The sequence below is a fragment of the Ranitomeya imitator genome, chromosome 4 (genome assembly GCF_032444005.1).
Source record: "Ranitomeya imitator isolate aRanImi1 chromosome 4, aRanImi1.pri, whole genome shotgun sequence".
Classification (NCBI taxonomy): Eukaryota; Metazoa; Chordata; class Amphibia; order Anura; family Dendrobatidae; genus Ranitomeya; species Ranitomeya imitator.
Window position 1 is genome coordinate 534,596,340 of NC_091285.1, and position 288,358 is coordinate 534,884,697.

A 288,358-nucleotide genomic window follows, 5' to 3' on the forward strand; every position below is an offset into this window, starting at 1 on the left:
AAAGGGAGAGAGAGCCCCCTCCTCTCCTAGACTCGGAAATGATGCATTCTGTAGAAGGGAAGTGGCCCAAAATGTACGTCTTTACATAGAGAAGTGTATAGTGATATATATATATCTATATATAATTCCCCCACATGTGCTCAGAAGCCCCTCCTCCAGCTTGCTGTAATCTGCCATGTGCTGGTAAAAAAGGTTTCATTCAGGATTGAGGGGATGTGCCTTTGCCAGTGGACAATTGATTTGTGACATCATTCCCCACACATGGGGCTGGACACACCTCTTTTAGCTGGACACATCAAAGGGACAACACCATGTGGCTCTGCCTCTTTCCTGGCTGGCTCACCATTGTTAAAAGGGGACGGGCTTTGTTCCAGAAATAATTAAAATATAGTTATCAAAGGAGGAACTGTCCTTTGACCTCTATTGAAGTCCAATATTAACTATTAACACCGAAATTGACTATTAATAATTAATATCCACTTAATATGCCTCAACTCTATCTTTTCCTTATACTATATACTAGCTGAGACAAAACAGTGTATCAATAAAGGATATATATTACACACACAAGTCTACAGTCTATTACATTCATATATATTTATACCCAAGCTGGCGACTATAAACATATATATATATATGTATATATATATATATATATATATATATATATATACACACACACAATATGCTGATACTACAACTCTAATACAGTATTATCACCACAATATCACACAATAAAAACCCACAATTAATTGCCCGAATTATCCAAATCACACATACAATATCAGCCCTCCCACCTATGCCTCACTATCCCTAAGGCCTAGTAAGTAGAGTATACTCAGCCATGTGTGTTTGTAAGAAGGTTGCTTTCCCTGCTCCTTACCTGGAACCACTTAGTCGGACAGCTGGGTTGTTGGGGGGAGGACTTTCTGCCCTGGACAGAGGGGACCATGTGACTGCTTGGGGCAGAAAGGAAGAGAGAGGGGTGTAGTCAGAAAAGAGCAGGAGAGCAGAGCGCGTGAGACAGAGGGGACAGCGCACTAGAGAGAAAGCAGACTGCAGCGCCTCGCTCCCCGAGAGAGAGTGCTCCCCGTGAGGGCACTGAGGCTGAGATACCAGCCATAGTGGAGGCTGGATGTGAGAGTGTGGACTTTGAAGCCTCCGTAATCAGAGAAGACGTATTCCCTGACAGTAATCTGAGCGGGCAGCCCCGGTGACCGCAGTGACAAGCCAGGACCCCTGAGTGTGACAAGTAAACTGCTCAGTGTGTGTGTAGCATTGTTACTTCAGAAAGACTGTCAGGCTAATATACAGATACTGCGCAGCAGAGTGGCTGTGTTACTTCCTGCTTTCAGCTTCACTGGGAGAAAAGACTGCAAAGACTTAACCCCGGAGTCTCCAGTTCCCAGGAGACAGAGGAGAGACTTCAGGATCTCAAGCGCTGCTGGTGACTGTACCCACGTTGGAATAAGGACCCTCCAGTCAGGACCTCCCTGGACTGATAAGTTACAAGAACACTCGTTAACCATTTTGATTCCGCTTAACTGTTTACTGTTTGTATTATCTCTATTAACCCCCTGTTTACTCCCTGCGAGGAGAATCTTACTCCTGTTAATAAATTCCCCTCAACAGTTGGTCTGTCTGTTCCGTGGTGACATAGTCTACCCTGCACTCTATTACACTTGGCGTAGTCGGCAGGATGTCACACAGTAGCGTGGAAAGTGCATCTCCCTGGGAGCCATGTTAGTTAACCTGCCAAAACTCTCGGGCAGTGATGTCATGTTGTGGAGTTGGACAGAGCGCATCCGAGGGATGATGTGGATGCATCCTATGATGCCAGCTCTGCAGGCGAAAATAGCTGTGATGGCCCTAAAGGGGGATGCACGGGACTCTGTTATGCTCAGACCCCCCCCAAGCGAGAAGTACCCTGGACAAAGTATTACATATACTTCAGGAGATGCATGGGGACCCCACTGACTTAGGGGAGCTGCGCATGCGACTGTTTCGCCGGGTACAAAGAGAGGGGGAGACCATGACGCAATATATGAATGCACTGCAGGAGCTTCATACTGCCATTATACGGAAGGACGGCGTAGGTGTGGGGTCAGTTGACGTTGTGCTGCAAGACCAACTGGTGACAGGCTTGCGAGATGTGTTGATGAAACAGGCCCTGTGAGAGCGCATGCACGTAAAGCCAGATATGACCTTCTCTGAGGTCAGGAGTGAGGCACGCACGCACGAGCAAGAGCAAGGGGTGATAGTGCCAGTGGGGAAGGTGTGGAGCGGGGAGGTAACAGCCCCTCAATGGGTAGAAGACTTGAAGAAGGAGGTTAAGCGGGTCTATGAGGAAGTGGCTGAATATAAGAAGACCCCTGCTGCAGAGTACAGCCCTCCGGTGTGAGAAAGAGAGACCTCCCCCCAAAGTGAGACTAGTGCCGCTCGGCGAAGAAGACTGCCGACATGCTACAATTGCGGAGCACCCAGTCAGAATAAAGAGGAGATGACATAGACCCGGGATTCCTGGTTGAAGATAAGAAGAATCTGGGAAGAGATTGAGATTCTGGGGAAAGCCCTGACTGCCGTTTTGGGGACCAGCGGCATACCCCGAGGTAACGTGTGGAAGCAGCCAGAGATAGCGAAGAGGTGCGTAGCATGAAGAAGGCTTCAGTGGTGGCCCCAGAGTGTAACTCCTTATCCTGGGGTGAAGAGCAACCGCAGATGAGAGATATCTCCCACCGAGGTCGATGATCCAGACTAAAGCGTCCTCCAGACAGACGCAGACGTGAGTGCTGGTCATGCAGAAGGGTGGGATACATGTCCAGAAATTGCCCTACCCGAGAAGAGCGGTGGCAGAGATCCGCTCACCCCTCTGAGGGCCCTGCTAACTGGAGGGAACGTCGCCCCTGGAGGGAGTGGTACGGCAGGAAGAGAAGAGCCCCACCTCGAGCAAGACAGTACCACAATGTCGGATACCCAGGAGAAGGGGAGAAAGTGCCAAGTGTTCCTGCGACGCTCGTTTTCAAGGTCCTATTAGAAGGAGGAACCACTGATGTCGTCTCCTGAGGTGAAGAGTGTGCTGGCTGTCAGCTCACAAGTTCCTGATCAGACAGAGGAAATGGAACAGCTGTGTGAGACAGGGCGTGTGGCTGAGAAGTCCTGGGAAGTGATGCCCGCAGAGCCCGGCGCAGATGACGAAGAGTCTGGCCTGCATGGTCTTAATTCATCTGATTCTAGTTTCGACGAGAATGCTCCTGTGAAAGAGAGGGGGAGCTATGGAGAAGAATTACTTGTACTAAGCCCCAAGACTGAGGAGCCCAGGCAAGAAGTCCCTAAAGTTTCCGATAACGACAAGGAAAAGGACGAATCGTCTATGCAAGCATCTGCTAGCGGCAAAGCCAAGAAGAAGAAGAAAAAGGACAGTGGATGCCGTTGGAAACTCTAATGTGACAACACAAAATTCATCTGAGGAACTTTCTTCTATGGCTGCCGACGAAGTAGAGTAAGAATATCTCAACCTGACTGATGAACAACTCCTAGACCATTTAGTTTGGCAGTATGTGAAAGAAGAAAGGCAGAAGGAGATGCGAGAATTTCAGGTATCTGACTCCCCTCAAAAGAACAAAGAGAAGCACGAAGAGTTCTCGCCCGTGGAATGCGAGCTTCAAGAGAGGGGGAATGTAAGGAGGTTGCTTTCCCTGCTCCTTACTTGGAACCACTTAGTTGGACCGCTGGGTTGTTGGGGGGAGGACTTTCTGCCCTGCACAGAGGGGACCATATGACTGCTGGGGGCAGAGAGGAAGAGAGAGGGGTGTGGTCAGAAAAGAGTGGGAGAGCAGAGCACGCGAGACAGAGGGGACAGCGCACCAGAGAGAAAGCAGACTGCAGCACCGCACTCCCCAAGAGAGAGTGCTCCTCGTGAGGGCACTGAGGCTGAGATACCAGCCGTAGTGAAGGCTGGATGTGAGAGTGTGGACTTGGAAGCCTCCATAATCAAAGAAGATGTATTCCCTGACAATGATCTGAGCACGCAGCCCCGGTGACCGCAGTGACAAGCCAGGACCCCTGAGTGTGACAAGTAAACTGCTCAGTGTGTATGTAGCATTGCTACTGCAGAAAGACTGTCAGGCTAATATACAGATACTGTGCAGCAGAGTGGCTGTGTTACTTCTTGCTTCCAGCTTCACTGGGAGAAAAGACTGCAAACATTTAACCCCGGAGTCTCCAGTTCCCAGGAGACAGAGGAGAGACTTCAGGATCTCAAACGCGGCTGGTGGCTGTACCCATGTTGGAATAAAGGTACCGTCACACTCAGCGACGCTGCAGCGATATAGACAACGAGCCGATCGCTGCAGCGTCACTGTTTAGGTCACTGTAGAGACGTCAAACACAGCAGCTCCAGAACGATGCAGGAGCGATCCTGTGATGTAACAGCAACTCACTTATCATTCTCGCAGGTCGTTAGCTCCATGTAAAACATTGCTGGCATCGTTGCTTTTGCTGTCAAACACGATGATACACGCCGACCTGACGACCAAATAAAGTTCTGGACTTCTAGCTCCGACCAGCAATATCACAGTGGGATCCAGATCGCTGCTGCGTGTCAAACACAACGAGATCGCTATCCAGGACGCTGCAACGTCACGGATCGTTGTCATTCTCGTTGTAAAGTTGCTGAGTGTAAAGGTAACTTAAGGATTTTCCAGTCAGGACCTCCTTGGACTGATAAGTTACAAGAACACTTGTTAACCATTTCGATGACGCTTAACTGTTTACTGTTTGCTTTATCTCTATTAACCCCCTTAATAAATTTCCCTCAACTGTTGGTCTGTCTGTTCCTTGGTGACATAGTCTACCCTGCACTCTATTACATGTTCATGATTGTCCAGGAAGCAAGCCAGGCAAAAGAGAGGCAGAGCCACATGGTGTTGTCCCTTTTATGTGTCCAGCTAAAAGAGGTGATGTCACAAGACTATTGTCCACTGGCAAAGGTACATCCCCTCAATCCTGAATGAAACCTGTTTTATGAGCACATGGTAGTTTACAGCAAGCTGGAGGAGGGGCTTCAGAGCACACATGGGGGAATTATCTATAGATATACTGTATATCACTATACACATCTCTATGTAAAGATGTACATTTTTTGGCACTTCCCTTCTACTTGTTCAATATTAATAATAGCATTTAGGGGGTCGGTGCATGAATTACTCCTGGCAGTGACAGCTGGGGCTCGGCTGTCATGTAAGCTGAGCTCTCATTAGTGATCACACTGGCACAGCTCCTGTGCCACACACGATCGCCATGACATACCTATACGCCATTGGTCGAGAACCCTATCCGACCATTACATAAATGTATGTCAAGTGTTGTGAAGGAGTTAAACACCCAAGGAATTGGACTAAAATACATTTATATACAGTATTGTGCAAAAGTTTTAGGCAAATGTGGGAAAAATTCTGCATAATAAGGATTCATTAAAAAAAAGAAGTTTTAATATTTTATTTTCAGCAATTAACAAAATGCAAAGTGGACGAAGCAGATAAATCTAAATCAAATCAATATTTACTGTGATCACACTTCGTCTTTTAAACACCATCAAAGTATTAATTATTATAAATACATTTTCACAATTTTTCAAGGAACTCAGCAGGGAGGTTGTTCCAAACATCTTGGAGAACTAACCACGGACCTTCTGTGATGCACAAATCCTTTTTCCTCTTCATGTAATCCCAGAGAGACTCGATGATGTTGAGACCAGGTCTCACTGGCGACTCCTTGTTCCTTACGCTGAAGATAGTTCTTAATGGCATTAGCTGCATGTTTGGAAACATTGACCTGTTGCAGAATAAATATGGAGCCAATCTCTTCCTCCCACAACCACATCCAAGACTTCTCCCGTGCTTCCCCTATACTCTGGAACTCTCTACCCCAACACATCAGGCTCTCACCTACCATGGAAACCGTCAAAAGGAACCTGAAGACCCACCTCTTCTGACAAGCCTACAACCTGCAGTGATCCCCAGTCTACTGAACCGCCACATGACCAGCTCTACCCTCTCCTAGTGTATCCTCACCCATCTCCTGTAGACTGTGAGCCCTCGCGGGCAGGGTCCTCGCTCCTCCTGTACTTGTGTATACCTTGTTTTACTCATGTTTATTGTACTTGTCTATATTTGCCCCATTCACATGTAAAGCGCCATGGAATAAATGGCGCTATAAAAATGAATAATAATAATAATAATTAGATACCTCCCTGGGGACACCAAGAAATAGGCAATGTTGATGACCAACACTTTGTTCACTAATAAGTGGGAAGACACCCTGTCCAAGTGCTCCCGGACTCTCTTGGAGCTCCTTATTGGTGCTGATAAGAAAAAGTTGGAACATGTGGAAGGAGAAATAGATGCACTGAAAACTAAAATACAAGCGTCTCTGACGGCAGATAAGTGCAGCCAGTTTGATAAGGAGATAGAGACAGAATTGATCAAATGGGAAAAAGAGATACAGAGTCAAAAGATACGTAAATTCCATAGAGATCAGCAAGATTATGATCAGAAAAGAATCTATAGGTGGCAATATAACAACAAAAAGCGAGACCGGATAACAGTATCACGATCATCATCTGTTGCTTCCAGTCTATCAGAGGAATCATGTGGAGAGCATTTTTTAGAAAAGCGGAGTGGGGGAGGCGAGGGAAGACATCTAGATCTACTGCCCCACACATCCGGCACCCCGCTCCCTCCAATGCGCACGAGGAGCACAGCAAGGAGAGAAAGGAGACCACGTCGATTTTAAAGGTAATTAACCTTTCAGATAGGGTACTCACATCTACACAAATACAAGTGCTAGAGAAGGGATTAACTTTTGCACCTGTGGCCGCATTTAATTCTTTTACTCTTGTGAAAGACTTGGAGCTTTTTGCTAGAAAGCTGAATTTCAAAAAGTTTTTCGCTAACCAGGCAAAGAACATGTCACCTAGCGATATTGAAGCCAGAACACTGGCTGACCTAGAAGACTTGCTGGTTGAACAGGACACTCAGGTGCAGATGGGTGTTCCTACGTTTCTGCATGGCGCATCACAACATTTCCCCCCTTGTGGCTTATGCCCCAATGTTGACATTTTTGTCAAATTAGTCAAAAGAGATATGGCTGAAATCTCAAATAAGCCTAAACAGTATAACTTGTCAGCAGCACAAAATAAAGCAGTCAAAGAACTTAAAAATATGCATGATGTAGTAATAAAGCCTGCTGACAAGGGGGGTAATGTTGTGGTGTGGCCGGCAGAGATGTACGAACATGAGGCATTCAGACAGCTTAATGTACCACAGTGCTACAAGCGTCTAGAGAGTAATCCACTTGAACGGTTTAAAAAGGAGTTAGATAGCCTGCTAATATCGGCTAGAGATAGAGGGGTTATCTCAACTAAAATGTTAGATGGTCTTATGGTTGAGTTCCCAGTGATCCCCACGTTCTACTTGACACCTAAGATACACAAAAACGCCACCAATCCATCAGGTCGGCCCATCGTGTCGGGGATAGGGAGTCTGACGGAAGGGGTATGTAGATTTATCGATTTTTATCTCTAACAATGTGTCGAGACACTACCTTCATTTATCCGCGACACGACTGATATTTTAAATCGCTTAAATGGGGTACAACTTGAGGATGACATGTATCTGGTAACATGTGATGTTGAGTCACTGTACACGTCTATAGGGCATGACCATGGGATCACGGCGTGCAGTTTCTTTTTGAGTATGGCTAATTTGGACGAGGATTTGGGTTCTTTTATTTTAGAATTGTTACATTTTTCTTTAACGCACAATTTTTTTGTTTTTAAGGACCGTTATTTCCTACAGCTCCAGGGAACAGCGATGGGGGCGACTTGTGCGCCCTCATACGCTAATCTTTTCCTGGGGCTGTGGGAGAGGGAGGTCGTCCAGAACACTGTGGGTATTGACGCCGTGGTCTCATGGTCTCGCTATATAGACGATGTCTTGTTTATATGGCAGGGGTCTGAGCTTTCCCTTATCTCTTTTCTCAATAGGCTAAATGACAACCAACTGAACATCAACCTGACATGGAAATATAGCAAATATACGGTTGAGTTTTTGGATGTCATTCTTAATAAAGATGACAGAGGATTTATCACCACCAATGTTTTCCGTAAGTCTACCGCTACCAATGCATTATTACATGCTAGGTCATCACACCATCCCCATTTCCGTTCCGTGCCCATCAGTCAATTCCTCCGCATTAGACGCATCTGTTCAGATGATGAGACTTTTGAACAGCAAGCTGAGATATTGAAAAGCAATCTTCAGCAGAGAGGTTACAACCATAGAGCCATACGTGCTGGTTATAGGAGGGCTAAATTTACAGCAAGAGAAACACTCCTAGCGCAGTCGAGACATGAGTTGCCCAAAAAAAGTCCTATGAACCATCCCGTGCGGTTCATAACCACTTTTAATTCGGAATGGAAAGAGATATCAGGTATCCTGAGGAAATACTGGCCTGTGCTTTTGGCAGATGAGGATGTTGAACCACACATCCCTCACTATCCGTCAATTACTTGGCGTAGATCTAAAAATCTTAAAGGTTTGTTGACTAGAAGCCACTATGTGGCTCCTCACAGGCCAATCTTCTCTGGGTCGGCGGGTCCAAAATGGGGGTCATTCCAATGTGGAGGTTGCTCGGCATGCAAATTCATGGAAAGAACCTGTTCATTCGAAAATAGTGACTATACCAAAACTTTTTCAATCACACACCATATTAATTGTAAAACTGAGAATGTAATATATTATGCAAAATGTGGATGTGGCTTAATCTACATTGGAATGACCACACGGGAGTTGCGTGTGCGTGTCCTTGAACATATACGAGACATAAAAAACGGAGCTCAAGCGGTAGACATCAATACGTTAAAAACAATACCAAAACATTTCAGAATACACCATAACAGTAATCCTAAATGGTTCAAAGTTAGAGGGATCGATCGCGTCCAGCTGGGGATTAGAGGTGGCAACTACAAAAAAGAGCTACTTAAGAGAGAAACCAGATGGATGGTAGATCTGGATACGGTTGCCCCCAAGGGCCTTAATGAGTACGTTAGCTTCAAATCCTTTTTAGGTTAGTGCGAATTTTAGGCTGTCTTTTTGTTTATTTTAATATTTCTTTGCATGTTTCATTTCATTTCTTTTTGTTTGTGTACTAGTTTTTATTATGTTTATGTGGGTTTCTCTATTGGTGCTAATTATCATCTGCACTTTACTCTAGTATTGCAACAGCGACCATTGGCGACTTCCGCTTTATCTAGTGGACGGTGACCATTTCATGAGTTATAGCACCTCTCTGAAAGTGAACATTTAAACCATTGCTACACGTGCAACATTGCTGAAGATAATAACACATCTATGACCGTCAAATGGATGCATACGGGACAGAAAGTATACATGTTTTACTCTGCTGTTATGTTATCTTGCAGTGTGTATATATTTCTTTAAATTTATGTTCACGAGTGGCTGCTGTTATCTAGGAATCCTACATTGTTATGTGTTTTTCTTTTTTTATTATTTGGTCTTTTGGTGGGTTGTGGGTATTTCTTGTAGTAATATGCTCAGGATTCTGGTATATTTCTGTACTGGGGCGTTCTAACACCTACCCCTCAATTCTGAGTAATGGATATGCTGCGACTGCGGCGTTATAGGCGATAATTGATATATATTATATGTACCTAGATACCTACACTCTGCCGGTTTATGTGTTGGCGCACGACGCGCATGCGCTGCATCGCCGCTGTGAGGAGGCGCTCTATGGTTGCGATGCATCACCCTAGTTACCTGCCGGGCCATGTGACCCGGGCATGTGACGGGATGACGCGCGCACTGAGCGCTGTCGCTCTCAGTGACGGTGCAACATGGCGGCGCTGCGCAATTTTCCACACATGCCGGCAATTTAGGCAGACATGACCACCATAAAAAGACCAGGGCAGCACTTAGACTCCACCTCCTGACGAAGCCGGTGGTCCGGCGAAACGCGCGTCGAGGTGCGCTTTAGACTGAGTGAACCCCCCCCCCCCTCTCTTTTGTGGCTGATCAACATGACTGCAGGTATTTTTAACCGTTTTCATCTTTATGCATGTGTAGCTCTTGCTATTGTACTTGGCACTTGACAGACTGAATAAGAGCGTTCACACCTAGCTAGGTTCAGACTACTGGATGCAACTACTTATGTTATTTAACCCTTAATGTTTTCTGATAGAATGCAGTGTATGTGCAGCTAGGTTTGTTACATCTTGGTTGGCAGAGAGTGTATTAGGGGGAGGCTATCTCTGGCTGTGTGACGACTCCGTTCATGTGATTGTTTCTCACTCTATTATTATATGTTATGTAATGCTGTTTTTATCTTTTTGTAATTAATAAATAGATTGATTTTATGGTTATATTTACTCTTGATCCAGTCTCTTCATTGTTTCTCTATATATGCCCAATGTTGATGACCATATGCATAATGGTTGGCCAAAATAACAGTGAAGCAGATGGAAGACATATCATGCTTCTTTCCCCTTAAATTTGGAAGATGTTTCCCAGTGCTGTCAAATCATTATTGACAGCAACAATTGGAACCCAGCCACACTCATCTACTGTTTGGAGAAGTCTGGCCAGAAGTGGCCTTCATGGAAGAATAGCAGCTAAAAAACCATACATTACAAATGGAAACAAGGCCAAGTGACTCATCTATACACCAAAATATAGAGCCTGGAGTTCAGAAAAATGGCATCAGGCATTGATGAGTTACAATTTAAAATGTTTGGCTGTAGCAAAAGACAGTTTCTCCACCCGGACAGCGGTACAATAATGAGTCTCTGCAGGCAACAGTGAAGCATGGTGGAGGTTCATTGTAAATTCGGGGCTGTATTTCAGAAAATGGAGTTTGAGATTTTGATAAGATCAATGGTGTTTTCAATAGTGACAAATATAGGCAGATACTTATCCATCATGCAGAAGGCATGTTGGCTCCAAATATATTCTGCAGCAGAGAAAATACCCCAAAATGCAACTCATTTAATTAAGAATTATCTTTAGCACAAAGAAAAACAATGCATCCTGGAAGTGATTATGCGACTCCCACAGAGCCCTGACCTCAACATCATTAAGTCTGAGTGGTATTACACAAAGTAACAGACGTTTTTGCACAAGCCTAAATCCACAGAAGATCTGTGGTTAGTTCTCCAAGATGTTTGGTACAACCTTCCTGCCGAGTTCCTTCAGAAACTGTGTGTGTGAACCTAGAAGAATTGATGCTGTGATGCTGTTTTGAAGGAAAAGGGCGATCACACCAAATATTGACTTCATTCAGATTTTTCTTTTGTTCATTCACTTTACCAGTTGTATTTGATAAAGAAATAACTATCAAGAATTTTATTTTTGAAAGCATTTTTACTTTGCAGCAATTTTTCCATAACTGCCTAAAACGTTTGCACAGTACTATATATAATTGATGTCTAAAGATCTTTTTACTTTCATAAGCTCTCTATGTTAAGTTTTTGTGTTTCCCTTTTGCTATTGTAGCATATGAATGACTCTGACAGACATGATCCCACTGGGTTCTACAATCTACCTTTTAGCCCAATAGCTCCTCAATGGAATCACGTTCCCTTCACAATACAAGATATTATAATGAATGCAAAGGTTTGCTCCAAAGTCACACAACAATGTATTTTTGGCCAGAGCCTATTGAAAACATCAGCGGTAAGCTTTTTTTTTATATCCTTTTCGTTAAGGAAAATCACAGGGTATAAACATGTCAATCCACCAGCAATGGCTTTTTGTTGGAAGGAAAGTTTAAGTGCAAATGAAATTGTATGCTTGTTTGGCAAACTTCATTTCAATCTCCTGCTATGGCAGCAATGTTCCTCTCTTCCTTTTACAGTCCATAAAGTGACAATGGCACAGAAAATAAGGTTGTCTTGGCTCCCTTCCAATAATGGGGTTTCCTGTAGGGGGTATGAAAGAAAAGAATTATTGTGTACCGATTTCTCCAGTAAATGAAATGCTTTACTTATATTAGAAGCTTGCTCTGTTGTGCTATGAATAATCAAAGATAATATAAGGCAAACTCCTTAATAACCCTACCAACCTAAACTTACATGTATCACCCGGCATCTAGCATTCCCTTCTCCCAATTTACATGCTCTGTTCTTCAACTTGTATGTTTCAATTTTATCTTAGGCCCTCTTCACAAGTCCGTGTTTCTGGTACTTGTGGTGTCCATTTTTCACGTACTGGAGACACTTACCACACCCATTATAATCTATGGACCTGCGCACATGTCCATGTTTTCACACAGACCGTGTGTTCATGTGACCCACATGCAGATATGTCCGTTTTTTTCCAGCAGCACGGATGACAATACATCCTGCACACATCCTTGTGTCATCCGTGTGCCGTTCTTGTGACACCTACCGGAATAGAATGCAGAATAGAAATGACAGATTTTCGGTGTTAAGGATGTGCAAATAGATAAATAGATAGATAATTGATAGATAAATAGATATTTGTAAGATATATAATTAGTGTCTTGCGTTACAGTGCTTACTGTACATGTATTAACCCAATAAATTAAAAAAATGACATGGCTTCCCCTTCATTTTTGGTAACCAGAAAAGGTAACACAGCAGCCGAGAGCTGATATTATCCGGCTGGGAGAGTCCATGGTTGTTGGGCCCTTCCCAGCCAAAAAATACCAACCCGCACATGAGATACTCCAATTCTGGTTGTTTTTCGTTGTTCCTGATTGCCCTGGTGCATTGGCACTCAGGGTAATGGGCCTTGGGGTTGATGTCAGATGTGAATTGTTTAGAAGCACAGCTGGCATTAAGCCCCGGTGTAATGGAGACGTGCCTATCAGACACCCCCATTACTAACCCAAGCCCCATTACCCCGATTGACAATGCACCAGAGCAACTGGGTGATGAGCGAAGGTGAAGTGGCAGAATTGGAGCATCTCATGTGATGATCCACTTCTGGGGTAGCTGCGGAGTAGTATGTTTAAGCTGGGTAGGGCCCAATAGCCATTGCCCTTCCCAGCCTGATCATATCAGCAGTTAGCTGTCTGCTCTCCCTTTCTTTGCTGGTCACCAAAAATGGGGGGGACCATTTTTTAAATTTATTTATTTAATAATTTGGTTGTACATATACAATAAGCTACACACAAGGCACTAATCATATATCTCACGGATATCTATCTATCTATCTGTCGCTATCTTTACACATCTTTAACACCTAAAAATCTCTCATTTCTATTCTGCATTCTATTCCGTTGCGTGTCGCATGGATGACACACGGATGGTACACACGCATGGTATAATTTTTTTTTAACTTTTGTTTTCAGTTTAATCCATACACGGACTCAGATTCATTGAAGCAATGGGACGTATAACATGTGACTAGGAGTATACAGTTTGGAATGGAGCACCCGTGTGCATTCTCTACCGCAGCACCATTCATTCTCTATGGGGCACTGAGGACCTTCCACTTCATAGCCCCATTCTTCGAATCACTGGGATAAGCAGTTATTTTTTCCATAGCCTTCTCAATTAGCACAGACTTGCAAGCAACTGCAAAATTGACTGAAAAAGCTACATCATAACCTTGTGTATAAGTTACTCAATTATTTTATGAAAACATAATGAGGTAAAACGCTGGGAGTTGAGATTGGGTAAGTAGCTATTCATGGGAACTCTGAAAATACAGTCCAAAGAGGTGTCAATGCAACAGGACTATATCTTTCTAGTAGTGGCTGATCTGCTAAATTAATGAAAAGGATCAATATGAATTAATTTAATTTAGAAAGTCACTAAATATTGTATAAGAGGATTTCACAGCAGTGCAGACCAAGGTTACTTCTTATGACTGCACACTGCCAAGTGGCCAGACTTGAAGCTGTTACTCACCTGTCTTAGCTCCGACTCCTGGTCTTGCTCCCTCTGTTTGCAGTAGACCATGGCCGGTTTCATAAGTAACCCCTCTTATCATAACTCTATGCCTTTTGAGGCCAGCTTGGGTAGAGATCTGGTGATTTTATATCTGAAGCATTTCTCACAGTAGTTTCATGTTCCTCAGGACTTTCCTTCTGCTTCACTTGGCTCGGTTTCCTCTAGGTGTCTTATCATCCACCTCTGCTACTTCCGACTTTCCTGCTACAGCCAGCACTATCTCCAAACTCAGGCTGCTTTCACATTTGCGGTCGGGAGGGCTGCGGATGGCAGCGAACTTCCTCCCATCTTCCTCCATGATGCTCCGCCTACTGATCCATGCGTCCTGCGTTTCCCTGCATACCCATCTTTAACACTGGGTACGCAGGGACGTGCGTTGTATGCGGATGCATTTGCATGCGGCAATTTGACGTGTGCGGCGACCGCACGGAAATGCAAAAAATTAACGACGCCTTCACACCTGGCCTCTGCAATAAAGGTAATGTAGCTGTTCAAGAGAGTGTTTTCTTGCTGTGAAACCATTTAATTTCTACAAGTCCTGATTTCATACATCACTGCTATTAAACACTAGCCTACTGGAAGATACCAGACTGCATTTACTTCTCTGCTACCCATGTGTTTAACCACTGCCATGTTTGAAGATACCAGACTGTATTGCTCTGATTAACTGCTGAAAGATACAAGTTTCTTATATAGTTAGAGTTCCCACGTGTATCCACATATTTGGCTCTGCTTTATCTGTGCTTCCTTCTCCACTTGTTTGTCTGCCATCCTGCATAACCTTCTAACCTTCTGTCCTGGTACTCGCTAATATGCTGCATCATTGCCTCTGGTTTGTGCTGCTCCTCCAGACTTAAGGCTCAGAGAGTCCATAATAGAAGTATGATAATTAATATGAAATCTCATCTCATAAAAATGTGAAAAAAATACATCATTGCAATATTCCACAATAATAACATAGCTAAAATAAACAATCACACCAGCAGTCATAGTGGCGGTAGGCAGTGTGAGTTGTTTTACTGCCTATGGCCTACACAACTTGCTAATATTGAAAGGTTCCTGACCTATAATGTACCTGAAAAGTCATAATAAAAATGGTAATTGAAATGTCTGTAAGCTGAAACTATAGTGTAATTAGTTTACACCACAAGAAAAAGATCTAAGAACAAAAGAAGGCTACATCTGAATGGCGGAAGAGAAGACAAATTATAGGTCTGGATTGGTCTAGCTTTCTCTCGAAAGAGATGTGAAAACGCTTTGAAATTATATGACTCTTTAGATTGTTATAATTTCTGGTAAAGGAGGTGCAAATACTTATGATAGTTTAGAAGACTGTTACCTTCGTTGGATAATCGTGCTCTTTAAAGGCTACGTACACCTTTACACAATTTTTTCTTACACATCTGCTTACAAAATGCAATATTAAGCCTCTTTTTAATATTTTTAAAATTAAAATATTTTTACCATGTTACTGCTGCAGAGTTTATAAGTCCTTTATTTAGCTGAGTGCTTTTGTAATACTGATCAGAAATCATGCTCCTGATAGATCTCAGCTCCTCTCCCCCATCTCTCAGTGTTAAGGCTCTTTCACACGTCACTGTTTCCGGTATGTGTCGATCCAGTTTTCACACGTACTAGAGGGACTTACACGGGTAGACCCATTCAAGTGAATCGTGTATTCGTGGGCAAAGCGACACACAAAAGGTCCCGCACACATGCACACTGATGACACACGGATGACATTGGCATCTGGGAATCAGCGGAACTGTTCGTGCTGTTCTGTGGTGCAGGGTGATGAAGACAGCTCTAATCATTCTCCCCTGCTTGCGCTAATCGCAATGCTGTGAGTTGTATTAAACTGATAACAGTGAGAGAAGGTGGCAGCTGGTGGGAGTATTCATCAGCCGCATGCGCTATAAATAAATAATAAGAAAAAAATGAAGTGTGGTTCACCTGTATTTTCTATAACCAGCCAGGCAAAACTCACAGTTGGGGGCTGCAACCCTCAGCTGTCAGCTTCAGCAAGGCTGGTTTTCAAGACTAAAGGGGTCCCCCATGACGTATTTTTAAATTGCTTAAATAATTTAAAAAAGCAGACAGCTGGGGCTGGTATTCTCAGGCTGGTAAGGGATAATGGATATTGCCCCCCCAGCCTAGAAATAGCAGCCTACAGCCGCCCCAGAAGAGGTGCATATGTTAGATGCGCCAATTCTGGTGCTTTGTCCAGCTCTTCGCACTTGCCCTGTGGCGATGGCAAGTGGAGTTCATATTTGTGGGGTTGATGTCACCTTTGTATTATCAGGTGACATCAAGCCCACGGCTCAGTAATGGTGAAACATTTATAAGACACCTATCCATTGCTAATCCTATAGTTATATGGTAAATAAGGACACAGCCAGAATAAAGTCCTTTATATGAAATAAAATAAAACACACTTTTCCATTTTTATTTAAAAATAACAAACACAGTTATACTCACCTAACACCCACTCAATTGAAAAACTCATCTCCTGTAATAAAACAAAAATAAAAAAACAACCATATCCTTTACCTGTTCGTTGTTTGTCCCATGCCGTAATCCATGTCTCGGAGAAATAGTTTTGAACCTGGACACTGCCAAAATGCGACTGTCCAGGCTGCGAACCACTGGTGAATGAGCTGCTGCGAGCGCAGCATCAATGACCAGCGAGGTTACTGCAGGTCACTGAGGCTGCGTCCCCAGCCAGGCCCCTGAACTGCGGTAACATCAGCACTGTTAGAAAAAGTCTCACGGTGGAGCGCTAAGCTCAGTGAGCTCATCGCATTTCAGGTCAGTGAGTTCACCACAAGAAATTTCTCATGGTGAGCTCACTGAGCTGAAGATGACAGCTGAGGGTTGCAGCCCACAACTGCTAATTTTGCCTGGCTGGCAAATACAGGGGTAAATACAGGGGAATCCACACAGTTTAAAAAAAAAAAAAGTATTTATTTATAGCGTAGACAGCGTCTGATCAATACTCCTGCTCTCAGTGTTATCAGTTGAATGCAACTCAACATTAACCCTTGCTCACGCTGCACGAGCAAGGGACAATAATGAGAGCTGGTTTCAGCAACCGGTGCCGGGGAACAGTGTGAATGGTACCGCTGATTCCCAGGCTCCGATACGTGTCACACTGATGACAAATGGATGTCGTCCATGTACACCTGTGCAGAACGTTTTGCCGCCCGTGCCGCTGCTGTTAAAAAATTGGACATGTCTGTGTGTTTTGCCCATGGACACATGGTCCGTGGAAACACACAGATATGTGAACGGACCCATTCACTTGAATGGGTCTATGTGTGTAAGGGTCCACCGTATGTGCGAAAACTGTCACCATGCGTACAGGAGACATGGACGTGTGAAAATGCCCTTAGAGATACCAGCATGAAGGGAGAAAGGGTTGTACACAGATCTCAATCGAGATTTGGAAAGATGCAATATTCTCACAGAGGGCAGAGAAAAGAGGCTACAGAAGAGGAAATAAGTACAGGATAGAAGTTGTGCTGCTGATATACACGAATTATTTCATCCAACCGGTATTATTAGTAGAGACACTCTTAGAAGAGAGAACTTGAATGAAGCTGAAAACTATATTTCCATTTGATCTGAAAATGACTGAATAAATAGAAAATAAGGCTTACTGCAATTGTATTAACTAAAGGTAACTACTAAAATATGGTATACGAGAATCATTTTTCCATGTCATTGATGTCCATTGCTTTTAAGTGAATAAAAGTAGAATGAATAAAAAAAAAACATTATATTTTCAGAGCATCTTGATCTACTTGGCTTTTTCTTTTTAACAGTGTTATTTTGTGCTTTTAATAGCATTTTCAGTCGGATTTGTTACAGAGAAATGCTGCAGGAAGATGTGTGCTTCTAATCTGTAGAAACATTTTCATATCTTACACACCTTGATTTGGTTGAGGTGTTTTTGTGGCGCATTTGTAGTCAGGAGTATTTTGAAATTGCAGCAGCTTCAGGGTCTGGTGTTTTATGTACCTTTAAAGTGCAGTTAAAAAAAACAAATGTCCAAAAGTAATAATTTAAAATAAATCTTTGCATATTAACAAATCAGGATTTTGTTGTTTTAAGTGCAAAATAAAAATGAGAACTATATACACCGACAATAAAAGGACCAGTTAGTGAAACAAAATGTACGGTAAGTAGAACCTGTAAACAACATAGACAGAATCTAACATAATCAATGAAATTAAACGGATATTTTCTTTGCTTTGGGTTTGGTTGGTTTGCAGAAATAAGGGCTCCATTTTGTGGGGGCAAAGCAAAGTTTTGGAGTCTGTTGAGCCAGACGTAATGACCTTGGAGGAACACAAGACAAGTCCATACAGTGGCTTCACAAAGGACGTTTTATTCAAATTTGTTTTGAGTTTAGTAGATTTGCATGAAAAATGTGTGAGAAAAGCTGTCTGGGGTGACCTCATCCACAGCTGCCATTAGCGTTTAATTAAGTGTTGAATAGCAGCATTGGCTGAGCAGAATCCTGTCTTCCAGCCAGACTGTGAGAAAACTCAGCAGCTTGCTTCTAAAATACTGAGGGATCCCCAAAGCCAGACAATCCCTGCCCTCCAAACCAAAACATTAGTCATGACAACAGCCCCCAGGAGACAGGCCTTCTGCAGGAGCAAGACCCCCCTTGCCCCAACCCCCCGGCGGGCATCGAATCTGTAGGCTAATAAGGCATGGAGAGGGTTAATTCAACAGTGGGACAAACAGTGGGGACATGACGGCGAAATGGAAAGAGGAAATAAATAAATTGAATACATCTGGACATTTTGATGTCTACCAAACACGGTGGTGTGAAAGTCTCCATCAGCTGTGATAATTCTCTTAGCAACACAGTTCAATGGCCAAGGCTTGACATGATTTAATGTGGGCTGGCGGGACAGACACACATTTATCCTGCAGGGTGACAGACATAGACCTATATTCAAGTTCAAGTGCAAGTTTGTAGGCTTTGCCCAGGAATCTCGGCTACTTTCCTCCCAGGCTTTTGTTCTCTCTAACAATTGCTCTTTGTTGGTTCTTCTGTACTTGGCACTGTTTAGCTGTCTGACGGCAAACTTAACAGCCTTCCTTCCCAGTATAAGCACTCACATAAGTCTCTTCTTGCATACATATTTCAATGTATTAGATCCCTGTCCAACGTATCCATCATAGAGGGTAGGAGGCATCACCACAAGGTTTTCTGCATCCTACATTTCTTATATAGGGGAACTAACTTTTCCATACAACTGATGACAAGTCTCAAGGAAGTCACCTGGATGAAGGTAGGAGTCTTTATATTGTGTCCTCACTAGCATTTGAGTTGTTTTTTTTAAGGATGATGGGTTGAATATGTAATCAATGTACCAAATTTGTGAATACTTGTACTTAGCATTGGCGGTATCAAACCTAGTAAAGTAATCTGTGAGTTAAATAAGAACATTGAGGATGTGACTGGCCAAAATACTATTGTGTATTCATATTTGTTATGGGATGTCTGGTCTGCATGTGGCCAGCAGTATTAATGACACCAGCCATGGGAAGTTGGAATAATGACATTTACTGCATGCTCTAAAGGGTTAACTGTATATTTCACCGTATATTATTTATTACACCAGATTTATCTCGATAAATTACATAAAATTAAATAGACATATTCCGTATATAAATCTTTAAGCGAAAACAGAATATTATTTGACCATTGAAAACCCTACTGCCGACTGTTGCCTTGTTTAGTTCCCAAGTTCTTGCACTCATTGATTATAAAGAAAAACAGTCTATGCTTTCCCACCAAGGCTTCCGGATACCCCAGACGCAGCTCCCTGATTGTGGCTAAGCCTTTAACCCTATAAGCTCCTGGTGCCAGCCTCCGGGTTAATTGGTCATCTGACGGGGGGGGGGGGGGGGAGGGATTTGAATATGCAGATGCCCCTTGCATGATAAGTCACAATCATGTCTGAGCTGCTGCATTCTAGTTGTGCATACAGTGTTGCTTAGCAACTCAGAATCCTCATGCTCTGGTTACAGCAGCAGCATCGGGCCATGTTGTGTAGTGATAGAGATTTCATTGCAATATGGCCGCTTGTTGTCACTATCACGACTCTCGTATGATGGACAAGCCTCTGATATAAGGTGTGTCCCGTACAGAGATCTTCCTATTCCACGGCTGCACGTAATTTACTGCGGTAATATGTCAGAGAGCAAAACATTACCTCAATGCATTAGTACTCTGCATATAAAAACTGCATTAAGCAATGATTTGCAACTATCCCCTATATATAATACTACATATAGCAATGATTTGTAAATATCACCTACATATAATACAACATGTAGCAATGATTTGTAAATATCCCCTATATATAATACTACATATAGCAATGATTTGCAACTATCCCCTATATATAATACTACATATAGCAATGATTTGTAAATATCCCCTACATATAATACTACATATAGCAGTGATTTGTAAATATCCCCTACATATAATACTACATATAGTAATGATTTGTAACTATATAATGCTACATATAGCAATGATTTGTAAATATCCCCTACATATAATACTACATATAGCAATGATTTGTAAATATCCCCTACATATAATACTACATATAGCAATGATTTGCAACTATCCCCTATATATAATACAACATGTAGCAATGATTTGTAAATATCCACCACATATAATACAAGATGTAGCAATGATTTGTAAATCTTCCACATATAATACTACATGTAGCAATGATTTGTAAATCTTCCACATATAATACATGTAGCAATGATTTGCAACTATCCCCTATATATAATACTACATGTAGCAATGATTTGTAAATATCCCCTACATATAATACTACATGTAGAAATGATTTGTAAATCTTCCACATATAATACTACATGTAGCAATGATTTGTAAATCATCCACATATAATACAACATATAGCAATGATTTGTAAATCTTCCACATATAATACAACATATAGCAATGATTTGTAAATATCACCTATATATAATACTACATGTAGCAATGATTTGTAAATATCCCCCACATATAATACAACATGTAGCAATGATTTGTAAATCTTCCACATATAATACTACATGTAGCAATGATTTGTAAATCTTCCACATATAATACAACGTGTAGCAATGATTTGTAAATATCACCTATATATAATACTACATGTAGCAATGATTTGTAAATCATCCACATATAATACTACTTATAGCAATGATTTATAAATCCCCCTGCACATACTACATGTGGCAATGGTTTGAAAATACCGCCCACATATAATTCTACATGTAGTAATGATTTGTACATAACCCCAGCACATAATACTACAAGTAGCAATGATTTCTAAATACCCCACATATAATACTACATGTAGCAATGAAATGAAAATACTCCCTCACATACTACATGTAGCAACCATTTATAAATACCCCCTTGTAAATAACCACACATATAATACTACATGTAGCAATGGTTTCTAAATACCCCCACATGTGATATTACATATGGCAATAGCTGGTAAATAACCACACATATAATACTACATGTAGCAATGGTTTCTAATTGCCCCTATATATAATACTATATGTAGCAATGATTCGTAATACCCCTTTCATATATTATATTTAGCAATGATTTATAAATACTCCCCGCATATAATATTACATGTAGCAATAGTTGAAATGTAATATAGAAACAAAATGAGCTTATGCCCTGCTGTATGTATGTAAGTGGTAATAGAACTTACAAATAACATTGGGTACTTAGTTGATACTGTTTTTGATCAAGAAAACGTAAAAGCCATCCCACCGCAACAAGGTGTACTCCAAACTCCAAATATTAAAACCTTACCTAGTGTCAGACGACCTCAATATAGATGGGGGCACAGCAGGATCGGCGATAGTGCCGATTGGGTATACCTTGTCGCGGTGGGATGCTATTATGCTTTTTTGATCAAGAACAGTGTTTACTAAATACCTTATCTTATTTATATGTACTATTACTGCTTACTTACTTACAGCAAGGTTAATGCTCATTTTCTTTTTATCTTAGGTTTTGTCTGTTAAATGGCCAAACCATGCATGTATACTAGCTTATACTCTGGCTCATTTCTTTGGTGTTGCTGTACTTTTTTGTACTTTTTACATACAGTGGTGTAGCTCCCTTTTTTGAGGTGGGCATTTGATTTATACCGCTTCCAATGAGCAGGAGTCTGATCAGTCGCCCCTGGACCTGCCCTGCCAAAGTCTACATTTTGGTTGTCTGATGCTAGGTGAATTATTAATACTAGAGGATAGGACCATCCCGATTGAGTACACCTTGTTGCGGTGGGATGGCTTTTATGTTTTTTTGATGGAAAACAGTGTTTACTAAGTGTTATGTTATTTATACACAAAACCCCATGGTATTTATACACACCTATTAGTATTTACTTACAGCAGGGTATATGCTCATTTTGTTTCTATCTTAGGTTTGTCTGTTAAATGGCCACAGTGTGAACATGTTAATATACCTTGCATGTATACCAACATATGCTCTGGCTCATTTCTTTGGTTTTTATGTTTCAATAGTTTGTAAATATAAATCCCCCAAATATAATAGAATATGTAGCAATGCTTTCTAAATACCCCGCATATAATACTACATGTAACAATGGCTTGTGAGTACTCCCCACATATAATTCTACATGTAGCAAGACGCATATGATACTATATCTAACAATGGTATGCAAATATCTCCACATTTCATACTACATATAGCAATGGTTTGTAAATACTTCCGAAATTCTAATAATAAATTAAAAATGTATGAATTAGATATAACTAGCTATCATATTAGATATAATCATAGCAGGGGCAGATGTACCAAAGGATGCAAACTGTGCAGGGGCCCAAGAGGCATGGGGGGCCAGTTGCAGTTGCAGCAGGTGAAATTGTGCATTATCATGAACTTTTGGATTTTAACCCCTTACCGGCATCGGACATACTATACCGTCCGATGCCGGCTCCCCTGCTTTGATGCAGGGCTCCGCGGTGAGCCCGCACCAAAGCCGGGACATGTCAGCTGTTTTGAACAGCTGACATGTGCCCGTAATAGGCGCGGGCAGAATCGCGATCTGCCCGCACCTATTAACTAGTTAAATGCCGCTGTCAAACGCAGACAGCGGCATTTAACTACCGCTTCCGGCCGGGCGGCCGGAAATGACGTCATCGCCGACCCCCGTCACATGATCGGGGGTCGGCGATGCTTGTGAATGGTAACCATAGAGGTCCTTGAGACCTCTATGGTTACTGATTGCCCGTCGCTGTGAGCGCCACCCTGTGGTCGGCGCTCACAGCACACGTGCAATTCTGCTACATAGCAGCGATCAGCAGATCGCTGCTATGTAGCAGAGCCGATCGTGCTATGCCTGCTTCTAGCCTCTCATGGAGGCTATTGAAGCATGGCAAAAGTTAAAAAAAAAAGTTTAAAAAAATGTGAAAAAAATAAAAAAAACATAAAAGTTTAAATCACCCCCCTTTCGCCCCAATCAAAATAAATCAATAAAAAAAATATCAAATCTACGCATATTTGGTATCGCCGCGCTCAGAATCGCCCGATCTATCAATTAAAAAAAAGTATTAACCTGATCGCTAAACAGCGTAGCGGGAAAAAAATTCGAAACGCCAGAATTACGTTTTTTTGGTCGCCGCGACATTGCATTAAAATGCAATAACGGGCGATCAAAAGAACGTATCTGCACCGAAATGCTATCATTAAAAACGTCATCTCGACACGCAAAAAATAAGCCCTCAACCGACCCCAGATGATGAAAAATGGAGACGCTACGAGTATCGGAAAATGGCGCAATTTTTTTTTTTTTTTTTTTTTTTTTTAGCAAAGTTTGGAATTTTTTTTCACCACTTAGATAAAAAATAACCTAGTCATGTTTGGTGTCTATGAACTCGTAATGACCTGGAGAATCATAATGGCAGGTCAGTTTTAGCATTTAGTGAACCTAGCAAAAAAGCCAAACAAAAAACCAATGTGGGATTGCACTTTTTTTGCAATTTCACCGCACTTGGAATTTTTTTCCCGTTTTCTAGTACACGACATGCTAAAACCAATGATGTCGTTCAAAAGTACAACTCGTCCCGCAAAAAATAAGCCCTCACATGGCCAAATTGACAGAAAAATAAAAAAGTTATGGCTCTGGGAAGGAGGGGAGCGAAAAACGAACACGGAAAAACGAAAAATCCCCCGGTCATGAAGGGGTTAAAGGGCCCATATACAGCTCTTGAACAGGGGCTACCTTTTGTCTGTGTCAATATGTGCATAAAAGATAGACAAATAAACAGACAGGTAGAAAGATAGATAGATAGACAGACAGACAGACAGACAGACAGACAGACAGATAGATAGATAGATAAGGAACATCCTCCTCAGCAAAGTATCCAATACTTGCCCCAATCCAGATAAATAAAAAATGAAGTCAGCACTCCATGGAGTGCTGCCTTCCTTTTTTTTTTTTTAGATAGATAGATAGATAGATAGATAGATAGATAGATAGATATGGGATAGATAATAGATAGATGATAGATAGATAGATAATAGATACATAGATAAAACAGCACAGTTAAAAATAGGGTGCAAACGCCTCAAAAGCACATACCAGTCCTTTTACATAAATTCAAAAAAAGTTGAAGCTGCACACCATATCCAGATTCACAAAGTGCTCTTTAATAGCCCATGTGGGGATGTTTCGATCCCGGGTACAGACCTTAATCAGGATATGGTGTCCTGCTTCAACTTTTTCTGAATCTACATAGATAGATAGATAGATAGATAGATAGATAGATAGATAGATAGATAGATAGATATGGGATAGATAATAGATAGATAGATAGATAGATAGATAGATAGATATGGGATAGATAGATAGATAGATAGATAGATAGATAGATAGATAGATAGATAGATAGATAGATAGATAGATTAGATAGATAGATAGATAATAGATAGATAGATAGATAGATAGATAGATAGATATGGGATAGATAGATAGATAGATAGATAGATAGATAGATAGATAGATAGATATGGGATAGATAATAGATAGATAGATAGATAGATATGGGATAGATAATAGATAGATAGATAGATAGATAGATAGATAGATAGATAGATAGATAGATAGATAGATAGATAGATAGATATGGGATAGATAATAGATATGAGATAGATAATAGATAGATAGATAGATAGATAGATAGATAGATAGATAGATAGATAGATATGGGATAGATAGATAGATAGATAGATAGATAGATAGATAGATAGATAGATAGATAATAGATAGATAGATAGATAGATAGATAGATAGATAGATAGATAGATATGGGATAGATAGATAGATAGATAGATAGATAGATAGATAGATAGATAGATAGATATGGGATAGATAATAGATAGATAGATAGATAGATAGATAGATAGATAGATAGATAGATAGATATGGGATAGATAATAGATAGATAGATAGATATATAGATAGATAGATAGATAGATAGATAGATAGATAGATAGATAGATAGATATGGGATAGATAGATAGATAGATAGATAGATAGATAGATAGATAGATAGATAGATAGATAGATAATAGATAGATAGATAGATAGATAGATAGATAGATAGATAGATAGATATGGGATAGATAGATAGATATGAGATAGATAGATAGATAGATAGATAGATAGATAGATAGATAGATAGATAGATAGATATGGGATAGATAATAGATAGATAATAGATAGATAATGGATGCAGTACCTGCATACATACATATGGTTTAGCCCTTGTTGCAATGTCCAGATAAATCCATGTATATTTTGGTGTATTGCCTGTCTGATGGTGTAATCTGTAGTATGACCTGTCTGGACATATACACAGTGCAGGAACACAAAGAATTCTAGAATTATAGCAATAACCTGGATTTTGCATTAGGAGTTGTTGATGCATTCCGTAGCTATATAACAAATACCTGTGCAGCCCCTCGTCTGATCTTGTGATATGAGGGGCACACTACACACTTTGGACACAAATAAATAACGGGGGATTCCTGCTGCGTTCATTGTGTGAATCTGCCCCTTGTCAGACCCTTCCCCAGACCCCCGGCCGGCTCAGGCTGAGCGCTGCGGCGTCTGCGGTATGTGATCACTTGTGTCCTGGCACTGCTGATATACATCTATACATAGCCACATTGGGCTTTTCTATATACACATATACACATACACATATACACATATATACACATACACATATATACACATACACATATATACACTGTACACATATATACACATATACACATATATACACTGTACACATATATACACTGTACACATATATACACTGTACACATATATACACATATACACATACACATATACACATATACACATACACATATACACATATATACACATACACATATATACACTGTACACATATATACACTGTACACATATATACACATATACACATACACATATACACATATACACATACACATATATACACATACACATATATACACATACACATATATACACTGTACACATATATACACATATACACATATATACACTGTACACATATATACACATATACACATATACACATATATACACTGTACACATATATACACATATACACATATACACATATACACATATATACACTGTACACATTTACCTGATTAGCTCCATAAAACCTAATTAGGACCGTAGTGATGTGCACATTACAATGAATTACCCTATCACTAGCCTACAATGGCTGATAACAGAGAACCAGAGACTGCATCCACCAGCACAATAAAATAAGTGGATATCTGAGAAACTTTACTTTTATTGACTATTGTAGCTCATAAATGGCTATTAGTACAACCTTAACTCTGTATGCTGCTAACTTACAAGGAACAGGTCTGACCAATGGTATTATTATAAAATGCATAACCCTCTAGAAGATGGCCATCCTCTGCCATACAGCTCATTGATTGCTCGATAATGTCTCTGGAGGACAACTTTCCCCCTACAATAGCATGTGTCATCATTGTAAACATTCTCTATCCACATTCCCTTATGTTGAAGGGGTTAAATACTGCACTTGAGCTATAGAAAGACTATACCGAATAGACTTCTGAATCTGTGGCTGTCCGCAAGATCCTCCATTCACTGACAATCAGAAAGAGTCATAGAATTCATTTTTTTTGTCTTAAAATACTCCCAAATATAAAGACTAGCAGTCAGTATGAACAAGAAGCGCAGAAGCAGTGGTGTGGTCGGAGAAGACTCCTCCAGCACACAGAAGATGTGTCACCAGGAAACATCAGACTTAGAGGAATTGACTTCTATCCAGATTACTTTTACTACATGAAGGTGGACACCCATCCTGACCAGTGATACTGAAAAGCCACTAATATGTTCTCATGGGGCATTTGCAGAGTTGTCTTATAAGGAGCTAAGCCTTGTATAAAGGGATTAGGCAACAATGACAAGGGATTACAGTATGTGGTGCCACATATTAATATGTATATGGTGGTCCGCCCGGTTGCAGCTCACTAGTGTCTTAGGATCAGAGTTAATGTCTGATGTGCAAAATAGACACTAATTATGATAGACAAGCAGAACAATATATGTAGGATGTGTGATTTTAGTCTTTGTTATGGGAAAAAAACCCTCAGTATTGAGGAATAGCAAACACTGACACACATGTGAGGAGAGGACTTTTCTATGAGTGATGGAGCTGTTACATGGAATGGGCAATCGCTGCTTGTCTCTCGGTTTCACCCTTCCATCAAGTGCCAGGAGACTGGCAGCGTGCTCTGTACTGCCACCACTGGTAGCAAGCTGGTAGTGCAGCGCTTTATTCGCCGTGATAACAATTAGCAGGAGGCTTTGCCCAGGCACAATAGGGAGACGTCTTACATGATCACCTAGCACTAGATCAAAGTCTACAAGAACACTTCCAGCAGCTCTTGTATTATGTATGCCTGGCAAGCAAATATGAGTGGCTGTCAGATATTTCTGCATTACAGAGTCACATGAAGGTTAATACTCGATTTTATGCCATCTTCTGCACATAGTAGGTTGAAGATGGGGCAGAGCTGCAGATCTGTGTCCCCTTGAAAACGATTCACTTGGAGAAATTCCATTTTGCAAGCAGCAGCCATTTTGCAGCAGCTGAACGATACACAGGACTGTAGTGGATGTGGATTGTAACCACCCACCAAGCTCACACACATAACAGTTATTGTGCCCATCAAGAGCCCCAGGAGTTCCCTGGCACAGAGGGGCTAGGTGTGTGCCATCCAGGTGGAGTGATTGTCTGCTGGGGTGATAGGAATACATGACAGATCTGTAATGTGTAGCCCATGGGCTGAGCTGCAGTGCCAAGCCGGACCACTGCTCTAATAATGTGGCTGGCATGTCATTGATAGCAGTGCACCCTCCTAATGAATGAGCCCATGCTAAGACGATTAATTGCACTTCTACACAGGGTGCAGGGGGCTCATCTGGAGAGTGTGCTTAGAGCAGAGATGAATGGGTTAACCCTGCCCCTGCTGGTGATGAGTGCAATGAGCTGCTGGGTCCAGTCCAATAGCACAGGCTGATTGCACTGGTGTGTAACTGGTGTGACCAAAGTATGACCTGGATGGATGAGGGATGGATGGATCAGTGATGGAAGAGGGATGGATGGATGAATGAGGGATGGATGAGGGATAGATGGATAGAAATCTGCCTACAGATTTCACAACTTTACAGTGTTCCTCGCATATGTGACATGCACCTGGATGGATGGATGAAGGATGGATCGATGAGGGATGGATGGATGAGGGATGGATGAATGGATGAGGGATGGATGGATGAGGGATGGATGAATGGACGAGGGATGGATGGTTGAGGGATGGATGGTTGAGGGATGGATGGATGAGGGATGGATGAATGGATGAGGGATGGATGAATGGATGAGGGATGGATGAATGGACGAGGGATGGATGGATGAATGGATGATGGATGAATAGATGAGGGATGGATGGATGAGGGATGGATGAATGGATGAGGGATGGGTGGATAAATGGATGATGGATGAATAGATGAGGGATGGATGGATGGATGAGGGATGGATGAATGGATGATGGAGGAATAGATGAGGGATTGATGATGGATGGATGAGGGATGGATGAATGGATGAGGGATGGGTGGATAAATGGATGATGGATGAATAGATGAGGGATGGATGGATGGATGAGGGATGGATGAATGGATGATGGAGGAATAGATGAGGGATTGATGATGGATGGATGAGGGATGGATGGTTGAGGGATGGATGGATGAGGGATGGATAGAAATCTTCTGCCTCCAGATTTCACAATTTTACAGTATTCCTCACATATGTACATGCAAGAAGGACATCATGTACAACCACCGTACAGAACCAAGCAGAGCACGTGCACAATGCAGTTTTATCGTGTCAGATACTGATGAATATACAAGAGATTCATGTCCTTATGTAGATTTTACGTGGGCCCCCCAGTAATTGGTGAATAAGGAGGGGGTTGCACTTCTAACACGGGGCAACAGCTTGCAAGTAATGTATTGAGAGGTCTAGTCTGTTGCAGACGTTTTTTCATTCCTTGCCAATTAAGGGAGCTTCTTTAAAATATAAGACATTCAGATAAGTGGAATTGGCCTGAAACGAAGAACAAAAGGCGTGATGCATATGTGTGTCCCTCAGTGCAACCTCCCATTAACACACTTGTGTGCTGCAGCACCTGCTGACTGAAGTGCCCTCCTGGCACACAATGCAGAGCCCCCCGCATTCTGCACAGTACCTGACGGTGAATAAACACTACATGCATTTATACAAGGTACTTAGCACTTATTATTCAGCAAAATGCTTCATCTCCTGACAGCCTCCTCTAACCAAATGTACAATGCAAGTTATGGACACACAATGCCTCGTCTTCCAACCAAGCTGATTGTTAAACAAACCAGCTTTTCCTAAAGAAAGTGGTTATTTAAAAGTGCAATCAATGCTACTTTATTAAAAAAACACATTTTTGTTGTTGGGAGTGTCAATAAGCTCTTTATGTCTTCTCCTGAGATTCTGCTCTATTCCCCTTTTAGCTGCAAAAATCTGTCAAACCCAATGAGTCAGTTCCTTTACATGCGTAACGGGACTGATAAAAGCCTTAATTATTTCTGCCGTGCTGACTGTTTGCTGTGGCATTAATACACAATATATATTGGGATTGGTAAAGAAATAACAAAAGCACATGGCACTTTAGATGGTCTTTTCTTTGGTAGCAAAAGTTAAATGTGTGTTATACTAGTTTCCTAGTAAATGTATACAGACCTGTGTGAGTTTTATCAATGTAGCTATTGGGGGCTATTAATTCACACCAAACTGATGGCACGCTGACCATTAGATAGATAACGATAGGTGACAGGTAGATAGATTGATGGACAGCAACATATCACAGACAAGACGACAGAATGGTTGATAAATAAACAAATAAATAAATAGATAGATAATAATAACATAAACTATAGCTTACATTTACAAAAAGTATAGACTAATAGTAACAAATTCATAAACTGCAGCAAACACAAAACTAGAAACCATTAAATAGATTTATTAAAGCAAATGGAATAAAACTAGTTTGTAAAATAAAAGAAAGGAAGACAGAAAATAAATACCTGCATATATTTGAGAGGTAGTAAAATGCAGAAACATATAGGATAGATAGATCAATAGATAGATATATGATTACATAGATTAGATAGTATACATCTATGATACGTACAGTACAGACCAAAAGTTTGGACACACCTTCTCATTTAAAGATTTTTCTGTATTTTCATGACTATGAAAATTGTACATTCACACTGAAGGCATCAAAACTATGAATTAACACATGAGGAATTATATACTTAACAAAAAAGTGTGAAACAACTGAAATTATGTCTTATATTCTAGGTTCTTTAAAGTAGCCACCTTTTCCTTTGATGACTGCTTTGCACACTCTTGGCATTCTCTTGATGAGCTTCAAGAGGTAGTCACCGGAAATGGTCTTCCAACAATCTTGACGGAGTTCCCAGAGATGCTTAGCACTTGTTGGCCCTTTTGCCTTCACTCTGCGGTCCAGCTCACCCCAAACCATCTCGATTGGGTTCAGGTCTGGTGACTGTGGAGGCCAGGTCATCTGGCGTAGCACCCCATCACTCTCCTTCTTGGTCAAATAGCCCTTACACAGCCTGGAGGTGTGTTTGGGGGTCATTGTCCTGTTGAAAAATAAATGATGGTCCAACTAAACGCAAACTGGATGGAATAGCATGCCGCTGCAAGATGCTGTGGTAGCCATGCTGGTTCAGAATGCCTTCAATTTTGAATAAATCCCCAACAGTGTCACCAGCAAAGCACCCCCACACCATCACACCTCTTCCTCCATGCTTCACGGTGGGAACCAGGCATGTGGAGTTTATCTATTCACCTTTTCTGCGTCGCACAAAGACACGGTGGTTGGAACCAAAGATCTCAAATTTGGACTCATCAGACCAAAGCACAGATTTCCATTAGTCTAATGTCCATTCCTTGTGTTCTTTAGCCCAAACAAGTCTCTTCTGCTTGTTGCCTGTCCTTAGCAGTGGTGTCCTAGCAGCTATTTTACCATGTAGACCTGCTGCACAAAGTCTTGTTGTAGAGATGTGTCTGCTGCTAGAACTCTGTGTGTCATTGACCTGGTCTCTAATCTGAGCTGCTGTTAACCTGCGATTTCTGAGGCTGGTGACTCAGATAAACTTATCCTTAGAAGCAGAGGTGACTCTTGGTCTTCCTTTCCTGGGGCGATCCTCATGTGAGCCAGTTTCTTTGTAGCGCTTGATGAATTTTACAACTGCACTTGGGGACACTTTCAAAGTTTTCCCAATTTTTCAGACTGATTGACCTTCATTTCTTAAAGTAATGATGGCCACTCATTTTTCTTTACTTAGCTGCTTTTTTCTTGCCATAATACAAATTCTAACAGTCTATTCAGTAGGACTATCTGCTCTGTATCCACCAGACTTCTGCTCAACACAACTGATGGTCCCAATCCCATTTATAAGGCAAGAAATCCAACTTATTAAACCTGACAGGGCACACCTGTGAAGTGAAAACCATTTCCGGTGACTACTGTTATGACCTGGTGGTTAAGAGGCCACACTGAAATGACCTGGTGGCTAAAATGCAACATGGAACGAGCTCTGAGAAGGTGGTATCTCTACTGACCGCAGTCCCTAATCCTAACAACACAACTAGAAATAGCCGTGGGATGTTCCTGACACTCCCTAGACACCTCGTCACAGCCTAAGATATAACTACCCCTAAAGAAGGAAATAGAAAGCTATCTTGCCTCAGAGAAACCCCCAAAAGGAAAGACAGCCCCCCACAAATATTGACTGTGAAAGGAGAGGGAAATGACTAACACAGAAATGAAATTAGAATTCAGCAAAGGGGAGGCCAATACTAAACTAGATAGACAGAGAGCAAAGGATACTGTGCGGTCAGTATTAAAAACTACAAAATCCACGCAGAGTTTACAAAAATGAACTTCACACCGACTCACGGTGTGGAGGGGCAAATCTGCTTTCCCAGAGCTTCCAGCTAGCCTGAATAAGACATAGTGACAAGCTGGACAAAAGAGACAAAATGCAAAGCAATAGAGTCCAAACAAATGGACAAACAAACTAGCAAAACTTATCTTTTGCAGACAAGGACTGGCCATATGAGAAATCCAAGGGAAGAATCAAATCCAACCAAGAACATTGACAGCAGGCATGGACTAAAGCCCAGAGCAGGTTTAAATAACAAACCCAGGCAAGGCGATTAGTGAAGGCAGCTGCTACAGCTACCTAACGGAGCAGCAGTTCCACTCGAAACCACCAGAGGGAGCCCAAGGGCAGAACTCGCAAACACACCATTAGCAACCACAGGAGGGAGCTCCAGAACGGAACTCACAACAGTACCCCCCCTTGAGGAGGGGTCACCGAACCCTCACCAGAGCTCCCAGGCCGATCAGGACGAGCCAAATGGAAAGCATGAACCAAATCGGGAGCATGAACATCGGAGGCAACAACCCAAGAATTATCCTCCTGGCCATAACCCTTCCACTTGACCAGATACTGAAGCTTCCGTCTCGAAAAACGAGAATCCAAAATCTTCTCTACCACATATTCCAATTCCCCCTCAACCAACACCGGAGCAGGAGGATCAACGGAGGGAACCATAGGTACCACATATCTCCGCAACAAGGATCTATGGAACACATTATGAATGGAAAAGGAAGCTGGAAGGGCCAAACGAAAAGAAATTTCAGAAATCTTATAAGGCCCAATAAAGCGAGGCTTGAACTTAGGGGAAGAAACCTTCATAGGAACATGACGAGAAGACAACCAGACCAAATCCCCAACACGAAGCCGGGGACCAACACACCGACGACGGTTAGCAAAACGCTGAGCCTTCTCCTGAGACAACGTCAAATTGTCCACCACATGAGTCCAAATTTGCTGCAACCTGTCCACCACGGAATCCACACCAGGACAGTCAGTAGGCTCAAGCTGCCCTGAAGAAAAACGAGGATGAAAACCAAAGTTACAAAAAAAAGGCGAAACCAAGGTAGCCGAACTAGCCCGATTATTAAGGGCAAACTCGGCCAATGGCAAAAAGGTCACCCAATCATCCTGATCAGCAGACACGAAGCATCTCAAATAGGTTTCCAAGGTCTGATTGGTTCGCTCTGTTTGGCCATTTGTCTGAGGATGGAATGCAGAAGAAAAAGACAAATCAATGCCCATTCTAGCATAAAAGGACCGCCAAAACCTAGAAACGAACTGGGAACCTCTGTCAGACACAATATTCTCCGGAATACCATGCAAACGAACCACATGCTGAAAAAATAATGGAACCAAATCAGAAGAGGAAGGCAACTTAGGCAACGGCACCAAATGGACCATCTTAGAAAACCGGTCACAAACCACCCAGATAACAGACATCTTCTGAGAAAGAGGAAGATCAGAAATAAAATCCATGGAAATATGCGTCCAGGGCCTCTCAGAAATAGGCAAAGGCAAAAGCAACCCGCTGGCACGGGAACAGCAAGGCTTAGCCCGAGCACAGGTCCCACAGGACTGCACAAACGAACGCACATCCCGCGACAAGGAAGGCCACCAAAAGGACCTAGCCACCAAATCTCTGGTACCGAAAATCCCAGGGTGACCAGCCAACAGCGAACAATGAACCTCAGAAATTACCCTACTAGTCCATCTATCAGGAACAAACAATTTCCCCACAGGACAGCGGTCAGGTTTATCAGCCTGAAACTCCTGAAGTACCCACCGTAAATCAGGGGAGATGGCAGAAAGAATCACCCCCTCCTTGAGGATCCCAGCCGGCTCAAGAACTCCTGGAGAATCAGGCAAAAAACTTCTAGAAAGGGCATCAGCCTTCACATTCTTAGATCCAGGAATGGCGAACTCAGTCGAGAGGTTCAAGAGAGGCCTGGATGTCTTCCTGGAGCAGAACAATATTGTATCATACAATTATTAGGTTCTGTAGAAGGACGTAGATCTGGGGATTTATTATGATGGAATATAGGCTGAACTGGATGGACAAATGTCTTTTTTCGGCCTTACTAACTATGTTACTATGTTACTATGTAATATACGAGACCACAAAATCAAAACGTGAGAAAAACAAAGACCACCGAGCCTGTCTAGGATCCAACCGCTTAGCAGACTCGAGGTAAATCAGATTCTTGTGATCAGTCAAGACCACTACGCGATGCTTGGCTCCCTCAAGCCAATGTCGCCACTCCTCAAATGCCCACTTCATAGCCAACAACTCCCGATTGCCGACATCATAATTATGCTCAGAAGACGAAAATTGTCTGGAGAAGAAGGCACATGGTTTCATCAAAGAGCCATCAGAGTTTCTCTGAGACAAAACGGCCACTGCCCCAATCTCAGAAGCATCAACCTCAACCTGAAAAGGGAGAGAAACATCTGGCTGACGCAACACAGGGGCAGAAGTAAAACGACGTTTAAGCTCCTGAAAGGCCTCAACAGCCGCAGAGGACCAATTCACCACATCAGCGCCCTTCCTCGTCAAATCGGTCAGAGGCTTCACCACACTAGAAAAATTAGCAATAAAGTGACGATAAAAATTGGCAAAGCCCAAAAATTTCTGAAGGCTCTTTACAGATGTAGGTTGAGTCCAATCATGAATGGCCTGGACTTTAACAGGGTCCATTTCAATAGCCGAGGGAGAAAAAATGAAACCCAAAAAAGAAACCCTCTGAACTCCAAAGAGGCACTTAGACCCCTTCACAAACAATTCATTAGTACGAAGGACCTGGAACACCATCCTAACCTGCTTCACATGAGACTCCCAATCATCGGAGAAAACCAAAATATCATCCAAATACACAATCATAAATTTATCCAGATAATTTTGGAAGATATCATGCATAAAGGACTGAAATACCGATGGAGCATTAGAGAGCCCGAATGGCATCACAAGATATTCAAAATGGCCTTCAGGCGTATTAAATGCAGTTTTCCATTCATCACCTTGTTTAATATGCACAAGATTATACGCCCCTCGGAGGTCGATTTTAGTAAACCAACTAGCACCCTTAATCCGAGCAAACAAATCAGAAAGCAAAGGTAACGGATACTGGAATTTGACATTGATCTTATTGAGAAGGCGATAATCTATACAGGGTCTCAAGGAGCCATCCTTCTTGGCAACAAAAAAAAATCCCGCTCCCAACGGTGACGAAGACGGGCGAATATGCCCTTTCTCCAAGGACTCCTTTACATAACTCCGCATAGCGGCATGCTCTGGCACAGACAGATTGAAAAGTCGGCCCTTAGGGAACTTACAGCCAGGAATGAAATTAATGGCGCAATCGCAGTCCCTATGAGAAGGCAGGGAACTGGACTTGGGCTCATCAAATACATCCTGGAAATCCGACAGAAACTCAGGAACTTCAGAAGAAGGGGACGAGGAAATGGACATCAAAGGAATATCACTATGTATCCCCTGACAACCCCAACCAGTCACAGACATAGATCTCCAATCCAGCACTGGGTTATGTTCCGGTAACCATGGAAAACCCAGCACAACAACATCATGCAAATTATGCAACACCAAAAAACGAATATTTTCCTGATGTGCTGGAGCCATGCACATGGTTAACTGTGTCCACTACTGAGGTTTATTCTTGGCCAATGGCGTAGCATCAATCCCCCTTAAGGGAATAGGACTCTGCAAAGGTTCCAAGGAAAAACCACAGCGCCTGGCAAACTCTAAGTCCATTAAGTTCAGGGCAGCGCCAGAATCCACAAATGCCATAACAGAAAAGGACGACAATGAGCAAATCAGGGTAACAGACAAGAGAAATTTAGGCTGCACAGTACTAATGGTAACAGACCTAGGGACCCTCCTAGTACGCTTAGGGCAATCAGAAATAGCATGAGCTGAATCACCACAGTAAAAACACAGGCCATTCTGACGTCTGAATTTCTGCCTTTCTGCTCTAGACAAAATCCTATCACATTGCATAGGCTCAGGACTTCGCTCAGAGGACACTGCCATATGGTGCACCGCCTTGCGCTCACGCAAGCGCCGATCAATCTGAATGGCCAGAGACATAGATTCGCTCAAACCGGTAGGCGTAGGAAAGCCCACCATAACATCTTTAATGGTTTCAGAAAGACCTTTTCTGAAAATAGCAGCCAGCGCCTCTTCATTTCATTTAGTGAGCACAGACCATTTTCTAAATTTCTGGCAGTATAACTCTGCCGCTTCTTGACCCTGACACAGGGCCAACAGTGTTTTCTCAGCATGCTCTACAGAGTTAGGTTCGTCATACAACAATCCGAGCGCCTGAAAAAATGCATCTACATTCAATAATGCCGGATTCCCTGTTTCAAGAGCAAATGCCCAGTCTTGAGGATCACCACGCAGTAAGGATATGATGATTTTCACTTGCTGAATGGGATCACCAGAAGAACGGGGTTTCAAAGCAAAAAACAATTTGCAGCTATTTTTAAAGTTCAAAAACTTGGATCTGTCCCCAAAAAACAAATCAGGAGTAGGAATTCTTGGCTCTAGAGCCGGAGTCTGAACAATATAATCTTGGATACTCTGGACTCTTGTAGCAAGTTGATCCACACGAGAAAACAAACCCTGAACCTCCATACCAGAGCATATATCCAGCACCACCCAGATATCAAGAGGAAAAAAAAGACAGAACAGAGCACAGAAAAAAAAATGGTTCAGAACTCTTTTTTTTCCCTTCTTTTGAGATTCTTGGCCTGCTGTACTGTTATGACCTGGTGGTTAATAGGCCACACTGAAATGACCTGGTGGCTAAAACACAACATGGAACGAGCTCTGAGAAGGTGGTATCTCTACTGACCGCAGTCCCTAATCCTAACAACACAACTAGAAATAGCCGTGGGATGTTCCTGACATTCCCTAGACACCTCGTCACAGCCTAAGATATAACTACCCCTAAAGAAGGAAATAGAAAGCTATCTTGCCTCAGAGAAACCCCCAAAAGGAAAGACAGCCCCCCACATATATTGACTGTGAAAGGAGAGGGAAATGACTAACACAGAAATGAAATTAGAATTCAGCAAAGGGGAGGCCAATACTAAACTAGATAGACAGAGAGCAAAGGATACTGTGCGGTCAGTATTAAAAACTACAAAATCCACGCAGAGTTTACAAAAATGAACTCCACACCGACTCACGGTGTGGAGGGGCAAATCTGCTTTCCCAGAGCTTCCAGCTAACCTGAATAAGACATAGTGACAAGCTGGACAAAAGAGACAAAATGCAAAGCAATAGAGTCCAAACAAATGGACAAACAAACTAGCAAAACTTATCTTTTGCAGACAAGGACTGGCCATATGAGAAATCCAAGGGAAGAATCAAATCCAACCAAGAACATTGACAGCAGGCATGGACTAAAGCCCAGAGCAGGTTTAAATAACAAACCCAGGCAAGGCGATTAGTGAAGTCAGCTGCTACAGCTACCTAATGGAGCAGCAGTTCCACTCGAAACCACCAGAGGAAGCCCAAGGGCAGAACTCGCAAACACACCATTAGCAACCACAGGAGGGAGCTCCAGAACGGAACTCACAACAGACTACCTCTTGAACCTCATAAAGAGGATGCCAAGAGTGTGCAAAGCAGTCATCAAAGCAAAAGGTGGCTACTTTCAAGAAACTAGAATATAAGACATGTTTTCAGTTGTTTCACACTTTTTTGTTAAGTATATAATTCCACATGTGTTAATTCATAGTTTTGATGCCTTCAGTGTGAATTTACAATTTTCATAGTCATGAAAATACAGAAAAATCCTTAAATGAGAAGGTGTGTCCAAACTTTTGATCTGTACCGTACACCAAAGAGAGATAGATGTAAGGAAAGAAAGGAAACCAGAAAAAATACGAATACATCCATAAACAGACATAAAGATTTGAGATAAAGCACCATGCACCAAAACAATATAGAGATGTATAGTAACCAATCCATAAAATGAGTGATAGGTAGATAAAGAATTCTATCCCATATTTATCATCTATCTAATATCTATCTATCTATGTTCTGTCCTCACTAGCTGAGGCAGGCTCATACGTAGCTATATAGTCAGCTAAACCGCTATACCGGGGTCCAATAAGGAGACTGTGGTTGAGTCTGTGCTTTATTAAACGTAGTGGTATATTGATGCGGTGAAACTGTGAACAATGATATACATTGAATCAGTGCATGGTATAGAACAGATATATAATACACATGATATACATTATGCATAACATTTAGAAAGCTAGTAACTGAACTGGGAGTACAACTGGCTAGGCTAGGCTAATATGGAGCAGAAATATCTAGAGAAAGCATAAAGACATACCGGCAATGCAATCGCAAGGGGGATGAAGTGAAGCGTCTTTCCTTGAAGGCAAACTGAAGAAAGTGAAAGGAAAAATGGAGGGAAATGGAGGCTGAGCTACCATAATGCATTGCAAAGGAGGAGGAGAATCAGACATGGATAATACAAACACAGAAGATTGAACTGTCAACATAACTCTGACCGCTAGAGGGAGCCAAAGCACTAAAAACAAATAAAGATATGAACATCCATACTGAGAAACCTGTAATTACGCAAACAGATAATCAGGGTAACAATATTAGATGGCGGAGACAGAACAATCTATCTATCTATCTATCTATCTATCTATCTATCTATCTATCTGAAAAACCATGGACATGTGAATAGGACCATAGATTATAATGGGTGCGTGTTGTATCTGCGAAAAAAACGGCTACAGCACGGACATCTGAATGTGGCCATATGGGCATGGATGGGATGCTTATAAGTGGCAGAGCTTCTCTGTAGATGCTGGTTTTAGGCCTTATGCACAAGGTTGTACAAGTCTGCATGAGCTCTGGGTTGAATAGAGCCTAACAGAAAAAATAATTGTGGCATGCTGCCTTGGATGTTGTATTACGCCATTGCTGCTAGGTCAGAATTGTGATACGGAATCACTATAAAGATTCACACATAATGCCTATAGCTCTATGTGCCAATGCACAATACATATTTTACTATCTACAGCGTGTACGGCATGCTGGGGTGTACACGATGAAATGAAGGTTTGTATGTGGTGTAGTAGGTGTATTAGGTTTACCCGGCAGCAGGGTCATTCTACTCAAGTAGTCATATATATGAGATTGGGCACCACTTGTAGGTGAAAAAACTGCAGTCAGACTCTATTCTCCTTTTCTTAGGCTGGCATCACACACAACATATAAAAAATCGGTCCATTTTATATGGACGAGAATCGCACAAATGTTTCATGAACAGTGATCCATGTGCAATGCGACGATGCGATTTTTTTCTCAAAAAATTATCTGTGTGTCATGCGTGTGACATCCATATGGCATCTGTATGGCGAGATTTTCTCCCCGGCTTGCAAAATGGACATATAATGGATTCATGGGCTAAAATATTCGTGAAAACATATATATATATATACTAGATTGTGGCCCGATTCTAACGCATCGGGTATTCTAGAATATGCATGTCCCTGTAATATATGGACAATGATGATTCCAGAATTTGCGGCAGACTGTGCCCGTCGCTGATTGGTCGAGGCAACCTTTATGACATCATCGTCGCCATGGCAACCATTATGACATCTACGTCGATACTGTGCCTGTCGCTGATTGGTCGAGGCGAATTCGCGGCAGACTGTGCCCGTCGCTGATTGGTCGAGGCAACCTTTATGACATCATCGTCGCCATGCTGTGCCCGTCGCTGATTGGCCGAGGCCTGGTGGCCTCGACCAATCAGAGACGCGGGATTTCCAGGACAGACAGACAGAAAAACCCTTAGACAATGATATATATATATATATATATATATATATACAGTCTACATATATATACTAGATGGTGGCCCGATTCGAACGCATCGGGTATTCTAGAATATGTATGTAGTTTATGAACATTTCAGAATAATGCAATGAATACACAGGATTCGTCCGGGCGAAGCGTAGTTCAAATCCCACGCCAATTTGCGGCCGGACTGCGTCTGTCGCTGATTGTTCGTGGCCGGCCGGGAGAGACTAATTAGAAGCCAGGGCCAGCTCCAGGTTTTTGAGGGCCCTGGGTGAAAGAGTCTTGCAGCCCATGTAGCATATAACACAGCCCATGTAGTATATAGCACAGCCATGTAGTATATAGCACAGCCACGTAGTATATAACACAGCTATGTAGTATATAACACAGCCACGTAGTATATTGCACAGCCACGTAGTATATAGCACAGTCACATAGTATATAGCACAGTGACGTAGTATATAGCACAGCCCATGCAGTATATAGCACAGCCCACGTAGTACATAGGACAGCCCCCGCAGTATATAACATAGCCCACATAGTATATAGCACAGCCATGTAGTATATAACACAACCATGTAGTATATAGCACAGCGACGTAGTATATTGCACAGCCTACGTAGCATATAGCACAGCCCACGCAGTATATAGCACAGCCCATGTAGTATATAGCACAGCCCACGCAGTATATAACACAGCCCACATAGTATATTGCACAGCTACGTAGTATATAGCACAGCCTACGTAGTATATAGCACAGCAATGTAGTATATAACAGCCCACGCAGCATATAACACAGCCCACGCAGTGTATAACACATCCCATGTAGTATATAACACAGCCCACGTAGTATATTGCACAGCCACATAGTATATAACACACCCCACATAGTATATAGCACAGCTACGTAGTATATAACACAGCCACGTAATATATTGCACAGCCACGTAGTATATTGCACAGCCACATACCAGCCCACGCAGTATATAACACAGCCCACGCAGTATAAAGCACAGCCACGTAGTATATAACACAGCTACGTAGCATATAGCACAGTGATGTAGTATATACAGTAGCACAGCAACGTAGTATATAGCACAGCCTATGTAGTATATAGCACAGTGACGTAGTATATAACAGCCCACGCAGTATATAACACAACCCACGTAGTATATTGCACAGCTGTGTAGTATATAGCACAGCCTACGTAGTATATAGTACAGCAACGTAGTATATAACACAGCCCATGCAGTATATAACACAGCCCACGCAGTATATAACACAGCCCACATAGTATATAGCAGTGTGGGCACTATATCCCTGTTAAAAAAACAATTAAAATAAAAAATAGTTATATACTCACCTTCCGGCAGCCTCTGGATCGAGCCCAGGCCTTTAGCAATGCTCCTCACAAAGCTCTGTTCCCAGTAATGCCTTGCGGCAATAGCCCGTGATCATGTAGCGGTCTCGCGAGACCGCTACGTGATCTCGAGTCATTGCCGCAATGCATTCTTGGGACCGGAGCGTCACGAGGAGCGGGAAAGGCTGCCGTGGACGGTGGAAGGTGAGAATATAATGTTTGTTTTTTTTATTATTATTTTTAACATTATATGTTTTTACTATTGATCCCGCCACAATATCGCTGATTGGTCGCAGCTGGCCGCAACCAATCAGCGACACGAGATTTCCGCGACAGACAGACAGACGGAAGTTACAGACAAAAAGATGGAAGTACCCCTTAGACAATTATATATATACTGTAGATATCTTAGTGACACACACATATATGTATATATTTATATTTCATACACAGCTAGATAGTAGAAAAGCTCTAGGTGTTAAATTAAAGGGTTAATTCCCAGAAAAAACTGGCGTGGGCTCCTGTACAATTTTCTCCACCAGAGAGGAAAAGTCAGTGACTGAGGGCAGATATTAATAGCCTAGAGAAAAGACCATGGTTATTGCCCCCCCTGTCTAAAAACATCTGCCCCCAGCCACCCCAGAAAAAGCACATTTGTAAGATGCGCCAATTCTGGCACTTAGCCTCTCTCTTCCCACTGCCATTTGGCATTGGCATATGGGGTAATAAGGGGTTAATGTCACCTTGCTATTGTAAGGTGACATTAAACCAGGTTAATAATGGACAGGTGTCAATAAGACACCCATCCATTATTAATCCAATAGTCTGAAAGGGTTAAAAAAACACATACACATTAAGAATAAAGTCTTTTAAAGAAATAATTACACACACAGGTTTACCATCTTTATTGCATGCTCAATCCAAGCGAAGCTCTCGTTCTTCTGTAAAAAGAATCTTAAAAACCCAACAATATCCCATACCTGTCTGCCATGCAGTCAAGTCCCATGCAGTAAATCCATCTCAAGGGGTTAATTAGTTTACAACCTGGAGCGGTGCTAATGCAACCGGCCAGGTTTTAAACCACGGAGAAATGAATGAAAAGCTGCCAGCGCAGCCTCCCTGCCTGACCGGACATGAACTGATTAGCGTCAGGTGGGGAGTCAGCGCAGTGACGTCAGCGGTAGTCACTGAGCATGCTCTGACTCCCCGCCTGATGCGGTGAACTAACAGCGTGGGAAAATGTTCAGAAACTTTACCATGCTAATCAGATCATGTCCGGTCAGGCGGGGAGGCTGTTCAGGCAGCTTTTCATTCATTCCTCCGTGGTTTACAGCCCAGCCGGTCGCATTAGCGCCGCTCCGGTTTTTAAACTAATAAACTCCTTGAGATGGATTTACTGCATGGGAATTGACTGTACGGCAGACAGGTAAGGAATATTGTTGTTTTTTTATTTTGGATTTTATTTTAAAGAAGAACAAGGGCTTCGCTTGGATTGAGCGTGCAATAAAGATGGTAAACCTGTGTGTGTAATTATTTCATTAAAAGACTATATTCTTAATGTGTTTTTTTTTAACCCTTTCAGAATATTGGATTAATAATGGATGGGTGTCTTATTGACACCTGTCCATTATTAACCAGGCTTAATGTCACCTTAAAATAGCAAGGTGACATTAACCCCTTATTACCCCATATGCCAATGCAACAGGGCAGTGGGAAGAGAGAGGCTAAGTGCTGGAATAGGTGCATCTTACAGCTGTGCCTTTTCTGGGGTGGCAGGGGGGCAGATGTTTTTAGCCAGAGGGGGGCAATAACCATGGTTCCTCTCTAGACTATTAATATCTGCCCTCAGTCACTGGCTTTCCCTCTCTGGCGGAGAAAATTGCATGGGAGCCCACGCCAGTTTTTTCTGTGAATTAACCCTTTAATTTAACACCTAGAGCTCCAAAATTTTACACACATACTGTACAACTAACATTATTAGTGAGGGACATATAAAAATCTAACTGATATGCAATGGTTTACTGAATGTAAACCATGTCTCATATCTTGTCGGGTTCTGCAATGATTTTACAGAACCCGACAATTGAAGTATCGGCTATTCTGTTATCTAACTCTCTATGAAATATAAATATATACAGTATATGCGTGTCAATGACATGTATATACGTATATATATACCTAAACTATGTGTAGACATTTATTTAATCTATTCTATTTTAACCTGTCAGTGTGATTTTACTGTACACCCCACTGAATTGCCGGCTTGTCTATAGAACACCGGTGCGTATTTCTCACAAGTCACCCTGATGGTCCGTGTGGTGTGCGAGTTTTTCTCACACCCATAGACTTGCATTGGCGATTCTTGGCCGAGAAACGCTGACAATCGCAGCATGCTGCAATTTCCCTCGCACATATGATATGGGCGAGAAAATATCGGATGATGGGAGCTGCCCCATAGATTAACATTGGTCCGAGTGCTATGCAATTTTTTATTGCATAGCACTCGTCTGTATTACGGTCTAGTGTGACCCCGGCCTTACACAGATAACAGTGTTTGGTAAAAGTGGTAGGAAGCCTTCCTAAGGCTGTGTTCACACACAGAGATCATGCCGCAGCTTTTAACTGCAGCAGTTCTGTATCTTTTCACTGTTTCTCTGCACAATCACTTAATGTAGCAGGGGAACAGCTGACTGCAGTGGCACAGGGCTGCTGTGGTTAAAAGCCTTCGCATGACCGCTGTGTGTGAACGCAACCTAAATACAATGTTCAAGAAAAGCAACTTTTTTGGTTCAAAGTAAATACAGCACAAAACCAGTATTAAAAATTTTCCCCCGTTGGCGAGAAGAATCTGGCAAATGAATGGAATGGTCCCTCTAAGTCTCTGATTACTTTGCTGCAGTGATGACCTTCTGTGCATCCACATGACTGCTGCAGCGGTCACACTAGACTGGTACAGCCAGTGACTGGCTGCAGTGATCACATTGTGCACAGCAGGTCACAGCTACAGCACAGAAAACTAAGCCAGCAGCCTCCAGAGGATCGGTGCTAGAGCCACGAGGGATATTACACGTGAATTCTGATAAATTTGATTTTATTTTAGAATGTTTCCTGCTTTTAGGTTACTATTTTCAGACAACCACTTTAAGGTGAAAATTATTTTTTTTTCCATTGCTATATTATATAATCCGAACTTCTTCTGCCTTTTCCAGCCATATTTTAATACACTTTTAATATTGAAGAGGCTATTTTACTACATGAAGTGATGCACTTACCGTTAATTATTATGTGGACTGGAAGACATTTTATAGATTTTATGACCTGCATAAAACACTCAACGCCCAGCCCAATTCTATAGTGACTACTTCTAGTCGTCATTTACATCAGGGGAACCTCAGATGGGCAAAATAAAAACATAAAAACACATTTAGGCTAAGTTCACAGTGGGCGTTTTTGCTGCTTTTTTATGCTAATTTTCAGCTGCTTTTGAAAGTAAAGCCCATGAGATATCAGAAATCTCATGCACACGGCTTGCTTTTTTATCATCAGTATCTTTTCCTTTGCTTGGGTTTTTGGACATAGAGAATGTCACTTCTTTCAGTGTTTTTCATCCATTGACTTGAATGAAAATAAATGCATGAAAACTGCACCAAAAATGCTACCAAAAATGCATCAAAACCTGTGTTTTTTCCACAGCTTCTTTCCTGCTAAGCACTCAGGTTTTGATGTAGAAATAAAGTAGCGAAAATGCCCTGTGTGATGTGTGAACTTAGCCTTGAGCCGGTTTCAAACAACTGGGTTTCACGGCCTGATCTCAGACCGCAGGGCACGGATAGACCGCTGGTCTCCTGATCCAAACTCTGCCAATAAGGCGTATATGAGGCTGATGAGTTCAGGTCAGGAGACCCGCAGCCAGACTGTGCATTGTGTTCTGAGTATAGTCTGCAAAACTTGGAGGTTTGATGCAAACCTTTTACCAGGTATTCATATGTCAGTGCCGTCCAGATAGGTTTTGTTGTGTCAGAATGGCACCACTAGTGACCAAGCATTTTCTGCTGCAAAACTAGTGGGCCAGATGGAAAAATGCAACACGTCCTTTTTCTGATCAGGCTCTTTAAAGGGTCCACAAACAACTAATAGAAGACATAGGAATTTTCTTGCATTAGTTTCCCTCCATCTGGTGCATCAGTTGTTGGCGGTGTTCCTTCTCGGCTACGAAATATGCAAAGGAAAGAGATGAGCAACATGTCTATGAGGTCAATGAGTGAATTTATAAATATACAGTACCTATCTGTAGAGTTAAGGATTTATAGAACCAGAACCAAAAAATATATTGCATTCAGAGGTTTTTTTTATTTGGCTATGGTAAAATGGATCAGTTCAAGACACAACTGATGTATAGAAACCAGTGATGATCAAATCTTTTGAAATTAGAAAATTCACCAAGTTCAACAATTTTTTCCCAAAAATGTGATCCTTACTGAACTGTCAATAACCAGTAGGACCCAGCTATTCCATCTACTGTTGTCAAAATTATGGCCAGAAGTGGTCTTCAAGAAAGAGTTGCAGCCAAAAGCTATACCTCCAAGATATGGAGACAAAGCCAATTGACTCAATCCAAGGTGCAGAAAAATGTAATCAAGTGCTCTAGATTGAGGAGTCAAAATACATCAAAATTCCAAGGCAAAGTGCACATAGATTGAGATGACGAAGTGAAAGATAAAATCCACAATAAATCTGGACTATCATTATATATCATTATTATGTTACTATTGAGGAGGTGGTGATGGCGAACTCAGTCGAGGGGTTCAAGAGAGGCCTGGATGTCTTCCTGGAGCAGAACAATATTGTATCATACAATTATTAGGTTCTGTAGAAGGACGTAGATCTGGGTATTTATTATGATGGAATATAGGCTGAACTGGATGGACAAATGTCTTTTTTCGGCCTTACTAACTATGTTACTATGTTACTATGTAAATCAATATAGTTTGGCCAATGGATGTTATAACATAGTATAATTATTATTAGCGTATAGCAAAAATCAATCAAATAGTCATTATGCCACAAGAATAAAAATACAAAAGAGATCTAATCAAAAAAGGATGCTGGTGTGCAAAGTATATGTAGGCATATGGTAAAACAGAATGCAAATGCAGAGGGTCAGTCCTAAAAGGGGGCTAGGATAGAGCAGATAATCGCAAATTTATTCTGCAGCAGGACAAGAACCCAGAACGTACAGCCAATGTCAGTAAGGCATATCTTCAGCTTAAAGAAGAACAAGGAGTCCCGGAAGTGATGATGTGCTTGCCATAGAGCCCTGATCTGAGCATCATCGTGTCTGTTTAAGATTACATGAAGAGATAGACGGATTTGCGCAAGCCGACATCCACGGAAGGTCTGTGGTTAGCTCTCCGAGGTGTTCAGAACGTAGTCGTACCGAGAAGATTTGATGCTGTTTTGAATGCAAAGAGCGATCACCAAATATTTATCTGACTTAGATTTCTCTTTTGTTCATTCACTTTGCATTTTGTTAATTGACAAAAATAAACTATTAACATTTCTAATACTGAAATCATTCTTACTCCACACCTGCCTGAATCTTGCGCACAGTGCACCATGGATGTAGTATGAATCAACCCTAGCTTTTTTAGCTGTGAAACATATAGGACAATTGGTACATCTATGCATGTGCTGGTAAATCTTTAGTCCATTGATTTTAAGGAAAAAAAAACATTTTAAAGAGACTTTTGCTTTTCTTTTTATGCTTTTGAATTGAGGTCAAGAATTGGACGAATGATGCAAAAAATGGATCAGTTGTTCAATCTTTTTTTTTCATCTAAAACCTTACAGGTTCACACATCTAAAAACAAGATGCTAGTGTGAATATAGCCTAGCACACTTACTTCACAGTCTAAATGACACTGAATAGATTACTGCTAATTGTTATCTGGGACGCCAACTCAGCAGCTATTCTCAAGACTCATGCACATGATTGTAGTGAAATGTTAGGAGATGAAAGAGGACTGGTTTTGTCTTTACCAAGCTCAGTATTTCTCACTATATGGGCATGTGAACTTGCCGAGTGTTTCTAGAAGAAGACACTGGAGGACATCTTGCCATTTTATAGAAGGATTCAATGGACGGCATCCAAACTTGAGTGAAGTAAATAAATCTTCTTTTAATTCTGCCAAATACATTCATCGCTTCGACAATACGAGTCTTTCTTCCAGAATTTTATTGTCGAAACATTGCACGTATTTGGCAGAATAAAAAGAAGATTTATTTACTTCTCTCAAGTTTGGATGCTGTCCATTGAATCCTGCTATGATTGATGTTTCCAAGTGAGCTTCTTGGAATTGTTGGACATGTATCTATCTGTGGTTATAGTGACCTGGTTTTCTGGATGTCCCTGATTCTACATTTTGCCATTTCAAGTCCTGATAAGTCTTTTTTTGCATCTTTTTGAACGGTTTATAGTTATTTTTGACAGCTGGTGATTATTTTGAGTGTTTTTCTATCATTTTTTGGTTATTTTTAAACTGGCATTTCCTGGTAAATTTTTCCTTTTCCATTCAATCATGAAGAAAGTGCTAACAGTTTCTAAAATCAAAATGCTGGCAAAATGCTCAAATGATGCCCGAGTGCCCTCCTGGTGACTTTTGAGCATTCCTACTGACTTGTATTGTAGCATCTTTAGAGACGAAAACGCCTGAAGAATGGTCTGCTCGCGTCTTTTAATCGCTTTGCGTCTTTGGAAACCTGAAGTGGTTAAAAAATGCTAAAAAGCCTGAACATATGAGCAGGAAGTCTTTTACATAGAGATGCATATGTTCATTCTTTGTGGTGCTTCCTGAGCGCTTTGGCAAGCCTGTGCAAATAACTTGTTATGGATTTGTATATTTTACGCCTTTGTTTTTTTAGGCCTTTGGAAATTTTCACGCTTTTTTCTGTTTTTGTAATTTGTTTTTTTCTAAAAAAAAAAATCTGTGTGAGAACCCTCCATAAGGCCGTGTCAACACTTAACGTGGATTTTACATACATATAATACACAGCATTTTACATGACAAGTAGAATGGACGAGTTTTAACTTATTCACATGAAATAAGTGTGGAAATTTACTTTTTTTGCTTTTTTTAAATTCACGACAAGGTAATTCTATTATAGAAAAGTACTTTTTTGGTTTGGATTTTACTTGAATTTCAATGGGACCCTTCGAGGCGTCGATTAAAATGCTGGCCTAGCAATATTTTATTTAGGTTTTTTATATATTTCCTTAATAAAAGAAAATACATAAATATGCATAAACAAGGAAAATATGTGCAGATTTTAGATGCTGAAATACAGAAGATTCCAGATTAGAAATCTGTGTGTAAAATCCTCACCAAATCCACAACATGTGAACTCACCCTTCAGCTTCTTCACACACATTCTCATTTTTGGGATTTTGAGGTTATGGGCATACGGTACCCTCACTTAGTTTTTGAAGCAAAAGACATTTCAGGAAAACGCCGGCTGTGTTTTTCCTGCGGCGTCTTCTTTGACTAATCTTTAGCTGCTTTTGCGGCAGTTTTGACGTCCGCATCTTTTTTAAAACTATAAGTGTAAATTAGTTTGCAGCTTCCAGCAATTTTTCCGCCTGAAAGATACGTTGTTTGCACATACCCTTAAGCTAAGTTCCCACGATGAGCATTTGGTCCATTTTTAATGCAGAAAATTTGCTACAGGATTTTTGCATCTATTATCTAAATTAGGTTACTTGCGTTTTTACATTGCATTTCTGTACATGTGGCTTTTGTCTCCTTTTGGATTGTCATGTTTTAAATAAAGCTTAGAAACCTCCCTGTTACTTATCTTTGATAAAACTTTATTGATAAAGTCAAGTGCAGGTGTGGATTAGGTGCATATTTGGTGCATCTTTGTAGCTGCAGATTTTCCTTATCTCATTCAAGTTCACAGTGGTGTCGCGCGTTCTGATACAGTGCGGGTAATTATGGAGTTAAACATTTACAAAATGATCTGCATTTCACATATTTTGTATCTAACTCCACATTTCCTCCACATATTACACCACACACTTGGACTAAGCATTAGATCTTATTAATCCTTATTCCATATTTTATTGAAAAGTATTTACATTTTATAATTTTATCCACATGTCTCTTTTCATTCCACTTTTTTCTTTCAAGATGCAGCATGTTCTAACAGATATCTATGAGCATTGTTTGTAGCCTATAGAATTCAATAGCATGATTTTAAAAATATTCCATGTTTGCGTAGTTCACGTGTGCATATTCAGTCTGACAATGTATCATCCATCTTTCCGCAAAAACAGAAAATAAATATTTTAGAATTCAACAAACGAAAAAAAACAGCAATTATCAACTTGGCACAACACTACAAAACAAAAATGTATTCTAGAGATGGGCCAATTAATTCGATGAAAACTGAATTTATGTCTGATTTTTGCGAATTTGATGAACCCGGTGAAGTTGATTAATTCACAATTTAGATTTAGTTCAAGTCTCCTAAAATGACTGCTACCATTTTACACAGTGCAGAAGACCTCATAAGCCAGGGAAGGATCACATTACTTTTGGGGTGTTCAAGCGGGTTTTCCCATAAAGCTTGGCAGCTATTACATCACATAGTAAAGCACAGCCAATCAGCAGGGACTCTCATTTCCTATATCAGCAGAAGCAGGAGATGCAGCAGCTATTTTGTGGTGAATCTAGTTAGTGAGAGGACATTACGGACCACATTTCAGCTATAGAAATAGGGAAAAAAGGTGTCACGCTCACACCCTGACTGGTGGGTGTGAGCTCGGGGGTTTGTGGCCCCACTGTACCACGAACCAGAATACCCTGGAAGGGGCATGACTATGGCAGCTGCCTGGGTTTTCGCTGGAGCCTCTGATGGTGAGGTCAGGCTTGTGCTGCAGGCAGCTGCCAGGTGCTACTCCAGGGTGGTGTCTGGCTGTGGCTGCTGATCCCACTTGGGAGACAGGAACACTAGAATTGGTGCGGGCATCAGGCAGGACTAGCAGATGAGCACGGATGAGATTCAGACGAGTAGGCTGGCACGGCTGAGACACAGAGCTGGCAGAGACACAGGACTGGCCGGAATGACAGAGACACAGGGATGACAGACACGGCAGAGAACACAGGGCTGGCAGGCACGGCAGAGAACACCGGGCTGGCAGGAATGGCAGAGAACACAGTGCTGGCAGGAACGGCGTATGAAGGTGTGGTGTATGAAGGAACAGGTAGGGACACAGGAGATGCAGGTACGGATATGTAGTATGAAGGAACAGGTAGGGACCTGTTCACACAGGAGGTGTAGGTAAGGAGACAAGCAGAAAGGAATGAAGTATGAAGGAACAGGTAGAGCAGCAGGAGATGGAGCAGCAACAGAAGCTAAGCAGAGCGGAACCGCAAGGAATGCGGAGAGGAGCTGCAGCAAGAGATTACTGCAGCAGCAGAAGCTAAGCAGAGCGGACCACGAGCTGCAGCAAGAGGTTTCTGCAGCAGCAAAGCAGAGCAGAACCGCAAGGAATGCAGAGAGGAGCTGCAGCAAGAGATTCCTGCAGCAATGGGAGCGGGGCAGAGTAGAATTGAGCAGAACCACAGGAGTGTGGAGCAGAGGTAAAGCCACAAAGGTACAAAGCAGGCAGAGCCGCAAGAGTCCGGAGCGTAAGCAGATGGAGAACACAAGGAAAGACACAGCAGGGAAGGAAGCCACAGACAAGGAGACCGAGATAAGACTAAGTTCAGACAAGGAACAAGAACAAAGACACAGGGACCAGGATATACTGCCTCCTGGAGGGCAGACAACAAGATCAAGGCAAGAACACTGAGAAAAGCCTCCAGAGAGGGAGAAACACAGAGCAAGGCCTGGCAAACTCAGAAGCAAAACACAAACTGAGCTAACACATTGCACAGGCGCAGTCCAGTGGGTGGAGCTGCACTAAATACTGGAGGCCTCTTGGTAATTGGTCAGGAACAGATTAGACAGGTGCACCTGATTTCTATAAGAACCAGAGAGTTCAGGCGCCGCCCCCCTATGCACACAGCCAGGAAGCATGCAGAGAGCAGAGGAACAGAATATGGAGCTGGCAAGAAACAGAAACCACATCATGGCCTGGAGCAGTGGGTAACATAGTGTGAGAGATGAGAGGCCATGATGCCAGCAAAGTTGTTACAAAAGGCCATAAAACACCATTCTTTTGGGATGTGCCTTGTATCTAGCATTTTTTGGATGCACCTTTTTGGGACGGAGATAATTTTTTTCAAAATACTAAAGAGAAATAAAAAAATATAGAGATTTAATTTTGTGTGTGCATCATAAACAGTACTACTGATTTTTTGCTGACCCGTTTAGTCTAATTTCATGTACATACATGCAGCACCAATGTTGTGGCCTGTGTTCTATGTTATTTTTTGTTGCATGTACCTAGTATTTCTTTTTTAGAAAGGTGGTAATTATGGTTAAGAAAATAAAAAGTTAGGCCCGGGTCACACTTGCGAGTGCAATGTGACTGCATAGAAATACATACAGCGGAACTCTCCGATCCCAAGTGCCGGCGGCAGTGCCGGGTATTGATGCTAGTAAAAAAAATTAAATAAAAATAACATACCAAGGCATTTGGCAACAAAGACTGTGAGAGTCACAAGAAACAGCAGCAGCACCACCAGTCGCACTAGTTGTCTGAGCAGTAATTCTAACAAATACAGGTCACAATTTTCCTTTTTTTTTCCTGTTGCAAGTGTATTAGTTATAAAGAAGTGGAGGATGTTAGGGAAAATATGATACGTCACTCATCTCAGCCACAACAAAAATGATGTTACCTCTGACAGTAACACTGCCGGTTTAAGTCAGTGTTTTGCATATTCCTCCTACTCTGGCACTGTAAAAATTAATCTTTTCTATTGCAAACTTTTAATTCCATAAATTACATCTCTTGTCTTTTCTGAACCCTAGTCCCATAAGGCAAAGCACTCCAGAGATGGAGGATATATGAGAAATACCTAGCATTGCCTATGTAGTAGAAGTGGCACTGGCAGCCATGGTGGAAGGGCCATTGTCAGTGGCAGCAAAAGAGTTTATAGCACTCAGAGTCAGAGAAAATCTATATGTGGGAATTAGAGGCAAGAAGCTTAGGACAGGGTCAGGAATGATGATGATTATGAGGATGATAGTGTTGTAGACAGTATAATTGAAAAGATTGGGGAAAGTAGTCAGGGAAGGAGGTGATGTCATCAATGGAAAAGATTGCATCCACAATATAGAGAGGAGCCAACGTTCATCCAAAAGATCTTCCAGAGGCAATTATGATTCTACTGCAAGTAGCTTGGGAGCAATTGAATACTGTTGATGGAATAAGCCTTAAAACACCTGATAAGCACTGGTCGTGAAGGTGGTGGTGGTGACTATGTGCAGACATTTCAGATGTGAGAATTCTTTCTTTGTAGCCAAAGGACCAAATTATTGCAGTTTGCAGGCTTGGAAGCCACAAAATAAGCCTTGGGCATCCCTGCACAAATCGACTACTGGTCTAAATCAGCACATAAAACAGCATCACATGATAAAGTGATGTGATGTCCAGGGTCTCAATCATCATTGCTGTACCACATGGATTCTACTTCTTTTTGAAAAAAGATGACATACAGTCAGCCTAGATGGACAAAACCTAGCTGTCATTATTTCTCAAAATATCTTGTTTGTGCTTTTTTTTTTACTTTCATGTGACGGACACCGTGGGCTTGTTGTGCTGCAAAGTGCACTTCACTTTTGATAGCAGCAACTACAGCCAGGGACAATACATGTTTTTTTTTATGATGCACTGGGTCAATGGTTTGAAATGTAAAAATGCACTGATGCCAGAAATCAGGTGGTAACACCTCTAAGGTTGGGTATCATGACTGGTTCAAAAACCATGTGGCATCTCCTTCACTTCCTCCATATCTTCCTCAATGGACATCTTACTGTCCCCAACAGCAACAGGACAGAACGCTGTATCAGATGTTGCACTGGATGACTCCCCATCAACTACAACTAGAGATCATAGTAAGAAACAATACCAGACACATTGTGGCTGCACTACAGTTGGGTAAAGTAACACATGATGAAAGTGGCAGATTAGATTACCAGCTTCTTCCAGTCTATTGCCTGCACTGTTAGTGTTACTTCATGCCCGCATTTGCCAAGGCTCCATGGCCTTATAGGCTGCAGGTCTAAAAGGGGTTGTCGATTATCTTTATTTTAACAAATGTGTTAGGAAACTATTTGTGGCACTCACTAATAAATGAGTATTACAGATTCTCACCCTGCACTTGTTAGTGCAGCTGTCCTCACAGACTGCACAGGAATGTTGTCCACAAAATGGCTGTTGATAACCAGACATATCCATCACCATTGTCCAATTGAAAAACAGTTTTCCTACAGTACCAGTGAAAAATTTGACCACACATATTTATGCAATGATTTCCCTTGTTCTTATTGGAATGTGAACAATGTAAATTCAGTCTGAAGGCAGCAAAACCACAAAAGAGCCCATATGGAAGCACGGAGTAAAGAATTATATGTGAAACAATCCATAATATGTATTAAACCTTAAGATTCTTTAAAGTACCCTCCTTTTAGTCTGATGGCAGCTTTACACACCTTTGGCATTCTCTTAATCAGCTTCATCAAATAGTTAGTCACCTGGAATGGCTTTCCAACAGTCTTGAATGAGTTTCCAGAGGTGCTGAGCACTTCTTAGCTTCCCTGCCTTCACTTTACAGTTCATCTCATCCAAAACTATTTCAATTGTGTTTGGGTCAGGTGATTACAGAGGCCATGTCATCTATCACAGCAAGCCAACCTTCTTGTCCTTAGTCACATAGCCCTCACAGAGCCTGAAAGTATGATTTGGGTCATTGTCCCGTTGCAAAACAAATTATGGTTCTGCCAAGTTCAAACCATGGCATGTCATGCTGTTGCAGAATGCTGTGGTAGTCATGCTGGGTAAATTTGCCTTAAATTTGGAATAATTCCTTTACAGTTGCACCCCCACACCATCACACCTCTCTCACCATGCTTCACTGTGGGCACCACCCATGTAGAAACCACCAGCTCCCCTTCTCTGCTTCTCGTAAAGACATTGTAATTGCTGCCAAAAATATTATATTTTTGACTCATAAGACCAAAATATAGATTTCCACTGACCTTAAAGGCCAGTTCGTATGTTGCTTGGCCCAAATAAGTCTATTTTTTCGTCTGTGGTGCTCAATATTGGTCTTTTTGCAGCAATTTGACCATAAAGTCCTACTTCTTGCAGTCTCCTCTGGTCAGTTGATTTTGAGATGTGTCTGATATATTGGATGTTTGTGCATTATTTATGAGGGCTGTTATCTCAGATGCTGTCAATTTTTGAGGCTGGCAACTCTGATGAACTTATCTTCTGCTGCAGTGGTAATTATTGATCTTCCTTTCCTGCGGTAGTCCGTATGAGACACAGTTTCATCATTGTAATTGATAGTTTTCATGACTGTACTTCAGGATATATTCAAGACTATAGCAAATTTGCAGTTGTACTGACCATCATGTCTTAAAGTAATGATGAGCTATAATTTCTCTTTACTTAGTTGTGTGATTCTTGCCACATTCTAGCTTAGAACAGGTATGAAATAAGACTCAGCACTGTATGGAACTGTTTACCAACATTGCCTCTGCAAAAGACACCTGATGGTCACAAATATTTTTCTGAAGTCTGGTGATTCCACAAATGAGCAATTGATAAGCTATACCTGTTCATAGGAAGCCATTCCAGGTAATTACCTGATGAAGCTGCTTGAGAGAATGACAAGGCTGTGTGTTATGTTTGCTAATGACAGGTGTTATGAAGGCAATCCAGAAACACAGTGTGCTTAGCGATCAGAGCGCACACAGTGATCTGACAAATACCCAAAAATACAAGAACGAGCTCTGAGACGTGGAAACTCTGTAGACTGCACACCTGATCCTATCCTAAACACAACTAAAAGCGGCTGTGGATTGCGCCTAACAACTACCTAGGCAACTCGGCACAGCCTAAGAAACTAGCTAGCCTGAAGATAGAAAAATAGGCCTGACTTGCCCCAGAGAAATTCCCCAAAGGAAAAGGCAGCCCCCCACATATAATGACTGTGAGTAAGATGAAAAGACAAAACGTAGGGATGAAATAGATTCAGCAAAGTGGGGCCCGATATTCTAGGACAGAGCGAGGACAGTAAAGCGAACTTTGCAGTCTACAAAAAACCCTAAAGCAAAACCACGCAAAGGGGGCAAAAAAAAACCCACCGTGCCGAACTAACGGCACGGCGGTACACCCTTTGCGTCTCAGAGCTTCCAGCAAAACAAAAGACAAGCTGGACAGAAAAAAAAGCAACAAAAAAGCAAAAAGCACTTAGCTATACAGAGCAGCAGGTCACAGGAACAATCAGGAGAAGCTCAGATCCAACACTGAAACATTGACAAGGAGCAAGGATAGCAGCATCAGGCGGAGTTAAGTAATGAAGCAGTTAACGAGCTCACCAGAACACCTGAGGGAGGAAGCTCAGAAGCTGCAGTACCACTTGTGACCACAGGAGTGAATTCAGCCACAGAATTCACAACAGTACCCCCCCCTTGAGGAGGGGTCACCGAACCCTCACCAGAGCCCCCAGGCCGACCAGGATGAGCCGCATGAAAGGCACGAACAAGATCGGAAGCATGAACATCAGAGGCAAAAACCCAGGAATTATCTTCCTGAGCATAACCCTTCCATTTAACCAGATACTGGAGTTTCCGTCTAGAAACACGAGAATCCAAAATCTTCTCCACAATATACTCCAATTCCCCCTCCACCAAAACCGGGGCAGGAGGCTCAACAGATGGAACCATAGGTGCCACGTATCTCCGCAACAACGACCTATGGAATACATTATGTATGGAAAAGGAGTCTGGGAGGGTCAAACGAAAAGACACAGGATTGAGAACCTCAGAAATCCTATACGGACCAATAAAACGAGGTTTAAATTTAGGAGAGGAAACCTTCATAGGAATATAACGAGAAGATAACCAAACCAGATCCCCAACACGAAGTCGGGGACCCACACGGCGTCTGCGATTAGCGAAAAGTTGAGCTTTCTCCTGGGACAAGATCAAATTGTCCACTACCTGAGTCCAGATCTGCTGCAACCTATCCACCACAGAATCCACACCAGGACAGTCCGAAGACTCAACCTGTCCTGAAGAGAAACGAGGATGGAACCCAGAATTGCAAAAAAATGGAGAAACCAAGGTAGCCGAGCTGGCCCGATTATTAAGGGCGAACTCAGCCAACGGCAAAAAGGACACCCAATCATCCGGGTCTGCAGAAACAAAACATCTCAGATATGTTTCCAAGGTCTGATTGGTTCGTTCGGTCTGGCCATTAGTCTGAGGATGGAAAGCCGAGGAAAAGGATAGGTCAATGCCCATCCTACCACAAAAGGCTCGCCAAAACCTTGAAACAAACTGGGAACCTCTGTCAGAAACAATATTCTCAGGAATGCCATGCAACCGAACCACATGCTGAAAGAACAAAGGTACCAAATTAGAGGAGGAAGGCAATTTAGCCAAGGGCACCAGATGGACCATTTTAGAAAAGCGATCACAGACCACCCAAATGGCTGACATCTTTTGAGAAACGGGAAGGTCAGAAATGAAATCCATCGAAATATGTGTCCAAGGCCTCTTTGGGACCGGCAAGGGCAAAAGCAACCCACTGGCACGAGAACAGCAGGGCTTAGCCCTAGCACAAATCCCACAGGACTGCACAAAAGTACGTACATCCCGTGACAGAGATGGCCACCAGAAGGATCTAGCCACTAACTCTCTGGTACCAAAGATTCCAGGATGACCAGCCAACACCGAACAATGAAGTTCAGAGATAAGTTTATTAGTCCACCTATCAGGGACGAACAGTTTCTCTGCTGGACAACGATCAGGTTTATTCGCCTGAAATTTTTGCAGCACCCGCCGCAAATCAGGGGAGATGGCAGACACAATGACTCCTTCCTTGAGGATACCCGCTGGCTCAGATAAACCCGGAGAGTCGGGCACAAAACTCCTAGACAGAGCATCCGCCTTCACATTTTTAGAGCCCGGAAGGTACGAAATCACAAAGTCGAAGCGGGCAAAAAATATGACCAACTGGCCTGTCTAGGATTCAAGCGCTTGGCAGACTCGAGATAAGTCAAGTTCTTATGATCAGTCAATACCACCACGCGATGCTTAGCTCCTTCAAGCCAATGACGCCACTCCTCGAATGCCCACTTCATGGCCAGCAACTCTCGATTGCCCACATCATAATTATGCTCAGTGGGCGAAAACTTCCTGGAAAAGAAAGCACATGGTTTCATCACTGAGCAATCAGAACCTCTCTGTGACAAAACCGCCCCTGCTCCAATCTCAGAAGCATCAACCTCGACCTGGAACGGAAGAGAAACATCTGGCTGACACAACACAGGGGCAGAACAAAAACGACGTTTCAACTCCTGAAAAGCTTCCACAGCAGCAGAAGACCAATTAACCAAATCAGCACCCTTCTTGGTCAAATCGGTCAATGGTTTGGCAATGCTAGAAAAATTACAGATGAAGCGACGATAAAAATTAGCAAAGCCCAGGAATTTCTGCAGACTTTTCAGAGATGTCGGCTGAATCCAATCCTGGATGGCTTGGACCTTAACTGGATCCATCTCGATAGTAGAAGGGGTAAAGATGAACCCCAAAAATGAAACTTTCTGCACACCGAAGAGACACTTTGATCCCTTCACAAACAAAGAGTTAGCACGCAGGACCTGAAAAACCATTCTGACCTGCTTCACATGAGACTCCCAATCATCTGAGAAGATCAAAATGTCATCCAAGTAAACAATCAGGAATTTATCCAGATACTCACGGAAGATGTCATGCATAAAAGACTGAAACACAGATGGAGCATTGGCAAGTCCGAACGGCATCACTAGATACTCAAAATGACCCTCGGGCGTATTGAATGCAGTTTTCCATTCATCTCCTTGCCTGATTCTCACCAGATTATACGCACCACGAAGATCTATCTTAGTGAACCAACTAGCCCCCTTAATCCGAGCAAACAAGTCAGATAACAATGGCAAGGGAAACTGAAATTTAACAGTGATCTTATTAAGAAGGCGGTAATCAATACACGGTCTCAGCGAACCATCCTTCTTGGCTACAAAGAAGAACCCTGCTCCCAGTGGTGATGACGATGGGCGAATATGTCCCTTCTCCAGGGATTCCTTCACATAACTGCGCATAGCGGCGTGTTCGGGCACGGATAAATTAAATAATCGACCTTTAGGGAATTTACTACCAGGAATCAAATTGATAGCACAATCACAATCCCTATGCGGAGGTAGAGCATCGGACTTGGGCTCTTCAAATACATCCTGATAATCAGACAAGAACTCTGGGACCTCAGAAGGGGTGGATGACGAAATCGACAAAAATGGAACATCACCATGTACCCCCTGACAACCCCAGCTGGATACCGACATGGAATTCCAATCCAATACTGGATTATGGGTTTGTAGCCATGGCAACCCCAACACGACCACATCATGCAGATTATGCAACACCAGAAAGCGAATAACTTCCTGATGTGCAGGAGCCATGCACATGGTCAGCTGGGCCCAGTATTGAGGTTTATTCTTGGCCAAAGGTGTAGCATCAATTCCTCTCAATGGAATAGGACACCGCAAAGGCTCCAAGAAAAACCCACAACGTTTAGCATAATCCAAATCCATCAGATTCAGGGCAGCGCCCGAATCCACAAACGCCATGACAGAAAACGACGACAAAGAGCATATCAAGGTAATGGACAGAAGGAATTTGGACTGTACAGTACCAATGACGGCAGACCTAGCGGACCGCTTAGTGCGCTTAGGACAATCAGAAATAGCATGAGTGGAATCACCACAGTAGAAACACAGACCATTCAGACGTCTGTATTCCTGCCGTTCAACTCTAGTCATAGTCCTATCGCACTGCATAGGCTCAGGTTTAACCTCAGGCAGTACCGCCAAATGGTGCACAGATTTACGCTCGCGCAAGCGTCGACCGATCTGAATGGCCAAAGACAAAGACTCATTCAAACCAGCAGGCATAGGAAATCCCACCATGACATCCTTAAGAGCCTCAGAGAGACCCTTTCTGAACAAAGCTGCCAGCGCAGATTCATTCCACTGAGTGAGTACTGACCATTTCCTAAATTTCTGACAATATACTTCTATATCATCCTGACCCTGGCACAAAGCCAGCAAATTTTTCTCAGCCTGATCCACTGAATTAGGCTCATCGTACAGCAATCCGAGCGCCAGGAAAAACGCATCGACACTACTCAATGCAGGGTCTCCTGGCGCAAGAGAAAATGCCCAGTCTTGAGGGTCGCCGCGCAAAAAAGAAATAATAATCAAAACCTGTTGAATAGGATTACCAGAAGAATGAGGTTTCAAGGCCAGAAATAGCTTACAATTATTTTTGAAACTTAGAAACTTAGTTCTATCTCCAAAAAACAAATCAGGAATAGGAATTCTTGGTTCTAACATAGATTTCTGATCAATAGTATCTTGAATTTTTTGTACATTTATAACGAGATTATCCATTGAAGAGCACAGACCCTGAATATCCATGTCCACACCTGTGTCCAGAATCACCCAAATGTCTAGGGGAAAAAAAAAAAGTGAACACAGAGCAGAAAAAAAAAAAAATGATGTCAGAACTTTTTCTTTCCCTCTATTGAGAATCATTAATTGGCTCCTTGTACTGTTATGTTTGCTAATGACAGGTGTTATGAAGGCAATCCAGAAACACAGTGTGCTTAGCGATCAGAGCGCACACAGTGATCTGACAAATACCCAAAAATACAAGAACGAGCTCTGAGACGTGGAAACTCTGTAGACTGCACACCTGATCCTATCCTAAACACAACTAAAAGCGGCTGTGGATTGCGCCTAACAACTACCTAGGCAACTCGGCACAGCCTAAGAAACTAGCTAGCCTGAAGATAGAAAAATAGGCCTGACTTGCCCCAGAGAAATTCCCCAAAGGAAAAGGCAGCCCCCCACATATAATGACTGTGAGTAAGATGAAAAGACAAAACGTAGGGATGAAATAGATTCAGCAAAGTGGGGCCCGATATTCTAGGACAGAGCGAGGACAGTAAAGTGAACTTTGCAGTCTACAAAAAACCCTAAAGCAAAACCACGCAAAGGGGGCAAAAAAAAACCACCGTGCCAAACTAACGGCACGGCGGTACACCCTTTGCGTCTCAGAGCTTCCAGCAAAACAAAAGACAAGCTGGACAGAAAAAAAAGCAACAAAAAAGCAAAAAGCACTTAGCTATACAGAGCAGCAGGTCACAGGAACAATCAGGAGAAGCTCAGATCCAACACTGAAACATTGACAAGGAGCAAGGATAGCAGCATCAGGCGGAGTTAAGTAATGAAGCAGTTAACGAGCTCACCAGAACACCTGAGGGAGGAAGCTCAGAAGCTGCAGTACCACTTGTGACCACAGGAGTGAATTCAGCCACAGAATTCACAACAGCTGTGTAAAGGTGTCAGCAGAGTTAAAAGTGGGAACTTTGAGAAATTTAAGGTTTAACAAATATTCTGGTTTATTTTATGTTTTTCTTTAAACTTTTGTGGTTTTGTTGCAGTCAGTCTGAATGTACAATGTGTATATTCAAATAAGAACAGGGAAATGACAGCATGAATAGGTGTGTCCAAATCTTTAACCGATCCTGTATGTGAAGTGTTTTTCTGGTCACATACCTGGAGTCTCCACCAGCAGCTATTTTATAAACAGGAGCGCTGCATAGTCTGTGAGAAAGACTTCATTAAAAAAACAGGAGACCTGTAATACTGATTTATTAGTCAGTACCATAAAATCATGAATCAACATATTTATTAAAATAAAGTCAACAACTCCTTTAAAGGTAAAGTGTCATCAGAAAGTGACTTACTGTTTAAATCAGATTTTATGTTTAATGAATTTAATTTTTTTGTTTATCTTTCATATCACGGTATATAATAATAAAAAAAAAAAATTAGCAATTTTTACAGTACCACTGAGGCTATTCTATACTTCCCCTTCTGGGCATCCACTTGTACATTAGCAGCCATAGACTGACTCACACCCTACCATTTGTATTCAAGTGTCTAATTAGCATGTGCAAAGGTCACTGGGAAGGGAGAGGCAGCCTATTGTGAATGTTACCTTATGTTATCATAAATTAATTTTAAATTATCATCATTTACTTATCATTGTAATCATGCCCGTGATGATAAGAATGATAGAAAGTTTGTAGTAAATAATAGAAAGCATGAGTCTAAAATGGTCCGAGTGGCCAATATGAAAATTTCAAGATTTCTCATATGAAAAAAAAACATTGTTCAAATGTTTTCATTTTTTAAATACATATAGCACAAAAAAAACGTTTTAAACAATAGCTCGTTTGCTGAGGATATATTCTCTTTAGCTGAATGTGCTAATGAGAGTGAAGGATGGGGCAAAACCTGAAGTAGTTCCTAATCAGATTGAAACACCAATAATACCAGTTACATGTAATCCTAGTCCAATATGTCCAATGAATCAGAACTTGGCGCAATGTATGTAATACAAATGAAGAACAGATCATGTATGGTAGATCATATGGTCGAAAAGTCGTATGACATTTTGAATCAATAAGCAGAATCACACTCACAAAAAGGAAAGAACAGGCTACATATGGGTGCTGCAATCACTTCCACTCGCTATTCACAGTTATTTGCACAACCATAATCACAGCCTAGACAGCTGCTAATGAGAGCTGCTACCTCTTTCATTGCCTCTATTGGACATCCAGTCTGCTAGAAATATATGGATGCTCCGTACAGCATGGCTCCAATCTGCACAGACATTCTAAATACTGCTCTACACTTTCTTTGGAGTGCATAGGTGGGATGGGGGGAAATTTTCATTGACTATGGGACCCAAATTGGAGAAATCAATCAACTACCTGATTTGCTATAAGAATTTTGAAAGACATGGCTTGAGCTTGTGCTATTTTTTGCATTTTGAAACTCAGTGATTCTTAAAAATGATGAGGGCTATTATACTTGCCAACAATTATAGAGAAAAATTTGGGACATTTAAGCCCAGCAAAATCAGGACTGTGCAAGTGTAAGGAGGTGGCGGAGAACCCCATTTCTTCCCCTCTCTCCTATGTGCTGGTCCCATGCACTTCACTGTATTAATGTTATGTACCTGTATGTTACTGTATTCTATGTATTAGTGTGCTTCGCAGATTAACTGCGTGGGCTGGACTTGCAGCCTCTTGGGGGCAGGAAGCTCAGAGCCCAGGCAGCATGGCCTGAGGCAAAATGTCTGTCCCCGTCAGGGACAGCAAGGACCCCCAGTTGGGGGAAATCTAAGCCGGGGCATTGCCAGGCCCCAGGAGGGGATAGAATCTGTTGCCCAGGACTTAAGGACCACAACATGGGCCCCAGGACTTTGAAAAGGCCCCGCCGAAGGGACTTCAAGAGTCCAGATTCCGGCGTATGGACTACTGCTTTTACCGGCCGCTGTGGCTGTTATGGATATGGCCATGGACAGGAAAGGGAAGGAAGCCAGTGTTGTACTTCATTTCATTTCTGTTATTAAATTTTGTTCCGTGTTGGACTGCAAGTTGTGTCTGAGGATTGTGTCTGTCCTGTCTATCTCTGTGCAAGGTGCTGGGGTGTCTACTGACTATGGCTTAGTTGACTCGGCTGGGACTATCACCCCACCTTGTTACACAAGTATGCTACAGTATGAGCAAATTCTGTGGAACTGGATCGGACCCACAGTTGGGAGGCCTGTGGTTTAGCCTGAAAACTCAGTTGACTCATGCTTGTGTTTGACTGAATGGAGCTGTAATGTGACAGCATCTTGGCCTTGCTTGATCTGGACTCATAGGTTGGATGACAAAATAGAGACCATTACTGAGAAACACTGGGTGATGGCTGAAATATGTGACTGCATAGGCATATTGGCATGAAGTTGTTTAAGGCAGGTACTGTAGACAATAAATAAGGTAAAAATTAGTACCAATATTGGAGGTTTGGCATGTACTCAAATAGTGTGCACGGCTGAGTACAGCAAGAAGCTTCTGGGTTGAGAGTCTGAATGAAGGAGATTCTTTGTGACCAGCGAGGTAAGCAGTGTCTGGGCACTGCTGGAAGGAGATGCCCATAGGGACTGTGCAGAAACAGCAAATTTTCTTCACCTAAGAGCCTTGCTTCAGTGAGAGAAAGACATGGGTTATATGAGGTCAACCATCACTTACCTGAGCACACCCCAGGCCTGCAGGACAGACACCACTACTTGTATCAATCCAAGTAATGTTTACTGCAAAGAGTCATTCATTTAGTTCTTGTTTGCTGTGTAAAACACTGTGTCTTCACCTCAATATGACAAATCCAAGCTTGCAGATCATAATGAGCCAAATATGATCCACTATCTCATCACTCAACCTCATCTTGCAAGATCTTGTCAGGACAGTGACAAGATCCTTCAGGTCAGTGTCAAGACAAACTGCAGAGTGACTCAAAAGAGCAGGATTTGTAATGGTGGAACTAGGACCCCGGGGGAGGAACAGGACCTTTGATAGGGGGGCTTGCTATATAGTATGGGCAAAAGTATTGGGCACATGTCTTCATAATTGAATTCAGGCTTTTCATTCAGTTTTTTTGCCAGATGTATATAGAATCCAGTCCCAACTATGCAGTCCTCTTTTACAAACATCTGTGAAATAATGGCTTGGGATCACTGAATTCTAACATGGTATTGTAACAGGATGCCACCATTATAACAAGTCAGTTTGGGAAATTTTTTCCTTCTTAAATATTAAATATAATATTGCACTCCCCACTTTTCAGTTTTTGAATTTCCACAAAAATTTAAAATAACCAATAAATTTTGTTCAACTTCACAATTGTGTTCCTCTTGTTGATTCTTCACCAAAAATTTATATTTGGTATCTTTATATTTGAAACATGATATGTGGGAAAAGGTTCAAAAGTTCCAGGGGGCCGAATACTTTCGCGTGGCACTGTAACAAGATCCATAAATACTTAATTGGGTGAGTTTGGTTTGGAAGAACATGACTGACCAGCATATGGCCATGAACAGCATCACATACCTTTGTGGAAGAATATCAGTATCTGGCCTCACAAATGCTCCTCTTGATGAATGGGCAAAAATTCCCACAGACTCATTCTAAAATCTTGTAGAAAGACTTCCCAGAAGAGTGGAAGCTGTTATATCTGCAAATGGAGGACCAACTAAATATTACTGCTTATGAATTTAAATGGGATGTCATGAAAGCTCCTTTAGGAGTAATGTGTAGCTGTGCCAATATCTATAATATAACGCTGGGAGCGTCACTCTGTCCGAAGCCTTTATAGACTGCGCAGGCGCGACGCTCCTAGCGTTACATTATAGAGTGTCAGGAAAAAAAAATGGCGCCGGAAGGCGTGGACTGCCGGGAGCAGGGGGTCGGGAGCAGGGAGACACCGTGCACATATTTGCGCCCTGATTATGCTGTGGCACTTCATGCCACAGCAATTTGTTACTTACGCCATTCCTTTCCACCCATTTTCTTCGTCCTCCTGCTGCCAGAATCGGCGCCTGCGCAGTCCGCGCTTTCCGGTGCCATTTTCTTGAAGACACACTGCAGGTGTGGCATGAAGCTGTGGCACTTCATGCCACAGCAATTTGTTACTTACGCCACCTGATTCCTTTGTCCTGCTGCCGGAATCGGCGCCTGCGCACTGCAGTGTGTCTTCAAGAAAATGGCGCCGGAAAACGCGGACTGCGCAGGCACCGATTCCGGCAGCAGGAGGACGAAGAAAATGGGCGGAAAGAAATGGCGTACGTAACAAATTGCTGTGGCATGAAGCTGTGGCACTTCATGCCACAACAATATGTTACTTACGCCACCTGATTCCTTTCCGCCGCCATTTTCTTGGTCCTGCTGCCGGAATCGGCACCTGCACAGTCCGCGCTCTCCGGCGCCATTTTCCTGAAGACTGCAGTGTGTCTTCAAGAAAATGGCTCCGGAAAGCGCGGACTGCGCAGGCGCCGATTCCGCCAGCAGGAGGACCAAGAAAATGGCGACGGAAAGGAATCAGGTGACGCAAGTAACAAATTGCTGTGGCATGAGGCTGTGGCACTTCATGCCACAGCTATTTTTAACTTACGCCACCTGATACTGGGCATATACTATGGAGCATCTTATGGAGCAGCGTATGGGGCATATGGATGGGAGCAGCAAATTAAAGAACGGTGGCGCAGGATAGGAGCAGCACATGACAGAACGGGGGCGCAGGATGGAAGCAGCACATGACAGAATGGGGGCGCAGGATGGGAGCAGCACATGACAGGATGGGGGCGCAGGATGGGAGCAGCAAATGACAGAATGGAGGCGCAGGATGGGAGCAGCACATGACAGAACGGGGGCGCAGGATGGGAACAGCACATGACAGAATGGGGGCGCAGGATGGGAACAGCACATGACAGAATGGGGGCGCAGTATGGAGCAGCACATGTCAGAATGGGGGCGCAGGATGGGTGCAGCACATGACAGGATGGGGGCGAAGGATGGAGCAGCACATGACAGGATGGGGACGCAGGATGGAGCAGCACATACCAGGATGGAGACCATATACCAATATAAATGCTCGCCACCCGGGCATAGAACGGGTTCAATAGCTAGTGTCTATATAGTGTACATAGAAAAAGGGCACTGGAAGCTAATGTCTAGGTCAAGTTTCTGAAGTAATCTGAATGTTGAAACCTTTAAGAATATTTAACCTCTTAACAGAAACCAAAAAGACTGGTATGCCAATGTCTCTGTAGTTGCGTTGAGTAAAGCCGAATTGCTTCAATTGTATTGATCTGCGACATCCATGCTACAAGTATCTACAAGGCATGGATGGTTTATTGCATGAAGGTTCTTCTTTATTGTCTTACATTCACTCCCTTATAAAATAGTAACTCTTCTTGTACTATATCCTGTTTTATTGTTTGGCACTAGAAATTCACACATGCATATAACTATTACTTTCATTCATGTTAGTACTTTCTGTCCAAAATACAGCTATTACCTTTTTTTAGTTTGTGTGTATCTGCTTTGTACATAACTGTTTTCTTAATTCTTTTTTTTACAAAAATGCCCAAACCCTGTCAAACTGGCTGGGATTCTTATGTAAATATCTATAATTAAGTCCAAACACAACATTTTACCTTTTTTGAGGTTTGGGCTCACTGATTTTGTTGCTTTTTGACAATAAAATTGCTGTTGTAAACCATTTTGGGGAAGCTTTGGCTTAACTTTTTAGGTGGCTGTCATGAATCGAAATGGTTTTATGCAGAGTATAGCAAGTTTTCAATAATGTTTTTGGCTGTATGTTCTTGCCCCCATCTGACCCTTACTCTTAGGCTTTTTTCAGACATCAGTGTTTTTCACGTACACAAAAAATGTTGCATGTCTTATCAGTGGCATAGCTAGAGTCTGATGGGCCCCGTTGCAAAGTTTGGGTCTGGGCCATTATATGAATTTATCAGATGTATGGGCCCTTGTAGATCCTGTGAAGACATATGTGCATACCTTTATATGTAACAATGCCCCTCATCCTGTAATAATGTCCTCCATTCTGTACCCTTCCTCTAATAATGTTCCTCATCTTTTGCCCCTACCAGATATAATATCCTCCTTTCTAGGCCTTTTCCTCGTTTAATGCCCCAATCTTAAGTTCATCCCAGTAATGTATGCTCCTATCTTGGTATAATGCCTTCATCCTAAAGCAGGATGGCACCATTGAAGCTCTAAAAAACTATAGGGAGAAAAATACTTTATCTAAAAAACTAATTAAAGCTGCCAAAAAGGAAACAGAGAAGCACATTGCTAAGGAGAGTAAAACTAATCCCAAACTGTTCTTCAACTATATCAATAGTAAAAGAATAAAAACTGAAAATGTAGGCCCCTTAAAAAATAGTGAGGAAAGAATGGTTGTAGATGACGAGGAAAAAGCTAACATATTAAACACCTTCTTCTCCACGGTATTCACGGTGGAAAATGAAATGCTAGGTGAAATCCCAAGAAACACTGAAAACCTTATATTAAGTGTCACCAATCTAACCCAAGAAGAGGTGCGAAACCGGCTAAATAAGATCAAAATAGATAAATCTCCGGGTCCGGATGGCATACACCCACGAGTACTAAGAGAACTAAGTAATGTAATAGATAAACCATTATTTCTTATTTTTAGGGACTCTATAGTGACGGGGTCTGTTCCGCAGGACTGGCGCATAGCAAATGTGGTGCCAATATTCAAAAAGGGCTCTAAAAGTGAACCTGGAAATTATAGGGCAGTAAGTCTAACCTCTATTGTTGGTAAAATATTTGAAGGGTTTCTGAGGGATGTTATTCTGGATTATCTCAATGAGAATAACTGTTTAACTCCATATCAGCATGGGTTTATGAGAAATCGCTCCTGTCAAACCAATCTAATCAGTTTTTATGAAGAGGTAAGCTTTAGGCTGGACCATGGTGAGTCATTGGACGTGGTATATCTCGATTTTTCCAAAGCGTTTGATACCGTGCCGCACAAGAGATTGGTACACAAAATGAGAATGCTTGGTCTGGGGGAAAATGTGTGTAAATGGGTTAGTAACTGGCTTAGTGATAGAAAGCAGAGGGTGGTTATAAATGGTATAGTCTCTAACTGGGTCGCTGTGACCAGTGGGGTACCGCAGGGGTCAGTATTGGGACCTGTTCTCTTCAACATATTCATTAATGATCTGGTAGAAGGTTTACACAGTAAAATATCGATATTTGCAGATGATACAAAACTATGTAAAGCAGTTAATACAAGAGAAGATAGTATTCTGCTACAGATGGATCTGGATAAGTTGGAAACTTGGGCTGAAAGGTGGCAGATGAGGTTTAACAATGATAAATGTAAGGTTATACACATGGGAAGAAGGAATCAATATCACCATTACACACTGAATGGGAAACCACTGGGTAAATCTGACAGGGAGAAGGACTTGGGGATCCTAGTTAATGATAAACTTACCTGGAGCAGCCAGTGCCAGGCAGCAGCTGCCAAGGCAAACAGGATCATGGGGTGCATTAAAAGAGGTCTGGATACACATGATGAGAGCATTATACTGCCTCTGTACAAATCCCTAGTTAGACCGCACATGGAGTACTGTGTCCAGTTTTGGGCACCGGTGCTCAGGAAGGATATAATGGAACTAGAGAGAGTACAAAGGAGGGCAACAAAATTAATAAAGGGGATGGGAGAACTACAATACCCAGATAGATTAGCGAAATTAGGATTATTTAGTCTAGAAAAAAGACGACTGAGGGGCGATGTAATAACCATGTATAAGTATATAAGGGGACAATACAAATATCTCGCTGAGGATCTGTTTATACCAAGGAAAGTGACGGGCACAAGGGGGCATTCTTTGCGTCTGGAGGAGAGAAGGTTTTTCCACCAACATAGAAGAGGATTCTTTACTGTTAGGGCAGTGAGAATCTGGAATTGCTTGCCTGAGGAGGTGGTGATGGCGAACTCAGTCGAGGGGTTCAAGAGAGGCCTGGATGTCTTCCTGGAGCAGAACAATATTGTATCATACAATTATTAGGTTCTGTAGAAGGACGTAGATCTGGGGATTTATTATGATGGAATATAGGCTGAACTGGATGGACAAATGTCTTTTTTCGGCCTTACTAACTATGTTACTATGTTACTATGTTACTATCCTAGGCTCCTTCCAGCAATATACTGTATTTTCCCCATCCTTTTTTTTCTAAATCGGATTAAAAAATTTTTTATTAACAAAATTTAAATAACAGACAATCTCAATATTGCCAAATTTACAGGGTCACAAATTTCAAAATAAACCGTCCCTCCCCTCCTCCTGCCCTCCTTTTACATATAAGAACAGCAAATGATTAATAATACAGCCTTCAGTCGGGATCATCTTCTCTCCACCCATGGTGTCCACAATGTCTCAAATGTTTTTTCACTTTTCTTTTAACATAAATACTCTTCTCTATGTTCACAATAGAATCAGATTGTCTAAGAAATTGTCTCAGCATCGGCGGTTCATCATTTATCCAGTATCTGGCGATTATTTTCCGCACAATACATAGTAATCTAGCTATTGCCACTTTATATTTATTTTTATGTACTCAAATCTCCTCCACGTATCCCAAAATACACACCACAGGATCCCTCTCAATCCTACAGCTATACGCTTCCTCAATGGCATTAACCACTGTTATCCGATATGGGTTCAGCATTGGACACTGCCTTAGCATATGGAGGATCCCTGTCCCTTTAGCCTGGCAACTAGGACACTCAGAAGTCTGTCTCAGACCTGCTTTATACAGCCATTCTGGAGTCCTATATACTCTATGAAGTACATACAGTATATCTGCGAGAGTCTGCCCGGTTCACTCAACGACAGTTGGGGTATATATTCCATGATCCACTCCCATTTGTCCTCCTCTATCCCTCCCAACTCCTCCTCCCATTTTCCTTTTGCTTTAATTAGATAATTGTTTAAGAAGGTATACAGTAAATCCTTTTAAATAACTGACACCACCCCTTTTTTCCCCCCTCTGCGCAAACATAGTCCTGGTTATAAACTATGTTACTATTGATAGAAAGCAGAGGGTGGTTATAAATGGTATAGTCTCTAACTGGGTCGCTGTGACCAGTGGGGTACCGCAGGGGTCGGTATTGGGACCTGTTCTCTTCAACATATTCATTAATGATCTGGTAGAAGGTTTACACAGTAAAATATCGATATTTGCAGATGATACAAAAGTATGTAAAGCAGTTAATTCAAGAGAAGATAGTATTCTGCTACAGATGGATCTGGATAAGTTGGAAACTTGGGCTGAAAGGTGGCAGATGAGGTTTAACAATGATAAATGTAAGGTTATACACATGGGAAGAAGGAATCAATATCACCATTACACACTGAACGGGAAACCACTGGGTAAATCTGACAGGGAGAAGGACTTGGGGATCCTAGTTAATGATAAACTTACCTGGAGCAGCCAGTGCCAGGCAGCAGCTGCCAAGGCAAACAGGATCATGGGGTGCATTAAAAGAGGTCTGGATACACATGATGAGAGCATTATACTGCCTCTGTACAAATCCCTAGTTAGACCGCACATGGAGTACTGTGTCCAGTTTTGGGCACCGGTGCTCAGGGAGGATATAATGGAACTAGAGAGAGTACAAAGGAGGGCAACAAAATTAATAAAGGGGATGGGAGAACTACAATACCCAGATAGATTAGCGAAATTAGGATTATTTAGTCTAGAAAAAAGACGACTGAGGGGCGATCTAATAACCATGTATAAGTATATAAGGGGACAATACAAATATCTCGCTAAGGATCTGTTTATACCAAGGAAGGTGACAGGCATAAAGGGGCATTCTTTGCGTCTGGAGGATAGAAGGTTTTTCCACCAACATAGAAGAGGATTCTTTACTGTTAGGGCGGTGAGAACCTGGAATTGCTTGCCTGAGGAGGTGGTGATGGCGAACTCAGTCGAGGGGTTCAAGAGAGGCCTGGATGTCTTCCTGGAGCAGAACAATATTGTATCATACAATTATTAGGTTCTGTAGAAGGACGTAGATCTGAGGATTTATTATGATGGAATATAGGCTGAACTGGATGGACAAATGTCTTTTTTCGGCCTTACTAACTATGTTACTATGTTAGTATATCTTTATGGATCTCCAAACTAACCGTCTTGCTCTGAGTTACATATGCATGTCTAAGCTGTCCATACTGGAACCTACAGACCTCCGGTAGCCCATAGTCTCCCTGTAACTTTTCAAAAGACACTAGTCCTTGGCTGCCCTGTACCTGAACCACGTATTGTATTCCCAGCCTCTTCCAATTTTTAAATTCCCCCATTTTATCAAACTCCGGCAATGTTTCATTTTTTCATATCGGGGAAAGATTTTTCAAATTCTCCAATCCCCTAGTCTTTTTTATTGCCTCCCAAACTTTATGTATCAGCGCTAAGGTGGGGCATAACAATCCCAACCTCCTAAAACTACCTACCTCTAGCCACTTAACCAATGGGTCAATCCCCAGCACCTGAACCAACAACTTTTGTGCTGAAGCCATGCCAGCTACTTCCCTCCACCAGATCATTCGGAAGCGTCAATCCCCCTCCATCCTTGGGCCTCTGCAATATCTCAAGCCTAATTCTCGGCTGCTTTTCCCCCCACACAAGGTCTCTAAATATAGAATCAATGATACGGAATCATCTTTTGGGAAACCATATGGGGGCATTGTGTAGCACGTATAACAGCTGGGGCATCAGAATCATCTTAATCAAATTTATTCTTCCCACCACTGAAAGATGCAATTTACACCATGCCCCTATTTTACTCCTAAACTTACCCAGCAATGGAATCAGATTCAAGTCTATATAGCTCGAAAGCGGAAGTGATACCTGAATGCCCAGATATTTAAACTGTCGCACCACTGCCAACCTACTACTCTCCCCTTGTAACAGTAGATCATCACTACATTCATCTACAGCTAAAATATTGGATTTCTCCCAATTAATTTCTAGGCCCGATATAGTCCCAAATGGCTTAAGAATATTCATCACTCCCAACAACGAATCTCCAGAGTCCTCTAAAAAAAAAGCAGCACATCATCCGCATACAGGGATATTTTCTCCTCTATTAGTCCATGTCTAAACCCCCTCACTGAGGCCGCTTCCCTGATTGTCTGCGCCAATGCAAAAGTAGCGGAGACGGCGGACACCCCTGTCTAGTCCCCCTATGAAGAGCAAAACTTCTAGACGTTTGCCCATTATCTCTAACCCTAGTGGTCGGGGATGTATACAGCAGCCGGATCCACAATATAAAAGTCGTCCCAAATCCAAAACAACTCAGTACCCTCCAAAGATAATGCCATTCAACACTATCAAACGCTTTACGCGCGTCCTGTGACACTACAACTCTATCACCCCTGTTGTCCGACGGCAGCTGCAAGTTCAGAAATAGTCTACGCAAATTTATCACTGTAGACTTATTCAGCATAAACCCAAACTGGTCAGGTTGGACAAGATCTTGAACCACATCTGCCAGATGGCGAGCTAAAATCTTAGCTAAAGTCTTAAGATCCGCCATCAGCAACAAAATGGGCCTATAGGATTCCGCCAACCCTGGATCTCTACCCTCTTTAGGAGTGACCACCACCTCTCTCATGGACAACGATTATTCACCATCCCGTAACGCCTCCTCAAAGACTACCTTTAGTTTGGGTGCTACTATCTCTACCAATTGTTTATAAATCTCACCCAGGAGACTGTCTGCCCCTGGGGCCTTATTATTTGCCATAGACATAATAGCTATTTCAATCTCTTCTTGTGTTATGGGTTCTTCCAATCTCCTTCTATCACTCTCTTTAATACTAGGGAGTCCCGCCTCCTCAAGAAACCTTTCTATGTCTCCGGATGAGTCCCCTGACCCAGAAGAATACAACTGCTTATAGAACCATCTAACCCCCCCCAAAATATCCTCTGTATCCCCTACCTCAGTTCCTTTATCAGTCTTTAATTGTTATACATAAGACGATTCCCTCTGCGCCACCATCACAACCAACAACAAATTCTCCACTCTTTCATCTTCATCATAAAATTGTGTTTTCTGGAAGGCTCTACTCCTCTCTGCTTTCTTCATATATACCTTATTATCTCTTCCTGGCCTCCCCTAAGCCTACTCTGAGTTTCTACTGACGGGATCGCTATGATATCTATTTCTGCCCTCTCCAGGGTCTCTATGGCTTCCCGATCCTCTAACCTAGTTTTAGACTTACATCTAGAGATCTCCCGAAACAAGAGGCCCCTCAGAACCACCTTCATGGCATCCCACACCACCCAGTTATCAGCACTCCCCTCATTAAACTGCCAATACTCTCCCATTTCTTTCTTGGTGACATTCATATTAATATATTCAAGCCATAACGGGTGCAACCTCCGCCCATCTCATCGCCCAATCCTCCCCCCTGTCCGTTTAATAAACAGCTCTATGGGCTTGTGATCCGAGATCTCTCTTGGTAAGTATTCCACTCCGCAGACCATTTGTGTCATTAGGTCATTACCAAATGCCATATGTATTCGTGAGAGAGACCCATGAGTTGCAGAATAGCAAGAGTAACACACTTCATTCTCATTTCTCCCTCTCCACAGGTCCACCATCCCAAGCCCTTTTATATAATTCCCAAATGACGTCAATTTCTTAATACCTTTACCTATTCCCTGTTTATGTCAATCCCACCCCTCATCTATAACATTATTGAAATCACCAATAACCAATAATGGTAGCCCCATGCCCCGCTTAAATAATTCTAGTACCTCCTGAATCTTTTTTCCAGAGTACGGTGGTGGTATGTACATAGCCACTATACATATTGATTGCCCATAAATTTTACAGATCACAAAAATATATTGGCCTTCACTTTCAATATGGCTTTCAATTTCTTCGAAGCACGTAGATGCTCCTAACAATAAAGAAACCCCCCTAGCATATGAAGAAGATGTGGAATGATATGCCTTCCCAATCCATCTTCTCTTCAACACCTCCACCTTCTCTCCAAGTAAATGTGTCTCCTGAGGCAAAGTACATCCGGTCCCTTCTTCCTAACATATTTTATGATCGCCGTCCTCCTTGTTCCCTCTCACAATCCTCTTACATTCCAGCTAAGGATTTTAATTCTATCTCCCTTCATATGATCCTATATATGCAAGTTCCCGACCTCTTAAAGTACTATGCTGTTTCTTGTATTTAACAAACCCATCCCTAAACAATTAACCCCATCCCTCCCCTCCCTCCTCCTTGCCCAATATTCAATAACCAAACAAACCATAACCATTCTCTCATTGTATTTCTCCTCTCTTACCAGAGAGTGGGTAATTCTATGTCTAGCTATCCTATGAACGTTATCTCTAAACCGCTATCTATCTATAGCATCTCCATACTTCCTCCACATATACATATCATCATTATTACGATTACAATTCGTGCCTCCATGGTCCATATCAACTAATATATAGGAACCATAAGTCTCCATATAGTATCACCGTCTTCACTTTCTCCTTCTCAGGAAACGACTCAGCATTCCTTTCTGCTCACTTCCCTCTGTCCTTGTCTGCCTAAAGCCTTTTGTTATTTAAGTACAGCCACTTAGTGGCCTATTCCGCTGTTGGGAAAAAGTGAACTGTTCCCTGGGCCACAAACCTGAGCTTTGCTGGGTACAAGGTAGAATAAATCAAATCCAAGTCTTTCAATCTTTTCTTTACCGCTCCATATTGCATTCTCTGCTTCTGCACCTCAGCCAGAGGTCAGGATAACTGGAATTTTTTTGGCCATTAATGCCCATATAATTTGCCGTCGTTCTTGCTTTTCTCAATATAATGTTTCTGTCTCTGTAGTTAAAGATCCTAGCAAGTATAGTACGGGGGGATCCCGGCTGGAGGGGTCTCATGGGAACACGGTGCGCTCTCTCCACTGCAAACAGCTTAGTCAGGTTGTCAGCACCAATCTTAGTACGGAGCCATTCCTCAATAAATGCTGTGGGACCGATCCCTTCTGCCTTTTCAGGGATGTCCACTAATCTCACATTGTTTTATCTGGAGCAGCTTTCCAAATCATAATTTTTGTCAGCCAGTGTAGCACATCTTTTCAAGCACTGAGTGTGAGACTTCTGCATCTTAGAGAGTTGGTCCTCCAGCACACTCACTCTTTCCTCCACTGCTCCCACCCTGGAATCAATTTTATTCATGGCTACCTTCATACTGGTCATTTCTATTTAACCCCATCAATCCTATGTGTAAGGGCTGTTAATGCAGTCTTACAGAATCTGACCAGGTCATATATGTCCTTCAATGTGGGCTCCCCTACTACAGGCTCCTCCATTACTTCTTGCTCCACTCTACTTTTCCCGCCATTCTTCCTCTCCCATTAACCTCTCATGTACCGTATTATCAAGTTCTGAATCTTCTCCTTTCTCTTTCTCCTCGGTCTCCTCCTCTCCCCCTTCAACCATCTCCTTTGCCGCTCCCTCCGTCCTCGCAAACATCTCCAATTTAGGAGCGATTTCAAGCTTCCTTGCATAAGAAGCATTTGCAGCATCAGCCTTCTCTGCAGCCTCCCTGCTCTCGGCGCCATCATCAGCTCAGCTCCCTGCTCGTGCTCTCGCGTCCTGCTGCTGTCTCCTCACCCTTTCCACGGCTCTCTGCAGCTCCGCACATCGGGGTCTGCCTCCGCAATCGTCTCCTACCGGCACAGAACTTTACCAGCTCTCTGGAAGAACTTTAATCCAGATAACTGAAGGATTTCAATGGAGGAGCTCTGGAAGCCATCCGCTCACATCGAGTGCTAGGCCACGCCCTGTATGTTCCCCATCCTTGCTCTCTTCCAGTAATATATGTACCCCATACTGGTATAATGTTCTCTATCCTGGGCCCATCCAGTAATATAGCCCCGTATATTAGGCCCCTTCCTGTAATATATGTCCCCCATCCTGGTATTATGTCCCCCATCCTAGGCTCCTTCCAGTAATATATGTCCCCATCCTAATGCAATGTACCCCATTCTGGGCTCCTTCATTCAAGTAATATATGTCCCCCATTATGGTATAATGTTCCCCATCCAGTGCTTCTTCCAGTAATATATTTCACCCATCCTGGTATAATGGCCCCCATCCTTGGACCCTTCAAGTAATATATTTCCTCCATCCTGGTATAATGTCCCACATCCTGGGCCCCTTCCAGTAATATATGTCCCCCATCCTGGTATAATGTGCCTCATCCTGGGCCCCTTCTAGCAATATATGTCCTCCATCCTAGGTCCTTTCCAGTAATATTAGTCCTTCCTCCTGGTATAATGTGCCCCATCCTGGGCTTCTTCCAGTAATAATGTGCTTGTTCTGTGGTTCTTCTCCAGTAAATGTAAAAAAAAAAGATTCTACTCATCTTCCCCTCTGCAGAAGCCGGTAGCTGACTTTAGCCTGCAAGCCACGGGCAGTGCATGACACCACTTCCATGTGCCACCAGTGACTTACACACCAACATCATCTGCTGGCCTCTGATTGGCCGGCAGCATGTAATGCAGTACAGTCTGTACCCGGTGGGTATCTGCACCCCAATACATTTTTAGCTGAATGTGCATCCTTGGATGCACATCCAAATGAAATAGCTGCTGGCTTCGGCTGGCTCCCCTCTCGCACAGGCCTGGTCTAGTTAGCACCCTCTGTGACTGTAATTGTTATGCCCCTGTGTGTTATCAGTAAATATATATACAGTTAGGTCCATATATATTTGGAGAGAGACAACATTTTTCTAATTTTGGTTATAGACATTACCACAATGAATTTTAAACAAAACAATTCAGATGCAGTTGAAGTTCAGACTTTCAGCTTTCATTTGAGGGTATCCACATTAAAATTGGATGAAGGGTTTAGGAGTTTCAGCTCCTTAACATGTGCCACCCTGTTTTTAAAGGGACCAAAAGTAATTGGACAGATTAAATAATTTTAAATAAAATGTTCATTTCTAGTACTTGGTTGAAAACCCTTTGTTGGCAATGACTGCCTGAAGTCTTGAACTCATGGACACCACCAGACGCTGTGTTTCCTCCTTTTTGATGCTCTGCCAGGCCTTCACTGCGGTGGTTTTCAGTTGCTGTTTGTTTGTTTGTGGGCCTTTCTGTCTGAAGTTTAGTCTTTAACAAGTGAAATGCATGCTCAATTGGGTTGAGATCAGGTGACTGACTTGGTCATTCAAGAATATTCCACTTCTTTTCTTTAATAAACTCCTGGGTTGTTTTGGCTTTATGTTTTGGGTCATTGTCCATCTGTAGTATGAAACCATGACCAATCAGTTTGGCTGCATTTGGCTGGATCTGAGCACACAGTATGGCTATGAATACCTCAGAATTCATTCGGCTGCTTCTGTCCTGTGTCACATCATCAATAAATACTAGTGACCCAGTGCCACTGGCAGCCATGCATGCCCAAGCCATCACACTGCCTCCGCCGTGTTTTACAGATCATGTGGTATGCTTTGGATCATGAGCTGTACCAAGCCTTCGTCATACTTTTCTCTTTCCATCATTCTGGTAGAGGTTGATCTTGGTTTCATCTATCCAAAGAATGTTCTTCCAGAACTGTGCTGGCTTTTTTAGATGTTTTTTTAGTAAAATCCAGTCTAGCGTTTTTTATTCTTGATGCTTATGAGTAGCTTGCACTGTGCAGTGAACCCTCCGTATATACTTTCATGCAGTCTTCTCTTTATGGTAGATTTGGATATTGATACGCATACCTCCTGGAGAGTGTTGTTCACTTGGTTGGCTGTTGTGAAGGGGTTTCTGTTCACCATCGAGATTATTCTGCGATCATCCACCACTGTTGTCTTCCGTGGGCGCCCAGGTCTTTTTGCATTGATGAGTTCACCAGTGCTTTCTTTCCTTCTCGGGATGTACCAAACTGTAGATTTTGCCACTCCTAATATTGTAGCAATTTCTCGGATGGGTTTTTTTCTTTTTTCACAGCTTAAAGATGGCTTGTTTCACCTGTATGGAGAGCTCCTTTGACCGCATGTTTACTTCACAGCAAAACCTTCCAAATGAAAGCACTGCACCTCAAATCAACTCCAGGCTTTTTATCTGCTTAATTGAGAATGACATAGCGAAGGGATTGCCCACACCTGTCCATGAAATAGCCTTGGAGTCAAAAGTTCAATTACTTTTGGTCCCTTTAAAAACAGGGTGGCACATGTTAAGGAGCTGAAACTCCTAAACCCTTCATCCAATTTTAATGTGGATACCCTCAAATGAAAGCTGAAAGTCTGAACTTCAACTGCATCTGAATTGTTTTGTTTAAAATTCATTGTGGTAATGTCTATAACCAAAATTAGAAAAATGTTGTCTCTGTCCAAATATATATGGACTTAACTGTAGATAAATGAATTACAAATCTTCTCTTAGCTTTTGTAATGTTAAACAGGGACTGCACACAGATGGCACACTGATGCCATTTCACAGACCCATAGCCTTGTATTGGCCCTTTTCATTGGCGCTTCCAGAAAAAAGATATGTCTCCGTGATTTTTGACTGGACACCCGGGCCACAAAAAAACATGGACACGAGAATAGCAGCATAAATTATAATAGGTACTTGTTGTATCCGTGAAAAATACAGATAAAACATGTACATGAAACATCTGACCTTATTTCAGGATTGAATTTCATCAACTTATTTTTTTACTGATGAGAAAAAAGTTCCTCCATCTTTTCCTATTGCTCAGGGAAAAGCGGACAGCATGGCATCTGAAATTGTCAGATTTTTTCACTGACGCATTAACTTGCATTGCAGAAACTTGCATCATTATTGGACATTTCACCGCGATTTTGCACGGACCACTTGGTCTGAGAAACATTTCTGACATATGAACAGCCCCATAGATTGTCATAGGTACAAGTGCTAGCTATAAAAAAAACCAGATAGCACTCATATGTCTAAAACTGATTTTTCAATGAGCCCTAAAGAAAATAAAATCTACTGGGATACAGCCAGTGAATTGAGAATTTCCCCATATTGACCTGTTTACTTGTACCTTTAGCAGCCTCGTAGTGAAATAACAGCATTTGGGTGTCACCATGTTGTTTTCTGTCCCCCTCTATGTGCCATGGAATTTTTGGAATTTTAAAGTGTCTGTAATAAAGGATTTTCATATTTTTATGGATTTTTGCCAGAAGATGGAATTTTTAATACTTGTCTCTATACTTCACGTTTTGGTCAGAACGTCATTCCGTGCATTCTGGACTAGATAACGGAGGATGTAGTGACCTGGTTCCAATTTTCCGTTTCACAGTTTTACGAGATACAAGTGTATTTATATCACACACATATTACTTCCAATTTAACATTGCATTTTTTGTAACAGAAAATTCAACAATCAAACTATCTTTGGAGAAATGTGTAATCATTTTGATGTTAAGATCTCTTTTGTTGATTATGTTATAAAATTGACATTAAGACTATGTTCCCATCATGAGCTTTAGGTAATAATAATAATAATAAGGTGCACTTTTTATGTTGCAGAATTTCTGCACCATTTCTGCACCTATTTTTTAAAATAGGTTACTTGCTGTTTTTTTTTTTTGCGGTTGTGTGCGTTTTTCTATCGTGTGTTTTTATCACATTTTTGACGCTGCAGTTTTTGTCTCTGGTTGATGTGTCAGACTTTAAATAAAGCTGCTTTGTTTTTTATACTTCTTGATATGTGGCTTTGAAAAAACGTTTCAGACATACTTAGATGTGGATTAAATGCGTTTTTGATGCGTTTCCATAGCCCGTTTTTTACCCGTAGAATTTCCACACCCGATGCAACTCTATGGGGAAATTCCGCATAGAAAACTCAGCGTACCTGTGAGAGATATCGACATTCTGTGAAAGTAAAAAGCGCACACAGGTCAGTTCACACAGTGTGAAAAAGAAGCACAGTGGACAGGAGATTTCTATAAATCCTATCCATTTGGAACTGTAAGTCGCTCTGTTTTTGAAACAGCAAAACACACAGTGTGAAAAACGCGTCAAAAGCTCCTGGTGGGAATGAAGCCTAAGTCTCCTGTAACTCAATGTTATTGTGCAGTAATTAAGAGAAAGCTCAAAGTAAGGCTGCCGTCACACTAGCAGTATTTGGCCAGTATTTTACATCAGTATTTGTAAGCCAAAACCAGGAGTGGAACAATTAGGCCGGGGTCACACTAGGCGTAAGTAAATACGGTCTGTTTTTTACGGCCGTAAAACGCAGTCCATTGTCCCAAAACACTGTTCCGTATTCAATGCGAGGATGCGATTTTTACGCACAATTTTATCCGTGTGTCATCCGTATGGCTTCCGTACGGCGATTTTTTCTCGCAGGCTTGCAAAATGGACATATCATGGATCCATCGGCTCAAATATTCTTAAAAACATATATACAGTCTATATATATATATATATATATATATATATATAAATATATATGTCAGTGAGACACACATATATATATGTATATATTTATATTTAATTCAGCGCTAGATAGCAGAAAAGCCGATAATTCAATTACCGGCTTTTGCTATCTCCTTCACAAACCTGACAGGATATGAGACATGGTTTACATACAGTAAACCATCTCATATCCCTTCTTTTCTTACATATTCCTCTTTAGCAATGTAAGAAGTGTGTATTAAGAATATAATAAAATATTAAAACACCCTGTGTCTTTATTTCATTAAAATTCTTTTTAATAATGTGTGTGTGTTTTATTAACCATTTCGTACTATTGGATTAATAATGGATAGGTGTCTTATTGACGCCTCTCCATTATTAACCAGGCTTAATGTCACCTTACAATAGCAAGGTGACATTAACCCTTCATTACCCCATATCCCACCGCTACAGGGGAGTGGGAGAGAGAGGCTAAGTGCCAGAATAGGCGCATCTTACAGATGTGCCTTTTCTGGGGTGGCTGGGGCAGATGTTTTTAGCCAGGGGGGTCCTATAACCATGGTCCCTCTCTAGGCTATTAATATCTGCCCTCAGTCACTGGCTTTACTACTCTGGCGGAGAAAATTTCGTGGGAGCCCACGCCAATTTTTTCCAGGATTTAACCCTTTAATTTAATAGCTAGAGACCCCAAATTTGACACAAATTCACTTCTTACATTACTAAAGAGGAATATGTAATAAAAGAAGGGATATGAAATGGTTTACTGTATGTAAACCATGTCTCATATCCTGTCGGGTTTGTGAAGGAGATTGGAAAAGCTGGCAATTGAATTGCAGGCTTTTCTGCCATCTAGCGCTGAATTAAATATAAATATACAGTCATGGCCAAAAGTATTCACACCCCTGCAATTCTGTCAGATAATACTCAGTTTCTTCCTGAAAATGATTGCAATCACAAATTCTTTGGTATTATTATCTTCATTTAATTTGTCTTCAATGAAAAAGCACAAAAGAGAATGAAGCAAAAAGCAAAACATTGATCATTTCACACAAAACTCCAAAAATGGGCCAGACAAAAGTATTGGCACCCTCAGCTTAATACTTGGTTGCAAAACCTTTAGCCAAAATAACTGCGACCAACCGCTTCCGGTAACCATCAATGAGTTTCTTACAATGCTCTGCTGGAATTTTAGACCATTCTTCTTTGGCAAACTGCTCCAGGTCCCTGATATTTGAAGGGTGCCTTTTCCAAACTGCCATTTTTAGATCTCTCCACAGGTGTTCTATGGGATTCAGGTCTGGACTCATTGCTGGCCACCTTAGAAGTCTCCAGTGCTTTCTCTCAAACCATTTTCTAGTGCTTTTTGAAGTGTGTTTTGGGTCATTGTCCTGCTGGAAGACCCATGACCTCTGAGGGAGACCCAGCTTTCTCACACTGGGCCCTGCATTATGCTGAAACATTTGTTGGTAGTCTTCAGACTTCAAAATGCCATGCACACGGTCAAGCAGTCCAGTGCCAGAGGCAGCAAAGCAACCCCAAAACATCAGGGAACCTCTGCCATGTTTGACTGTAGGGACCGTGTTCTTTTCTTTGAATGCCTCTTTTTCTCTCCTGTAAACTCTATGTTGATGCTTTTGCCCAAAAAGCTCTACTTTTGTCTCATCTGACCAGAGAACATTCTTCCAAAACGTTTTAGACTTTTTCAGGTAAGATTTGGCAAACTCCAGCCTGGCTTTTTTATGTCTCGGGGTAAGAAGTGGGGTCTTCTTGGGTCTCCTACCATACAGTCCCTTTTCATTCAGACGCCGACGGATAGTACGGGTTGACACTGTTGTACCCTCGGACTGCAGGGCAGCTTGAACTTGAACTTGAACTAAGGTTCTTTATCCAACATCCGCACAATCTTGCGTGGAAATCTCTTGTCAATTTTTGTTTTCCGTCCACATCTAGGGAGGCTAGCCACAGTGACATGGGCTGTAAACTTCTTTATGACACTGCGCACGGTAGACACAGGAACATTCAGGTCTTTGGAGATGGACTTGTAGCCTTGAGGTTGCTCATGCTTCCTTACAATTTGGTTTCTCAAGTCCTCAGACAATTCTTTGGTCTTCTTTCTTTTCTCCATGCTCAATGTGGTACACACAAGGACACAGGACAGAGGTTGAGTCAACTTTAATCCATGTCAACTGGCTGCAAGTGTGATTTAGTTATTGCCAACACCTGTTAGGTGCCACAGGTAAGTTAAGGCCCCGTCACACTTAGCGACGCTAAAGCGATCCCGACAACGATACGACCTGTCAGGGATCGTTGCTGCGTCGCTATGTGGTCGCTGGTGAGATGTCAAACTGTGAGATATCCTCAACGACGCAGCAGTGATGCGGCGACCTGTAGCGACCTGTACAACGATGTCACATGGCAGCTATTTCATGACGATTAACAGACCTCAATGAGGGACGTCCTGTCATGAGGTCGTTGGTAAGGTGTCAAACACAGCGATGTGTACTACCCAGCGGGACCTCAACGATCAAAAAAAGGTCCAGGCCATTCCGACACGACCAGCGATCTCACAGCAGGGGCCTGGTCGCTGCTACGTGTCACACAAAGCGAGATCGCTACTGAGGTTGCTGTTGCGTCACAAAACTTGTGACTCAGCAGCGATCTCGCTAGCAATCTCGCTTTGTGTGACGGGGGCTTTACAGGTGCTGTTAATTACACAAATTAGAGAAGCATCACATGATTTTTCAAAGGGTGCCAATACCTTTGTCCACCCCCTTTTTTATGTTTGGTGTGAAATTATATCCAATTTGGCTTTAGGACAATTCTTTTTGTGTTTTTTTCATTTAAGTCAAATTAAATGAAGATAATAATAACAAAGAATTTGTGATTGCAATCATTTTCAGGAAGAAACTGAGTATTATCTGACAGAATTGCAGGGGTGTGAATACTTTTGGCCATGACTGTATATATATGTGTGTCTCACTAACATATATATATATATATATATATATATATATATATACCTATACTATGTGTAGACATTTATTTTAGCTATTCTAATGTAACCTGTCAGTGTGATTTTACTGTACACCGTGCTGAATTGCCGGCTTTTCTATAGAACACCGCTGCGTATTTCTCGCAAGTCACACGCATGGTCCGTGTGTAATTCGTAATTTTCTCGCCCCCATAGACTTTCATTGGCGTATTTTTTGCGCAATACGCTGACAAACACAGCATGCTGCGATTTTCTACATCCGTAACATACCGTATATTACGGATGCGTAATATACGGCAGATAGGAGCTGCCCCATAGAGAATCATTTGGCCGTGTCCAATGCGTATTTTCTGGACGTATTTTCTGCGCTCATACATCCGTAAAACTCGCTAGTATGACGCCGCCCTTAGAGGAAAAGTATAATAGAAACATATGCACCACTTCTGTATTTATCACCCACTCCTGGTTTTGGCTACAAATACTGATGTAAAATACTGACCAAATACTGCTAGTGTGACGGCAGCCTAAGGGGATGGAGTTTTTGCATACTTTTATGTGATCTGAGTAGCTCTCAGTAAATAAAGCAAAACAGTTTTGATATTTGATACATAGTTTTTTTTGTACAACAAAAACCATTGTTAAATAAGAGGTCTTCTTTTCCAAACTATAAGAGGTCTGGGACTGATTGGTATCATCATTATGGCTTGATCAGGCGGCCTTTATGTTTTTCAGCTATTTGCATTTGTGATACACATAAATATGTACCCGCTAAAGAAGAAATCAGAAAACACTGTTAAATTTCCCATAGGAAGAGATGGTGCTGCAATCACGTTACTAGGACAAACAGATGCTACTTTGAAGGCCGCTCATTAAAAAAAAAAATGAAAAAAATGAAAGTCAACATATTGGACCTAACTGAAGCTCTGCATAGGTCCAATCAGCTTAAAAGCTCGAATGATTAAGGGATTACAGCATCTCCTCCTACAGTCGCTACTAAAAGAGCATTGAATGTGCTATGAGTGGCCCTGCTGGTCTGGCCGCCTCTCTCTGAATGCAGGTGTAAGGCCACGTGACCAGTGTTGATGACTTGTTTTAATTCATTTATTCTTTGGTGATTTTCTGCTTGTCAGTGAGATGAATAGGTCCCATTATACATAGCAGCAGACAAGATCTCCTTGTTCCATGCAGGCATCTAGAAATTACTGTGTATATGCAAGTATGCATAATAAACTTTCCTTTATAAAAACCGTGTAACTTAATTTATAAGGCTGAAAGCAGCAGACATTGTTGCCGGTTATTGTTTATTTTGTATGGCGGTGAGTGGAAGGTGTAAGAAGTCCAAAAATACAAGCTGTAATTTCACGAATTCCACGGCAGCCTTCCAGAAAGACAGTAAATGGCGGAATCAAATGTTTTCCGGCAAGCGCATATTTTTAAACAAGATTGAGTTCAAGCAGAGTGCAACGTGTTAGAGCAGCGGTATATATCTGCATACAGCAGCATACTCCCACGCTAACGTATGGCACGTTTCTATACACATCAGAACTTGTGTTCCAGCTACTTCCAAGCGAAAGTGGCAAAAATATTAATGTCTCCGGCAGATTGCAGGTGGCCATAAATTGTATGTCAGCTGTGACAAAAAGGTTGTGTTCCTCAATAGAGAAAATAATAAAGTCAGCATAAGGCCCTTTTCACATGGCTGATTATGGTTGCAACTGCTGGGGAGCACACATAAATGGCAGTTCACAGGGGCAGAGCAAGGCTTAGGCTGGAGCGTCGTGAGTCCGAGGTGCTGGGCACCAACAAGTCACTCTATGAAGCCGGGACAGGAAATGTAGTATTTGCTCTAGCCAAAAACGCCAAGCTATGATCTCTTCACTTTATATTGAGCTCTGCGATTTCATTATGTTTGCATTAGGCAAGAGAAATGATAATGGTAACATTTTTTGGGAGATGTTATGTGCACAAATTTAGATTATTATTGTGACAATCCTAATTTTGAAACCGGTTGTCCACTCCTCAATCCCTTCCAAATCACTATGTTTCCCCCAAGTAAAAGAATAGCAGCTATACTCACTTCCGGTGCCAGAGTCATTCCAGCACTGGATCTTCCAGGCTAGGCTGCAAGACAGTCTATGATGTTGGGCTCTGTTTGTCCTTGTCTGTAAAAAATATTTGATGTGTCTATAATTTTTGGGAAACTAGAGAAGCTTGTTTAGATTTTTTATGAGTGTAATTATCAGCATTTTACAATTCACAGTAAATGCAGATAATGTCTTGATGTCGGAATTATGGACTGTAAACAACGATCACATAATCTTAATGATTTACTATGGTTTTCCAATGAGTGCGTAAAAAATGTTGTCTGTGATTTTTTGATAAGCCATCCAGAAAAAATCATCAAGTTGGCAACGCTACTCCCGGGGCTCGCTTGACATTGTTGCATCACGCTATCGCTGCAGCCAATCAGCGACTGCTTCACTCTCCCCTCCTTCACTGTCATCCGGAGGTCGTGTGAGAGCAGTCACAGCCCTGATGTCTTCCGGATCTTAGCTACATCTGAAAAAGGGAAGAATGAAGCGAAGGCTGACTGCAGGGATCGCCCAACGTTGTTATGGGAGAGCCGGTGCCGACACCACTGGAACAGCACCAGCACTAAAGTTCAGTGTAGGTGTTATTATGTTACTTGGGGAAAAAATAGTGATTGAGAAGGGGTTATCCGAGAAGTGGAAAACCCAGTTCTATTTTTCAGCAGTAAATGTCTCTTTATTAAATTCTCCCCCAATTAACTTTTCATACTTTATTATGTCGTTTTCGATATCCTGCTTTCACCACTATCTCAGAAAGTAGTGAAACATAGAACTGGGGTGCATGTGACTAGGACAGGACTGCACGTCAAAATAATAATTTAGGTATATAAGAAGATCTATTTTTAAACAGGTCAACCTATTTTTCCAGTAAGGCTTACATTTTAAGAATGTACAGAAAGCCCCTTTAATTATACTAAGTTTGATCTTGACTTTCTTTGAACAGTTTTCCAATTGTACAGTGTAAATACTTTGTGCTATCCATTCACAGTTACAGTATTCTTCTACTTGGTTGCTACTATTTGCTCTTATCACCGTGACACATACAGGCTGATTCATAAATGCGGTTGCATCTTTTATTTTGTCTAGTTTTAAATACTTTTTCCTGTTTTTCATTTGTGCCTACCGTAGTACTTATTTTAACTTTTGCCTTTTTGTCTAGCTTATATGTGTTCATCTATTTTTTCAATGTTTTGCATTGTGGGCAAGGTTTGAGGCCTCCAGATATTTTTACGTAATTCATCATGTGTTACTATTGGAAATTTTGCTAAATTTTTGCACAAAAGTACACTCCTTCACCACTGAAGGGATTTTACGCATGCCAGAAATTTTTTAAACATTTCATGAATAGTGCATCTTTTTGAGCTAAAAAGCGACAATAAAGGTTAACTCTTAACCCCCAAGGGTGGTTTGCACGTTAATGACCGGGCCAATTTTCACAATTCTGACCACTCTCCCTTTATGAGGTTATAACTCTGGAACGCTTCAACGGATCCTGATGATTCTGACACTGTTTTCTCATGACATACTGTACTTCATGATAGTGGTAAAATTTCTTTGATATTACTTGCGTTTATTTGTGAAAAAAATGGAAATTTTGCGGAAATGTTGAAAATTTCGCAATTTTCCAAATTTGAATTTTTGCCCTTAAATCACAGGGATATGTCACACAAAATACTTAACAAGTAACATTTCCCACATGTCTACCTTACATCAGCACAATTTTTGAACCCAAATTTTTTTTGTTAGGGAGTTATAAGGGTTAAAATTTGACCAGCAACTTCTGATTTTTACAACACCATTTATTTTAGGGACCACATGAGGGGTCTATATGATAGAAAATAACCAAGAGTGACACCATTCTAAACACTGCACCCCTCAAGGTACTCAAAACCACATTCCAGAAGTTTATTAACCCTTCGGGTGTTTCACAGGAATTTTTGGAATGTTTAAAAAAAATGAACATTTAACTTTTTTCACAAAAAATTTACTTCAGCTCCAATTTGTTTTATTTTAACAAGGGTAACAGGAGAAATTGGACCCTAAAAGTTGTTGTACAATTTGTTCTGAGTACGCTGATACCCCATATGTGGGGGTAAACCACTGTTTGGGCGCATGGCAGAGCTCGGAAGGGAAGGAGCGCTGTTTGACTTTTCAATGCAAAATTGACTGGAATTAAGATGGGACGCCATGTCGCGTTTGGAGAGCCTCTGATGTGCCTAAACATTGAAACCCTCCACAAGTGACACCATTTTGGAAAGTAGACCCCTTAAGGAACTTATCTAGATGTGTGGTGAGCACTTTGACCCACCAAGTGCTTCACAGAAGTTTATAATGTAGAGCCGTAAAAATAAAAAATCATATTTTTTCACAAAAATGATTTTTTCACCCCCAATTTTTTATTTTCCCAAGGGTACCAGAAGAAATTGAACCCAAAAAGTTGTTGTGCAATTTGTCCTGAGTAAACTGGTACCCCACATGTGGGGGTAAACTACTGTTTGGGCGCATGGCAGAGCTCAGAAGGGAAGGAGCGCCATTTGACTTTTCAATGCAAAATTGACTGGAATTGAGATGGGATGCCATGTCGCGTTTGGAGAGCCCCTGATGTGCCTAAACATTGAAACCCCCCACAAGTGACACCATTTTGGAAAGTAAACCCCCTAAGGAACTTATCTAGATGTGTTATGAGAACTGTGAACCCCCAAGTGTTTCACTACAGTTTATAACGCAGAGCCGTGAAAATAAAAAAAAATTTCCACAAAAATTATTTTTTAGCCCCCAGTTTTGTACTTTCCCAAGGGTAACAGGAGAAATTGGACCCCAAAAGTTGTTGTCCAATTTGTCCTGAGTACGACGAAACCCCATGTGTGGGGGGGAACCACCATTTGAACGCATGGCAGAGCTCGGAAGGGAAGGAGCGCCGTTTGGAATGCAGACTTAGATGGATTGGTCTGCAGGCGTCGCATTGCATTTACAGAGCCTCTGATGTACCTAAACAGTAGAAATCCCCCACAAGTGACCCCATATTGAAAACTAGAACCCCCAAGGAACCTATCTAGATGTGTTGTGAGAACTTTGCACCCCCAAGTCCAAGTGTTTCACTACAGTTTATAACGCAGAGCCCTGAAAGTAAAAAATCTTTTTTTTTCCACAAAAATTTTTTAGTCCCCGGTTTTGTATTTTCCCAAGGGTAACAGGAGAAATTGGACCACAATAGTTGTTGTCCAATTTGTCCTGAGTATGCTGATACCCCATATGTTGGGGTAAACCCCTGTTTGGGTGCACGGGAGAGCTTGGAAGGAAGGAGCACTGTTTTACTTTTTCAGCGCAGAATATGCTGGAATTGAGATTGGACGCCATGTTGCATTTGGAGAGCCCCTGATGTGCCTAAACAGTGGAAATCCCCGAATTCTAACTGAAACCCTAACCCAAACACACCCTTAACCCTAATCCCAACCCTAACCATAACCCTAACCACAGCCCTAACCCGAACATGCCCCTAGCCCTAATCCTAACCACACCCCTAACTCCAACACACCCCTAACCCTAATCCCAACCATAACCCTAACCACTCCCCTAACCATAATCCCAACCCTAATTCCAACCGTAAATGTAATCCAAACCCTAACTTTAGTCAAAACCCTAACCCTAATGGGAAAATGGAAATAAATACATTTTTTACTATTTTATTATTTTTCCCTAACGGGGGTGATGAAGGGGGGGTTTGATCTACTTTTGTAGTGTGTTTTTTTAGCGGATTTTTATGTTTGGCAGCCGTCACACACTAAAAGACGCTTTTTATTGCAAAAAATAGTTTTTGTGTCTCCACTTTTTGAGAGCTATAATTTTTCCATATTTTGGTCCACAGAGTCATGTGAGGTCTTATTTTTTGCAGGACGAGTTGATGTTTTTGTTGGTGCCATTTTCAGGCACGTTACATTTTTTGATCGTTTTTTATTCTGATTTTTGTGAGGCAGAATGACCAAAGACCAGCCATTCATGAATTTCTTTTGGGGGGGTTTATACCATTCCACGTTTGGTAAAATTGATAAAGCAGTTTTATTCTTTGGGTCAATATGATTACAGCGATACCTCATTTATGTTTTGGCGCTTTTATACGATAAAAATAATTTTATATAAAAATAATTATTTTGCTTCGCTATATTCTGCGGACTATAACTTTTTATTTTTTCGTTGATGATGCTGTATGCGGCTTGTTTTTTGCGGGACAAGATGACGTTTTCAGCGGTACCATGGTTATTTATATCCGTCTTTTTGATCGCGTGTTATTCCACTTTTTGTTCAGTGATATGATAATAAAGCGTTGTTTTTTGCCTCGTTATTTTTTTTTTTACGGTGTTCACTGAAGGGGTTCATTAGTGGGACAGTTTTAGAGGTTGGGTCGTTATGGACACGGCGATACTAAATATGGGTAATTTTATTGTTTTTTTTTCATTTAGATAAATAAATGTATTTATTGGAACAATATTTTTTTTCTTTATTTAGGATTTTTTTTTTTACACATGTGATTTTTTTTTTTTTTTTTAACTTTGTCCCAGGGGGGGACATCATACTATAGTATCAGATCACTGATCTGACACTTTGCAAAGCAGTGTGTTAGATCAGTGATCTGACAGGCACTGCAGGAGGCTTGTAGGCACCTGCTCTCAGCAGGCGCTTGAAAGCCACCTTCCCGGAAGGCCCCCATGCCATTTTGGATCCAGGACCTGCAGGGAGGAGGAGGTAGGAGACCCTCGGAGCAACGCGATCATATCGTGTTGCTTCGAGGGTCTCAGGGAAGCACGCAGGGAGACCCCTCCCTGCGCGATGCTTCCCTGTGCCGCCGGAACACTTCAATCATGTTTGATCACAGTGTTCCGGGGTTAATGTGCCAGGAGCGGTCTGTAACCGCAACTGGCACATAGTGCTCGATGTCAGCTGTAATAATCAGCTGACACCCGGCCGCGATTGGTCGCGCTCCAGCCGTGAGCGCGACTGATCACGCTGGACGTACTATCCTGTCACTGGGAATTAAGTCCCAGGTCACCTCGACGGGATAGTATGTCCAATGGGATTAAGGGGCTAAATTCAAAAATAAAGACCATTTTTGAGTTTACGCAAAGTTCATGAATCATTTGTGCTATTGTTATGAATTTGGATAAAAAAAGTTAAGAAATACAACAAGACAAAAAAGTAAAGTGACTGCAAAAAGCAAATGCAAATGATGAGTCATGGTCATATTTTTAAGCTGATGTTTGTCATACTTTCCTCTCCTACGATAGTTCCAGTTCTCCTCAAGTGCATGAGCTGGCAAGTAAACTCAATCATGTTACAATAATATTCTGTCCAGAGTCAGATATAATTAGAAAATGGCAGTTGGAAATAATATATTACTCATAAAATAAAAATTGGTGTAGACTATTTTATGGTAAAAGTTGCTTCCAAAAATGGAACACTATAATATTTGGAACTATAATATTTGCAGGTGATACAAAACTATGTGAAGCAGTGAATACAAGAGAAGATAGTATTCTGCTACAGATGGATCTGGTTAAGTTGGAAACTTGGCCGAGAGGTGGCAGATGCGGTTTAACAATAATAAATTTAAGGTTATACACATGGGAAGAAGGAATCAATATCACCATTACACATTGAACGGGAAACCGTTGGGTAAATCTGACATGGAAAAGGACTTGGGGATCCCAGTTAATGATAAACTTACCTGGAGCAGCCAGTGCCAGGCAGCAGCTGCCTAGGCAAACAGGATCATGGGGTGCATTAAAAGAGGTCAGGATACACATGATGAGAGCATCATACTGCCTCTGTACAAATCCCTGGTTAGACCGCACATGGAGTACTGTGTATAGTTTTGGGCACCGGTGCTCAGGAAGGATATAATGGAACTAGAGCGAGTTCAAAGGAGGGCAAAAAAATTAACAAAGAGGATGGGGGATCTACAATACCCAGAGAGATTAGCAAAATTTGGATTATTTTGTCTAGAGAAAAGACAACTGAGGGGCTATCTAATAACCTCTCCGAGGATTTGTTTATACCAAGGAAGGTGACGGTCACAAGGGGGCATTTTCTGCATCTGGAGGAGAGAAGGTTTCTCCACCAACATACAGTAGAAGAGGATTCTTTACTGTTAGGGCTGTGAGAATCTGGAATTCCTTGCCTGAGGAGGTGGTGATGATGAACTCAGTCGAGGGGTTCAAGAGAGGCCTGGATGTCTTCCTGGAGCGTAATAATATTGTGTTTTACAGTTACTAGGTTAGAAGGACGAGGATCTGGGGATTTATTGTGATGGAATATAGGCTGAGCAGGATGGACAAATGTCTTTTTTTGGCCTTGCTAACTATGTTACTATGTTACTTACAGACAGGTACACATACATATTTATACAATGTTTGGACATACTGTAATTGTTCCTTCTACTCTTGATAATTGAAAATGGTGAACTAAAAAATAGATTTGATCTGTACTGTACTAACATTTCACCTTAAGGATGTGACATTTCTTACATTATGCAACAAATAAGTGTACTTTATGGATTTTGCCCTTACAGCAGCTATCTGTTAAGAAAATATTCTCATCTACCTTCCATTCTGGCTCTAACATTTACATTGAATGGAAATGCTAAACTTTGCTGCATAAAAGTAAATAGGCAAGTTTTTCATGGATCAGTTTCAGTGTGAATCCACATTATAATGGGGAAATCAAGTGAAGTGAGCAATTTCTAATGTGGTATGATCATTGATGCTAGACTATCTAGAGCCAGTATTTCAAAAACTCACAATGTCATGGGATTTCCTCATTGATTGGAATAAAGAGTAAACCAAGCATGGTATGATCAAGATAAATTGCCAGGGTCAAATTTTCCACTAAGCATCAGGAGGCGTGTGCCTAGGGTGGCAGTTTTTACATGGCGGCATCTAAATAAGCGATTTTATTGCTAGTTACTGTTGGAGCTGCCATCTTTCCTGTACTCCCAGCTGATATTATGGTAATGCCTGGGTCTTGATTGTAGTGGAGATCTGCTGGTTGGAAGAGATCCTAATAGTCTTCTTAACCGGCAGATATTCAGACTGTTATCTATATTAGAGATATTAGAGATCAGTGGTTCTCATTTTTCAACAGCCTGTACATGTACATAAGTACAAGTATTTCATCTTCACTGGCAGGACTCATGCAGACCCTGCCTTCTGACTCCTTTCCCTGCTTGAATTGACTTCAGTTACAACAGCTTCTTGCTGTTGTAACTCAGTAGAGGCAACTGCTCAGCTGTAGAAATGGGGAAAATGGATCCTGTCTTCTCTTCACCCTCAAGTTGACCTTTGAATAACAGGTATGGTTCCTCTAATGCTGATGTGGGCTACTTAGATCACAGAACTGTATGTGTATGTTATTATTATTATTTTTTTTTTAAAGAACCATTACATTCATGGTGCTGTACATATGAAAGGGTTACTTACATATTACATACCTAAGGAAAATTAAACAAACTGACAGACTGGTACACAAGGGGAGAGGTCTCTACTCTCACAGGCTTACAATCCATATGGTAATGGAGACAGTACATAGGGTGGTTGCATTAGCTCCAGTGGTAGTGAGGTGGCAGGGGGGTTATTGCACGCTGTGGACTTTCCTGAAAAAATTTGATTTCAGTATGCGTCTGAAAATTCCAAATGTGAGAGACAATTGGATATACTGAGACACTAAATTCCAGAGGATGAGGGATGCTCAGAAAAAATCAGAAATTAGAGTATCATCATCGTATAAGTTGTACTGGAAGCCATGTAAGTTTATGAGGTATGAGGAGGTTTATGTACATGTATACACAGTGGGGGAAATAAGTATTTGATACCTTGCTTATTTTGTAAGTTTGCCTACTGACAAAGACATGAACAGTCTATAATATTAAGGGTAGGTTAATTTTAACATTGAGAGCTCTTTTAAGTCCTCTTTTTCTCAGAAGAGGCAATTTGCATATTATATTTCCCAGAGGAGCATTGCATGGCGAATAAGCCTCCTTACCTTGACAAGCCAGAGATGGTATGTCACTCTCCATAAGGAGAAACGTTACCCCTTAGACCCCAGTCCAGAGCTTCTTACCTAGCCAAATCAGTTCTCATGCTTCGCACTGACGAGGGCCAACAGCCCGAAACACCGTGTCTGCGAATTGAGATACTGATTTGGCTTTTATCCTAAGTCATATTGCACAACTCGTTAAAGGGTTGATTGTGACTTGTAGGATCGCTACTTCCAACAGGTGGCGCTATAGAGTTTAAGTTCTCTTTTTCTCAGAAGAGGCAATTTGCATAACATTGAGAGCTAGAATATCAAAAATAAAATCCAGAAAATCACATTGTTTAAATTATAATAATGACTGTCAACATCGATCTGGGGCACCATGCAAAATCTCACCTCGTGGGGTATCTTTGATCATGAGGAAGGTGAGAGATCAGCCTAAAACTACAGGACGGAGCTTGTTAATGATCTCAAGGCAGCTGGGACCACAGTCACCAAGAAAACCATTGCTAACACATTACGCCGTAAAGGTTTATGGCAATTCTCAGCCAAATAACAGCCTTAGAGTCTGCCGGCTGTTGTAACCTGTTCGGAAGTTAGCGACATTTAGGTGTAAAAATACACTCTCATTTATGTCATGTCACTTTGCATTAATTCCTAAAAATCACCTGAAAGGTTAATAAACTACCTGACTGCAGGTTTTAATATGTCGAGGGGTACTGTTTTAAAATGGTTTTCCTTTTGGGGTTATTCCAAGATATGGGACCCCCAAAGTCACTTCAAAACTGGATAGATCCCTAAAGACATACATTTTGCACATTTCCTTGAAAAAAATGAAAAAATGCTGCTACATTTTTAAACCTCCAAAAATGCAAGCAAAATAAAATAACATTTTACAAATGGTGTTAATGTAAAGCCAGCATGAGGGAAATGTTATTTATTAATGTTTTTCTGTGGTATAACTATCTGGATTGAAAGGATAATCATTCAAAGTTTGAAAATTGCACTTTTTTCTACAAATTTTTTATATATTTTTTTATAAATAAACACAAAACATATCAACCTAAATTTACCATTATCAAAAATTATAATGTGCCATGAAAAAAACAGTCTCAAAATCACTGGGATTTGATGAAGAATTCAAGAGTTATTATCACATAAAGTGACACTGGTCAGATTTCAAAACTTTGGTCCGGTCACTAAGGGGATATACAAATATATACATAAAGATACAAGGGAAAGCTTGGTCTGCAGGGAAAGCTGTGTCTGCAGCAGCAGCATGTCCGTCCGCCACTATGGCAAGCCTCGTCCAACCCCAACAGTTTCCAGTACCCGGAAGTGAGTGAGAATATGACGTGACATCACAGGAAGTCAGGAGATTCTCCGCCAGAGGTCATGTGACTAGACGAGCATCATAGGTTACAGCAGGATTTGGCACAGCAAAAGTCTTTTGTAAAGTGCTTATCTATGGCAGTTACATGTGATGATCATGTAAAATAGTGGACAACCCCTAAAACAACTACATTTCTGTTCTTAGAGAAGCATTTTAAGGAAATATAAGATGAACTACTGATATGGAAAACCGTTGTGCAATACTACATATAAAAGTCATAATCACAGTTTGGCATGCTGTTTTACTGGTATGTGGTTTTACCCATTGAAGTGAATGAAGAACGAGTACTCTGAGTGAGATAACAACATGTCATATGGTCACTGCATTTTTCACAACAACTAAGTGCTATGGGTAAAATACCAGGTGGCTAAACGACTAGTAATGTTAGTCTAAACTCTAATGTGTTATTGAGTGACATGCCATCTTCATCAATTTTGTTTCATATAAATATTAATCTGGAAAAACCACCACAAGATTAATATGGGTATATGTTCACAATGAAAATGCGCAGGTGTGCCAGTTAGTGAAAAGCACTTTGATGCTTCCTTTTAAGAATTGTCAAAGACCAAAATGACAAGCCGCAGTCCACATGTCAACGATATTTCAATACTCGGACAACCCCTTCTCAATCCGTTTGGTTCTCCCTCATAAAATAACACTTATACTCACCTCCGGTGCCAGCGCCGTTCCAGCGGTGTCAACACTGGCTTTCCCAGGGATCGCGTGACATTGTTATGCTACACAATCCCTGCCGCCAATCAGCTGATGCTTCCCTCTCTGCACCTTTGGACAAATCACTGTGTCTGACCGTACAGAGACATGGTCTAATCATGCCACATCTCCAGGGCATTCGAGGAAGCAAAGAGAGGATACAGATAGCACAGCATGGGTTCACAGTTGATTCTTTTTGTGAGGTAAGACATTTCCCTGCCTGTTTTTTAAAAAATGTTTTACCTCAAAAGAAATAATTATTTGCGATCTCTTTGTTACTTCCTTCCCTGCCCAGGAGATGTGGTATGATCAGACGATGTCACTGCATGGTGAGACACAGCCATTACACAGTATATTGCAGGGGCAGATTCATAAGACAGCACAGGAACATTTTTTTAAACACATTCAATTGTGGAAATTATAATTATCCCAAGATCTATTGATTAAAATGAACTTTGTTCTTGGGAAAACCCCTTTAAGCATGTGAAAAGCATTCTCGATGGGGTTGAGATCTGGTGATCGACTTGACCATTGCAGAATATTCCACTTCTTTGTCTTAAAAAACTCCTGGGCTTATTTTGCAATATGTGTTGGGTCATTGTGCATTTCCACTATGAAGCGCTGTCCAATTAACCATGCTATATTCGGTTGAATTGAGCATAAAGCATAGGCCGGTACGCTGCAGAATTAATCTGGCTGCTTCTGTCTTCAGTCACATCATCAATAAATACTAGTGACCCAGTGCCAGTGGAAGCCATGCATGCCCATGTCATCACACTGTCTCCACCATGCTTTACAGAAGATGTGGTGTGCTTTGGATAATGAGCCATTCTAAGCCCTCTCCATACTTTCTTCTTCCCATCATTCTGGTATAGGCTGATCTTAGTTTTATCTGCCCAAAAAAATGCTTTTTCAGAACTGGGCTGGCTTCTTTAGATGTTTTTCTGCCAAAGTCTTATCTGGCATTTCTATTTTTAAGGCTGATTAACCCCTTTCCAACATCGGGAGTAATAGTACGCTGATTTCGGACTCCCCCTGTTTGGTGTGTACTCTGGCGCAGAGCCTAGATCTTTCCGGGCACATGTCAACTGATATATACAGCTGACATGTGCCTGCAACAGCCGCGGGTGGAATCGCGATGGAAATCCTGCCCATCGGTGACCCGTCATGTGATTGTGGGTCACCAATGGGGTGGCATGACAACCACAGGTCTCCAGCAGACCTCTATGGTTGTCATAGCCAGATTGCTATAAGTGCCACCCGGTGGACAGCGCTCATAACAACTGAGCATTTCTGTTATATACAACCGATCTGATCATTGCCTGTATGTAGCAGAGCCGTACTGCAGCTTCTAGTCTCCCATGGAGGCTATTGAAGCATGCAAAAAGTAAAAAAAGTTTTTAAAAATATTAAAAAAATAAAAAAGTATATAAAAATTAAAATCACCCCCTTTTCGCCCCATTAAAAATAAAACAATAAAGAAAAAAAATCAAATATACACATATTTGATATCGCCGAGTTCAGAATCGCACGATCTATCAATATAAAAAAATAATGAATCCGATCGCTAAACGGCATAACGAGAAAAAATGTGAAAACCCCAGAATTAAGTTTTTTGGTCGCCACAACATTGCATTAAAGTGCAATAACGGGCGATAAAAAGATTATATCTGCATAAAAAAAGATATATTTAAAAACATCAGCTCAGTGCACAAAAAATAAGCCTTCACCCAACCCCAGATCATGAAAAATAGAGATGTTACGGGTATCGGAAAATGGCACAATTTTTTATTTTTAACAAACTTTGGAATTTTTTTTTGCCTCTTAAATAAAAAAGAACCTATACATGTTTGATGTCTATAAACTCATAATGACCTGAAGAATCATAATGGGAAATCAGTTTCAGCATTTAATGAATATGGTAAAAAAAAAACCTCCACAACTTTTTTTTGCAATTTCACTGCACTTGGAATTATTTTCCCATTTTCCAGTACACAATATGTTAAAACCAATAGTGTTATTCAAAAGTACAACTCATCCAGCAAAAAAACAAGCCCTCACCTGGCCATTTTGACAAAAAAATTAAAAAGTTATGGCTCAGGAAAGAAGGGGAGCAAAAAATGAAAATGCAAAAACAAAAGTACCTCTGGTCGTTAAGGGGTTAAAAGGGTTGCCCGGTCAAAAATGAAAAGTCCGCAGTCACATACAGTGCCTGTGTTGGGGAGGATTTTCCTTTTAGATTGGATTTGCACCTTGTCATGAAACGTCTGTATTTGCTCTCGTGAAGTCTTCTCTATATGGCAGACTTACACACGTGGTCAAAATTGTTGGTACCCCTCGTTTAATGACAGAAAAACCCACAATGTTCACAGAAATAGCTTGAATGTGACAAAAGTAATAATAAATAAAAGATCTATGAAAATGAACAAATGAAAGTCAGACATTGCTTTTCAACCATGCTTCCACAGAATTAAAAAAAAAACAAAAACTCATGTAATAGGCCTGGACAGAAATCATGCTACCCTTAACTTAATATTTTGTTGCACCACCTTTTGAGGCAATCACTGCAATCAAACGATTCCTGTATCTGTCAATGCGACTACTGCACCTCTCGACAGGTATTTTGGCCCACTCCTCAAGAGCAAACTGCTCCAGTTGTCTCATGTTTCAAGGTTGCCTTTTCCACACAGCATGTTTCAGCTCTTTCCAAAGATGCTCAATAGGATTTAGGTCAGGGCTCATAGAAGGTCACTTCAGAATAGTCCAATGTTTTCCTCTTAGCCATTCTTGGGTGTTTTTAGCTGTGTGTTTTGGGTCATTATCCTGTTGCAAGACCCATGACCTGTGACTGAGATCAAGCTTTCTGACACAGGACAGCACATTTCTCTCTAGAATCCCTTGACAGTCTTGAGATTTCATTGTACCCTGCACAGAGTGTAGATGCTCTTTGCCAGTTGCGGCAAAGCAGCCCCAAAACATAACATGTTCCACCATGTTTCACAGTAGGTGACAGTGTTATTATTATTATTATTATTATTTATTATTATAGCGCCATTTATTCCATGGCGCTTTACATGTGAGGAGGGGTATACATAGTAAAACGAGTACAATAATCTTTAACAATACAAGTCACAACTGGTACAGGAGGAGAGAGGACCCTGCCCGCGAGGGCTCACAATCTACAAGGGATGGGTGAGGATACAGTAGGTGAGGGTAGAGCTGGCCGTGCAGCGGTTTGGTCAATCGGTGGTTACTGCAGGTTGTAGGCTTGTCGGAAGAGGTGGGTCTTCAGGTTCTTTTTGAAGGTTTCGATGGTAGGCGAGAGTCTGATATGTTGTGGTAGAGCATTCCAAAGTAGGGGGGATGCACGAGAGAAATCTTGTATGCGATTGTGGGAAGAGGAGATAATAGGGGAGTAGAGAAGGAGATCTTGTGAGGATCGGAGGTTGCGTGCAGGAGAGTACCGGGAGACAAGGTCGCAGATGTATGGAGGAGACAGGTTGTGGATGGCTTTGTATGTCATGGTTAGGTTTTTGTACTGGAGTCTCTGGGTGATGGGGAGCCAGTGCAGGGATTGACAGAGGGGAGAGGCCGGGGAATAGCGGGGGGACAGGTGGATTAGTCGGGCAGCAGAGTTTAGAATAGATTGGAGGGGTGCAAGAGTGTTAGATGGGAGGCCACAGAGCAGGAGGTTACAGTAGTCAAGGCGGGAGATGATGAGGGCATGGACTAGGGTCTTTGCAGATTTTTGGTTTAGGAATGTGCGGATCCGTGAAATATTTTTGAGTTGGAGGCGGCAGGAAGTGGAAAGGGTTTGGATATGTGGTTTAAAGGAGAGATCAGTGTCAAGGATTACCCCAAGACAGCAGGCTTGTGGGACTGGGGAGAGTGGGCAGCCGTTTACTGTAATGGATAGGTTCGTTGGGGAGGTCGCGTGAGATGGGGGAAAGATGATGAATTCTGTTTTGTCCATGTTAAGTTTTAGAGTTATTTTCTTGATATGCTTCATTTTTTCGTCTCTGAACATAGAGCTGATGTGCCTTGCCAAAAAGTTCCATTTTTGTCGCATCTGTCCATAGGACATTCTCCCAGAAGCTTTGTGGCTTGTCTACATGTAGTTTGGCAAATTCCAGTCTAGCTTTTTCAGGATTTTTTTCAACAATGGTGTTCTCCTTGGTTGTCTCCCATGAAGTCCACTTTGGCTCATACAATGACGGATGGTCCGATCTGACATTGATGTTCCTTGAGGTTGAAGTTCACCTTTAATCTGTTTAGAAATTTTTCTGTGCTCTTATGTTACTATTCGTATTATCAGTCTCTTTGATTTGTCATCATTCGTATTATCAGTCTCTTTGATTTGTCATCAATTTTCCTCCTGCGGCCACGTCCAGGGATGTTGGCTACAGTCCCATGACTCTTGAAGTTCTGAATAATATGTGCAACTGTAGTCATAGGAATATCAAGCTGCTTGGAGATGGTCTTATAACTTTCACCTTTAACATGTTTGACTATAATTTTCTTTCTAATCTCCTGAGACAACTCTTTCCTACGTTTCCTCTGGTCCATGTTGAGTGTGATACACACCATGTCACCAAACAGCACAGTGAGTATCTGTAGCCCTATATACAGGCCCACTCACTGATTCCAAGATTGTAGACACCTGTGATGCTAGTTAGTGGACACACCTTGATTTAACATGTCCCTTTTGTCACATTTTTTCAGGGGTACCATAATTTCTGTTCAAGCCTATTTCATGAGTTTTATTTTTTTTTTTTAAATTCTGTGGAAGCATAGTTGAAAAGCAATGTCTGACTTTCATTTGATCATTTTCATAGATCTTTTATTTATTATTACTTTTGTCAGATTCAAGTTATTTCTGTGACCAGTGTGGGTTTTTCTGTCATTAAACGAGGGATACCAACAATTTTGACCACGTGTGTACATACTGAAACACTTACTTCCTGTGAATAACCTCAAATTAAAGCCGAGAGTCTGCACTTTAAGCACATAATGATTATGGAACTGTAACTAGAATATGTTTGGGTAAACAGCTAAAATGCCAAGACTTGTGTCACTGTCCAAATATTTCTGGATCTAACTGTATATATATATATATATCATATGACATTGAATTAATTGCTTTCTGTACATATATAGGTCTATTTTGCTTTGAAAATACATATTTGTCTTTGTTTTTGGGAACAATATGGTTGCATTTGTGTGGCATTCCTAGACCATAATTAGCCAAAATTTCAATTATTAACTCAATTTACAGAAATTTTTCGAAATATCCAGTTTATATGGCACACAAAGAAATACACGCAGAAAGCCAATACAATAACACTATGATTGTCTGCCATTGGAACAACTTGTTTCTCTTTTACTAAGGCCATATGCACATGTTCAGTGTTTGGTGAGTTTTTTTTTTACCTCAGTATTTGTAGGCAAAAACCAGGAGGGAACAGTCAGAGGAAAAGTATAATAGAAACATGTCACCACTTCTGTATTTATCACCCACTCCTGGTTTTGGCTTACGGATACTGAGGTAAAAAACTCACCAAATACTCAATATGCACATGTCGCCTTACAGTCATAGGGATATTCAGGCATTCACACACCCAAACATCATCACCTTACTAACATAATATTGCCAAAGGAAAATACTTGTCACAGGAATCATAACAAGTCTGATTGTAATATAAGTAAGCAGAGCTGCAATTAGCTATAGACCTACTCCCCTGACAAACACAGGGCCTAGGATTATTGCAAAATCATTTATATCTTCCAGGCCAGTAAGCCCCAGTGTCTGCATTATGTGTTAGCATAAGAATGGAAGCAGGTCCTGTGAACCTCCCTGACCCCACGACCTTCTCCCCAGAAATGAATAGCTGTACTTTCAGTCTCCCCAGCCTCTCCAACAGGATTGAGCCATGCCTAAATTCCTAATCATGGTAATTTAATATATCTTAAACCCCTGGCTGCTTTATTTTAGCTGTTCTATAGTTTGTTTTAGGCATTCACTGGCTCTCACCCCATCATTAGGGCTCCTTATTTGACGAATGTAAGGGTTTGCTATGAGACTACAAGTCTCTTTTCATCTTCTAAGTAAGCTGTGCTCCCATGTCATTAGAATGGTATTCCCAGCCATTGAGTCTTTTCATAGGAGCTTAACAAAAACTTTCAGGAGTTGAATATTCCCAAACTATAAACCCATGTTCTTAAGCAAATATGTTTGGTAAGGAGTTTTGGTAGCGCTTTCTCCAGCTCAGTAAAATTAGGAAGCACGTAAATGTACAATAGTGGATCAATCAATATAACACTATACATATACTTTACAACAAATACAATTCTAGCCACCACTCCTACAATGTACCCGATTCTTTGATCACTTAAAAGATAACTGCACTTTAACTTCAACTTCACAAAAAACTAAATGCATAAAAATACAAGAGAGCATAGCAATGTCCCTGAGCAGAAAGAACTGCTAACCCTTCCAATCAACCGTTATATTTGCCAAAACACTGATTTCTAAAATGCAGCAAAAACACATAGCAGCGGGAGCGCCACCTTTGGGTTGCGAGCAATTGTCATAACCAATGCAATAAAAAAAATATATATTTTTTATAAATATGTTATAATGCATACTTCTGTGTAACTTTATTTTACAATGTAATTATATATATATATATATATATATATATATATATTTATATATATATATATATTTAGAATTTGTTTAAATTAATATTCTTTTTTATCCTTTCCAAATAAAATTTCTGCACATAATGCATGTATTTAAAAACTACAGTGAAATAAATCTACAACAAATTTCACCATCCTGCTGCAAGGGTACTTTACCAGATTAATGTATATATAAATATAGAATTTATGTACCTCAATTTAAATGATTGCATGTGTGGCCCAACCATTGAGAATAGATGGTAATGTTATTAAACATCTCCATTTATATTAGTGGCAATAAATACTACTAAAATCTTTGTTTCTTAGAAACTAATCCATCATAATCTATGGGATTATTTATGAAAGGACAATGATGTCAGTCATCTCTTTCGTATTCTGGGTATGATGGAAGAGGGCTCGCTTTACCTCCTTCCACATACTTGTAATGGTTTTAACTTAATGTTCACCATACAGAGGGTTGGTGGGACAAATTACACCTGTAATTACAAATCACGTGTTTGGGAGTGGCTAAAAGAGCAATAGAATGAACACTCTATATCTCAGAGACTACCAACAAACAGATTTAAGCCACATTCACACGTCCAGCATTTGGGCAGTATTTTACCTCAGTATTTAGTCAGTATTTTACCTCAGTATTTGTAAGCCAAAACCAGGAGTGGAACAATCAGAGGAAAATTCTAATAGAAACACGTCACCACTCCTGTATTTTTCACCCACTCCTGGTTTTGGTTAACAAATACTGAGGTAAAATACTGAACATATGAACGTGGTCTTATTTATCTTGTACAGCTTCATAAACCCATCACCTACATTCTTGTTACAATTAGCATTTTTAAGTTTTACACAGGAAAGCCCTACCTAACCCCCTTGTCTAAAATGTCTTCGTGCCTGTCCTTCATGAACAGATCCCCACTAGTCAACCAGATGTATAAATCTAGGAGTACTAGCTAGGAGTACTAATATGATATAATTTTTTTTGTAAATTGATTTTTTGCAATTAATTTTACTTGTTTTTTGCTATAATATTCATATTTTACATCAACAGTTTCTTAAAGATGCAGTTGAGTTAACTGCATTATTTTACACACTGTGATTTTACCACACTTATAAGGTAAATCCTAATGCAGTGCTATGATGGATTAAAAGTGCACAACGATCATAATAACCCAAGGAACCCAAATCTCAAACCCAGCTCTGCACCATCTGCGCTTAGAACTCATACATAATTGCATAGTCTTAAGCTTAAACTGTTATTTACTGTAATAGAAATCCTTAAAATACTTTTTTATTTGTAACACATTCACATACTGACAAAAAAGTCTACAAACCATATACATAGTCCATGGATGAACCAGTAATGATAAATGTCCAGCTATATATATATATATATATATATATATATATATATATATATTGTTGCCTTCAACATATTTTATATATTAATAAATGTCAAGCCATATGCATGTATTGTTGCCTTCAACAAATTGTACATGTTAATAAATTTCTTGCCATATACATATATTGTTGCCTACAACACATTGTATAATATATATTCAGAATTGTACAAATCTCATCCATATACACATTCCTCATATACAAGATAGTAGTCCATAATAGATTTCTAAAATCCCTACCAGATACATTTCTCTCATGGACAGTCAAGTAATAAGCTATAATAAGTGTCTAGAATAGATATACCTACCAGTATTAGTTCCTAATTAATACCTACAGAATATACACATATTAGTAATGGATGAGAAAGCGAAAATGAATCAACTAGAGGAGCTGTAGATTTTGTGCTGGCAGTCCCCTATCATCAGACGTGTTCCCTGGTCAGTCATTTGCAGGGCTGGCATCAATATGCATGCTTCTATGGGCTTGATTGAATGGACTTCATTAAAACTGCAGGCCCCAACTCTTCTTTGAAATAATCAAAAGGGCCTTGCTTAGAAAGGAAATGCTGCGGATAAATACAGAAATAGGATCTTGAAAAGACGAGGAGAGAGTGCAAACAACAAGCTGGCAGAACAGAGTAGCAGTCATGAGAACTCGGCTTCCATTTCAATGGTAGTTCCATTTTGCGGCATAAGGACTGTTACAACATTGTAAGCTTTACAGAAAAAAAAACATACACACATACACACACACAAAAAACTTTGCTTAACAAAACAAATATGTGTTTTGAAATTTACGCTTCAGCAATGATTCTTTTATGGGTTAATCCCTAAATGCATAGTTTACAAGGATTCCTTTATCAAAGACACAGTGCTGGATAGGCAAATGAGGAATACGGCCATGGACTATTATCTGGTGTGTTTTTTGTGTATTCAATTCGGGAGCATATTGTTGGATTTGGAACCCTATAATAGTCCTTTTGAGTCTCAGAGGTAATCCACCTCTTTACTGTTACATTTTTTCATTTGCAAGTTTACAGCCATCTATTGGATTAAGGTAATGTGTTTAAAAAAATAAATAAAATAGGTTAACCGTTAAGACTAAAGAAAGGGAATTCTGAATTACTGCATAAGGGCAAATAAATAGTTACCCAAACCCAATTCAAATTAGAAATTCAAAATGGATATTTATTGACATTTGTATTGGTGAGTCAAATGACTTCTTACTATATACAATTAGCATTTTTTTTAACAATTCCAATTATTATTTCTAGAGCTTTCAAGGTCTAACCAAAGTGAACTTAGATCATAATAGAATTATCTAAATTTGGTTCAGTAGAACTTTGAAGCACCATGTTTTAAGTCCATAATATGGACTGCAATACTAATTCTTACATAATGTTTATCTTGTTCAAAAAAGGAAAAGGTACAACATATGAGTTGCGAAAGCAACCTTAGAATGACTGTGATATCTCTCTCATTAAGACATTTTTCATATGGCCATAATACAGCATTAATTTACATCCATGTTATGACCAATAAATCTTGCCTCTTTGTGTTACACAAGTGAGATTACACCAATCCTATGGTGACCTAAAATTGGTTCTGCAACATGCACAGCATATAGGCCTAATCTTTGTATAACAGACACTAAAATGGATACAAATTCAAGTATGCATTCTGCTATATCTACCCTATTTTACTAAAGCACTTTTTTAATAGCTGAAAATCTTGAAAGGATGTGATTGACTTTCTACTCTTTTCAACATTGAAAATCTAGCAAAAAGAAGGAAAAGTCCTGGTCAGGAAAAGTCATGAAATTGTGGAAATAACAGGATCTGTAGACATGTTAATGATATGCAAATGATAAACAAAATGGAAACTAAATTTTTTAAAAATCTTTATTTAGTATTGAGCATATATCAGAAATACACAAATGTACATGCCTTGACATGCTATCAATGAGAAAACATCATACCAGCCATAGTTCCGAGCTTATGATGTGGCCCAAACATGCTACAATGGCATGCAGCGTCTCCAGACTTGTGCCACATATAGCAAATCTGGGATGTTCTTGGTCGGCATATGCAAAGGGAACTGCCAGCAATGGATCATGATGATTTCTGTGCCCAAGTGCATTCCGCATAGTAGAACATTACTCAGACAACAAAACCTCATTGATAACATGCCAAAGCAAGTGCGTTCATTACTCGCTCATGCTCAATGTTAAAAAATCGAGATGTTTTGTCTTTGTCTCTATTTTTTCAAAATTTTCATATCAAGAACATTGCTATTGATCCTGTGGTTTCCATACTTCCATGACTTTTTCTTCTTGGTGTGGTGATTTTAATGCTGAGGACTGGAGTGCAGAGTTCTGTTACGTACATATTGGATTGTGACCCTACTTCAGAGCACTGTACATCCTATCACTGTTTTCAGACCAAAAACAACTTATCCAAAAAGGCTGACATATGTTATAAATCGGTATTTTGGCTTAGGGTATGAAGAACAGTGCGAATCACAAGCGTAACCACAAATGTAAATCTGAAATCACTGTATTTAGCGCTGAAAACAGTAAGTACGAAAACATTGTATTAGTCCAGATGTGGACGAAAAAAAAACAACTTGGTTCCAGCTCCAATAGCTTGAATTAAAACTTGGTACTTTATTATTCCATTGTAAAAGCAAGAGCTGTAAAGCTCTCCAAAGCACAACGGGAAAGGAGCAACGGGTTTCGATCTTTACAGATCTTTATCAGAGCTAAATACACATAGACGTGTCCACGTTAAATAGCCACCACTGACCAATGAGCAATTGCTGGTCAATCACATGATATGTGAAGGTCCTGTTTGTAAGGAATTTGACCATATAAAAACACATATAAGTACATTTCAACAAGAAATACACATTAAATAAAAACAATATAAACAGAATATAAACTCATGATAAGTCTGATGTTAGTAATGGTACATCAATTCAGTACGCTTATTAAGACCAGCTGGAAACCGGGTGTTCAACTAGTAGATCCAATGGGCTTCGCGCATGAGAAGACATCTCTTAATGTTCCCACCCCGTGGAGGTTTGTTAACACGTTCTATACCATATGCACAGAAATATTTAGTGCTGCCAGTGTGCTGATAAAATGTCTAGAGGCCGCCGATACCGTGCGATTGGAATCTCCCGCATTGCTTATGTCATACTAGTGTTCATATACACGTGTCTTCAGTTTGCAGGAAGTACAACCAATGTAAGACAGATGACATAAAGTGCAGTCAATCTTGTACACTACAAAAGTGGTGTTGCAATTTATATAATGCTTAATGTTAAAGCTCTTACGATTACCAGAGTCACTGAATGTTTTAGTGACAAACGCATGGACAGAGGTGCTACACCTGTTGCTACCACATTTATAGAAGCCAGTGCAATCCAGCCATGTTCTATTGCTACTTTTGTTTGCACAGAACATGCTTGGTGAGATTCTGTTGCCAATAGTTACAGCTCTTCTAGGTATCACATTAATTCCCATCCTTAAGATTTCAGCCAAACTATTATCCTCATATAAGATGGGCAAGAATTTATTAACAATATCCTTAAAGGGAACCTGTCACCTGAATTTGGCGGGACTGGTTTTGGGTCATATGGGCGGAGTTTTGGGGTGTTTGATTCACCCTTTCCTTACCCGCTGGCTGCATGCTGGCTGCAATATTGGATTGAAGTTCATTCTCTGTCCTCCATAGTACACGCCTGCACAAGGCAAGATTGCATTGCGCAGGCGTGTACTATGGAGGACAGAGAATGAACTTCAATCCAATATTGCAGCCAGCATGCAGCCAGCGGGTAAGGAAAGGGTGAATCAAACACCCGAAAACTCCGCCCATATGACCCAAAACCAGTCCCGCCAAATTCAGGTGACAGAGTCCCTTTAATTGTGTTAAATTGTGGACTGAATTGCAAACATATAAAGGGTTTTTTATGTACATCCACTGAAGTTGATGGGGACATCGATACTACTTCTGATGTAATTAAATTTTTGCGTTCTTTATGATCAACAATTTTTCGTGCGCTATTCAACGTCCAGTGTGGATAATTTCTGCGTTTTAATTTTCCTGACACCATATCAATTTCATCTTTTAAGACATCACCATTACTGCAATTATGTTTGACTCTGGTGAACTCACAAACAGGAATAGATTGAATGGTGTGCCTTGGGTGGCCACTGCTAGCGTGTAAAATTGTATTGCCACTAAGTGATTTATGATGGGTTTTAGTTTCAATAATTTGATCGACAACACCACTCAAATTCAGATCTAAAAAATGTATTTGACTTTTGTCATGTCTATGTGTAAATCAAATGTTATATTTGTTAGAATTCAAATAATCGGCAAACCCTGGTATGACAGATACATCGGCGGCCCAGATAATAAGTAGGTCGTCGATGTATCTGCCATACCACCTGATACAGGACAAGAAAGGATTGAAAACAGAAAAAATGTGATTGTGTTCCCAGAATGCCATGACAAGGTTAGCCAATGAAGGTGAAAACTTGGAACCCATTGCCACACCGGATCTCTGTAAATAATAACGACAATCAAACATAAAAAAATTATGTGTCCTGAGAAAAAAGGTGACCTGCAAAATATAATGTTTCAAATCAATTAAATAATCACTAAATGTGTCCAAATGAAATTGAAGAGCCTGCATCGCTACATCATGTGGAATGCACGTATATAGCGAGATAATGTCACAACAAAGCTGTTGTGAGTTCTGTTGTCGGGCTCCCTCCTGTGGTCGTGAATGGTACTTCGGCTGGTTTTGTCCATGGACTTCCTCTGGTGGGTGTTTCTGAGTTTCCTTCCTCAGGTGACGAGGTTAATTCGTTAGCTGGCTGCTCTATTTAACTCCACTTAGATCTTTGCTCCATGCCACCTGTCAATGTTCCAGTATTGGTCTAGTTCACTCCTGGATCGTTCTTGTGACCTGTCTTCCCAGCAGAAGCTAAGTTCCAGCTTGTATTTCTTTGGGTTGCTATTTTTCTGTCCAGCTTGCTATTTTTATTGTTGTCTTGCTTGCTGGAAGCTCTGGGACGCAGAGGGAGCGCCTCCGCAACGTGAGTCGGTGCGGAGGGTCTTTTTGCGCCCTCTGCGTGGTCTTTTTGTAGGTTTTTGTGCTGACCGCAAAGTTACCTTTCCTATCCTCGGTCTGTTCAGTAAGTCGGGCCTCACTTTGCTAAATCTATTTCATCTCTGTGTTTGTATTTTCATCTTTACTCACAGTCATTATATGTGGGGGGCTGCCTTTTCCTTTGGGGAATTTCTCTGAGGCAAGGTAGGCTTTATTTTTCTATCTTCAGGGCTAGCTAGTTCCTTAGGCTGTGCCGAGTTGCATAGGGAGCGTTAGGCGCAATCCACGGCTATTTCTAGTGTGTTTGATAGGATTAGGGATTGCGGTCAGCAGAGTTTCCACGTCCCAGAGCTCGTCCTTTGTTATCAGTAACTATCAGGTCATTCCGTGTGCTCTTAACCACCAGGTCCATTATTGTCCTGACCACCAGGTCATAACAGTACAGGTGGCCCAAAGTACTAATGCATCTCAATAGAGGGATAAGAGAAGTTCTGAGACCATTTTTTTTTCTTTGCAGTGTGTTTTGTCTCTTTTTTCCCCTTTACCTCTGGGTGGTTCAGGACACTGGTGTAAACATGGACATTCAAGGTCTGTCCTCTTGGATGGATAATCTCACTGCAGGGGTACAAACATTCAAGATTTTGTGGTTCAGAATCCGATGTCAGAGCCTAGGATTCCAATTCCTGATTTGTTTTTTTGTGATAAATCTAAGTTCTTGAATTTCAAAAATAATTGTAAATTGTTTCTTGCCTTGAAACCTCGCTCCTCAGGTGACCCTGTTCAACAAGTAAAGATCATTATTTCTTTGTTACGTGGTGACCCTCAAGACTGGGCATTTTCCCTTGCGCCAGGAGATCCGGCATTGCATGATGTTGATGCGTTTTTCCTGGCGCTTGGATTGCTTTATGACGAACCTAATTCAGTGGATCAGGCAGAGAAAATCTTGCTGGCTCTGTGTCAGGGTCAGGATGAAGCGGAGATATATTGCCAGAAGTTTAGAAAGTGGTCTGTGCTCACTCAGTGGAATGAATGTGCCCTGGCAGCAATCTTCAGAAAGGGTCTCTCTGAAGCCCTTAAGGATGTCATGGTGGGGTTTCCCATGCCTGCTGGTCTGAATGAGTCTATGTCCTTGGCCATTCAGATCGATCGACGCTTGCGTGAGCGTAAAGCTGTGCACCATTTGGCGGTACTATCTGAGCATGGGCCTGAGCCTATGCAATGTGATAGGACTTTGACCAGAGCTGAACGGCAAGAACACAGACGTCGGAATGGGCTATGTTTTTACTGTGGTGATTCCACTCATGCTATCTCCGATTGTCCTAAGCGCACTAAGCGGTTCACTAGTTCTGCCACCATTGGTACGGTACAGTCTAAATTTCTATTGTCTGTTACTCTGATTTGCTCTTTGTCATCCTATTCTGTTATGGCATTTGTGGATTCAGGCGCTGCCCTGAATTTGATGGACTTGGAGTATGCCAGGCGCTGTGGTTTTTTCTTGGAGCCCTTGCAGTATCTTATTCCATTGAGAGGAATTGATGCTATGCCTTTGGCCAAGAATAAGCCTCAGTACTGGACCCAAATGACCATGTGCATGGCTCCTGCACATCAGGAGGATATTCGCTTTTTGGTGTTGCATAATCTGCATGATGTGGTCGTTTTGGGGTTGCCATGGCTACAGGGCCATAATCCAGTATTGGATTGGAAATCTATGTCTGTGTCCAGCTGGGGTTGTCAGGGAGTACATGGTGATGTTCCATTTTTGTCTATTTCGTCTTCCACTCCTTCTGAAGTTCCAGAGTTTTTGTCGGATTATCGGGATGTATTTGATGAGCCCAAAGCCAGTGCCCTACCTCCTCATAGGGATTGCGATTGTGCAATTAATTTGATTCCTGGTAGTAAGTCTCCTAAGGGCTGATTGTTCAATTTATCTGTGCCAGAACACGCCGCTATGCGGAGTTATATAAAGGAATCCTTGGAGAAAGGCCATATTCGCCCGTCGTCATCACCGTTAGGAGCAGGGTTCTTTTTTGTGGCCAAGAAGGATGGTTCTTTGAGACCTTGTATTGATTACCGCCTTCTTAATAAAATTACAGTCAAATTTCAGTATCCTTTATCGTTGCTGTCTGATTTGTTTGCTCGTATTAAAGGGGCTAGTTGGTTCACCAAGATAGATCTTCGAGGGGTGTATAATCTTGTGCGTATTAAACAAGGCAATGAATGGAAAACAGCATTTAATACGCCCGAGGGCCATTTTGAGTACCTGGTTATGCCATTCGGGCTTTCCAATGCTCCATCAGTATTTCAGTCCTTTATGCATGACATCTTCCGAGAGTACCTGGATAAATTTCTGATTGTGTATTTGGATGATATTTTTGTCTTTTCGGATGATTGGGAGTCTCATGTGAAGCAGGTCAGAATGGTGTTCCAGGTCCTTCGTGCAAATTCCTTGTTTGTGAAGGGGTCAAAGTGTCTCTTTGGAGTTCAGAAGGTTTCATTTTTGGGGTTCATTTTTTCCCCTTCTACTATCGAGATGGACCCTGTTAAAGTCCAGGCCATTTACGATTGGACTCAGCCGACATCTGTGAAGAGCCTGCAAAAGTTCCTGGGCTTTGCTAATTTTTATCGGCGCTTCATCGCTAATTTTTCTACTGTTGCTAAACCGTTGACTGATTTGACCAAGAAGGGTGCTGATGTGGTCAATTGGTCTTCTGCAGCTGTAGAGGCTTTTCAGGAGTTGAAGCGTCGTTTTTCTTCTGCCCCTGTGTTGTGCCAGCCAGATGTTTCGCTCCCATTTCAGGTTGAGGTTGATGCTTCTGAGATTGGAGCAGGGGCTGTTTTGTCGCAAAGAAGTTCTGATGGCTCGGTGATGAAGCCATGTGCTTTCTTTTCTAGAAAGTTTTCGCCTGCTGAGCGTAACTATGATGTTGGTAATCGTGAGTTGTTGGCCATGAAGTGGGCATTCGAGGAGTGGCGTCATTGGCTGGAAGGAGCCAAGCATCGCGTGGTGGTTTTGACAGATCACAAGAATTTGACTTATCTTGAGTCTGCCAAACGGTTGAATCCGAGACAGGCTCGATGGTCGTTATTTTTCTCCTGTTTTGATTTTGTGGTTTCGTACCTTCCGGGCTCTAAGAATGTGAAGGCTGAAGCCCTGTCAAGGAGTTTTGTGCCTGACTCTCCGGGTGTTCCTGAGCCGTCGGGTATTCTCAAAGAGGGGGTAATTTTGTCTGCCATCTCCCCTGATTTGCGGCGGGTGCTGCAAAAATTTCAGGCTGATAGACCTGACCGTTGCCCAGTGGAGAAACTGTTTGTCCCTGATAGATGGACTAGTAGAGTTATCTCTGAGATTCATTGTTCAGTGTTGGCTGGGCATCCTGGAATCTTTGGTACCAGAGATTTGGTGGCTAGATCCTTCTGGTGGCCGTCTTTGTCACGGGATGTGCGTTCTTTTGTGCAGTCCTGTGGGACTTGTGCTCGGGCTAAGCCCTGCTGTTCTCGTGCCAGTGGGTTGCTTTTGCCCTTGCCGGTTCCGAAGAGGCCCTGGACGCATATTTCTATGGATTTTATTTCGGATCTCCCCGTCTCTCAAAAGATGTCGGTCATTTGGGTGGTTTGTGATCGCTTTTCTAAGATGGTCCATTTGGTACCTTTGTCTAAATTGCCTTCCTCCTCTGATTTGGTGCCATTGTTTTTCCAGCATGTGGTTCGTTTACATGGTATCCCGGAGAACATCGTTTCTGATAGAGGTTCCCAGTTTGTTTCGAAGTTTTGGCGATCCTTTTGTGCTAGGATGGGCATTGATTTGTCTTTTTCCTCGGCTTTCCATCCTCAGACAAATGGCCAAACCGAACGAACTAATAAAACTTTGGAAACATATCTGAGATGCTTTGTTTCTGCTGATCAGGATGATTGGGTGTCCTTTTTGCCGTTGGCTGAGTTCGCCCTTAATAATCGGGCCAGCTCGGCTACTTTGGTTTCGCCGTTTTTCTGCAATTCTGGTTTCCATCCTCGTTTCTCTTCAGGGCAGGTTGAGTCTTCTGAGTCCTGGTGTAGATACTGTGGTGGATAGGTTGCAGCAGATTTGGACTCATGTGGTGGACAATTTGACATTGTCCCAGGAGAAGGCTCAACGTTTCGCTAACCGCCGTCGTTGTGTGGGTCCCCGACTTCGTGTTGGGGATTTGGTTTGGTTGTCGTCTCGTTATGTTCCTATGAAGGTTTCCTCTCCTAAGTTTAAGCCTCGTTTCATTGGTCCGTATAAGATTTCTGAGGTTATCAATGCTGTGTCATTTCATTTGGCCCTTCCTGCTTCTTTTGCCATCCATAATGTGTTCCATAGGTCGTTATTGCGGAGATACGTGGCGCCTGTGGTTCCATCCGTTGATCCTCCTGCCCCGGTGTTGGTTGAGGGGGAGTTGGAGTATGTGGTGGAGAAGATTTTGGATTCTCGTGTTTCGAGACGGAAACTCCAGTACCTGGTCAAGTGGAAGGGTTATGATCAGGAAGATAATTCCTGGGTTTTTGCCTCTGATGTTCATGCTGCCGATCTGGTTCGTGCCTTTCATTTGGCTCATCCTGGTCGGCCTGGGGGCTCTGGTGAGGGTTCGGTGACCCCTCCTCAAGGGGGGTACTGTTGTGAGTTCTGTTGACGGGCTCCCTCCTGTGGTCGTGAATGGTACTTCGGCTGGTTTTGTCCATGGACTTCCTCTGGTGGGTGTTTCTGAGTTTCCTTCCTCAGGTGACGAGGTTAATTCGTTAGCTGGCTGCTCTATTTAACTCCACTTAGATCTTTGCTCCATGCCACCTGTCAATGTTCCAGTATTGGTCTAGTTCACTCCTGGATCGTTCTTGTGACCTGTCTTCCCAGCAGAAGCTAAGTTCCAGCTTGTATTTCTTTGGGTTGCTATTTTTCTGTCCAGCTTGCTATTTTTATTGTTGTCTTGCTTGCTGGAAGCTCTGGGACGCAGAGGGAGCGACTCCGCACCGTGAGTCGGTGCGGAGGGTCTTTTTGCGCCCTCTGCGTGGTCTTTTTGTAGGTTTTTGTGCTGACCGCAAAGTTACCTTTCCTATCCTCGGTCTGTTCAGTAAGTCGGGCCTCACTTTGCTAAATCTATTTCATCTCTGTGTTTGTATTTTCATCTTTACTCACAGTCATTATATGTGGGGGGCTGCCTTTTCCTTTGGGGAATTTCTCTGAGGCAAGGTAGGCTTTATTTTTCTATCATCAGGGCTAGCTAGTTCCTTAGGCTGTGCCAAGTTGCATAGGGAGCGTTAGGCGCAATCCACGGCTATTTCTAGTGTGTTTGATAGGAATAGGGATTGCGGTCAGCAGAGTTTCCACATCCCAGAGCTCGTCCTTTGTTATCAGTAACTATCAGGTCATTCCGTGTGCTCTCAACCACCAGGTCCATTATTGTCCTGACCACCAGGTCATAACACAAAGCCAAGTGCATTCGGCTGACCACTTTTTAGTTGAAAAAACTTCAAGCACTTCTTTTGAATCTTTAATATATCCTGGAATTCTACCCACAAGGGGCTGTAGCAGGGAATCAACCCATGCGCATAGACGTTCATTGGCTGAACCTATCCCGGAGACTATGGGTCTCATAGGGGGAATGGCTTCATTTTTGTGCACTTTTGGCAATCCGTGTAGAATCGGACAAACGGGGTCCTGTACAGTCAAATATTCTGATTGATTTTTGGTCAAAACTCCCAATTTATATCCTTCCTCAATGATGGAGTCTGCTTTATCCTTAAACTCACACGACGGGTTCTTGTTGAGTTCAATATAAGTAGACGAATCAAACAAAAGTTCCATGATTTTCAGGTGGTAATCCGCAGCGTTCAACACAACCACAATTCCTCCCTTATCAGACATTTTAATTATAATATCCTTTATGTCCTGTTGTTGTTGTATTGCCTACCACTGTTTGCGTGAAAAATTGCTGTTGAATTTAATTTTATTGGATATAATATCGTTGTTTAAAATTTTCAATTCCCGTTCCAATACTTCCTGGAATCAATCCATGCATTTGGACCTGGTGTGAATGGGGTAGAAGTAAGGGTACCGTCACACAGTGCAATTTTCATCGCTACAACGGTACGATCCGTGACGCTCCAGCATCGTAACATCAGTATTGGGTCAGTATTGGGACCTGTTCTCTTCAACATATTCATTAATGATCTGGTAGAAGGTTTACACAGTAAAATATCGATATTTGCAGATGATACAAAACTATGTAAAGCAGTTAATACAAGAGAAGATAGTATTCTGCTACAGATGGATCTGGATAAGTTGGAAACTTGGGCTGAAAGGTGGCAGATGAGGTTTAACAATGATAAATGTAAGGTTATACACATGGGAAGAAGGAATCAATATCACCATTACACACTGAATGGGAAACCACTGGGTAAATCTGACAGGGAGAAGGACTTGGGGATCCTAGTTAATGATAAACTTACCTGGAGCAGCCAGTGCCAGGCAGCAGCTGCCAAGGCAAACAGGATCATGGGGTGCATTAAAAGAGGTCTGGATACACATGATGAGAGCATTATACTGCCTCTGTACAAATCCCTAGTTAGACCGCACATGGAGTACTGTGTCCAGTTTTGGGCACCGGTGCTCAGGAAGGATATAATGGAACTAGAGAGAGTACAAAGGAGGGCAACAAAATTAATAAAGGGGATGGGAGAACTACAATACCCAGATAGATTAGCGAAATTAGGATTATTTAGTCTAGAAAAAAGACGACTGAGGGGCGATCTAATAACCATGTATAAGTATATAAGGGGACAATACAAATATCTCGCTGAGGATCTGTTTATACCAAGGAAGGTGACGGGCACAAGGGGGCATTCTTTGCGTCTGGAGGAGAGAAGGTTTTTCCACCAACATAGAAGAGGATTCTTTACTGTTAGGGCAGTGAGAATCTGGAATTGCTTGCCTGAGGAGGTGGTGATGGCGAACTCAGTCGAGGGGTTCAAGAGAGGCCTGGATGTCTTCCTGGAGCAGAACAATATTGTATCATACAATTAGGTTCTGTAGAAGGACGTAGATCTGGGGATTTATTATGATGGAATATAGGCTGAACTGGATGGACAAATGTCTTTTTTCGGCCTTACTATGTTACTATGTAACAATATCACTCCAGCGTCGTAGACTGCTGTCACACTTTGCAATCTACGACGCTGGAGCGATAATTTCATGACGTATGTGCGATGTAGAAGCCGTTGGTTACTATGCACACATCGTATACGATATATGTTAAACCATGCGATCATGCCGCCACAGCGGGACACTAGACGACGAAAGAAAGTTTCAAACGATCTGCTACGACGTACGATTCTCAGCGGGGTCCCTGATCGCAGGAACGTGTCAGACACTGCGATATCGTAACTATATCGCTCGAACGTCACGAATCGTGCCGTCGTAGCGATCAAAATTGCACTGTGTGACGGTACCCTAAGGATTTTTAATAGCAAGCTTGTGAGATTGATCAATGCTGATGCGATTGGAAATATCTGTCATGATATATTTGAATAATATGCCATTTGATGTATGTAACTGTTCTCTGGTTTCTATTAGCTGTAATTCATGTATTTTCTTGGCTGGGAGTTCACCTGTAACAATATGTCTCCTTCCCCCAATACTTGCAGCCCTAAGCTCTAATGTAATTAAGCTTTGTCAACATCACTAGTGGAGGAATAGCCATTCTTCCTCACAGCAGGTGGCTAGTCAAATGTACATATTACATAGACTGCCTGGAGCCCACCAGTCTAGAATCTTCTGGTGGACCCAACCATTGAATAGAAGGTGTAACCCCTACCCCTTCATGGGCGGATCCCAGGAGCTCAGACAATCCATTCTTATTTTGAGATCAGATGTGAGTTGATCCTTGAAGGAGAAGGAGTGGGGATTCTTAGCTGAGGCAAGACCCCACGCCCATCTGGGACTGCGGAAGCGAACGGGGCGAGACTTGAGCTGAGGACATATCTCGTCGTTCGTGAGATTGTTTTGGGATCCATTGGACTAATTGTGGACTATTGCTTTGTTACCTGGCACAAGGGTTATCGGGAGGTGCCCCCGAACCTGTTCCATTGGACTAATTGTGGACTCTGTAGATCTACCTGCATGTGTTGTTCCAGCGTTCTTGATAATAAATCTGTTGAATCATCCCTTGGCCTGTTGTCCCTTCTTGCTTTGCCGTACACCCCGTCACAAACTGGTGGCAGCAGTGGGACCAGAGCAGAAGGAATGGAGGACAAAGGCCCATCAACATCGGGAACCAGCACCGCAGAGTACAAGAACTGGACTGCGGTGAACCTACAAACAAAGGCCCGTGAACTGGGAGTCAGCTACAAGGGACTCTCCAAGGAGCAGCTCATTGAGGCTTTGGAAGGAGTTCGCCTGCAAGATGACGCTGAGGAAGGATCCTCACAGCAAATGGAGGAAAGACTGCAGCCGGAGGTAAATGCCCAAAGGAGTCAGTGGGTTGTGTGGTACGAGGAGGAGTTGGCATTGCTGGGAGAAGAGGCCACCATGGACGATAAGAGGGAGGCCATTCACAGAGCTCAGGAGAGGGAGGCCATTCACAGAGCCGAGGAGAGGGAGGCCATTCACAGAGCCGAGGAGAGGGAGGCCATTCACAGAGCTCAGGAGAGGGAGGCCATTCACAGAGCCGAGGAGAGGGAGGCCATTCACAGAGCCGAGGACAGAGCTCAGGAGATGGCATTGCTGGAGAGGCAGATCGCTTTGGAAGCAGCTACAAGCTCCAGACAGACTCTAACCCCAGCACCCACTATGAGGGAACTCCCCAGAGTGTCCCGCAAAGACTTCAAGCCTTTTAATGAGGCTGCAGGCGACATTGCGGGCTTCTTCCAGGACTTTGAGCATCAGTGTCGATTAATGGAAGTCCCGGAAAGGGAGCGAGTCCGACATCTGGTGGGGCTCTTAGAGGGTGGAGCTGCCGCAGCCTATAGAGCTATGGACCCTCGGGGAAACTGAGTATGCGGAGATTAAACAGACTATTCTAGAACATTATGCTGTTACCCCAGACACTTACAGGACTCAGTTCCGTACTTTAGCCTGCGATGAGGAAGTGTCTTTCAAGATGTATGCCCACAGACTCAAATAAATATGTCATCGCTGGCTGGAGGCAGAGGAGGCCTTAACCTGGGAGACCTTCCTCCAGGTTATCCTAAAAGAGCAGTTTTACTTCAAGTGCCCTGCTGAGATCCGGCAATGGGTGCGTGAGAGGAGACCAGCCACTGTGGAGGAAGCTGCAGCTCTAGCTGATGAGGCTCTCACCATCAAGCCTCAGTGGAAAAAACTACTATTCAGTGAGAAAAAAACTACCAGCCCCCCAACGCTGGCGGCCCCTGGTCCTTCGGCCTCCAATATTTACCATCCCACTAGACCATCAACTCATGGTGACCTTCGTGTGACTGTGCCCCGCACTGCTCCTGCTCCACCTTTGGGAATACGATGTGGAGGAAGAATCCCAGAGCGCAGATGTTATGGATGTGGGCAGCCTGGGCATCTGCAATTCCAATGTCCAGGTGTTCGGAGGCAGAACAGCTACAGACCGCCTTTGGAGCTGGATTCAGTCCCTGATGACTTGCCAAGTGACTCTGATATCCTGGCTCCCCTACCAGGAGTCTATGGGGTGCGAGCCCCAGCCACCTGTTCTTCTGATCTTCATCACAAACATCTACAGGAGGTTGTGCTGGATGGCCAAAAAGTTGTTGGCTTCCGTGACACTGAGGCTTTCCTCACCATAGCCGATCCCCGAGTAATTCAACCAGAAGCAATTCAAAAGGGACCAGGAATTGCCATTGAATTGGCTGGAGGCACCCAGAGATATATTCCAAGAGCGAGTGTGACCCTGGATTATGGCTTTGGGGCCCAACTATGCATGGTCGGTGTGATGAGCGGCCTCCCTGCAGATGTTCTTCTGGGAAATGATGTGGGAAATCTTCATTGCAACTTTGTCGGTGCGGTAACCAGAAGTCAAGCCAAGAGAGCAGCGGATGTGGACGTGTACAACCCATCCATGGAAATAAGGCCACCAGAACTGCCATCACAGCCGGTGAGTGATTCTTCTTGTGGGGATAATATGAATGTTACTTGGGATAAAGTTCAGTTTAGACAAGAGGTAGAGACTGACCCCACCCTTGCTAGTTTTAGAGCTCGAGCTGAGATAGGGCAGCTAGGGGAGAACGGGGAAAGAATTATCAGAGAAAATGGACTTCTATATCGGGCTACCAATGCCGACTCCCTAGATAAGCCCTGGACTTATAGCAAACAGCTGATTGTTCCTCAGAAGTACAGAATTCCCCTATTACACCTTGCTCATGACATTCCTACGGCCGGCCATCAAGGCAAAACTCGCACGGAGAGACGATTGACTCAAACTTTCTATTGGCCGGGGATTTCCCAAGCTGTAGCGCATTTCTGCCGAACTTGTGACATATGTCAGCGTAGAGGGCGACCCGGAGATCACCCAAAGGCACCCCTGCAACCGCTGCCTATAATAGAAGAACCCTTTCAAAGAGTAGCTGTCGATATCATTGGACCTCTGGCTAAACCAAGTAAATCTGGAAAGCAGTACATTCTCACTGTTGTGGATTATGCCACCCGATATCCAGAAGCTGTGGCTTTGTCAAGTATTTCCGCAGCCAAGGTGGCCGAGGCCTTGGTTACCATTTTTACCAGAGTAGGATTCCCAAGTGAGATCTTGTCAGACCAAGGCTCCCAGTTCATGTCAGAGCTGGTCCAGTGCCTGTGGCGCACTTGTGGAGTACGAGCAATCCGAACGACCCCGTATCATCCCCAAACAAATGGACTTTGTGAACGATTCAATGGCACTCTGAAGAATATGCTAAGGGCCTTCACTGACAGAGATTCAGACTGGGAGAAGTACCTACCCCATCTCTTGTTTGCCTATCGGGAAGTTCCCCAGGAGTCCATTGGGTTTTCCCCCTTTGAACTACTCTATGGAAGAAAGGTCCGAGGACCCTTAACCCTGCTCAAGGAATACTGGGAGGGGCAAGTTGAGGATACAGGAGCCCCTGTTGTCCCTTATGTCCTAAAGTTGCGAGAAACCCTGGCTCAACTTGCTAGTTTTGCCCAGAGTCATGTGCGGATGGCTCAAGCCAGACAGAAGACATGGTATGACCGTAAAGCACGCTATCGGGAGTTTGTAGAAGGACAACCGGTGCTCAGGAAGGATATAATGGAACTAGAGAGAGTACAAAGGAGGGCAACAAAATTAATAAAGGGGATGGGAGAACTACAATACCCAGATAGATTAGCGAAATTAGGATTATTTAGTCTAGAAAAAAGACGACTGAGGGGCGATCTAATAACCATGTATAAGTATATAAGGGGACAATACAAATATCTCGCTGAGGATCTGTTTATACCAAGGAAGGTGACGGGCACAAGGGGGCATTCTTTGCGTCTGGAGGAGAGAAGGTTTTTCCACCAACATAGAAGAGGATTCTTTACTGTTAGGGCAGTGAGAATCTGGAATTGCTTGCCTGAGGAGGTGGTGATGGCGAACTCAGTCGAGGGGTTCAAGAGAGGCCTGGATGTCTTCCTGGAGCAGAACAATATTGTATCATACAATTATTAGGTTCTGTAGAAGGACGTAGATCTGGGTATTTATTATGATGGAATATAGGCTGAACTGGATGGACAAATGTCTTTTTTCGGCCTTACTAACTATGTTACTATGTTACTATGTTACTATGTTAATGATTGTTCCCCACCGGCAGAATAAACTGCAGACCACATGGGAGGGTCCCTTCCGGGTTCTCAGAAAACTAAATGACACCAATTATCTTCTTGCTTTAGATGATCAGGGGCTAAGACAAAAGACTGTCCATGTGAATATGATTAAGGAGTACCATGACCGGAACATTCCAGTGATAGCAAGCTGTCGGCTGGCTTCAGAAGATGGTCAAGAGGATGAGGACTCCCTACCTGATCTCGTGGAAGCAGCGAGAGCCCCATCCACTGTGGAACAGGTTCCACTGGGAGATCACCTGGATTCCTTACAGAAAAAACAGATGCTGGGAGTGCTTCAACAGAGACAGGCTGCTTTCTCATCCCAACCAGGTCGAACCACCGTCACCCAACATCATGTGGACACTCAGGGTATCCGTCCCATACAACAGGCTCCTTACCGGGTACCTGAATCAGTTTGACACACCATGCAGCACGAACTGGAGGAGATGTTACAGCTTGGAGTAATCCAGGCCTCCCATAGCCCTTGGGCCTCTCCTGTGGTGTTAGTACCCAAGAAGGATGGGAGTACTCGGTTTTGTGTGGACTATCGACGACTAAACGACCATACCGTCAGTGATCCTTACCCAATGCCCCGTACTGACGAGCTTCTAGACCGCCTGGCTGGGTCCCGATATGTCACTACCTTGGATCTCAGTAAGGGATACTGGCAAATCCCTCTGACGGAGGAAGGGAGAGAACGGTCTGCTTTTATAACCCCATTTGGTCTGTATGAATTTCTAAACATGCCCTTTGGAATGAAAACTGCCCCTGCAACCTTCCAGAGAATGGTGGACCAGATCCTCCAAGGATGTGGTGACTTTGCTTGTGCCTACTTGGATGATATCGCCATCTTCAGCCAGACGTGGGAGGAACATCTGAACCAAGTAGCCGTTATTCTTGACCTGCTTCTTGCAGCAGGCCTAACCATTCGACCAGATAAATGCCAATTGGGGATGGGTGAAGTCCAGTACCTAGGGCATAGAGTGGGAGGAGGGAAGCTCCGTCCTGAGCCTGCCAAAATCCAGGCTATTAGAGACTGGCCTGTACCCCAAACTAAGAAACAGGTTATGGCTTTTTTGGGCACTGCCGGTTATTACCGAAAATTTGTTTCTCATTTCAGCACTGTGGCCAAGCCTCTTACCGACCTGACCAAGAAAATGATGCCTCGGCTGGTGATCTGGACTCCAGCCTGTGATGAGGCTTTTAACCGGCTGAAGGACGCTCTGGTCTGCGACTCTGTTCTGGCTGCTCCAGACTACAAGAGGAGATTCATTGTGCAGACGGACGCCTCTGCTTATGGACTGGGAGCTGTACTCAGCCAGGTGAATGCAGCTGGGGACGAGCACCCCATTGCCTACCTCAGCCGGAAATTGCTGGACCGAGAAGTGGCCTATGCAACTGTTGAAAAAGAATGTCTGGCTGTAGTGTGGGCCCTCAGGAAACTAAGACTGTATCTGTATGGACGAGAATTCACTGTGGTTACTGATCACAATCCCCTCATCTGGCTGAACAGAGTCTCTGGGGACAATGGACGCTTACTACGATGGAGCCTGGCTCTGCAGCCCTATAACTTTACCATACAGTATAGAAGAGGCAGCCAACACCAAAATGCAGATGGACTGTCCAGGCAAGAGGAGCCCTGAGTCCGGTCAGCCATGCCTGTGTGTACTTAACCAGCGACCTGTAGAGGTCCCTGGTACGTACACAAATTGGGAGGGGAAGGGATTGTCATGATATGTACTTTTGCCCTGTCCTGTATTTGAATAATATGCCATTTGATGTATGTAACTGTTCTCTGGTTTCTATTAGCTGTAATTCATGTATTTTCTTGGCTGGGAGTTCACCTGTAACAATATGTCTCCTTCCCCCAATACTTGCAGCCCTAAGCTCTAATGTAATTAAGCTTTGTCAACATCACTAGTGGAGGAATAGCCATTCTTCCTCACAGCAGGTGGCTAGTCAAATGTACATATTACATAGACTGCCTGGAGCCCACCAGTCTAGAATCTTCTGGTGGACCCAACCATTGAATAGAAGGTGTAACCCCTACCCCTTCATGGGCGGATCCCAGGAGCTCAGACAATCCATTCTTATTTTGAGATCAGATGTGAGTTGATCCTTGAAGGAGAAGGAGTGGGGATTCTTAGCTGAGGCAAGACCCCACGCCCATCTGGGACTGCGGAAGCGAACGGGGCGAGACTTGAGCTGAGGACATATCTCGTCGTTCGTGAGATTGTTTTGGGACCATTGGACTAATTGTGGACTATTGCTTTGTTGCCTGGCACAAGGATTATCGGGAGGTGCCCCTGAACCTGTTCCATTGGACTAATTGTGGACTCTGTAGATCTACCTGCATGTGTTGTTCCAGCGTTCTTGATAATAAATCTGTTGAATCATCCCTTGGCCTGTTGTCCCTTCTTGCTCTGCCGTACACCCTGTCACAATATCATCCTCACTTAAAGATTGCAAAGCAACCAGTGAAACTTGATCTGAAAAATCCATACCCCGGTATTCATTGACATATCCAACATTAATATTTTCCTGCTCACAATTCTCATTATTTTCCTCGTGATTCAAAAAATGTTTTTTAATGGTGAGATTGCGAATACATTTATTAATGTCAAGTAGGGTGACATTAATTTTCTTGGTGTGGTGATTTTAATGCTGAGGAGTGCAGAGTTCTGTTACATACATATTGGATTGTGACCCTACTTCAGAGCACTGTACATCCTATCACTGTTTTCAGACCAAAAACAACTTATCCAAAAAGGCTGACATATGTTATAAATCGGTATTTTGGCTTAGGGTATGAAGAACAGTGCGAATCACAAGCGTAACCACAAATGTAAATCTGAAATCACTGTATTTAGCGCTGAAAACAGTAAGTACGAAAACATTGTATTAGTCCAGATGTCCTGACCCTGGAGATCCCATCTTCTCGCATATTATATCACACACAGTAGCAAACATGTTCAGTGTGCTCTTATTAGAGTTTCTTGCTGGCATTTGCATAGGTAAGGTTGTGCCTATCTCCGTAGACTGTACCTCTATTTATTGCTGCCCTAGGCACAACACTGTTGAGTGGGTAGAAGATTTAGAAAGAAAGGATAATAATAATGAAGCTGTTTTTAAATCAACATGTGAGATTTCAATCGTGGGCTGTTAATGACATCCATCTAGCTACAAGGTAAACAAGCTCTCCATTTCACTCACCTAATTCCTATGGAAGTAGGTGACATCTCCGTAAATGCCAAGAAGCATTTTCTTTCTACTAGTATTTTATGTTTGTTTTGATTTCTAAATCAATTTTTGCTAAACAAATAAAAGGTCAAGAATTCAGCATAAAATGGACCTTGACAGTAGATTTATGCTGCCCGAGCCATGGGTGCTTGAATCTGGCATCATTGCTGCAGCTGTCAATGCTTTACTCCTAAACACAGCACTGTTTCAAAGAAGACATAACGTACTTTGAATAAACAAGAATCGGGACCGGCTTTGGATATTGCATAATCCCCGGTCAGATATGTAAAATATGTGTTTTTTAAATGCTGCAGCGTTTAGAAGTAAAACATTCAGCCGGTGTCTGATTCATGGTGCCTGTTCTTCCAGCTGCATGACTCAATTATCAAGGTTCATGCAAACTAGATCGCTGGAGCGTCGCTGTTAGGTCGCTGTAGAGATGTCAAACACAGCAACTCCAGAACGATGCAGAAGCATTCCAGTGACGTACTTATCGTTCTCGCTGGTCGTTGCTCCATGAAAAAACATTGCCGGCATCATTGCTTTTGCTGTCAAACATGACGAATCACGCCGACCTGACGACCAAATAAAGTTCTGGACTTCTAGCTCCGACCAGCGATGTCACAGCAGGATCCTGATCGCTGCTGCGTGTCAAACACGAGATCGCTATCCAGGACGCTGCAACGTCACGGATCGTTGTTGTTCTCGTTGTAAAGTTGCTCAGTGTGAAGGTACCTTAAGACTTGCATCACTCTTTCCCTGTCTTTCTCTAAGCCCAAAGTTATACTTCTGAGTATCTGATTAGGCACAAACCTTCACCTAAACAAATAACAAGCATCAGTCTCATGCATTGACTGCACACAACACGCTCACCAGAGGCATGAAATTTGCACATTTGTATGAGCACAACTTCACACCACCTGGAGTTCTACAACTTGTAGTTGGATTGTCTACCATCAGGTCAGATGCAGGGCACCAAGGAACTGGCTCCTTTTGACTGATGTCTTCCCTTCCATCAGAATGACATCCAGGAATACTGGTGCTGATGTCATGAATTATTACAGTACATGGTATGGAAAAATTGTTGAGGCAACGCTATGTCAGTTCCTACAGCATGCACAATGAGGTGCGCTGACTACACAAAGTACATGAGATACATGCTAATAGAGCATTCTGTATAATAACATCATATTCAGAACTTTAAAAAAAATTAGAAATGGTATCTGATATGTCGCTTTACTTTCCCCCTCTTTTTGCTTTCACTAGTTTTGATAAATATCCCCCATTATGTATTCTCATTCATATCTATAGCATAATTAAATTATATATATTCATTCCCAATCAGGTGAGCATTTTAAGCCCATTCTAGCATTTAGCTATATTGAACATTCATCATTTCCACAGCATACGTAAATAGATATTTTGAGGTGAATAGATAGTCTACTGCCACATGAATGTTTTAAATGCTATCAGCGCTGTTATATTGACTTGTATGACTACTAGAACCTTAAAAATTCATTGAACATTCTCCTTGAATAATCAACATTTGATGAGCAACATTCCTCTCTCACAACATACACCTATATCATTAATAACTAATATTTGTGAAATAATCATAATAATTATGTAATGGATCTCAGCAGCATGCAAACTTTTCCTCTACAGTTGGGATTGGTGGCAAGAGCGCTGTAGGGAAATGAAGAACTGAGTCAGTAGTCATCAATAATAAAAATAACAGTAAGATGGTTGTATAAATTGGACTAACATGACAATGTTCGGACTGGCCAGCGGCTCCCCCAACCCAAGCGTAGCAGCTTCATGTATTTCTATGCAGCTGTCATGCTTGGAACAGGAGATCCGCTGACCAGTCTATTCACTGCATTCAGATCTCAGTCCGATTCATACAACCTTTTGACTGCGCACTAAGAAAACCAGCCAGGAGCAAGAACTAAAGTAGAATTAGAGGAATCAGGCATTAAAACCAAATGATGAGGCAGGGCATAATCTAGGAATGAGACCCAAGTTAAAAAAAGTTTTCATTTTGAATATCTATAGCATACCCACATGATATGCAATAAACATATAGCAGATGGGGATCTCACCACTGGGACTTTCATTCAGCTCAAGGACAGTGTCCTGATACACATCTTTGTGGGGTAGGAAAACCCCGTTAAGGTCTATTTTAGGAGGAAGATCAGAATCAATAAAACGAAAATGTACCTTGAGATTCAAGTAAAGTACAAATTCTAGAGTCCCTTTTAAAGTGCTGTCAGTGCAGAATAAAGTAAGAGAGTTGCAGAGATAAGTTTTATTTATGGTCAACATGTATGCAGTCCTTGAGCAGCCGATCGAGGGTGCATACTGCTGTGCGAGATGTGAGCACGTTGTGCATTTGGAAACCCAGATTTTGACTCTAAATGTGCAGCTGGCAACACTGAGATCCATAGACAACATGGAGAGGAGTCTTCTGCTCATGGAGCAGACGCTCAATGGGACAGATGAGGGGGGGGATGGTGGGATGGAGCTGCAGGACAATGAAGTAGCAAGCTGGGTGACAGTTAGGAAGCGGGGTAGAGGGAAGAGTGCCAGGGAGGCTAGTCCTGATCTGGAACACCCCAATAAGTTTGCTAAGTTGGCAGATGAGGGGGGTGCCAGTACAGGGGTAGCACTGCTGCAGCCAGGCATGTCCTCTGAAAGCCGGAGGAGTGACTGCTCCAGTAAGGAGGGAAATAGGAGAGCAGGGCAGGCCAGACAGGTGCTGGTAGTGGGCGACTCAATTATTAGGGGAACAGATAGGGCAATCTGTCACAAAGACAGGGATCGTCGAACGGTGTGCTGCCTACCTGGCGCTCGAGTCCGACACATCGCTGATCGGGTGGACAGATTATTGGGAGGGGCTGGTGAGGACCCAGCGGTCATGGTGCACATTGGCACTAATGACAAAGTTAGAGGTAGGTGGAAGGTCCTTAAAGATGATTTCAGGGAATTAGGCTGCAAGCTGAAAGCAAGGACCTCCAACGTGGTATTTTCCGAAATACTGCCGGTACCACGTGCCACGCCAGAGAGGCAACGGGAGATTAGGGAGGTTAATAAGTGGCTCAAGAATTGGTGTAGGAAAGAGGGGTTTGGGTTCCTGCAGAACTGGGCCGACTTCTCAGTTGGCTACAGGCTCTACGCTAGGGACGGGCTGCACCTCAATGGGGAGGGTGCAGCTGTGCTGGGGGAGAGAATGGCTAGAAGGTTGGAGGAGTGTTTAAACTAGGAATTGGGGGGGAGGGTATTCATTTTATAGGAGGGGAAGATAGTGCAGACAGAGTCCTGGGCACAAATAAGGAAGTTGGGGGTGGCGGTGGCATGGGGGGTGGGGTCAGAACAGTTAATAATTTAAGAAATAGAAGTACAGAGAGGAACATAAAGTGCATGTATACTAATGCCAGAAGCCTCGCCAACAAAATGGACGAATTAGAACTAATGTTGTTGGAGCATAATTATGACATGGTGGGGATATCTGAAACGTGGCTGGATGAGAGCCATGACTGGGCTGTTAACTTGCAGGGCTATAGCCTGTTCAGAAATGACCGTACAGATAAGCGAGGGGGAGGGGTGTGTCTATATGTAAAATCATCCTTAAAACCCATCCTGCGCGATAATATAGGTGAATTTAATGAAAATGTAGAATCCCTGTGGGTGGAGATAAGGGGAGGGGGAAAAAATAATAAATTACTGATAGGGGTTTGTTATAAATCTCCAAAAATAATGGAAGCAATGGAGAATATCCTAGTAAAGCAAATAGATGAAGCTGCGACTCAAGGAGAAGTCATTATTATGGGGGACTTCAACTACCCTGAAATAGATTGGGGAACAGAAACCTGCAGTTCCAGCAAAGGTAATCGGTTTTTGACAATTATGAGAGACAATTACCTTTCACAACTGGTTCAGGACCCAACAAGAAGGGGGGCACTGCTAGACCTAATATTAACCAACAGGCCAGACCGCATATCAAATATAAGGGTTGGGGGTTACTTGGGAAATAGCGATCACAAAATAATAAGTTTTCATGTATCCTTTAAAAAGATGTGTAGTAGAGGGGTTACAAGGACACTAAACTTCAGGAGGGCAAATTTCAAACGGATGAGAGAGGATCTTGGTGCAATTAACTGGGACGATATCCTGAGACACAAAAATACACAGAGAAAATGGGAGACGTTTATTAGCATCCTGGATAGGACCTGTGCACAGTATATACCGTATGGGAATAAACATATTAGAAATAGGAGGAAACCAATATGGCTAAATAGAGCTGTAAGGGGCGCAATAAGGGACAAAAAGAAAGCATTTAGAGAATTAAAGGAAGTAGGTAGCGAGGAGGCATTAAATAAATACAGAAAATTAAATAAATTCTGTAAAAAGCAAATCAAGGCAGCAAAGATTGAGACAGAGAGACTCATTGCCAGAGAGAGTAAAAATAATCCTAAAATATTCTTTAACTACATAAATAGTAAGAAACTAAAAAATGATAGTGTTGGCCCCCTTAAAAATAGTCTGGGTGAGATGGTGGATGAGGATGAGGAAAAAGCCAATATGCTAAATGACTTTTTTTCATCAGTATTTACACAAGAAAATCCCATGGCAGACAAAATGTCTAGTGATAAAAATTCCCAATTAAATGTCACCTGCTTAACCCAGCAGGAAGTGCGGCGGCGTCTAAAAATCACTAAAATTGACAAATCTCCGGGCCCGGATGGGATACACCCTCGAGTACTGCAGGAATTAAGTACAGTCATTGATAGACCATTATTTTTAATCTTTAAAGACTCCATAATAACAGGGTTTGTGCCACAGGACTGGCGTATAGCAAATGTGGTGCCAATATTCAAAAAGGGAACACAAACTGAACTCGGAAACTATAGGCCAGTAAGCTTAACCTCTACTGTGGGTAAAATCCTGGAGGGCATTCTAAGGGACGCTATACTGGAGTATCTGAAGAGGAATAACCTCATGACCCAGTATCAGCACGGGTTTACTAGGGACCGTTCATGTCAGACTAATTTGATCAGTTTCTATGAAGAGGTAAGTTCCGGATTGGACCAAGGGAACCCAGTGGATGTAGTGTATATGGACTTTTCAAAAGCTTTTGATACGGTGCCACACAAAAGGTTGATACATAAAATGAGAATAATGGGGATAGGGGAAAATATGTGCAAGTGGGTTGAGAGCTGGCTCAGGGATAGGAAACAAAGGGTGGTTATTAATGGAGCACACTCGGACTGGGTAGCGGTTAGCAGTGGGGTACCACAGGGGTCAGTATTGGGCCCTCTTCTTTTTAACATATTTATTAATGACCTTGTAGGGGGCATTCAGAGTAGAATTTCAATATTTGCAGATGACACTAAACTCTGCAGGGTAATCAATACAGAGGAGGACAATTTTATACTACAGGATGATTTATGTAAACTAGAAGCTTGGGCTGATAAATGGCAAATGAGCTTTAATGGGGATAAATGTAAGGTCATGCACTTGGGTAGAAGTAATAAGATGTATAATTATGTGCTTAATTCTAAAACTCTGGGCAAAACCGTCAATGAAAAAGACCTGGGTGTATGGGTGGATGACAAACTTAAATTCAGTGGCCAGTGTCAGGCAGCTGCTACAAAGGCAAATAAAATAATGGGATGCATTAAAAGAGGCATAGATGCTCATGAGGAGAATATAATTTTACCTCTATACAAGTCACTAGTTCGACCACACTTAGAATACTGTGCACAGTTCTGGTCTCCGGTGTATAAGAAAGACATAGCTGAACTGGAGCGGGTGCAGAGAAGAGCGACCAAGGTTATTAGAGGACTGGGGGGTCTGCAATACCAAGATAGGTTATTACACTTGGGGCTATTTAGTTTGGAAAAACGAAGACTAAGGGGTGATCTCATTTTAATGTATAAATATATGAGGGGACAGTACAAAGACCTTTCTGATGATCTTTTTAATCATAGACCTGAAACAGGGACAAGGGGGCATCCTCTGCGGTTGGAGGAAAAAAGGTTTAAGCATAATAACAGACATGGATTCTTTACTGTAAGAGCAGTGAGACTATGGAACTCTCTGCCATGTGATGTTGTAATGAGTGATTCGTTACTTAAATTTAAGAGGGGACTGGATACCTTTCTGGAAAAGTATAATGTTACAGGGTATATACACTAGATTCCTTGATAGGGCGTTGATCCAGGGAACTAGTCTGATTGCCGTATGTGGAGTCGGGAAGGAATTTTTTTCCCCAATGTGGAGCTTACTCTTTGCACATGGGTTTTTTTTGCCTTCCTCTGGATCAACATGTTAGGGCATGTTAGGTTAGGCTATGGGTTGAACTAGATGGACATATAGTCTTCCTTCAACCTTAATAACTATGTAACTATGTAACTATGTAACATTACTGGCTTGGCTGGGATGGTCCCTATTGTTGTACAGGAATATGGATTCACCAGAATATCTTGTAGTCCAGTGGTGGACCTGGGCAACTTTGGTCCATGTGCATTGAGTTGTTTAAACTCAACTTTCTTACATTATGTTTGAAATAAAATCTTCTTTAAAGTAGCGTCCTATGTCTTTACTTACATGATAATTATCATTTTGCTATTCTTTCAGGAAAAGAGGAAAAGTAGTCTCAAATGTTTGAATAAAATCAGATAAACTTACTTGAGTGTATTAAAAAGCAACCCAGTGCATTAAATTATCTATATCTAAATGCTTTAAGCAACATCTACATTTTGCACTCATAAGTAAGCTAAACTGTGACATTTAATGGTTTTAAAAGGTGGTCTATTTGTGTGGTGTACTCCATACCCATCTAGCTATTTATGTTACATCAACCCTGTTTTGCAAAGCACTCATCCAATATTGTGAAGGCTTCCTGAAAATGAAATGATAAATGGACTTAACAGCAATAATAGTATTAAATTGCAGCCTCGTGGTATAAGCTGTTGTTTTGAAGTACTCTAGTTTTTCTTTTTAAAGAACTATTAAAACAGTATTCTATTATAGGTGCGTCAAAGTACAAATCCTTGCCACTGATTGATCTATGAAATGGGAAAGTCTGGGCATGTGGTTTACCTGGTGAACACTGATTCAGACTTAAACTTATCTCACTGTGCTCCTGTGTTATTCTTCTTTGCTAGTCTCTGCCACTATGGTCTTCTTGTTGGCATTGACAGATTTGCTACTTAGTGTGTGTCCAGCGCACTTGGCTGCCTATTGGGTAGACTCATACTTCTTCTGGCTAATCTTCTTCTGGTTCTTCTGGTTGATCAGTCAATCAAGGAGGCAGGTCAGTGGATAAACTACGGGGTTGACTCATCAGCCAATTAGTAGTCCAATATCTGCAGACCCAATCAGCAGCAAAGTTCAGATCTCTTTGCAATACAACATGGCAAGGGTGAAGACTATTTTGATGCGTACATACTACACAATTTGGCCAAAATCCTGTGGAAAACACTTCTTAGTAGTTCTTGCGTTTTAACCATACCTATTACAAACAGGGGCAAAAAGTCAAGCACACAGCTATGCAATCTAAATAGGCAAACTTTAGTACTTATATGAGTCATACTAAAGTGGTCAATGTGGTGCCATAATCGAATGCTACCTTTAGTGAAGCATCTTTGGCCCCAAAGTGGTAGACCACATAAATGCATAGAGCAGGGACCCTGAGGGCTAATGTCATTCTCTGTTGCTTCATTCAATCCACACTTGCAAACTACCTTTAGAAGTGGCATCAGCACGGGAACTGTACTTCAGAAGATTCATGAAATGGGTTTCTATGATGGACAAACGTCGTAAAAAATCTCTATGTACATTGCTAATCATCCACGAAAGTGGTGTTAAACCATCACTAGACCCATTTTTTGAAATGATGAATCATTTGGCAGTCTGATAAACTATTGTGGGTTTCGAAGATGCTTGGAGCTCAGTGCCTAAGGAAATGCATGATGCCCACTGTAAAATTTTACGGAGGAGTCATACTGGTTGGAGACTATTCCTTAGGGCTTTAGCTAGGCCCCTTATTTCAACAAAGTGTAATGATGATATTACAGCACGCAAGGACTTTTTTGATCATCATACATTGTTTCCAACTCTTAAGAAGGTGTTTACTTGTTCTAGCATAACTGTACCTTTGTGCACAAAGTAAGGTCCATAAAGAAGTGATGTGTAGAGATGATCAAATTGATCCGCTGAAAATCAACTTAGAGTCAAATTTCATGAAATTTGCAGTTCCTGGAGAATTCAAAGGGGTAACGTTTCTCCTTATGGAGAGTGACATACCATCTCTGGCTTGTCAAGGTAAGGAGGCTTATTCGCCGTGCAATGCTGCTCTGGGAAATATAATATGCAAATTGCCTTTTCTGAGAAAAAGAGGACTTAAACTCTATAGCGCCACCTGTTGGAAGTAGCGATCCTACAAGTCACAATCAACCCTTTAACGAGTCATGCAATATGACTTAGGATAAAAGCCAAATTGAGATACTGATTTGGCTTTTATCCTTAGTCATATTGCACGACTCGTTAAAGGGTTGATTGTGACTTGTAGGATCGCTACTTCCAACAGGTGGCGCTATAGAATTTAAGTCCTCTTTTTCTCAGAAAAGACAATTTGCATATGGAGAATTCAATTAATTTGTGATTCTGTTCACGTGGATTGCTGAAAAAAACACCCACCAGTATTTCATGCATTGTCAAAGATTACATCAACTAGAGAGCAGGCTCACATGACGTCAGGAGTGGTCTTACAGGCTTCCAACAAAATGCATTGCAGCTATCACATCACATGGTCTAGAGCAGCGAATCATTTGGGAATGTCACAGCCACTAGACAATATGAGGGCAAGAAAAGCAGTGATTGCTTTAGGGTTTTAGAATAGGAGATCAAAGTGCACACCTCACCATCATAGAAGGCGTTACAAAGTCCTAAATCAGAGTATGGTATACAACTGCAGTGCTTAAGAAAATGAAAATGGATGTGGTAGTCTCAGTCTGTGAATAACAATACATACAGTATAGGTCATATGGAGGTGCAGCACCTGCAGAGTCTATGTAACTGTGAATTGATTGATCATATTGCAGTACATCACTTAATAACACATTTTTTCTTGCATTACTGATGCACTACACAAAAAGAGGGTAGCTTAAGTTGCATCAGTCCTAATTTTGCTGCTGAAGGAAGATATGGAAACCAAGGTGCTGTGTGACTGATAAAGTGTGCTTCTTGGATTATGACAAGGACAAACTATAAGCAACACCTTTTTACAATTTCTTTAGCAATTGTTTTTCTTATTTTTATATTTTTTTAAAGACAACAGAAAAATCCAAACATTTCTGAAATTTCAATGCAACATTGTATCCCACAAAGTGTATGTTTTAAATTTTTTTTTTTTACACTTTTTTGCACACTTGTTTTAATAGTCGAATATTTCACCCATATACACCACATCAATACAGTGCCTTGTGGCAGTGTTGGAGGTGTTGGCTTTTTGGACTTGTTCCTACATAAATTTTCTTGTCAGGTTGGAAAAGTGCACATCTACCAAGGACATGGAGTGATGGGAGCATCTTGTCTTTCAGTAGAAAACAGTACATCTGTGAATTCATGATACCATTAATGACATGTAGCTCCACAACACTAGAAGCACTTGTGCAGCACCAAGATGTTGGGGGACAGATAAATTGCCCTGCGATCACACTAGGGTTTGCTGGATACTTAAAATAGATTCTTAATCAAGACTATTTGCAATTAAATACAACAGTATTTTGTGTTAGATTGCCCCCAAGACTGTTCATACCTCACATCATATTTCGCGTTTTAGACAGTTTTTCCGACTCGCTGAACAAGAGGTGCAGCATATAGGGGGATGAGGAGAGGCTTTGTGAGAAAGAGGCGATGTCACAACTGGTCACATGTTGCCATGTGTCCCATCCATTTTCAAGAATTTTCTCTTCCTTGTTTGCCAATAGTCCATCCCATGAGGGAAACCACATCCCTTTGACACCCGGAACATTCACCCTCCATTGAGCTCAGTAGCTTATTTGCGTGGACTCACTATATGAGGAAATAAAATTGTCCCATAAATGTTATGTCAGAGATGATATGCCATTCAATCTTTTTTAAGAGATAAAATATAATTTGAAAGGAGATGAAAAAAAAGTGTGACAGGAGCACGGAACTCCGTCCTGACGAGACGTAATCAAACACAAAAGAAAAAAAAGGGATGTTCCAGCTCCTTAGAATAAAATCCCAAATTTATTTAATCCCTGTAAAACATTATTTGGTCCATGTAAAACATTGAGGGTCATTTAAAGATGGTGAGACTTCGATTGAAATGCGTCGCCTTATCCTTCTCATATGGGTGCTTTTTTAAGGGATTTTTCAATGTTTTCCATGGACCAAATAATGTTCTACATGGACTTAATACATTTTGGATTTTATTCTAAGGAGCTGGAACATACTTTGCTTTTTTTTCTACAGAATGTGTAAGGAACATTATATCAGAAACAGATTCTAGCTGAGAGTGGTTGTCACAAGACCAGCAGTGAAAATGGAAGACCAGCACACTTTGTTATATAAAAGTATATTTCAAAAGAGCTATTTTAGGCCTGGTAGGAACTAGTAGGAATTTCTTTGTCTTGGACAACTGGTTCGGAAAAATATTAGTTCCACAGAGTGGCATTGTACGTGTTAATATACTGCTTGTTGATCTATAATTCCTAGCACGCAATTTAAACAAGATAAAGTGAATACATTGCTATAATGATATTGGTTCAGAATTATTAGGGATTAATCAGAAAATACTGTAGAGTAGAAATAAGGTTGTTCATTGAATGTGTTCATTGGCACAAAGAGAATGCATTGTTCCCTCTAGATCCCTTCACAATTAACTCCATCAACGCCTACATTTGATGTTATGTCGAGGATGTAGACATTTGCAATGGGAGAGAGTGAACCCAGCTAAATGTCATGTGCCACAAGTTCTGTGGAAGGGCATGCATCATATCACGGAGGGGACGTGAAGGGTGGGAGTGTTCTGCAACCATCCTGTGCTGTGGCACAAACAATACATGTTGGAAGGTGAGATCTAGACCCAATAATATCTTGGCATTGTTCTGTTCACCAATGACTGTGAGAACAGTAATCTGACAGCGTTAACTGCATCAGCAATAGAAGATAAGGAGAAAAGACTCCTTTACTGCTTTGTAAAAATAAACAGTTCATTAATCTGGTATTTTATCACAGCAACAATACCCAAGATGATAATACAGAACCTCATATGAATTCGTCTGATATTGTATACATCCCTTATTACATACCAAATATGTCTCTTCATTGCCCTCTAGAGCACAGAAGGAGATGGCTGAGCCATAGTCAACATCTGTTCTTGTAATGTTTAGCTCTTCGTCTATCCATACTGACCTTGGTAAATTAGGAAACACATGAATACGTAGTGAAATACTCTTTAAAGCCTCATTCAGACATCTGTGATTTTTCACAAATGCAAAAATCGATTTTCAAGGCCCCATACACTTCCGTGAGTAATTTTGATCTGTGACTTTGATCAAAAATAGGCATTTCTCTGCAAAAAACATGTAAGAGTGAGGAGCACCCTAGACTTTAATATAGGTATAGGTTGAATCAGTAAAAACCATAGAAAGAATACGAACTGATTGACGGAAGATTGAAAGAGGTCTAAGCCAGCATTGCCAGTTCTAGTCTTAAAAATATATTTAGTGTATGTTCATAAACGTGCAGCGTGGAAGAAAATGGAAAAATGACAGAAATAAAAAAAATAATTAAAAACAACAATAAAGGAATGATTATAGTAAAGGTATTACATACACGAACATCAGTATTCACCTTATTACCTTCCTTTGGCAAATACTTTCCTTCTCATTTACATTAATATTAAAAAGACCCAAAACATAGTAAAATCTAATTTTGCATTCTATTCATGCCGATCACCATTGGTAATAATAGACCAATAAATGATCAAATGAGATCAGATTACTGTACGATCACCATAATGATTCTATATGTAATAATACAAATAACAATACGTAAATATTTGTAAGCTTTTATTATATTTGGCCAGTAAGTCTGTGGCATTATTTCCTCTGCTGGAAGATTATAAATGTCTAAATCTTGAAAAATAAAAGATGGCTGGGACTAGCCGGATACTCACACCCAGCAGGTAATGAGTAGTTAGACTGCACTGTCTGCATTTACCATGACATTTCCCAAACGCAGAATGTCTTTAAAAGGCAAAAGACCTGCACGGAGAGAGGGTTAAGCCTGGTGTGTAAGCAGCTGCATTTCTGAGTAATTATTCTATAGAATGCATAATTAATAGTATCAATGTGCCAGATCAGGCGGAAGAAGATGGGAGAACAATGTGGTTAGACTGGAAAAATATCATTTTTGCTTGAGATAGAGAGAGGAATGTGAAATTCAGATAGAATGACTACAAAGAAAGGATCTATGGTTCTTTGTAAAAATGCAGATATTAATTCACTGATTGTAGTAGTTCAGAATATCAAAACTATAACCATGACAAAATTGCCATTTTATAAAACACAATAAGATCGTTGAAGATACAGCCATTGGTGGAAAGGTCCACGTTGTAGCTGCTGGTCCCTAGAGTATAGTATTTGGTGATACATAGGTGGATGCTACAGTGGGCACTCCACGTTGGGACGGTGTGAGTGTACTTATTTCTCATCCTAAGTCTAGGGGCACAGGAGCACATAGAAATATTGATCCCATTCTTATCCATGAGAGTGGAACGATTTTCTTTTCTCTTGTCATCCGTGTGCAGTCCATATACAATCCGTTTATTACTCAGCAGCTGTTAATCTTTTTAAGAACATTTAGAGTTTCTTATGTTAAAGAATTATAATGTAGCCGTAAAAACCGGATGCTATACTGATGGTCCATATGGCATGCGATTTTTTTTCTCACACTCATCCGATTTTGAAGACAAATTGTAGCATGCTGCGATTTTTTACTCACTCCTAATGTAGTGGTCCGAGGGAAATCCCTTTTTAATCTGGTTGCCTTCGTCCGAATTAGACAGTTGTGTGAGCGAGCCCTAAAGAAGATAAAACTATGGAATGCTTTTACTTTATGGATTGGTTACTTGTCTTCCATGTATGTAACTTGAGGAGTTGGTAAAGGGCAAACTAATTCTTAAATGGTTAGTCTCGTTTCTACATAAAGAGGAACGACATAGGTCCACGATACCTGCAGATTGCGCATATATCCTGGCAGGTATCGGAAGACATGACGCTAACTTCCCCCACTCGCCTCTGGATGAAGATGTGAACAGAGCAGAACTAACCTTATAAGATAATGATGCTAGCCTTGGATCTTGCTCAATAAAAGCTGACGTTACCAGTTAGCCTCTGAGTGTTAGATTCTCTAGAATATTGTTTGCTACCCAGGATTTATTTGTGTGCTGATGTTAGTGGGAACTTGGTCAGAGATTCCTTGGATTTTGGTGCTCTCAAACTGAAACGGAAGATTATTTGGACTTCTTTGCTTTAGTGTAGTACTCTACCAAAGCACACACATAGGAGAAGCACTAAAGAGCACAAGCAATCGGCAGGTGGCCACAAGACAAGCCACCAGAAAGCTTTATTGGATAACATTAGAAATGACATTATACAAAAATACATCATTTAAAAAATACCATTTCTGTAATCACAAAACAATTCTGCAAGTTTACTATACTATACAGCCACATTTACTAAACACTCACTCAAAAAATGGATGGAACCTTGTGTGGTTTGCCTGGAATGGAGGCATCGTCTAAAGTGTAATATTGTGCACCGAGAACTGCACCGAGATTTGGCAGAAATTATTGCCACAATGTAAACCAACTACCAAACAGCAGTAAAATTGATAACTTTGGTACATTTTTAGACTCTCAAAAATCAGTCCGTATTAATATATCTCGCCATTGATAGTTGGCTTACTCTGCACAAGAAATTTGCATCAAAAATTGAGTGTGACATCTCTAGCCCAGCGCCATTTTCTGCAAACTCACATCCCCTTCCAGCTAAGCTGCAAAAAGTAACTAAAACATATAGATAAATAAATGTGGTACATGCCATGTAAGACCAAGACAGAATTAGGACTTGTTCACAAGCTGGATTTTTATAGTAGAAAAAAACGCAGCATTTTACACTACCAGAAATGTGGTGGGAGATTTCTGAAATCTCATGCACACGATGATTATTTTTTTTCCTTGTAGAACCATCAAATCTGCTGCAGCTTGTAAATTATTTCATAGTGTATTAAGTGTTTTTCACCCATTGAAATGTATGGGAAAATAGGCAAGAAAAAGTGCATCAAAAACGTACATAAAAATGCGTCAAAATGTATATTTTATGGCAGAGATAAAACCAAACATAAAAGCAATATGAGCAAATACCCTGCAGTAAGTAAATAAATCGCTATGGTGCATGAAAATAACACAGGGTACTTTCTTAACACAGTTTTGATTAAAAAAAATGTAATAGCCATCCCATCACGTCATTGTGACCCTACTCGGTATGGTCCTAACCTCTAGTATTAAAACCTTACTATATGTTAAAGAATGTAAATATGAATAAGGGCCGAGCAGGACCAGGGCCCCAATTAATGGAAACCTAATACAAATCTGAAAGAAAGGAATTGAAATATAAGTTGGTATGCAGGCAACGTGTAGGTGCATGTTCACACTGGCCACTAAACAGACAAAACCTAAGATAAAAGTAAAATGAGCAAATACCCTGCGGTAAGTAAATAAGCAACAGTGCATGAAAATAGCAGGGCGCTTAGTTAACATTGTTATTAAAGTTCATTTCTTTCAATTTTCATGTATATTTTATGCAACATTTTTCCTGCCAACACAAAAAAATCTACTGCAAATACTCAGTGTGTGTACATAGCCCTGAAACCAAACCATAACTTTTATTGATTAAAATATTGAGATATAGAGAATGTAACCTTTAAATCAGTAAAAATATTGAAATGTCACAAACTTATCAAATTATCATAAAATCGGAACATAACAGTACACATCATAGGGTTACCTTTCTTCAGTCTCCATTGCCGAAGCATTATGTGATCATACACTGTGTATAGGATGTGCCAGGATCACAGTACTAGCGCCACCTAGAGCACACATGTAGAACTTGTGGCCAGAGTCTCAGAAGACAGATCAGCTGGCACACTATACGAGGATGACTGGGCACTTGCACACAGCCATGCCCTGCCCAACTCAATGAGAAATCACCATTTCCATCAAACACAGACCCATCTCCTGACTGATAAATCTCTCTGGTCCTGTGCTTGTCCCTATGGAACCGAAAATCCCATGGCTCCCTATTTGTGATAATAAGACCCTGCAAACAAAGCCAGGGTAAACATTATGTTGATGTCTGCTCACCAACTGCTGCCATCCTTCACTTTTCCCCTGCTTGGGGTTGCCTCCTTTAATTAAACTTAATGTCACGTTCTATTTTCTGCAAGACTGATTATCCATTCCTTTATTCAAATTATTTCTATGGCCTTGCAATGTACAACCAGCCTTGTATCCAGGGTAGCCTAGAACATATAGAACAGTGAGAGGGAGAGGTGACAAGAAAAAAATCATTTGAGGCATAGAGCCAAAAAATTGCACAGAAGCAAGGAAGAAAGAAAAAGAAGGAAATGAAGAAGGGAAGGCAAGAAGGAAGGAGATAAAGAGAAAAAGGAATAGATACAAGATGGATATGTATGAGCCATTTGACACAACTCAAATATAAACCACTAAAAGGTGACTACTGCATTTAGCCCTAAAGAAAACTACCTCATATAGTGGGTCATTATGTAAAAGACACTTCTAAAATGACTGACTATAATATAGTGGGTGCAAGCAGGTAATGCCTCCTATATATAAGTGGTGCCTGTAAATTGGATCCATGTATATGGCATTAGGCTCTTTAAGGACTGGGCTGCAAGAATAATTTATGAATTTTGTGATCCTGGTGAGGTTTTATTTATACTATTAATTAGATTACAATTAAAAATACCTTAATATGGTTACTATGTCCATGTAAGGGGTTAATCTGACAAGCAAACCCGGATTTGGATGGAATACCGTAGGGCACCACGGTGGCGCAGCGGTTTGCATGGATGCACTTGCAGCGCTGGAGTCCTGGGTTGAAATCCCACCAAGGACAACATCTGCAAGGAGTTTGCATGTTCTCCCCGTGTTTCTGTGGGTTTCCTCTGGGTTCTCCAGTTTCTTCCCAAACTCCAAAGACATACTGATAGGGAATCTACATTGTGAGACGCATTGGGGACAACGATCTGTATTTGATATTTGTAAAGCTCTGTGGAATATTATGACACTATATAAGCGAGTATAACAGCAAAAATGAATGAATGAGTTAATATCAGTGAGATCTGGCTTAAATCACACATTCGACTTTTTCATGTCTTTATAACCGATCCAGAAAAATGTGATTGGACATTTTGATATTGCGTCTGCACCTTCCAGTCATTTGCTTTTCCCTTTAGCTCTTTTCCTCTTTTACTGTCAATTTTTATTTGATTTTATGTTACTACACTTTGACACCAGTATTGTATGAGAATCTACAAGGCTAGCCATGGGAATCTCAGTGAAAGTGACAATCAACTACGAAGAGTATACATATGATAAGACCTTCCCGGGTAGCGTATGTATTCTTTTATTCCATGATCCTAATGGTCATGGTAAGTCATTTGCACTCAATCATTTCAAGAAGCCTCTATCAAACTTTATTTCCATGCGATGTTGGTGTGGAATTGTGATACTGTCACGTACATTGTCATGGCCACAATGGACACTGTCAGAGTAATTCCATCCATGCAAGGTAGAATCTGTGTAGTTTTACAACCATACACAATACCAATACACACTAGCAATATAAAGGGAACTTTGTATATTACATATCTGAGTATATTGCGTCCAGTAAGTAGAATGTGCTTAATATCTATGTAGGACATTGTATCTATTGAATACATTGAATTTCGTAGGCACTGGGTATGTCATGTCCATTGGAATAAATACGGTATATATTGTATTGTAGATATCTAGTTCTTATTAAATTATCTATTAATTTGATATCCCATGAAATAACAGGTTGTACCTATTGATTAAAATAATTACTCTATCCATGAAGAAATAGGTTGCATCTATATTATAGATTAGACTAAATATTTTGTCCATTGAGTAGGTTATATCTCCTCCAGATAAGACTCAGTACTGTATCTATGAAGGAGGAGAGTGTACCTATATATTAGACTCAACACAATATATGTTAAGCAAGTTGTATCTATGGATTAGACTCAACATTATAGATATAGATATCTATAGATTATATTGGATGTTGTCTAGATTAAATATATTGTACTAATGTACTCAATCAGTATCTATATTCATCTATTCACCTATACACCTATACGTTCTTCCATATTTGCTGACTACATTCCTTTCATCTAATATTCTATAATAAAGTATGACGATGAGAGGAGTAAATGTGAATTATTACACATGGGCTGACTAATGATGACTAAACCACTTAACTATTCTATTAATTCCTATTTCCGCGATATACCATTGTCCTTGTTAGGAGAACCTTTCGCAGAAGGTATCAAGGACAGACCTGCACCGAGGAGACAAGCCAATCTTTTATAGAAGGGTATAAAGCATTGTTTGGTTTGTTTTCTATATAAAAGGTGTCTGTTTAATGCTAAAAGAGACAATCCCTACGCAGGTACCTGGTTAATTAAGGAAAACTAAAAAAATGGGGAGGCTACACCATAATAAGAGCTTCTTTATTATGTGGATAATCAGGAGGCTCATCTCTCCATATATTAACCCTGGTTATGGAGGGGACAAATAAATACAATAATCATTTATATAAGAAGTTTACTTTGGTGCAATGGTGGTTAAATCAGATGATACACGATACAATGTCTACAACAAACAAGGCTTGCTTTTTGGCACATATATTCCGCATATGTCACAATACAGAGCAGGCATTTCACTGGTGGCATATTGGAGGATTTCACTGCTTCTCCTCCGGATCATCTAAGTTGTGCTTTGTGAATATTTGGAGTTCCTCCTACGTGGTTGACACATAAATAACCTTACTGAGGACATTATAAAACCTCCATGAGCGTGAGATGGGTAAGCACAGGCAGGCAGAGTCTTTGACGTGAAAGCAGTAAACCATAGCGTGTTGCAGAGGACGTGGCATAGAGGCAGGGGGAGGATCACATCTGCAGCACTGGGTTCTCGTCTCTAGAAAGGGCGAGCTGCTCAGAGGTGACAACGGCTAATTATCAGCCACCATAATCTGCAGCCGCTGGCATGATGGGGACAGAACAGCTGGGGGGGACACAAACCACGTGAAAAAAACTGAACTCAGGAATAGATCGCATGCAAACTGAAAATTCCCATATGATATTTCTAATGTGATCACATGTAAAAGTGAAGCAAATCACTTCTATCTATCGTGACAAATCATAAAAAATGGCGATTACTTGTATATGGGAACAGCATTTATGTTACACCGTTATGTAGTAAATATGGTTGAAAAAAGACATCTCCATCAAGTTCAATTGAAATGATGAAGGGGATGGGATATAGCTATAATGAATGAACAAGCGCTCCCCAAAAGAGCTAATCTTTCCCACCTGATCCCAATTGTTGATCCACTGGACCAAACATTCAAAACAGAGCACATTTACAAAACTGTTTGGGTCTGTTAATGTAAGGGGCACCATTAGAAATGATAATTCTTCTACGAGCAGTATTAGTAATAACTATGATGTAAACATCATATTTACTCATCATTTTCAGTATAAACATGTAGCAATATCCACGTAAGATTTTCACTTTTATGTAATTTCATTTTCAATTAAATGTTGGCATATTTAGCTGACTGTTCTGCAGGAGTGCTCAGACATGGATTCCTCAGCTTATCTTCACGCTATTCAATCAGGGCATTCCAAGTTTTGGGATGGGAGACCTTCTCCTTTTATAAAGGAGTTGTTCTGCTCTGGTGGAATTTTTGGCAGGCTTGCTGAATCTTAACAATATGTAATGTTCTTTTGAGAGAACTGGATGAGAAACTAGTCAGCGCACAACCGTGTGAATCAAATCACATAATGGCAGCCACATGGCGATCGCTGTAACTGGCGAGTGGACTCAAATTTTAACAGTGTGCATATTACATACTCGTAGTATTCAACAAGCTGCAATGCTTTCCAAAAATTTCACCAGGGCTCAACAACCCTATAGGATAACCCTATATATATGCCTATAGGAATGAACTGCTTTCTGACATGCTTCCCATTGTTAATACATGATAATCACATTTATAGAAATGTGCAAAGTGCTTAGTATATATAGTTTCTTACTTGGAATTACAGATCGTAATCCTTACAACGTTTCCAGCCATAAAAACACAAAAACATCTTTCACATTCTGATTTCACTACAGGTTGATGTAAAAATGCTTAAAGCTGTCATTATAACAATTTTATCTATATAGCGCCAACATATTCTGCAGCACTTTCCGACCTTCCAAAACGTGTATACCAAGTTGAGAAATCCAGTATGTTTGGTCTTGAAAAAATAATTTTTTGTCATTTAATGTATTTTCATTAACTTCCTGTATTAACCATGTCACCTTTGACTTTATGTGAATTTTCTATACGTTGTCTCATTTTTCTTTATGACTCAATTTTCTCCTTGTCATTTCTCAAAGCTACAAATATCACCTCTATGGCCATTAATTGAGTAAGTAGATTAATAGATATTAATAGTTTCAGACTTAATTATTGTATTGTAGTTGTGGAGGTTTAAATATGGAAATTTTCTTTTCTTTTTCGTTCTTAAGAAGATTTGCCTATCTGCTTTTTTACATTTGATGTCGCTTTAATTAATCTACGAGAGGCAAAGGGTCACTTTCAGTCAGAGAATTGGGGTTCCTTCCTGAATGTTATTCTATGTGTTTCATCTTGTAATATATCCCAATATCTTAGGATGATGTTCTTAATTAGTCTTAATTTTGAATGACAAACATCCGTACGAACAAATGGCACTTTTTCTTGTTTTATTATTACTTTACTCTAAATTTATATAGTTTGATTTGTTTCCCTCTCTCTCTTCCTCTCTCTGTTCCTCTTTCCATAAATTTATGGACTATTTTGTATGTATTTTCTCTATATAGTTGTTCATTACTACATGTAATTTTCGTTTTAATCATTTGGTTATGTGAATGTAGGAGGGCTTTTGTAGTGTAACTTATTATTTCAATCTGTTGATTTTGTGTCTACTTTAAAAAATGATTTAGGTCTACTTTAAAATTAAAGTAAACTAGTCTTGCAAAAATAGCATTGATAATGCGTCTTATGTACTTAAAAGCTATCTTAAGACATGTATGAAACTTATATTGCCATGTGTTTATTTCAACGTAAAATGTTTTGCGCTGCTGCAGACGTGGAAACACATATTCCACCAAGAACCATAGAATTATATCCGTCCAAATCACACAATCCGAACAGATCAATGAGCTGACTACCACAACAGTTAAAAAATTTGATTATACCCATAAAATAACATTTGTACAAATAGTTCAAATTATGGAATATAGAGTTGATGAATTTATGCTTGTAGATGTGGAAAGCAATAACATTTTAAATCAAACTTAGGCTGTAGGGTTACTTCTGTGGATGAGTAACATGAAAACGAATATGCTAAAAATGTAGAAAACCTTAGAAAGGAAGACATTTCTCTATTTAAATAATTTAAAGTGAAGAGGAATGGGAAGTTCGCTCATACTAAGCATTTTAAGAGAGAAAACAATAAACCATCACAAAAAAATTGCACAGATTTAATGTATTTAGTGTACAATATCCAGAAACAGCAATTTTGAATATTCACCAAGATAGTAAAACAAACACCTAATTCATAATTTAAAACTCTCTGTGAAGGAATACAACAAAGTCCATGATGAGATGAAATAAAACAATAAAAAGTCAGCATTATAGAAGGAAAACTAAGTTTAAATGGAACACTGTACGTGGGTAGAAGAAAAGAGATTAAGGCGAGAGTGAAAAAATCTATAATGGTCTCCACATCGAACGCCACACTCCACATCAGATACTAACAGTTCAGCTACAGAAAATTCAGTACAAAGTTAAATCGAAAAGACATTATGATCTTAGGAAAAAGAGGCAGCACTTTTTTTTTTAGAGAAAACAAGAAACAGAAGAAACAAGATAGCACAAAAACGTGTAGAACAAGAATAAAGTATCCACAAGAAAGCGCAAGCCCAAGGTAAAAAAAAAAGAAAGAAGTCGGTAATGAACTGATATAGAGCTAAGGGTCTTAAAAAGGACTTATGCTTCATTCCCACATATGAAAGGAATACATTTATTTTTCATATGTGGTCAAAGATCAGATGTCAAAGATTCGGTAAATTCAAAGTTGAAGATGGATTATACATATAAAATATAATTTTGTTTAAGTTATAGAATATAGAATTGATGAATTTGGAATGAACGGAAAGGAATAAAATTTTAAATCAAGCTGAGGATATGGGGTTGAAGGTGTAACTTTGACAGAGAAAACTTTGACTTTAACTTTGAGGTGACTTTGACTTTACTGTATCTTTGACTTAACTGTGATAAATGAGAAAATGAGGCTAAAAATATATCATTATGTGAATCATACAAACATTAATAGGACATGAAAATATAATATCCCTTCTTCACATAGACCCAGATTTATATGAGACCTCAGATTTTATTGAGAAAACAGTCCTTTAAGAAATCAAGTCAAAATGATCAGGAATATTAAATACACACAATATAGGTTTGTCACAAATAGAAAATTTTACACTGAGATCTCTGAATGAGTCCTCCTGTGTCATAAAGAGAGGTGATAAAGGAAGAGCAACAGTTATTATGGATTACAGACACATATTTACTTAGATAACTACAGATTGGTCATCATGAAAAAGTTATGATTAAGTGTTTCTATATTATATGCACTCCTTTAGTATTTGTTACCCAAGATGCCTGGGGAATTACCTCTATAATTCAGTGATTACCAATTTATATCCATTTCAATTTAGAACCAATAGTCAAAAAGTTTGATAATTACTTAGGACTCATAAATTTATCAGGAACTATTAAAACCATAGAAACGACTGAAATAAAACATTCTTATGTGCTTTAAATGTTGGTCATTTGTATGCAAAAATAGCAAACTAAGACAATGTTGCCTCTGGTAGCAAAAAACTTTCTGAAAATGAAAAATTAGGGAATGAAATTATGTTTCTGCTCAGTTTTATTATAAATGTTATTAACGAAAGATTGGTTAAAATTTGTTAATTGTTTTTTTCTTCAATAGCACAGATCAAAAATGGGCTTGTCATTAGCACCGAGATAACTGATGTTTTATGTGGACATATGAGAAAAAATATGTATTTTCAAGTGAACTGAGCAGAAAAGTAATGAAGAAATGACTGACATATTTGGATGATGTATTTATGACTATAAAAAGGACCAAAATCTGAGTTAATACAGTGTATTAATTAATTGAATACAATACATTAGACTGTAAAATGTACACTATTGTAAATAGCATAAAGTAAATATTAAGAAAATTAAAATCAAAAGAACATTCTGAACAAAATGAGCAGGTAGAAATAATATGCTGTACTACAATTGCTTTCATGTCCATCATATATTAAAATAATGTTTAGGAATGGACAATTATATGAAGAAAGCAGTAAAATAAAATGTAGAAGGAGGATAGACTGTAGAGAGAAGTAGAACAAGTTAAAGTATATTAATCGGTAGTAAAGGTAAAGTAATATAAGAGAAATGAGCATTCGTTTGTACTTATGACTCCTATGCAAAACCTATAAAGAAGACTGATCTAAAATATTGTGATATGTTAGAACAAGACAAAAAAGACTGAATAATGTTCAGAGACGTAAATCTGATTTTCTTACAGAAGGGACTGTTCTATCACATCTAAAAAAGATGATTGACAAACCTTTTTAGAATAAAAATTATGGGACATTTCTTTGCTTTTACTTCCATAACTAAAATACAATAATTAAGGACAAACTATTACTTTGCTGTAAAAAAAAGAAAGATCTCTCTAAAAGGATTCCATACTTGGGAGAGCAGTTACATTCTGTAATGCTATTGCTATAGTTCTTGCATGTGGCAAGCTGGAAGAGAGAAAAAACAGACTTAAGGAATACGGATCAAATATTCAAAACTAGAAGGAATGGGAAGGAGAGAAAACGAGTGAAACTCAGCAGAAAATGAATAAGGCAACAGTAGTAAAGCATTTATGTGAGAATAAATATAGTGTCATAGATGAAATGCTTCATTCTGGGAGAGGTTAGAAGTGACGACTTAGATAAAGGGATGATGAAAAAATAATAATTACAAAGCAATACACATTGTCAACTGGATGCACTCAGTCCAAAAGGCTTGAATGGCAAACATTAGTGCATTATTATAACAGTGTGTATGAGAAAGTGGAAGAAGTGATGTTTTTGTAATAACAGGCAAACATACTGTATGTATATACCAACTACTCACTTTGCATGCTTTTATAAACAAATGGTGATTTTACATCACTAACAGCAAGCATGTAAAGAAGTCAGCTCCTCCTATGTTACGCCTGAGAGGAGGTCCACAAAATGTTGTATCATGCCTTTAACCGTGGGAATGAAGGAAGCCCAAGGATTCCAGATCTGAGCGCTCCAGTCTACTACTACTCATGTGCTGTTGTCATTTTGGACATTTCTATATGATGATTCTTTAGCTTAGCTCAGGACTGTCCTATGTGTGGCTGCTGTCCATCCATGCGGTGCTGAAACTTCTTCCACTTCCAAGCTGAACACATCACACTACATATTTATATTGCTGCCTTTAGCTCAGAAATAACACAGGGCTCAAGGAGCAAATGTTCATATAAAATAGGATTGTGCGCTACAAGATGAAGACTTTTTTTAAAAACTTTTTTTGTGTAACAATGTGATAGAAAACTCGTAGACAATTTTTATCTAAGGGCTATTGCAGATAGTGAATTTGAAGTTGAATAATGACCGCTCTAGCCTTTAATGAGAATTTAATATTTTGAATCTTAATTGACTTAATTCCTCCACTCTATATTAGTCCATATCCAAAACATCTAGAATTTTATTAAATAATGACATTTTATATATATTTTTTTAATTATAGCCTTTGATCATGTGTAGTAATTAACGTTAAAATTTCCTTCACAAGGTTATAGCAGTTATTAGCATGTGATGTGTTAATACAATCTATCTATCTATCTATCTATCTATCTCATATCTATCTATTATCTATCTATCTATCTCCATATCTATCTCCATATCTATCTATTATCTATCTATTATCTATCTATCTATCTATTGATCTCATATCTATCTATCAATCTACCTATCATCTATCTATCTATATCTATCTCTATCTCTCATCTATCTGTCTCTATCTATCTATATCTATCTCTATCTATCATCTATCTGTTTCTATCTATCTATCTATCATCTATCTGTCAATATCGATCTATCTATCTATCTATCTATCTATCTATCTATCTATCTATCTATCTATCTATCGTTTATCTATCTGTCTATCTATCTATCTATGCATCTATCTATCAATCATCTATCTATCTACTGTATTATCTATCTATCTATCTATCTATGCATCTATCTATCAATCATCTATCTATCTACTGTATTATCTATCTATCTATCTATTGATCTATCTATCATCTATCTATCTATCTATCTATTGATCTATCTATCATCTATCTATCTATCTATCTATCTACTGTATTATCTATCTATCTATTGATCTATCGATCTATGTATCTATCTATCTATCTATCTATCAATCTATCAATTTCATATCTATCAATCAAACTATCAATCTATCTATCTATCTATCTATCTATCGTTTATCTATCTGTCTATCTATCTATCTATCTATCTATGCATCTATCTATCAATCATCTATCTATCTACTGTATTATCTATCTATCTATCTATCTATGCATCTATCTATCAATCATCTATCTATCTACTGTATTATCTATCTATCTATCTATCTATCTATCTATCTATCTATCTATCTATTGATCTATCTATCATCTATCTATCTATCTATTGATCTATCTATCATCTATCTATCTATCTACTGTATTATCTATCTATTGATCTATTTATCGATCTATCTATGTATCTATCTATCTATCTATCTATCAATTTCATATCTATCAATCAAACTATCTATCTATCTATCTATTGATCTATATATCTATCTATTGATCTATCTATCTATCTATCTACTGTATTATCTATCTATCTATCTATCTATCTATTGATCTATCTATTTCATATCTATCAATCAAACTATCTATCTATCTATTGATCTATCTATCATCTATCTATCTATCTATCTATCGATCTATTTATCGATCTATGTATGTATCTATCTATCTATCTATCTATCTATCTATCTATCTATTGATCTATCTCTCTATCTATCTATCTACTGTATTATCTATCTATCTATCTATCTATCTATCTATCTATTGATCTATCTATTTCATATCTATCAATCAAACTATCTATCTATCTATTGATCTATCTATCATCTATCTATCTATATATCTATCTATCTATCGATCTATTTATCGATCTATGTATCTATCTATCTATCTATCTATCAATTTCATATCTATCAATCAAACTATCTATCTATCTATCTATTGATCTATCTATCGATCTATCTATCTATCTATCTATCTATCTATCTATCAATCTATCAATTTCATATCTATCAATCAAACTATCTATCTATCTATCTATCTATCTATCTATCTATCTATCTATCTATCTATCTATCTATCTATCCTTCCATCCATGCATATCTCTGAATATATCCAGCTATATTTATTCTGATTATACCTTTTCTATTTTTCTCCTTATTTTTCTAATTTAATGTAAGTAAAACTGACAATAGTGATATAATCTGAAGTTCAAGATCAAAAATTAATTTATATATAAAAGAGATAAAAGAATGATCTTTTACTTCTACATTGGTGTTGTTCTTAAGTCGAAGTAAAGTACTCCTCAGGGTGTTAATGGAAACTTCATCAATATTCACCCCTTCTTGAAACATAGTAACGTGTTGAAAATAAATTATTCAATAGTAAAAGGTACATGGAGATCTTTACAGAATCTTATAGTGTTGAGAACTTACGATTTATAATAAGTTTGAACGGAAACCTGTTATTGAAAATGAACTTTGCAAAAGGTGTAGATTTTTATTATGCAGATAAGTACATAATATATTATATAATCTCTATATATGTAATAATATGTAATCTCTATATATCTAATAATATGTAACAATTGATTTATAATACATTGGATAAAAGTTACACTCAGGGAATAGAGCGAAATATTCTAACAAAGCAGGTCTTGACAAAATTCACTTAAAAAAATTGAATGTAAGATAAATTTGTAAAATAAACAATATGCAAAGTGATGTCTGCACTTTGTAAGTAAGTATCTACATTGTAGTAATTGTCATAATTAATTAATTAATTAATCAATCAATTCCATATGCCCTTTCTGTGTCTTTGTAAATTACATTTCCCCTTCTGGTTACTATATAGTTTTGATCTGTTTATTGTAGTGGCAGTTGTGCAGGATCCCACTAGAGATAGAAACTACCTAGATAAGGTATTTAATTTAGCTAACCCTATGGAAATGACAACTATCTCCCATGCCTACAGTGCCTTTAGATTAAGTCTTTTATAGTCAGAGACTGGGTGGTACTAGATTTGAGGCTGTGTAAAATGATAGGAAGTTTAAGAACATAGATGGTGCATATCATTTTGCACAATATTTCAGAATCAGATGGGTATCCAGGAGGAGTAACACCATTTCTGGCCATATATTACTTGCATCCTGCATTTTCAACAGTTTTCCCCTCTGTATTGTTTATCTCTAAACTACAGATTACACTTATGTAGTGTACACTTGTTGTTATGATATCTCCTATACAGAACATGCACAGACAAACAGAAAAGGTTTCCTACTAGTTTTTCATCAGGTAGCATAGAAGTAGCAAAGGCATAGAGGAAATTACACAACACTTCTGAGCAGTGCAGCTGTGAATCCAGCACTAAGATAAGCTAAATGCAGCTGGATCTTCGTCTGCCTTTGCTTGTTTTCTACTTTCTAGAGGACAGTAGGTCTCAACAAATTAGTATACAAAGCAGAGGTGCTCAAAAGGACCTGCTTTCTTTTTAGCTGTTAACCCCTTCCCGACCTGTGACACAGCGTATGCATCATGAAAGTCGGTGCCAATCCGACCTGTAACGCATATGCTGTGTCACAGAATGATCGCATCCCTGCAGGCTAGGCTAGGTGAAAGGGTTATCTGTAATTTCACCCAACCTGCAGGGACATGAGGAGTGGTATTTCAGCCTGGGGGGGGGGGGGGGGGGGGCTTCTACCCCCCGTGGCTACGAACGCACTGATTGGCTGTTGAATGAAAATTGGTGAAATATTACAATTCAGCCATGGCTGATGCTGCAATATCATCGGCCATGGCTAGAGCCCGCGATCTGCCCCCTCCACCGCCACCGATCCACCGCCCCGTCCTCCATCCTGTCCTGTCCTGTGCTCCGCTCCCCTCCGTCCTAATGTCCGCTCCACCCTCAGTCTGATCTCACCCCCCCGCTGTCCGATCCCACCACCGCATACTTATCGACCTCCAGTGTCCCTCCCGGGGTCCATCAGTGCGTTTTAACTGCAGATTTTTCAAAAACTGTGTGGAAAAATCCTCACACGAATCCACAATGTGGGCACATAGCCTTAAGGTTAGGGCTGGAATTAGCGTTAGGGTTGGAATTAGGGTTAGGGTTGGAAATAGAGTTAAGATTAGGGTTAGGGGTGTGTTGGGGTTAGGGTTAGGCTTGTGGTTAGGGTTATGGTTAGGGTTGGGATAAGGATTAGGGGTGTGTTGGGGTTAGGGTTGGGATTAGGGTTAGGGGTGTGTTGGGGTTAGGGTTGTGGTTAGGGGTGTGTTGGGTTAGGGATGTGATTAGGGTTATGGCTAGAGTTGGGATTAGGGTAGGGGTGTGTTGGGGTTAGTGTTGGAGATAGAATTGAGGGGTTTCCACTGTTTAGGCACATCAGGGGTCTCCAAACGCGACATGGCACCACCATTGATTCCAGCCAATCTTGCGTTCAAAAAGTCAAATGGTGCTCCCTCCCTTCCGAGCCCCGACGTGCGCCCAAACAGAGGTTTACCCAAACATATGGGGCATAAGCGTACTCAGGAAAAATTGCACAACAACTTTGGGGGTCTAATTTCTCCTGTTACCCTTGGGAAAATAACAAAATGGGGCTAAAACTTATTTTTGTGTGAAAAAAATGATTTTGCATTTTCACGGCTCTGCGTTATAAAATTCTGTGAAGCACTTGGGGGTTCAAAGTGCTCACCACACATCTTTATAAATTCCTTGGGGTATCTAGTTTCCAATATGGGGTCACTTGTGGGGGGTTTCTACTGTTTAGGCACATCAGGGGCTCTGCAAACGCAAAGTGGCGCCCGCAGACCATTCCATCAAAGTCTGCATTTCAAAACGTCACTACTTCCCTTTCAAACCCTGACGTGTGCCCAAACAGTGGTTTACCCCCACATATGGGGTATCAGCGTACTCAGGACAAACTGGACAACACCTTTTGGGGTCCAAGTCCTCCTGTTACCCTTGTGAAAATAAAAAATTGTGGGCTAAAAAATAATTTTTGAGGAAAGAAAAATGATTTTTTATTTTCACGGCTCTGCATTATAAAGTTCTGTGAAGCACTTGGGGGTTCAAAGTGCTCATTGCACATCTAGATTAGTTCCATGGGAGGTCTAGTTTCCAAAATGGGGTCACTTGTGGGGGAGCTCCAATGTTTAGGTACACAGGGGCTCTCCAAACGCGACATGGTGTCCGCTAACGATTGGAGCTAATTTTTCATTCAAAAAGTCAAATGGCGCTCCTTCCCTTCCGAGCCCTGCCGTGTACCCAAACAGTGGTTTACACCCACATGTGAGGTATCAGTGTACTCAGGAGAAATTGCCCAATAAATTTTAGGATCCATCTTATCCTGTTGCCCATGTGGAAATGAACAAATTGAGGCTAAAATTAATGTTTTGTGAAAAAAAGTACTTTTTCATTTTTATGGATCAATTTGTGAAGCACCTGGGGGTTTAAAGTGCTCACTATGCATCTAGATAAGTTCCTTGGGGGGTCTAGTTTCCAAAATGGGGTCACATGTGGGGGAGCTCAAATGTTTAGGCACACAGGGGCTCTCCAAACGCGACATGGTGTCCGCTAATGATTGGAGCTAATTTTTCATTCAAAAAGTCAAATGGCGCTCATTCCCTTCCGAGCCCTGTCGTGCGCCCAAACAGTGATTCCCCCCACATATGGGGTATCAGTGTACTCAGGACAAATTGGACAACAACTTTCAGGGTCCACTTTCTCCTTTTACCCTTGGGAAAATAAAAAAATTGCTGCTAAAATATCATTTTTGTGGCTAAAAAGTGAAATGTTCATTTTTTCCTTCCATGTTGCTTCTGCTACTGTGAGCACCTGAAGGGTTAATAAACTTCTTGTATGTGGTTTTGAGCACCTTGAGGGGTGCAGTTTTTAGAATGGTGTCACTTTTGGGTATTTTCAGCCATATAGACCCCTCAAACTAACTTCAAATGTGAGGTGGTCCCTAAAAAAAGGTTTTGTCAATTTTCTTGTAAAAATAAGAAATCGCTGGTCAAATTTCAATTTTATAACTTCCTAGCAAAAATAAATTTTGTTTCCAAAATTGTGCTGATGTAAAGTAGACATGTGATAATGTTATTTATTAACTATTTTGTGTCACATAACTCTCTGGTTTAACAGAATAAAAATTCAAAATTTGAAAATTGCGAAATGTTCAACATTTTCGCCAAATTTCTGATTTTTTCACAAATAAACGCAAAAATTATCGACCTAAATTTACTACTAACATGAAGTCCAATATGTCACGAAAAAACAGTCTCAGAATCGCTAGGATCCGTTGAAGCGTTCCTGAGTTATTACCTCTTAAAGGGACACTGGTCAGAATTGCAAAAAATGGCCAGGTCATTAAGGTCAAAATAGGCTGGGTCATGAAGAGGTTAATAGCCTATCTCACTCTGGTACAGTGTAAAGGAACAGAACTGATTGATGGTGCCTACATTTTGCCAGATTTTTTGGGGATTGTTCACGAAACAGATTAGGTATGCAGATGCTAGAAGAAAAGATGCTAAAATTGGTGCTGTCACACCAAAAATATAGCATTATTCCAGAAAAAAACACAAAAATTGAGCTTGACTTAAGTTGGTTCACATGCAGCACACAAATGCATGTTCACATTGGCCATAAAACATATAAAATCTACAAGAGAAAAAATGAGCAAAATCCCTGCTGTAAATAAGTAAAAAGCAAAAAGTGCATCTAAATAACAGAGTTTTTAGTAATACTGTTTTTGATCAGAAATAGTATAAAAGCTAAAAGTTCACCAAACAGATTAGGTATGCAGATACTAGAAGAAAGGATGCTAAAATTGGCACTGTCACACCATAAAATATAGCATTAATCCAGAAGTAGAGTAAAAGATGCTATTTTTTTAATGCACTGTCTTAAAAGGTTATGGATTTTGAGGAACTGCTCCCCTTCATCAGACCTAAAACAAGGCATCCTCTTACAATGCTTCTGGACTGATCCATTAGAGTGACAGCGACAATTTTAATAATTGTTTTATAATATATACATACCTTACTGTGTTGGCTGTCTGTCTTGTATTGAGCAAGGCATATTTGAGCTGTTTTTGGACAGTAAATAAATTACAAAATGTTCTTGTGTTTGCTTGTACTAATAATATAAGCAATATTTGTTGAAATCATAATGTCAATTTAGGATGTAAGAACCAATAGCCCAATTTCAGTAAAAGCCTCAAAATATATATTTGCTTGTAGTAGTTACCCCAAATTCATTTTACCAAATGCTACTCCCACGGGTCCTGTTAGATGATATATGGCAGTTACTCTTTTTTTTTTCCTTAAATAGGACATTTTACAACATTTTACTTGTTGAACTGGACACAGGATGTAATAGTAGCTGCAGAGCTGAGTAAGATTTTTTTTTCACCACTAAATTGTCGAGATACTAGCAATCAAAGTATTTGGTACTTACTGAGCTCATTTCTTGTTAAGTTTAAGCGGATGTTATCAGGGGGTTTTCACCAGGGGTGTATATGAAGCTATGGCTGGGGACTACCACGGTGCAGGAAGACTACCGTACACAAGATGAGGTGCAAACAACAAAGGGCAGATTTATTGGAAGGCAAGGAATGAAGTGGATGAGGAAGGTGCAAACGGGTATGCAATTGCATAAGATAATTTACAAGAGTTGTATTCTTTAGCTGGGCCGTCAAGTAGCACGGTGCTCCAACTATTACAGACTCTATATACATCACACAAGCAAATTCAAACACTAAAAGAATGATGTTACTCTACGTATAGCCTCCCTGGTCTCTACTAAGCAGCCACCTCTGCCAGCTCCATGAAACGTGGTCTTCTACTTGATTCTGGGTCCTGGAGGTGCTCCTGGAAACTGTAAATCCCTTTCTCGGTATCTTCGTGGCTTCTCAAACTAGCATAGGACAGCCACCCTTGCTGCACCCGAAGAGTCCATGCAATTTCACGAGTCCACTCCATCCCAGGCTGTGGGACCTCTTTTACAGCTACAAGCTGTTCTCTGCAGCAGCTTCTGCTCACACACTCCCAAGGCTCAACTCGTCCCCTTTGCACATTGCAGTTCATTTACACAGTCTATTGCAGTGGGGAGCAGAACATTCCATCACACCAGACAAGGGGGTGATGTCTCTTAAAGTGGCAGCGTGTTCCTTACTGTCCATAATAGCACCACCCCCCTACATATACTTCTTCTCCCTGTATGAGTCTGACCAATAATAAGTAGGCAGCAACACGGTAGAAAAAGAACAAGAAATGCCCCCACCATAGCTTGAAGCAAGTTTCTCTTATAACCCCTCTATTAGCTCTCCTCCTCTCATAGCACTGGCAGTTCTGCTGTACTGCCTCTCGCGTCACACTGCCTATCCTGTGCTAAGAGCCCAAAGCTGTTAGTATGACAGTTATCTCTGTGGTGCTCACAGCAACTTGTAATCCATCAAGTGAGGTCATAGCAAGCTGTCCTTAACCCATCAGACATAAGTGTGATTACTGCAATGAACATGAAACGGAGGTCCACAAAAAAGCAGGGTATCATACATAAAGATTTTATTAGTTCAAAATGAACAGGATGACAAAGATAATATTATGCTCCCTGAGGAAGCCCATGCGAAACTGATGTTTGGGCTGCTGGCACAGCAGGTCCACACAGACTGATTATGTGTATGATGATTCCACTCTTTGAAAATGTTTAATTTGACCCTTAATAGTTTATCATGCATAGACTTTGCCCCTTCCCCCACATTTATGCCACACTGGGCTAATTAACCCTTTGATTTAATATAGTGGTTATCCATTTATCTACCACCATATCTGCGATACTCTATGAGTAGATATCAATTTCAAACATATGAACTGGCACTTTATATCCTCCCTGATTCATGGTAGATGTTTTCATTTGGGTGGGTGACCATGATTTCTGATTTCTTTGTGATCGCTACAGGAATCTTAATTGCCCTAGCCTGCTATTTGTTGTAGACTTGCAGCCACAAACACCTGTGATTTTCTCCACATGGCCTGTTTTAATTTTAATGTTATGTTTGTCAGCCTGTTCCTTTTGAACTAATAAAATCTTTTTGTAGGATACTGCCTTATTTGAGGACCGTAGCTTCATGTTCATTGTAGGAATGAATCATTAAGGAGTGTCCATTGGCTATTATGTGTGGCCATTGTATTCAGGATTGAAACAAGTGATATATTATGTATCTGGTTCAGATGATATTGATCATATAAGAGTGAATACTGGTACATCTCAAGGTAGATAGTGTGGGGTGGGGGGAGGGGTAGTACAGCAGAGCTAACAATGCTATGAGGAGAGCTGATAGAAGGGTATGTAATGTGACACAACTAAACTCAGCTTCACTGCCCCTTCCCAACAGTGACTATATAGGAGGTTAGACCAGATGATCAATGCTGAACCATAACATCTTACACACTGATAAATCTGCTCTAAGCTATGGTAGGGGACTGTTCTTTTTCTGCTTTTATGCTGCCTGATTATGATTGGTCAGTATTATACAGGGAAAAATACACATCCCCAGTAAAAACGCTCTGATAGCACCCACTTGGATTTAAAAATTAACTCATTAAGAGACAAATACTTTGTTAATATTTGATTGCAACAGAGAAGCGAAATAAAAACAAACAAAAAAGAAAACAAAAAATCAAAAAGGTTTTATTCCATTCTGCAGCCACTATTACATCCATGTGTCAAGTTCAACAGGAAAAACTTGTTGAATGGTCCTCTTTAACGCTTTAATGAAAGGTTAATTTATATGGTTAAGAAGTCAAATAGAAGTAGAACTTCTGTTCTCCAGTATATCTACCCTGCCAAGAAAATCTCCACAACGTAGTGTTTTGGATCCCTGTGCCTTGGCCATGGTGAGAGAGAGAGAGGGGGATACTGAAGTTAACAGCACTCACAACTGATTTTCCCTTTGATTTAGTTTTTTGGAAAGTATGGGTCACTTCCTTGTAACAATGTCTTTTGTATGACGCATTATTTTAAGATTCCAAAATCTGTAACAAGTTGCTAAAAACTAATGAATAGACGATAACATTATTATAGCTTGACCTACAAGTACACCTTTACTGATTGTAAATTAATTTAGATACACATAGAAAGATATAGGTAGTCTTTAGGTACAGCCCATTTTAAAATGATAAGGATTTTTAATATCCAGAGTAAAAATTGTTTAAATGCTTTAGTTATTATAATAAACCTTCATAATGATGAATTTACTATATTGTCATGCAACACAACACGGCCCTGGTACTTTTCATTTTATAATCTTATTTCATGTATCTAAATTGAATTCAATTTATTCTGATTTTTTACAGGTTTTCTGTCGTTCATTTTTCATGTACTCGGCTAGATTCAATCACAACTGGAAGCAAAATGAAGCACTGGAGCAAATGGACATGTTTACAGGCAGCAGGCGCATATCAGGAAAAAATACATGGTATACAGTGCAAAACAAAGCTGACGGAAAGCAGGAATCCAGGAGACTTTCCCATGTTTCACTTGTGAATTTGAACTTTTGTTTACATTTTGGACCTGAATCACCAAGAACGATGTTTTTCATGCTGGTATTAATGAGGGTCAGAGCTGAAGTCAGACACTCCTAATTCATTAAGAGATGCACGTCTCTTAATTAATCTGGTTCATCTGAACACTGGCATGTGGCATTCTATGTGCCTCCATGTGCGCCTCACCTCTAATTTGTGGCATAAGTAATACCACCGCTCATCATAAATATGACAAATTCTTGCAATGACTACTGAGTATATACTACCATAAATATATTTTAGATTTATTTGTGACTGTAAATCAAATATTATTTATTATATTAGTTCCCTAGTTTCCTATACAGGTCCTTCTCAAAAAATTAGCATATAGTGTTAAATTTCATTATTTACCATAATGTAATGATTACAATTAAACTTTCATATATTATAGATTCATTATCCACCAACTGAAATTTGTCAGGTCTTTTATTGTTTTAATACTGATGATTTTGGCATACAACTCCTGATAACCCAAAAAACCTGTCTCAATAAATTAGCATATTTCACCCATCCAATCAAATAAAAGTGTTTTTTTAATAACAAACAAAAAAACCAACAAATAATAATGTTCAGTTATGCACTCAATACTTGGTCGGGAATCCTTTGGCAGAAATGACTGCTTCAATGCGGCGTGGCATGGAGGCAATCAGCCTGTGACACTGCTGAGATGTTATGGAGGCCCAGGATGCTTCAATAGCGGCCTTAAGCTCATCCAGAGTGTTGGGTCTTGCGTCTCTCAACTTTCTCTTCACAATATCCCACAGATTCTCTATGGGGTTCAGGTCAGGAGAGTTGGCAGGCCAATTGAGCACAGTAATACCATGGTCAGTAAACCATTTACCAGTGGTTTTGGCACTGTGAGCAGGTGCCAGGTCGTGCTGAAAAATGAAATCTTCATCTCCATAAAGCATTTCAGCCGATGGAAGCATGAAGTGCTCCAAAATCTCCTGATAGCTAGCTGCATTGACCCTGCCCTTGATGAAACACAGTGGACCAACACCAGCAGCTGACATGGCACCCCACACCATCACTGACTGTGGGTACTTGACACTGGACTTCAGGCATTTTGGCATTTCCTTCTCCCCAGTCTTCCTCCAGACTCTGGCACCTTGATTTCCGAATGACATGCAAAATTTGCTTTTATCAGAAAAAAGTACTTGGGACCACTTAGCAACAGTCCAGTGCTGCTTCTCTGTAGCCCAGGTCAGGCGCCTCTGCCGCTGTTTATGGTTCAAAAGTGGCTTTACCTGGGGAATGCGGCACCTGTAGCCCATTTCCTGCACACGCCTGTGCACGGTGGCTCTGGATGTTTCCACACCAGACTCAGTCCACTGCTTCCTCAGGTTCCCCAAGGTCTGGAATCGGTCCTTCTCCACAATCTTCCTCAGGGTCCGGTCTCCTCTTCTCGTTGTACAGCGTTTTCTGCCACATTGTTTCCTTCCAAGAGACTTACCATTGAGGTGCCTTGATACAGCACTCTGGGAACAGCCTATTTGTTGAGAAATTTCTTTCTGGGTCTTACCCTCTTGCTTGAGGGTGTCAATGATGGCCTTCTTGACATCTGTCAGGTCGCTAGTCTTACCCATGATGGGGGTTTTGAGTAATGAACCAGGCAGGGAGTTTATAAAAGCCTCAGGTATCTTTTGCATGTGTTTAGAGTTAATTAGTTGATTCAGAAGATTAGGGTAATAGGTCGTTTAGAGAACCTTTTCTTGATATGCTAATTTTTTGAGACAGGTTTTTTGGGTTATCAGGAGTTGTATGCCAAAATCATCAGTATTAAAACAATAAAAGACCTGACAAATTTCAGTTGGTGGATAATGAATCTATAATATATGAAAGTATAATTGTAGTCATTACATTATGGTAAATAATGAAATTTAACACTATATGCTAATTTTTTGAGAAGGACCTGTATATGTATTTCCTATTTATTAATGTCAGTTTTATAACATATACTGCTGCCTACTGTAACTAGTTATCACACAATCAAAAGCAGAGGTGTTGATTCCTCATACAATGAGGTGCGAGAAAAATTATTTGGGAAAAATTTACCTTGTATTTTATATGCCACTTTGAACCATAAATCCACTGGAGTAAGGTGCACCATATTAATGTGAACCAGAAAATGGATTCTCCGCAAGCTTCAAGTTGGTGTATATATCTGCTACAATGTAAGTTAATTTTATGTGAATGAGACTGGTGTACATACATAGGGAGACTATAGACATTATTTTCTTTTCTTTTGTTGTTTTTTCTCGTTGGTTGGTGGGTATCCATAGCAGGATCTACTTGGGGCCTGTCCTTGTCAGGACAGCAGTTCGTGGAGGGTTCACAGGGAAGACAGTGGTTTACATATTATTTCCCTACCCTCTTACCTGGCTAGTAAAATCGGTACCACCTTCCTCCTACAATCTGAGGGATTTCCCTTATTTGTCCGTCTAATTGGTAAGACTGCTCCAATTTTTTACCTTGAGCACTGTTTCACTTGAGCACGGTTTTCTTTTTTGTTTGTGTTTGTTAGGATCCATATTTTAACTAGATGTATTAAAAGTTATGTTTTATATAATGGATATCCTCTATTGCTGTTATTATATTCGATCCTGAAGATATAGACAGGGCCTATTCCATTATATGCCTTAGCTATACTTTATTGGTGTACATACATGCCATAAGAGACACTGAGACTGGTTTACATACATGCCATAGGAGACACTGAGACTGGTTTACATACATGCCATAGGAGACACTGAGACTGGTTTACTTACATCCCATAGGAGACACTTAGACTGGTGTACATCACATAGGAGACACTGACACTGGGGCTGGTGTATTTATGTGTCTCCTATGGCTCGGATAAACTAGTCGCAGTGTCTCCTATGTGCTGTACATACACTGGTCCCAGTATCCCCTATGTGAGCGGGACTGGTATATATATATCACATAAGAGGCACTGGGGCTGGTGTATATATATCACATAGGAGATGCTGAGACTGGTGTATTTATGTGTCTCCTATGGCTCGGATATACATACACTAGTCCCAGTATCCCCTATGTGAGAGGGACTAGTATTTATATCACATAGGAGACGCTGGGACTGATGTATATACAGCACCTAGAAGACACTGGGACTGGAGTATGAAAACACATACATATATAGTGTCTCCTATGTGATGTATATGCACCAGTCCCAGCGTTTCCTATGTGATATATATATCAGTCTCAGTGTCTCCTATGGGATGTATGTACACCACTCCTAGTGGCTCCTATGTGATGTATATACACTATTTCCAGTGCATTCTACATTATATATACACACCAGTACCAGCGTCTGCTATTTGATGTATATACACTAGCCCCAGCATCTCCTATGTGATATATACGCATGATCCCAATTATCTCCAATGTAATATATACTCCAGTCCCAGTGTAAAGTTTATACATCAGTTCCAGTGTCTTCTGCGTGATGTATATTCACTGGAACTAGTGTCTCCTATGTGATTTATATACACCAGTCACAGCATCTTCTATGTAATCTAGATATACCAGCCCCAGTGTCTCCTATGTGATGTATATTCATCAGTCCACTGTTGCTTTGCAGTGCTGGGCCCAACAGTATCTGCAAGGAGTTTGCTAATAGGGATTTTAGATTTTGAGCCCCAATGGGTACAGTGATGACAATTTATGTAAAACACTGTAGAATATGATGTTGTTTTTTAAATAAGCATAAGAAATAAACAGTGTTTCCTTTGTGATGTATATACAGCATTCATAGTGTCTCCTTTGTTATGTATATATTTCAGCCTCAGTGTCTCTTATATGATGCATATACAGCATTCTCAGGGTCTCCTTTGTGATGTATATAGCAGTACCAGTGTATCCTATGTGATATATATTGCAGACCTCCCACTGGTTGCGTTAAATAAATGCAGTGTGAGCAGTGATGAATTTCCAAATTTGAAGAGACATTTGGAACCACAACTTTTAAAAGTGTTTGTACGAACTTGCTGCTGCAATCAGTTTCTTGCGAAACTTAACATTGCACAGAGTTGACTACGCTCCAGACAGACGCAAACCTGGAAAATCAGTTGCAAGTAGCAACATCATCAATATCACCTGACATCACGCACCGCACCAAAGTGAAGCAATTCCAGCCATCTCATTAGAGGAGAGCTAATCAAATGTTTGACCATTATGGGTTTGGATCCTAAATCTTCCAATAATCAGTTGGTTTATCTAAGAGTAGTTGCAGCTAGCCATTCATTCTCACTACAAAATTTATCATTATCTGGTTCTCAGGCCAGTTCATGGGAAACCACATAATACATAGCTGTGCTTAGTAATTCATAGACATGGAAGCCTACTAATGTTCTTAAGCGGGTATTCCAGCCATGAAAAATTCTGTCTAGGTTCCAGGTGATGTGGATACAGAAACAGCTGAGGTTGTCCGAGCTCCTGAAGAAACTCCTATAGAAATGAATGGGAGTTTCGGAAACAGATACAAGGTTACAAGGTTTCCATAGCTCGACCTCCGGAGGTCAAAGCATGGGTTGAGTTATTCTCACCTCAGCCAAGAAGGATTTATGGAGTAAGACTTGATGCATATGATTTCTGTAATGGCTCTTTTAGTACATCACCCACAAATTGAGCAATACACAAAATACAACTGAAAAGTAAAGCGCGATAAATTATTTTCCAACTCCTCCACGGCCGCATTATCATGTTAAGTGACACTTACTATACTTAATGCCATGCGTCCCTCAGCCCAGATGGTTAATTCTGAAGCTACAATAGACACGCAGATTGCAGCTCAATTGAGGAACTTGCCAAGTTTAAGAGTATCTAACCAGAATTAAAATGATGCTTGATTCAATAATCAGTAATCCCGATAACAGCAGGAAACTAGCATTATGTTAAATATTGTCGGCACCAATGTCATTTATCGGAGATCAGATTAAGACAATTATAGCCCAGCTTTGTGAGCGGCGTTATCTCTCACAGGAAATGGAATCCGTTCTGTGACAGTGGCAAGTAGAGGATAATTCAGACGCACTTTCTTTTCGCAGCTTTATTTGAAGATCTGTGATTTAACTGTGAAAATGAAGCTGAACACTTTGGCAATTTTCAGGACACCTTATCCTGCAAAAACACTGGGGTGAAATCACAACATTATAATTACGGTACATTAGAATGGGTAAACTAAACTTAGTAACTTGTCAAAGCCAACTCCAAACTTTCCAAACAGGCAGGTTAAGGTCTTGGCCTGAGTTTCTTCACCTCTGTATATGTAGGGATGAACGGAATCATGCAACTGATACCTGACCGAACTTTAGTCCAAAGTCAGGTCCCAGGAAGGTAATGAAAACTCAGTGCAGTATAGAGGATAATTATTAGTGTCACTATGTATGGATGTTACTGTAAATGTCAGAAGGACGGTAAAACCTAGGATTTACCGGTCAATCTGGACATTCACCGAGGCCGTCGGTAAAAGCTCAAAATGAAAAGTCAAATTGGACTTTTACCGGTGAAGTCTTGGTAAATGTGAACATTTCTCAACAGCGTTGGTAAAAGTCAGAAATATCTGGTGTGAAGATGGAACATCTGACTTTAACCAAGCGCTGTTGGTAAATGTGCACATCTACCACGGCTTCTTGGTAAATGTAGCTGAGACGGGTGTAATAAAAAGTGTAAGCCACCGCGCATTTGCATTTTGAAGAATACAAATATTTCTAACGATTAAGGCCTTCATCAGAGTCGGAAATTGCGTTTAGTTAACTTTTACCACCATCATCTGCTGGTCAGAGTCAGAATTCTGTGACTCAAAGTGACTTTTACCAACACATGCTGGTAAATGTAAAGATTTACCTATTCGCCCAGGTAAAAGTCCAAAATCGTTCGTTTATATGGAATACATCTGACTTTTACCAACGCTGTTGTGAAATGTTAACATTTACCAAGACTTCACCGGCAAAAGTCCAATTTTACTTTTCATTTTGAGCTTTTACCGACGGCCTCAGTGAATGTTCAGATTGACCGGTAAATCCTAGGTTTTACCGTCCTTCTGACTTTTACAGTAATATGGACACTTGGCTGAGAACACAGCAAATCTGTCACCAGGTTTATCCTAGCTAATGTAAGAGCAACAAAATGTAGGGACAGAGACCAAGATTCCGGTAATGCGTCACTTACTAGGCTGCTTAGTTCAGTATTTATTAATTAAATCACTGATTTATCAGCAGGAGATTCTCATTAGGGTCTAGTTATTCTGCTGCCATGTAAACCAACAAGATCTGTTGCAGATAAAACAGTTTTTAATCAAAAGTGTAACAAGCAGTAAAGTAAGTGATACATATCTGGAATAAGGGTCTTTGCCCATATATCATGCTGCTCTGAGATGGACTAATTAAAAAATAATGGGTGACAGATTCCCTTTAAAGCATACTTATCTGTCCTTTACACAAAAACTGTAAAAAAACATGTTTTTGTAGCCTCTGTTACAAAGAGATAAAATTGCTCTTGGTACACAGACTAGTCTACGTATAGAAAATCTCCTGGTTCTTAGTAATTTGACATAGACTCTTTTTAAGAGGGTTTTTTATCTTCATCAGTATTCTGCCAGCACTATAGGAGCAGGGACTTCCTTTCCCATCCTTCCATGTATGCACTGATCCTGCCATTGTCCAATGATTTGACTGCTTTGAACTGAAAGCTTTCCATTTTTTTTGATGCTAACATGCAGTTTGACAGACAGCAAAGCAGGAGCAGAAAAACAACGACCTGCCTTTTCAGGATCTCTGATGCTAGAAAGTGCACTTTACAAGAGACACTGGTACATTGAACTGATGTTTCATGATTAGATAATATCATTCTTAAATACTCTGATTTGCTGACTTGTCACACAAGCTGTCAAGTGAGATCAGATTGCCTGAAAATAAAGTGATAATACAGGGTTTAAGAAGGGGAGCGGACTGTGATCACATCTAAAGAAAGTTCTGCACTCAAACGGCTTTCTGATTGAAACTCCTGACTGACAGGTAGATTTTCTTCCAAATGATAGGAATTTCAGCCATCTTTAATGCTATTTGTCATACATAACTGACATGAGCACGCATTGAAGGAAAAAACAAACCAATGCCAGAATTGCCTTTTGTTCCCCTACCTCAAAACCCCCGCAAAATAAAAATCCCCCATCAAAGGTTGTATACAGCTCTGGCAAAAATTAAGAGACCACTGAAAAATATTTAGTTTCTCTGATTTTTCTCTTTATAAGTATATTTTTGAGTAAAATGTAAACTGTTCATTTATTCTATAGACTTCTGACAACGTGTCCAAATTTCCAAGCAATAAATTTTGTATTTTTTTTTCTGAAAAGCAGAAATGGTCAAAATAAAAAAAAACCCTGAGTGCTTGCAGACCTCAAATAATGCAAAGAAAACAAGTTCATAATCATTTAGAAAGAACAATACTAATGTTTTAACTCAGGGAGAGTTCTGAAATCAATATTTTGAGGAATAACCATGAGTTTTAGTCACAGCTTTATTGCATCTTGGCATGCTTTCCACCAGTCTTTCACACTGCTCTTGGCTCAAAAAGTAAAGCAGTTCTTTGTTTGATGTCTTGTGACCAGGGCCTGACTGGGACTAAAATTCAGCCCTGGCATTTGAAGTTACACAGGCCCACTTGTCACATGGTGACTGTATAATATCTTTGCACACTTGTAGGCAGGGCCGGTTTTAGGCAAAGTGGGGCCCTAGGCAAAGTTTAAAATGGGGCCCCAAATGCTAACATATTGCACATCACACAAAAGCATTTCGGTTGTATTTACAAGCGCTGATCTCAGGCCGCTAATCGAGTTTGATCAACAATACTGAAGTTGTTCAACGCTTGTTTCCCAGCCTCTTTCCACCAGCTGAGGAATAATGATGAAACAGAACAATCACTAATAGATCACTAACAGATCACCATACAGTATCATGTTATCAGCAGCACATCTACAGTTTACACCCACGATGTGCTGCTGAGAACAATGATTTTTGTTCCTGCAAAAACAATCTGAATATGCAGCATTTTACTTGTTTAGTAAAATACACCCCATAGTCCTCCATATATTATAAGGTGCCCCACAGTCCTCCATATAGTATAATACACTCACTATAGTCCTCCATATATTAAAATACACTGCTCAGTCCTCCATATAGCATAATACACTCCTCATAGTGCTCCATATAGTATAATGCACTGCCATAGTCATCCATGTAGTACAATTCACTTCCCATAGTATAATGCACCTCATTGTTCTTCATATAGTATAACGTATTCCCCATAGTCCTCAATACAGTATAATGCAGCCCACATACAGTATAATGCAGCCACCACCCTACAGAATATAATGCAGCCACCCCAGAGTATAATGCAGCCACCCCATAGAATATAATGCAGCCCCCCTCATAGTTTAATGCAGCCCCCTCATATAGTATGATGCAATCACCCCTAAAAGAATATAAATATAATACAGCCTCCCATAGAATATAATGTAGCCCCGAATAGAATATAATACAGCCCACCTCCCCACAGAATATAATGCAGCCCCATCAAAGATTATGATGCAATCATCCCTCATAAAATCTAATACAGCCCCCATAGAATGTAATACAGCCCACCTCCCCATAATATATAATGCAGCCCCCATAGAATATAATGCAGCCCCCATAGTATGTAACACAGCTTCCATAAAGGCATCAAAAGAAGATAAACAATAGGGAAATTCAAAAACCGTGTAACATGTTGTCCCCTTAAAAAATATAATTTTAATCAAATAATCTTAAAAATACCACTTCCCAGTGAAAACAGAGAAAAATATATAGACGAATCTGCTAGTGCACCTGTCCTCATACAGTAACCCTGCGCTTGCCTGCTGTCCCTTCCTAACAGTGGAGGTTGGCACCCTGATAGATTATTTGGCGCCCCCACTCCGCGACGGCTAACACCTGCTAGCCCTGTTAAGTAACTAGCCAACTATAGGGGGGAAAACAATGAGCAATTAAAAGAAATGAAAGAAAGCGTAGGGTAAAGAAAGCTAAGAGTGTTAGGGGTCGAGTTCCTGCCTCTGCACAGGGGGAATCTCGGGCCATCTCCGCTGCGGTCTCCCATTCTTCTCCTGCCACAGTGGAGCTTGCTCAGCAGAGACGTCGATCCCAGCGTCTCGCTCAGTCTGACTCTGTGCTTAGAGTTACTGCTGCGTTTCCTGCTTCTCCCATTGAAGTCAGTGCTGGGCAGCGGCGAGCGGATGTTTCTGGGGCTAAGTCCTGCTTTTTACATTCTGAGCATGCCCAGAGTAAGATATCTCAGTGGAGATCGAGGGTCACATGATCAGATACTGCAGCTAAGGTCCTTGTAGCTGCTAGGACTAAATCCTGCTTTGCACTCTGAGCATGCCCAGGGCGAGATCTCTCAGTGGAGATCCAGGGTCACATGCTCAGGTGCTGCAGCACTCCATTGGTCCTTCTTTGGAAGGTCCTAAACATGCTGCAGCTATTTAAGCCTCGCATGGCCGCATGGCCATGCGCTAGTATTGTCTTTTGTAAATGTGTGTGTGTTGTGAGTGAAAGTCGTTCTTTAAAATCCCCTCCCTATTGTATGACTTCTCGCGGAAGGTGGGTGATTGCTACCTAGCGCCCGACTTAGCCATCAGCACGGTACACACATTACAGCGTCTTATTGCTGTGACCGCCAGTGCGGCGCCGTGCGCTTTCTCTGCGCTTTCCTAACCCAAGCCTGGGTGGATAGTGGCGTCCGCCAGTGCGGCACCGCACGCACTCTCGTGCCTCTAAATATATTCTCTTGGTGCGGTACCGCGGCCCTGTGACTCAACAGGGTTTGCTTCCTTCACACTGGGTGAAGTTAACCCAAGTGTGTATTCATATTGTACCGCCATCTCGTCCGTCTCTACTAGCAGCAGGGTTTTCACCTGCACGGTGGACCTCGGACGGCGAATGCACCTAATACCATTACACCTTATACTTGGTGCGTTCCGCCAGTCCTAACAAAGAGGACAGCTGCGATTGGGCTACCTCCCTGCAAAGCGCAGATACTGGTAGCCGGAAGACCGAGGTTGTGAGGGACTCGAAGACTTACAGCAGAAATTGGCAAGACAGCTGGACTTCACGTCACCTGTCTGCCCTAAAACTCAGGAGACACAGTGGCACATAGAGCCCGGGTCATGATAGCGACCCTGTAAAAAGCTCGAGCTGCCGTCATACGAGTTAGTGTCTCAACTTTATGGAGGAGAGAAAGAACTGTGAGGACCTTAACAGAAGTCACAGGCAGTAGGGGACTATACCACCGTGCTAGTAAAAAGGCTTTTAACTCCACCTGATAAGGAGGACTCTGAACTCGCTTCCAAGCCGGCCAGACTCTGCCTGTACCTGTGATCTGGTGCCCTGGAATGCGGTTGCCTGAAGCCTACAGTAAACCAGGTAAAGAGACTGCAAACCTGTGTCCTCCGTTTCTTTACTGCACCGCTCACTATCCTCATCTATACATTGGGAGCCCTGGGGACCTACTTCACCTGTGGGAAATTATACCATTTTAGCTGCCATAACATTACCCCAGAGGACTCTTTTAAGCACCGTCAGTCCCCACTGACCGAATACCACAGGTAGTGTCATGAACACAGACTTTATTCCAAACCCTTTTAAAGATATTCCCTTTTACTTGGGCACCCAGGGCCACGGACCGGGTCGCCGCCACCTTGACATCCCCTTTAAGTACCGAACCCGATACCTAGTACCCCACGGACCTGGCAGGCGACTCATATGATCTCAAAAAATTGCTCATTTATTTTTTTAACTTTCTTGTGCAAAAGCAATAAAATTAAAACAAAAACAAGTTTCAAATAGGATTTATTACCATAATTGTATTGACTCCTATTGTGAAAATAAATCAATAATTATCCCAAATGATAAATACTGTAAGAAAGAAAATACGAAAAACTATTTTAGAATTGCTGTTTTTTGTTTTTCCACCTACCAAAAATGGTAGTTAAAACTACAGTGCAGAAAATAAAAAGTTATGGGTCTTGGAATACAATGGATAATACAATGAATATAAAAAGTTCACACACCTCTGTTACAATTCTAATTTTTTGTCATCTAAAAAATCATACCAAGAAGAATAATTTCAGAACTTTTTCCACCTTTATTGTCACCTATAATCTGGACAATCCCATTGAGAATTGACGGGGAAAATATACTGTAAATGAGCAAACTAAAATATTGGTCATGTATAATTCAGAACACACTCTTATGTTTGGGATGTTTCTGTGTTCAGAATTAGGCAATCACATTAACGCTCATGTTAAATAGTAGGCAGTACACGGCTCCCATCATGAAATTGCTTCTGATTGACCCAAGATAAAGTTTAAATGTTCTAGTAGGATTTTTCTAGCATTTTCTTAGTTGGATTTTACTGTAAAAGTGATAATTTGTATATAGCTTAAAACACACCAAAGGGATCTCATGGTTGAAAGTTACCAGACAGAAGAAGGGTACAAAAAATGTGAATGCATTAAATACAGGCAGGCAATTATGGGGACCGAGGAGACATGGATCATAGACCAAAGATATCCCTATGACTGCTCGGCACTGATACCCATAGGACTGCTCGGCGCTGATACCCATAGGACTGCTCGGCACTGATGCCCATAGGACTGCTCGGTGCTGATGCCCATAGGACTGCTCGGCGCTGATGCCCATAGGACTGCTCGGCGCTGATGCCCATAGGACTGCTCGGCACTGATGCCTATAGGACTGCTCAGCGCTGATACCCATTGGACTGCTCGGCACTGATACCCATAGGACTGCTCAGCACTGATACCCATAGGACTGCTTGGCGCTGATGCCCATAGGACTGCTCGGCACTGATACCCATAGGACTGCTTGGCACTGATGCCCATAGGACTGCTCAGCGCTGATGCCCATAGGACTGCTCGGCACTGATACCCATAGGACTGCTCGGCGCTGATACCCATAGGACTGCTCGGCGCTGATGCATAGGACTGCTTGGCGCTGATGCCCATAGGACTGCTCGGCACTGATGCCTATAGGACTGCTCAGCGCTGATACCCATTGGACTGCTCGGCACTGATACCCATAGGACTGCTCAGCACTGATACCCATAGGACTGCTTGGCGCTGATGCCCATAGGACTGCTCGGCACTGATACCCATAGGACTGCTTGGCACTGATGCCCATAGGACTGCTCAGCGCTGATGCCCATAGGACTGCTCGGCACTGATACCCATAGGACTGCTCGGCGCTGATGCATAGGACTGCTTGGCGCTGATGCCCATAGGACTGCTCGGCGCTGATGCCTATAGGACTGCTCGGCGCTGATACCCATAGGACTGCTCGGCACTGATGCACATAGTACTGCTCGGCGCTGATGCCCATAGGACTGCTCGGCGCTGATGCCCATAGGACTGCTCGGCGCTGATACCCATAGGACTGCTCGGCGCTGATGCCCATAGGACTGCTCAGCGCTGATGCCCATAGGACTGCTCAGCGCTGATGCCCATAGGACTGCTCAGTGCTGATGCCCATAGGACTGCTCAGTGCTGATGCCCATAGGACTGCGCGGCGCTGACGCCCATAGGACTGCTCGGCGCTGATACCCATTGGACTTCTCGGCGCTGATACCTATTGGACTGCTCAGTGCTGATTAGCATCGGGGCATAATTCTTATTTATATAAGGTAGCAGCGTTCTTTTGATGGGGTTGTAGGAATGTCAGCAAAGACAACTGAAATCAGATCAACATAGTTTATATAAGAAAAACTTTGTGACAGGTTTCCTTTAACATGTTTATTAAACTGAATAATCCAAACTTTCTTTCTTCTTTTGCTCATTCCATCACACAAAAAGTGTAATAAAAAATGATTAAAAAGTCATATGTACTAGAAAATAAAACCACTAAAAAAATAGGCCAAGGAACACATGGGAGACTGGTCGTTCAGGTGGGCCCGCTCAGCTTTTTCCCACCCACTGCCATAGAGTGACAGGTCTCTCCCTACATGCATGTACAGGCAGAGACCTGTCAGTCACTTGCAACAGGCGAGGAGGAGCTTCCGGGGACACATCTGTCTGACTAGTCTCCCCTGTGGCTCCATCTCTGGTGGCTATTGAACTATGATTTTCTCTGGAACACAGTGACATTTCAGAATTAAGCACATATGGCTGAAATCATACAGCCAGTGTATGAGACATGTTGCCAGTGGTGCATGACACAGGAATACAATGAACTCTAAATAAAGATTCCCTTTGTCACGCACCACTCTCTTTTCCCTGCTCTAGGCAGAACTGTATATAGTCTTGTATGTATTGCTTCTTCCCAGCGTAACTTCAGTGTGGTACACACATTGCAGAAAGACAACACCTGCTCCTAAATCCAAAAGCTTTAACCCCTTCCCGACCCATGACGCCACGTAGGCGTCATGATAGTCGGTGCCAATCCGACCCATGATGTTGTGAATTCTGTGGCTGAATTCACTCCTGTGGTCACAAGTGGTACTGCAGCTTCTGAGCTTCCTCCTTCAGGTGTTCTGGTGAGCTCGTTAACTGCTTCATTACTTAACTCCGCCTGATGCTGCTATCCTTGCTCCTTGTCAATGTTTCAGTGTTGGATCTGAGCTTCTCCTGATTGTTCCTGTGACCTGCTGCTCTGTATAGCTAAGTGCTTTTTGCTTTTTTGTTGCTTTTTTTCTGTCCAGCTTGTCTTTTGTTTTGCTGGAAGCTCTGAGACGCAAAGGGTGTACCGCCGTGCCGTTAGTTCGGCACGGTGGTTTTTTTTTGCCCCCTTTGCGTGGTTTTGCTTTAGGGTTTTTTGTAGACTGCAAAGTTCGCTTTACTGTCCTCGCTCTGTCCTAGAATATCGGGCCCCACTTTGCTGAATCTATTTCATCCCTACGTTTTGTCTTTTCATCTTACTCACAGTCATTATATGTGGGGGGCTGCCTTTTCCTTTGGGGAATTTCTCTGGGGCAAGTCAGGTCTATTTTTCTATCTTCAGGCTAGCTAGTTTCTTAGGCTGTGCCGAGTTGCCTAGGTAGTTGTTAGGCGCAATCCACAGCCGCTTTTAGTTGTGTTTAGGATAGGATCAGGTGTGCAGTCTACAGAGTTTCCACGTCTCAGAGCTCGTTCTTGTATTTTTGGGTATTTGTCAGAACACTGTGTGCGCTCTGATCGCTAAGCACACTGTGTTTCTGGATTGCCTTCATAACACCTGTCATTAGCAAACATAACAGTACAAGGAGCCTAACTAATGATTCTCAATAGAGGGAAAGAAAAAGTTCTGACATCATTTTTTTTTTTTTTCTGCTCTGTGTTCACTTTTTTTTTTTTCTCCCGCTCTGTGTTCACTTTTTTTTTTTTCTCCCCTAGACATTTGGGTGATTCTGGACACAGGTGTGGACATGGATATTCAGGGTCTGTGCTCTTCAATGGATAATCTCGTTATAAATGTACAAAAAATTCAAGATACTATTGATCAGAAATCTATGTTAGAACCAAGAATTCCTATTCCTGATTTGTTTTTTGGAGATAGAACTAAGTTTCTAAGTTTCAAAAATAATTGTAAGCTATTTCTGGCCTTGAAACCTCATTCTTCTGGTAATCCTATTCAACAGGTTTTGATTATTATTTCTTTTTTGCGCGGCGACCCTCAAGACTGGGCATTTTCTCTTGCGCCAGGAGACCCTGCATTGAGTAGTGTCGATGCGTTTTTCCTGGCGCTCGGTTTGCTGTACGATGAGCCTAATTCAGTGGATCAGGCTGAGAAAAATTTGCTGGCTTTGTGCCAGGGTCAGGATGATATAGAAGTATATTGTCAGAAATTTAGGAAATGGTCAGTACTCACTCAGTGGAATGAATCTGCGCTGGCAGCTTTGTTCAGAAAGGGTCTCTCTGAGGCTCTTAAGGATGTCATGGTGGGATTTCCTATGCCTGCTGGTTTGAATGAGTCTTTGTCTTTGGCCATTCAGATCGGTCGACGCTTGCGCGAGCGTAAATCTGTGCACCATTTGGCGGTACTGCCTGAGGTTAAACCTGAGCCTATGCAGTGCGATAGGACTATGACTAGAGTTGAACGGCAGGAATACAGACGTCTGAATGGTCTGTGTTTCTACTGTGGTGATTCCACTCATGCTATTTCTGATTGTCCTAAGCGCACTAAGCGGTCCGCTAGGTCTGCCGTCATTGGTACTGTACAGTCCAAATTCCTTCTGTCCATTACCTTGATATGCTCTTTGTCGTCGTTTTCTGTCACGGCGTTTGTGGATTCGGGCGCTGCCCTGAATCTGATGGATTTGGATTATGCTAAACGTTGTGGGTTTTTCTTGGAGCCTTTGCGGTGTCCTATTCCATTGAGAGGAATTGATGCTACACCTTTGGCCAAGAATAAACCTCAATACTGGGCCCAGCTGACCATGTGCATGGCTCCTGCACATCAGGAAGTTATTCGCTTTCTGGTGTTGCATAATCTGCATGATGTGGTCGTGTTGGGGTTGCCATGGCTACAAACCCATAATTCAGTATTGGATTGGAATTCCATGTCGGTATCCAGCTGGGGTTGTCAGGGGGTACATGGTGATGTTCCATTTTTGTCGATTTCGTCATCCACCCCTTCTGAGGTCCCAGAGTTCTTGTCTGATTATCAGGATGTATTTGAAGAGCCCAAGTCCGATGCTCTACCTCCGCATAGGGATTGTGATTGTGCTATCAATTTGATTCCTGGTAGTAAATTCCCTAAAGGTCGATTATTTAATTGATCCGTGCCCGAACACGCCGCTATGCGCAGTTATGTGAAGGAATCCCTGGAGAAGGGACATATTCGCCCATCGTCATCACCACTGGGAGCAGGGTTCTTCCTTGTAGCCAAGAAGGATGGTTCGCTGAGACCGTGTATTGATTACCGCCTTCTTAATAAGATCACTGTTAAATTTCAGTATCCCTTGCCATTGTTATCTGACTTGTTTGCTCGGATTAAGGGGGCTAGTTGGTTCACTAAGATAGATCTTCGTGGTGCGTATAATCTGGTGAGAATCAGGCAAGGAGATGAATGGAAAACTGCATTCAATACGCCCGAGGGTCATTTTGAGTATCTAGTGATGCCGTTCGGACTTGCCAATGCTCCATCTGTGTTTCAGTCTTTTATGCATGACATCTTCCGTGAGTATCTGGATAAATTCCTGATTGTTTACTTGGATGACATTTTGATCTTCTCAGATGATTGGGAGTCTCATGTGAAGCAGGTCAGAATGGTTTTTCAGGTCCTGCGTGCTAACTCTTTGTTTGTGAAGGGATCAAAGTGTCTCTTCGGTGTGCAGAAAGTTTCATTTTTGGGGTTCATCTTTACCCCTTCTACTATCGAGATGGATCCAGTTAAGGTCCAAGCCATCCAGGATTGGATTCAGCCGACATCTCTGAAAAGTCTGCAAAAGTTCCTGGGCTTTGCTAATTTTTATCGTCGCTTCATCTGTAATTTTTCTAGCATTGCCAAACCATTGACCGATTTGACCAAGAAGGGTGCTGATTTGGTTAATTGGTCTTCTGCTGCTGTGGAAGCTTTTCAGGAGTTGAAGCGTCGTTTTTGTTCTGCCCCTGTGTTGTGTCAGCCAGATGTTTCGCTTCCGTTCCAGGTCGAGGTTGATGCTTCTGAGATTGGAGCAGGGGCGGTTTTGTCACAGAGAGGTTCTGATTGCTCAGTGATGAAACCATGTGCTTTCTTTTCCAGGAAGTTTTCGCCCGCTGAGCGTAATTATGATGTGGGCAATCGAGAGTTGCTGGCTATGAAGTGGGCATTCGAGAAGTGGCGTCATTGGCTTGAAGGAGCTAAGCATCGCGTGGTGGTATTGACTGATCATAAGAACTTGACTTATCTCGAGTCTGCCAAGCGCTTGAATCCTAGACAGGCCCGTTGGTCGTTATTTTTTGCCCGCTTCGACTTTGTGATTTCGTACCTTCCGGGCTCTAAAAATGTGAAGGCGGATGCTCTGTCTAGGAGTTTTGTGCCCGACTCTCCGGGTTTATCTGAGCCAGCGGGTATCCTCAAGGAAGGAGTCATTGTGTCTGCCATCTCCCCTGATTTGCGGCGGGTGCTGCAAAAATTTCAGGCGAATAAACCTGATCGTTGTCCAGCAGAGAAACTGTTCGTCCCTGATAGGTGGACTAATAAACTTATCTCTGAACTTCATTGTTCGGTGTTGGCTGGTCATCCTGGAATCTTTGGTACCAGAGAGTTAGTGGCTAGATCCTTCTGGTGGCCATCTCTGTCACGGGATGTACGTACTTTTGTGCAGTCCTGTGGGATTTGTGCTAGGGCTAAGCCCTGCTGTTCTCATGCCAGTGGGTTGCTTTTGCCCTTGCCGGTCCCAAAGAGGCCTTGGACACATATTTCGATGGATTTCATTTCTGACCTTCCCGTTTCTCAAAAGATGTCAGTCATTTGGGTGGTCTGTGATCGCTTTTCTAAAATGGTCCATCTGGTGCCCTTGGCTAAATTGCCTTCCTCCTCTGATTTGGTACCTTTGTTCTTTCAGCATGTGGTTCGGTTGCATGGCATTCCTGAGAATATTGTTTCTGACAGAGGTTCCCAGTTTGTTTCAAGGTTTTGGCGAGCCTTTTGTGGTAGGATGGGCATTGACCTATCCTTTTCCTCGGCTTTCCATCCTCAGACTAATGGCCAGACCGAACGAACCAATCAGACCTTGGAAACATATCTGAGATGTTTTGTTTCTGCAGACCAGGATGATTGGGTGTCCTTTTTGCCGTTGGCTGAGTTCGCCCTTAATAATCGGGCCAGCTCGGCTACCTTGGTTTCTCCATTTTTTTGCAATTCTGGGTTCCATCCTCGTTTCTCTTCAGGACAGGTTGAGTCTTCGGACTGTCCTGGTGTGGATTCTGTGGTGGATAGGTTGCAGCAGATCTGGACTCAGGTAGTGGACAATTTGATCTTGTCCCAGGAGAAAGCTCAACTTTTCGCTAATCGCAGACGCCGTGTGGGTCCCCGACTTCGTGTTGGGGATCTGGTTTGGTTATCTTCTCGTCATATTCCTATGAAGGTTTCCTCTCCTAAATTTAAACCTCGTTTTATTGGTCCGTATAGGATTTCTGAGGTTCTCAATCCTGTGTCTTTTCGTTTGACCCTCCCAGACTCCTTTTCCATACATAATGTATTCCATAGGTCGTTGTTGCGGAGATACGTGGCACCTATGGTTCCATCTGTTGAGCCTCCTGCCCCGGTTTTGGTGGAGGGGGAATTGGAGTATATTGTGGAGAAGATTTTGGATTCTCGTGTTTCTAGACGGAAACTCCAGTATCTGGTTAAATGGAAGGGTTATGCTCAGGAAGATAATTCCTGGGTTTTTGCCTCTGATGTTCATGCTTCCGATCTTGTTCGTGCCTTTCATGCGGCTCATCCTGGTCGGCCTGGGGGCTCTGGTGAGGGTTCGGTGACCCCTCCTCAAGGGGGGGGTACTGTTGTGAATTCTGTGGCTGAATTCACTCCTGTGGTCACAAGTGGTACTGCAGCTTCTGAGCTTCCTCCCTCAGGTGTTCTGGTGAGCTCGTTAACTGCTTCATTACTTAACTCCGCCTGATGCTGCTATCCTTGCTCCTTGTCAATGTTTCAGTGTTGGATCTGAGCTTCTCCTGATTGTTCCTATGACCTGCTGCTCTGTATAGCTAAGTGCTTTTTGCTTTTTTGTTGCTTTTTTTCTGTCCAGCTTGTCTTTTGTTTTGCTGGAAGCTCTGAGACGCAAAGGGTGTACCGCCGTGCCGTTAGCTCGGCACGGTGGTTTTTTTTTGCCCCCTTTGCGTGGTTTTGCTTTAGGGTTTTTTGTAGACTGCAAAGTTCGCTTTACTGTCCTCGCTCTGTCCTAGAATATCGGGCCCCACTTTCCTGAATCTATTTCATCCCTACGTTTTGTCTTTTCATCTTACTCACAGTCATTATATGTGGGGGGCTGCCTTTTCCTTTGGGGAATTTCTCTGGGGCAAGTCAGGCCTATTTTTCTATCTTCAGGCTAGCTAGTTTCTTAGGCTGTGCCGAGTTGCCTAGGTAGTTGTTAGGCGCAATCCACAGCCGCTTTTAGTTGTGTTTAGGATAGGATCAGGTGTGCAGTCTACAGAGTTTCCACGTCTCAGAGCTCGTTCTTGTATTTTTGGGTATTTGTCAGAACACTGTGTGCGCTCTGATCGCTAAGCACACTGTGTTTCTGGATTGCCTTCATAACACCTGTCATTAGCAAACATAACAGTACAAGGAGCCTAACTAATGATTCTCAATAGAGGGAAAGAAAAAGTTCTGACATCATTTTTTTTTTTTTTTTCTGCTCTGTGTTCACTTTTTTTTTTTCTCCCCTAGACATTTGGGTGATTCTGGACACAGGTGTGGACATGGATATTCAGGGTCTGTGCTCTTCAATGGATAATCTCGTTATAAATGTACAAAAAATTCAAGATACTATTGATCAGAAATCTATGTTAGAACCAAGAATTCCTATTCCTGATTTGTTTTTTGGAGATAGAACTAAGTTTCTAAGTTTCAAAAATAATTGTAAGCTATTTCTGGCCTTGAAACCTCATTCTTCTGGTAATCCTATTCAACAGGTTTTGATTATTATTTCTTTTTTGCGCGGCGACCCTCAAGACTGGGCATTTTCTCTTGCGCCAGGAGACCCTGCATTGAGTAGTGTCGATGCGTTTTTCCTGGCGCTCGGATTGCTGTACGATGAGCCTAATTCAGTGGATCAGGCTGAGAAAAATTTGCTGGCTTTGTGCCAGGGTCAGGATGATATAGAAGTAAGGATAGGATCAGGTGTGCAGTCTACAGAGTTTCCACGTCTCAGAGCTCGTTCTTGTATTTTTGGGTATTTGTCAGAACACTGTGTGCGCTCTGATCGCTAAGCACACTGTGTTTCTGGATTGCCTTCATAACACCTGTCATTAGCAAACATAACACCATGACGCCTATGTGGCGTCATGGAAAGATCGCGTCCCTGCAGATCCGGTGAAAGGGTTAACTCCCATTTCACCCGATCTGCAGGGACAGGGGGAGTGGTAGTTTAGCCCAGGGGGGGTGGCTTCACCCCCTCGTGGCTACGATCGCTCTGATTGGCTGTTGAAAGTGAAACTGCCAATCAGAGCGATTTGTAATATTTCACCTATTATAACGGGTGAAATATTACAATCCAGCCATGGCCGATGCTGAATTATCATCGGCCATGGCTGGAAATACTAATGTGCCCCCACCCCACCCATCGCCCCCCCAGCCCCCCGATCTGGCCGGTACACTGCCCCGCTCCCCTCCGTCCTGTGCTCCGCTCCCCCCGTGCTCTTGTCCTCTCACCCCCGTGCTCCAATCACCCCCCGTGCTTCAATCACCCCCCCTGCACTCCGATCCACCCCCCGTGCTCCGTTCCACCCCCCCGTGCTCCGTTCCAGCCCCCGTGCTCCGTTCCACGCCTGCCGCGCTCCGATTCCACCCCCCATGCTCCGATCCCCCCCCCGTGCTCCCCCCCACTCCATCATACTTACCGATCCTGCCGGGCTCCGTCCGTCTTCTCCCCGGGCGCCGCCATCTTCCAAAATGGCAGGCGCCGAATCTGCCGGCCGGCAGATTCGTTCCAAAGTGCATTTTGATCACTGAGATAGATTATATCTCAGTGATCAAAATAAAAAAAATAATAAATGACCCCCCCCCCCTTTGTCACCCCCATAGGTAGGGACAATAAAAAAAATAAAGAAATATTTTTTTTTCCCACTAATGTTAGAATAGGGCTAGGGTTAGGGGTAGGGTTAGGGGTAGGGTTAGGGTTAGGGTTAGGGGTAGGGTTAGGGTTAGGGGTAGGGTTAGGGTTAGGGGTAGGGGTAGGGGTAGGGTTAGGGGTAGGGTTAGGGGTAGGGCTAGGGTTAGGGGTAGGGTTAGGGGTAGGGTTAGGGGTAGGGCTAGGGTTAGGGTTTCGGTATGTGCACACGTATTCTGGTCCTCTGCGGATTTTTCCTCTGCGGATTTGATAAATCCGCAGTGCTAAACCGCTGTGGATTTATGGCGGATTTACCGCGTTTTTTTCTGCGCATTTCACTGCGGTTTTACAATTGCGATTTTCTATTGGAGCATTTGTAAAACCGCTGCGGAATCCGCAGAAAGAAGTGACATGCTGCGGAATGTAAACCGCTGCGTTTCCGTGCAGTTTTTCCGCAGCATGTGTACAGCGATTTTTGTTTCCCGTAGGTTTACATTGAACTGTAAACTCATGGGAAACTGCTGCGGATCCGCAGCGTTTTCCGCAGCGTGTGCACATACCTTTAGAATTAGGCTATGTGCACACGGTGCGGATTTGGCTGCGGATTCGCAGCAGTGTTCCATCAGGTTTACAGTCCCATGTAAACATATGAAAAACCAAATCCGCTGGTGCGGAAAATACCGCGCGGAAACGCTGCGTTGTATTTTCCGCAGCATGTCAATTCTTTGTGCGGATTCCGCAGCGTTTTACACCTGTTCCTCAATAGGAATCCGCAGGTGAAATCCGCACAAAAAACACTGGAAATCCACGGAAAATCCGCAGGTAAAACGCAGTGCCTTTTACCCGCGGATTTTTCAAAAATGATGCTGAAAAATCTCACACGAATCCGCAACGTGGGCACATGGCCTTAGGGTTAGGGTTGGAATTAGGGTTGTGGTTAGGGTTGGAATTAGGGTTGGGGTTAGGGTTGTGGTTAGGGGTGTGTTGGGGTTAGGGTTGTGATTAGGGTTATGGCTACAGTTGGGATTAGAGTTAGGGGTGTGTTGGGGTTAGTGTTGGAGTTAGAATTGAGGGGTTACCAATGTTTAGGCACATCAGGGGTCTCCAAACGCAACATGGCACCACCATTGATTCCAGCCAATCTCGTATTCAAAAAGTCAAATGGTGCTCCCTCAATTCCGAGCCCTGACGTGTGCACAAACAGTGGTTTACCCCCACACATGGGGTATCAACGTACTCAGGAGAAACTGGACAACAACTTTTGGGGTCCAATTTCTCCTGTAACCCTTGGGAAAATAAAAAATTCTGGGCTAAATAATTATTTTTGAGGAAAGAAAACGTATTTATTATTTTCACGGCTCTGCATTATAAACTTCTATGAAGCACTTGGGGGTTCAAAGTGCTCACTACTAGTGTTGAGCATTCCGATACCGCAAGTATCGGGTATCGGCCGATACTTGTGGTATCGGAATTCCGATACCGAGATCCGATATTTTTGTGATATCGGGTATCGGTATCGGAAGTGTAAAATAAAGAATTAAAATAAAAAATATTGTTATATTCACCTCTCCGGCGGCCCCTGGACATCAGCGGGAGGATCCGGCGTCCGGCACGGCTTCTTTCTTCAAAATGCGCGCCTTCAGGACCTGTGGAATGACGTCCCGGCTTCTGATTGGTCGCGAGCCGCCCATGTGACCGCCACGCGACCAATCAGAAGCCGCGACGTCATTCCTCAGCTAAAGTCCTAGAATGAGCGCCTTCTAGGACCTGAGGAATGACGTCGCGGCTTCTGATTGGTCGCGTGGCGGTCACATGGGCGGCACGCGACCAATCAGAAGCCGGGACGTCATTCCACAGGTCCTGAAGGCGCGCATTTTGAAGAAAGAAGCCGTGCCGGACGCCGGATCCTCCCGCTGATGTCCAGGGGCCGCCGGAGAGGTGAATATAACAATATTTTTTATTTTAATTCTTTATTTTACACTTTAATATGGATCCCAGGGCCTGAAGGAGAGTTTCCTCTCCTTCAGACCCTGGGATCCATGAGGATACATTCCGATACTTGATGTCCCATTGACTTGTATTGGTATCGGATATCGGTATCGGCGATATCCGATATTTTTCGGGTATCGGCCGATACTTTCCGATACCGATACTTTCAAGTATCGGACGGTATCGCTCAACACTACTCACTACACATTTAGATAAGTTCCTTTCGGGGTCTAGTTTCCAAAATGGGGTCACTTGTGGGGGGTTTCTACTGTTTAGGCACATCAGGGGCTCTGCAAACGCAACGTGATGCCCGCAGAGCATTCCATCAAAGTCTGCATTTCAAAACGTCACTACTTCAATTCCGAGCCCCGGCATGTGCCCAAACAGTAGTTTACCCCCACATATGGGGTATCACCGTACTCACGAGAAACTGGACAACAAATATTGGGGTCAAATTTCTCCTGTTACCCTTGGGAAAATTAAAAAATTCTGGGCTAAATAATTATTTTTGAGGAAAGAAAACGTATTTATTATTTTCACGGCTCTGCATTATAAACTTCTGTGAAGCACTTGGGGGTTCAAAGTGCTCACCACACATCTAGATAAGTTCCTTTCGGGGTCTAGTTTCCAAAATGGGGTCACTTGTGGGGGGTTTCTACTGTTAAGCCACATCAGGGGCTCTGCAAACGCAACGTGACGCCCACAGAGCATTCCATCAAAGTCTGCATTTCAAAACGTCACTACTTCACTTCCGAGCCTCGGCATGTGCCCAAACAGTGGTTTACCCCCACATATGGGGTATCAGTGTACTCAGGAGAAACTGGACAACAACTTTTGGGATCCAATTTCTCCTGTAACCCTTGGGAAAATAAAAAATTCTGGGCTAAATAATTATTTTTGAGGAAAGAAAACGTATTTATTATTTTCACGGCTCTGCATTATAAACTTCTATGAAGCACTTGGGGGTTCAAAGTGCTCACCACACATCTAGATAAGTTCCTTTCGGGTCTAGTTTCCAAAATGGGGTCACTTGTTGGGGGTTTCTGCTGTTAAGCCACATCAGGGGCTCTGCAAACGCAACGTGACGCCCACAGAGCATTCCATCAAAGTCTGCATTTCAAAACGTCACTACTTCACTTCCGAGCCCCGGCATGTGCCCAAACAGTGGTTTACCCCCACATATGGGGTATCAGCGTACTCAGTAGAAACTGGACAACAACTTTTGGGGTCAAATTTCTCCTGTTACCCTTTGGAAAATAAAAAATTGCAGGCTAAAAGATCATTTTTGAGAAAATAATTTTTTTTTTTATTTTCATGGCTCTGCGTTATAAACTTCTGTGAAGCACTTGGGGGTTCAAAGTCCTCACCACACATCTAGATTAGTTCCTTTGGGGGTCTAGTTTCCAAAATGGGGTCATTTCTGGGGGATCTCCAATGTTTAGGCACACAGGGGCTCTCCAAACGTGACATGGTGTCCGCTAATGATTGGAGCTAATTTTCCATTTAAAAATCCAAATGGCGTGCCATCCCTTCCGAGCCCTGCCGTGCGCCCAAACAGTGGTTTACCCCCACATATGGGGTATCAGCGTACTCAGGACAAACTGGACAACAATATTTGGGGTCCAATTTCTCCTATTATCCTTGGCAAAATAGGAAATTCTAGGCTAAAAAATCATTTTTGAGGAAAGAAAAATTATTTTTTATTTTCATGGCTCTGCGTTATAAACTTCTGTGAAGCACCTGGGGGTTTAAAGTGCTCAATATGCATCTAGATATGTTCCTTGGGGGGTCTAGTTTCCAAAATGGGGTCACTTGTGGGGGAGCTCCAATGCATAGGCACACAGGGGCTCTCCAAACGCGACATGGTGTCCGCTAACAATTGGAGCTAATTTTCCATTCAAAAAGTCAAATGGCGCGCCTTCCCTTCCGAGTCCTGCCGTGTGCCCAAACAGTGGTTTACCCCCACATATGAGGTATCGGCGTACTCGGGAGAAATTGCCCAACAAATTTTATGATCCATTTTATCCTACTGCCCATGTGAAAATGAAAAAATTGAGGCGAAAAGAATTTTTTTGTGAAAAAAAAGTACTTTTTCATTTTTACAGATCAATTTGTGAAGCACCTGAGGGTTTAAAGTGCTCACTAGGCATGTAAATAAGTTCCTTGGGGGGTCTAGTTTCCAAAATGGGGTCACTTGTGGGGGAGCGCCAATGTTTAGGCACACAGGAGCTCTCCAAACGTGACATGGTGTCCGCTAACGATGGAACTAATTTTTCATTCAAAAAGTCAAATGGCGCTCCTTCCCTTCCGAGCCTTACCATGTGCCCAAACAGTGGTTTACCCCCATATATGAAGTATCAGTGTACTCAGGAGAAATTGCCCAACAAATTTTAGGATCCAATTTATCCTGTTGCCCATGTGAAAATGAAATAATTGAGGCTAAAATAACTTTTTTGTGAAAAAAAAGTACTTTTTCATTTTTACGGATCAATTTGTGAAGCACCTGGGGGTTCAAAGTGCTCACTATGCATCTAGATAAGTTCCTTGGGGTGTCTAGTTTCCAAAATGGGGTCACTTGTGGGGGAGCTCCAATTTTTAGGCACACGGGGGCTCTCCAAACGTGACATGGTGTCCGCTAAAGAGTGAAGCCAATTTTTGATTCAAAAAGTCAAATGGCGCTCCTTCCCTTCCAAGCCCTGCCGTGCGCCCAAACAGTGGTTTACCCCCACATATGAGGTATCAGCGTACTCAGGACAAATTGGACAACAACTTTCGTGGTTCAGTTTCTCCTTTTACCATTGGGAAAATAAAAAAATTGTTGCTAAAAGATAATTTTTGTGACTAAAAAGTTAAATGTTAATTTTTTCCTTCCATGTTGCTTCTGCTGCTGTGAAGCACCTGAAGGGTTAATAAACTTCTTGAATGTGGTTTTGAGTACCTTGAGGGGTGCAGTTTTTAGAATGGTGTCACTTTTGGGTATTTTCAGCCATATAGACCCCTCAAACTGACTTCAAATGTGAGGTGGTCCCTAAAAAAAATGCTTTTGTAAATTTCGTTGTAAAAATGACAAATCGCTGGTCAAATTTTAACCCTTATAACTTCCTAACAAAAAAAAATTTTGTTTCCAAAATTGTGCTGATGTAAAGTAAACATGTGGGAAATGTTATTTATTAACTATTTTGTGTCACATATCTCTCTGGTTTAACAGAATAAAAATTCAAAATGTGAAAATTACGAAATTTTCAAAATTTTCGCCAAATTTCCATTTTTATCACAAATAAACGCAGAATTTATTGACCTAAATTTACCACTAACATGAAGCCCAATATGTCACGAAAAAACAATCTCAGAACCGCTAGGATCCGTTGAAGCGTTCCTGAGTTATTACCTCATAAAGGGACACTGGTCAGAATTGCAAAAAACGGCAAGGTCTTTAAGGTCAAAATAGGCTGGGTCATGAAGGGGTTAATAATACATATTGTTCTGCGATATATACCTACATAAATGTAGACATTCTCTATGCTCCCATGTGGCATCTCCAGTGAAAGGAACCAACAAACTGAACACTTCCACTCCAAGACATTGTTGTAATGATACATCGGTGCTTGTGAATAATAATAATTATTTATCTTAGTATGGATTGTTACTAGAGATGAGCCGATCAGGCCAAATTTGAGTTTGCCTGTTTGAGTGATTGTCCATGGAAATTCGATTCATAGAGAATTTATTCACTGTCAATTGAATGTTTCTTTTATATCCTCTGGGGTCTATCCAAATCCTAGAGCATGGTATACGTAAGGCGTCAAAAGTAAAAAATAAAAAAATAAAGCCTTATATTCACCTCACTGCTCACTTCTCTGGCCCCTCCACTTCTCACTTCCACCCATCCTGTCCTCATTGCATCTTCTGATCATCATCACCATGAGCGTGAATTCCTGGGCCTACTCACGCTGGGTTGGATCTACTGTCTCTGATGAGGCTTGGGACGCAAGAGTACATGAATTCACAATGTCATAGATCAAGACGTGCACTGTAATCTTGGGTGCATATCCTAAGAACTATCTTGTGCCTCTTTAGAGCTGGAAGTCTGACTTTATGTGAAGAGGCCCCGGGATTCAGCGCTCAGCGGTGATGATGAGAATATATGATGAGGACCGAACGGCTGATGGTTAAGCGCTGAATAGGTGATAGGTAAGGCGAGTGTAAGTATTTTTTTTTTCATTTTTTTGTTCTTTTGATGGCTCTATGCAGTACACCAACATTACTGAATCTGTGAAGAAGTGAATTACAAAACAATCTGCAGTTTATCAAATATAATATTGGAGTGAAATACAATTCCAATTGAATACATTCATTAATCTCTAATTGTTACCATTACGTTTGATCCTAAAACTCATAGACCAGACGAATTTTAGGTTCATCAGAATGCTGATTCCCATCATCAGGATATTTGACAGTTCATCCTATGATGACACCAGCTTCAGGCTCCTACAGATTCTTGGAATATATACACATATTGCACATATCTTGATGAATTTATTGTCCATTGAAAGGTAATTCCTGCAGGGGTAAAGCATGCATAGCTTGCAGGTTCGAAAAATTGCCTGGAGCCCCGAGCGTGACATCTAACAAGAAATACCAAGAACAGTGAGAAGAGCAGGATTCTCACCTCCTATTATGGTAGAGCTAACTCTAGTTTATCAAACAGGAATTGCTACATAACCCAAATCTTAAGAAAGGAGCCATCTGTGCATATAAAAGTGTCGTTGGACACCCTCCAGCTTGTTTCCACCAGTACCAAACTGCAACAATAAAAGAGAAAAAAATGTTCAATTTTCTTGTGACATGAAAGGAGTGTCACATATGAAAACTCACCACATCCCGTATGTCCTATACTTTGGTTGGTACCCAATGAGCTCTCCTTTAGGTATAATAAAATAAAATCTAAATTAATTAGTAATAAATAATCCTCGAAATTCTGGAAACTCGTTTTTACTGACGTTTAGTGTTACTGGTAAGTAAACATTTTATGTAGAGTCATTCTTACACATGGTTATTAGTATTTCCATTTAATTTGTGTATAGTGAAATGCACATAAATGTTTGCTAATAAAGCATGAGGTATACATGTTAAAGTATTTTTATGTACAGACACAACTTGTTATTAGATTATTTTGTGAATAAATGTTTATTTTGCATGTTCAATAGAATTAAGAAGTATCTAGAGCAGGTGTCGGTAAATCATTTTTCCAAGGGGCCACATGAGACACTGTAACTGTGGGGGAGGGCCGAAACAACCGGCCAAACTTTATTTTTTTCATTATTATTGTATTATATTAATTTATCCCTATGTTCCCCCTTGTAAAATAATAATGCCTATACTCACCTCCGGTGCTGACGGCATTCTAGTAGTGTCGGCACTAGCTCTTCCTAGGATCTCATGACATTGTTATGTCACATGATCCTGCTGGCCAATCAGTGCCAGATGCCCTACCACTGCCTTTGGACGAATCACATACATCTGGAGGAAGTGAGAGAGCAGCAGCACTCATTTGCGCCGGATGTATGTGATTTGTACGAAGGAGGTAGAGTACAGCCAAATAATGGGCTGTTTGAGTAGTGGACAACCCCTTTATGTCTGTTGACTATTGCTAATACATGTTACGATTGGGATTATTGTAACATAGATTCCTACCTACTGCTATTATAAAGTTTAAATATAGCAGCAAATCATGCTGCACCTGTTATTCAGCCCTTGTATTTTGATCAACAGGCCCAATATGATATAATACCCCAGAGTCAACATACTCATTATGATGTTCCCACATAGTGTGATGTCACCACATAGTAAGATGTCACAACACAGCCCCACTTAAACAATATAATGTCCTCTCAAACAGTATGATGTCCCCACAGAGACCCCCTACATAATTTGATGTCTCCACAAAGCCTAACTACACAGTATTATGTGCCTACACAGCCCACATGCAGAATGATATCCTCACACAGTCCCTTTACACAGTATTATGTCCTCAAGCAGCACCCTCACTCAGAATGATGTCCCCATACAGCCCCCTTAAACAGCATTATGTTCATACACCTCACCTTTTAGAATGATGTAAAAAACAAACCCTAGTCACTTAAGCCTTCTCCTGCTGCTCCAGTCTGCGCTGTGTACAGAAGCAGTTAGCATGATGTAGTCATGTCTGCTGTGCTCTCAACTGCAAAGACTCAATGATGGGAGCCTTCAGCTCCCTGTTCCATCACTGCGTTCATTGGTATCTGCATCCTGAGAATACAGATATCAGTGAAAGTGAGATGCTGGGCGGAGGGGAGCCACGGGGTGCTGGGCACCACTGCATAAAGCCCTTTGGCTTGATGAGCAAATTCATTCGCGAAGTATCGATTTTGGAGCCGAGTTTCATGAAACTGGCAGTTTCAATCGAAGTCGAACTTTTTGAGATTCAATCCACAGTTTGCATAAAAATAAACCCTTGCCTGGCACCGTTTCCCATACTGCTGAAACATCAGCGCAGGCAATTATCATTTTGCACTGCCGCGGAGGCTTCTCCATATTTCTCTGCAGCTTTGACATCTTACATATTATCATACTTTATACAGAGATCAACAGTTCCCATCGAAGCACAGTTTGTATGGCAGAATCAATCGTTCTCCAGAGTTTCTGAGTCAGTCTCTCTCTTCTGTAGAGTGTAAGCACTTATAGTTAGCGGGTCCTTTATCTCCAGTAGAGTATGAGCGATTATGGTCAGTGGGACTCTCTCTTGCCTGTAAAGTCTAAGTCCTTACAGTGGGTACGAAAAATATTCATACCCCTTTAAATTTTTCACTCATTGTTTCATTGCAGCCATTTGGTAAATTCAAAAAAGTTCATTTATTTTCTCATTAATGTACACTCTGCACCCCATCTTAACTGAAAAAAAAAGAAATTTAGTTATTTTTGCAAATTTATTAAAAATGAAAAACTGAAATATTACATGGTCATAAGTATCCAGACCCTTTGCTCAGACAGTCATATTTTAAGTCACATGCTGTCCATTTCCTTGTGATCCTCCCTGAGATCATTCTACTCCTTCTTTGGAGGCCAGCTGTGTTTAATTAAACTGATAGGACTTGATTTGGAAAGGCGCACGCCTGTCTATATAAGACCTTACAGCTCACAGTGCATGTCAGATCAAATGAGTGAGAATCATGAGGTCAAAGAAACTGGCCAAGGAGCTCAGAGACAGAACTGTGGCAAGGCACAGATCCACTCACTTTCAAAAGATCCACTCATCTCTGATTGTGTGTGTGTGTATATATATATTATATATATATATATATATACAGTGGGGCAAAAAAGTATTTAGTCAGTCAGCAATAGTGCAAGTTCCACCACTTAAAAAGATGAGAGGCGTCTGTAATTTACATCATAGGTAGACCTCAACTATGGGAGACAAACTGAGAAAAAAAAATCCAGAAAATCACATTGTCTGTTTTTTTAACAATTTATTTGCATATTATGGTGGAAAATAAGTATTTGGTCAGAAACAAAATTTCATCTCAATACTTTGTAATATATCCTTTGTTGGCAATGACAGAGGTCAAACGTTTTCTGTAAGTCTTCACAAGGTTGCCACACACTGTTATTGGTATGTTGGCCCTTTCCTCCATGCAGATCTCCTCTAGAGCAGTGATGTTTTTGGCTTTTCGCTTGGCAACACGGACTTTCAACTCCCTCCAAAGGTTTTCTATAGGGTTGAGATCTGGAGACTGGCTAGGCCACTCCAGGACCTTGAAATGCTTCTTACGAAGCCACTCCTTCGTTGCCCTGGCGGTGTGCTTTGGATCATTGTCATGTTGAAAGACCCAGCCACGTTTCATCTTCAATGGCCTTGCTGATGGAAGGAGGTTTGCACTCAAAATCTCACGATACATGGCCCCATTCATTCTTTCATGTACCCGGATCAGTCGTCCTGGCCCCTTTGCAGAGAAACAGCCCCAAAGCATGATGTTTCCACCACCATGCCTTACAGTAGGTATGGTGTTTGATGGATGCAACTCAGTATTCTTTTTCCTCCAAACACGACAAGTTGTGTTTCTACCAAACAGTTCCAGTTTGGTTTCATCAGACCATAGGACATTCTCCCAAAACTCCTCTGGATCATCCAAATGCTCTCTAGCAAACTTCAGACGGGCCCGGACATGTACTGGCTTAAGCAGTGGGACACGTCTGGCACTGCAGGATCTGAGTCCATGGTGGCGTAGTGTGTTACTTATGGTAGGCCTTGTTACATTGGTCCCAGCTCTCTGCAGTTCATTCACTAGGTCCCCCCGCGTGGTTCTGGTATTTTTGCTCACCATTCTTGTGATCATTCTGACCCCACGGGGTGGGATTTTGCGTGGAGCCCCAGATCGAGGGAGATTATCAGTGGTCTTGTATGTCTTCCATTTTCTAATTATTGCTCCCACTGTTGATTTCTTCACTCCAAGCTGGTTGGCTATTGCAGATTCAGTCTTCCCAGCCTGGTGCAGGGCTACAATTTTGTTTCTGGTGTCCTTTGACAGCTCTTTGGTCTTCACCATAGTGGAGTTTGGAGTCAGACTGTTTGAGGGTGTGCACAGGTGTCTTTTTATACTGATAACAAGTTTAAACAGGTGCCATTACTACAGGTAATGAGTGGAGGAAAGAGGAGACTCTTAAAGAAGAAGTTACAGGTCTGTGAGAGCCAGAAATCTTGATTGTTTGTTTCTGACCAAATACTTATTTTCCACCATAATATGCAAATAAATTGTTAAAAAAACAGACAATGTGATTTTCTGGATTTTTTTTTCTCAGTTTGTCTCCCATAGTTGAGGTCTACCTATGATGTAAATTACAGACGCCTCTCATCTTTTTAAGTGGTGGAACTTGCACTATTGCTGACTGACTAAATACTTTTTTGCCCCACTGTATATATATATATATATATATATGTATATAGGGTGGGCTATGTATATGGATACATCTGGGTGGGCCATGTATATGGATACACCTAAATAAAATGGAAATGGTTGGTGATATCAACTTCCTGTTTGTGGCACATTAGTATATGGGAGGGAGAAAACTTTTCAAGATGGGTGGTGACCATGGTGGCCATTTTGTAGTTGGCCATTTTGGATCAAACTTTAGAAATGGCCCAACCAGGTGTATCCATATAAATGGCCTGTATATATATATATATATGTATATATATATATACAGTATATTATTGCAAGCTGGAAGCAAGTTATGCATGCCTTGTATGGATGACTTTAGGCTATGTGCACACATTCAGGATTTTTAGCGTTTTTTCATCTGTTTTCCGCAGAAAAACGCTTAAAAAAAAAGCTTACATCCCATCATTTTTAATGCATTCCACATTTTTTGTGCACATACTGCGTTTTTCCTGAGGCGGAATCGCATTCCGGAAAAAAACACAGCATGTTCATTCTTTGTGCGGAATCGCGGCGATTCCGCACACATAGGAGTGCATTGATCGGCTATGCCCACCATGCGGGAAGTAAGCAGATCATGTGCGGTTGGTACCGAGGGTGGTGGAGAGGAGACTCTCCTCGAGGTCCTGGGAACCATATACCTGTAAAAAAAAGAATTAAAATTAAAAATTGTGATATTCTCACCTTCCAACGGCCCCCGCAGCCTTCCCGCTCCTCGCGATGCTCCCTTTCCCAGTGATGCCTTGTGACAATGACCTGTGATGACATAGCGGTCTCGTGTGATGCTACGTCATCTGGGGTCATTGTCGCAAGGCATCACTGGGAACGGGAGCATCGCGAGGAGCAGGAAGGCTGCGAGGGACGCCGGAAGGTGAGACTATCATGATTTTTTATTCTTTTTATTATGTTTAACATTATATCTTTTTACTATTGATGCTGCATAGGCAGCATCAATAGTAAAAGTTGGTCACACTTGTCAAACACTATGTTTGACAAGTGTGACCAACCTGCTTCAGATCGCTTGGAAAATGCTAGCATTCTGCAAGCTAATTACGCTTGTATAGCGCTAGTGTTTAGCGGGAATACGCATGCCAATTCTCCATGCGTTATACTCGCGGCAGGGAGTTGCAGAATTGCCGCAGCAATTCTGCAACGTGTGCACATAACCTTAGGCTTCAAGATTCGGGTGGTTGTCATTTTATGGTCTATATTTTGAAACAGCTCCTTTCATCTGTCAGTGTTCTATGACTCCCTGGTCTGTGACCCACCGGTGCTTTTTACGTTATTCTCACGAGATTGTTGGAACCTGAGGTACTTGTGCTGCAGTGTCCATACTTCCATGACAGAGGGTGGACACCAGGGTTTTATTACAATCATCACCTCACTGCCTTCTTATGCAAATCACCAGGAACCTAGTGGATCCACCTACTGGTCATCACAATAAAACAGCATTTTATAATCAGGGTTTCATGGAAGCCTGTAATTCCTCAGAATTTAGTCATCAGATTTCCAAGCAGACATTAACAGCAAGAAGTAAGATTTTTGTCAGACATTCATTTTATAATAAAAAGAAAAAGAATTACAATACTTGAGAATTAAAGAAAATTTGTGCAAGATGTAAAGAGTACTCATAAGAAGTGTGAAAATGATCTGTCACCTTTCCTCACTTGCCTGTGTTAGTAAATACTTGTGATCCTTATGAATTAACATGAGGGTCATCTGTATTCTGCTGCTCCAGCTGTTCCTCTTCCTCCCAAATTCACAACACTGTTCAAGTAGAGATCCGCACCAACTTTCTGCTTTACATAATAGCTTCCAAATGCATTTAGGATTATTCCTTCTCCATTATTGTTATTATGTAAACTTACTTTTTTTTCTCCCTAAGCATTTTGTGAACCTATTATTTGACAATTATGTGTTACCATGCTCCTGCTGTGTCCATGCACATTTTGATACTGCCAGCACTGATTGGACAATAATGGCACACCCCAACTGGAAACACCCAGTTGTCAATTTAAACATTAACTTCAATATGTAATATAACAGGAAGGGCACAACACAAAGTTATTAGAAAATATTCTCCATAATTGTTATACTACACGGTGGATGAGCCATTTATATGGATACACCTGGGTGGGCCATTTATATAGTTGCATCCAAAATGTCCAACTACAAAATGGCCGCCGTGGTCTCCACCCATCTTGAAAAGTTTTCCCCCTCCCATATACTAATGTGCCACAAACAGGAAGTTGATATCACCAACTATTCCCATTTTATTTAGGTGTATTCATATACGTGGCCCACCCTGTACTATTGGGAATACAAATACTTACTAAGCAGATATATTAAGAAGAGAGATGATGGATCCTCCTCTAGTACAATGACCAAATAAAGAATAAAAGTAACAAGACAATTTTAGTAAATTGATAAAAAGAGACTATTTTAATATACATGCATTGTGTGTTTGCACTATTTTACACCGCCAGGAGGAACATTCACACAGTATCAGTATACTATTGTCTATTCATTGTGATAACCACCTCACTTTTCAAGAAAAAGTGTAGGAGATATTGACAGCTCACCCTCTGTTGTAGGTAGCGCAAAATAGTAATGTGGTCTTGCTTAAAATCTTACATATAATAATAAATGATTCTGCTCAGCTATTAAAAAGGCAAGCTATTTAAACTGAATACTTGTAAGAAAATGTAGATCTGATGGGACAATTCTTGTATCAGCTGTCTGCCTTGGACAATTCCTTTTACAAAGGTACCAAAGAAGGTTCACTATAAATTGTCCACAGTGATGATCTTTAATCTGCAGGATAACTTAGTTAAAAAACATTCATTTTTACTGCAACACCACCAAAGGGGTAATTAAGTGTATTGCAAGCTACCTATTAAAATCAAGTCCATCCAGATAGGAAAAGGTCCCCATACACATTAGTGCAGGTTTGGCTGATGGTCTAATGTTTATGGGGACCTCCAAACTTTGGCCTCATCTTACAGAAGATGTCGGGAGAAATACAGATTTGGCATGTGCTATTTTGGACTGTCAATCCTTTTTTTTTTTGGCTAAATAAGTCATCGCGACAGTCTGGCAGTGGCTCTATTATAAAGTGCACCGGAGCACTCTTCAGAGAGAGAACGCCTGTGTATGGAGGTGTTGGGAAAGATAGTACTAGACAGCTACCTATATTGTATGGGGCCGCATACACCCCTTGCACTACTCTTTGCTCCAGCTAATTGATTGATCCTATTAATCATGAACTACCAATTTTAACTCAGAATTCCCCATTAGAATATTTGAAAATTGGGGTTTCTAAACTAGAGTACCCTTTTAGATCTTGTGTGAATGGGTTTCTCAATTACAAAGCATTTTTTGATTCATTTATGGTCTACTTTAGACAATAGTAAAGTATAATAAAGAATATCTAATGAATGTCAAAGCTGTATCAAACAATAAATATAGAATTGACTGGGTAACATAGATCCCTATGTAAAATTTCATTTCATACTGGTGTAAGTATAAATTGCTTATGGCTATAAACAACATAAGAACATGCACATCTAAGCACTGTGCACAATAGGTAGTAGATAAGATAGGATCTGCATTCTAAAGAGTTGATTGTAGCCTACAGACATGTAAGGGTACCGTCACACAGTGCCATTTCGATCGCTACGACGGTACGATTCGTGACGTTCCAGCGATATCGTTACGATATCGCTGTGTCTGACATGCAGCAGCGATCAGGGATCCTGCTGAGAATCGTACGTCGTAGCAGATCGTTTGGAACTTTCTTTCGTCGCTGGATCTCCCGCTGTCATCGCTAGATCGGTGTGTGTGACTGCCGGCCGTAAAGTGAAAGCAGAGCACAGCGGTGACGTCACCGCTGTGCTCTGCTTTCACTTTACGGCCGGCAGTCAGTGAGTGCGGGAAGCAGACGGCAAGGGACAGACAGCGGAATGTAAGTATGTGCTGTTTGGTTTTTTTTACGCTGGTAACCAGGGTAAACATCGGGTTACTAAGCACGGTCCTGTGCTTAGTAACCCGATGATTACCCTGGTTACCCGGGGACCTCGGCATCGTTGGTCGCTGGAGAGCTGTCTGTGTGACAGCTCTCCAGCGACCACACTACGATTTACCTACGATCACGGCCAGGTCGTATCGCTGGTCGTGATCGTAGGTAAATCGTATAGTGTGACGGTACCCTAAGCTTTGTTTAGGTCATCTCATAGGTCATTCTCATCAGTAGACTTGTGGTGGCTAAATCACCTATATTTTATTATTTATATCTCACCCCACTGATACACTGTATGTTATAATTAACAGGAGAAAAAAGGAATATTGCAAGGTTGTTGACCAGGAGCTATTAAGGTCAGCAAAGGACAACATCACTTTGAGAGGAAACATGGTAAGATGAAAGCCTTTATTGCTATAGGAAAGTTTAACATCATACAACAAGCCAGAGGCAAATGTTCCTGCAATCTTATGCAGATCTCATCATTGTGAGATGTTAAGAACACAGCACAATTACTATGGGAATATGTATGATATCTTTCTTATACGTTCATTTGGGTTGAAGACTCTTGCAGACTATATGTCCGTTGTGGTAACCTGTATTATAATAATGCGTGATAATCAAAATAGGCTAATCTAATGACTGTATCCAAATGCCCTAATGACTTTATTCTATTGATTTCCTTGTAGGACTGATACCAAGATAGGCTGGGAACAATATTGGTGAAAACGATGCCATAGATGGCTCCCTGTCACCCCTGCACTAAGCAGACTGGATGAGCGAAGAAAGCAGCGTGTAAAACAAAGGAGAATTGTCCTGCGAACCACCTCATTTACCATTTAACAGGAGCTCCAATATGTTAATGGTCAGAAGGGATGTGTTAGAACAGACTCGTGACGGATAGGTTTCCCTGATAATTTTCCCTTTCAGAAGCAAATTTCAGGTGTGGAAGTTAATTAAATATGGCTGGCTTGTTAAGGTCATTGCCTTGACAACAATTACGGATGTAAAAGTGAAGTCCATGGGTATATTGAAAGATAAGCTTTCATTCCTGGCACATGGACAAAGCTGAAATGAAGAAGACAAAAGAGCAGGGAAAGTAGAGAGAAATTTAAAACATAAAACTATGATTATTTCCCAAAAACATATTATTCATCAAAGGCCAATCATTTACCTATCTACATGGGTTAATAAAAATGTATTTGTAGAACGTGCATTGCAAATTTTTTAAAAAGAAATGAGAGCACGGCCAATTCTCCATTCCTGACAGCACGCGGGTCCTACGTGCTTAGTGGCGCGACCACATCTATCTGACATTTATGGCATATCCTATCAATATGATGTGAACATCACGGATGAACTTTAATCTGGCACTTGCTGCTATCCATAAAATACTGGTGGCTGTATAAGGCTGGTTTTCCATGGGGTTTATCCACAGTTTTATTATATTTTTGTATTTTTTTTAATGTGCGTGTTAATTTCATGCGAAATTTTTTTTTTATTTAAATATGAAGCACATTTTTTTTCTGATAAAAAAAATTTACTGCAAAAAAAGTATTGCAAAGTGGTGCCAGTCTGTGATAAAATAAGCATAGCTTTTTAAATGGATTTTTTCACTGCTTTTAATAAGCTTGTAAAACTGCAAATCACAAAAAAAAACATAGCTTGTAAACCCAACCTAAAAAATTCTATCTTATATTTTACTATGACTTTCAGGTACTGAAAAGAATCTGTACCAATCTATACCATGGATATATGATTGGACTTTCATAGTACTCAAACTCCCCACAATTATTTTCACATGTAAAACCAAGATGTTGTACAAAGTAGAGCTTTATAAAATCCAAATAGAACCTCTTCCATCTTCATACTGAAATCTTGCATTTCACTTATCTTTAACATGGGTTACGCAGGGACATGCGTACGCATGCGTTGTTTCACGGTGTGCGGCGGTGCCCGGCAAACGCAACATATTGCATTTTTTGAGGCGTCAAATATTGTGCAATTGGCCACATGTGGATGATTGCGGACGAGTGCTTAAAAAATGCATTACTTTCTATGGGAACGCATTGGTACACAAGCGTTCGATACGCATGCGTACTTCACACTAATCATGTCCAGGAAATGATGTCACCACCTGCAAAATCCCTGATGTATAAAACGGGGTCTGGAGACAGGTAGTCCATTACTCTCAAGACTCTGGATGCAAGCACAAGGTTCTGGACAAGACTCTGGATGTAAGTATATATTTGAAAATGTCTGTTTGTCTTTGCAGTCTGTACTTTGTACTAATATTTTTCTTTTCCTTGTAGACTGTTTGCTGCTCCGGTCATGTTGTTACCGTCCTGTTGCTGCCGTCCTGGTGCTGCTGCCTTCCTGTTGCTGCCGCCTTCCTGGTGCTGCTGCTGTCCTGGTGCTGCTGCCTTCCTGGTGCTGCTGCTGTCCTGGTGATGCTGCCTTCCTGGTGCTGCCGCCGTCCTGGTGCTGCTATCTTCCTGGTGCTGCTGTGGTCCTGGTTCTGCTGCCGTCCTGGTGCTGCTGCCGTCCTGGTACTGCTGCCGGCTTAGCTTAGCATGCTTAGCATGTCAATCTCCACAAGGACACCTCTCACACAGCCAAACCAGATCTCTGCTTTGCACTGATGAGGGGCAGTACCCAGAAACACAGAGTCTGCAAATGGAGATTCTGGTTTGGCTATTATCCTAAGTCATGTGACAAGGCTCGTTAAACAGTAGACATTGACTTATAGGAATGCTACCTTCCAATAGGTGGCACTAGAGTTCTAAATCATTTATTTTCCACACAGAACCTGGTGCAGCACCACACAACCTGGTTCGTCTTCTGTTGGGGCGGCCCTTCATCGTCCAGCCAACAAACAGGCCCAATCCCAATCATCCACCAGTGATTGAGCAACCAGGCATGCTTCAGAGGCTGGGGAGCAAGAAATCGGTCCATCTGGTTTTCCCCTCTCCCAGCCCTCTGTCACTAATTTACTTGGGTCTGCTCGCCAGCGGCAGGGGGCCTGGGAGAGGTCCATCATGCCTGAGTTTATTTACTTAAGCTCGGTCTTCTAGGCTGGGATGAAGGTGGTTGTAGAAAGACTGGATAGTGGGTTCACTCAGGTGAACACACTTTTCCAGGAAGTCCACAGACACCTTGACCACCTGGAAGCTGACCATAATAAACCGGCGTAACATTATAATTCCGCTATAGAACGGGGCATGATGGAAAAACTTAGTCCTGATCTCCAGCTCTATGTGATGAAGGCCTGTCAGGCTGCTTACACCGAGGCCATGCAGTGGTCCCAATATCAGCAGAATGCACAAACTTAATTTCCTACAGGGCAACAAGCTCCAGGACAGCAACAGTGGCAGAATCCGCCAGCACCTTTCCCAACATCTCAAGGGCATGAATACCAGTCATCTCACCAAGTGACCTATCCACCATCACCACAACCACCACTGGACATTAGGACTGTTCCAACAGTACCCACCTAGACCATGCAGCCGAATGCAGCAGCCCAGCCTTCCCCTTCAACCACACTAGGGTTGAGCGAAACGGGTCGTTCATTTTCAAAAGTCGCCGACTTTTGGCAAAGTCGGGTTTCATGAAACCCGATCCGACCCCTGTGCGTGGGCGGCCATGCGGTACGCGACTTTCGCGCCAAAGTCGCGTTTCAATGACGCGAAAAGCACCATTTCTCAGCCAATGAAGGTGAACGCAGAGTGTGGGCAGCGTGATGACATAGGTCCTGGTCCCCACCATCTTAGAGAAGGGCATTGCAGTGATTGGCTTGCTGTCTGTGGCGTAACAGGGGCTATAAAGGGGCGTTCCCGCTGACCGCCATCTTACTGCTGCTGATCTGAGCTTAGGGAGAGGTTGCTGCCGCTTCGTCAGAAGCAGGGATAGTGTTAGGCAGGGTCCATTAACCACCAAACCGCTTGTGCTGTAGCGATTTCCACTGTCCAACACCACCTTCGGTGTGCAGGGACAGTGGAAGCTACATTTTTTTTTTTCTCAGCGCTGTAGCTCATTGGGCTGCCCTAGAAGGCTCCCTGATAGCTGCATTGCTGTGTGTACGCCGCTGTGCAAACCAACTGCTTTTTTCAAAGCACAAATCCTGTTGTTCTGCACAGCTATCTTGTTTGTTTGTCCACACTTTTTATTTAATTTGTGCATCAGCCACTCCTTATTGCTGCCTGCCAAACCTGGCTGAGATTACTGCAGGGAGATAGTAATTGTAGGACAGTCCCTGTTTTATTTTATTTTTTTTGTGGGAGATTAAGATTGGCATTTCTGCTAGAGTGCCATCCCTGTGTGTGCTATCTCTCACTCAGTGGGCCATAGAAAGCCTATTTATTTTTTTGCTTGATTTGGGTTCTAAAATCTACCTGAAAAAATCACTACATCAATCAGTGGGAGAAAAATATTGGCCTCAGGGCTTGTGTGCCACTCCTGACTCCTGTGTGTGCCATCTCTCACTCAGTGGGCCATAGAAAGCCTATTTATTTCTTTGCTTGATTTGGGTTCTAAAATCTACCTGAAAAAATCACTACATCAATCAGTGGGAGATAAATATTGGCCTCTGGGCTTGTGTGCCACTCCTGACTCCTGTGTGTGCCATCTCTCACTCAGTGGGCCATAGAAAGCCTATTTATTTTTTTGCTTGATTTGGGTTCTAAAATCTACCTGAAAAAATCACTACATCAATCAGTGGGAGATAAATATTGGCCTCAGGGCTTGTGTGCCACTCCTGACTCCTGTGTGTGCCATCTCTCACTCAGTGGGCCATAGAAAGCCTATTTATTTTTTTGCTTGATTTGGGTTCTAAAATCTACCTGAAAAAATCACTACATCAATCAGTGGGAGAAAAATATTGGCCTCAGGGCTTGTGTGCCACTCCTGACTCCTGTGTGTGCCATCTCTCACTCAGTGGGCCATAGAAAGCCTATTTATTTTTTTGCTTGATTTGGGTTCTAAAATCTACCTGAAAAAATCACTACATCAATCAGTGGGAGATAAATATTGGCCTCAGGGCTTGTGTGCCACTCCTGACTCCTGTGTGTGCCATCTCTCACTCAGTGGGCCATAGAAAGCCTATTTATTTTTTTGCTTGATTTGGGTTCTAAAATCTACCTGAAAAAATCACTACATCAATCAGTGGGAGAAAAATATTGGCCTCAGGGCTTGTGTGCCACTCCTGACTCCTGTGTGTGCCATCTCTCACTCAGTGGGCCATAGAAAGCCTATTTATTTTTTTGCTTGATTTGGGTTCTAAAATCTACCTGAAAAAATCACTACATCAATCAGTGGGAGACAAATATTGGCCTCTGGGCTTGTGTGCCACTCCTGACTCCTGTGTGTGCCATCTCTCACTCAGTGGGCCATAGAAAGCCTATTTATTTTTTTGCTTGATTTGGGTTCTAAAATCTACCTGAAAAAATCACTAAATCAATCAGTGGGAGATAAATATTGGCCTCAGGGCTTGTGTGCCACTCCTGACTCCTGTGTGTGCCATCACTCACTCAGTGGGCCATAGAAAGCCTATTTATTTTTTTGCTTGATTTGGGTTCTAAAATCTACCTGAAAAAATCACTACATCAATCAGTGGGAGAAAAATATTGGCCTCAGGGCTTGTGTGCCACTCCTGACTCCTGTGTGTGCCATCTCTCACTCAGTGGGGCATAGAAAGCCTTTTTTTTATTTTTTTTTTATTTGGTTTCTAAATTGTCCTTGAAAAAATCATTTTATTTTATTTGGTTTCTAAATTCTTCCTGAAAAAATCATTTTATTTTATTTTGTTTCTAAAGTCTCCCTGAAAAAAAAAAAAAAATAAAACAGTGGGAGATTAATATTGCCCTTTCTGCTTGTGTGCCAGTCTTGACTCCTGGGTGTGGCATCTCTCTCTCTCTCAAATTGTGGGCCATAGAAAGCCTATTTATTTTTTTGCTTGATTTGGGTTCCAAAATCTACCTGAAAAAATCACTACATCAATCAGTGGGAGAAAAATATTGGCCTCTGGGCTTGTGTGCCACTCCTGACTCCTGTGTGTGCCGTCTCTCACTCAGTGGGCCATAAAAAGCCTATTTATTTTTTTGCTTGATTTGGATTCTAAAATCTACCTGAAAAAATCACTACATCAATCAGTGGGAGAAAAATATTGGCCTCAGGGCTTGTGTGCCACTCCTGACTCCTGTGTGTGCCATCTCTCACTCAGTGGGCCATAGAAAGCCTATTGATTTTTTTGCTTGATTTGGGTTCTAAAATCTACCTGAAAAAATCACTACATCAATCAGTGGGAGAAAAATATTGGCCTCAGGGCTTGTGTGCCACTCCTGACTCCTGTGTGTGCCATCTCTCACTCAGTGGGGCATAGAAAGCCTTTTTTTTATTTTTTTTTTTTATTTGGTTTCTAAATTGTCCTTGAAAAAATCATTTTATTTTATTTGGTTTCTAAATTCTTCCTGAAAAAATCATTTTATTTTATTTTGTTTCTAAAGTCTCCCTGAAAAAAAAAAAAAAAAAATAAAACAGTGGGAGATTAATATTGCCATTTCTGCTTGTGTGCCAGTCTTGACTCCTGGGTGCGGCATCTCTCTCTCCCTCTCTCTCTCTCTCAAATTGTGGGCCATAGAAAGCCTATTTATTTTTTTGCTTGATTTGGGTTCCAAAATCTACCTGAAAAAATCACTACATCAATCAGTGGGAGAAAAATATTGGCCTCTGGGCTTGTGTGCCACTCCTGACTCCTGTGTGTGCCATCTCTCACTCAGTGGGCCATAGAAAGCCTTTTTTTGTTTTTTTATTTGGTTTCTAAATTGTCTCTGAAAAAATCATTTTATTTTATTTGTTTTCTAAATTCTTCCTGAAAAAAATCATTTTATTTTAATTTGTTTCTAAAGTCTCCCTGAAAAAAAAAAAAAAATAGGTGGGAGATTAATATTGCCCTTTCTGCTTGTATGCCAGTCTTGACTCCTGGGTGTGCCATCTCTCTCTCTCTCTCTCAAATTGTGGGCCATAGAAAGCCTATTTTTTTTTTTGCTTGATTTGGGTTCCAAAATCTACCTGAAAAAATCACTACATCAATCAGTGGGAGAAAAATATTGGCCTCTGGGCTTGTGTGCCACTCCTGACTCCTGTGTGTTCCATCTCTCACTCAGTGGGCCATAGAAAGCCTTTTTGTGTTTTTTTATTTGGTTTCTAAATTCTTCCTGAAAAAATCATTTTATTTTATTTTGTTACTCTCCTTCATCCATGACTTCTTCCTTTCTAATTCTCTTAACCTCCTGGCTCTTACTGAAACCTGGATCCAGCAGTCAGACACCACCGCTGCTGCTGCTCTTTCATATGGTGCACTACACTTTTCTCATACCCCAAGATCGGACAACAGAGCAGGTGGAGGCGTTGGTCTGCTCCTTTCACCAAAATGTACTTTCCAAGTTATCCCCCAAGTACCCTCACTTGTCTTCCCTTCCTTTGAGGTCCATGTGGTCAGACTCTACGTCCCCTTCTCCATGCGAGTGGTGGTGGTGTATCGTCCTCCCGGCCCCTCTCATCAGTTCCTGGATCATTTTGCCACCTGGCTTCCACACTTTCTTTCCTGTGACACCCCCACCCTTATCATGGGTGATTTCAACATCCCTATTGCCTCTCCCCTCTCCCCATCTGCTTCTCACCTTTTGGCTCTAACCTCCTCTTTCGGCCTCTCGCAGCATACTAACTCGCCAACACATGAAGATGGAAACTCCCTTGACTTGGTCTTCTCCCGGCTTTGCTCAGTGGATGATTTCACAAACTCCCCTCTCCCACTCTCTGACCACCACCTTCTTTCATTCTCTATCAAGAACTGCCATCCCGCTCAGGTCACCCCCACTTTCCACACTTATAGAAACATACAGGCCATTAACACCCAGGAACTTATGAAGAACTTGCAGTCCTCATTGGCCCCAATCTCCTCCATCTCATGTCCTGATTCTGCTCTGAAGCATTACAATGAAACCCTGCAAAGTGCCCTGGATGAAGCTGCTCCTCCTATACATAAAACAACTCGGCACAGACGGCAACAACCGTGGCACACGCTGCAAACACGTTTCCTGCAGCGGTGCTCCAGGTGCGCAGAACGTCTGTGGAGAAAATCTAATCTACCCGAAGATTTCATCCATTATAAGTTCATGCTAAAGACATACAATTCTGCCCTTCACCTCTCCAAACAAACCTACTTCAACACCCTCATCACCTCCCTGTCCAATAACCCTAAACGTCTCTTTGACACGTTCCAGTCCCTACTCAACCCAAGAGCGCAGGCCCCAACCACGGATCTCCGTGCTGACAATCTGGCCAATTACTTCAAAGAAAAAATTGACCATATTCGACAGGAAATCATCTCCCAATCTCTTCATACCATGCACTGTCCTCCCTCCCCCACTGCATCTAGTTCACTCTCTGACTTTGAACCAGTTACAGAAGAAGAAGTAAGCAGGCTCCTTGCATCTTCTCGCCCGACCACTTGCACCAGTGACCCCATTCCGTCACATTTCCTCCAGTCCCTTTCCCCGGCTGTCACCTCTCACCTAACTAAAATATTCAACCTTTCCCTCACTTCCGGTATTTTTCCCTCCTCATTTAAGCATGCCATCATACATCCATTACTTAAAAAACCATCCCTCGACCAAAACTGTGCCGCTAATTATAGACCTGTCTCTAATCTTCCCTTCATCTCTAAACTCCTCGAACGCCTGGTCCACTCCCGTCTTACCCGCTATCTCTCAGATAACTCTCTTCTCGACCCTCTTCAATCTGGTTTCCGCTCTTTACACTCTACTGAAACTGCCCTCACTAAAGTCTCTAATGACCTACTAACAGCTAAATCTAATGGTCACTACTCCATGCTAATTCTCTTGGATCTCTCTGCAGCATTTGATACTGTGGATCATCAGCTCCTCCTCACTATGCTCCGCTCCATCGGCCTCAAGGACACCGTTCTCTCCTGGTTCTCCTCCTATCTCTCTGACCGATCCTTCACTGTATGTTTCGCTGGTTCCTCCTCCTCTCACCTTCCCCTTACTGTTGGGGTTCCTCAAGGATCAGTCCTAGGCCCCCTCCTCTTCTCTTTGTATACTGCCCCTATTGGACAAACAATCAGTAGATTTGGCTTCCAGTACCATCTCTATGCTGACGACACCCAACTATACACTTCTTCTCCTGATCTCACGCCTGCCTTATTAGAAAACACCAGTGATTGTCTTACCGCTGTCTCTAGCATCATGTCCTCCCTCTATCTGAAACTAAACCTGTCAAAAACTGAACTCCTCGTGTTTTCTCCCTCTACTAACCTACCTTTGCCTGACATTGCCATCTCCGTTTGCGGTTCCACCATTACTCCAAAGCAACATGCCCGCTGCCTTGGGGTCATCCTTGATTCTGACCTTTCATTCACCCCCCACATCCGATCACTGGCTCGCTCTTCTTACCTGCATCTCAAAAACATTTCTAGAATTCGCCCTTTTCTTACTTTCGACTCTGCAAAAACTCTTACTGTTTCACTTATTCATTCTCGTCTGGACTATTGTAACTCTCTACTAATCGGCCTCCCTCTTACCAAACTCTCCCCGCTCCAATCTGTCCTGAATGCTGCTGCCAGGATCATATTCCTCACCAACCGTTACACCGATGCCTCTACCTTGTGCCAGTCATTACACTGGTTACCCATCCACTCAAGAATCCAGTACAAAACTACTACCCTCATCCACAAAGCACTCCATGGCTCAGCACCACCCTACATCTCCTCTCTGGTCTCAGTCTACCACCCTACCCGTGCCCTCCGCTCCGCTGATGACCTCAGGTTAGCATCCTCAATAATCAGAACCTCCCACTCCCGTCTCCAAGACTTTACACGTGCTGCGCCGATTCTTTGGAATACACTACCTAGGATAATACGATTAATCCCCAATCCCCACAGTTTTAAGCGTGCCCTAAAAACTCATTTGTTCAGACTGGCCTACCGCCTCAATGCATTAACCTAACGATCCCTGTGTGGCCTATATTAAAAAAAAAAAAAAAAAAAAAAAAAAAAAAAAATTAATTAACTGGTTCATGCAGCTTTACATGAACACCCAAGCCTTACACTATGGCTGGTCCGAATAACTATAGCAATTGTTACCATCCACCTCTCGTGTCTCCCCTTTTCCTCATAGTTTGTAAGCTTACGAGCAGGGCCCTCACTCCTCTTGGTATCTGTTTTGAACTGTATTTCTGTTATGCTGTAATGTCTATTGTATGTACAAGTCCCCTCTATAATTTGTAAAGCGCTGCGGAATATGTTGGCGCTATATAAATAAAAATTATTATTATTATTATAAAGTCTCCCTGAAAAAAAAAATAAAAAAATAAAACAGTGGGAGATTAATATTGCCCTTTCTGCTTGTGTGCCAGTCTTGACTCCTGGGTGTGGCATCTCTCTCTCCCTCTCTCTCTCAAATTGTGGGCCATAGAAAGCCTATTTATTTTTTTGCTTGATTTGGGTTCCAAAATCTACCTGAAAAAATCACTACATCAATCAGTGGGAGAAAAATATTGGCCTCTGGGCTTGTGTGCCACTCCTGACTCCTGTGTGTGCCATCTCTCACTCAGTGGGCCATAGAAAGCCTTTTTTTGTTTTTTTATTTGGTTTCTAAATTGTCTCTGAAAAAATCATTTTATTTTATTTGGTTTCTAAATTCTTCCTGAAAAAAATCATTTTATTTTAATTTGTTTCTAAAGTCTCCCTGAAAAAAAAAAAAAATAGGTGGGAGATTAATATTGCCCTTTCTGCTTGTGTGCCAGTCTTGACTCCTGGGTGTGCCATCTCTCTCTCTCTCTCTCAAATTGTGGGCCATAGAAAGCCTATTTTTTTTTTTGCTTGATTTGGGTTCCAAAATCTACCTGAAAAAATCACTACATCAATCAGTGGGAGAAAAATATTGGCCTCTGGGCTTGTGTGCCACTCCTGACTCCTGTGTGTGCCATCTCTCACTCAGTGGGCCATAGAAAGCCTTTTTGTGTTTTTTTATTTGGTTTCTAAATTCTTCCTGAAAAAATCATTTTTTTTAATTTTGTTTCTAAAGTCTCCCTGAAAAAAAAAAAAAAAAATAAAACAGTGGGAGATTAATATTGACATTTGTGCTTGAGTGACAGTCCTGCGTGTGTGGCATCTCTGTGATTTGGTGCCACAGAAAACAGAGTGTGTAACATTGTGCCTGATTTTCCTTGTGGTCTCACCAACCTGTAAAGGGATATTGAAATCATACTGAAGTTATAGGTCACCGTGTAAGTTGTTTGACAGCAACAAATAAAGTTACTTTGGTTAAGTTTTTAAAACAATGAGGAAGTCTGGTGCAAGAGGTCGTGGCCGTGGGCGTTCATTGTCAGCTGGTAATGATGGTAGTGGTAGTGGAGCATCAGGTGGTCGTGGGAAAAAAAATATTCCACCTAAGTCTGGAGCTGTGGAGCCAGGTTCGTCGTCTGGCTACACAAGGCCTCGAATGCTCTCTTTTCTGGGAGTAGGAAAACCGCTTTTAAAGCCGGAGCAGCAACAGCAAGTTTTGTCTTACCTTGCAAACTCAGCCTCTAGCTCTTTTGCCTCCTCTTCTGAAACTGGTAAATGTAAAAGCAGCGCCTCGCTTGTGGATGTTCACGGTCAGGGACAAGTCGCTTCCTTGTCCTCTTCAGCAAAAATAACAACAAGAGAGAAGGATGCAGCAGGCGACACAACGGGTTACTCCATGGAGCTCTTTACACATACCGTCCCTGGCTTAGAAAGTGAAACACTTAACAGGCCATGCCCATTACAAGTAGATTCTGACATGGAGTGCACTGATGCACAGCCACAGCCTGACTACTATGCTGGTCCTTTGACTTAGACCACAACATTGCCCTCTGAGGGTACTGATCCACAATCAGACCCTGATGAGACTATGTTGCCCCGTCACGAACGCTATACCACTGACCGACACGGTGACACAGACGAAGTTGCACACGAGCTAGAAGAGGAGGTAATAGATGACCCAGTTGTTGACCCCGATTGGCAGCCATTGGGGGAACAGGGTGCAGGCGGCAGTAGTTCAGAAGCGGAGGTGGAGGAGGGGCCGCAGCAGGCATCAACATCGCAACAGGTTCCATCTGCCGGGCCCGTATCTGGCCCAAAACGCGTGTCAAAGCCAAAACCTGTTGAAGGACAGCGTGGCCATCCGGTTAAAGCTCAGTCTGCAATCCCTGAAAAGGGATCCGATGCTAGGAAGAGTGCAGTCTGGCATTTTTTAAACAACATCCAATTGATCAGTGCAAAGTCATCTGTCAAAAATGTTCAACTAGCTTAAGCAGAGGTCAGAATCTGAAAAGTCTCAATACAAGTTGCATGCATAGACATTTAACCACCATGCATTTTCAAGCCTGGACTAACTACCAAACGTCCCTTAAGGTTGTAGCACCCTCGGCCAATGAAGCTAGTCAGCAACGCAACATCCCTTCCGTCACTGTAAGGCCACCATTCTCCGCACCACCGGCAGTATCTGTGCAGGTTTCTTTGCCAGCCAAAAGCAGTCAGGGTCAGGGAATCACCAGTTTTGTAGGAGGAAATATTGCATCTAGGGCACCGGCGGAAACAATACCGTCTCCAACCGTCTCTCAGTCTGCCATGTCCACCGGCACACCCGCAAGTTCCACGATCTCCAGCTCTCCAGTCCAGCTCAACCTACATGAGACTCTGGTTAGAAAAAGGAAGTACTTATCCTCGCATCCGCGTACACAGGGTTTTAACGCCCACATAGCTAGACTAATCTCGTTAGAGATGATGCCCTACCGGTTAGTTGAAAGTGAAGCTTTCAAAGCCCTCATGGAGTACACTGAACCACGCTATGAGCTACCCAGTCGACACTTTTTTTCCAGAAAAGCCATCCCAGCCCTGCACCAGCATGTTAAACAGCGCATCGTCCATGCACTCAGGCAATCTGTGAGTACAAAGGTGCACCTGACTACAGATGCATGGACCAGTAGGCATGGCCAGGGACGTTACGTGTCCATCACGGCACACTGGGTGAATGTGGTGGATGCAGGGTCCACAGGGGACATCAATTTCGGGACAGTTGTGCCTAGCCCACGGTCTAGGAAACATATGGCTGTAGGTGTTCGCACCCCCTCCTCCTCCTCCTCGTCCTCCTACAGAAGCGACAGCTCTTCCACAGACCGCAGTCGGCCAACCACTCCATCGGCAGCTGACACTGTTGCACACCAGTTGTCCCATTATGGGCCAGCTACTGGCAAGCGTCAGCAGGCTGTATTGGCTATGAAGTGTTTGGGCGACAACAGACACACCGCGGAAGTTCTGTCCGAGTTCTTGCAACAAGAAACGCAGTCATGGCTGGGCACAGTAGATCTTGAGGCAGGCAAGGTAGTGAGTGATAACGGAAGGAATTTCATGGCTGCCATCTCCCTTTCCCAACTGAAACACATTCCTTGCCTGGCTCACACCTTAAACCTGGTGGTGCAGTGCTTATTGAAAACTTATCCTGGGTTCTCCGACCTGCTCCTCAAAGTGCGTGGACTTTGCTCACATATCCGACGTTCGCCTGTACACTCCAGCCGTATGCAGACCTATCAGCGGTCTTTGAACCTTCCCCAGCATCGCCTAATCATAGACGTTGCAATAAGGTGGAACTCAACACTGCACATGCTTCAGAGACTGTGCCAACGGAGGCGGGCTGTTATGTTTTTGTGGGAGGATACACATACACGGGCAGGCAGTAGGATGGCAGACATGGAGTTGTCAGGTGTGCAGTGGTCGAAGATACAAGACATGTGTCAAGTCCTTCAGTGTTTTGAGGAATGCACACGGCTGGTTAGTGCAGACAACGCCATAATAAGCATGAGCATCCCCCTAATGTGTCTGCTGATGCAAAGTTTGACGCACATAAAGGATCAGGCGTCTGCACCAGAGGAAGAGGAAAGCCTTGATGACAGTCAGCCATTGTCTGGTCAGGACAGTGTACAGGACGAGGTAGCGGGCGAAGAGGAGGTGGAGGACGAGGAGGATGATGGGGATGAGTATATTTTTAATGAGGAAGCTTTCCCGGGGGCACTGGAAATTGGTTGCGTGGCAAGGCCGGGTTCTGGTTTTTTGAGGACACAAGTGACGTAGATTTGCCTGAAACTGCCCCTCAACCAATGACAACCGCAGATTTGACAACTGGAACTTTGGCCCACATGGCGGATTATGCCTTACGTATCCTCAAAAGGGACACACGCATTACTAAAATGATGAACGATGATGATTACTGGTTGGCCTGCCTCCTTGATCCTCGCTATAAAGGCAAATTGCAAAATATTATGCCACATGAGAACTTGGAGCTAATATTAACAACCAAACAATCAACTCTTGTTGACCATTTGCTTCAGGCATTCCCAGCACACAGCGCCCGTGATCGTTCTCACATGAGCTCCAGGGGGCAGCAGACCAGGAGTGTTAGGGGGGCACACATCAGAAGTGGCGTTGGACAGAGGGGTTTTCTGACCAGGTTGTGGAGTGATTTTGCTATGACCGCAGACAGGACAGGTACTGCAGCATCAATTGAAAGTGACAGGAGACAACATTTGTCCAGTATGGTTACTAACTATTTTTCATCCCTTATCGATGTTCTCCCTCAACCGTCATTCCCATTTGATTACTGGGCATCAAAATTAGACACCTGGCCAGAATTGGCAGAATATGCATTGCAGGAGCTTGCTTGCCCGGCAGCTAGTGTCCTATCAGAAAGAGTATTCAGTGCTGCAGGTTCAATATTAACCGAAAAAAGGACTCGTCTGGCTACCCAAAATGTTGATGATCTAACATTCATTAAAATGAACCACAACTGGATTTCGAATTCTTTTGCCCCACCTTGCCCGGCAGACACCTAGCTTTCCTACGAAAAGCTCTTGCCTGTGGACTACTGTGAATTACTTTTCGAATGTCTAATTTGCTGCAGCTGATTGTCCAGCATACGACATGTTTACACCTCCGTAAATGGCCAAACTCCCCACACGGGGCCGTGGTATCGCGACTTGGCGCAAGCACCCGTGAGAGTGCTGTTTGTCTGAAGAGGTGGGTGTGCCCGCTTTTGGTCGACGGCACTGCCACTGGGTCCCTCATAGTACAATAAAGTGTCTCTGGTGGTGGTGGTGCGCACCCAACGTCAGACACACTGGTGTAACATGAGGGGCCCTGGGCCTGTACCGCCGGCCACAAGAGAGTTCACCCAACCCCAGGTCAAACATTGCTCTACCACTTCCACAGTTATCTCTCACACTTCCACCAATGTTTAGTCTATGCGCCACTGACAATACCATTGTGTTGACATGTATGATGGTACTTAACATAGTCAGGGGCAGTGTCCTCTATTTACCACAGTAAATACTTTGCGCTAAATTAGTAGGTATGAAACTACGCAGAGGATCCCACCCCTGAACCTAATGATTGCACCCTTTAGTGTTTTCGTTTTGTTTTAATGCGAGACATTCACATTTATTTATTGTTTTGGACTACTAACTGGCAGACACTCATTACAATCGGCCTCCGCTGACCAGACCACTGCTGCCCGTCTACCCCTGGAACCAATTTTAAATTGCCTACAGCCAGCCCATTTTATTATGTTAGGCCTTCGAAGCCTGTCTGCGGCCCGTTCTTTCAACTACTACTACACTGACCTGTCTACTGCTGCCCATGTACTCCTGGAACCAATTATAAAGTGCCTACAGCCTGTCCAATTTTTTTATGTTAGGCCTTCGAAGCCTGTCTGCGGTCCCTCCTTCCACTAGGACTCAACTGACCATTCTACTGCTGCCCGTGTACCCCTGGAACCAATTTTAAATTGCCAACAGCCCTATTTTGTTATGTTAGGCCTTCGAAGCCTCTCTGCGGTCCCTCCTTCCACAAGGCCTCCACTGACCATTCTACTGCTGCCCGTGTACCCCTGGAACCAATTTTAAATTGCCAATAGCCCTATTTTGTTATGTTAGGCCTTCGAAGCCTGTCTGCGGTCCCTCCTTCCACAAGGCCTCCACTGACCATTCTACTGCTGCCCGTGTACCCCTGGAACCAATTTTAAATTGCCAACAGCCCTATTTTGTTATGTTAGGCCTTCGAAGCCTCTCTGCGGTCCCTTCTTTCTACTACTACTACACTGACCAGACCATTCCTGCCCGTGTACCCCTGGAACCAATTTTAAATTGCCAACAGCCCTATTTTGTTATGTTAGGCCTTCGAAGCCTGTCTGCGGTCCCTTCTTTCTACTACTACTACACTGACCAGACCATTGCTGCTCGTGTACCCCTGGAACCAAATTTAAATTGCCTACAGCCAGCCCAATTTTTTTATGTTAGGCCTTCGAAGCCTGTCTGCGGTCCCTCCTTCCACTAGGCCTCCACTGACCATTCTACTGCTGCCCGTGTACCCCTGGAACCAATTTTAAATTGCCAACAGCCCTATTTTGTTATGTTAGGCCTTCGAAGCCTCTCTGCGGTCCCTCCTTCCACAAGGCCTCCACTGACCATTCTACTGCTGCCCGTGTACCCCTGGAACCAATTTTAAATTGCCAACAGCCCTATTTTGTTATGTTAGGCCTTCGAAGCCTCTCTGCGGTCCCTTCTTTCTACTACTACTACACTGACCAGACCATTGCTGCCCGTGTACCCCTGGAACCAATTTTAAATTGCCAACAGCCCTATTTTGTTATGTTAGGCCTTCGAAGCCTGTCTGCGGTCCCTTCTTTTTACTACTCCTACACTGACCAGACCACTGCTGCCCGTGTACCCCTGGAACCTATTTTTTATTGCATAGAGCATCCTTTTTTTAATAGTAGGCGTACAAAGTCTGTCTGCGGTCCACTATTGAAATTGTCCTCCACTGCCCAGAGCAATGCTGCCTGTGTACCCCTATAACCTTTTTTAAGCTGCAGTGAGCCACAATTTTTGGTTTAAGGCCTACTACCTGTGTCTGTCTGCGCCACTCAATTCAGCTGTGTTCCTTTGAAAAAAGCTGAGCGTCAATAGTCTTGTTTTCAGCCTCTAGGAATTTTAAAACTGCATTGGGGGTACAACTTTGGTAGGGCCTACTAACGGTGTCTGCCGCCCCAAGGTGTGTCCCAGGTTTCATCTACATTGCTTCGGTCTTCCGACTCTCGTTTAGTAGTTGTAGAAAACTACACTGCATTAGGCCTACAAATTGGGTATGGGGTGTAGAGACGGTGTGTTCCACTCCAAGGTGTTCTCCAGGTTGCCTTTCCTGAGCTTCTATCTTCAGGCTCTCGTTTAGTAGTTCTTGGAAACTACACTGCATTAGGCCTACAAAATGGGTATGAGGTGTAGAGAGATGGTGTGTTCCACTCCAAGGTGTTCCCCAGGTTTCCTCGCCATTGCTTCGATCTTAATGCTCTCGTTTAGTAGTTGTTGGAAACTACACTGCATTAGGCCTACAAATTGGGTATGGGGTGTAGAGACGGTGTGTTCCACTCTAAGGGTATGTGTCCACTTTCAGGATGGCCGGCGGCATCGTCGGAGCGGCTTAGCCGCTCTGCGGTAAGCCTCGCCCCCTTTCTGGGACGCGATGATGCCGGATGTGTTCACAGCACACATCCGGCATCATCGCTCCCCACCATAGGGCCCTGTGCTATATCTTGCGGCGACGCAGCGTCGCCGCAAGATATACGGACATGCTGCGATCTGAAAAGACGCGCAGCATGTCCGGAGTCGCAGGGCCGCCGCGTGCTTGTTACCACGCATAGTGGAGACGGGATTTCATTAAATCCCCTCCACTATGCTGTAACATCTGGACGCTGCGTGTCTGACGCTGCGTCCCTATGCAGCGTCAAACACGCAGCGTTTACTGCACGTGGACACATACCCTAAGGTGTTCTCCAGGTTGCCTTTCCTGAGCTTCTATCTTCAGGCTCTCGTTTAGTAGTTGTTGGAAACTACACTGCATTAGGCCTACAAAATGGGTATGGGGTGTAGAGAGATGGTGTGTTCCACTCCAAGGTGTTCCCCAGGTTTCCTCGCCATTGCTTCCATCTTAATGCTCTCGTTTAGTAGTTGTTGGAAACTACGCTGCATTAGGCCTACAAATTGGGTATGGGGTGTAGAGAGATGGTGTGTTCCACTCCAAGGTGTTCCCCAGGTTTCCTCGCCATTGCTTCGATCTTAATGCTCTCGTTTAGTAGTTGTTGGAAGCTACGCTGCATTAGGCCTACAAATTGGGTATGGGGTGTAGAGAGATGGTGTTTTACACTCCAAGGTGTTCCCCAGGTTTCCTCTCCATTGCTTCGATCTTCTGGCTCTCGTTTAGTAGTTGTTGGAAACTACGCTGCATTAGGCCTACAAATTGGGTATGGGGTGTAGAGAGATGGTGTGTTCCACTTCAAGGTGTTCTCCAGGTTGCATTTCCTGAGCTTCTATCTTCAGGCTCTCGTTTAGTAGTTGTTGGAAACTACACTGCATTAGGCCTACAAAATGGGTATGGGGTGTAGAGAGATGGTGTGTTACACTCCAAGGTGTTCTCCAGGTTGCCTTTCCTGAACTTCTATCTTCAGGCTCTCATTAAATTGTGGTTAAATGGAACAACTGCATTTGGCGTACTAGTTGGTTTGGGGCCTACTAACAGTGTCTGCCGCTCCTTGCTGTTCTCCTGGTTTCCTGTCCTGAAATTCCATTTTCAGGCTCTCGTTAAGTAGTTGTTAATGTTAGACTGCATTTGGCCTACTAGTTGGGTTGGGGCCTACTATCGGTGTCTGCCACTCCTTGCTGTTCTCCTCCACTGAACAAAGCTTTGCCGCCTGTTTACTACGGTTGCCAATTTTGAACTACATTTCGACTACTTACTGATTTGGGCCTACTCTCTGTGTCAGCCTCTCATTCCAGTTGTCCTCCACTGCAATGCCCCCTGGTTAGTCCTGTGTTACCAATTTTGAACTGCATTTAGCCCACTTTATTCTTTGGGCCTATATCTGTGTTTCCTCCTCATCCTGCCCATTGCCCAGCCAGTGATAGATGAGTCTGCTGGTACATTGACCCATAACGCAAAATTCCCCGTGCACGCTACACAGCAAGATTGTGACCCTGCTGAAAGTCAGGTTCCTCTTCCCGCATACCATACCACCTTACACGGGGACAAAGAGGAAGGTGCAGATGAAAGTGCAGGTTCCTTCATCAGGTGGGGGGAGGAATACTAGTTGGCGACGTCACTGGCACAGGGCCTCTCATAGTACGCAAAAGTGTTGCTGCCGGTGGGAGGCGCCCCCGCCGTGCAAACACACCGCTGTACTTTGAGGGGCCCTGTGCCAGTGCCAATGCCAACGAGTGGGCCCCCCCGCTTGCTCAGGATCTCAGCACTTGCAAAGCTGAAATACTTACCTTTCCCTGCTCCACTGCCGTGACGTGTTCCAGATTTCCTGGGCCCACTAATTACTTGAACCAGCCCTACCCCCCACAACTTTAGCCAAATGACCCCCAATTTCAAATGCCTTCCAATTATTATAAGGTAAATTACGATTGACAAGCTTCTGTAACAAGAATGGATGTTTTTGCCATTAAAATGGGCAGTGTAGGTGTTTTCCTGGCCTCCACTCACTGCCGACTATGCTCCCCCATTGACTTGCATTGGGTTTCGTGTTTCGGGCGATACCCGACTTTTCGCGATAATCGGCCGATTCCACTCGACTCGACTTCTAAGATAGTCGGGTTTCGCGAAACACGGCTCGACTCTAAAAAGGTCAAGGTCGCTCAACCCTAAACCACACAGCTGAGTGCAGCAGCCAGCCTTCCAGTTCAACCATGCAGCCGAGTGCAGCAGCCCAGACTTCCATTCCCACCACGCAGCAACAGGAACCAAAAGGCCAAGGAAGCAGCAAAACAAACCACCCCCTCCACCCTCACCTCCAAATGTGTCTTTGTTTTCAAGTCTGTCCACTCCACACCTTTCCTTGGTTCTTTCCCATGCAATGTGTCGATCCCTTCCAACTTGTTTTCCACTCCTAATGTGTCCTCTTCCCCCAATGTGTCCTCTGCCAATGTTTCTGACCCAATCCTCCAATTGACTGCCACTTCCCCTATAACAACTTCTCCAACCACTCCAAGCCTACCATCACAGCCCGACACCCCCAGGTCCACCATGTAACTCCCTCCCGCATACCCCGAAAGTAAATCACATTTTCCTTTTTTATTAAAAATTTCAAATTGTTTTTATTTTTCTTAGTAAAAATTCATTTGATTCACAATAACTGCCTCACTGTGTTTTCTTTAGCTCTTTATTTAAACATGTGTGTATTGTTGAGTGTATTGTTGAGTGAAGTATTTATCTCTTTATTTAAATATGTGTGTATTGTTGAGTGTATTGTTGAGTGAAGTATTAACGGGTGTTACAGTTAAGGTGTTTATTATTAAAGTTACAGTCAAGGTGTTAATATTACAGTCAGGAAAAAGTACAGGTACACAACATTACAGGTACATTTGACTTATTTACAGCTTAAACCATTTCATATTGCCATGCCATACATCCAATATCAGAGACAATGTAGGCAGCCAATTTATTCCTCATTTGTGCAACTTCCACTGTCGTCCTCAGAGGGTGACCATAGTAATCCGGCAATGTGGTATTAACAGGTTCCTCAAGTTCGAAGTGGGGTTGCTCTTTTGACAAGATGTAATTATGCAGAACAACCCATGCTTTCACAACCTCATCAATTGTCTCTATTTTAAGATTGATTGGTGTTCCCAAAATGCGCCATTTCGCTGCCAGCAAACCAAAGGCACACTCCACAGTTTTTCTTGCCCTTGTCAGTCTGCTGTTGAAAATCCTTTTTGTGTGAATCAAGCCCCGACTCGAGTATGGTTTTATGAGATTTGCAAACATTTCTAATGCCTCATGCCAAACAACAACAAATGGCATTGGTGGTCCTTCAGTGTTCGGAAGAGGTTGTGGCAGTGGAAAATTAAAATTATTACCATACAAACGTTGTCCCATGTCAGAGTTTTTGAAAGTCTGAGTCATTTCATCGTCCAAATAAGCCAACGTCAATGGCGACAAATCGACATTCATCGTGTGCAATCACTATGAGAACAATGGAAAATATTTTTTATAATTGAAGTACTCGGATCCACTTCCAGCAGGTTTAAGAATCCAAATGTGTTTGCCGTCCACAGCCCCCCACAAAGTTTGGAAAATTACAAATTTACTTACATTTTTCTGCATTTTTCAGCCAGAGTTCAGTTGTGGGTTGGGGAGGAATTCTGCATGTGTCACTTCCTGTCATGGGATGGCTAAATAGCCTTTCTTCAGAAATGATTGTCCGTTTTTTCTTGCACCCATTGACTTTCATTGCCAAGTCTCGTCTGATATAAGCGACCACTAGCATCATGCTCTCAATTTTTTATTGGATTGCACTCATCTGTTTTAAACCCTGATGAGTATGAGCCCTTTTGGTGAGAGTTTGATAGTGGAGACCCCAGTGTACTATACCTGCTGTACCCTGACAACTGTCAATGCTAATGATTATCTTATACCCGTCTATATACATGTTATATAGATGCAATATGTAATAAACATAGTATAATGTGTTTAAGTCCTTGCCTAAAAAGACTTTAGAGATTAGTACCCTATAATCAGCATTCATGGATAAGAACACAACATAATCACCCGTATTTTGGCCATATTTCGTTTTATATAGGGACCAATTTTAATGAGTAAGACATGAATCAGTGTAAGTGGCTGACAACTGCTCAGGTGACATGCTGAAGTGTAGTTATAGAAAGTAGAAAGTTTCCTCAGTAATATTAAATTGCACCAGCCTTTTTATGAGAAGTCTGGTGACTGCCTGACCTACTTATATAGACTGATTATAAATAAGGACTTTATATTAAAAAAATACAAAATGCAAGAATTTGAAATTCAAATGTAAGTTAAATTCCCCTGAATTTTGAATGAATTGAACATTTTGACAGCTGATTGGGATGGCAGGTTCAGTGCATCGCTGACAGCTGCCTGAACTCTTCTTGTATGAAAGTTGGGAATCAAGCAGTAGTGATGGCTGAGTGTGACCAAACACAGCAGACTGGAAGTATTTATAATGATACCCCCAAAAATGCACTTAAAAATGTAACCAGTTAACTACTAATAGTAGAAAAAGCGTTAAAAACAATATTTACTCATTCATCAAGAAACTGAACTGATGAAGTAAAAGAAACTTTTGATGACAAAACTAATTACATTGCTGGGTATGGTGGTGGATAACAAATTTAAAGCACCACTCCAGCTTTTTTTTTATTTCAGTGCTGGAGTGGTGCCACTAATGTAACTTCTCTGACCCTACTCTCATACTTACCAAAAGTCAACTTCAACTCTTCGCGGCGTTGCCTCCATCTTATGACAGCAACTTGTGACCGACCAGAAGTCAGAGGTAATGGTCGAAAGCTCTCAATGTAAGTTGTGATTTCCGGATCGCTCCAGCAAACAGCATGTGCTTTTTTTATATGTGATTTAGGGTTGAAAATCTTTGAGTCTTGATATATGATTCACAGAAGAGCCAAGTAATTGGGAAATGAAGCCATCTATGGATATGAAAAAATCACAAAAACAGAAAGAATTGATAGAATACTTTATGGACCATAAAACTATCTTCAGATCCTTGAGGAAATTATTCAGTCTGCATTATATTACTTTTGGCCTTCTGAGAAACAAGCCACATATTTAACCAATTAACAACCAGGGGTATTTCAGTTTTTCCTCCCCTTCTTCCCAGAGCAATAACCTTTTTATTTTTCTGTGAAAATGGTAATGTGAGGGTTTGGTTTTTGTTGTACTTTTGAACGACCCCATTGATTTGAACATATCGTCTACTGGAAAACTGGAAAAAAATTCCAAGTGTGGCGTAACTGAAAAAAAAGTCCAATTCCACAGTTGTTGTTTGTTTTTTTACCGTGTTCACTAAATGATAAAACTGACCTGCCATTATAATTCTCCAGGTCATTATGAGTCACAGAAACCAAACATGTATAAGTTTTTTTTTATTTAAGTGGTGAAAGAAAAATTTCAAAATTTGTTAAAAAAAGGCGCCATTTTCCAAGACCTGTAGCATCTCCATTCTGGGGTTGGGTGAGGGCTCATTTTTTGCGTGCTAAGCTGACATTTTTATTGATACCATTTAGGTGTAGATACGATCTTTTCATTGCCTGATATTGCAGGTTATTAATGTGTAGTGGTGACCAAAAAACATAACTCTGACCATTTGAAATTTTTCTCATTACGCTGTTTAGTTGATCGGGTTAATTATTTTTTTATGTTGATAGATCGGGCGATTCTGAACATAGCGGTACCAAATATGTGTATATTTGATTTTTTTACAGTTTTGTTTTGAATGGGGAAGAAGGGGGGTGATTTAAACTTTTATATATTTTTTTATATTTTAAAAATCTTTTTTTTACTTTTTGCAAGCTTCAATAGTCTCCATGGGAGACTTGAAGCTGCAGTACTTTGATCTCCTCTGGTTCACACACAGGCAATGATCAGATCGCATGTGTGTAGCATAAATGGTCACTTGCTATGAGCACCGACCACGGGGTGGCACGCATAGCAATTTGGTAATGTCAACCATAGAGGTCTGCTGAAGATCTCTGGTTGTCATGCTGACCCACTGGTGACCAACGATCATGTGACGGGGTCACCGATGGGCGAGATTAGCAACGCGCTTCTAATAAGCGCGAGTTAAATGCCACTGTCAGGGATTGACAGCGATATTTAGCTAGTTAACAGCTGCGGGAGGATTGCGATTCCACCCACAGCTGTTGCGGGCACATGTCAGCTGTATACAGTGCCTTGCGAAAGTATTCGGCCCCCTGGAACTTTACAACCTTTTCTCACATATCATGCTTCAAACATAAAGATATCAAATGTGAATTTTTGGTGAAGAATCAACAACAAGTGGAACACTATTGTGAAGTTGAACGAAATTTATTGATTATTTTAAATTTTTGCGGAAATTCTAAAACTGAAAAGTGGGGCGTGCAATATTATTCGGCCCCTTTACTTTCAGTGCAGCAAACTCACTCCAGAAGTTCATTGTGGATCTCTGAATGATCCAATGTTGTCCTAAATGCCTAATGATGATAAATATAATCCACCTGTGTGTAATCAAGTCTCCATATAAATGCACCTGCTCTGTGATATATCTTTTTGTTTGAAGCACAGAGAGCATCATGAAGACCAAGGAACACAACAAGCAGGTCCGTGATACTGTTGTGGAGAAGTTTAAAGCCGGATACAGATACAAAATGATTTCCAAAACTTTAAACATCCCAAGGATCACTGTTCAAGCGATCATATTGAAATGGAAGGAGTATCATACCACTGCAAATCTACCAAGACCTGGACGTCCCTCTAGTCTTTCATCTCAAACAAGGAGAAGACTGATCAGAGATGCAGCCAAGAGGCCAATGATCACTCTGGATGAACTGCAAAAATCTACAGCTGAGGTGGGACAGTCTGTCCATAGGACAACAATCAGTCGCCACTTCACAAATCTGGCCTTTATGGAAGACTGGCAAGAAGAAAGCCATTTCTCAAAGATATCCATATAAGTGTTGTTTAACCCCTTCATGACCCAGCCTATTTTGACCTTAAAGACCTTGCCGTTTTTTGCAATTCTGACCAGTGTCCCTTTATGAGGTAATAACTCAGGAACGCTTCAACGGATCCTAGCGGTTCTGAGATTGTTTTTTCGTGACATATTGGGCTTCATGTTAGTGGTAAATTTAGGTCAATAAATTCTGCGTTTATTTGTGATAAAAACGGAAATTTGGCGAAAATTTTGAAAATTTCGCAATTTTCACATTTTGAATTTTTATTCTGTTAAACCAGAGAGATATGTGACACAAAATAGTTAATAAATAACATTTCCCACATGTTTACTTTACATCAGCACAATTTTGGAAACAAAATTTTTTTTTGTTAGGAAGTTATAAGGGTTAAAATTTGACCAGCGATTTGTCATTTTTACAACGAAATTTACAAAACCATTTTTTTTAGGGACCACCTCACATTTGAAGTCAGTTTGAGGGGTCTATATGGCTGAAAATACCCAAAAGTGACACCATTCTAAAAACTGCACCCCTCAAGGTACTCAAAACCACATTCAAGAAGTTTATTAACCCTTCAGGTGCTTCACAGCAGCAGAAGCAACAAGGAAGGAAAAAATGAACATTTAACTTTTTAGTCACAAAAATTATCTTTTAGCAACAATTTTTTTATTTTCCCAATGGTAAAAGGAGAAACTGAACCACGAAAGTTGTTGTCCAATTTGTCCTGAGTACGCTGATACCTCATATGTGGGGGTAAACCACTGTTTGGGCGCACGGCAGGGCTTGGAAGGGAAGGAGCGCCATTTGACTTTTTGAATCAAAAATTGGTTCCACTCTTTAGCGGACACCATGTCACGTTTGGAGAGCACCCGTGTGCCTAAAAATTGGAGCTCCCCCACAAGTGACCCCATTTTGGAAACTAGACCCCCCAAGGAACTTATCTAGATGCATAGTGAGCACTTTGAACCCCCAGGTGCTTCACAAATTGATCCGTAAAAATGAAAAAGTACTTTTTTTTCACAAAAAAATTCTTTTAGCCTCAATTTTTTCATTTTCACATGGGCAACAGGATAAAATGGATCCTAAAATGTGTTGGGCAATTTCTCCTGAGTACAACAATACCTCACATGGGGGGGTAAACCACTGTTTCGGCACATGGTAAGGCTCGGAAGTTAAGGAGCGCCATTTGACTTTTTGAATGAAAAATTATTTCCATCGTTAGCGGACACCATGTCGCGTTTGGATAGCTCCTGTGTGCCTAAACATTGGCGCTCCCCCACAAGTGACCCCATTTTGGAAACTAGACCCCCCAAGGAACTTATTTAGATGCCTAGTGAGCACTTTAAACCCTCAGATGCTTCACAAATTGATCTGTAAAAATGAAAAAGTACTTTTTTTTCACAAAAAAATTCTTTTCGCCTCAATTTTTTCATTTTCACATGGGCAGTAGGATAAAGTGGATCATAAAATTTGTTGGGCAATTTCTCCCGAGTACGCCGATACCTCATATGTGGGGGTAAACCACTGTTTGGGCACTCGGCAGGGCTCGGAAGGGAAGGCGCGCCATTTGACTTTTTGAATGGAAAATTAGCTCCAATTGTTAGCGGACACCATGTCGCGTTTGGAGAGCCCCTGTGTGCCTAAACATTGGAGCTCCCCCACAAGTGATCCCATTTTGGAAACTAGACCCCCCAAGGAACTTATCTAGATGCACATTGAGCACTTTAAACCCCCAGGTGCTTCACAGAAGTTTATAACGCAGAGCCATGAAAATAAAAAATAATTTTTCTTTCCTCAAAAATGATTTTTTAGCCTAGAATTTCCTATTTTGCCAAGGATAATAGGAGAAATTGGACCCCAAATATTGTTGTCCAGTTTGTCCTGAGTACGCTGATACCCCATATGTGGGGGTAAACCACTGTTTGTGCGCACGGCAGGGCTCGGAAGGGATGGCATGCCATTTGGCTTTTTAAATGGAAAATTAGCTCCAATCATTAGCGGACACCATGTCACGTTTGGAGAGCCCCTGTGTGCCTAAACATTGGAGATCCCCCAGAAATGACCCCATTTTGGAAACTAGACCCCCAAAGGAACTAATCTAGATGTGTGGTGAGGACTTTGAACCCCCAAGTGCTTCACAGAAGTTTATAACGCAGAGCCATGAAAATAAAAAAAAAAATTATTTTCTCAAAAATGATCTTTTAGCCTGCAATTTTTTATTTTCCCAAGGGTAACAGGAGAAATTTGACCCCAAAAGTTGTTGTCCAGTTTCTCCTGAGTACGCTGATACCCCATATGTGGGGGTAAATCACTGTTTGGGCACATGCCGGGGCTCGGAAGTGAAGTAGTGACGTTTTGAAATGCAGACTTTGATGGAATGCTCTGTGGGCGTCACGTTGCGTTTGCAGAGCCCCTGATGTGGCTTAACAGTAGAAACCCCCCACAAGTGACCCCATTTTGGAAACTAGACCCCCAAAGGAACTTAGAACAAAAATCACAACAAATCTAGCAAAGTAACCAGACTGAGAGGGGCAAAGGCCCTGCTCTCTCCGTACGTACATGGATGAAACCAAAATAATCATAGGTGTACTACTCCTAAAGCATGTAACAAACTAGAGAACATGGAGTACAAAAAGCACCAACTGATTGTAAAAGTAAAACAATCATTTTATTAATACATTAAAAACATACAAAAGCAGCCCAATCTGAGGGCAAAATACCATAAAGAGGAAAAATAATATACATATGTATAGGGAACCTACTAATACAGCAGACTCTATGGACCAATACTACAATATATGTACGGGTGGGTACAGTTAATCCTGAGTATAGTGAGAAGGGGGGAGAGATACACTCTATATAGGTCTAACATCCAGACTCCATGTGTAACTATATACGGATGCTACCTTAATTACAAAGTCCCCATATTCACCACACCTCTAGATCGGATACCATCACTCACCCATAATAACAAGTGTCCTAGGTCCTCCTGCTGACCCCTTGACGCGCGTTTCGCACGAGTGCTTCTTCAAGAAGGGGAGTAGCGTGTGTTGTGTCCCCTGAGTTTATATAGCACTACCATAAATTGCCAGAAGCTGCGGCGCATGAGCCCCGAGGAGCGCAAAGCGGAAGTGTCCATCCAAATCTGTGACCGTCAATACGGTGTGCGCCTGCGGCGAAATCTCGCCGGATGACGTCACAGAGCAGGCGCACATCGCATCGGGAGAAGACCACTGGGATGAATCAGCAATGCGCTGATCAGGATACGCATGCGCACTATGGCATACCTAACTGTAAGGAACCCGGCATCGGCCATGTTTGTGAGGTGAAGAGTGCTACGTACCACGGATGTAGAGAAGAAAGGGGAAGTGGTGAATAAGTAACGCCCACAGAGAGGGGCGGATTCAGCCCACTTACGTTGTTGAACGGGGATGCACAGGTCTAAATGTACTCCCCGCACACCGGCATAATGGATGGATACTAAATTGCTCAGAACCGCGCCTGCGCTCCATGGCGTCCATAATGTTGGAGACCATGGTAGCAGCCATGTTTGGGGATGCAAATATGCTAAAAGGTAAAAAGCAAACGTGGGCATAAAAAATAATAAATAATAAATAAATAATGTTGTGTAAGTGAAATCCCTCACTAACAGAAAACGTGCGCTATCAGCTAAATGCTGTGAAAAAGACGTCCACAGGTCTATCACAAAGCTCCCTACTCAGCAGGTGATATTCTTGGTGTATTAGGTGAGATTCAGTAAGAGTCTTAATATATACTGAATATGCAAATAGACTTTAATGTTAACTAAAACCCTATCATAAAGTGAGAGGGGAAAATTCACCTTAGTGTTATAAATAGGTCCATATACTAATTATGGACGTAATAAGGAACAATGTTGCCACATAATAACTATCTGTATACATAAAGTGACATAGTGCATGACATAATACTTAAAGACATTAAATAATAATCATAGATATTTTGTCCATTCAATCGTGATATGCCAATAGGTTGGAATGGTCCCGATGCGACTCACAACGTAGATCATCTTCCGAACTGCGCGACAGGTCAACGTTGAGATATAAACACAAGTACAGCGTCGCCGTCAACGTAGATCCCAAACGGCACAGATTCAACGAGGAGCATGCGCATAGCGCCAAAGGCAATAAGGTAAGTGAACACTAAAAATTAAGAACAAAACATGACACAACATTAATAAAACGCTAATTTAAAAAATAAGGTGGAAAGATATCAGAACGAGATATATATTTATTTATATATATAGTAAGATATCTGCTGAACAGCGAACATAGGCAAAGGTGGATACAGGTACCTACTTTATCACAATCAAAGAAAAAGGTGGTATAAATCACAGGAAGGAAGCAAAGGATAACTTCTCGTTAAGGCCCTTCGGAGCCATGGTGTCCAAGGTGGCAATCCACCGACACTCATGTTGTGCTAAAATTCGATTTAAATTTCCACCCTGAATACCCCCATGAATGCGGTCTATGCCCCGCACCTTAAGTCCGCTGGGGTCAGATCCATGGAAGGATCTAAAATGTTTAGGAAGTGTCTTAAGAGACGCCAAAGCCTCGGCGTCTACAATGTCCAGAGCTGCCCTAATGTCCCGCACATGCTCACGTGTCCTGACTTTCAACTCCCTTGAAGTCAGGCCGATGTAAATAAGGGAGCAGGGACAGGTAGCATAATAGATTACATGAGTAGTATTGCATGATATGTAATCACGAATTTTATATTCCCTACTCCCATCTGAGGACTTAAACGTACCACAGCGCAGGACAGGGTTTTAGTTAACATTAAAGTCTATTTGCATATTCAGTATATATTAAGACTCTTACTGAATCTCACCTAATACACCAAGAATATCACCTGCTGAGTAGGGAGCTTTGTGATAGACCTGTGGACGTCTTTTTCACAGCATTTAGCTGATAGCGCACGTTTTCTGTTAGTGAGGGATTTCACTTACACAACATTATTTATTTATTATTTATTATTTTTTATGCCCACGTTTGCTTTTTACCTTTTAGCATATTTGCATCCCCAAACATGGCTGCTACCATGGTCTCCAACATTATGGACGCCATGGAGCGCAGGCGCGGTTCTGAGCAATTTAGTATCCATCCATTATGCCGGTGTGCGGGGAGTACATTTAGACCTGTGCATCCCCGTTCAACAACGTAAGTGGGCTGAATCCGCCCCTCTCTGTGGGCGTTACTTATTCACCACTTCCCCTTTCTTCTCTACATCCGTGGTACGTAGCACTCTTCACCTCACAAACATGGCCGATGCCGGGTTCCTTACAGTTAGGTATGCCATAGTGCGCATGCGTATCCTGATCAGCGCATTGCTGATTCATCCCAGTGGTCTTCTCCCGATGCGATGTGCGCCTGCTCTGTGACGTCATCCGGCGAGATTTCGCCGCAGGCGCACACCGTATTGACGGTCACAGATTTGGATGGACACTTCCGCTTTGCGCTCCTCGGGGCTCATGCGCCGCAGCTTCTGGCAATTTATGGTAGTGCTATATAAACTCAGGGGACACAACACACGCTACTCCCCTTCTTGAAGAAGCACTCGTGCGAAACGCGCGTCAAGGGGTCAGCAGGAGGACCTAGGACACTTGTTATTATGGGTGAGTGATGGTATCCGATCTAGAGGTGTGGTGAATATGGGGACTTTGTAATTAAGGTAGCATCCGTATATAGTTACACATGGAGTCTGGATGTTAGACCTATATAGAGTGTATCTCTCCCCCCTTCTCACTATACTCAGGATTAACTGTACCCACCCGTACATATATTGTAGTATTGGTCCATAGAGTCTGCTGTATTAGTAGGTTCCCTATACATATGTATATTATTTTTCCTCTTTATGGTATTTTGCCCTCAGATTGGGCTGCTTTTGTATGTTTTTAATGTATTAATAAAATGATTGTTTTACTTTTACAATCAGTTGGTGCTTTTTGTGCCCCAAAGGAACTTATCTAGATGTGTGGTGAGCACTTTGAACCCCCAAGTGCTTCATAGAAGTTTATAATGCAGAGCCGTGAAAATAATAAATACGTTTTCTTTCCTCAAAAATAATTATTTAGCCCAGAATTTTTTATTTTCCCAAGGGTAACAGGAGAAATTGGACCCCAATAGTTGTTGTCCAGTTTCTCCTGAGTACGCTGATACCCCATGTGTGGGGGTAAACCACTGTTTGGGCACACGTCGGGGCTCAGAAGGGAAGTAGTGACTTTTGAAATGCAGACTTTGATGGAATGGTCTGCGGGCGTCACATTGCGTTTGCAGAGCCCCTGGTGTGCCTAAACAGTAGAAACCCCCCACAAGTGACCCCATTTTAGAAACTAGACCCCCCAAGGAACTTATCTAGATATGTGGTGAGCACTTTGAACCCCCAAGTGCTTCACAGACGTTTACAACGCAGAGCCGTGAAAATAAAAAATCATTTTTCTTTCCTCAAAAATGATGTTTTAGCAAGCATTTTTTTAGATTCACAAGGGTAACAGGAGAAATTGGACCCCAGTAATTGTTGCACAGTTTGTCCTGAGTATGCTGGTACCCCATATGTGGGGGTAAACCACTGTTTGGGCACACTTCAGGGCTCGGAAGTGAGGGAGCACCATTTGACTGTTTGAATACGAGATTGGCTGGAATCAATGGTGGCGCCATGTTGCGTTTGGAGACCCCCTGATGTGCCTAAACAGTGGTAACCCCTCAATTCTACCTCCAACACTAACCCCCCACACCCCTAACCCTAATCCCAACTGTAGCCATAACCCTAATCACAACCCTAACCACAACCCTAATTCCAACCCTAACCCTAAGGCTATGTGCCCACGTTGCGGATTCGTGTGAGATATTTCCGCACCATTTTTGAAAAATCCGCGGGTAAAAGGCACTGCGTTTTACCTGCGGATTTTCCGCGAATTTCCAGTGTTTTTTGTGCGGATTTCACCTGCGGATTCCTATTGAGGAACAGGTGTAAAAAGCAGCGGAATCCGCACAAAGAATTGACATACTGCGGAAAATACAACGCAGCGTTTCCGCGCGGTATTTTCTGCACCATGGGCACAGCGGATTTGGTTTTTCATATGTTTACATGGTACTGTAAACCTGATGGAATACTGTTGCGAATCCGCAGCGGCCAATCTGCAGCCAAATCCGCACCGTGTGAACATAGCCTAATTCTAAAGGTATGTGCACACGCTGCGGAAAACGCTGCAGATCCGCAGCAGTTTCCCATGAGTTTACAGTTCAATGTAAACCTACGGGAAACAAAAATCGCTGTACACATGCTGCGGAAAAACTGCATGGAAACGCAGCGGTTTACATTCCGCAGCATGTCACTTCTTTGTGCGGATTCCGCAGCGGTTTTACAACTGCTCAAATAGAAAATCGCAATTGTAAAACCGCAGTGAAATGCGCAGAAAAAAACGCGGTAAATCCGCCATAAATCCGCAGCGGTTTAGCACTGCGGATTTATCAAATCCGCAGCGGAAAAATCCGCAGAGGACCAGAATACGTGTGCACATACCGAAACCCTAACCCTAGCCCTAACCCTACCCCTAACCCTAACCCTAGCCCTAACCCTAGCCCTAACCCTAGCCCTAACCCTAGCCCTACCCCTAGCCCTACCCCTAGCCCTAACCCTAGCCCTAACCCTAGCCCTACCCCTAACCCTACCCCTAACCCTAACCTTAGCCCTAACCCTAACCCTAACCCTAACCCTACCCCTAACCCTACCCCTAACCCTAACCCTATTCTAACATTAGTGGAAAAAAAAAATTTTCTTTATTTTTTTTATTGTCCCTACCTATGGGGGTGACAAAGGGGGGGGGGGGGTCATGTATTATTTTTTTTATTTTGATCACTGAGATATAATCTATCTCAGTGATCAAAATGCACTTTGGAACGAATCTGCCGGCCGGCAGATTCGGCGGGCGCACTGCGCATGCGCCCGCCATTTTGGAAGATGGCGGCGCCCAGGGAGAAGACGGACGGGACCCCGGCTGGATCGGTAAGTATGATGGGGTGGGGGGGACCACAGGGGGGGGGATCGGAGCACGGGGGGATCGGAGCACGGGGGGGGGAATCGGAGCGCGGCAGGCATGGAACGGAGCACGGGGGGCGTGGAACGGAGCACGGGGGGGCTGGAACGGAGCACGGGGGGGTGGAACGGAGCACGGGGGGGTGGATCTGAATGCAGGGGGGGGTTATTGGAGCACGGGGGGGTGATTGGAGCACGGGGGGAGCGGACAAGAGCACGGGGGGGAGCGGAGCACTGGATGGAGGGGAGCCGGAGCAGTGTACCGGCCAGATCGGGGGGCTGGGGGGGCGATCGGTGGGGTGGGGTGGGGGCACACTAGTATTTCCAGCCATGGCCGATGATATTGCAGCATCGGCCATGGCTGGATTGTAATATTTCACCCGTTATAATGGGTGAAATATTACAAATCGCTCTGATCCCCCTGTCCCTGCAGATCGGGTGAAATGGGAGTTAACCCTTTCACCCGATCTGCAGGGACGCGATCTTTCTGTGACACAGCATATGCGTCACAGGTCGGATTGGCACCGACTTTCATGACGCATACGCTGTGTCACAGGTCGGGAAGGGGTTAAAGTTTGCAACAAGCCACCTGGGAGACGCACCAAACATGTGGAAGAAGGTGGTCTGGTCAGATGAAACCAAAATCAAACTTTTTGGCAACAATGCCAAACTATATGTTTGGCGTAAAGGCAACACAGCTCATCACCCTGAACACACCATCCCCACTGTCAAACATGGTGGTGGCATCATCATGGTTTTGGCCTGCTTTTCTTCAGCAGGGACAGGGAAGATGGTTAAAATTGATGGGAAGATGAATGGAGGCAAATACAGGACCATTCTTGAAGAAAACCTGTTGGAGTCTGCAAAAGATCTGAGACTGGGACGGAGATTTGTCTTCGAACAAGACAATGATCCCAAACATAGAGCAAAATCTACAATGGAATGGTTCACAAATAAACATATCCAGGTGTTAGAATGGCCAAGTCAAAGTCCAGACCTCAATCCAATCGAGAATCTGTGGAAAGAGCTGAAAACTGCTGTTCACAAACGATCTCCATCAAACCTCACTGAGCTCGAGCTGTTTGCCAAGGAAGAATGGGCAAGAATTTCAGTCTCTCGATGTACAAAACTGATAGAGACATACCCCAAGCTACTTGTAGCTGTAATCACAGCAAAAGGTGGCACAACAAAGTATTAAGTTAAAGGGGCCGAATAATATTGCATGCCCCACTTTTCAATTTTTGAATTTCCACAAAAATTAAAAAAAAGCAATAAATTTCGTTCAACTTCACAATTGTGTTCCACTTGTTGTTGATTCTTCACCATAAATTCACATTTTATATCTGTATGTTTGAAGCATGATATGTGGGAAAAGGTTGAAAAGTTCCAGGGGGCTGAATACTTTCGCAAGGCACTGTAGATCAGCTGTCATGTGCCTGGAAAAGTGCAGTCTCAATACTAAACACGGCATCAGTGTACTATTATGCCCAATGTCGGAAAGGGGTTAAATAATGCCAAGCGAAGGTGGAACTCAAGAGACAACAATAACTAAAATCTATATCTTTCTTTCAACTCCCTATTAACAACTATGGCTAGTCAACATTTGTTATGCTGAAATTAGACAAAGGGAATCACAAGAATTATAAGTGTTATATATTGATAACTATATGAATAGTCATATAAGTACATCAGCAGAATATATTATGACATTGATAATAACTACAATTATGACCCGTGAAAGCTCTTACAGCTCAAAAAAAATCATGAACTTTTTTTTAAAGAGAAAAAGGTGCTTTTTTATCTGACTCTCCAGAAATTCAGAAATGTCTGCAAACTGTGCTTGTGCCCTACTAATTCAAATACTGTAAAGATGACTGATATAGAGATGTACATTATGCAGTTTTGCTGAACTGAATACTCAACCCTGCCTGACCTCTGTTACTAACCACTGGTCTGATTGGTTACGTACTAGAACCTTCATGGTGTTGCTAGCCATTTTTTATTTTTGCTGTTGTTGCTTTTAGAAGTCATATATCTAACGATTTCAGCTATAAAAATGTCCAAGGCACTTACGTTCTGGGCTCAACAAAGAGACCCAACCAAAGCAGAAGTTGAAGAAAGGTGGATGAGATAGGTCAATTGCTCAATACAGTTAATTCTGTCCCTGGGTGATGTAGGAACCAGATCATTACATGGGTCTCATATCCCTACCTAGACCTGCTCCAGTGGTGTCAGTTTCAGTCTCCAGGTACTGTCATATTCACTCTGGGGGTGATGTTAGTAACATAGGAGACATAATGACCAGTATCTCTGACAGCAAACACTGTCCAGCCAAGAAAAACTGTTATTGGGAGATATATGCAGTGTAGGACTGGGATCACAAATGTACCTATATCTCTATATAATAATAAAATAGGTAGTTTGGTTAATGAATAGTGTTGAGCATTCCGATACCGCAAGTATCGGGTATCGGCCGATACTTGCGGTATCGGAATTCCGATACCGAGTTCCGATACTTTTGTGGTATCGGGTATCGGTATCGGATCCATAGTAATGTGTAAAATAAAGAATTAAAATAAAAAATATTGATATACTTACCTCTCCGGAGGCCCCTGGACATCACCGCTGGTAACCGGCAGCCTTCTTTGTTTAAAATGAGCGCGTTTAGGGACTCCCATGACGTCACGGCTTCTGATTGGTCGCGTGCCGCTCATGTGACCGCCACGCGACCAATCAGAAGCCGCTACGTCATTCTCAGGCCCTAAACTCCTCATTCTAGGAATTTAGGACCTGAGGAATGATGTCGCGGCTTCTGATTGGTCATGTGGCGGTCACATGAGCGGCACGCGACCAATCAGAAGCCGCGACGTCATTCCTCAGGTCCTAAACTCCTCATTCTAGGAATTTAGGACCTGAGGAATGACATCGCGGCTTCTGATTGGTCGCGCGGCGGTCACATGAGCGGCACGCGACCAATCAGAAGCCGCGACGTCATTCTCAGGTCCTAAACGCGCTCATTTTAAACAAAGAAGGCTGCCGGTTACCAGCGGTGATGTCCAGGGGCCTCCGGAGAGGTAATTATATCAATATTTTTTATTTTAATTCCTTATTTTACACATTAATATGGATCCCAGGGCCTGAAGGAGAGTTTCCTCTCCTTCAGACCCTGGGAACCATCAGGATACCTTCCGATACTTGGTGTCCCATTGACTTGTATTTGTATCGGGTATCGGTATCGGCGATATCCGATACTTTTCGGGTATCGGCCGATACTATCCGATACCGATACTTTCAAGTATCGGACGGTATCGCTCAACACTATTAATGAATGATGAGATGCTGCTTTTTTCTGTACAAAGTGAATCCAGTACATTGTGCCAAGTACTGCCAATACAGTGGGGTTGGGGGCCAAGATCTGCACAGGGGCCTACCGGGGGATTCCCCTGTTCCCCTACGGGCCAGCGGAGCCTGGATATGTGGTGTCACCCAGTCAGGCTAATTTAGAATTTAGAATTTAGAATTTAGGACCTGAGGAATGACGTCGCGGCTTCTGATTGGTCATGTGGCGGTCACATGAGCGGCACACGACCAATCAGAAGCCGCGACGTCATTCCTCAGGTCCTAAACTCCTCATTCTAGGAATTTAGGACCTGAGGAATGACGTCGCGGCTTCTGATTGGTCGCGCGGCGGTCACATGAGCGGCACGCGACCAATCAGAAGCCGCAACGTCATTCTCAGGTCCTAAACGCGCTCATTTTAAACAAAGAAGGCTGCCGGTTACCAGCGGTGATGTCCAGGGGCCTCCGGAGAGGTAATTATATCAATATTTTTTATTTTAATTCCTTATTTTACACATTAATATGGATCCCAGGGCCTGAAGGAGAGTTTCCTCTCCTTCAGACCCTGGGAACCATCAGGATACCTTCCGATACTTGGTGTCCCATTGACTTGTATTTGTATCGGGTATCGGTATCGGCGATATCCGATACTTTTCGGGTATCGGCCGATACTATCCGATACCGATACTTTCAAGTATCGGACGGTATTGCTCAACACTATTAATGAATGATGAGATGCTGCTTTTTTCTGTACAAAGTGAATCCAGTACATTGTGCCAAGTACTGCCAATACAGTGGGGTTGGTGGCCAAGATCTGCACAGGGGCCTACCGGGGGATTCCCCTGTTCCCCTACGGGCCAGCCGAGCCTGGATATGTGGTGTCACCCAGTCAGGCTAATGGGTGTGTGTGCTGTTGATCAGCCCAGCCGGTATAATGAGCTCCTTGCTGTGGAAAGCAGTACCACAGCTCCATAGCACAGTACCTTCTTAAACTCCAAGCAAACTACTAGAAATTGTTAGAAGTTGTGCTTCAATTTCTCCCAGGATTCTATTGCTATTTCTTCTTGTGTGTTCTCTGATCTTGGACTGTCTGACAATGCTCTAACTGATCATTTGGTATCTGACCCTGATTATTTCCATGATTATGTTTTTGTTTCCTGATTATATCCCTGTGTCTGTCACTCTAACTACTGATCGGGCTAGTTCGACTACTCTTTCCTCACGCTCAACACTTCAGCCATCAGCTACCTTGTAAGCGCAATCCAGAGGGCACTGTAATACAAACCCAATTCCCCAAAAATTGGGATGCTGTGTAAAATGTAAAGAAAAAAGAATACAATAATTTTGCAATCTCTTATAGCCATATTTTTTTTTCCACAGAAGAACATAGAATACATATCAGAAGGTGAATGTTAGACATTTTTTATTTCATTTGAAACTAATTTATAAATTGACTACACCAATCTCCTTAATTCCAAATTATGGTCCCAAAAGCCTATTTTTAGAAACAAACACTTTGAGAGCTCAAGGTTTTTTGGAAAGGGCTACAAATAATTTTAGTGAGCAAAATTAAATGAAAAATGTATAAACTATGTATAAATATAAAAAAAAACACAAATGTTGTTACATTGAAAACAGGGGGAATACACTAAAACAGGAAAAAGAAGGGGTGGGTAAAACTGGATATACAAATAGTATAATAACAAATAATCTGCATCCGCAAGAATAGGGTACTCATATGTAATATTCATATCTAAAATGATGTATACATGCATAACATGGCCAGGTGTGCAAATAAATTAGTAAAAAAGAAATATAAGCCAGCTCACCCGTGATGCATAAACCAAACTTCAGGAGCACGGACCAGCTGTGTCCAGGCGTATAAAGTCCAAAAAAAAGGAAGAGAATGTCCAGCTTCACCGAATCCGTAAAAAAGAGTTTTCTTTATTCACAAACTTTAAGCATAGAGGATACAGACTTCAGCACAAACCATATGAGTAAGAATCTCAACGCGTTTCTGGAGACTAAGCTCCCTTAATCATGACATTTTTTACGGATTCGGTGAAGGTGGACATTCTCTTCTTTTTTCAGGTGTGCAAATGCAAAGACAGTAAAGTGCGTGTCCATCCAAAAAAATAGACAATAGGATAGACATATAAATCTATATAAATAAATAGTGAAAATATAATAAATAGAGATGATTAAATATTACATAGGTTTACTATAATAGAGGTGCAGCCATGGTAAGCATGTATAAGACAGCCAAATAAATATACCATGCAGAGAAAAATAAATAACAAGGGTATAGTACCACATAGTGCTGATATCCGGATTCCGACCATGCATGTCGCACATTTCGCTTGAACAGCTTTGTCCAGCTAAGTTGTGTAAACATTGGCCAATTTTAAAAACGGAACTGACTATTGGTCTGCTTCCTGAGAGGCCCTGACTTACAGCAAGAACTTAAAGGACCTGTAGGTAAAAAACCACTATGTGTCTCAACCATCTTTTCCTTTTTTTACGGGGAAACCAAGATGGGGCTGCTTTCCATGTGATTCGTGTATGAGCAGGCAACCACATTTACCCCGCCAGATGGCAAACAAGAATATTAAATTAAGGATTATATCTCATGTAGCAGTAATCATGTGGTGTATTACGTCACATGTCCCTGCAACATGATTTATGTGGACCTCACGTCAAGTAAGTTACGTGTTCGTAGCAGAGAGCACATCAGGGATATTAAAGCAACTTCAAGTGCTGATGATGTGATGTTTCATTGCTGAAGACAGCCCCTCATCACTGTAGGCTGCTCCATAATTGTAATTCAGACAACCTTAAAATCTGGGTGACTGATCAGGCATACGGCGGTATCAGAGGTGGTGACCTCAAGCGAACTTTGGAGTAGCTGGAGTGACAATGGATTGTCAAGCTAGAGACCATGTTTGGTGTGTGTATATATATCTCACTACACACACACACAACACAACGCCTCTCCCCCTCCAAGAAAGCCAATGCAAAACGCGCGTCGGGGCTTTTGTTGACTCGTACAGGCACACTTGCACTATATGGGTAAGAACCTTCATCTTCTCTTCATATCTTTGCTTATTGACTGGTGCTCCTTCAATAAATTGGTTTATACATACATTGGCTTATTATTAGTGATGACCAAGTGTGCTCATTACTCGAATTTTCCAAACATGCTCGGGTGTTCTCCAAGTATCTTGGTATTTTGTATTTTGGTTGTGCTCATAGATTATGTTTGTGTCCCCGCAGCTGCCTGATTTGCAGCTGTTAGACAACCTGAACACATGCAGGGATTGCCTGTTTGTTAGGGAATCCCCACATGTATTCAGGCTGTTTAGCAGCTGCGGGGACTCAAACATAATATACGAGCACAACCAAAATACCTGGAGAACACCCGAGCATGCTCGGAAAACTCAAGTAATGAGCACACTCGCCCATCACTATTTATTATACATTAGATTATTTCAACAACATTTCAACATCTACTATATAATTGTCTAAGGGTCACTTCTGTCTTTCTGTCTGTCTGTCATGGAAATCCTAAGTCGCTGATTGGTCGCGGTGAAATGGCCACAACCAATCAGCGACGGGCACAGTGCAGCCGTGAAATGGCCGCTCCCTACTCCCCTGCCATCAGTGCACGCTCCATACTCCCCTCCAGTCAGCGCTCACACAGTGTTAATGGCAGCGTTAACGGACCGCATTATGCTGCAGTGTAATGCAGTCCGTTAACGCTGCTATTAACCCTGTGTGACCAACTTTTTACTACTGATGCTGCCTATGCAGCATCAATAGTAAAAAGATCTAATGTTAAAAATAATAAAAAAATAAAAAATCATTATATACTCACCTTCCGGCGCCTTTCCCGCTCCTCGCGATGGTTCAGTCCATGCATTGCGGTCTCGCTATGTCATCATCTCGCGAGACCGCAATGCACTCTTGGGACCAGAGCGACGCTGGGAGCATCGGTGAATGCCTGGGCTAGATCCGGGGGCCGACGGAAGGTGAGTAAATAACTATTTTTTATTTAAATTCTTTTTTTAACAGGGATATGGTGCCCACATTGCTATATACTACGTGGGCTGTGTTAGATACTGCATGGGCTGTTATATACTACATCTCTGTGCTATATACTATGTGGACTGTGCTATATACTACGTGGCTGTGATATATATTACGTGGCTGGGCAATATACTACATTGCAGTGCTCTATACTACGTGGCCTGGGTTATATACTGCATGGGCAGTGTTATATACTACTAGATTGTGGCCCGATTCTAACGCATCGGGTATTCTAGAATATGCATGTCCCCGTAGTATATGGACAATGATGATTCCAGAATTCGCGGCAGACTGTGCCCGTCGCTGATTGGACATCATCGTCGCCATGGCAACCATTATGACATCATCGTCGCTGTGCCCGTCGCTGATTGGTCGAGGCCTGGCGGCCTCGACCACTCAGAGATGCGGGATGTCTACGTCCTTTATGACATCATCGTCGCTGTGCTCGTCGCTGATTGGTCGACGCCTGGTGGCCTCGACCAATCAGAGACGCGGGATTTCCAGGACAGACAGACAGACAGAAAGACAGACAGACAGACGGAAAAACCCTTAGACAATTATATATATAGATGTCTTTGTGCTATATACTACGTGGCTGTGCTATATACTATGTGGCTGTGCAATATACTACGTGGCTGTGCAATTTATTATGTGGCTGGGCAATATACTACGTGTCTGTGCTATACACTACGTGTCTGTGCTATATACTACATGGCTGGGCAATATACTACGTGGCTGGGCAATATACTACATGGCTGGGCAATATTCTATGTGTCTGTGCTATATACTACATGTCTGTGCTATATACTACGTGGCTGGGCAATATACTACGTGGCTGGGCAATATACTACGTGGCTGTGCTATTTACTACGTGGGCTGTGCTATATACTACATGGCTGGGCAATATACTATGTGTCTGTGCTATTTACTACGTGGCTGTGCTATATACTACGTGGCTGTGTTATATACTATGTGAGCTGTGTTATATGCTACTTGGCTGTGCTATATTTCTCTGCTGTATCTGTGCATCATGAATCGTGATATGTGTTAAAGAGGGGGGCCCACTGAGACTCTTTCGCTCGGGGCCCTCAAAAACCTGGAGCTGGCCCTGGCTTCACTGATTGGTCACGCCTGGCCAAGAACAATCAGCGACAGTTGCAGTCCGCCCACGAATTGGCGCGGAATTTGAACCACGCTTCGCTAATTGGTCGCGGCCGAATCCTGTGTATAAATTGCATTATTCTGAAAACTTCATAAATAAACTACATACATATTCTAGAATATCCGATGCGTTAGAATCGGGCCACCATCTAGTTTTATAATATGCAGTTTTTTTTACTGTGTTTCTATATTAATTTTGGGGTACATATGCTCCATGTACTCTTTTTCATTGCTATTATTTCACCTGCTGTAGCTTACATTTCTGCATATCCACCGAATTTTACAGGAGGAAGATGCTTCAGGACACTATGATGGCTTTTATCATCATTTTTTAGTAATTTCTTAGGTGTTTTTTGTGCCTCCTGTCACAGTGGCATTTTCTTGTATTTTTTTATGCGAAATAGTTAGTGGGAAGTTTCGAAATGAGAGCTGCCTAAAGAATGATCGGTTCACTTCTTTTAACCACTTTGCATCTTTCGAAGCCTGGAGTGGATAAAAAAGCTCAAAAGTCTGAACATATGCACAGCAGGGTGTTTTAGCACTGCAATGCATATGTTCATTCTTTCTAGCATTTATTGCATTCTTTTTAAGACGGGTTTTGGAGCTGATCTGCCTGAAAATACATTGTGTGCACATACCCAAAGGATATGTGAACATGTTGTCTTTAAGACGCCAGTGGACTCGACAAGTTTTCCAAGGAGAAGACGCTTCAAGAAACCACCAGTGGCCTTTTTCCTGTCTTTTTAGTTATTTTTAAGGCAAATGAACAGGTTACCTCTAGCTATTTCATGGCTTTCAAAACCTGAAGTGCTTCAAAGAAGCTCCAAGAGAGTGAACATGTGAATGGCAAGTCATTTTGACATTTCTGAGCATTAACTTCATTCTTTGTAGCTTTTTTAGCACTTTCTCAGGTAGGTTCCAGGTGGAATCCGAATGAAAAAGACGTCATGTGCACACACCTAAAGAAAGACTTTCCTTGCAGAATCTCATTGCTCTAGAATGGTATAGAAGATTGTATTATTGGGAATTGTAGTTTCCCTCAATTTCCCAACTGTCACTGGTAGTCTTCCTTGTTTTCTGACATTCATGGTTAACCAAGCTATATAAACTTACACATATGTCACAGCCAATTAGTAACCAGTGATTCACCATATGGGCGTGTGACAGATGATTGTAAAGAATAACTTACAGAACTGTGAATTGTGCCTCTGTAAAAGACTGACATTAAATTACAACAGATGAACAATTAGCAGCTGTATGGATTTATTCAGTGAAGTTATAAAAAAAAGCAACTTCAACACAACAGTGTTTTCTTTGTATAAAACCTTACCAACGGACAGCGATTATGCCATTGACACTTTTTCTAATATTGTATTAATGGATTGTCCTATCATCCGTTATGCGTACATTATTTTAGTTTATTCTCATGATGATTACTTTTTTAGTTTATTTTCATGATCTTTCTTAGAGATGAATTATAGACAGTTTGTATTAATGGCTTTGTCATGCCACTGGCGCAAATTGTGCGCCCTCCCATGCGCCAAGTAATGGCAGCTTTGTATTTGCAGCAAAGGAGGAGCTCAGGAATATTAATGTGATCCAGTGATCTTCTGGGTCCCCCATAGGATCTAGAATGCTACAAGGACCTATACATCTGACCAATATAAAGGTGGGGGCACCATTCCAAATTTTGCACTGGAGCCAATCAGATTCTAGTTATACCACTGTATACACATGTAAGCAGGTTGCGGGATGCAGTGACAGACAGGAGGCAGAGCAAGAGTTAACAAGTTTAATAACAGGGGAATACTCCACGCAGGGAGGTAAAGGGTTAAACAATGGATTAAACAATATAAATGGCAAAGAATATGGTGAAGTGAAGAACAACGGTTCAGATAACATCAGTCTGGTAGCACTTGTATCAGGAAGTCTTTAAACTGTAACTCCTGCTGTGAACTCAATAGCGCCGGCAACGGCTGGTGCAGTGTCTTTCCAGGAAGGTACTGTAGTATCGATTGTCCGTCTTCTGGCAGCAGCGGTCGGTCTCCGGTACCTTCCCCAGAGCCTAGTCCATGTATTACAATGGCTAAAAAGAGGTATGGGCCACTGTCCTGTAGGGGCCCAACGTGGCTCTGCAAATATCCACTGGTGAAGTCAGGGAGCAAGTATCAGTTACATATGTGGTCACTCTTATATGGCACGTGTGCTGTACTCACGATCATGAAGCAAATGCACCTTGTTCTCTGTCAGCTACTGGGCGCACTGCACTCTTCTTTCTATGCTGCATGCTGCCTGCTCCTGCCAAGACTGAAGTGCCGACAACCACTGGCGCGCTGCTTCTCCGGCGGGGTGCTGAACCCGATCTCTCTCTGGCAGTACACACACAGTACTGCACCTTGCTCCGTGGTGATCAACGGGCACCCTGCACGTCTCTCCTCACAGTCTCTGTCAGCGGTGGCAATGGCGGTGCTTGAGCGTGGGGCTGCGCTATATGGATGCTCCTGGACCGTCGCACTCACTTGTCTCTGTGGCTGGTGGTGGGAGACAACGGACGCTGACCTGCGCATAGCTGGTGCTCCCAGGATGGAGTACTTCTCTCCCTAGCTGCTGCTGAACACACCTGGCTCTGCAGCACTCCCTCCCTCTGGATTGTTCCGGGCACATTGCTTCTCTCAGCACAGCAGTCTCTGTACTTCTGGTCTGCTGCAACACTGACTGTCGCAGCACCGGTCCTCTGTGTGGGGAGCGGAGCGCACTGCTCCCCTGACTGCACGCTGCCCTCCTTTCACGCCAAACTCCTCTCCTGCGCGTGTTTTTTCCTTATCTTACGCCACCCCCTCGGACAGCAGGAAGCTCCGCCTCGCTAGGGCTTCCTCCAGGCAACAGGGGAAGGTCTGCCTCACTAAAGCTTCCCCCCGGGAATAGTGGATGCAGCTTCTCTAGTTCCGGACCCGGCACGCAGGTACCTGCTGTCTCGCTGTTCCTCTTACATACACACCCTGAATATAATTTTAGATTGCTTCAGAAATCTTCCGTTATATGTGCTTATTTACCAAATAGCCAAATAAGCTGCATGCATCTATAGTATTATACAGAGTATACTATGAGCTAATACCCCATCTCAATGTGCCCACAAAATATTGTGCTATGCAAAATCACAAGCCCATTAAGGAAACCCCACATAACAACACATGAAATACCAGCCCACCTATGTTATTGATTCTGGTCTCCACACTGGTTAAGTGCGCAGTACAACAAAGAGATTGCAGCATTTACAAAGCAGAGTTAATTCTTCAGCCGCAAATATTGAACTGTAAGAAGTCATAAACCATCTATTGTGCTTTGCATTTGCTGAGCTTTCTTTCACTTTTAGTATATGGCTACATTGAGTCCATAATTGGACTTGTTAGCAAGTAAGCTTATGGTCACTGAATTATGGCTTTCCTTTCTTGAAATAAAAATATTTTAAGTCATCACAAATTTTCCAAACCTCCAGTCTCTTACTCTTTTTAGGACAATCAGCAGAACTGTAAAAATTAGTTTTGAGCGAATATACTCGTATACTTGAGATTTCCCAAGCACGCTCGGGTGACCTCCGAGTATTTTTTAGTGCTCGGAGATTTAGTTTTCCTCACCTCAGCTGAATGATTTACAGCTGTTAGCGAGCTTGATTACATGTAGGGATTCCGTAGCAAAAAGGTAACCCCCACATGTACTTATGCTGACTAATAGCTGTAAATCATTCAGCTGAGGCGATGAAAACTAAATCTCCGAACACTAAAAAATACTTGGAGGACCCCCGAGCGTGCTCGGGAAAACCCGAGCAATGAGTATATTCGCTCATCACTAGTAAAAATCATTACTAGTTTACTAGAACAGTTTTTATGGAGCCCAGATATCAAATTCTTGACTTAATTCATTGCAATATAAAGGTAATTTTCCTAATTAATTGCATAGTTGCCACTCTATATCAGTGTATGGAGTATATGCATTTAGATTATAGCAAGTGCAGCACAAAGGCTATGGAAATGGTGGATGTCGGGGCCTTGTTACAGCTCATTTCTCCATGTAGGAGAGAGTATATACCCTGAAGCTGTCCCACTGGCACCACAATAGGAAGCATTTTCCAGCAAGACATGAATATGATCCAGCTTTATTTAAATCCGAGGTGCACCAATCTAATAATTATAATGAGGAGAGAAGTACTGAGCATGTAATGCAGGGCCCAATCTATTACCACTGGTAAGAATGTGGAGTTAAGGACCCGTATGTGTAGATAATGACTTCTGATTCTAAACAGATAGTTAACCCATTTGCAGTGGAAAATGCCAGAGGTGAAATGAGGGGACACATTCCGAAGGCCCCTTTGCAGAAGCTCAGGGTTTTATACTTAAATAGGATGTACAGTATTGCAGCATGAGGTCTATATCCACCGAGGATTCCTTTGATCTCCGTCATTAGGCATTGAGTTTTGAGCTTGATTTCCATGTTAAGGATGCATACCATTGCCAAGCATACTTAATATGAAAATCAAGGAAAGGCTTGGTGACAGAGAATGCTGAAGCAGTAGCCATTCATCTACTTTAAATGGCTTGAATTCAGGCACAATCTACAAGTAAAATGAGTTTAGTGGTGTCTGCTCCTTAATAAGCTGCCAGATGAGAGCTGCCCAGCATTTCTTTAGCCCTGTTGGGCACAAGAACAAGAAAAAAAAGTAAGCTCCTAATATGAAATGTTCAAAATCCAAGGGCAGAATTTGCTGCCCCCTTCAGCTCCTGTAGAATTGATAATCTTAGATGATCATTTGTAGAAAATGGCTGGACGCAAAGAGTTTTGGCACAGTAGTAATGAGCATGAGGAAGGGACACTGATACGTAGCTTTTGATGTCACATAAAATGGTTTTTGTAGAGTTGTAACACACATCAGATATCTCCTTTTCTGGTCACAACAAATATTTAAAACTTGGATTAGAAAAGTATTCTAAATTTTACTGGGACAAGTTTATTCTCGAATGTCTATGAGGAATTAATTCCTGATGAATTTTGATTGACGTTATGAACACCCTGTTGTTTTTAGATAGAGAAATATCTATAAAATAATAGATTCATGAGGAATAGACCAATAGCATTGAAAATTTCAGAAAAAAAATAACATTAAATCCACGTCCTCGCGTCTTTAGAGTGTTACTCACAACTCCTACAGTCTCATACTACAGAGCCTCTAGGTGCCTCCATTGGCAATGCCCTATCTAGCTATTCTCCCTTGCATAAAATACTTCTGGCATAGGAGAGTAACTCAGTATTATGGCAACTAAGAGAACATGGCACATATCAAATAATAATAAAAATTACAGCTTTCCTTTTTTACAGTCATTTGGCATAGAATGCACACTTGTCTCAGGTCCAAAGGATAAGGAAATATCTAAGGATTAGTGATGAGTGAACATCGGATAAGGTGTTATCAGTCATGCTTGGGTGTTAGCTGAGTGTCTTCGGCGTGCTCGAATACTATGTGCAAGTCCCCGCGGCTGCCTGTCTCGTGGGTGGTTGACAGCCACAACACATGCAGGGATTGCCTGTTTGCTAGTTGCTTATCACTAGTAAGGATGTAAAGATCTTGTGGATTTAAAATGCCTGGTGAGTGTTAGATCTTCATATTTTTATCTGTAGAGAGATTGACCTACTCTAAAATTGTGCATGGGATTAAATAGGGCATGTGAAACATAGTTTGTGGGACGTTAATGGGGTACATTAAGTGTTAAAGGGTAACTATTTTCTTTTTTTTTCTTCATATACATTGTAGAGGCTGCAACGTGCTTCTGATCAGTTGGGGTCTCAGTCTTGAGAATGAAAATGTAATAGGCCTGAACACAAATTCTAATTAGTGAGGTATACAAACACAGACTTGCTACTGAACCTGAATACCGCTCTTTGTGCATTTTTCTGCATGAGGCAGACTTCCACTGATTAGCAGCATGCTGCAGCCTTTATTAAATCTAAAAAATTTTTTATTAATTGCTATTCTTAAAGCACCACTCCAGCTTATTTTTTTATTTTACAGCTGTAGTAGTGTCAATGAATGTTTCCTGCTCCTACGGTAGAAATATACTAGCCGCTGTCTTCAACTGTTACCGAAACTGCTCAAGTCATCTCCTGCTGAAGTCATTACTCAGTGTTAAGCTTAGGAGAGCCAGAAAGAGGCCAGCACAAGGCTCTCATAGACTCACATTGAAGGCTTGTGAGCATTACCTCGGAGTTCCAGTAGGTCAGAAGTTGTTGTCACTAGATGATGGATTGGGACCGGAGCAGCGCCTGGCAGATGGTAACTAGTAAGTATAATACTGAGTGCAGGGAACTTACGTTAGTGGCATCCCACTCCAGCGCTGAAATAAAAAAGCAAACACTGGACTGGTGCTTTACATACCCTTCTATCAATGCCATATCATTACTCTATACAAGTTGTCACGTCTCTGGAGCTATAACATGGCTGTGTTTATGATCCAAAAACCATCTAGAAATGATAAGGTCACTTTATTTAATGAAAACCAAAACAAAAAAAGACCTCTAAGAGTTAACTTTTATTAATTCATTTAAACATCAAAAATCACTTAAAAAGGTGTAAAAAATGTGCCAGGGATAGTATAATAACTAAACCTAGTGCTCCCTAGATGAGCCCTAGCACTTTCCCTACCTGTCATCGGAGGTTGGTACCCTGGTTGTAGACGTGATGGTGCCCCCACTCAACGTCTCTATCCCTAGTACCCCTAATGCACCCTAAACATACTAAGTACTAATTATACACCAAAACACACACATACAGAAACACTGAAAGATAGTACCCCAAATATATAGACCAAACAGGTTTAAATCAACAGATAAATATATTGTAATTAATATATGCTTTGTTCAGGGAGATATCAAGCCAGGATGTGTAATCACGTCACTGACCTAGAACAGAAAAACTCAGAGAGGATCAAAGTGTGTCAACACATTAGTGGTATCTAGGTCTTTCTAGGCTGAATATCTGGCCAAAAAGATTGCCAATTTTAAATGTACGCACAATGCCCATTATCATCATGTCCTCCTTTAATCCAGGAATCTCATAGAGCAATGAGTGCACAAAAGAAACAGATTCCCAATGAACATGGTAACTAAAAATAATTAACAATATTGTTCCCTACAACATTTTGTCCACTGGACAGATAACAACCATAAAATACATGCGTAGCCAGATATCAGGTGGCAACTGGCAATTAACTAGCAGTAAAAGTATTGTCCTGCTTCTCCGAAGAAACAAAAATTTAGTGGGTGTAAAATAAAAAATCAATAGCAAATGATTCCACATGGTTATGGTACTTATCGCCATTTAGCTCCCTCCTATTCTGGATGCGTTTCCCCCTTCAGAGATATGAGGGTTCATCATCAGATCCAGGATTTGGGAGCAGCAATGTTTCTCCTGGCCAAAGTCATGGCTGTGTTTATGATCCAGATCCAGCGGGGCATATCTGATTTTAAATTCATGCTTAAGCGAAGAGAGGAAAAGGTCATTCAATCTTAATGAGAAAATATTTACTGTAAAAGTAAACATTCAAGATATTTTCCAAGAGAAGGGCCTTCAGTTTATGGAGCTGTGGTATCACTGGGGGCACAGCATGTTAGATCACCATAGCTCTGATATTGGTGACTAGAGATGAGTGAATTGATTTGATGAGAATTTACTACGTGTTGAGTTTTTGGGAATTTGCTGAACAAAAGAGGAATTATAGAAGACCAAATATTATAACAGTAAAATTGCATTTTATTTAGCTGCTTTTGCAATTATATATAATGACACGTTAACCTGCCTTGCAAAAAAATCAAACCCTCACTCATCTATTTCGACCAAGAAAGGGATACAGGTCTAGAAAAATGTCAACACGAACCAAAAAAAAAAATGTTTTTATAAGTATTCCAATTTTTTTTTACCACTAAAATAATAAAAACTAGGACCATTTTGGTATTACCATAATCATACTGACCTGGATAATCATGACACTACGACATTTTTCCCACATAATGAATTCTGTAAAAACAAACAAACAAAAAAGTTGTAATTGTTGTTTTCTTTTTTTGCAATTTCAATGCGCTTGAATTTTTTTTCTTGTGTTCCATTACATTGTAAGGAAAAATGAATGGTGTCAAATAACAAATACAAATAACAAGCCCTCATATGTCTAGGTGGATAGAAAAATGAAAAAAGTTATGGCTCTTGGAACAAGGGGAGGGAAGAACAAAATGCAAAAATGGAAATAGTCTGCATCAGGAAGGCTTTAAAGAGATGTATGTGTTTTTTTCAGGCAATGTCTAATATGGAAAACAAAAATGCAAATAAAAGAAAAACCACTGAATGCAAGTGCTTGACCTATCAGCTCAGGTCCCACTTACAGCCCTTGTCATTACTGTACATCCAGATGGACATTTGTATAAATGTTAAGGTGCATGATTACATTAAAAGGATGGTTCTTCTAGTTAATCTACAGTTCATCAGTTTTTCTCAGAGGTCAATCTGGCAATCTGGAATTCTTCTTTACAAGTTATAGGGCAGGTTGAATTACTTTATAAGGTTCTTGTATTTGGCAAGTTGACCCCAATCCTAATCATTTACTGCCATTTCCCACATTGTGTAATCTAGTTCATTTTGAAGATTCATCTTAAGGTCAAAGCCCTTCCTCAGTTCGAAAGGCTGTCCAGTGTGTTTTAGCATGGAAAAGAAGGAGGACAAGGTCGAGTTGATCAACTGACTGGCTGAGCAGATGGGAATAACAAAGGAGGGGTGGAGAGGCAGCATGTACTTTTTACAATGAAACCACTTGACCATCTGAAATTCAGCCGTGTTATGACCTTGCTAATACATTTTTTATGGACATGAAGAGACTGAGGTCATTCTTTTGTGACCACTCTATAAAAATGTTAGCAGCAATTTAAAAGCAATTAGCAAGCCATAAACTACATTGATGCTCACACTTCGTTAAACAGCCACAAAGAAACTTTATTCCAATGTCCGCATTCTATTAACAGAGACGTTCTGGAAATATGTAATTGGCCCTGGGAAAACATGATCAAGAAAAGAATTCCAAATCAGAAGACAACATGTGTTTCCCTAATAACAAGATGCTTCATGCACCGGCCACATCTGAAAATTATTTTAATTAGGCAACAAATATTTGTCAGTCTTGCGCTTTATAATTATATTTTAATTAGAAATGCACAATAAAGATTTGAAACATTTATGAATAATAAAAAGAAGATAAAAATATGTTAGAAATTGATAATGACTTGTAATATTTTAGAAACTAATTTTAAGTCAATGATTCTCATTGCAGATTTAAGGCTACAACTGGCATGTGTGAAATTGCAAGCATGAATTTTTGTCCTTTGTAATATAGAATATATGGAAATTGAGAGAATATCTCAGATGACATAGTTATAGGATGACATTGCGTGTATCCCATAGACAAAAGTAGTGGAAATAAGACTTCAACACTAGTGATGAGCGAGTGTACTCGTTACTCGGGTTTTCCGATCATGCTCGGGTTGTCTCCGAGTATTTTGGGCATACTTGTAGATTATGATTGTGTCCCCGCAGCTGCATGATTTGTGGTTGTTAGACAACCTGAACACATGCAGGGATTGCCTGTTTGTTAGGGAATCCCCACATGTATGCAGGTTGTCTAGCAGCCACAAATCATGCAGCTGCAGGGACACAAACATAATCTACGAGCACGCCCAAGATACTCGGAGAACACCCGAGCATGCACGAAAAACCCGAGTAACGAGCACACTCGCTCATGACTAGTTATCACTAAGGCAATGTTCCCACGATGAGTATTTGGTGAGTTCTGGATGGTGCAGATTTTCTGCAGTATTTCTGCACCTATTAATACTTTCACGTGCAGATTACATGTATTTTTAGTGCATTTCCATAGCAGGAACTCACTAAAAATTCATATGCTATTTTTTTTCCAGCTGATTGCTTGCATCTAATGCAATATCATAGGGAATTTCCACACATAAAACTCAATGTACCCACAAGAGAAATTCAATACGCAGGTCGGTTTTTGCAACCTCAAAAAACCCACAGCGGGCGTGAGATTTTGATAAATCCCACTGATTTTGCTGGAACATTCAGATGCTGCTTCTTTAAAGCAAAAAAAATACTTAGCGTGAAAAAACTCACCAAAAACTCATTGAGGGAACTTGAGCTAAAGAGTCAAACAAAAAGCAGTGTGAGCTGTATAAAAGCAACAGTACAAGCATAAGTATAGACCGCACTCTCAGCCGGCTGTACTGCCCAGCTGCACAGAACTACAAAAGCTACATTCTGCGAATTTTCACCCTCAACAGGCCATTATTTTAAGTGCACTTGTCTAATAACAGTTGCATGTTATGTTATTCATTGTAAAGTACAGTGGATTTCTAAGTAAGCAACTATATTCACGGCTATGCAGTTGTGCTGTTGGGCCAAATTTTGCACTGAAAAATAAATTTGACGCACATTCAGATCTGCTAGCATGCTAGCATTAACAAAGGGTAAAAAAATGCTAAAGCTGGGGACTTTTTTTATTTCTGCATGCTAGTTTTCTGTGGCAAGGGGTATTTGTACAAACATTTCATGATTTTTTTGCAAGGGCATTTTTTTAAAACACAACAAATTTACTGTAATGTATGCTACAAAATTGGTTTATGTTGTAGAAGAAATCTACTGTAGCTACAGTTAGGTCCACAAATATTTGGACAGTGACTGAATCTTTGCAGTTTGGGCTCTGCATGTGACTATTTTTTTTATTTAAAATTAACCAACAGTGATGCAATTAGAGTGTAGACTTTCAGGTTTAATTAAAATGGTTGAATAAAAATATTCTGTGAAACTTTTAGAAAATGCAACTATTTTTCAACGAAGCCTCTTCATTTCAGAGGCTCAAAACTAACTGGACAAATTGACTTTATAATAAATAAAATGATTTTTTTTACTACTTTGTGGATAATCCTTTGCAGGCAATGACTGCCTGAAATCTGGAAACCATAAACATCACCAAACGCAGGGTTTCCCTCCTTTGTGATGCTTTGCCAGGCCTTTACTGCAGATAACTGACTTCAGTTGTTGCTTGTTTGTGGGTCTTTCTGCAATAGCTAATTGTGTTACAGGATATTTTAGATTCAACCCCCTTAATTAACCTTGAAAGTCTACACTTTAATTACATCTCCATTGTTTCATTTTAAATCCAAAATGATGGCACTAATCATGAAGATTTGGTCACTCTCCATATATTTGTGGACCTAACTGTATCTTACAACACAAATTGGCCAAAAAAATAGTGCAAATCTAATAAGCGACTATGCATCTTGTTTGTGACCTGTGTGCAGACGATATTGTATTATTATCTTGATTGGCTGAACTGAAATATACCAGGCCCAAATCTATGCCTATGTATTGCTGAATAGATTTACTTTTCTAGCATACAGATGGGCAAAAGCTAAAACAACAGTTTTGATAAATTTTCCCAAAGTGTATTAGAATGTAAAAAAAACCCCTCAATTTATACCATAATTAAGCTTCACCAAACATTTTGAGGCTGGTTCCATATGTCCATGAAACACATCCCATGTTCAGATCTGAATACCCGCCAGACTTCCTGGCCCCTTGACCTTGTGTTTCATCGTTAAACTAACCAAAGGTTTCACATACATTGTTTAAAAATTTGAATTTTTTATGCAGCATTTTTTGGTTGTGTTTTTGTTTTTAAAAGTTTTCTAAAATCCCCCCAAAAATAGAATTATTGCTATCAAAAAACATTTACAAAAAACCTTCAAAAAAGCCTTTATAAAGAGAAAATGAATCACAAAACTGTTGTGAGCTTTAGAAGTCTTTTGCTATGGATCGGTAATTTGCATAACTCTGCCTCTTTATGGTTAACTAATAAACCATGCAGTATTTGTGCATTTGGCAGAAAAAAATGTGCTTCATTTATTTTGGCTAAAAGTATTTTAACAATTTGACTAAGTTTTTTTTTTTTCACTGCATTAGAAACAATTTGCATGTCATTCAACATGGAAGATGATATGGGTCTTTAAATTAGCCATACTCTAACTCTACTGATGTCTGTCATTAGCTCAGCAGTCTGTCTGTGCAAGGTGTTCTGGAATTAGAATAAAAGGAATGCACTCAGCTAAGTTAGAATTTGCTACAGCCGTTATATAATCATATATTGAGGCATTTATAAGTTAGGCCCCCAGGAAATTATATAGCCTAGTTAAGGATTGAGTATTTTTATACAAGAGATTTCACATTAGGTTCATTTTCACCAATTTATTTAAATACATTTATTTACTTTACAATGCTCCACAACTGGTTTTCAGTTTGCAGTTGAGTTTTTAGGAAACTATTGTTTTAGCTCTTCAACCATATAAATGGCCTTTATTATAAATTAGGGGCCAATATATACAATTGGTGAAACTCGTGCGTCCGCACAGGGGCCCCATAACAAAAGGAGCCCACTTCCACCTCCAAAGCAGGGGACATTGTATATTATGATGATCTATTGATCTACAAAGGGCTCATATACTGTTCATGAACAGAGGTCCACTTCTGTCTATGTCCCCCCTGCTCTAGAAGTGTCAAATATTTAAGATTATAGTAGGAATATGCTTGTTTTATGATAGAAGTAGTCACCTCTTGTATCTGACTGATGAACCAAACACAGAGGTAACTTATGCAGAGAGTAGCCTTAAAGGGGTATTCTTAAGTTGTTTCTTGAGCATCTCAGAGCTATGCAGTTCCCTCACTTTGTAACTGCTTGGGGCAGGTGCTCCTCCTTGAGTGACAGTTCTGATCCAAGATCTTTATCCTGTTACAACACATTAATGGTCTATCAGTGTTTGTTCTGAGTTTACGCTCCTATAAATATATTTGCATATAGGGATAACAGGGCATTATAACAAGCACACAGCTCAGTAAAGTGAGAGCCATGATTGGGTGAAATGCTCTGGAAATTGCCAAAGCTATGTGCCAGGATATTGTGATTATGCAGGAGTGATAAGAGCCAAGTCAGTAGATTAAAGGGAGGGGAAAGAAGGTGAGCAGCTAACTGCTGTATGGAAATCATGGGCTGGGAAAACGTAACTGGGACTTTAGGAGTTAACTCCTCTCCTGGAATGTGCACACTCAGCCAGGATCTGGTGGCAGAAGCTCCTTGGAAACAAGCTGTACACTATGAAAGATAATAGCTCTCTGTCCTGAATGTGCCACATTCTGCTGGGACCTGTGGTACATCTGAGATTAGAAGATTGTGGTGTTTAACCGAACATAGGTTCTCTCTAAGTCTACATGGGCATTGATGAGATAACAGGTTTCTTGTGACATGGAAAGGATTTAGATTTTCCTGGGTGCTTTTGGCTGTGCTACTTATTGGAACCACACTATTCCATTTTATAAACCTGTGTTTGGCTTCCCTCCATGTGAGTAATAGAATCTTCATTCTATTCCTGAGTTCATTAGAGAAAGTGTTCTGGAGAGTCGCTCTGATCGTATTGAGATTGTTGCATACGGTTTTTTGTGCATACCTCTACCTTCCCCTTCAGGCATTCTTTCTTGTTGCTTTTCTGCCTCTTTACTGTGTACCCATTTTCCCTTTGTATTTTATCCTGTGTGCCTGTTGTGTGATTGTACCTTTGTTCTGTAGCAGCACAGAGAGACACATGACCTAGGCATCTCCTACTTCAGGGTTATCCCAGATGTTAGGAATAGAGTAGGGTCCCCCTAGATTAAGGGACAATATAGGGTCCCTCCTCCCCATTTTTCCTACGGTCCACATATTTTTTTATCCTAACATGGATTTGGTTTCTCTGCTAGCTAAACAAATGCAGAATCTGTCTTTGGAGGTGACAGATCTGCTGTCAATAGTTGTGCAACAACAGCAGCAAGCTTAGGGTCTGGGGGTCTCAACCGGCATCGAGACCCAGCCTGAACCCAAGGTGGCACTACTGGATCGGTTCTCTGGGGGAAGGCGGCGAGATAAATTCACCGTTTTCAGTGAAGCCTGTAAACTGTATTTCAGGCTATTTCCTCATTACTTTGGGAATCCCCAATCCTGGGCCTCTTCTCTTCCGGCTGACTCCCAGTCTCTCCGGTTGTTAGATGAATTTTTTGCAGCCTTAGACCTCATCTATGATGACTCTGATCAGGTCTCTTTAGCTGAGTCTAAACTACCCTCCAGCAGGGGGATTGTCCAGTACAGGAGTTTTGTTATGAGTTACAGAGATGGGCCACTGCCACCACGTGAAATGATCCAGCCCTCAGAAGGCAGTTTTGTCAAGGCCTTTCAGAAAGGCTAAAAGATGCATTGGTCCTGTATGAAACTCCTGACTCTTTGGAGGCAGCTATGGTCTTAAGGTACCTTCACACTAAACGACGCTACAGCGATACAGACAACGATCCGGATCGCTGCAGCGTCGCTGTTTGGTCGCTGGAGAGCTGTCACACAGACCGCTCTCCAGCGACCAACGATGCCGGTAACCAGGGTAAACATCGGGTTACTAAGCGCAGGGCCGCGCTTAGTAACCCGATGTTTACCCTGGTTACCATCCTAAAAGTAAAAAAAACAAACGCTTCATACTTACCTTCCGCTGTCTGTCCTCGGCGCTGTGCTTCTCTGCACTGGCTGTGAGCACAGCGGCCGGAAAGCACAGCGGTGACGTCACCGCTCTGCTTTCCGACCGCTGTGCTCACAGTGAGTGCAGAGAAGCACAGCGCTGGGGATAGACAGCAGAAGGTAAGTATGAAGCGTTTGTTTTTTTTACTTTTAGGATGGTAACCAGGGTAAACATCAGGTTACTAAGCGCGGCCCTGCACTTAGTAACCCGATGTTTACCCTGGTTACCAGTGAAGACATCGCTGAATCGGTGTCACACACGCCGATTCAGCGATGTCAGCGGGAGATCCAGCGACCAAATAAAGTTCTGGCCTTCTAGCCCCGACCAACGACATCACAGCAGGATTTTGGTCGCTGCTGCGTGTCAAACTGAACGATATCGCTAGCCAGGACGCTGCAACGTCATGGATTGCTAGCGATATCGTTTAGTGTGAAGGTACCTTTATTCATCCAGATAGACAGACACCTCAGAGATACAGTGGGGCAAAAAAGTATTTAGTCAGTCAGCAATAGTGCAAGTTCCACCACTTAAAAAGATGAGAGGCATCTGTAATTTACATCATAGGTAGACCTCAACTATGGGAGACAAACTGAGAAAAAAAAATCCAGAAAATCACATTGTCTGTTTTTTTAACAATTTATTTGCATATTATGGTGGAAAATAAGTATTTGGTCAGAAACAAAATTTCATCTCAATACTTTGTAATATATCCTTTTTTGGCAATGACAGAGGTCAAACGTTTTCTGTAAGTCTTCACAAGGTTGCCACACACTGTTGTTGGTATGTTGGCCCATTCCTCCATGCAGATCTCCTCTAGAGCAGTGATGTTTTTGGCTTTTTGCTTGGCAACACGGACTTTCAACTCCCTCCAAAGGTTTTCTATAGGGTTGAGATCTGGAGACTGGCTAGGCCACTCCAGGACCTTGAAATGCTTCTTACGAAGCCACTCCTTCGTTGCCCTGGCGGTGTGCTTTGGATCATTGTCATGATGAAAGAACCAGCCACGTTTCATCTTCAATGCCCTTGCTGATGGAAGGAGGTTTGCACTCAAAATCTCACGATACATGGCCCCATTCATTCTTTCATGTACCCGGATCAGTCGTCCTGGCCCCTTTGCAGAGAAACAGCCCCAAAGCATGATGTTTCCACCACCATGCTTTACAGTAGGTATGGTGTTTGATGGATGCAACTCAGTTTTCTTTTTCCTCCAAACACGACAAGTTGTGTTTCTACCAAACAGTTCCAGTTTGGTTTCATCAGACCATAGGACATTCTCCCAAAACTCCTCTGGATCATCCAAATGCTCTCTAGCAAACTTCAGACGGGCCCGGACATGTACTGGCTTAAGCAGTGGGACACGTCTGGCACTGCAGGATCTGAGTCCATGGTGGCGTAGTGTGTTACTTATGGTAGGCCTTGTTACATTGGTCCCAGCTCTCTGCAGTTCATTCACTAGGTCCCCCCGCGTGGTTCTGGGATTTTTGCTCACCGTTCTTGTGATCATTCTGACCCCACGGGGTGGGATTTTGCGTGGAGCCCCAGATCGAGGGAGATTATCAGTGGTCTTGTATGTCTTCCATTTTCTAATTATTGCTCCCACTGTTGATTTCTTCACTCTAAGCTGGTTGGCTATTGCAGATTCAGTCTTCCCAGCCTGGTGCAGGGCTACAATTTTGTTTCTGGTGTCCTTTGACAGCTCTTTGGTCTTCACCATAGTAGAGTTTGGAGTCAGACTGTTTGAGGGTGTGCACAGGTGTCTTTTTATACTGATAACAAGTTTAAACAGGTGCCATTACTACAGGTAATGAGTGGAGGAAAGAGGAGACTCTTAAAGAAGAAGTTACAGGTCTGTGAGAGCCAGAAATCTTGATTGTTTGTTTCTGACCAAATACTTATTTTCCACCATAATATGCAAATAAATTGTTAAAAAAACGGACAATGTGATTTTCTGGATTTTTTTTCTCAGTTTGTCTCCCATAGTTGAAGTCTACCTATGATGTAAATTACAGACACCTCTCATCTTTTTAAGTGGTGGAACTTGCACTATTGCTGACTGACTAAATACTTTTTTGCCCCACTGTATACCTGTGATGACCACTCCCTCAACTGTGCTCCTTAGAGGGAAGGGCTCCCTTGTGGGTCCTGATGAAACTATGCAGCTGAGAAGGATCTCAGTTTGGGCCGAACCTCCTGCGGTCTGCTGCAGAATGGGGGTTTGTTTCTTTTGTGTTCAGAAGGGTCACTTCATGGGGGTTTGTCCCTCCACACTTAAATTAAAGAAATCTGAGTAAAACTTCTGACCTCAGGTTGTGTGGAGGATTACAACTTGAGTGTATACAGTTCCTCCATGCGCACCTCTCATTTTGTCTTGCCTGCAGAAGTGGTTGTTCGTACGAAAACTAAAAGAGTGTCTATTCTTTTGGATAGTGGGCCGGGGGTCAATATGGTGGATGTGCAGTTTGTCTTGTAGTGTTCTGGCAAAACCTATTCCCATATTTTCTATTGATTCTGCACCTCTTGGTCAGGGGTGTTTCACATAGGTGGTACATAATTTGGGCTGCACATTGTTTATTTCATAAAAACCGCATTTCTTGCTGTATGCTTGAAGATCTTCCTACTCCTATTGTAAGTGATCTCCTGTGGTTAATTATGCATAACCCCATTGTAGATTGGCAGTCTAGGGAAATAAACACCTACAAATAATGGCAGCGACGATTTCGGATACACAAGTCCTTGAAACACTGGAAGACCTGGCAAGGGAATCTGAATCTGGAAAAGGTAATGGTGAGTATCCTTCACATCTTCTCCCTAAATCTACAAAATTTCCACAGACTTCTACATATCCTGAGATTGACCTATTCATCAGAATGGTGATGAGGGACCTTGAGGATATCCCAAAAACAATTAAAAGGGATAACCTCACAAAGGGTGAAAGGACGGCTCTCAAAGAACTAGAGGATAGGAAAGACGTGGTTATAAAACCCTCCGATAAAGGGGGTAATGTGGTTATCTGGCCTGTTGAATTATACGAGAAAGAAATGTATAGACAAATTAACAATATTGTGTGTTATCGTCGACTAACGTTTAACCCTATGTCCAAATTCAGGTCTGAGTTAAAAGAGTTGTTGTCAAAAGCTGTGAACGATGGTATACTCACCTGTAAACAGATGGAAGGTCTACTGATCAACGAACCTAATGTGGCAGTGATCTACCTATTACCTAAAGTACATAAGGACCCGGTCAGTCCACCAGGTAGACCAATTGTATCTGGAATTAACAACTTATGTGACCCCTTATGTAGATTAATAGACCACTATTTAAAACCTTTGGTGGAAACTTTGCCATCCTTCCTGAAGGATACAACTGATGTTCTCAGGAAACTTGACGGCATACATCTGGAATCTGACATGCTACTTGTAACATGTGATGTTGAGTCCTTATACTCATCTATTCGACATGAGGACGGTATTCGTGCCACACAATTTTTTCTCAACGTGAGTGGTCTGGATGGGGCACTCTGTGATTTCCTTTTGACAGCTTTAAACTTTATTTTGACACATAATTTTTTCCTTTTTAAGGAGTCCCTCTACCTACAGCTCCAGGGGACTGCAATGGGGGCGTCTTGTGCGCCCTCATATGCAAATCTCTTCCTGGGGCTGTGGGAGAGGGACATTTTTCAGTCTAATCCTATACCTATGTGTTCTGGAGTTGTAGCATGGTGGCGCTACATTGATGATGTGCTTCTAATTTGGCAAGGCACACAAAGTGACCTAGACACCTTCTTTAAACATCTGAATGATAATTGTTTAAATCTAAAATTGACATATCAATGTAGCAATCAACACATCGAATTCTTAGACATCTTAATCCAAGTCGATCAAACGGGCAGTATTCAGACAGACCTGTTTAGGAAAAAGACAGCAGCCAATACTTTGCTACATGCTACGTCCCAACACCCTAGACACTTGCTGAGAAACATCCCTACTGGACAGTTTCTAAGAGCCAGGAGAATCTGCTCTAATGATCTCTTTTTTGAAAGACAGGCCGGGGACCTTCAGCACAGATTCATGGAACGTGGATATGGCAAGATGAATTTATGTCAAGCATACACAAGAGCTCGTCTAAGCAATCGATGTCATTTATTGAGAAATAAACCCACGAAGACCAAGACCTTTGACACAAAGGTAAGATGTATCCTGGATTTTAATTCCCGGAGTGAGGAGGTTTATGAGATTCTTCAGAAACACTGGTCCATCCTATCACTTGATAAGACCCTATCGAATATAGTTGGGGTTACCCCTGCTGTGACCTATAGAAGGGCACGTAATTTACGTGATCATCTAGTCCACAGCTACCACAAGGGTGAGAATACCAAATTTATCTTTGGATCCAAAGGCCCGGCTTGGGGCTGCTCACCTTGTGGTAAGTGTGTGGCATGCAAAAATGTAGTTAAAACGAAGGATTTCATGAATTCGGATGCAACTGAGCAATATACCATCACCCACACTATTAACTGCACTACAAAAGCAGTCATATACCATGCCACTTGTGGCTGTGGCCTTGTATATGTTGGTATGACATCAAGGGAGTTTAGGAGGCGTATTCGGGAGCATATACTAGACATTGAAGGGGCCAAGACCAGTGATGATCTGACAATTCTGAAGCCAATCCCACGACATTTCAAAGAAAAACATCAATGTGATCCCACTGGACTTTTATTTAGGGGCATTGATAGGGTTTTCATTGGGCCACGTGGGGGTAACTGGAAACGCCTATTGGCCCAAAAGGAGACGAAATGGATTTTTAAATTAAACACAATTTCACCATATGGATTAAATGATCATAACAGTTTTCAACCATTCCTGTAATGAACCTTCCATCAGTCGTTCTGTTACCAATTTTTCCACTAGTTCTTCTTGCTTCGTGTTTTTAATCATTGTTTTATTTTTTTAATCTCATTAAATTCTCTTTTATCCTCTTTGAGCTGTTGTGATTTTTTGATGTTGGTTTTTTTTTCTCTCCCCTTTTGGAATGCATATATTTATATATATTTATTTACTATTCTTTTAGATATTTATTTTGTTGCCATCGTTATTCCATCTTCCATTTATCAAGGATGATATCTTCATTTTCACCTTCTACCTATATATGATGGCGTCTGTTTGAAGCACTCGTCACTTTTGTTCTCCGACATCTGCAGCACTCGGCACTTTTATATACGTATTTATTTATACATAGGTTGTTTACACTAATTTTATGTGATATGTATATGTGTATGTAGTTTTATATATATGTATATGTCCAATTTTATATTTCGATTATATTATATATATGTACACCTTTTTATCCATTGCTCTGCTGCATAGCAGTTAGTTGATGGCTGTTAGTATAACACTTATATGTTTTTTTGCATTATTCTTACCATTATTTGGTTATAAGCACTAAGTTGTATGTCATCCTTGTGTTTGTTATCTAATTTATTATGTGCATTCCTTCCATTTTTTCTTTTTTTCTAGGTTCCGTCTTTTTTCTCTGCGGTACTAAAACTTCTTCTTGGTCTGCGGTCTCTAGTACACTTTTATGGTTGTTTACTTACCTTCCTCACGTGACTGTATCACTTGATCTTGTCAGGTGACACCGGGCTTCTGCCACGGCACTCACATCCTCTATCGCGGGACTTCGGTTTCCATGACGACCGCACTTAGTTGTACACGGCGCTTCTTCTTACCGCCACTTCATTTTTTCATCAGGCGGTAGCGGCGGTATATAGGATACGGCGGCTATTTATCACTTAGAGACACTGCGCAGTGATTATTAGTAAGAATACCGAGCGACAACTTATTATGAAGAAACTCTTGTGCTATGTGCGCATGCGCCCAGATCTACTTCCGGTTTCCGGTTTTTCGGTTCCTATGGCCTATTGCAATATAAAAAGGGATGAAACCAGCGTCTATCCACCCCTGGACGAAGCATTTCAGTGCGAAACGCGCGTCGGGTGTGGTGGACGCCTGGTTATCCTACACCTGATCTGGTAAATATATGTACATAATGTAACGTTGTTGTCACTAGTTATATGCTATCTTATACTATTCATAGGACCTTTGTCGGCCTTTACTGGTGTACGTTTTTGGTTGTAGCTCTCCATACGTATATAGGCATATTAGACATTAAGGTCTCCTTACTTTGTTCCAACTCTGTTTTTGGATGTATTATGTGACAGGTCAGCTGTGGTTTATACATAGACTTTTATCCAGGCGTTATCTACCTCTTCCTTCTTGTTTATGTGATCCTCACCTGCAGTATATCTTTGTATTTTATATATTTTGTATTTATTTTATGTTCAATAAAGTTATATCCTTTTATGATATGGTTCTTTCTGGTGTTGCCATTATTTGTAGGTGTTTATTATCTAGTATTATGGCCCTTATATAGGACATGTATATAGGTGTTTTTTAGTCTAGGGAAATAGCAAAATATAGTGATTTCTGTAACAAGAATACCATCCCCTCTACTGTTTCCACCAAAACCCTACCCTCTTTCTATCCAGTTTAGCGGACGTGCTTTCTGAAGAGGAGTGCCAGAAATTACCTCCTATTTGGGCTCATTACTGTCCCGTTAATATTCTCCTTGGAGCAAAGCTACCCAAATCCAGGTTATACAATCTTTCGGGTCCTGAAAGACAGGCCATGAAGGAGTATATTTGCAGAAAGTCTTGCCAGGGGACATATCAGATCTTCTTCTTCCCCCGTTCCTGCAGGTTTCTTTTTTATCAAGAAAAAACATTGAGGTCTGCGTCCTTGTCTGGATTTTCGGGAGTTAAATCGGATTACATCTGAGACCCTTATCCCTTTCCACTCATTCTGGATTTGTTTAATGAGGTGTTGGAGCAAAATAGTTATCCAATTGGACTTTCGTGGGCCTATAAGCTGATTAGAATCAGAGAAGGGGATGAGTGGAAAACTGCTTAATACTCCTGAAGGGCATTTCGAAAACTTCATCATGCCATTTGGTCTGACTAATGCCACCTCCGTTTTCAACATTTTATCAATGATATCTTCTGTCATCTGGTGGGAAAATTTGTATTGGTAATCCTCAATGACATTTTAATTTACTCACCTGATTTTGGGAGACATCAGGTACACGTCAGAAAGGTACTACAGATATTGAGAGATAATAAACTGTATGATAAACCAGAGAAATGTATGTTTGCCATTCAGGTGCAATTCCTGGATTATCTGGTGTCGGCTTCAGGTTTCCAGATGGATCCTGATGTCCGCACAGTGTTGAAATACTAACTTCTTGAAAATCTTAAAGCCCTACAACAATTTCTGAGGTTTGCTAATTATTATTGGAAGTTTATTAGGAACTTCTCGTTCATTATGAAAGTATTCACAGACATAACCAAAAAAGGTACAGATTTCTCTGATTAGTCTGACCATGCCCATCAGGCATTTAACTCTCTATAAAATGTTTTTCCTCAGCTCCAGTACTCATTCAGCCTGATGTTTTACGGCAGTTTATTGTGGAGGTGGACGCATCTGATGTGGGGGTTGGTGCCATCTTATGACAGAGAACATCTCATGGGAAATGGCACCCGTGTATTCTTCTCTAAGAATCTGTCACTTGCCAAAATAAATTATGACATAGGTAATAGAGAACTTTTGGCCATTAAGTTGGCCTTTGAGGAGTAGCGTCATTTTTTGGAGGGAGCAATGGTAATTACTGACCATAATAATTTGTTCTAATTATAATCCATGAAACACCTCATTCCGAGAGAAGCTAGGTGGCCTTATTTTTAACCATGTTTAATATCTATGTCACTTATCATCCTGGGGTTAAAAACGTCAAGGTTGATGCCGTGTACCGAACGTTGCCTGGAAGAGGTAGCACTAGGGACTCTTTTCTTATTCTGCAAGAGGGAGTAGTTATTTCTGCCATATTTTCTGAACTTGATGGTGAGGTATTGAAGGCTCAGGGGGACTCTCCTGCTTTTTGTCCTTCATGGAAAATATTTGTGCCATTACATTTACATTTAAAAATTTTAGGAGAACATCATCACTTGGTTCTTGTGAGTCACCCACTGTGACTTCTTTTTCTCATTACTTCTGGTGGCATAGGCTGGGTCCGGATATTGCAAATTTGGTGTCTACCTGTAATACTTGTACAGATTCTGAGACCCTGCATACTTGTTTGTCCAGGTCACTCCTACCTTTAGTTATACCTATTAGGGTACCGTCACACAGTGGCATTTTGATCGCTACGACGGCACGATTCGTGACGTTCCAGCGATATATCCGTGACGTTCCAGCGATCTCGCTGTGTCTGACACGCTCCTGCGATCAGGGACCCCGCTGAGAATCGTACATCGTAGCAGATCGCTTGAAACTTTCTTTCATCGTCTAGTGTCCCGCTGTGGCGGCTTGATCGCATGGTGTAACAAAGGTGTGCACGATATTGTATACGATGTGTGCATAGTAACCAACGGCTTCTACATCGCACATACGTCATGAAATTATCGCTCCAGCGTCGTACATTGCAAATTGTGACAGCAGTCTACGACGCTGGAGCGATATTGTTACGATGCTGGAGCGTCACGGATCGTGCCGTCGTAGCGATCAAAATGCCACTGTGTGACGGTACCCTTAGACTATGACCTCATCCATCCATTGATTTTATTATCGACTTTCTGCCATCCGCAGGTAAAATGGTGATTTTAGTGGTAGTTGATAGGTTTAGCAAGTTGGCACGTATTGTTCTTTTAATAGCTTTGCTGAATGCTAAAATGTTTGCTCAGGTGTTTATCAGTAAGATCATTAAGCTCCATGAGATTCTCTCCAATGTGGTCTCAGATTGGGGGACTCAGTTTGTGCCTAAATTTAGGAAGCTATTTGTTCTCACCTAGGAGTGCATCTATCTTTTTCCTCAATGTTTCATTCTCAATCGAACGGTCAGACAGAACGTATAAACCAAAGCCTAGAGGCAGACCCTACATGTCTCTTTTCTGAGAATCAGGTGGATTGGTCATCATCATCATACCTACTCTTGGCTAAGTTTACGCATAACAATAGCCTCCATGAGTCCACTGGTAAGTCACTATTCCTTGGTGCATACGGGTTTCACCCACAGTTCTGTACTTTCAGTATAGAGGAGGCTCCGATGGTTTATCTTCATTGCTCTTTTCCACGTGGCTAGGTGTACAGAACAACTTAAAGGGAGTCTGTCACCTTATTTTTTGCATATAAGCTGCGGCCACCGCCATTAGGGGCTTATCTACAGCATTCTGCAATGCTGTAGATAAGCCCCCGATGTAACCTGAAAGATAAGAAAAGCAAGTTAGATTTTGGTCACCCAGGGGCGGTCCGGTGCAGTCCGGGTCCGATGGGCGTCGCAGGTCCGGGTCCGGTGGCTCCCATCTTCATGCGATGACGTCCTCTTCCTTGCTTCCATTGCGGCTCCTGCGCAGGCGTAATTCTCTGCCCTGTTAAGAGCAGAGCAAAGTACTGCAGTGCGCAGGAGCCAGGAAAGGTCATTGAGGCCCTGCGCCTGTGCACTGCAGTACTTTACTCTGCCCTCAACAGGGCAAATCAGTATGCCTGTGCAGGAGCTGCAACACGAAGCAAGGAGGATGATGACATCGTATGAAGATGGGAGGTGCCGAACCCGGACCTGCGATGCCCATCAGACCCGGACCGCATCGGACTGCCCCTGGGTGAGTATAATCTAGCTTGTTTTTCTTATCTTTCAGGTTACATAGGGGGCACAGCATTACAGAATGTTGTAGATAAGCCACTAATGGCGGTGGCCACAGCTTATATGCGATAAATGAGGTGACAGATTCCCTTTAAAGGTGATGAGAGATAGATATAAACACATGTGATAAAAAAATGTATACCATGTCCGGACCTTTGTGTGAATGACTTTGTGTGGTTCTCCACCAGGAACAATAAGTTGAAGGTTCCTTCTAGGAATCTCGTTCCCAGGTTCATTGGTCTATATAACATAACTGCAGTCGATAATATGGTGGCTTTTCATCTTATGTTGCCACTGGCACTTAAAATCCAGAATGTTTTTCATAGGTCATTGCTCAAAATATATATGGCGTTGTCTGAACTAGTACCTTTACCTTCGCCTCTGGTAATGGTGAATGGCAATTTAGAATTTCAGGTTGCTAGAATTGTTGATTCTCTTCTTGTTCATCGCTCTCCAGTACCTGGTGCATTCGAAAAGTTATGGTCCGGAGTAGAGAACATGGGTACCCGCATCCAAAGTTAATGCCAGTAGATTAATTTGTGCTTTCCATAGAGCTCATCCAGATAAACCTGGTCCTGAAGCCCCTTGTAGAAGGGGGGTGCTGTTATGAATATGCCGCATTCTGCTGGGACTTGTGGTACATTTAAGATTAGAAGATTGTGGTGTTTAGCTGAGCACAGCTCCTCTTTAAATCTACATAACCATTCATGAGTTAACAGGTTTGTTGTGACATGGAAAGGGTTTAGAGCTACTCATGGTTTAATGGCTATGCTGCTTATTGGTACCACACTCTTCTATTATATAAACCTGTTTATGGCTTCCCTCTATGTGAGCAATAGAATCTTCATTCTGTTTCTGGCTTCATTGGAGAAGGTATTCTGAAGAGTTGCTCTAGTCGTCTTGAGTTTGATGCATACGGGTTGTTGTGAATACTTCTATCTTCCCTTTCCGGTGTTCTTTTGTGTTGCTTTTCTGCCACTTTGCTGTGTACCCATTTTCCCTTTGAATTTTATCCTGTGTGACTGTTGTTTGATTGTGTCTTGGTTTCCCCGTCTGTCCAGTCAGTGTTACCCCTTTACTCCTGCCCCTTTCCTCTCTGGGGGGAGGGTGGGAATTGAGTAGGGTTTCGTAGCAGTACAGAGATGCACTTGACCTGGGCATCTACACCTTCAGGGGAAACCCTGGAGTTAGGGATAGACTAGGACTAGGACAGATTGAAAAAAAGCAAGTCAATTGCAAACTTGCTTCTTTTCATGACGTCTTAATGGCTAAAGCACTTTAATAGCATGAAAGCACCACATTAGCCTCCTTTCTGATGTGGAAGGTAGAGCTGAATATGTAACCCAAACTTTACTAATGGAGATGTAAATCTTCCACTATTCTGGGAACTTCCACTGTTATGTTGTAAAAGTTAAAGAAAAATGAAACATCCTCTTGTCTTGGCAATCAATATGATGCAACTTAATATGTTAGCCTGAGTAATCATTAGATTAGTGATCCTTTATGGAATTTTATTATTGGTATGTGTACTCTAAGTAACGGACTGAGCACTCATTTTAAATTGGTAGACTTCGTTTGTAATATGCCTTATGCCTCTCAAAGAAAAGATAGCATTAATTTTTGTGTGTCTGTCACTGTATATTCTTTTATGATCTATTAGGAAACACTTGATAATTTAGGATTTGTTCAATTATTTGCAAAAGGAAGAAAAATTGTATCCTTATCAGAGATAAGCAAATATTCAAAGTGTCTTTTTTGTTCCGACTCTTTCCATATTTCCTAAGCACATCTTTGCCTATCTCTCCATACAAATGATGTTGATCAACCTGATCCACTGTGAATCCATTATGAATCTTGAAATCTACTGTTAATTTCAGACCTAGCATATTATATGTATTAGGACATAAAAAAATTCCCCAGTCCAAAAGCTCTCGTAGAGACAAAATTGCCCGATATCATTGAATTGTAGTGCATCAAAAGCCATGTGGACAGGAATACTAACTAAAGGTGGGCATATTTATTTGAGTGGAATTGAATTCTACTCAAATTTTACAAAAATCCGTATTCTACAAAGTATGGATTTTTTTGTAATTCACTTGCCACAAAATCAGCAAAATGTCAAACAGCTGCGGTTACTGTTTTGATGAATTATAAGGAGCTGGAATTATGTTAAATAAAAAATAAACAATAATATTCACCTCTCCACTTACCAGTCTCTGATATTTCCGACACCTGCTGCCCACTGTCTAGTTCTTACATGTTACGTTGCCATAAATCAAATAAAATTTGCACGATTTAGCAAATTTGAATCTATGTATTCACATCAAGATGCCCAGAGTAATTAACCCGTCATCTTATGGTTAAAGTACTATTAAACACTCTGACTTTCACTGTATGGTGACCAGATGGTAATGAGAACTGATCCCACAATAGTACTTTGTAAATAAAAATGATTTTTATTAATAAATATTAAAAACAGAATATAAACATAAATGGAAGGGTGCTCAATCCTATGACGAGGGACTATATAGCCATAGAGTCTTACCAAAAACCATAGGCTATTAGCACAATTAAGGCAAATTATTCTTACTGGAGCTGAATATCATTAATCATATGTAAAAATGTCTGCACAATGTTGACTAGCTGGACATTCCCATAGGCTGGGTACTTCAATATTTAACCCTCATTGCTGACATGTATAAAGTGCTAAGTGCTGCAGCTGCAAGTATGTATAAAGTTACACTATTACCTGGTGTATAGCCACGTGGAATCCTCTCGGCGTCCCTCTGCCCCGACGCGCGTTTCGCAACTGCTTCTTCGGGGAGATCAGTTCTCATTACCATCTGGTAACTATACAGTGAAAGGCAAATTTGAATCTAGCCAGATCCACTCATCTCTAATACTAACCAATGCTATCACTTTATAATGCATCTTCGGCAAAATAGTGCTGCAGAATTCAATAATCGAAATTTTGAAACCCAATTGTACAGATGAAAATTGGGGAGATTTTTTTTCCTGCTTCATATACTGAAAATGACTACTTTCATCATATTTTGGCAATGGCTAACAGAGGAGAACTGAACAAGCAACAACAAATAGTACGGACTTGATTGAGTATTTGCATTTTTTAAGTCACTTTTCTTTTTATGCCTGGTGGTATTAGTTGCCATTTTTAGCACCAAATTCTTAGAAATTGCGAACACAGGACCATGAATTTTGCGCAAAATAAAAAGTGATCTACTTTTTTGTGCATTTGAAAAAGCAAAAAACCAGATGATCCCAACCATGTTTTATTTCTTTACTCTTCACAAATACTTGCTGCTTTGTGTTGGTATATCACATAAAATCCCAATAAAATACATTTAAGTTTGTGGGTGTAACGAAAAAAAAATGTGGAAAAGTTCATGGGGTATGAATACTTTTTCAAGGCACTGTTTGTCAATATTATGTCTCAATGTATAAGAAACAAACTCCATCTTCAGAAAAGTCCAAGTTAAGATGAGATAGTTATTCTATCTCTTCCTATTACTTCTGTAAGTGACCTAAAACCAATGTTGTCATCAGCATTTCTGTTGAGACCACCATGTCTGCATCTGTGCTGCTTTACATTCAATAACTATAAATCAATGCGGCAAAGAAAGAAAATTAATCTATGGCCATTCTAAATGTGTAACCATTCCTGTCTTTTTCTATTAGCAGTTAAAAGACTGTAGAACACAAGGATGGCGATAAACAGAAAAAACTCAATTTTGTTGAGCTGCATGTTGGATCAAACTCAATAATGAACCAACTGATGTGAAAATGTATTAATTGTGTTTCAGATTATTCTCTGTTGCTGTAGTGTGGTGCGTATTGGGAATGAAGCTTGGAATCAATGAGCCAATTCTGAGACCCCCAGAGGCAACCTTTAGGACCCTTAAGTATAAATAATAGAGATAAGAGAATCGATTTGTTGTGAATTGAGTTTGTATCACATTTTTAGGAATTTACTGAACCTGGCAAATGGAAAGGAATTGTGATTCACAAAGCATGAATTGCGTAAAAATCGATCACCATTTTATCCAAAGCTGATGAATGTATTAGTTACATAAGGGTCACATGACCTCGGGCATGGCCAGGTGAGTGTTTTACGACCTTGTCTGAACCCTTTCCTATGACTTCTACTTGTATCACTAGGTGGTGTCGCGCTTGCGTTGTGGGTGGTACTTGGGTATGCAGGCATGGTCCTGTTAAACATGAAGGTGCTGTGGCTGGGACTTTTAGTGCCGCCCAGCCAGGGAATTTGGATACTAGATTAAATCAGCTCACTGCTGTGAACCTTGGGTGGGACCACATTGTCTAGCAGCTTGTTGTAAGCTGCCAGTTATAGGTTTATTTTGACCCTGGTTGATACCCTGTTTTTGTTCGTCCTGATCTCACATGCTATATTGTATAAATGGCTCTGGACTGACTTGACTCTTTCTCTGTCTTACAATTCTACTATTGACTCTGTCCTCCTGGTTTTTCATGTTGGCTACCTCCTGATTTTGATTCTGCCTCCTGTTTTTTCCTGTTAATGCCGTGTTTGGTTTTGACCTGGTTAAGAGAATTCTCCTCTGCCTGCTCGATCCACCAGCCAGTAGCCATTTGGTGGACGTAACCTAGTGGGTCTAGTCTAAGTCCAGATCCCTTTACATGAATTAAATATGGAGGTTCAGGGTTTCTTGGCTTGTGCAAGGTCTCCGTGGAAGCCCTATTAAGAGCTGCCAGAATTCCACAAGCAGAGCACTGTTACTTACAGTGTGTGTCTGCATAATGCTTCACACTGATGACATCATATAGTACAGCACAGCCAATTAGGGGTGACTATTATAGCTTGTAAATAAACAAACTGGAAATGCAGCAGACATTTTGGGGTGAATCTGGATAGTTAAGGGAAACTCACAGTATAGCCATAGAGATAGAAAGAGAAAGCAATAAAATACTAAAACCCTAGTGAACTAGTGTGTGTGACAGCACAGCAGTGAAGAATATTAGATTGTGAAGACAGACAGTTGGTTACCATCTATTTATATGGGCATATTTGAACTTCAACAGCACATCTCTAGAAGAGGCGGGGGATTTATAAAGTTGGGAAATTTGCATCGCCTGGCCTTTCCTAAGGACGATATTGAACAAGCCATAACCTTACAAGCTAATCAAGGTCTGAAACCTTGTTCAAAGTTATCTGAGCACACAAATCTCCAAGTGCGCCCAAACTATTGCATTTGCCCATTTTCCTTTTTGCAATTTTCTAAATGTAAAAGATAAAAATATATACAGTACAGACCAAAAGTTTGGATACACCTTCTCATTCAAAGATTTTTCTGTATTTTCATGACTATGAAAATTGTACATTCACACTGAAGGCATCAAAACTATGAATTAGCACATGTGGAATTTTATCTTGAAGTTCATCAAGAGAATGCCAAGAGTGTCCAAAGCAGTCATCAAAGCAAAAGGTGGCTACTTTGAAGAACCTAGAATTTAAGACATAATTTCAGTTGTTTCACACTTTATTGTAAAGTATATAATTCCACATGTGCTAATTCATAGTTTTGATGCCTTCAGTGTGAATGTACAATTTTCAGTCATGAAAATACAGAAAAGTCTTTGAATGAGAAGGTGTATCCAAACTTTTGGTCTGTACTGTATATATATATTTTTTGCCTAAAATACAAAAGGAAATGTGTTATCTTTATCTTTAGGCCTTTTAGAGATAATTTAATCTTCAGTTTGCTTAAGGGCTTGTCTGGTCCAAATTGATAAGACTAAAGGTACCGTCACACATAGCGACGCTGCAGCGATACCGACAACGATCCGGATCGCTGCAGCGTCGCTGTTTGGTCGCTGGAGAGCTGTCACACAGACAGCTCTCCAGCGACCAACGATCCCGAGGTCCCCGGTAACCAGGGTAAACATCGGGTAACTAAGCGCAGGGCCGCGCTTAGTAACCCGATGTTTACCCTGGTTACCATCCTAAAAAGTAAACAAACAAACGCTACATACTTACCTACAGCCGTCTGTCCTCGGCGCTCTGCTTCTCTGGTCTGGCTGTGAGCGCCGGGCAGCCAGAAAGCAAAGCAGTGACGTCACCGCTCTGCTTTCCGGCTGACCGACGCTCACAGCCAGAGCAGGAGGAGAGCAGAGCACAACGCTGGAGGACAGACGGCTGTAGGTAAGTATGTAGTGTTTGTTTTATTACTTTTAGGATGGTAACCAGGGTAAACATCGGGTTACTAAGCGCGGCCCTGCGCTTAGTTACCCGATGTTTACCCTGGTTACCAGCGAAGACATCGCTGAATCGGTGTCACACACACCGATTCAGCGATGTCTACGGGGAGTCCAGCGACGAAATAAAGTTCTGGACTTTCTTCCCCGACCAGCGACAGCACAGCAGGGGCCTGATCGCTGCTGCCTGTCACACTGGACGATATCGCTAGCGAGGACGCTGCAACGTCACGGATCGCTAGCGATATCGTCTAGTGTGACAGTACCTTTACAGTCACTCCGTGTGACCGCAGAATTATGACTCCCCCAGCGCACTTACTGTGCGCTGTGGGGATTCGGCGATTTCTGACCAGGGAATAGAGAACATGTATGAGTTATACAAACTCTTGGCCAGCGGGCGTGACCTCGCTTCAAACACTTGTAAGGAGCGAGGTCGTGCCCTCTAGTCGTCCACGTTAGAGTTAAGCGACTTTCACTTTTTTAGGATCAAGTCAGGTTTCGCGAAACCTGACATTGTCAAAAGTCGGGTCGGGTGAAATCGGCCGATTATTGCAAAAAGTCGGGGGCTGACCGAAACACGAAACCCAATGCAAGTCAATGGGGAATCAAAGTCGGCAGTGAGTGGAGGACAGGAAAACACCTACAGTGTCCATTTTAATGCCAAAAACATCAATTCTTATTTCTTAAGCTTGTCAATCTTAATTTACTTTATAATGCTAGTTAGGGATTGAAAACAGGGCGTCATTTGGCTAAAGTTGTGGGGGGGGGTAGGGCTGGCTCAAGATTTTCGTGGGCCCAGGAAACACGGAATACATCACGGCGGTGGAGCAGGGAGAGGTAAGTATTTCAACTTTGCAAGTGTTGTGATCCTGAGCAAGCAGGGGGGGCCCACTGGTTGGCAGTTGGCACTGGCACAGGGCCCCTCATAGTATGGCGGTGTGTTTGAAGGCGGGTAGCGCCTCCCACTGCCAGAGACACTTTTGCATACTATGAGGGGCCCTGTGCCAGTGATGTCGCCAACGAGTATGCCCCCTACCTGATGAAGGAATCTGCAATTTCATCTGCACCTTCCTCTTTGTCCCCGTGTAAGGTGGTATAGTATGTGGGAAGGGGAACCTGACTTTCAGCAGGGTTAGATTCTGGCTGTGCAGAGTGCAAGGGGAATGTAGTGGTCTGGGTCAATGTACCAGCAGACTCATCTAGCAGTGGCTGGGCAATGGGCAGGATGAGGAGGAAACACAGATATAGGCCCAAATAATAAAGTAGGCTAAATACAGTTAAAAATTGGTAACAGGACTAAACAGGTGGCATTGCTTTGTTCAGTGGAGGACAACTGTAATGAGTGGTGCATACGCAGTTTGTAGGCCCACAATAAAAAAGTAGGCTAAATGCAGTTCAAAATTGGTAACAGGACTAAACAGGCGACATAGCTTTTTTCAGTGGATGACAACTGTAATGAGTGGCGCAGACACGGTTAGTAGGCCCAAATACAAAAGTAGGTTATAAGCAGTTCAAAATTGGTAACAGGACTAAATAGGCGGCATAGCTTTGTTCAGTGGAGGACAACTGTAATGAGTGGCGCAGACTCAGTTTGTAGGCCCACAATAAAAAAAGTAGGCTAAATGCAGTTCAAAATTGGTAACAGGACTAAACAGGCGGCATTGCTTTGTTCAGTGGAGGACAACTGTAATGAGTGATGCATAGGCTAAATGCAGTTCAAAATTGGTAACAGGACTAAACAGGCGCATAGCTTTGTTCAGTGGAGGACAACTGTAATGAGTGGCGCAGACACAGTTTATAGGCCCACAATAAAAAAGTAGGCTAAATGCAGTTCAAAATTGGTAACAGGACTAAACAGGCGGCATTGCATTGTTCAGTGGAGGACAACTGTCACGAGTGGCGCAGACACTGTTAGTAGGCCCAAATACAAGGCCCAAATACAAAAGTAGGCTAAAAGCAGTTCAAAATTGGTAACATGACTAAACAGGCGGCATAGCTTTGTTCAGTGGAGGACACCTGTAATGAGTGGCACAGACACAGTTAGTAGGCCCAAAATAAAAAAGTAGGCTAAATGCAGTTTAAATTTTGGTAACAGGACTAAACAGGCAGCCTAGCTTTGTTCAGTGGAGGACAACTGTAATGAGTGGCGCAGACACGGTTAGTAGGCCCAAATACAAAAGTAGGCTAAAAGCAGTTCGAAATTGGTAACAGGACTAAACAGGCGGCATTGCTTTGTTCAGTGGAGGACAACTGTAATTAGTGGCGCAGACACAGTTTGTAGGCCCACAATAAAAAGTAGGCTAAATGCAGTTCAAAATTGGTAACAGGGCTAAACAGGCGGCCTAGCTTTGTTCAGTGGAGGACAACTGTAATGAGTGGCGCAGACACAGATAGTAGGCCCACAATAAAAAAGTAGGCTAAATGCAGTTCAAAATTGGTAACAGGATTAAACAGGCGGCCTAGCTTTGTTCAGTGGAGGACAACTGTAATGAGTGGCGCAGACACAGTTAGTAGGCCCAAATACAAAAGTAGGCTAAATGCTGTTCAAAATTGATAACAGGACTAAACTGGCGGCATAGCTTTGTTCAGTGGAGGACGACTTTTGTATTTGGGCCTAATAACCGTGTCTGCGCCACTCATTACAGTTGTCCTCCACTGAACAAAGCTAGGCCGCCTACAAGACTAGGGAGTCCACCACTCCTTATGGGTCATTTGCATCAAAGCTGTTCCATCCAGCATGTCCACATGAAAATTCCCTCTCTGAACCCTGCTTATACAGGTACTATACAGATGATCAGGTTTTTAAATACATTAGATAGGGATTATATACATTAGGTAGAACTGCTCTATATGGGTATACCTTGACGATTGGTGGAGCAGCTCAGTATACTTTTTTTTGCAAAAAAAGTATCAACTAAATACCCTGTTTTTTCCATCTCTTGACTAACGCTTGCTTATTACTGTGATATTTTTTTTTTACAACAGAGTATTTTTTACCTCACTGGGCTCTTTTGTGTCTCCAAATAATAAAGTAGGCTAAATGCAGTTCAAAATTGGTAACAGGACTAGGTAGGTACTGGGGTGGGCTCCTCTGCTGAGTAGCAGACTGTGGTAGTAGGCGCAAAGTATTAACTGGTCTAAATGGAGGCCAGGGCCCCTGTATATTTTAACTATCATCTATCATTTCAACAAATTTGTATTGGCAGTACCATTGAAGGATTTAACAGCACAGACTACACAGTGGTGGAGCAGGGAGAGGTAAGTATTGCAAGTGGTAGAGCACTGTTCGAGCTGGGGGGAACACTCTCTCGTGGGCGGCGGTACTGGCACAGGGCCCCTCATATTACGACAGTGTGTCTGACGTTGGTAGTGCACCACCACCGTCAGAGACACTTCATTGTACGATGAAGGATCCTGTGCCAGTGCCGTCACCCAAGAGTGGGAGCACCCACCTGTCCAGGCAAACGGCCCTCGCACGGGTGCTTGCGCTAGGTGGTGACCACGGCCCTGCGGGGGGAGTCAGCCCATTTAGGGAGGTATAAAAATGGCCTATGGTGGACATTCAGCAGCTACAAATGGCGGAATTGGAGAAGTCAGTAAGAGGAGGCCAAAAGCAAGACATTTTACAGGCAAGCTATGTGTCAGCAGTAGTGTTGAGCATTCCGATACCGCAAGTATAGGGTATCGGCCGATATTTGCGGTATCGGAATTCCGATACCGAATTCCGATACTTCCCGCGTATCGGATACCGGAATCGGAAGTTCCCAGAATTCAAACTGAACGCAGCAGCCAATGAGGAATGAATGGAAGTGTGGGCACATCCTGTTTAGCATGGTGGGCATGTAAGTACTGGCAAGGCTGTGATTGGCTGCTGAAATGATGTCACTCTGCACTATAAAAAACGCTGCCGCCATTTTGCGCTCACTCTGCTGTGATTTCAGTTAGGGACAGGACGCTGTGTTCTAACTGAGGGCCAGTTGAGATAGCTAATTGCTTTATTTTCCTTTCCCAAGGCTAATTTAGCAAAACGCTGTGTATTCTTCACTGTTCACCTTGCTCTTGCCTTGCATCGCTGTTTTAACAGCGTTCTGCAAGGTCTCTGTGTGTGTGTGCGTGTGTGCAGCTCACTCTGTAGTCTGTGTGCAGCCATATACCCGGTTGTATTCAGCTCAGGGGGGGTTCACACTGCCTCACACAGTTGTCCTTTTTTGCTCATAGTGCAGCCTGCTGCACATTTTTTCTCAAATTTCCTATTAGTGTCTTTCCACCCGTCTCCAGCTAAATTGTGGAAAAACACTACATAGGATAACCTAGAGGGGGTTTTTTGTACCTTGCAGCCCCGTTTACGGCTGTCTGCACGGTCTCCGTGTGAGCCCAGCTCGCCCTGTAGTCTGTGTGCAGCCATAGCCGGTTGGATTCAGCTCAGGGTTCGTTACTGCCTCATACCTTGAAAAAAAATTCCCTTTTTTTCAAATAGTGCAGCCTGTTTAAAATGTAAAAAAAAAATTTCCTATTAGTGTTTTTCCACCCGTCTACAGCTAAATTGTGGAAAAACACTACATAGGATAACCTAGAGGGGGTTTTTTGGGCCTTGCAGCGCCGTTTACGGCTGTCTGCACGGTCTCTGTGTGAGCGCAGCTCGCCCTGTAGTCTGTGTGCAGCCATAGCCGGTTGGATTCAGCTCAGGGTGCGTTACTGCCTCATACCTTGAAAAAAAATTTCCTTTTTTTCAAATAGTGCAGCCTGTTTAAAATTTTTTTAAAAAAATTCCTATTAGTGTCTTTCCACCCGTCTCCAGCTAAATAGTGGAAAAACACTACATAGGATAACCTAGAGGAGGGTTTTTGGGCCTTGCAGCGCCGTTTACGGCTGTCTGCACGGTCCCCGTGTGAGTTAAACTTGCTCTGTAGTCCGATCTACAGAAAAAAAAAAAAGGAAAGTTCACCAAACACAACTTAACACTTGTGTAGGCCACATTTGAAAAATAATAAAGTTTAGTCCACACTTTACAACATTAGTGTTTCTTACACCTGTTAGGAGGAGCATTTCAGGAATAAGCACACTAAGGCCTTAGTACTTTTCTGCTTATCTTTATCTGTCAACCAAGATGAAGAGGGCAGGGAGTAAGGCACGTGGGCGTGGGCGCGGAGCAGGGAGAGGAGCAGGGAGAGGACGTGGTGATTCTGTGCCTGCTGCGGGCACCGGTGACTCGTCGTCACTCAGTTTCAGCAGGGAACAGTCCTTCATGCGCAGCTTTGTCGGAGAGCGCCGTGCACCGCTGCTGCGTGAAGACCAAATTGAAGCCGTTGTCGGGTGGATGGCAGCTAACGCCTCGGCATCGACTTCAGTTAGTGCCACATCCTCTCAGGCACAGAGCACTGGAGAGCAGCCATCTGTCTCTTCACCACCTGCCAAATTGGCCAGGCAGAGAGCCCAGGACAGGAGCCGTCTCTACTTCTGTTCTCTGAATCTCTTGGCTTGGAAACAGGGGGCCAGCCAAGCAGCATTGGAGAAATGGAAGAAGAGGCAGTGTGCAGTGATGCCCAACAGCTTTGTCTCTCTGACTCTGAAGAGGCGGGTGGGCCAGTGCCTCCGGTGACCACAGCGCAGTACGCATCTGATGATGAAACTCAGGTGCTGCTTTCTGGTGCGTACTGTGCTGCCGAGACTACCCAGGAGGAGCAGTTGGTGGCAGAGGGTAGTGGAGGTGATGAGGTCGTTGACCCATCGTGGCGTAAGGAACAGGAAGGTGGTGGGAGCAGCTCTGAGGAAGAGATTCCCCTTATGGGCCAAAGAGGGAGAGGGAGGGGGAAGACTGCGGAGCCTGTAGCCTCCACTTTGGCACCCGTTAGGAGCCTGTCTCTTTCCAAAGCCAAAAAGGGCGCTCCCAAGACTTGCAGTGCCTGGTCCTTTTTTGACACAGTTGCAGATGACATTTGTTTTGTCAAATGCAAGCTGTGTCATCAGAAAGTAAAAAGAGGGAAAAATGTCAGCAACCTCAATACCACAAATATGTGGAAACATGTGCGGACCAGGCACGCGGTGGAGTTACAGAAACACACTGAAGATGTAGGCCAACCAACAGCGGCAGCTACCACCTCTTCAGCTCGTGTTGCCTCTTCCTCCAGCTCACGCACAGCTGGTTTGGCTTCCTCCCAGGATCGCCATGGAAGAACCTCTGGCACTGTTGTCCAGAGACCTTGTGTAATTCCACCCACAGCACCACCTTCCCAGTCATCCTCACACTCCCAGTCTACTCTACAGCCATCGGTAGTACAGGCATGGGAGAAAAGGCGGGCATTCTCGGCCAACCACCCCCGAGCACAGGCTCTGAATGCAGGCGTTGCCAAACTGTTGTCCCTGGAAATGCTCTCATGGACAGGGGCGATACGTTTCCCTCACTGCCCATTGGGTTAATGTTGTTGAGCCAGGTACAGATCGTGCGAGTGGCGCAGGACGTGTCCTGCCCACTCCAAGGATTGCAGGAATCCAGTCTGTACGCATTGACTCCTCCTCTTACACAAGTTCCTCAGAATCATCTCTGCAGGATCCGTCACAGTCCACCTCCACATGGACCCGTGAACCTTTACCTGTGACCGACATGAACACAGCCGTGGCCAAACGTCAGCAGGCCGTCTTGAAACTAGTTTCATTGGGGAATCGAAGCCACACAGCGCAGGAGCTCTGGAATGCCATCAAGCAGGAGAGCGATGTGTAGTTACTGCCAGCGAATCTCCAGCCAGGCATGGTAGTGTGTGACAATGGCCGAAATCTGGTGGCAGCTTTGGCCCTTGGCAACCTCACTCACATCCCATGTCTGGCACATGTGCTCAATTTGGTTGTGCAGAGTTTTCTGAGGGACTATCCGGATCTTGATGCCCTGCTGCACAAGGTCCGCCTAGAGTGTGCACACTTGCGGCGTTCCAGCTTGGCAAGATCCCGCATTGCTGCTCTGCAGTGCCGATTCCGCCTTCCGGAACACCGCATCATATGTGACCTACCTACCCGGTGGAATTCCATGTTACATATGTTGGAGCGGTTGTGTGAGCAGCAGCAAGCAGTTATGGAGTACCAGCTGCATCAGGCGCAAAGAAGTCGCAGTCAGTGCCGATCAGACTTCACAACCACAGAGTGGGCCACTATGAAGGACGTCTGCCAGGTTTTGCGTCCTTTTGATTATTCCACGCGGATGGCAAGTGCAGATGATGCACTAGTCAGCATGACTGTCCCCCTTATCTGCCTGCTTCAGCAAACTTTGCAAGGGTTAAGGGATGATGTTGTGGAAGAGGTGGAGGATGAGGAGTCACCTTTTCCATCAGCTTCTGGAGAGTCAGCGCCACGTGGTTCCTCACAAAGGGGTACGCAGGGGCCACTTTGTGAGGAGGATGAGGAGCAGTCAATGGAGGAGGAAGAGCTCCGTCCAGAGGAGGGAGCGACACAATTGTCCAGTGGTCAGTGTGTACAGCGAGGGTGGGGTGATGACGAGCGGGCAGAGATCATGTCTCAAGCAGGGGACAGCGTTTCTGGGCCAGTTGGCAGTCTGCAGCACATGGTGGATTTCATGCTGCAGTGCCTGAGAAACGACCGCCGCATCGACCACATTCTCAACATGCCTGATTATTGGGTGTTCACCCTCCTCGATCCTCGCTACCGGGACAACGTCCAAAACCTCATCCCAGCGTTGACCCGGGAGCGTAAATTGCGGGAGTACCACGACACACTGGTGAATTCCATCATCTTCTCCAGTCCAACTGAGAGGAGTGCTGCTAGTGCTTTACAAAGCAGCTCAGTGCGTCGAGGCAGTGGGGGAGGCTCTGCCCAAAGAGGGAGCAGAAGCAGTGCCTCTGCCCAAGGCAAGCCCAGTATGACACAACTCTGGCACACTTTTGTGTGCCCGCCCCTAATGTCTACACCATCACCGGCGGCTCCAGTCAGCAGGAGGCAACGGTTCCGTCAGATGGTGACAGACTACATGGCTTGCCCTCTTACTGTACTCCCAGACGGCTCTTCCCCGTTCAAGTTTTGGGTCTCTAAGCTGGATACATGGCCAGAGCTAAGCCAGTATGCATTGGAGGTGCTGGCTTGCCCTGCGGCTAGTGTCTTATCGGAACGTGTCTTTAGTGCCGCAGGTGGTGTACTAACAGACCGTCTCATGCGACTATCCTCCGATAACGTTGACCGGCTTACTTTCCTGAAAATGAACCAGGCCTGGATCTCGCAGGAATTTGCCACTCCTCTGCCTGATTAAGTAATTGGGTGTCATCCAGGTCTCCTGATGTGTTCATCTTTCTACCACCTGAACTGCTATTCCTGGGCTCCAACACCGCCAGTTGCGGCTCAGAAGTGCAGGCTGCACAGTAAAAACATACAACCCAGTGTTATTGGGTTTCAGTAACGTCTGCTGATCCCCAGCTGTGTAGCCGGCAATGTGTCCTGCGACCGCCACGCTGGCACAACAACCTAAATGTAAGAGAACCTGTCCCCCCCCCCGGCGTTTGTTACTGAAAGAGCCATCTTGTGCAGCAGTAATGCTGCACAAGGAAAAGGTAGCTCTTTTATTTTAGCTCCTTGCACACGCAGAACTTAACACTTATAAAATGTGTTCACTGATACCGTTATACCGTCCCGGAGCTGGGACTTTCCTTCGTAATGTGACGCAGCGCAGCCGTCATTCCTACCCCCTTGGTGCCATGCGCTGCCTCCTCAACGTTGTTTTAAGCTGTCACGGAGCCTGCGCTGTTCTGTTATCCCTTGGCTATGCCCTATTTGCGCTGCCTGTCTTCTGACATAATTTGGTGTCAGGCTGGCTGCGCCTGTGCGGCCGCGCTGCCCGAGATCCCGCCTCGCAGTGTCTTCTGATTGAATCACACTGCGGGCCTTGGATCCATGGGCATGCGCAGTGCATATCTTCCCCTCGGGCTCTCGCTCATCTCCCTCCGCCTTCTTTAGACTGTGCGCCGTCAGCTGATCCCTAATAGCATGCCACGGCCGTGACACCGCACAGTCTGAAGAAGAGGGAAGGAGGGGAGTGAGAGTCGAGGATATGCACTGTTCATGCCCATGGATCCAAGGCCCGCAGTGGGATTACGTTAGACGACACTGCGAGGTGGGATCTGGAGCAGCGTGGACGCACAGGCACTGACAGCCTGACACCAAATTATGTCAGAAGACAGGCAGCGCTAATTGGGCATGGCCAAGGGATAACAGAACAGCGCAGGCTCCGTGACAGCTTAAAACAACGCTGAGGAGGCAGCGCACGGCACCAAGGGGATAGGAATGACAGCTGTGCTGTGTCCCATTACGAAGGAAATTCGCACCTCCGTGACGGTTTTACGGTATAAGGGGACACATTTTTAGTGTTTACTTCTGTGTTTGCAAGGAGCATCATTAAAAGAGCAACCTTTTCCTTTTGCATCCTTAGTGCTGCACAAGATGGCTCTTTCAGCTACAAACGTCTTGGGGGGGGGGTTAAAGGTTCCCTTTCATCTTGCTCCAATCAGGCTTCGGCCTACACTCTGTTCCTCTGCTCCTCCTGCTGTCCCTGGGCTCTAACACCGCCAGTTGGTGCCTGGAAGTGCTGTCTGCACAGTCAACAGTCGCTCCTCTGTTATTGGGGTTCAGTAACGTCAGCTGATCCCCAGCTGTGTGTGCGGCAATACCTCCAATCTGCTCCTCCTGCTGTCCCTGGGCTCTAACACCACCAGTTGGTGCCTGGAAGTGCTGTCTGCACAGTCAACAGTCGCTCCTCTGTTATTGGGGTTCAGTAACGTCAGCTGATCCCCAGCTGTGTATCCGGCAACGTGTCATGCGACCGCCACGCTGGCACAACTAAAATGTAAGGGGACCTGTCCCCCCCCCCTAGGCGTTTGTTACTGAAAGAGCCACCTTGTGCAGCACTAATACTGCACAAGGAAAAGGTCGCTCTTGAAATTATGCTCCTTGCAAACGCTGAACTACACACTCATGTAATGTGTCCCCTCACACCGTCCAACTGTCCCGGAGGTGGGACTTTCCTTTGTAATGTGACGCAGCACAGCCGTCATTGCTACCCCCTTGGCACCGTGCGCTGCCTCCTTAGCGTTGTTTGATTCCGTCCTGGACCCTGCGCTGTTATGTTATCCGTTGGCCATGCACAGTTTGAGCTGCCCGTCCTCTGACATCATTTGTTGTCGTCCTGGCTGCGCCTGTGCGTCCACGCTGCCCGAAATCCAACCTCGCAGTGTCGTCTAATGTGATCCCACAGTGGGCCTGGTATCCATGGCCATGCGCAGTGCATATACTAGCCTCTCACTCCCCTTCTTCACGCTTCTTCAGACTAGGCGGCGTCAGCTGATCCGTAATAGCATGCCACGGCCGTGACGCCGCACAGTCTGAAGAAGCAGGAAGGAGGTGAGTGAGAGGCGATGATATGCACTGCGCATGCCCATGGATCCCTGGCCCGCAGTGGGATTGCATTAGATGACACTGCGAGGTTGGATCTCGGGCAGCTTGGACGCACAGGCACTGCCAGCCTGACACCTAAATGATGTCAGAAGACGGGCACCGCTAACTGTGCATGGCCAAGGGATAACATTACAGCGCGGGCTCCGTGACAGAACCAAACAACGTTGAGGAGGTGGCGCACGGCACCAAGGGGGTTGGAATGACGGCTGTGCTGTGTCACATTACAAAGGAAAGTCCCACTTCCGGGACGGTTTGACGGTGTGAGGGGACACATTATATGAGTGTGTACTTCAGCGTTTGCAAGGAGCATAATTTTCGGAGCCACCATTTTCCATGTGCAGTATTACTGCTGTACAAGATGGCTCTTTCAGCAACAAATGCCTGGGGGAAGGGGGGGGGGTTAAAGGTTCCCTTTCAACTTGCTCCACTGCAGGCTTCGGCCTACACTCTGCTCCTCTTTGATTCCCTGGGTTTCAACACTGTCAGTTGCCACCTGGAAGTGTTGTCTACACAGAAAAAACACTAGCTGATGTGTCAGTGGGGTTCAGCACCGCCAGCTGTTCCCCTGCTGTGTAGTCGGCAACGTGTCCAGCACAAGCCACGCTGACACAACAGAACAAAAGCTGCCACCAGTGCAGGCTTCGGCCTACACTCTGCTCCTCTCCTCCTCCTGCTGCCCCTGGGCTCAAACACCGCTAGTTTTTGCACGGAAGTGCTAGCTGCACAGAGAAAAACACCAGCCAATGTGTTAGTGGGGTTCAGCACCACCAGCTTTTCCCCTGCTGTGTAGCCGGCATCGTGTCCAGCACAGGCCACGCTGGCACAACGGACCAAAAGCTGCCACCAGTGGAGGCTTCGGCCAACACTCTGCTCCTCTCCTCCTCCTGCTGACCCTGGGCTCAAACACCGCTAGTTTTTGCCCGGAAGTGCTAGCTGCACAGAGAAAAACACTAGCCAATGTGTTAGTGGGGTTCAGCACCGCCAGCTGTTCCCCTGCTGTGTAGCCGGCAACGTGACCTGTAATCGCCACGCAGGCACATGAACTGAAATTAAAGGGAACCTGGCCCCACCCCCCCAGGTGTTTCTATGTATAACAGCCACCTAGTACAGCAGTACTGCTGCATTTGTACAAGGTGGCTGATTTTTTCTCCTTGCCCACGTTGAATTAAACACGTAAAATATGTGTCTCATTACAGACCATTACAATGTCCCTGAGGTGTGACTTTCCTTTTTAATGACATGCACCACCCCCCTTGGTAGCGCTGCCCGTCTTCTGACATCATTGGTTGGCTGCCTGTGCCTGTGCGTCCGCCCTGTCCGACACAACCCCCCTCGTTGTCTCATATATTTTGGCTGCGAGGGTGTGATTGTTGGGCATGTGCAGTGCATATGTTCGCCTGTCTTAACTCATCTCCTTCTGCCTTCTTCAGACTGTGCGGCCTCATGGCCGTGGTAGGCGATAAGGGATCAGCTGAGGCCGCCCAGTCTGAAGCAGGTGTAAGGACATGTGTGAGCGGCAAACATATTTACTGCACAAGGCCACGAATCCCAGCCACGCAGTGTGATTTTTTGAAAACACACTGCGGGCCTGGGATTCATATCCATTGCTAACCGCAGCGGCCAACATGAAATGAGGTGAGAAGACAGGCAGCGCTCACAGCGCATGGCCAAGGGATCACAATAGCGCAGACTCCTGTACAGCAAATAACAACGCTCAGGAATCTGCGCCCAGCACCTAGTTGTAAATTTTGACACCTGTGCTGCGTCTCCTTAAAAAGACAAGTCACGTCTCCACTACTGTTTGACAGTATAATGGGCTAAATAGTGTACGTGTTTTATTCAGCGTGTGCAATGAGCAAAATTAAGAGAGCAACCTTTGACTTGTGCAGCATTAATGCTGCACGAGGTGTGGCTCTTGTACCTTGCAACACCTGAGGGGGGGTTAAAGGTTACCTTTGAAATTGGTTCAACTAGGCTTCGGCCTACACTCTGCTCCTCTCCTCCTCCTGCTGACCCTGGGCTCTAACACCGCTAGTTTTTGCCCGGAAATGCGAGCTGCACAGAGAAAAACACCAGCCAATGTGTTAGTGGGGTTCAGCACCGCCAGCTGTTCCCCTGCTGTGTAGCCGGCAACGTGTCCAGCACAAGCCACGCTGGCACAACCGACCAAAAGCTGCCACCAGTGCAGGCTTCGGCCTACACTCTGCTCCTCTCCTCCTCCTGCTGACCCTGGGCTCAAACACCGCTAGTTTTTGCCCGGAAGTGCTAGCTGCATAGAGAAAAACAACAGCCAATGTGTTAGTGGGGTTCAGCACCGCCAGTTGTTCCCCTGCTGTGCAGCCGGCATCGTGTCCAGCACAAGCCACGCTGGCACAACAGACCAAAAGCTGCCACCAGTGCAGGCTTCGGCCTACACTTTGCTCCTCTCCTCCTCCTGCTGACCCTGGGCTCTAACACCGCCAGTTTTTGCCCGGACATGCTAGCTGCACAGAGAAAAACACCAGTCAATGTGTTAGTGGGGTTCAGCACCGCCAGCTGTTCCCCTGCTGTGTAGCCGGCAACGTGACCTGCAAACGCCACACAGGCACATGAACTGAAATTGAAGGGAGCCTGCCCCCCACCCCCAGGTGTTTCTATGTATAACAGCCACCTTGTACAGCAGTAATGCTGCATTTGTACAAGGTGGCTGACTTTTTCTACTTGCCCACGTGGAACTCAACACGTACAAAATGTGTCTCATTGAGACCATTCCACTGTCCCTGAGGTGTGACTTTCCTTTCTAATGATACGCAGCACCCCCCTTGGTAGCGCTTCCCGTCTTCTGACATCATTGGTTGGCTTGTTGCGCCTGTGCGTCTGCCCTGCCTGAAACAATGCTCCTCGTTGTCTTACTTATTTTGACTGCGAGGGTGTGATTGATGGGCACGAGCAGTGCATATCTTCGCCTGTCTTAACTCATCCCCTTCCGCCTTCTTCAGACTATCCGGCCTCATGGCCGCGGCAAGCGAGAAGGGATCAGCTGAGGCCGCCCAGTCTGATGCAGGTGTAAGGACATGAGTGACAGGCGAAAAAATTTACTGCGCAAGGTCACGAATCCCAGCCCCGTAGTGTGACTTAAAGAAAAGACACTGCGGGTCTGGGTTTCATGGCCATCGCTAACCGCACCGGCCAACATGAAATGAGGTCAGAAGACAGGCAGCGCTCACAGCGCATGGCCAAGGGATAACAAGAGCGCAGACTCCTGTACAGCATATAACAACGCTCAGGAAGCTGCGCCCATGCACCAAGGTGTTATTTTGGACACCTGTGCTGCGTCTCCTTAAAAAGACAAGTCACGCCTCCACTACTGTTTGACAGTATAATGGGCTAAATAGTGTATGTGTTTTATTCAGCGTGTGCAAGGAGCAAAATAAATAGAGCAACCTTTTACTTGTGCAGCATTAATGCTGCACAAGGTGTGGCTCTTGTACCTTGCAACACCTGAGGGGGGGTTAAAGGTTACCTTTGAAATTGGTTCAACTAGGCTTCGGCCTACACTCTGCTCCTCTCCTCCTCCTGCTGTCCCTGGGCTCTAACACCGCTAGTTTTTGCCCGGAAATGCGCGTTGCACAGAGAAAAACACCCGCCAATGTGTTAGTGGGGTTCAGCACCGCCAGCTGTTCCCCTGCTGTGTATCCGGCATCGTGTCCAGCACAAGCCACGCTGGCACAACCGACCAAAAGCTGCCACCAGTGCAGGCTTCGGCCTACACTCTGCTCCTCTCCTCCTCCTGCTGACCCTGGGCTCAAACACCGCTAGGTTTTGCCCGGAAATGCGCTCTGCACAGAGAAAAACACCCGCCAATGTGTTAGTGGGGTTCAGCACCGCCAGCTGTTCCCCTGCTGTGTAGCCGGCATCGTGTCCAGCACAAGCCACGCTGGCACAACCGACCAAAAGCTGCCACCAGTGCAGGCTTCGGCCTACACTTTGTTTTTCTCCTCCTCCTGCTGACCCTGGGCTCAAACACCGCTAGTTTTTGCCCGGAAGTGCTAGCTGCACAGAGAAAAACACCAGAAAAAGTGTTAGTGGGGTTCAGCACCGCCAGCTGTTCCCCTGCTGTGTAGCCGGCAACGTGTCCTGCAAACGCCACGCAGGAACATGAACTGAAATTGAAGGGAGCCTGCCCCCCACCCCCAGGTGTTTCTATGTATAACAGCCACCTTGTACAGCAGTACTGCTGCATTTGTACAAGGTGGCTGACTTTTTCTCCTTGCCCACGTGGAACTCAACACGTATAAAATGTGTCTCATTAGAGACCATTACAATGTCCTTGAGGTTGGACTTTCCATTTTAATGACACGCAGCCCCCCCATTGTTAGCGCTGCCCGTCTTCTGACACCATTGGTTGGCTGGCTGTGCCTGTGCGTCCGCCCTGCCCGACACAACGCCCCTCGTTGTCTCATATATTTTGACTGCGAGGGTGTGATTGATGGGCACGAGCAGTGCATATGTTCGCCTGTCTTCACTCCCCTCCTTCCGCCTTCTTCAGACTGTGCGGCCTCAAGGCCGTGGCAGGCGATAAGGGATCAGCTGAGGCCGCCCAGTCTGAAGCAGGTGTAAGGACATGTGTGAGCGGCGAACATATTTACTGCACAAGGCCACGAATCCCAGCACCGCAGTGTGACTTTATGAAAAGGCACTGTGGGTCTGGAATTTATGGCCATCGTTAACCGCACCGGCCAACATGAAATGAGGTCATAAGACGGCCTGCACTAACAGGGTATTGCCAAGGGATAACACAATAGCGCAGACTCCTGTACAGCAAATAACAACGCTCAGGAATCTGCGCCCAGCACCTAGTTGTAAATTTTGACACCTGTGCTGCGTCTCTTTAAAAAGACAAGTCACGCCTCCACTACTGTTTGACAGTATAATGGGCTAAATAGTGTATGTGTTTTATTCAGCGTGTGCAATGAGCAAAATTAAGAGAGCAACCTTTGACTTGTGCAGCATTAATGCTGCACAAGGTGTGGCTCTTGTACCTTGCAACACCTGAGGAGGGGGTTAAAGGTTACCTTTGAAATTGGTTCAACTAGGCTTCGGCCTACACTCTGCTCCTCTCCTTCTCCTGCTGACCCTAGGCTCTAACACCGCTAGTTTTTGCCCTGAAGTGCTAGCTGCACAGAGAAAAACACTAGCCAATGTGTTAGTGGGGTTCAGCACCGCCAGCTGTTCCCCTGCTGTGTAGCCGGCATCGTGTCCAGCACAAGCCACGCTGGCACAACCGACCAAAAGCTGCCACCAGTGCAGGCTTCGGCCTACACTCTGCTCCTCTCCTCCTGCTGCTGCCCCTGGGCTCAAACACCGCTAGTTTTGGCCCGGAAGTGCTAGCTGCACAGAGAAAAACACCAGCCAATGTGTTAGTGGGGTTCAGCAACGCCAGCTGTTCCCCTGCTGTGTAGCCGGCAACGTGACCTGCAAACGCCACGCAGGCACATTAACTGAAATTGAAGGAAGCCTGTCCCCCACCCCCAGGTGATTCTATGTATAACAGCCACCTTGTACAGCAGTACTGCTGCATTTGTACAAGGTGGCTGACTTTTTCTACTTGCCCACGTGGAACTCAACACGTACAAAATGTGTCTCATTGAGACCATTCCACTGTCCCTGAGGTGTGACTTTCCTTTCTAATGATACGCAGCACCACCCTTGGTAGCGCTTCCCGTCTTTTGACATCATTGGTTAGCTGGCTGCGCCTGTGCGTCCGCCCTGCTCCAAACAACGCCCCTCGGTTTCTTATTTATTTTGTCAGCGAGGGTGTGGTTTATGGGCACGAGCAGTGCATATGTTCGCCTGTCGTCACTCATCTCCTTCCGCCTTCTTCAGACTGTGCAGCCTCATGGCCGCGGCATGCGAGAAGGGATCAGCAGAGGCCGCCCAGTCTGAAGCAGGTGTAAGGACGTGTGTGAGCGGCCAAAATATTTACTGCTCAAGGCCACGAATCCCAGCACTGCAGCGTGACTTTATGAAAAGGCACTGTGGGTCTGGGATTTATGGCCATCGTTAACCGCATCGGCCAACATGAAATGAGGTCATAAGACGGGCAGCGCTAACAGGGCATTGCCAAGGGATAACACAAGAGCGCAGACTCCTGTACAGCAAATAACCACGCTCAGGAAGCTGCGCCAAGCACCAAGGCGTTATTTGGGACACCTGTGCTGCGTCTCCTTAAAAAGCCAAGTCACGCATCCACTACAGTTTGACTGTAGAATGGGCTAAATTGTGTACGTCTTTCATTCAGCGTGTGCAAGTAAACAAATTAATAGAGCAACCTTTCACTTGTGCAGCATTAATACTGCACAAGGTGTGTCTCTTGTACTTTGTAACACCTGAGGAAGGGTTAAAGGTTTCCTTTGAAATTGGTTCAACTAGGCTTCGGCCTACACTCTGCTCCTCTCCTCCTCCTCCTGCTTCACCACGGGCTCTAACATCGCTAGTTTTTGCCCGCAAGTGCTAGCTGCACAGAGAAAAACACCCGCCATTGTGTTAGTGGGGTTCAGCAACGCCAGCTGTTCCCCCACTGTGTAGCCGGCAAAGTGCCTTGCAAACGCAACGCAGACACAAAGCTGCCTCCAGTGCAGGCTTCGGCCTACACTCTGCTCCCCCTGCTTATCCTTTGCTCCAGCACCGCTAGTTGGGGCTCTAGGAAGACAATCTTTAATAGGCAACGCATCTGGGTTCCAGCACCGCCAGCTGGTTCTCGGCAGTGTTTTTTTCACGGGTAATCCCTCGTGCCCAGCCTAGTTCCAGCACTGTCAGCTGCTTCCGGGTTGTGTCAAGTTCACTGAGACGCCTATGCTTGCCCCGTCGTGGTGCTGTCGGGTTAGCCAACTCCAGGGTGCCTCCAGTTTAGGAGCTTCCTATGTGGGCTGCATGAATTGGTAGTCAAGGCTGGTTCTGTAGTGCCAGTAGGCCCAGCTCCCCCTGTAGGACTGTTGGGGTTCGGTAACTGCGGCTGCCTCGCGGCCTAGCTGTTCTCTCCTCTCCTGTGGGCCTTCGGGTCCACCACCTGGTTCCAGGACCGTCAGCTGGTTCCGGGCCGAGCCTTTGGCTTAGGTGCCTCCTCCTGGGTATCCGAGTTCTGCCAACGCCTGGCGGTCCTCGGTAGTGCTTTTAAGCGCGGGCACCTACAGCTTAGTAACCGGGTTCCAGCACCATCAGCTGGTCCTCGGTCGTGCCATTGGCTCTTGCACACTGGGGCAACGCATCCGGGTTCCAGCACCGCCAGCTGGTTCTCGGCAGTGTTTTTGTCACAGGTACTCCCTCGTGCCAAACCTGGTTTCAGCACCGTCAGCTGTTTCCGGGTTGTGTCAAACTCGCTGAGACGCCTATGCTTGCCCCGTTGTGTTGCGGTCGGGTTAGCCAACTCCAGGGTGCCTCCAGTTTAGGAGCTTCCTATGTGGGCTGCATGAATTGGTAGTCAAGGCTGGTTCTGTTGTGCCAGTAGGCCCAGCTCCCCCTGTAGGACTGTTGGGGTTCGGTAACTGCGGCTGCCTCGCGGCCTAGCTGTTCTCTCCTCTCCTGTGGGCCTTCGGGTCCACCACCTGGTTCCAGCACCGTCAGCTGGTTCCGGGTCGAGCCTTTGGCTTATGTGCCTCCTCCTGGGTATCCGAGTTCCGCCAACGCCTGGCGGTCCTCGGTAGTGCTTTTAAGCGCGGGCACCTACAGCTTAGTAACCGGGTTCCAGCACCGTCAGCTGGTCCTCAGTCGTGCCATTGGCTCTTGCACACTGGGGCAACGCATCCGGGTTCCAGCACCGCCAGCTGGTTCTCGGCAGTGTTTTTGTCACAGGTACTCCCTCGTGCCAAACCTGGTTTCAGCACAGTCAGCTGTTTCCGGGTTGTGTCAAACTCGCTGAGACGCCTATGCTTGCCCCGTCGTGCTGCGGTCGGGTTAGCCAACTCCAGGGTGCCTCCAGTTTAGGAGCTTCCTATGTGGGCTGCATGAATTGGTAGTCAAGGCTGGTTCTGTAGTGCCACTAGGCCCAGCTCCCCCTGTAGGACTGTTGGGGTTCGGTAACTGCGGCTGCCTCGCGGCCTAGCTGTTCTCTCCTCTCCTGTGGGCCTTCGGGTCCACCACCTGGTTCCAGCACCGTCAGCTGGTTCCGGGTCGAGCCTTTGGCTTAGGTGCCTCCTCCTGGGTATCCGAGTTCCGCCAACGCCTGGCGGTCCTCGGTAGTGCTTTTAAGCGCGGGCACCTACAGCTTAGTAACCGGGTTCCAGCACCGTCAGCTGGTCCTCGGTCGTGCCATTGGCTCTTGCACACTGGGGCAACGCATCCGGGTTCCAGCACCGCCAGCTGGTTCTCGGCAGTGTTTTTGTCACAGGTACTCCCTCGTGCCAAACCTGGTTTCAGCACCGTCAGCTGTTTCCGGGTTGTGTCAAACTCGCTGAGACGCCTATGCTTGCCCCGTCGTGTTGCGGTCGGGTTAGCCAACTCCAGGGTGCCTCCAGTTTAGGAGCTTCCTATGTGGGCTGCATGAATTGGTAGTCAAGGCTGGTTCTGTAGTGCCAGTAGGCCCAGCTCCCCCTGTAGGACTGTTTGGGTTCGGTAACTGCGGCTGCCTCGCGGCCTAGCTGTTCTCTCCTCTCCTGTGGACCTTCGGGTCCACCACCTGGTTCCAGCACCGTCAGCCGGTTCCGGGCCGAGCCTTTGGCTTAGGTGCCTCCTCCTGGGTATCCGAGTTCCGCCAACGCCTGGCGGTCCTCGGTAGTGCTTTTAAGCGCGGGCACCTACAGCTTAGTAACCGGGTTCCAGCACCGTCAGCTGGTCCTCGGTCGTGCCATTGGCTCTTGCACACTGGGGCAACGCATCCGGGTTCCAGCACCGCCAGCTGGTTCTTGGCAGTGTTTTTGTCACAGGTACTCCCTCGTGCCAAACCTGGTTTCAGCACCGTCAGCTGTTTCTGGGTTGTGTCAAACTCGCTGAGACGCCTATGCTTGCCCCGTCGTGTTGCGGTCGGGTTAGCCAACTCCAGGGTGCCTCCAGTTTAGGAGCTTCCTATGTGGGCTGCATGAATTGGTAGTCAAGGCTGGTTCTGTAGTGCCAGTAGGCCCAGCTCCCCCTGTAGGACTGTTTGGGTTCGGTAACTGCGGCTGCCTCGCGGCCTAGCTGTTCTCTCCTCTCCTGTGGACCTTCGGGTCCACCACCTGGTTCCAGCACCGTCAGCCGGTTCCGGGCCGAGCCTTTGGCTTAGGTGCCTCCTCCTGGGTATCCGAGTTCCGCCAACGCCTGGCGGTCCTCGGTAGTGCTTTTAAGCGCGGGCACCTACAGCTTAGTAACCGGGTTCCAGCACCGTCAGCTGGTCCTCGGTCGTGCCATTGGCTCTTGCACACTGGGGCAACGCATCCGGGTTCCAGCACCGCCAGCTGGTTCTTGGCAGTGTTTTTGTCACAGGTACTCCCTCGTGCCAAACCTGGTTTCAGCACCGTCAGCTGTTTCTGGGTTGTGTCAAACTCGCTGAGACGCCTATGCTTGCCCCGTCGTGTTGCGGTCGGGTTAGCCAACTCCAGGGTGCCTCCAGTTTAGGAGCTTCCTATGTGGGCTGCATGAATTGGTAGTCAAGGCTGGTTCTGTAGTGCCAGTAGGCCCAGCTCCCCCTGTAGGACTGTTGGGGTTCGGTAACTGTGGCTGCCTCGCGGCCTAGTTGTTCTCTCCTCTCCTGTGGGCCTTCGGGTCCACCACCTGGTTCCAGCCCTGTCAGCTGGTTCTCGGCAGTGTCTTTTGCTCTTGTACCTTCTGCTCCCCATCCTGGTTCCAGTACCGTCAGCTGGTTCCGGGCAGAGCCTTTGGCTTAGGTGCCTCCTTCTGGGTATCCAAGTTCCACCAACGTCAGGTGGTCCTTGGTAGTGCTTTCAGGCACGGGTACCTCCTGCTTAGTAACCGGGTTCCAGTAACGTCAGCTGGTCCTCGGTAGTTCCATTGGCTCTTGGACCTTCGGCTACCCATCCGGGTTCCAGTACCGTCAGCTGGTTCTCGGCAGTGTCTTTTGCTCTTGTACCTTCTGCTCCCCATCCTGGTTCCAGTACCGTCAGCTGGTTCCGGGCAGAGCCTTTGGCTTAGGTGCCTCCTTCTGGGTATCCGAGTTCCGCCAACGTCAGGCGGTCCTTGGTAGTGCTTTTTAGCACGGGTACCTCCTGCTTAGTAACCGGGTTCCAGTAACGTCAGCTGGTCCTCGGTAGTTCCATAGGCTCTTGAACCTTCGGGTAGCCATCCGAGTTCCAGTTCCATCAGCTGGTTCTTGGCATTTTCTCAGCCTTCTTGTACCTTCTGCTACATTTCCAAGTTGAAGACCCTAACGTCGAAGACCAGAAAGACCACCCCGATGATGACGACGACGACGGCTGAGACGACGACGGCGGAGACGACGACACTGGAGACGACGACCCTGGAGACGACGACATGGAAGACCGAGAAGCAGAAGAACAAGAGGCTGCAGAACAAAGAGCAGAAGAACATTAAGCATAACACTTAACATAGTAACATAGTAACATAGTTAGTAAGGCCGAAAAAAGACATTTGTCCATCCAGTTCAGCCTATATTCCATCATAATAAATCCCCAGATCTACGTCCTTCTACAGAACCTAATAATTGTATGATACAATATTGTTCTGCTCCAGGAAGACATCCAGGCCTCTCTTGAACCCCTCGACTGAGTTCGCCATCACCACCTCCTCAGACAAGCAATTCCAGATTCTCACTGCCCTAACAGTAAAGAATCCTCTTCTAAGTTGGTGGAAAAACCTTCTCTCCTCCAGACGCAAAGAATGCCCCCTTGTGCCCGTCACCTTCCTTGGTATAAACAGATCCTCAGCAAGATATTTGTATTGTCCCCTTATATACTTATACATGGTTATTAGATCGCCCCTCAGTCGTCTTTTTTCTAGACTAAATAATCCTAATTTCGCTAATCTATCTGGGTATTGTAGTTCTCCCATCCCCTTTATTAATTTTGTTGCCCTCTTTTGTACTCTCTCTAGTTCCATTATATCCTTCCTGAGCACCGGTGCCCAAAACTGGACACAGTACTCCATGTGCGGTCTAACTAGGGATTTGTACAGAGGCAGTATAATGCTCTCATCATGTGTATCCAGACCTCTTTTAATGCACCCCATGATCCT

The 288,358-nt window shown here is 42.5% G+C and overlaps 1 long non-coding RNA gene across 1 annotated transcript; it reads left to right on the forward strand.

Annotated features, from left to right (window-relative positions):
• The first annotated feature begins 19,029 nt into the window (after window positions 1–19,029).
• On the forward strand, window positions 19,030–162,765 carry LOC138676691 (uncharacterized). The gene is made up of 2 exons (XR_011320808.1): window positions 19,030–19,302; window positions 158,777–162,765. It is a non-coding gene; the product is annotated as an uncharacterized lncRNA (long non-coding RNA).
• The last annotated feature ends 125,593 nt before the right edge of the window (window positions 162,766–288,358 follow it).